At 41.5% G+C, this 288,358-nt stretch overlaps 13 protein-coding genes across 47 annotated transcripts; 8 read left to right on the top strand and 5 right to left on the bottom strand.

Annotated features, from left to right (window-relative positions):
* Nucleotides 1–26,360: 26,360 nt before the first annotated feature.
* map3k7 (mitogen-activated protein kinase kinase kinase 7) lies at nt 26,361–49,004 on the top strand. 3 transcript variants are annotated; one of them, XM_037750726.1, is made up of 18 exons: nt 26,361–26,607; nt 27,002–27,122; nt 27,237–27,347; nt 28,043–28,108; nt 28,237–28,282; nt 29,607–29,745; nt 32,327–32,451; nt 33,274–33,402; nt 35,355–35,485; nt 35,913–35,994; nt 36,400–36,521; nt 36,784–36,931; nt 38,636–38,716; nt 42,216–42,283; nt 44,266–44,365; nt 44,972–45,033; nt 45,379–45,494; nt 47,117–49,004. In XM_037750726.1, exons 2-18 carry the CDS (start codon nt 27,030–27,032, stop codon nt 47,295–47,297), a joined length of 1,800 nt encoding a protein of 599 aa, XP_037606654.1. In that variant the 5' UTR covers nt 26,361–26,607; nt 27,002–27,029; the 3' UTR covers nt 47,298–49,004. The 3 variants fall into 3 exon arrangements, with proteins under 3 accessions (XP_037606654.1, XP_037606656.1, XP_037606655.1); XM_037750727.1 differs by lacking the exon at nt 26,361–26,607 and adding an exon at nt 26,614–26,759; XM_037750728.1 differs by lacking the exon at nt 38,636–38,716 and having other exon boundaries at nt 26,362–26,607.
* A 19,872-nt stretch (nt 49,005–68,876) lies between these two features.
* bach2b (BTB and CNC homology 1, basic leucine zipper transcription factor 2b) lies at nt 68,877–166,040 on the top strand. 4 transcript variants are annotated; one of them, XM_037750484.1, is made up of 7 exons: nt 68,877–69,243; nt 86,865–86,931; nt 87,238–87,393; nt 130,102–130,356; nt 145,862–147,349; nt 157,053–157,259; nt 159,219–166,040. In XM_037750484.1, exons 3-7 carry the CDS (start codon nt 87,355–87,357, stop codon nt 159,720–159,722), a joined length of 2,493 nt encoding a protein of 830 aa, XP_037606412.1. In that variant the 5' UTR covers nt 68,877–69,243; nt 86,865–86,931; nt 87,238–87,354; the 3' UTR covers nt 159,723–166,040. The 4 variants fall into 4 exon arrangements, with proteins under 4 accessions (XP_037606412.1, XP_037606414.1, XP_037606413.1 ...); XM_037750486.1 differs by lacking the exon at nt 87,238–87,393; XM_037750485.1 differs by lacking the exons at nt 86,865–86,931; nt 87,238–87,393.
* A 5,002-nt stretch (nt 166,041–171,042) lies between these two features.
* zgc:112001 (uncharacterized protein LOC550384 homolog) lies at nt 171,043–175,363 on the bottom strand. Its single transcript, XM_037751379.1, has 2 exons — nt 175,207–175,363; nt 171,043–172,539 (listed from the first exon to the last, which is right to left on the bottom strand). Exon 2 carries the CDS (start codon nt 172,460–172,462, stop codon nt 171,557–171,559), a length of 906 nt encoding a protein of 301 aa, XP_037607307.1. The 5' UTR covers nt 172,463–172,539; nt 175,207–175,363; the 3' UTR covers nt 171,043–171,556.
* Nucleotides 175,364–177,642: 2,279 nt separating this feature from the next.
* LOC119476947 (G-protein coupled receptor family C group 6 member A) lies at nt 177,643–184,927 on the top strand. Its single transcript, XM_037750635.1, has 6 exons — nt 177,643–178,317; nt 179,673–179,964; nt 181,005–181,847; nt 182,041–182,256; nt 182,616–182,733; nt 182,981–184,927. Exons 1-6 carry the CDS (start codon nt 178,109–178,111, stop codon nt 184,105–184,107), a joined length of 2,805 nt encoding a protein of 934 aa, XP_037606563.1. The 5' UTR covers nt 177,643–178,108; the 3' UTR covers nt 184,108–184,927.
* A 3,575-nt stretch (nt 184,928–188,502) lies between these two features.
* Nucleotides 188,503–194,086, top strand: LOC119476948 (photoreceptor cilium actin regulator). The gene is made up of 2 exons (XM_037750636.1): nt 188,503–191,539; nt 193,531–194,086. Exon 1 carries the CDS (start codon nt 188,837–188,839, stop codon nt 191,516–191,518), a length of 2,682 nt encoding a protein of 893 aa, XP_037606564.1. The 5' UTR covers nt 188,503–188,836; the 3' UTR covers nt 191,519–191,539; nt 193,531–194,086.
* Nucleotides 194,087–195,647: 1,561 nt separating this feature from the next.
* On the bottom strand, nt 195,648–201,734 carry cfap206 (cilia and flagella associated protein 206). The gene is made up of 12 exons (XM_037750637.1): nt 201,539–201,734; nt 201,283–201,366; nt 200,173–200,263; nt 199,789–199,977; nt 199,406–199,573; nt 198,827–199,041; nt 198,505–198,624; nt 198,193–198,391; nt 197,932–198,072; nt 196,473–196,666; nt 196,029–196,172; nt 195,648–195,888 (listed from the first exon to the last, which is right to left on the bottom strand). The coding sequence occupies exons 1-12, from the start codon at nt 201,644–201,646 to the stop codon at nt 195,667–195,669; spliced, it is 1,875 nt and encodes a 624-aa protein (XP_037606565.1). The 5' UTR covers nt 201,647–201,734; the 3' UTR covers nt 195,648–195,666.
* Nucleotides 201,735–203,058: 1,324 nt separating this feature from the next.
* LOC119476946 lies at nt 203,059–224,868 on the bottom strand. Its single transcript, XM_037750634.1, has 23 exons — nt 224,617–224,868; nt 224,302–224,379; nt 223,589–223,712; nt 223,392–223,494; nt 221,497–221,610; nt 221,282–221,398; nt 218,223–218,383; nt 216,950–217,096; nt 216,590–216,692; nt 215,338–215,466; nt 214,929–215,111; nt 213,750–214,006; nt 212,638–213,585; nt 211,994–212,090; nt 211,524–211,631; nt 209,276–211,018; nt 208,267–208,389; nt 208,045–208,173; nt 207,529–207,721; nt 207,256–207,380; nt 206,113–206,303; nt 205,323–205,456; nt 203,059–205,133 (listed from the first exon to the last, which is right to left on the bottom strand). Exons 1-23 carry the CDS (start codon nt 224,633–224,635, stop codon nt 204,901–204,903), a joined length of 5,559 nt encoding a protein of 1,852 aa, XP_037606562.1. The 5' UTR covers nt 224,636–224,868; the 3' UTR covers nt 203,059–204,900.
* Nucleotides 224,869–228,025: 3,157 nt separating this feature from the next.
* On the top strand, nt 228,026–239,675 carry rmdn3 (regulator of microtubule dynamics 3). 2 transcript variants are annotated; one of them, XM_037750257.1, is made up of 12 exons: nt 228,026–228,629; nt 230,328–230,517; nt 230,994–231,137; nt 231,859–232,231; nt 232,913–233,024; nt 234,104–234,164; nt 234,284–234,359; nt 234,444–234,521; nt 234,725–234,823; nt 236,602–236,655; nt 237,971–238,051; nt 238,271–239,675. In XM_037750257.1, exons 1-12 carry the CDS (start codon nt 228,416–228,418, stop codon nt 238,331–238,333), a joined length of 1,545 nt encoding a protein of 514 aa, XP_037606185.1. In that variant the 5' UTR covers nt 228,026–228,415; the 3' UTR covers nt 238,334–239,675. The 2 variants fall into 2 exon arrangements, with proteins under 2 accessions (XP_037606185.1, XP_037606186.1); XM_037750258.1 differs by having other exon boundaries at nt 228,027–228,629; nt 232,922–233,024.
* Nucleotides 239,676–240,006: 331 nt separating this feature from the next.
* rad51 (RAD51 recombinase) lies at nt 240,007–246,046 on the bottom strand. Its single transcript, XM_037750259.1, has 10 exons — nt 245,904–246,046; nt 244,418–244,603; nt 243,786–243,923; nt 242,997–243,114; nt 242,734–242,825; nt 242,348–242,442; nt 241,976–242,089; nt 241,468–241,597; nt 241,170–241,291; nt 240,007–240,985 (listed from the first exon to the last, which is right to left on the bottom strand). The coding sequence occupies exons 2-10, from the start codon at nt 244,499–244,501 to the stop codon at nt 240,862–240,864; spliced, it is 1,017 nt and encodes a 338-aa protein (XP_037606187.1). The 5' UTR covers nt 244,502–244,603; nt 245,904–246,046; the 3' UTR covers nt 240,007–240,861.
* A 46-nt stretch (nt 246,047–246,092) lies between these two features.
* smim8 (small integral membrane protein 8) lies at nt 246,093–247,691 on the top strand. Its single transcript, XM_037750261.1, has 2 exons — nt 246,093–246,362; nt 247,448–247,691. The coding sequence occupies exons 1-2, from the start codon at nt 246,234–246,236 to the stop codon at nt 247,604–247,606; spliced, it is 288 nt and encodes a 95-aa protein (XP_037606189.1). The 5' UTR covers nt 246,093–246,233; the 3' UTR covers nt 247,607–247,691.
* A 1,030-nt stretch (nt 247,692–248,721) lies between these two features.
* On the bottom strand, nt 248,722–256,923 carry ddx51 (DEAD (Asp-Glu-Ala-Asp) box polypeptide 51). The gene is made up of 16 exons (XM_037750256.1): nt 256,714–256,923; nt 255,177–255,502; nt 254,025–254,209; nt 253,783–253,933; nt 253,366–253,511; nt 253,211–253,282; nt 253,020–253,126; nt 252,036–252,144; nt 251,768–251,913; nt 251,253–251,442; nt 251,031–251,146; nt 250,828–250,944; nt 249,633–249,734; nt 249,415–249,478; nt 249,153–249,287; nt 248,722–248,860 (listed from the first exon to the last, which is right to left on the bottom strand). The coding sequence occupies exons 1-16, from the start codon at nt 256,734–256,736 to the stop codon at nt 248,843–248,845; spliced, it is 2,007 nt and encodes a 668-aa protein (XP_037606184.1). The 5' UTR covers nt 256,737–256,923; the 3' UTR covers nt 248,722–248,842.
* A 78-nt stretch (nt 256,924–257,001) lies between these two features.
* On the top strand, nt 257,002–281,871 carry cenpe (centromere protein E). Of its 29 annotated transcripts, none has more exons than XM_037750225.1 (46): nt 257,003–257,202; nt 258,320–258,432; nt 258,565–258,654; nt 258,769–258,887; nt 258,980–259,099; nt 259,712–259,793; nt 259,896–259,963; nt 260,044–260,118; nt 260,237–260,288; nt 260,382–260,469; nt 261,117–261,246; nt 261,529–261,648; nt 261,773–261,925; nt 262,011–262,161; nt 262,266–262,362; nt 263,158–263,923; nt 264,089–264,145; nt 264,599–264,766; nt 264,885–264,959; nt 265,298–265,366; nt 265,947–266,078; nt 266,891–267,068; nt 267,176–267,330; nt 267,571–267,750; nt 267,856–268,005; nt 269,042–269,078; nt 269,121–269,317; nt 269,968–270,129; nt 270,337–270,570; nt 270,679–270,759; nt 271,814–271,897; nt 272,672–272,833; nt 273,041–273,316; nt 273,983–274,237; nt 274,455–274,688; nt 275,642–275,758; nt 275,853–276,026; nt 276,311–276,544; nt 276,932–277,117; nt 277,715–277,891; nt 278,043–278,143; nt 278,356–278,453; nt 279,217–279,367; nt 279,462–279,820; nt 279,900–279,938; nt 281,684–281,871. In XM_037750225.1, exons 1-46 carry the CDS (start codon nt 257,147–257,149, stop codon nt 281,761–281,763), a joined length of 6,882 nt encoding a protein of 2,293 aa, XP_037606153.1. In that variant the 5' UTR covers nt 257,003–257,146; the 3' UTR covers nt 281,764–281,871. The 29 variants fall into 29 exon arrangements, with proteins under 29 accessions (XP_037606176.1, XP_037606153.1, XP_037606155.1 ...); XM_037750227.1 differs by having other exon boundaries at nt 262,263–262,362; nt 267,856–267,972; XM_037750228.1 differs by having other exon boundaries at nt 262,263–262,362; nt 267,856–267,972; nt 269,042–269,101; nt 269,144–269,317.
* Nucleotides 281,872–283,102: 1,231 nt separating this feature from the next.
* gjb7 (gap junction protein beta 7) lies at nt 283,103–287,100 on the top strand. The gene is made up of 2 exons (XM_037750456.1): nt 283,103–283,440; nt 285,340–287,100. The coding sequence occupies exon 2, from the start codon at nt 285,355–285,357 to the stop codon at nt 286,135–286,137; it is 783 nt and encodes a 260-aa protein (XP_037606384.1). The 5' UTR covers nt 283,103–283,440; nt 285,340–285,354; the 3' UTR covers nt 286,138–287,100.
* Nucleotides 287,101–288,358: the final 1,258 nt, after the last annotated feature.

The raw sequence follows: 288,358 nt of genomic DNA, 5'->3' as shown, positions 1-288,358 counted from the left end.
GGTCATTACAGCTGACAGAGACATAACACATACTGTATTTATAGTTTATTTTTTTTGCCTTTTTTTTGTCATGTTATGTCTTTTTTAGTTATTTATTTGATATTTTTTAACAATCAGAAGTGGGCCTTCAGTTACAAAAGGTTGACAACCCCTGGTATAGAGATATAGAGTAGCATAAAATGATAATACTCAGATAAAATACCTCAGAACTGCACTTTAGCACAGTGCTTAAGGAAAAGTTTCTTTCCACCAGTGCACCATTCATGACATGTTATGTCCTAGATTAAATCAAAACTCACTTCCCTCCATGTGCTTATGGTCTTTTGGCACAATGCTTTGTACACATAATGCATTTTAAACTTGATTAAATAAATCTCTAAATCAAACTCATATCAAAAAGTATTGCCTTTTATAAGATCTGCACTGCAGCACTGAAGCGTTCCCTTTGAGCATCTCATCTAAAAACAACTTCTTTCCAGTTGTTTGCTGGGAAATGGATGTAGGGAGAAAGTTTGTCAGAGTCTGCCACTACCACCCAAGTTGGGTGAGTAGAATTCCGCACAGAAAAAAAAAAAAAAAAGGGGGCAATCATCTGGGTGCATGCCCATGTTATTTTTCAAAGAGATAGTGTTTTGATTGCCTGGGGGGAGGAAATGGTATTATTTACTCCAAAATTGCCTTGCTTGATCCGCATTGGGTTGAACTAGCAAGCTGAGACTAAATATTTCTTCTCTCTTCTGCGTCTCATGTCCTCGATACACAAGCTCCTTTTTTCAGTGCAGTGTTGAGAAGTGAGACGGCAGTGTTTACAGCTGAAGTCTACCAGTTCTCAGCTAGATGGCTGTGTCAAAGGGCTTAGTGGGAATACTTGAACACAGCATGTCTCCTCAGAGGAGTTCTTCATATCAGGATGAGCTTGATTTCAGAGGATCATGGCCTCTTGTGACAGACCACCAATAAGAAAAAAGGACAAATCTGTCTACTTTGAAACTCTCCTCCACTTTTTCAGCACGGTATCCACCAGCAAAACACTAATGGACTTTTTGCTTTTTTTCCACACACTTCTGTGGCCATCACTGGCACCGATAAGCGGCGCGCGCTCGTGTCTAGTGTGGGCAACGTGTATTAGAATGAAGCAGTCAGATAGCAGGTGCGAGATGAATCACGAACGGCTTGTAAACGCATTGAGGGAAGATAAAATTAACGCATCACACGTTTCCTGGAATACATACTCGGGCATATGCAGCAGTCTGGATGAAAAACCAAACACAGCAAAAGGCCTTCAGGCAAGTTTCTGGTTTGTGCAGCACAGCTCGCCATCGCAGCAACCGTGGCGAGTAGTCTACATCCAGTGAATGGATTTGACATGCCGCATTGTGTTCGGATTTCAACTGAAGTTCACTTAAAATGTCATCCACACGGAGCTGGGAAACAGCACTATAATCAAGCAGTAAAACACGCTCTATAAAACGCAGTGCAGACACAGGTTGAGCCTTCTCCATCAGCTAAATCACTGCGCTAATCAATGCCAATAAGTTAGGGGCAACACGGGCACATCCCTCCTCCTTAACACTCTACCCTTACATATCAAATGGCAATTAATTCCTAATATGTGTTAGAAATTGTCTAATTACCACATATGCCCGATACTCTCAGTTGCCATTTGGTTTGAATAGGGGCTGAGTGAGCTGTTAATGATGCTCAGTTCAGTTCAGTGCAGCGCACTGCCGCAGTCTGTGCGACCCAGACACTGTTCCTAATTACAAGCCTGCATACTGTATGCGCCATCATCATTACCGCTGGGAGAGTGAGGACTCGTCTGCTCCAACTGCAGACATCATCAGCACCGCTTTGTCCTTCTGGTGTTCTAGAATTACCGCCTCGCGGTCATGTGCCTCCGCCAACCAGTCAAGTTGCAGATTACATCTGTGTTGTAACATGTACAGGGCCAGATTTAACCTTCTGGGGGCCCCGGTGGCCAAAATTATCATCGGGTACCACTTTGTAATAAGCCACCCTTAATAAAAGTTTATAAATCGCAATTATATTCGCAGCTTACAAATTAGACTTAATGTTAAGATTCAGAATCAGCCAAACATCAATATCATCCATCAAGAACTCACTGACACCAGGAACTGATAAGGACTAAATATGATATTATTCATGAGGATTTGCTTCCCTGTGATATTATTTACACTATGAGTAAAAAGAGATGCTCATTCTTGATTGCCCTCTATGATACAGCCAAAAGATTACCCTAGAACATGAGCTGCAGGAGGGTTTCCCTTAGAGGTGTCGCCAGGGGCGCCACCAGGGATTTTGAGCCCTACTGTATGAAAAGATACCTGCCACACCAACCCGGCACAATTGCTGTAACCACACCTCTCCAGTCGACCCATTGAAGGCTTTAAATAGCTCTTGCCTTTACAGGCTTGCAACTCTCTTGTAGTCCAATACTTACTGTACGATACACACTGTTCAGACATGCATCCAACATTCTGAACACAGACTGATACCCTCTATCAGAAATGTGCTAAAGGCCATCTTTTACAGTCTAAATATAATTTCAATGGAAAAATTCTCTAATGGATAACTATATAACTTATATTAACATCTTCAATGAGAACCTTTTGTTGTGAAAAAGTCACTACATACTGTCACCATTTCTGTCTTTCGATTGTTAATATAGTGATTAAAGTGGCAGTAGGCAGAATATTTTTGGCATCATTTGGCAAAAATTCCATAATAACATTTCAGCATATTTTAATTCAAGTGTTCTGAGAGATAACTAGACTTCTGCTCCTCCTCATGGCTCTGATTTCAGGCTTTAAAAAATCTACCCATGATGGGAGACTTTGACCAATCACAGGTCATTTCAGAGAGAGAGAGCGTTCCTATTGGCTGTGCTCCGGCTGGTGGGCGGTGCTTGGTATTTCCTCGACTGCCGGGTCACAATTTTTTGTCATTTTACAGCTAAACAGTACACTACAAGATGTTGCTGAGAACATCTGAAGAGAGAAATAGGCATTACAGTAACAGAATATTGATTCATATTTGATCAGCGCTACCTAGTTTGACCACTTGGTCGGAGTTTGCGAGTGATTGACAGTCGGTTTTCATAGATGGACGGCAGCTGGACGGCAGACTCCAGATCAGCTCTGATTGGTTGTTTTCCTCCGGTCTGTGAAATCTTGCAGATGCCGTTAGGAGCATCGGAGGACACCGGAGGAACATGATGTCAGGATATAGTGACATATAGTACAAAAACAACTTTTTTTAAATCAAATTTGCTCCATTTCTACCCACTGCAGCTTTAATATGGGCAAAATGCTGAGTAGATAACAGACTAGGAACAACTGGAACAACTTGACCACTTCTCAATAGTCAAGCCCGAGACCAAGACAAGTGGGAGACTTTAAAAAAGTGGAATTGAGACTCTGGATGATCTTTTTTGCCAAAAAACAAGAAAAGAGTAGTGCATTGTAAATGAAATACTCTATTAATGATGATAGGTTAATCATTTTCTATTAAAAAGAGATTCCCTAAAGTCAGTCACAGGCCCTTAGAGTGGTCCTAACTTTCCCCCCCACGCGGCGCTGTCACTCACTGATGTTCTCATTAAAATAAAAAAAAAATTTTGAGCATGACATTGCATGCAGGTGGCATCATATGGCCGTTTCAAGTGAATGTGAGGTCATGTTTGTGTTCCTTTCATGTCCTGATGGCAGAGGAGTGGATAGAACACTCCGTCTCCATCTCCGCTGCTCTCCTTTTTCTGCTGCCTTTGTAGCTGCATAATGAAGTCTCTCCACACTGTGAAATCTGAAACCTCTCCTCTTCTTGGTATACTGTTTCTGCCAGCTGAAAGGCAAAACAAAGGATAGATTACCTTTTATTTTAACAACAATTCAAACAGCTATGCTCTCAGTTATTTCATCGAAATCCTTCGTTTGAGTTTCTGTCTCGGCCGCAAGAAAGCGATTCTCTTCATGCAAACAGGAAGATGCTCTGATTTTATCTCGCCTCCTGGCTCGTCCCGACTCCAGCTAATGCGTTTTGTTTTTTTCCTCTGTTCAAAAAGCAGCTCAGGGTTGTTAGCTTTTGATAGAATGTCAGAAGTGGTTAAAATCCTAATAACAGCATATGTCATTTTGTGGGCGCACGTACCCATCACCGAGAATGCTTACATACTTAGAATGAGTGTCTCAATGACATGGCAATGACAATCAGTTTCCTTATGAGTCGCTCGGTGTTTGTTTCACGCTCTGTGCATTTATCCATGTGGGGCCACACATTTAAATACAATCTGAAGACATGGGAAATCACAAGGAGAGGCTGATTTAGTTTAACCCGCGAGTAATACATTCACAGTGTGAAGCGGAGAGATAAATGAAGTGAGTCTGAGGTTCAAAGTCTTGGCTCTGGTACCAGTGGGAGATCTCTGCTATTGCTTATCAGTGAAGGAATCACAAATCTTTTTCAAGTGATACGGTGTTTATTATAGTCATACACAGCAGACACGAGACCGGCTGTGGGTATGGTGTGTTTCGCGTAGAGATAAGCACTTGTGGGTCATACCTATCTGCACTCATGATCACGTTATCAAGTAAACACACGCGCTGACATGATATGCTAACTTCCATCGTCGGCCTCTGCGACAGACGGCCTGCTGGGACCCTGTCAATTTAACAGGCAAATCCAAACCCCTCCATGCTCTGAGAAAACAAAACACAGGCAGTGAGGCAACTCCACGTCAGCTTACACATGCCGGCATGTGGCATTCACTGATTTATGTGCTCTCTACATTCCTCTACACGAGCCCTGGAATAATTAGAGGAAATATTTCCTGTGCACGCCCACTCTGAAACTTGAAAACGCAAGCGGCCTGAGATGGCGATGCACCCTGCGAACGCCCATGCATGAGGGAATAATTGGACCCAGCTAGCTGTGAATTTTGCTTTGGCAAACTATGTGCAAATGTGTTGAATTTTGAGTGACTGGTGATTGATAGATATACTGTGTGCCTTGGGCCCTTGAATATATTCTATATACGGTGTGTCAAGCTCCAGTAGCTATGGTTCACAACAATATATATTGAGATGCCACAGTGGAGCCGGTGGGTGCACTGGCAGATAAAGGGAAATTGTGTTGCGTCAGCAGGAAATCACCAAATGCATGGTTGTCCCGCTGACCAGAGGCTTTGTTTGAATCTCAGTTATAAAGTGGTATATTAAAAGACTGCTTGCACATTTTGGGAATTGTTTTTATTTGCTTTGTGTCCAAGAGCAAGATGAAAAGATCAATATCATTTTCCCAACCGGTTTGACAGTTATCAGGCCATTAAATAGGCGTTATCAGTCGCTATAAGCACCATAGATGTGGGTCAGTAGGGGCCTACTACGTTGTAAAAGTGAAAATGAAACTTCACACATGTTCTAACATGTTGTAAAACTGAATAAATCGTCACCTTTTGAACACAAACAAAAAGGCTTCTTTAGGTTAAGGCAACATAACTACAACTTCTTTAGGTTAAGGCAAAAAAAAACACGTAGTTAAGTTTAGGGAAAAACATCATGTTTTGCATTAAAATAACTACGACCACAAACACAACTACACATTGTTGGTTTCACACAGGATACAAACTCCGGTATTTTGTGATCTTTCTGTGATCAACCATGTGAATAGATGATAAAAACTAGTATACGCTCATAGTGTCATAGCACATTGTGTCTTTCTAAATTAAAATTAAAACTTCCGTCTTCACAGGAAGTTAGGGTTATGCAACCACTTAGGTAGGGTTAGGGAAAGATCCTGGTTGACGTTAACTTGACTGAATAACGACTCAAGTGACTACCCGAGTGACTTTAGCGGCTAACGGGACATTACTAACGAGTCACGTGACTAAAGACTGACATGACAAAATAAGTTTTACTTTTAGTTTCACACGTGACACGAACAGCAGTCTCTTGGGTGAAGGACCTGTGTTTGTTTGACCCAGTCTAATCTAGTCTAGTTTAGTCGTCTCCTTGCATTGTGCATTTAAAACGTTTATTGTCGTAGCTCCTTGGGCTCTTCACTACAGCGTGACCATTCAGAAGCTATATTCACTCACTTGTTCACCAAAATTCCATTCTTAGCTTGAGATTACAGCTAACACACTGGATATTAAGCAAAACTATTCCTTCTGCGATCATCCAGCGGAAAATTTAGATTGTTGACATCTTATTAAGAGCTGTTTTGTTACCAGGTTGTTTTCTGTGTCGTTGCAGATAAAGTGAGTCCGTAGACCAGTTAACTTTTTCCTTCCAAGAATAGCTAATGTTAGTTAATATTACAGGCAGACAGCTGCTTGCAACATGTTGGACGGCAGAGGATATTGATTCATTCAGGGTAATGCAGGTTGTTGGATAGGAAAGGACTTTTTCATAGAGTGATGAAAATTGTAATACATTTTGTCACACTTTTTAGTTTTATCTAATGTTCATTATGGGAAAACCAACAATATTTTTTTCATCATAGTTTCATTAACAAAATTAACATTTTTCCAGTTTCAAAAAAGTGAGCTTGGAAAAAAGGCTTCCAAGGATAACAACCCTAGAGGTCAGGTGATGTAACCACTAACTATGAACAAAATTACACCAAAATGTAGCTCCAAAGTGCAATGTCACTTCAACAAAGACTTTACCTTCATTCAAAGTTCAGCTCAGATGGCTAGTTTAGTATTTTCAATGGGCAGAGCATGACAGAACTGTGAGCTGTGTAGCTCCAATTCACATACTGATAATTCACTCAGATGAGGTCAGATCAGACCTTACATGTGAAAAGAAACATTGCTGAAAAATGTCTGTTTGAGCGAAGGTCAGCATCATAATGTTCACATTGATATTTTTTGTACCTGCACTCTGCAACTCTTGTTGTTGCAAAGTAGATTCATATTTTCAATAATACTGTAAAACTGCTTTTTGGGGGTTTTTTAGCAACGTATTCAATTTATGAAAACAAGCAAGAAAATCTTAATGCAGTCGGCCATGTTCTCCAGATCACTTTAACGTTGCCCACCAGCTCCACTTACGTGTGATTGAATCTGACGAAGTGAAAAATTAGATTAAAGCTGTGCAGAATTCAGGTAAAGTACAGTATAAGGCAAAAGTTTTCATTTCATTCTTCATAGTATAGCGAGACACGCAGAAATGAAAAAGGAGAATGAAAAAAACGCTGACTGGAACGTTGGAGAGAAAATACAAAGGAAAGCTGTAACTCAGTTATGTTCATCCTGTGGAGTATGAAATATACATTGAATTGGATTGAAAGAGTTCTGTGTTTAATAATATGTGAATCATATGAGACAGACTTTGGCAGCAAACTGAGATGTGGATAAGACACAATGATAGTTGTGTCCAATGACCCAAGAGGGAGTCGCTCTGAAGAGCAAATTAAGCTCATCAGGGAGGAAAGGACGGATAGTCGGTGTTCGGGAAATTACTTCAAAATCTGTAATTTGCCAAATAATTAACACCTTCACCAGGAAAGAAATCAAATTCTTGCCAACTAAACTAACATTTTTACTACTTAGGGGTGTGATATGACCATAATTTGGTGTGTGAATTTCTAGCATAAACTAATATTCATCAGTGTTTATTCATTTTTTGCCCATGCTTGAGTTTTCTTTCCTCGTCTCTCACTCACTGAAAGTCCTTTCAGACACAACGCGACAACGGCACCGCTGTGATCTGAACCCCATTATTTCATTGAGCGAAGCCCGACTTCGGGTGCTGCATGCTGTGATGTGCTCTGCAAACAAGCTCTTAAACATGAGCTCAAACTGCGCTGTGTTTTGCAAGGATAGACTGCTCAACATAGACATTTGGTGTAGCTCTATTGTCGTGGTAACCGTATAGGGATTTTACACACGCTGTACAGTGCCAGAAACGGGTTGAGATAAAAATAATTTCATAAATCGGGAGAAATACGGGAGAGTTGGCGAGTTTGGTTATCGTTCCCAACTTTTCCGCTTTTTTTATCTTTATACTATGTCGCCTATGTGGATGGGTTTACATTGGAGTTACTTGAAAGCCCAGTGTGTCTCATACAGACACTAAAGGGTGCCTTATGCGTTGGTATCAGACGGCGAGGGGCCGTGACATCGGTAGAAAGCCCTGGGAATGAGACCGGCTGTGAAAAACAACAGATTCCAGCTGGCCTAGCAGAGTGATGTTTGATTGATGTCCTGTGCACTATCAGAGTGATGTTTCTATGTTTGGCTGTAGCATATCAGCTCTTTCACTAAACTCCACAGAAGCAAGCCCTGACAAGCTCGGTTAAAAGCGCTGATCTATTGCTTTTACCTATAGGAGTAGATGTCTGCTGCTGGCCACAGAGAGAAGACTACATCCTGTTGGAGCTGGAAAATAAGCAATTTTCTCCTTGGCATAGGGCCTCCCTTCATAGGAAGCATGGATATACAGTATGTGACCTCTGCTTGACAGTTTTGCTGATGTGCCTGCTGAGGCCGGCATGTATAAATGAATCTCAATTTCCTTTATTAATTTCAAACGTCACTATAAATTTGCCTCTAAGTGGACCTGACCCAACGTTTCAGCTCAGTAACACACAAGAGGAGGGTGACTCGCATCACATTCACATTCACATTCACACACTCTACAGTTTACAGATGACATTGGAAGTTACCTTTGACTCCTTACAGTGGAAGAAAAGACAGGGGTTTTTTTAACTGCCCTGAATGTCACAGCAGTGGAGTTAAGGTCAAACAAGTCACTTTATGGCTCGGAGGTACAGGATTTCTTCTCTAGGCCTTATTCATAAAGCACCATTCATACACCGGGGAATACACAATGTGCTTCATGTGAAAATGTTAAAGGAAAGCGAGATGTTGGGGAAGTACTGAACACACACACTCACACATTTTAGTAATTAAGATACAATGTTGGTTATTGAGAGGCAACAGAATAAAGGTTTTAGGCAGTCACTGTTCAGGATTCAGTGATTAGGAGAATAAAAACTAAAGGCTGCTTCACCAGATCCCCATTTGACCCTCGCTACAGCCAGAAGAAGATCTGAGAGGTCTGGTTGGCTCAATGCGGAACAATTGTGGAACAAGGCCATTCTGTGCTTTATAGGCAAGCAAGAGAGACTTGAAGTGTGATGTATTTGGGGTGATGTGCTTTCTTTTCTATGCCAGAGTATTATTAGGGCCACTGTTATTCAGTGATGGACGAAGTCTCAGATCCTTCATTTAAGTAGAAGTACCAGTAAGTCCTGCATTAAAGGGTTAAAAGTGTTATCAGCAAAATCTTAAAGAATTTAAAGTGGCAATAATAGATTTTTTTTTTTTTTTTAATGCACCTACACATAATACGTGTATGAATGCTAGGACGGGTCTGACAAAAGATGCTGCTGAATTGCATTATGGGAAGTGTAGGATGCAGGGTTTTTGGAGCTTGACCATACAACTATAGGGGCTCAAAGCCAGGATATCTCAGCCTCTGCTGCATCGATTTTGATGATTCTTTTTTTAAAATGTGTCTCATGAGTCCTCTAACTTTATGGAAGTGCAATGCTAAATAGCTGGAGTACCCCTTTAAATTGTAACTTCTGTCATAAATCCTGAACAAGTAACGGGTCTGTTGTGGAGTGATGTTCAGAAACTTGTTTAGCTAACTGTGATACAACTTGGGTGTATGCTTACATTTGAATGCAGTATGGAGAGTGTCTCCAACCACAAAAAAAGATCTTATTTGTGAGTTTTACACAGATGGATACATTAATGATGCACTAATTAATTTGTGCTAGCTTTAACATAGCTAAGTAACCTTCAAACCAGCGGGAAATGTAACGTTTCAATTAGGACTCCAAGTACAACGCCAGCCAAGACCGATTCATATTGTTGTCTAAATAAAAACACAGTCTGTCTTTGAGTCTCGCTTTGGCCCGTTTCATCCACAGGCAGCTGGCCAAAGCCAGACTGAAGGCCAGATTCTGCGTTTTTCTATGAAGCTATATGTGTAAGAGCCACATTTTCACACGTGTAGGTATAGGGCCAAGATATTTGCTTCTCCCCCCTCTGCTCAGATAGAGTGATCTCAGAATAACCCACCACCACCACCACCACGTGACAGCCACCGGCGCATCGAGCCTGCCAGAGCCGGTACGGCCCCGGCAGAGCAGGGGAATAACTTTATCTGAAATATGATGGCATCTGTCTCTCAAGCAGCAGACTCCTCATTACAGGCAGTTTCTTTGACTGGTTGTTCAGACATCGGCTGTCACAGTTCATCAGCCATGCCAAGGTAGGGGCAAAATAAGCAGCTGCCACAAGTCTCCTCTGCTGCAAAAGGAGCCATGTGGAGATAAATGCCAGGCCACAGAGCTCTGGAAACACTCCAAACCCCTCAGTCACTCTGATGTCTGTGCAGTGCATAACCCCACATTTCATTTGAATTCATGTCGGCAAGATTAGACGGTAATTGTTATATAAGAAGATGAGAGAAGTGATGCACATGAAGAGTTTAGTGTTAAGTCATACTTAAAGGTGCAGTGTGGATCTGGTGGCATGTGGCAGTGAGTTTGCAGATTGAACTGAAACTTCTCCCGTGTGCAGAGCGTGTCGGAGAACTACAGTGGCCGATGGGAAAACACACAAAAACATGAATGTCTCTCTCTAGAGCCAGTGTTTGGTTTGTCCGTTCTGGGCTACTGTAGAAACATGGCGGCCGGCTCCCTATATAGAAATAAACGGCTCATTCTAAGGTAACGAAAACACTACGATTCTTATTTTTAGGTGATTACACATTAAAGAAAATTTGTAATATTATATTCCATTTCTGCTGATAGATCGAAATAGATAGAGACCTAAATGTCTCTTTAACTTAATTTAATGCTCTGTGTTATTACAGAGGATATTCATTGTAATAAGAGGTGCACATTGTATGTTGTTTTTTTGTTGTTGTTTTTTAAACCAAAAAGCACATTGGGTGTGGTAGTTCAATTCTCTCCTTGACATTTTTATGTTTTGTCCCTCAGACATGTTATCGTCAAAATTAGACACAGTTGTTCAGGATTTCAATAATTGACACTGATGGACACAACATAAACCTACACTATTGTTAAATTATTAACCACCATGAGCTAAATGCCACCCCATCACTACTATCATTTTCATATCCCCTTACCTTTACCCCGTCTTACACAGTTTAAAATTGTATTTTCTATGTCTCTGTTCTATGTTTGTCAGCTCGTTGTGCTCGTATGTGTCCACTCTTGAACATTTTTTTGTCATGCTGTCTGTTTATTTGTTAATATGGCGTTAAGGTGGCCAACTTATTTGTTTTTTTAAGTAATATGGTTTGACTAAGACTATGATTATTATAAAAAAAAAAAGAAGAAGAAAAAAATGATTAACCATCAGTTTATTGGTTTTTAAACATCTTGCCAAAGGACTACAGCTGGCTAACACTGACACATTTACAGAAATATTGATAAATGTGCGTTGTCCTTAATTAAAATAGATTAATAATTAAAAAAGAAATGTAATGGGATGTCCATCCAACGGCCAGTCATCTAACATTGTCTGTGCACAAAATGAACTTTCTCCTTCATACCTGTCGCATGAACACTCCCTGGTGTTGCACAGATGCTGGAGTGAAAGTCTGTGGTCAGGCAGAGAGAGAGACGGTGCTAAGGGGGTGGCCATAATCCCCCCAAATCCCTGAAAGGTTGTACACCTGACCCAGTGGCACTGAAAAGAAATTAGTTCCTCGCACTGTAACGATTTCTTATGGGGCTTTCTGAGTTGAGACGGAGTGGCTCTGAAGCGCTGTCCACTTTTCCTTGCTGTTTCTTATCACCTTCAAAACGCAGTCCTGCAGATACTAGGAGGAATAATCACAAATAACAAGAACGCCCTTGATCCCTGTCTGACCCCCCCTCTGGAGACTGCCACACTCTGCTCCTCTGTGTTCTCACCCCCGATACTGTCCGCCCTGCTCAAGGGTACGGACATTACCTTATCCCACTCCCCCAGGCGTTTCGATGCACAACGCCGATGTGCCGCTGCACCGGCCGCTTCCTTTGGCAAAGGGCTGTGTCTTTATCACAGCTGCAGACTCTTGACTCGGTGAGCTGTCAGAGTACCAAAGGGAGAAGATGCCAGGAATAACTGATTGTATTAACTTGTCTCTGATGTGGAAAGCAGCTGTATATGTAAAGACTGCAAACTTCAAAAAAAAAAAAGTTGAAGAATATCTTATCTTTCAACACGTCCCTTTGGATGCGCCGTCGAGGACACAGCCAGGTGAAAATAGGTTTGATAAATGAGTATTTATCAGGAACTCTGTGGGAGCAGTCGTAACTCCGTTTCAAGATTTGGCTACCAGACGTTCTCTGAGATGATGTCACGGGCGATGCGAGCCCTGTGATAACCTCTTATGTTTCCAATAAAAACACCGAGCTTCTAAATGAGTGCAAAACCACTTTGGCTTTGAACCACAGTGTACCAGTGATTTGTTTCCATAATCATATACTCCAAAGCCAAAACAAATCCGCAGACAGGCCTGTCAAGCTGGTGGCTCCGGATGAAATGTAGTGTTTACCGAGATGGATCCCATGGGAGCTCTTTGGAGAACTAATCTACCACTGTTGATACTATCCAACAGTTTTGCAATTTGTTTAAATATGATTGATTCCCTCGGAAAATATATATATATATATATATATATATACTGCTGCACTGAGCTAAATGCAAAAAAACAAACAAACAAAGCCTTTAAAGGAAGAATTGATTGATATGGCTGGTTATGCTCAATGTGGTCACAATGTTTTCAGCTTCAGACACATATAAAGTGAAATGAGAAACCCTCTGTTAGTTATCTAGGATGTTTGTTAGATAGTAGTCTGGGTGGAGGGAGAAAGACCTTGGGGAAAGTGGACTAGAATGTTGAGCTAGAAAGGCTAATATAATTGATGAGACAAGTTAATTGTTTTTGGTTTTTGGTTTTCAGCTACTAAATTGTACATAGTTTGAAGGTCTGGGAAGAATATTTAAAGATGAATGACAGATCTCCCAGAGTCACTTTGAACCAATCCTATTGCCAGACAAAAACTTTTATGTGGGACCATTCTGTAAAACCCCAGAATAAGTTCAATGCCCCCTACCAGCGTTTTTAAAATGATTGCTTTCTAGGATATCTGCGCAGAGATACGGTATGGCTAAGGTTAGGGAAAGTTTGTGGTTTGGGCAAATGGGACAGTAAATGCAGTTCTGGGATGCAAACTCTGCCCAGTCTCCAGGAAAAAATGTTGGATACGCTGAACATTGACGTTTTTGCATTCGCGCAGAGCAAGTGATGTATAGGAGCGACCATTATTGAAAGTTATGTGATACAATAATAAGTATAACAATCAAGAAAGTCCACTAAGGGCGGGTGGAATGGGTGGTGGATTGGTCAAACAAACACAGGACCTTCACCCAGAAGACCGCTGTGAAACCAAAAGTAAACGTTGGCTTTCCGTTTCTTTACACATCATCTTGTCACATCACATTACGTTACGTAAGAAAATCACTAAGGGCGGTTGTTGTTTCCGCTAGTTTTTTTGTTGCGCTTGATACGTAATGTTGTTATTAGGGCTGTTAACGCGATAGTAACGCGTTAATGCAAATTTGTTTTAACGCCACTAATTTCTTTAATGCATTAATACAATCGATCTTTCGGAGGTTGTAGTGGGTTCAACAGTGAAACTAGAAAAGCTAAGATCCATTGGTACCAGCCATGTCATACTAGCTGGTCGCCAAGGAGGCTAAATAATGCTTACATTTTGGCGAGGAAAAACTGTCATGGCCATTTTCAAAGGGGACCCTTGACCTCTGACCTCAAGATATGTGAATGAAAATGGGTTCTATGGGTACCAACGAGTCTCCCCTTTACAGACATGCCCACTTTGTTGGGCTTGAGTTTGCCATGTTGTGATTATTTGAGCAATTCCTGTGAGGGTTTTTGGACAATATCTGTCATTGTTTTGTGTTTTTAATTGGTTTCCAATAATAAATACAAATATTTGCATAAAGCAGCATATTTGCCCACTCCCATGTTGATAAGAGTGTTAAATAATTGACAAATCTCCCTTTATGATACATTTTGAACAGATAAAAAATATGCAATTAATTTGCAATTACGCCTAATCACGATTAACTATGGATTAAATATTTTAATGATAGCCATAGTTGTTATGCTGGTTACATAACATTACGTAAAAATATCTGCTACGGTGGTTATTTATTTACGGTTTTTACGTTACGGTGTTATGTTATTATTTCAACACAAACCATGATCTTTTTTCTAACAAGTAGTTTTGTTGCCTAAAGCTAACCAACCATTTCAGAACGTTAACCACGTGGCATTGTGCGTTTCTGCAAGTGTGATACGAAGCTGATTTGAAACGTATTCATGAAACCTTTTTTTCAGAAACGTCAACATTTGCAGAAACATACAATGCCAACATTTTTTCTGGCGACTGGGTTGTGCAAACTCTATTCTCCTACATGAAAGTTGGATGTGCAGAAACAAACAGGCAACAACACAGCAGCAGAGAAAAACAAATCAACAAGCCCACCGGACACAAAACAGCCTGGCACGGAAAAGAAATAACAACATACACCTGCAGAGGCACATCCACTCCTACAGGGAGGCAGAAACAGCATTATAACATCTTCACCCACATGAAACAGGCGACACAATGAAATAAAATGTAAATGGTTTAGCTGTGATGATCAACGCTGAAGTCATTTCACTATAGTAGTCCGATTTAGTGTGTTCTGTTTCAAGTATGAAGAAAGCTCAGTCTGTGTGTCACCACTGACACTCTAACGCCAGGTTTGATCTGATTGACAGTTTAGAGGAGTGATGTCTGCTGTACAGACTGTAATGCAGGGTGACCAGGGCCTGTTCATGTCACTGAGGCTTAACTTTATGTCCAGTATGGTACTTCATCAAGTCCATCGCCAGAGGAAAGTGGCTGCTGGCAGGTTGGTTTGGGGGCTGCATTAGCATCCACGTCATCCACTTACTGTCTGACAGGGGAAATAGCGCAGGTCATGGTGCAGCGTTGAGAAGGATGGCAGAATTTGAACAGTGCAGATCGGAGGATCATAGACGGATGAGATCCTCCTGACAGTTTTACAAAATGCTGCTGCTGCCATTCAGTATTGCAGTAGTCACATAATCTAGAGAACATTAGAAAATATTTATTGACTGGTATTCATTGATTCATTCAGATTTGACCCCATGTTTCTTTGAAGCTCTGTGATTGGATGGGCCTGAGCTCCAAGGGGCTACATGTGTGGTGGTTCCCTCAGAGGGCTAGAGATGTAGAACTACAACTACAACAGAGCCCCAGAGATCCAACATGGGTTGGCCACCCTTACCAAAAAGAAGTTTATTCAAGTGTGCTATTAGTATACTTCTTTTAAACTTAGAATAAGAGAGCATACTTTCAGCTTCCTTTTTATGCACTTATCAGAGATATACCATATAATATATATTTAAGTATACTTGGCTCATGCTGACAAGTATACAGAAAAGTCTAAGTATACTACTAAGTATTCTTGCCTTATATGCCTACAGAAAGGTATACTTGGCTTGTAGCTGTGCTTACTATTTGACAGAGTATAGCCTAAAGTGTCTAAGTATAAACTAAGTATAGTTGCAGTACAAAATAAAACTTATGTGTAAACTAGTTGTGTACTCAAAGTTTACTATTCTTATACTTAAAGTATACTTAAAAATATACCTTTATGAACTAAAAAGTGGGCCAATTTAGTACACTTACAAGTATACTACTAGTACATTGATATTAGTATATTTATACATAAAGTATACTTGGCAAATATATACCTGAGCTTACTTAAGTATACTTCATAAAATAAACTTGAAGTATACTACTTTTTCGTAAGAGAACTTATTCTTTAAAGGGGACATATCATAAGAAACTCACTTTTTCAGTACTTGTGCTCATCCATCTGAACATCTGGAGTTCCAACAACCCAAAAACTGTGAAATAGGACATGTGATTCAACAAGCCAATCATGTAGCTCCCCTTTCTATATCACATGCAGGCTCATTAGAATATACCGCTTGAGATCTATACCTTTGTAAAGGTGCACCATATTTTTCTCTCAAGTCAGACAGACAAGACGAGAAAAATAATGTGGTTTTTTTAACATTAAAGGATGTAAACACGTTCTAGTAGAAACCCCAAATACAAGTATGAACCTGGAGATAAGCCTGATATGTCCCCTTTAAGGTTCTGTGTTGCCAGGAATTAGAAAAAGCTACCTTTGCATATAAAAACAATCAACCACAACAATTTTGAACAGCAGGTCAAAGTATGGCTTTGTAATAATTGTTTCTTCTACAATTTGTATATAATTTAATTTATTAATGAATTAATTAATTAATAATTGTATATGTATATATTGTAAAAAAAAAAATATATATATATATATCATTTATGTTTGCTATATGACTTGAAATGATTTTACTTATAATAAATTTGAATTAATTGAATTTGTTGTTCGTCGTTCGTTGACAGTATGATGTTGCCTCATCTGCATCTACATCTATACTCTCTTTAAAGTGCCGGTGTGTAGGATCTGGTGGCATCTAGTGGTGAGATTGCAGATTGCAACCAACTGAGACTTCTCCGGTGTGCCAAGCGTGTAGGAGAACTACGGTGGCCGACCGAAAATATTGCTTTACAAAAATAACTTTCATCTTCATAATCTGTTGTTGAGAGCTGGTACAATTCACTCAATTAACGTACTAGTTTATTGACGGAAGATTTGTCTATTAACGACAGCTGTATTTTGTCCTCTTATTAATGAAAACACAAGGATTCTTATTTTCAGGTGATTATACACTAAAGAAAACATACTTATTAATATCATATTCCATTTCTGCCCTAAATTCTACACACTGTACCTTTAAGTCAATGTAAATAGGTCTTGGACATTATTATCATCGTGTGTGATAGAATGTCTCCCCTCTTATAATGACAAAATAAAACTACAAAAATGTCTCCATAATCTCTTAGGAGGATAAATTCAGTCACTACCTGTTTTAGAAAAGCTTGAGAGCAGCATTAAAAAAAAACATGAAATATGCATAATAATAATTTATTTTATAATTTGCCTCAAGATGTTTAACATTTTATAATAAAAGTAAATTCCATAGAAAATAATAAAAGTGGAGGGCGACTGAGAGCAATATTTTTACCTCATTAAATATTAGATTAAAATATTACTGCTATAACACTCAGCATTTCAGAGGCTAATCCACCACGCAGGTGTCTTGTCCAACACATCAACTCCTGCTCTAAAAAAATCACCCAAAAGGTAGCATTAGTGTTCAAGATGAAAAGGTCAGCCACTCCCCTCAGATCCGCCTGAATGGATAAATGATCCCACATGAGAAACAAGGGAGGGTTGGTGTTTGGAGGCTGGGTGGTGGCTTATAGGATGGGATAGGAGGGAAGGGGAAGGTTGCGTGTAACGGCGGCGTGGGCCCCCGCCCCCTCTCCTCTCTCAAGGCCACTTATCAAGTCTGATGCGTCTTGGTGGAACAATACAGAAAGGTCACTCTCAGCCGGTACCCCCCCACCCCTGCTGAGCAGTCAGCCTGTACAGTGGTACAGCCACCACCAGCTGTGATGGACCGGAGCTGCTTTGTCACTTGGTGAACGGGGAGGGAAAAGGAGGTTGGGGGTGGCAATCTGATTCAAATCAGCTCTTCAAGTGAGAACAGAGAGGCAAATAATGCATTCATTTCTACCTGTGCTTTGAACACGCCTTGGCTGTAATAGTCCCATTGCTACAGTCTTTGCAGAGCCCTTCTATAGGAATTTAAGCCACTCTTTCAGGTGCAGCTCTTTGATTCACACTGCGACTCTATTGGGTATTCAGCCGGGTGCACGCTGCAGAAACAGTTCCTCAGACTAATACTAATTAGCCTGTGGGATTATTTTTTCAGGTGATGTATTTCATCTGTCGAACGAGTCCAGCGTAAGTGAACGGAGCATTTAGATAAAAGTTGAAATGATTTTGCAAAAATGACTTTGCAGCGGGTCCCCGGTGTGTACAGTGTTTACTTGTCGCTGGGGTGCAGCGGTGGGAGTTGCTCCACTTATGGAAAATGATTTGGGTGAATATTTGCAAACAGTGGTCTTTTTTTCCCCCCTCCACTCTAATTAAACAATGTAAGTCTTATCGGGGACAGGGATATCCATAACGCCAAACCCTGGAGCACTTAAAAGCCATAAACACAAGACAAATGTTCATCAGCTGCACGAGTGAGCCGTAATCAATCATACGACTTAGCGGAGGAAACAGATTATTTCCCGTGCAGGAGAGTGCTGATGCCGACATAAGAATATAAATGAATGCATTCTAATTGTGAGAAATTCCTGCGTATAGTGGCACACAAACAGATGAAATGTACTGGTCTTATATAAGTGTGGAAAAAGAGGGACCTGTGATTGATCACTATCAGACTCGTTTGAAGGAGAGAGGAGCTGTTGGAAGTCCAACAGCAACACCCTGTGGCTTTGGGAACACATAACACACTGATTCCTCCTGTGCAGGAGACGTCAGAGGATTTATAGAAAATAGTGTGTTTGTTTATATAGCAGAAATATTGATATAAGAAACTAAATGCAGATGAAACAAAGGTATAGATCCTGAGCTGTTTTTTAACTCTTAGAAACCCACATAGACCCGTTTTTGTCTGTTTTCAGAGGGTACAGGGGGTGTTTAGGGGGAGATAGCAGGTCAACAGTAGATGTCACATGAAAGTGGTGTACATCATCTGAAAGCTGAGAACCTGAAGATTAATTTAAGATGCAGCTCAGCACTGTGTGTCAAATTGTTCTAGTCATAAATCTGTAATAGACATTGTGTTTTGGTTAGGTGCCTGGTAGTACTATATGATGTCCATTGCCATGCTCTATTATGTCTGATAAGTTGTTGCAGCAATTGTTGAGTTAATGTCATTTGTTACACAGATTTGGTGATGAATTTAAGCATTTATTTACCACTCCAGAATTGATAAAAATGATCAATAATCCCTCCAAAATACCACATTAAGACACCAAGACCTTGAGGAACACCACAGAAAAAAAGCCATGCTGTGATTTGGGATCAATAGCATTTGACATTTGGAGATGTCTGCGAGAATTGCATTTGGTGGCAATTGGATGGCGAGTATTTCTGTTGTGGAAACTGCTCAGAAACCATCTTGTTATCTGGGGGTTACAGTGATTATCCTAGAGGTCACAGCAGGTCATTTTGTACAGTGAGGTCAAGTTTCAAAAAATGGTCTCACTATATGAAATGGCTACGGAACTAACATCATCACACATGACAGTTGGACTCATTGGATCTACAAGAATTTTAGAATAGGAGAAAATAACACATTTAAACTGCATGCAAACGACCGTATGGTTTTTGTCCCAAACTGCATGTGATTATCATAAAGTGGGCATGTCTGACAACACCAGCAGCCAACAGGTCAATGAGAGATGGGGGTCCACAAGACCAGACAGGCTCCAGAATCCCCCCCTCTTTCTTCTCCCACCCCTGATCCTCGTCATATGGTTCAGGCCTCCATGGAGATCGGCTCAGCTGCCCGCTTGGAACAGGATTGAGTCCCGGCAGGGGGGGCGGGCAAACAAAATCGACTCTTGACTTGTTGCCGAGGGTCTCGTCTTCTTGAGCATCTTGCTCCTGACCAGGTTGACTGATGTCTCACGTGTTTGACTGCACACCACCAGTCCACACAGAATGCATAGGCGCACAGCCGCAAGAGTATAAATCAGGCATCACTCATCCCCCACAGCCAGTGGGTGAACTACATAGTGGCCTGTTCCAAGCGGGCAGCTGAGCCGATCTTCTGGTGGCCTGAACCATATGACGAGGGTCAAGGGTGGGAGAAGAAAGAGGCGGGGGGGGGGGGATTCTGGAGCCTGTCTGGTCTTGTGTACCAATCTCTCATTGATCTGTTGGCTGCTGGTGTTGTCAGTGATGATGATGAGGGGGAGGAGGAGGATGATCTTTCATTTAGCTAGTATTATCAGATTGCCATCTGTGTCACTTAGAGTGATTGCCAGCCATTTAATAACCTTGGATTTGATATAACAGAAGTTTTATTTGGCTATTGCAGGAAGCTTTTGCGAAACAAAATAGCAAAAGTTATATAATTATGAGCCTAAAATGTGTTATTTGAGTGGTTAAGAGTGGTTGTACTATGTCAGTGACCTCTCTATTTGATTCCTGGTGTCCAGATTATATGAAAAATTGGGTTCATTTGTCTTTGTATGTTATCTGGTTCAGGATTTATGAAAGTCCGCGTTTTTTTTTGTCACTCGCGTGGACATCAATTCAAGATGACGGCCAAACGAACCCCATGGGCCATTAGTTGACCTCGACAACATGAAAAAATTTTAAGTAGACATCATTAGGAGACTAAAACAAACAGTTTATCAAAAAAGATGCCATGCGGGAACCTATTTCTCCTGCTAGACTATTTCATATGATTCTAATATCTTCATTCCAGCTTTAAAGGTCCCATATCGTGCTCATTTTCAGGTTCATACTTGTATTTTGTGTTTCTACTAGAACATGTTTACATGCTGTAATGTTCAAAGAAACCTTTATTTTCGTCATACAGTCTGCCTGAATATACCTGTATTTACCCTCTGTCTGAAACACTCCGTTTTAGCACATTTTGACGGAATTGCAACAGAATTGCGTTGCTAGGCAACAGCTTGGTCCACTTCCTGTCAACTGATGACATTCACATACACTGCAACCAGTAATAAACTGGGACACATTTAGAATGTTTACGTTTAAAATTGTGTCAAGGGTCTAAATATTGTATATTTGTGACATCACGAATGGGCAGAAATCCTGGCAGCTTGTTTCAAATGCAGAGTTTCTGAATACGGGCTGTGTGTATTTCCCTGTGGATTGAGTTTTTCGATATTTTCACAGTATTTATATAGGACTCAAACCTGCTTTATAATAAAAAAACATGAAAATCTCACTTTTTTATAATATGGGACCTTTAAAACCGAGCCCGCCATAGCCATAGTTATTAACAGTGACAGAAAAACTACCTCCTGACAGAGAGGTATATCGATATCAAATATCCAGTATCGGTTGGGCTATAGTACGAACTACTTCAAGAATACCTGGTCCGTTAGTCTCCCAGGTTACAGTGGTCCAAAGTGTCAAAAGCAACAATGAGACCCAGTAGTACCAGAACCTGAGAAGAGCTGTTTCTGTGGATTGTGACCAGCAGAAACCAGACTGAAACTTATCACGAATATTGGGCTTATCTAAGGCAACCGCAGGCTGCTTGGCAACCACCTTTTCTAAGACGTTCACTATAAAAGGCATCTTATCAGTGTGATCCTTGTACACTCAATGTCAGGACCTCCTGAATGCATTGAACGGCCTCGATGACAGCTGTATTTTGTCCTCTTAAAGATCACATTAAACTCAGCTGGTAAATGTCACTTTGTCATTGCAGGATATGACTCAATATCCTCATGTTGCTGTATGAGCACGAGGAGTGAAAGTCAGCTGTCCAGAAGGAGAGCAGTTCATCAGGTCTGGCTCTTCCAAGATTTTAGGCAGCTCAGAGAGTAAACAAACATGCAACTTCCTGTTGACCGCAGGTCCCAAACCATATGCCGGCGTAGGTAGTCCCAGAAAAACTGCCAGGTGAGAGCATTTTAATCACCTTTGAAATGAGTGATTAGAATAATTATTTCAGGGGAGAGGGATGGCTCCTGCTATTAACAACCCTCTGTTCAATATCACAACAAATTAGTTCATGCTCATTAGTATGAGTTGTGCTTGCCTAGTGGTTTGGAAAGCCTCCATTGGGAACTTGCTTTATTACTCCCTGTGAGTGGAGCATGTAATTAGCATTCATCAAGTGCCGTGTTTATATAACATCCCTCGTCACAAATGTAATTTTGACATTACATAAGTGTTACTTGCCCGATCAAGGAAGGTCTTGCTTGCAAGGCTAAATTGTTACATCGAAGGTCAGCAGAAATTCCTCTGAACTCAAAGTCCGTAGAGAGAGAGAGACTGACAGAGATGCTCCAAACAAACCAGTTGGATTTCACAAGCGTCAAGTCAAGAGTGAAGTTTATTAGCTTTTATCACATATTTACAGGCCCACTGAGACGTGCAACAATTGAAGATGAGCCAGCCTGGGAGATCAGGCAATCAAATCACTACAAATTGACAGAAAGTTGTACCAATTAGTAGAAACACAAAATATAACAACTGGAATAGAATCAAACAGGGGCAAAGAAGTATTCAGATCTTTTAGTATTCAGAGTATCAAAAGTAAAAGTACTCATTAGGCGGCGGAAAGGCCCTTGTCAGTGTTGTATTATTATATATTATCATACTGGATACTGATGCATTAAATACTGTAAGCAGCATTTAAAAGGAAAATGTGTATTTTCCTTACATTGTTGATGCACTGTAGCTATATTGTATTAATATCAAGGCAACTTTAACTCCATCAGTCAGTTTTCCAGCCAACCAACACTTTTTTTTATTATAATAATTATGTTTGTATAAATCATAAATTAATCATTTGTTTGTTTGTTTTTTACTTTGACTCTTTGTTTGTTTGTTTTTTACTTTTTTTGTCCTTTCTTTTCTTTTGACATTTTGAATTTAGTTGAACTTTTTTTTGCAGATAAATAGGATGTTGAAAGATACACACACTCAGTTTTCAACCGCTTTTCATCTCCACTGTGAGTGGAGTGGGTGTCTCACAATGGACAGCTTTATTTATTTTAATTTTTTTAAAGGATGAAAATCGATTTTGTGCAAATTTTACAATAAATTTCCCCAAAAGCCTGCAAGAAAACACAAATCAATGCATGTGTCCATCCACTACTGTTATGTTAATGTCAGGGCTGTCAAACAATTAAAATATTTAATCACGATTGATCGCAAATTAATCACACATTTTTTATCTGTTCAAGGTGTGCCTTGGATGGAGATTTGTCATGTATTTGGTGCTCATATCAACATGGGAGTGGACAAATGTGCTGCTTTGTGCAGATGTGTGTATGTGTTTGTTATTGGAGATCAATTAAAGCCTGTGTGTGAGATGTGGTTGAAACATAAGTTAGGAATGTTTTGTGAAACATTCTTAACTTGTGTTTCAACCACATAAATTAAGAATTAAAAATAAATTCTTCTTCTGATTGAATGAAAACTATTGGATTTAGAGTTGTTGTATATGATTACAGTGGTGGAATATAACTAAATCAATTTACTCAAATACTGTAGGCTACTTTACTTAAACATTTAGCATTATTTTACACTTCAACTCCACTGTTACATTTGTTTTCTTCCTCACTACCTTTTATTAACAATTAGAATAGTTACATTTTTAATTACGACTTTCATACGAAACAAAAGTTGGAATGAGAGCTCCTGTTCAGTGTACAGGGGACACATTTGTTTGTTTGTTTGTTTTTTTACTTTTTGTTTGTTTTGTTTTTTTTACTTTTTTTGTCCTTTCTTTTCTTTCGACATTTTGAATTTGGCTGAACTTTTTTTTGCAGATAAATAGGATGTTGAAAGATACACACTCTCAGTTTTCAACTGCTTTTCATCTCCACTGTGTGTGAGATGTGGTTGAAACATAAGTTAAGAATGATTTGTGAAACAAATTCTTCTTCTGATTGAATGAAAACTATTGGATTTAGAGTTGTTGTATATGATTACAGTGGTGGAATATAACTAAATCAATTTACTGAAATACTGTAGGCTACTTTACTCAAACATGTGTATTATTTTACACTTCAACTCCACTGTTACATTTTTTTTTTCTCACTAACTTCTACTAATAATTACAATAGTAATTTTTTTAATTACAGTTTTAATACAAAACAAAAGTTGGAATGAGAGCTCCTGTTTGTTTGTTTTTTCTTTGATTTTTTGTTTGTTTGTTTTTGTTAAATTTTTTTTCCTCACTACCTTTTACTAATAATTACAATAGTAAAATTTTGAATTAACTATTTACTATATAATTAACTATCCAGCAGTATATAAAGTACTTCAGATTAGCCCCTCCACTTCAACAACAACAACAACATTAAAGAGAGCCTTAATTTCCTTGTGTAAAAAGTTGTAATGAGAGCTCCTGTTCAGTGTGCAGGTTAAGTTAAGAATGTTTTGTGAAACAAATTCTTCTTCTGATTGAATGAAAACTATTGGATTTAGAGTTGTTGTATTATAGGATTACAGTGGTGGAATATAACTAAGTCAATTTACTAAATTACTTAAACATTTTTGTATTATTTTACACTTCAACTCCACTGTTACATTTATTTTTCTCACTACCTTTTACTAATAATTACAATAGTTAAATTTTGAATTACAGTTTTCATACAAAACAAAAGTTGGACTGAGAGAGCTCCTGTTCAGTGTGCAGGGGACACATTTGTTTGCTTGTTTTTTCTTTGACTTTTTGTTCTTTTGTTTGTTTGTTTTTTACTTTTTTTGGTCCTTTCTTTTCTTTCGACATTTTGAATTTGGCAGAACTTTTTTTTTGCACATAAATAGGATGTTGAAAGATACACACACTCAGTTTTCAACCGCTTTTCATCTCCACTGTGAAAGTCTGTGTGTGAGATATGGTTGAAACATGAATTAAGAATGTTTTTTGTGAAACAAATCCTTCTTCTGATTGAATGAAAACTATTGGATTTAGAGTTCTTGTAAATTATTACAATGGTGGAATATAACTAAATCAATTTACTCAAATACTGTAGGCTATTTTACTTAAACATTTTGTATTATTTTACACTTCAACTCCACTGTTACATATTTTTCTTCCTCACTACCTTTTACTAATAATTACAATAGTTAAATTTTTAATTACGGTTTTCATACAAAACAAATGATCGCCTCATAAAACATGGTGCTTTGCATATAAACTATCCAGCTACATGACTTCAGATTAGCCATTAAAGAGAGCCTTAATTTCCTTGTGTAAAAGTTGGAATGAGAGCTCCTGTTCAGTGTGCAGGTTAAGTTAAGAATGTTTAGTGAAACAAATTTTTCTTTTGATTGAATGAAAACTATTGGATTTAGAGTTGTTGTATTATAGGATTACAGTGGTGGAATATAACTAAGTCAATTTACTAAATTACTTAAACATTTTTGTATTATTTTACACTTCAACTCCACTGTTACATTTATTTTTCTCACTACCTTTTACTAATAATTACAATAATTAAATTTTGAATTACAGTTTTCATGCAAAACAAAAGTTGGACTGAGAGAGCTCCTGTTCAGTGTGCAGGGGACACATTTGTTTGCTTGTTTTTTCTTTGACTTTTTGTTCTTTTGTTTGTTTGTTTTTTACTTTTTTTGGTCCTTTCTTTTCTTTCGACATTTTGAATTTGGCAGAACTTTTTTTTGCACATAAATAGGATGTTGAAAGATACACACACTCAGTTTTCAACCGCTTTTCATCTCCACTGTGAAAGTCTGTGTGTGAGATATGGTTGAAACATGAATTAAGAATGTTTTTTGTGAAACAAATCCTTCTTCTGATTGAATGAAAACTATTGGATTTAGAGTTCTTGTAAATTATTACAATGGTGGAATATAACTAAATCAATTTACTCAAATACTGTAGGCTATTTTACTTAAACATTTTGTATTATTTTACACTTCAACTCCACTGTTACATATTTTTCTTCCTCACTACCTTTTACTAATAATTACAATAGTTAAATTTTTAATTACGGTTTTCATACAAAACAAATGATCGCCTCATAAAACATGGTGCTTTGCATATAAACTATCCAGCTACATGACTTCAGATTAGCCATTAAAGAGAGCCTTAATTTCCTTGTGTAAAAGTTGGAATGAGAGCTCCTGTTCAGTATGCAGGTTAAGTTAAGAATGTTTTGTGAAACAAATTCTTCTTCTGATTGACTGAAAACTATTGTTTTTAGAGTTGTTGTATATGATTACACTGGTGGAATAACGAAATAAATGTAATCAAATACTGTAGGCTACTTTACTTAAACATTTTGTATTATTTTACACTTCAACTCAACTGTTACATTTTGTTTCTTCCTCACTACCTTTTATTAATAATTACAATTGTTAAATTTTGAATTAACTATTAAGTATATTTTTAACTGTCCAGCAGTATATCAATTACTTCAGATTAGCCATTAAAGAGAGCCTTAATTTGCTTGTGTAACAAGTGTGACTGAGAGCTCCTGTGTTCAGTGTGCTGAGGGGACACATTTGCAGTGCGCACCCACTTCCTGCGGAGAATATAAATACACTCGTAGCTCCTAGCAGCCAGCTAGACGACTTGTGGAAAACAAAGTTATGTCTGGCTGTCAAGTGGATAGAGAAAGACTCTTTTTAAAAATGGACGTTATTCCTCGGTTCTCCGTACATTAACAAGCAGAACAAACATCCCCCCATGTCCAGAGAGCCGCCGGCAGCTGGTGACAAGTCAACTGCGAACGGTCGGAGGATATTAAGCTCATAAAGTCCCGGTAGCTAACATCGCTAGCAGCGTTAGCATCCAGCTAGCTAACAGCTAATACACTGTAGGCCTTGAGTAGCTTGTGTTTAATTGCGACTGTGGTGTGGTAATGTTAAACTGCGGCTAGCACTGGTATGTAGTGATGCTATAAGCTTGTATTGGATGTGATAAAAGTGAAGTTTGAGCACTCTTAAAGGTTTCAGTGACAGTTGTTGCTAACGTTATGTATAATGTTATTTAGCCATGATCCTGGCTAACCACTCTGTTGTCATATTGTGCAATATTGTGATCAGATGTCTTGATCACAAGTCTGCTGCATCCTTGTGATCAATCTAACTGTAACTTATGTCATTTTGTCTGCTCTCTTTTCACAGTAAGTTACTAGCTGACGTTTAGCTAGTAATGTCTCTAACGTTACCATCCGCCGACATACTTGAAACACCTCCTGGATATCCCTTTGAAGAAATCAACTATGAGGATATTGAAGTTGAGGAGGTAGGTGGTGTTGATTTGTCCCCTGATACTGACACAAGACTTAGATCTAATGCTCTTCTACACGAACAGACGTGCAGATGTTTTACCTGAGAGTGACTTTCTTGTCATTTTCAGGTGGTGGGGAGAGGAGCTTTTGGGGTTGTTTGCAAAGCCAAATGGAAAGGCAAAGACGTCGCAATCAAGACCATTGAGAGTGAATCAGAGAGGAAAGCCTTTATTGTCGAGGTAATGTTGTATTGTTGTCTTCTTTTCTCACTACTCTGTTAAGATCTAGCAAATATTATAGTTTAACTTGTTTCACTTCATATCAGTGCCATCAGCAGGACAGTGAGCACTTGTAATGACAGCCTGGGTGATATACAGTATGTATTTAATGTGGCAGTAGGCAATATATTTTTGGCATCAATGGGCAAAAATTCCATAATAACCTTTCAGCATATTGTAATTCAAGTGTTCTGAGAGAAAACTAGACTTCTGCACATCCTCATGGCTCTGTTTTCAGGCCACCGGGTCACAAACTTTCTCATTTTACAGCTGAACAGTACACTACAAGATGTTTCTGAAAACATTTGAGGCGAGAAATAGGCATTACAGTAACAGAATACTGATTTATATTTGATCAGCGCTGCCTAGTTTGACCGTTTGGTCAGAGTTCACGAGTGATTGACAGCCGGCTCTCATAGACGGCAGCTGGACGGCAGACTCCAGATCAGCTCTGACGGGTTGTTTTCTTCCGGTCTGTGAACCGGAGGACACAGAGGACATTTTTTTTCAGATTACCTGTCTCATGCACTACTGACCGTTTTATAAAAATAACTTTTTTAATCATATTTGCTCCATTTCTACCCACTGCAGCTTTATGGTATTGAATAGCATGCATGCAGATGGAATTGTGTGTGACGTCTCCTCTTTGTCTCCAGCTTCGGCAGCTTTCACGTGTGAATCACCCCAACATTGTGAAGTTGTATGGCTCTTGCAATAATCCAGTAAGTTAAATGGAATATTGTTATATGTTATGCTCTCTTGCTGATTCAACTCACCAGTAACGGTGTGTTTCAATATAGTCCTGTCGTCTGTCTGGTTGAGTCTCTGGTGATTTTTCTCTCCCACTCAGGTCTGCCTTGTGATGGAATATGCTGAAGGCGGGTCATTGTACAATGGTGAGTCTACATGTACACCTACTGAACAACACTGTTATATTACGGATGTCTGCATTTGTTCTGCCTTGCTAGTAGTGAAATGAACACATCCTTGCACAGACATGAGAAGCAGCCCTGTTCAGTTGACCCTCCCACTGTTTGCATGTTCAGTCATTTTTCCCAATTCCTTAATAGACTAGCCTTTGCACAGTGACATGCAGCACAGCATTGTTTGTCCCTGCAGTAAATATTCAAATGGACCTGGGAAATAGTGAGGTGTAACGAACAACAATATGCACTAATACTATAATATCTTATTAAAGATACATATGTGCTAGTTTCAGTTGTTGAGATCTGAGAATGTGGCAACATTGCTAAAAAGAAGTCCCACCCACGTTGTCAAGAAATATGAGCAGTCAGACGGTTGGCAGGTTTTAAGCCCCCAGGTTAGTTTAACCTGTTTTTTCAACGCAAATGGTAAAAATGAATTCCCAAACTGTTTGTTGTAAACATCCACCACAGTCAACAGACAGACTTCCTGCTTTAACTTTAACCTACTGTACATACAGTAGTTGCGTGGATAACATCGGCATTTTGAGTCATTTACTTCCAAATAAAGTTGTTTTTTTAGATAATCTGGATAAACTGTTGGTTTTGTCTGATCATTCGACTTCTCACGTCTCTTGCCACATTGGACTTTGGTGTAGCAACGTTGTCGTGTTCCCAGATCTCAGCGAGTACAGTGTGACTGAAACGATGGCCAAAACTACAAAAATAAGGAAAAGGTGTTAATAAACTGGAATTAATCATTTAAATGTTATACATGTAGTTAGAGGCCTCTCAGCTCTAAAAGAATCATTCATTCATTGCAGGTAATCAATGTATGAATGCATTTTATAGTGTGTATATAGGCCTTTATCTGCTTTCCCTAGACATCAGTGGTTGGAACAGCTTTCATTCCCAAGAGGTTCAGATTGGCAAGTTTTTGTTTTTCTAGGATGTGAATCCCACAATATGGGACTCTCTGCTGTGCTTTACACTTCACAGTTACCTCCCCCCCCCCCCTAGTTACTGAATGTCTATCAAAGTTACTCCTGGGAGCTACACTATGGCACCGTAACTTGGATGTCATTCAGTTGAGTTGTGAATACTGTTTTTGAAAAAGTGCATTCCCTCCTGGAATTAACTTGTTGAAGACGCTATAAGAAACAAAGGTAGTCAGCCCTGTGTGTGTGGGTGTGTATATATGTATGACAGGGTCATGAAGCACTACTTTCTGTTTGGTTCCTTTGTAGGTTTATTGTCTGTGGTGGTGGTGGTTGTGACTGTGTTCTCTTGTCCACAGTGCTGCATGGTGCTGAACCCCTCCCCTATTACACTGCTTCCCATGCCATGAGCTGGTGTTTTCAGTGCTCCCAGGGCGTGGCCTATCTCCATGGCATGAAACCAAAGGCTCTCATTCACAGGGACCTCAAGCCACCCAAGTATGCTCCTCCTCACCTCACACTCTTTGTCTCCTGTTTCACCGTGCCAACAAAGTGCCCGGTGCTTTTCCTTTTTAAATGTGTTTTATTTAGTTCATGTTGTTCAGCAAATATTGTACTCAGAAACTGGTCAGACTGTCTCAATGTTGTGTGCCAGAAGTGTACAAGTTTTTCTGCAGTATTTGCAAAGCCACTCAAAAATGTGGTAGTTTCTCATGTGTTGTTACGCAAGATCTTTATATCTTTACATGCAGGGTTATTGTGTCTTAACAGGTGTTGAACTTCTCTCTCAAGCTCTTTTTTAAAGTGCGTTTCCATGTTTATTTTTAACGTGTTAATGCATACAAAACAAGAACAACCACTTTTCCTTTGTTTTAGTACTAGACCAGTTTAGCAAGACCACTTCTTTTTTTCTTTTGTGCAAAGTCATAGTACTGTATTACTCCACTCCACTCCACTCTATTCCACTCCCTTTAATACCTATTTGTATATTCAAATTGTTACTTGAAAAAAATACTTCTTTCACAATTCAGAAGAAGTAGATCAGGCAGGGCAGAATTCAATGTATTAAAATGCTTTTAATGCCTTAAGACACCAGATTTGAGCCTATTAAATGCAAAATCTTTGTTAGGAAAGGTGTTAAATGTTGTATGAACACGTGCCTGAGAAACTACACAGTTTTGGCTGAGTGGCTTTTGATCACACAGTAGTCCTTTTTAGCAAAGCTACTGTAGCTCCCTTTTCCATTTGTCACGTATTTGTTAATATGTTTCATATTGACAGATACATTTTTAAGGTGGTTCAGGCCAACATGAGCACTGTCTCAAAAAATTCAGCCCCCTCATTCATTTCAATGAGATCACTGCTGTGGCACAGTGGAGGTTCAGAAACGGGGCTCCTGCGGAAAAAAAGAAAAGTGAAAGCTAAACGTGCTGCTACGACAGAGGAAAGTATAGTTGTCATTGTGATAATTCCAGAGTTTGTAGTTTTCTCGTGGTGTTTATAAAGTGCTCTGTTCTAGCATCTGTTGGATGAATCTGTTACTCAAACTGGACTCGGTGGATCGTATGCCATTGTTTTGATGCTGTGCTGTGTTGTTATCCGTTTGAACACCAAAGTGACATGGTGCTACTAAAGGATGTTAAGAGCCCACTGAGGTGGAAAGAATGCTCCTGGCAGGACTCTGGGAACGACCAGCTGGTCTGTTTCCTAGAGAACTTGTTGTGGAGTTTCGAGGAATTGTTATTCATTGTCAACTTTGGGTTACTGTCCAGGAATTTATTTATATGCTCTTTTTAATGATTCTTCCCAGAGTTACTCCCGAGCCTATACTTGCGCTTCCATTTCCTGTGAAGAGATTGTGTCAATACGCTGATATATTGTGCAATTTGAAGTACATAGCTGACACTATTAAGCTAGCATTTGATGTGTCATCACAGAATACACCGATCAGCCATAACATTATGACCACTGACAGGTGAAGTGAATAACATTTATTATCTTGTTACAATTACTCCTGGCAGTGGGGGGGATATATTAGACGGCATGTGAAGATTTTGAACTTTGAACTTTGCGTTGGAAGCAGAAAAAAAGGGTCAGCGTAAGGATGTGAGCGACTTTGACAAGGGCCAAATAGTGATGGCTGGACGACTGGGTCAGAGCATCTCCAGAACTGCAGCTTTTGTGGGATGTTCCCGGTCTGCAGTGGTCAGGACCTACCAGAAGTGGTCAAAGGAAGGAGAACCGGTGAAGCGGCGACAGGGTCAGACCCGAGGCTCACTGATGCACGTGGGAGCGAAGGCTGACCCGTGTTGTCCAAGCCAATAGAAGAGCTACTGGAGCTCAAATTGCTGAAAAAGTTAATGCGATAGAAAGGTGTCAGAACACACAGTGCATTGCAGGCTGCGTAGCTGCAGACCGGTCAGGGTGCCCATGCTGTCATAATGTTATGGCTGATCGTATATATATGTTGTCTTAGTGATTCCAAACCTGGGGGTAAACACCCCTCCACGGGGACCCAAGTTAAATCTGTGGGTTCACAAGACTATTAGAGGAACAAAAACAAAAAATCATATATTTATGTTAAACAAGGATTCTTGGCTTCTAAAAGTTCTTTTAAATGAAAAAATCTGGGAAAGAAAAATGGGCTGAACGATTTTGAAAAAAATATGTTATTGCGATTATTTAGATTTCACATAATTTTCATTGAAAAAAAACATATTCAAGACATGGTTTAATTTGGTGTAATTTTTGCAGGGATCTGTACCAAACAAAGATGTTTTCTTAAGTCTGTAGAATATGATCATCTCTGCAGCAAGACAGTATTTAATTCACAATTGTAATTTGACACACATTTCAGTTTAACAAATATCGCGCCTCCTGTGATTTGAAAATTGAAAAAGTATTCCCGATAGTTTGGAAACCACTGTTAACCCGTACGTTGTATCTGTAGCTGCTTTACAACACTCTTTTCTTTACTCAAACAAGTCAGAAAGTGTTTACTTTTTTTATTGATTATTTCAAGTTCAAATTTGTCAACGTCTAATGGGGCTTATTTCTTGCTTTTTTTTCTTTGTTTCAGTCTGCTTCTGGTGGCAGGTGGCACTGTGCTGAAGATATGTGACTTTGGAACAGCATGCGACATTCAGACCCACATGACCAACAACAAAGGAAGTGCAGCATGGATGGCCCCAGAGGTATTTGAAGGCAAGTACAGTATGAGTGGCATTCCAAGTAGTTGAAGATCTTTGGATACCCCTCCCTGTCAGTTAGTTTTCCAACTAAAAAGCCAGTTTTGATTTTTATAAATGCTCACAGAATCACCACAATCCAACGAAACAGCTCTTTCTTGCACCCACCTTTTGTTTTGTCACCTTAACGATATAGCTTAGCGCTCCCAGTGTGGAGGCATTCATTCTTGATTCATCATCAGCAGCTCTTACTCTACTGCTTTATTGATGGTTCCCAAGCAGAGTGAGAAGATGAATGGAGTGATGCTGGTGGCTTTATTTCCCTCAGGAGACAACAGTGTAGAATGTGTGCTCTCATTCAGCCAGGAGCCTAATGTATTTCTACATGATGAGACATGTTCTTGGCGAGGCAGAGGGGGGGCAGGAGGAAAGATGAATTGAGCCCTAGTCATTATCATGTTTTTGGAGGCAAGTTACAAGACTCCAGTGCGATTAAACAACTCACTTTTGCCCTCTCTGTGAACTCTTTACAGCTAATTTGCATCAGAGTGAGCAGTGCGCAGCGTCTTTAGAATAAGTGTGTGATGTGCACTTTAATTCAGCTATAATAGGCCCAGTAATTAAACAACACAGGAGCCGTTCCTTGGTAAAAAAAAATTGCTCCCTTATTTTCCCCTCTCCCTCCCCCTGAAAGCAGAGATGAGATAAAAGCTGCTCTCATCTCAAATGTGCCGCAGAGAATTACCTTTATTCGTCAGGCAGCGATGTCAAACGCAGCCTATTTTCCCTGTTTGAAAAGGACCTAAGTGTTGCTGTGGGTTTTCTTCTGTTTTCGCAGGCAGCAATTACAGCGAGAAGTGTGATGTGTTCAGCTGGGGGATCATTCTCTGGGAGGTGATCACTCGCAGGAAGCCCTTTGATGAAATCGGAGGACCAGCTTTTCGCATTATGTGGGCTGTGCACAACGGTGAGTCACTTAATGTGTGTGTGTGTGTGTGTGTTTGGGGGGGAGCTGGAGGATGCAAAGGCCATGTCCAGCAGTCAGCCCCTGTGAGTCCTCAGACGTGCCTGCCCCGCTAGGTCCACTGGGAGACTGTGAGAGGAAAGAGCCTGGCAGAAGAGTGCAGCTAAAAGGCATGTTCACCTGTGCTAGCACAGAGATGGATGGAGGAGAATACTAATGGGACACTAATAATACCTGGGGAATCTGCCTGCCTCAGTCATTACGGTTGGAGCAGCAGGAGACAGGGGATTTAGCATAAATTTGTGGGGATGCACCGATACCATTTTGTTTCAGACTAAGAACAAGTACACATACTTTACATCTGGGTACTTGCCGATACAGAGTACCAATATGAGTACTTAATAATACCATTACAGTTCTAACACTGACTTTGAAAATATGTTATATGGTTATCAAATGTTCCTCACTTTCTGACTGTAACAAATTAAACATACAACTTGATGCTGTTGCTGATCACTTAAAGCAGCAGTAGGTAGAAATAGAGGCATGAGACAGGTAATCTGAAAAAAAATCATGTCTCTGTGTCCTAATGGCATCTGCAAGATTTCAGATTTCAGAAGCCATTTATTTTTAGCTGTAAAATGAGAAGGTTTGTGACCCGTGTGGTGGCAGTTTCTGTTAAAACAAGACACAAACCAACGTAACAACTTGTCTTTCAGTGAATTTAATAAAAAGGCATACATTAATAACTAAAACATCTGCAGATGGACTGCAGATGGACTCACGAGCACAGCCACCTGTTGTGGACTGTGGCAAGTGAGCCCCGAATACAAAGAGTAGTCAGTATTTATACATTTAAAGCATAACACGAAGATAAGTGCAAAGAAGAGAAGGATAGAAAGTGTATCAATGCGTCAGCACACAGCAGACAACAAAGCATCACAAGACATAACAAGTATTTCAGCAATCTGTTGTTTGCAGTTACAGAGATCTAAAATGTCAGGTCACTATCCTATGGTGACGAAGTTGAACATGTGAGGCCCTGAGATTATCTAAAGGTACAGTGTTAAACTGCAGATATGAAAATTGTCATTACACCCGTCAGCCATGTTGACATCAGTTGAAGAAATACCAAACACTGCCCACCAACGGGGCAAACTTTATCATATCACAGCTAAACAGTACACTATAAGATGATTCTGAAAACATTTGAGGAGAGAAATTGGCATTACAGTTACAGATTATTGATTCATATTTGATCAGCGCTGCCTAGTTTGACCGTTTGATCGGAGTTCGCGAGTGATTGACAGCCTATTGAAACGCTCTCTCTCTGAAATGACCTGTGATTTGCCAAAGTCTCCCGTCACAGGCTAGATTTTTTAAAGCTGCTAACTCAACCGGACGGGTGAATTGAGGACTCAGTTGCCTGTTGTGCTCATACACTGCAGCTGGTGATAAATGATGGATTTAACCTGTTTGTGCATCAGGTTATCATTGCAGCCGGGCGGCTTGTTAGGCACTGCAACCACAGTGACAGCACCCATGCATGCAAGGCACTAATCTTGTCGGTCAGCGGTTAATGATCAGAGGGTCGGCTATGGTCAGACAACAACATCTAAATTAGCATCCCTAGATTGCAGTCTGCTTTAATTTTGTCATCATCGCTTATCATGAAATATATCTCCAAACTGCTGACATTGCTCCTCCTCTGCCTACCTGCTCAACTGACGAGAGGTTAACGTCACGTTGCTGTAATGTGGTATCGGGTGCGGTTGTATCGGAGTAGTTTTACGAGTACGTGTACATAAGCACGGTATCGGACCAATAGCTGATGCTGGTATTGGTATCAGTGCATCCTTATAAATTTGAAATATTTATACATTGCTTGTCTGCTGTAATGCCAAACTTTATTTCCTCATTTGACTGTTTTCTTTTTTTTTGTTACACACATTTAGGTACAAGACCTCCTTTAATCAAAAATTTGCCGAAGCCCATTGAGAGTCTGATGACTCGCTGCTGGTCTAAAGACCCCTCTCAGCGGCCTTCCATGGAGGAGATAGTGAAGATCATGACTCATCTAATGAAGGTAATCTGTCCTCTATACAGTATACACTGTATTGGCTTACACAGAGAGGTCTTTCTGTTGTTTTGCCTACCGTCGTTGATATGAATGGGGTTGACAGAGTAAGAGCAACAACTTGTCAGTATAATGCAATACAATTCAACAGCAACACAAACTACATCCTCCGAAAATGACCATACAGTTGAATCAACACATCTCAGATTCAACCAAAAACTGAACATTAGAACCTTCATGAAGGGAAGATTTGTTTGTTGTATTCGATTGCATTAGTCTTTAGCTAGGTGTACCTAATAAACTGGCTTTAAATGGATTTGAATTGGACTGAAACCGACCTTTTCCGAGCCATGTCTGCTCAATTATTTGGTCCACACCGAATGTAAAATCCTAAATCCGACCTCACTCACTCGATCTTATTTTCTTCTTTTGGCAGTACTTCCCAGGATCTGATGAACCGCTGCAATATCCATACCAGTATTCGGATGAGGGACAGAGCAACTCTGCAACTAGTACAGGTACAAGAGTCATCCTCCTCAAACGTTTTGGGTGCACCAAACAGTACAGGAAGTTAATGCATGGGTCTCCAAGATCCAATATCAAAGTGTAGTCAGTGGTATGCAGGATGTTTCACTCATTTATGTTTAGTTTCCTTTAGTGGATAGCACAAAGCATTACCTGGAAAAATCCGGGACGATGATGAAAAAAGTTAGTCTGGAGCCTTGCCTGTGTGTACTTTTTTTTTTTCCACCTAATAATTCATCAGGAATTGATAAGCGAAGCGATAAAGAATCAGATCGATTAGAGGAATCGATAAAGGAATCAATATCGATAAAATCGTATCAGTTTCCATCCCTACAAGCTCCACAGTCGTATGACACCTATAAAAGCTCTCTCCTGTCCTGTGTCCTGGGGAACAACAGGTTCATATGTGGACTACACCGGCACCACCACAACCAACAGAAGCGACGCAAACATGGAGCACAGTGATTCTCAAGGGAGCAATGACACTATCAAGATTACGCCTCCTTACTTCAAGCCAAAGGTAAACCAATTCTTCATTATTATAATTATTTATTTTGATCAGGGCCATTGACATTTTTATCTGTAATTTCTAGTGTCTTAATCAGATTGATGCATTAAACTTTATATTTATTTACTTTGAATTTCTTTATATCGCAATATATACTGCAGAAGTTTTTTCCAATATCGTGCAGCCCTAATAATAGTTATAGATTAAGTTACAGGAGAAAACAAATGTTGTCAAAACAAAAGCTTCTGTAGTGAAAGTTTTCTTGTTCTCTCAGGCAGACCCATTGAGGACTCTGCCTCTGTCCAGGGGGGGCAGTGTTGAGAGTTTGCCTGCACGAACACAGTGCCTGGCATCATCTGACAGCAAAAGAATGAGTGCTGACCTGTCGGAGCTCGAGCCCAAGATACCATTTACACCTGCAGGTAAGGCCCGACATTACACAGCTCAAAACAACAGACGAGAGCAGGAAGAGGAGCTTCTCAAGGCAAATTAGCATGCTCTTAATGAGGTTTAGAATTCTCTTTTTAATAAGAAACATTGCACAGAAAAGGCATGCAGTGTTATTGGAATGAGGCCTCTCCAAGTCCACAAGAAACTCCTCCCATGACACTTGGGTCAGGTTATTTTTCTTGTGCTTGCATCACTTTAAGGTGAAGATTGATTCCTCATATAAACACATCCATATGCCCCCGAACAGTAAGGCCCGTCAGACCCAGCTGTCGACCATCTCTCCTCCTTTAAAGGCTCTGACAGAAAGCAACAGACTCAACTGTGGTGAAATTAAACCTCAGGAGCTTTTCGCATAGAGTTTTGATTTGATTTGAGCATAGAGAGTATGTCAGGGTTTTTTGTTGTTGATCTTTTTGTTTTCAGACTTAAATATAACTTTTTTTCCCTCCTGAACCCGTGACAACAATTTCTGAAATTGGTCCAGTATTGAGGGAGAGCGCTGTAGATGGCAGCCACTCACGGGCTGCGATATAATCCTATTGGGGCAAGTTGGTACCGTCATTTACGTCCGCTAAATGTGCTTGTTTTTGCTATGACAGGTCCCGATTGTTATTATAAGTGTCTGACATTATGGAAAGAGTCTTGTTCAAGGAGAAGTTCTTCAATCTGGCGAGGTGACGTGTTGCCAGAATACAACGGTGGAATAGTGGAATACACCCATGGTGGAAACGCGCTGCCGGGCAGAGTTTGTTGTGTTGGACGAGGTCTTTGTATTCGATGGATGCTTGTATTTATTTTAGCCAGAGTACACGGATGAAGAGCTCCTACGAATTGACGAGCAGACGAGGAGAAAGAGAGCAGGGCAACAGGGTGGGGGTGAACCTGAAGCTCAGGAGACGAGGGTGTTCCTGTGGGTACTGTGACCCTGTGCCCACAGAGAAAGAATGCTGTAAATAGTGGGACCTTTTGCTGTCCGATATTCAGATTTCACGACGAGACTTCTCCTTTAGCGGGACTTGGACACAATAACAAACAGGCCGGATCAAGCAAAAGGTAAAGAAAAATGTTTTATTTCTCTGTAGGGTCGTTTCCATAATGTTGTCAGACACTTATAATAACAATCTGAGCCTGTCAGTGGCAAAAAACAAGAACTTTTAGTGGACGTACATTGACAGTGAGGAGTTGCCCTGAACGATTACATTGCAGCTTGTTTCGCGGCTGCCGGTTACAGCATTCTTCTTAATACTAGACAAATTTCAAAAATGGTTGTCCCCATTAGTCATTTAGACACAAAAACATGGCAAAATAGAGTCTGAAAAGTACCAAAGTTACCCTTTTAATGAATGGAGTTCCTGTAAGTTGAGCATCAATACCCTCTCTTGTCCTCAGATTGCCTTGTTAAACTTTTAATCCAAACAGTAGTGGAGCTGTCTGCCTGCTGTTGTTTGTGCTGAGAAAAGTAGCGCGGTTGCTGCCGGCAGTCTACACAGTACCGCTCCACAGCATCTGGAATGGACGGAGTGCATGCTGCCCTTGCACGTACACTGTGTATGCCTCTGCATGTGTGTGGCCCACATTTGCAGACAGTCCTGCTGTGGCGCCCCCCCATGTCTTGTCGTAGTCTGCATGCTTGTTGTGTTCGCAGCTGTATGTGTGTATATGTGTGTTTTCCGCAGCACGTCCCCAGTATAAACGAGGCCACCGTAAAACTGCATCATTTGGCACCATTCTCGATGTCCCCAAGATCGTCGTCACAGGTATCTCTGGACCACTGGGCTTCCTGGTGACCGGGTGGAGCTGGCTTGGCTTGGCTTGGCTGGCGTGGGTTTGCTGTGCTCTGACATGGCCCTCTCCTGTGTGTCACTCCATATGATACCAGCAACAGAATGAACGTCTTTGGGCAGTCTCTATTTAAAAAAAATGGATATAATTGAGCTGATCCTGGAGTAACACGCATGAGAGTTGCTTTATGTCTCTGTTTCCTTTTTGTTGACAGAAGCAGAAAATGAGTTAATATTCTCATCTGGTGTCACCTTTTACACCCAAAAATCGAGTTCCAACTCATTCAGTTTTACTCCGATGTTGTTGATGTTGAGTCTTTCTATCACCTGTGTCAACAACAACAACTTATTTAAAGCTGACTACAGGGAATCCGATCAGTATATTGCATCAGATCAGGTGACTCAGATGAGATAAGCCTTCTAACTCATGGCCCTGTCCTCTCTGTCACCTCCCCGGCTTGTCTGCAGCAGATCAGGAGTAAATCAGTGCACCAGTTCTCTCTGCATTTGAGCTTGTCCTTGCCTTTCATGCATAGAGGACTTAGAGAAAAGCATGGCTATTTTTTTTTTCTTCTCCCCCCTCTTGCTCCCTTTACATCCATTAACTTTGAAAAAAGTCATTTTGATTAATTTCTTTCACATTGAGGGTCAGAGCTATTATTACAAGCAGAGATACGGATGAAAGGAATGGGGACAGCTCTGGATGTCAGAAAAGGCTTCTATTTTAGAGCTATGTGAGACTCGTTGAATGTGGCTAATTTAAACCAGTGACTAAGGGGAGTCAGCTGATGCATGTTATTAAAGGTAGAGCACATATCAATGCACATGTACACCTGGACATCAGGCCTTTTCCCCCGGGACATAAATCCTTGGTGGCCATTGGGAAGGGGTGTAGCGGTATACAAAATTCACAGTTACCTATTCAAATCAGGAAAAACAAAAGAAACGCAGAAGATAATACTCACTTTATTTTGAAAAATGTGAACATTAAATGGCGGCTCAATGGCTACGGAGAGTGAAACAGAAGTTAAAGCTTCTTTAGCTTCAATAATGTAACGTATTTCTAAATGAAACGGTACATGTGAAGCGGGTTTAGTTACAAGAGTTATTGGAAAATGTATCTAATGTATTTTCATTTCACTGCGTCTTTAAGCGTTAACACTTAGGCTCATATTCAGTCAAAACTCACTGTTTATTCATATTTTACCATTATGTGAATAAGTACATGGAAAATTTTCAACATTTTTTTTTAACAATTAAAATATTCAAGTGAAACAAAAAAAAAGGATACAAATTTGACAATGTTAGAAAGGTTTGAAATACACAAGGGTTAATGGCAGTGGACAATCTTTAGCTGGCCTACAATACAACACCACAAAGGCACATTATTGTCAAAAAGCGTATTTATCAATCTATACATAATGCATCTATCAATAGGTCCCACTGCCAAAGCCTTCCAAGTAAGTTTCACTCCTTAGAATTCATGGTCCTCACATGCCAGACCCGGGCTAAAGTAGAATACATTAGGGAAATTCCACCGATCTGATGACAGTCACTGAACAAAACATCCTGTACTGACTGGTGATAGACAAATACATGTACCGTTACGCCTCTGCCATCAAGCAACAACTGAAAAATTAGATAGCTACAAGTCCAGAATTGACATCCAAATTTGCTAATTCATTTTTACAGCAGGCTAACTTTATTAAAACGGCATGTATCCAATTGTAAAAGCATAAATTTAGAAAATATTAAAATTCAGTTCAGTTTTCATAATGGTAGAGCGTTCTGCTCAGTATATTACAACAACAGGTGCAGAAAATGAAGTGTTGTCTTTGGAGTGCTTGTTTGTAGGGCTGCAACCAACGATTATTTTCACTGTCGATTATTCTCTTGATTAATCAATTAGTTGTTTGGTCTATAAAATGACGATATATATATATATATATATATATATATATAAAATAAAAATGGTTAAAAATGTCAATCAGTGTTTCCCAAAGCCCAAGATGACGTCCTCAAATGTCTTGTTTTGTCCACGACTCAAAGATATTCAGTTTACTGTCACAGAGGAGTAAAGAAAACAGAGAACTTTGACTTTTTTTTCTTAAAAAATTACTCAAACCGATACGATCGATTATCAAAATAGTTGGCGACTAATTTGATAGCTGACAACTAATCGATTGATCGTTGCAGCCCTACTTGTTTGTTTATGTGTGTGTCCTTATGTGCTGTGTCTTCACTGTGCCATAGACAGCTTGTAGTCAGCCTAGACCTACTGTACAGTAATACCCCGAGTCATTTGTATTAGTTTTGATGTGTGACTAAGGTGCAATCAACTTTATGTATCCCGTGTCATGGGAAGTTTGGGAAATGCACACACTATGGGGGGAAAAAAAGCATGTGCAATCCCATACGTTGCATATTGCTGTTATGTGAAATCTGCGAATGCTTATTTTATTAATTTTTGTTTTGGGGCTTCAGTTGAACGATTATATAATGTAGATTGAAAAAAAATAAAATACACCATCAAACTCAAAAGTGCATGGTGATGAAGTTAAAAAAGGGCCTCATTAACTCTCGACAAGCTGACATTTAGGACATACCAGATTTGAAGGGATAGAGTGATTTGAAGTGAGTTTGTATGAGGCACTTATCCAGAGTCAGAGTATTACCTTTAGTGGATGATGGTTGGCGCGACGCCCGCAGTTTGGAGAAACAGACAGGAGTTCCCAGCACAGGAGCATAGCAATATATTGCTTGTGGACGGGTGCAGCAGCAAAACGTATTTTAGACACCTTAAAGAAATCTATATCAGTTTAAGTGTACGCTATATTAAGAATAATATAATATCGAATAAATTTACTGAATATCGGCCGATCAATCGGGACATCTCTAGTCAAAACCCTGTCATGACATGTAATTGGACATGAAGAAGTCTTTACAGTCTAAAGTTCTAGCAGCAGATAGAGCGGGTAATTTCTTCTGATTGCAGTTACTCTACAGGTGAGATCTCAGGGATATTAGTTTTAACCTGGTGGTAATCTGGGCAGCAGATGAACGAGTGATGACTAGGGAGTGCAGTTCCTATCGGTTCCCATGGGTCCTGTCTGAGACCTTACCTCACCAGCCCTAACCCAAACCAGCCAGTCAGTGCAAAGCCGTCACATAAGTTGCCTCAGCTGTTCCTGTGGATGGGTTTGGTCTGTTACGTCGGTGTGTGTGTGTGTGGGTGTTTGTTTGTTGTGCACTGTCAGTGGGTGATGGGTGTTTTTAGCGCTGCGGTCACACTCTGGCCATGCCGCAGCACATGTTGACAGGCCAGGACGTAGAGGGTTAAATCATTGCAGCTGTCCCCCTATGTCCCTCTGTGGGCCTGGATATCCGTCAAGCAAAACACGGGCAACCAATCTCCCACCATCACTATCTGCAAACTCTACCGGGTCTCATTCTCTCTCCTCTGTCCTGTTCACAGCCACATGTGATCCCCAGAGACGTCGGTCTGTGCAGGATCTGCCCGGCATCGGCACAGAGTCCAACCAGGTAAGACGCAGCCACACACCGGAAAGGGAATGGTCAGAGGGGTCTGTGGAGTTTCATTCATTGATGATTAGAGTCACTGTTAGGATAGGGAGTTGAAATTGGTCTGTGTAGCTGGTTTTATATTTTAAATGTTAAATTAAATATCTCACTGCAATCATGCAAATGAATGAAAACATGGTGAATGCATGACAGCAGTCTCATATTCACTATTGAAAGAAGATGAAATGAGAGCTACCTGGCTGGTAACTGCAATTGTATGAGTAGATGTGTGGCCGTCTGTCGCTCGTATCAAAGTAAATGAAAGAATGAAAACACAGTTACTGCGGGAGACATAGTTGAGACACAATTTGGCCTGATTATATATACAATACATCTATCTAGTGTTGTCCGTCACTGAGCTATAAATCCAAACCTACAGTATGTGGACGGTATCTACAGCAGGCCCTTGTGTTGACTATAGGGATGTCCATAATTAACCGTTAACCGACATTAAGCATTTTAACCGATTAATGCTATCGGTTAAAACGGTTAAAAGAAATGTTAATAATTAACTCAAAAGCTGAGCGGCTCGTCACTTTAAGGAGAAAAGCTGGTCCACCTTAACAGCCCACCTTCGTCTCCGGTCTCTGGCTCTCTTGAGCGGAGTGGAAGAGTTGTAGTTTCGTAGCATTTATTCACCGACAAATAAACTGTACACACACTGCTACATCTACGTTCACAGCTTGAACGCCACCAACAACCTCACACTCACCGCCAACACACGGTCTGTTGGAAACTCGCTAAAGTTACGCAGACTACGTGTGCGGCGGCGAGCCTCCGGCAATGCTAGAGCTGCTAACGTAGCACAAATACACACACTGTTTGTTGGCCACTCGCTAAAGTTTTGCCGGGCAGACAAAGTATCGTTACTTTTACTGGGAAATTGGCTGCATGTCCGCGAAACTAAACGCAGCATCGTAGCTGCTAAATTAACGCTCCCGGACGGTTGAACTGGGGACTCCCGTCAACGAATATTTGTTGTGCTCCTGCAGCTGGTACGAGGCACAAATCTTGTCAGTTAACGGTTAATAAACGGTTAACGAAGGTCGGTTATTGGTTGAGAAAATCTTTCAAAATTCAAAAATTATTTCATTTTGAAACAATGCAATGATATGTGCCCTACCTTTTATTCAACATGAAAAGTTGAACTCCACCAGAACCCCTACCAGAGGTGTTTATTTCTTCGTCTGCCACTCTCATCATTCCTTTTCCTCCTGTGAAGCCTCGCGGATGTTTGACTGATGCAGTCTTTCAAAAAGCATTTGATGCAGTCTTTGTCAAGAGAGAGAAAGAAATCCTTCAGGAGATAAAGGTCATCAAAATATGACGTGTTTGATATGTCTGCTCAGAGAAGATGAAGACATTAGTGTAGGAAGAGCCTGGTACTCCTTTCCTCAAATACACACACAGCTTCAAATAAGCTCTTTGCTGGCTCGGAGCTTTTCTCCTGCTTTCCCAAACATTTGTCTCCATTTGTAATGGTTGTAAACCCACAGCTCTGTGCAGTCAAAAGTTCATTTAAAGTTCACCGTAAAGACTTTGTACAAAACCACTGTTGCTAAAGAAGATAAATGGTGCTGCACTGCCTATGGGATCCCCAGTGGTGTGCCAGTGCCATTGATCATGGAGTTGTGGTTGTGTGAGTTTGCTTTGTTACCATTTTTTGATTCTATTCCCATACTGGGATGTAGAGAGACACTCTGAGACATCGTATGCTGTTAACATTGGATTAACCTTACATTTGATGCTGTGCATACAATATAATCCTGCTGCATTTTAGACTCATGTTCATAGTTTCGATTCTCATTATTTTATTTTATTTTATTTTATTTTTTCTTTTCTCATTATTTTAACAGGATATTTTTCTATATTTTTTTATTTGAATGACTTAATGGCTTCTGGCTTCCCAGATAATCAGACAGTGTCTGTGTGTCCTCTTGCAGGGGAGCAGGAACAGCAGCCGGTCCTCCAGTCCTAGTGTGAGGATGATGCCACCTGATAAGACGGGCAGCAGAGGTTACTACTCCCCTGATGACCCCACAGGTACTCATGACAACTAAAAGTCAGCTACACACAACACAATCACAGTAGAGTGAATGCTCAAATATCACAATTGCACCTAAAAAAAAAAAAGAAAATGATCAAAAGTGCAGTCAGTGTTTTCCCCTTTCACTTCAGGACAGATGCTAAAACACAAGTTCTGAAGTTAGGGGCCCTCTTTGTTGAAACAAAAACATAGTATACACTTAATACAAAATACCTCTTACTCTCTTGCAAAAAAAAAACACTTCATTCAAAACTATAAACTCATTTAAAATCACAACTTTACACACTAACACCAAATAAACAGCTCTTTCCACATGCCAACTGTATACACCGATGTGCTCAGTATAAAACACTTTATCTAGCTACTTTAAACATGGTGGTTGGAACAGCATCAGTGTCATTGTGGCCAGATGTTTTTTAAATCTGTCAGGCTTCACTGGGGACCCCGTTGTGTAGTGTTGATCACTGAATTTATGGTGCTGAGGAGGCGGTCAGGAGGTTATTTCTAAAGGAAAGACCTGTGGTTTGGACAGCCTACACTGTTAAAGTGCAGTCACAGAGAAAACAAACCATCCTTGCGTTCTCTTCCTTCTCTTTTCTCAGACACCAACGGCTCAGACAACTCCATTCCCATGGCTTATCTCACCCTGGATCACCAGCTGCAGGTACACCGTCCAATCACCCTCCCAGCCTCCAACACCTCCCACAACTTGTTGTTTAATTTAGCTGTGTTTTGGGTGGTGTTGCAGGCTCACGTCTTTCCTCTCAAAGATGAATTGAAGGACATTGTAAATGACTTCATTATGAAGGGATTAGCCCTGAAAACACGATGCTATCTAAACAAGTGGAATGTGAATATAAATACACATTGGCAGCATCCGCGAGATGTTTGGTGTATTATTATCTGCTTAAGACTGTACTTACAGCCGATATAAATACATTCTGCAGTAATGCACGAAGCAGACCGTTTTAAAAGTTGATTAACAGCAAACATGCGTGTTTATTTCCAGCCTCTCGCTCCCTGTCCCAACTCCAAAGAATCCATGGCCGTGTTTGAGCAGCACTGCAAGATGGCCCAAGAATACCTGAAAGTGCAAACAGAGATCGCCCTGCTGATCCAGAGAAAGTAAGTCTAGCTGCACAAAGCATCCAATGTCCTTCTGCTGAGATCATTTTATGCTTAGAAGGGTTTGGTCTGGTGGGCCAGCAGAATAAACCGGGCCATACCAAGGTGACTTTGCATGACAAAGACATTTAATGTGGAGATGTGAGTGTACAGAAAAAGGCCGCCCAAAGGCAATGACCAAATTCAGCAGACAAATCCAAGACGACAGCTATCCTAAGCTGCAGAAGACGAGCATGTAAAGCTTTGTTTGTACTCGTGCGAGACACCGTGGCACGGGCCTCCGTAGATGGCGCGGTGCACTACGAGCATGCTGCAGAGGTGTTTATGCTCAGCGTGTTGTTTTGCTCCGAAACGCCAGGAGGCATACAAACAAAATATTCTGTGGATGAGCAAGAAGTCAACGAGTGGTACCGGAGAGGAAAGTAGGCTGCCTGGCAACAGCAGTAAACACTAAACTCCGATGTACTTACCGCCAAACATTGCATTTGTGTACTGTAACTATTACTGTCGCAAACCTCCAAGTCAGAATCATCTACCTCGGGGTCTACCTCGGGTCGCCACTCTTTACATGAGACCTTTTTTTTTTTAGCTTTCACAAAACGATCTCTCAGATTCTTTCACAGCCAGCAGCAGAAAGCATCTTCTTTCTCCAGTGTGTTGCCTATTTCTTTCCAAGTATTTAATGACATGACATTGAAACTCTGCTTCTTTACTCAAATGCAGTTAGAAAATATAAATGTAAAGTTGAAGCCCCTTTTTGTTTTGGGAGAGGTTGTTTATCAATGTTTGCAATAGATGGATTTGAGGATAAACGTCCAGAGATCGTAAAAAAACCCAATATATAACTCAAGAAAGTGACAGCTCTAATGTAGTTACAATGCCACAAGACTGTAATTCAAGTGTAAAGGAAGCCACAACTACAATGGCGTATTATTAGGGCCATATTTTAGGAAAAAAATAAACATTACATAGGAACCACATCCCTTCACTTTGCATGGTTGGATCAACCTCATTGCACCGTGGTGAAGCCAGCCGACACTGAATTTGTAGTGCACCCGTATACTGACATTCCATGCATTTCATTTATGGTAAATGCATTCAAACTGAGCAGTGGGGTCTGAAGGCAACAGGGAGAGCTAGCGACGGACTTGGCGAAGTTAGCGGAAGGATGTGTGACTACGTCCGGTTTTGAAAATAAGGTGTTAACAAAAAGATATATTGAAATAAGATTAATTAGATTATAGTCATTAGAAGTATAAAACATGTCACCTGTGTCTCTTAGAAATTAACAAAAAAAAACCACTACATTTTTAGGGAAATGTCTTTATTCTTTGATTTTTGAGTTGCAGGAAAAAAGAATGAATAAATGACTGATGCATTTGAGTTGAGGACGTCTGTGACTAAACACAAAATCAAGCATTTTTTACTGTATCAATTTAGAGATATGCAATGTCTTTTTATATTACCTCATGTATTCATAGTCTCAGAGAATTTTTGAGTTTTTTTTCTTGCAAATTTATGACTTTAATCTCTCAGAATATACCTATATTGGCCTCAATGCACCAGTTGTACAGCCTTTGCTCAGAGAGTTCACGTTGCTTTCATATCCCCCGTCTGTGCAGGAAGGAGCTCATCGCTGAACTGGACCAAGACGAGAAGGACCAGCAGAACACGTCCCGTCTGGTGCAGGAGCACAAAAAGCTGCTGGAGGAGAACAAGAGTCTGTCCACATACTACCAGAAGTGCAAAAAACAGCTGGAGCTGATCCGGGTCCAGCAACAGAAGAGACAGGGCACGTCGTGATGAGACAGAGACATATGAACTGCTACCATCCCTACTCCCTGCCCAGCCACCCTCCTCCTCCTCCTCACCCCAGCACTATAACACTACGCCCCCCCCCCCCACACACACACACACACACACACTGCTCCCAGTCCAGCTTTGTAAAGAGACCTGCAATTCTACTGTGTGCTGCATGTTTGCATCGTAGACCCTTACTTCTGTCCAGCAGGAAAGATGACGTCCTCTGTACATACATTTTGCACATCCTCACAGTGTATCCTGTGAGCGCAGACCAAACAATCACTGCACCCTCCCTCATCCTGATCACCCCCAGACACCCCAGACACCCCTGCTGCTGCTGCTGTGTGCTCCGGGACGGACCCTTTTCCTTCAGCGGCTGTGTGTCCTCTTTGAGCGTGATGGCGGTGCCGATGAGCGTGGGGGTCGCGTGTTTTTCTCTATGTTTGCTCTCAGGGCCTTCTGGGCTGCCTGGTCAGTGTGTGTCCACTCCCTCAGCAGCCGACGGCCACACCGTCCTCCAGAATGTGAAAAAAACCCGAGACAAAAAGGCGTGAATCATATGCAGGAATTGTGAGATCAACGAGGATGTTTGAAACCCTGTTGTGCGTGCGTGGAATCCCCCGTTATGCAAAACCACCCACCCCTTAAATCGACGTATTTATCTCTTAACCTCTCCTCCCTTTTTTCTAATTGTGAGCATGAGCCCCTTTCCACAGACCACCACAGCTGTTTACTTCTTCAAGGTGTCTTCAGTTTCAGAGAGGGACGTGTACTTCCTGTCAGACATCACAGAAAAAAAAGGAATAGCTTTGGGTTATGTGTGAAAACCTGGATGCAGCGTTAATAATCTGCTCCTCATGCTCTTAAAAACAAAAAAACACACACACACCAAGCTTCCAGAGCAAATACAGGGTGCCGTGGATTCCCTCTTTATTTTGACTTCAGTATTTGTTTTTTGCGTGTAGATGTTTTTTGTCTTTTCTATTCAGTAGTTCACTTTGTACGATAGCTCTCGTGTCATTTTTTTTTGCATTAGGACATATTTTATCTGGTCTGGGAATTGCCCTTGCGGACAAAAATAGAGGAGCCTATAGCTCCCTATAATACATTATCTAGTTTGTTTTTTAGTTCACATGTTGCCTTAGAAGTTGCCTGCATTTTAAGTGCTTGTTTTACGTGACCTTTTAGTGGGGATAAAAGCTACAAAAAAAAACACAAAAAAGAAGATATTTTTAATGTAATGAGACGGTGAATGAAATTCTTTCCGGAGAGGGGGGAGTGAGAAGGATCTATGTCAGTAAAGCTGATCATGTAAATGTTTTCCCACCAGCTGTACATCCAAAAAACACGACATGTACTCTAAAAAGAATGTGATTTTTTTTCATATCCCTCAAGTACTTTTTGCACAATCACTTTTTGTTTTTGTCTGGTTGGTCATGTACAAATTTTTATTTCTCATTTTAAGCAATTCAGATTTTTAAAAAAGAAGACAAAGACTTGATGAGTCTTACTTTTTAGATGTGTTACTGTACAGGAGTGAATCTTTCACCGGTTCTCCTCATGAGTTTTCTGTTCACGAAGAATTAATTTACCACACACACACACACACAGCGCTGTTTATGAAGTGTTTCCTAAGTTATTGGGGGACTGAGCTACAGTATATGACAGTGAGCAAGGCATTATGAAATAAACTGAATGGTGAAAAGATGTACTTTTTCCATGCGTGAATGTTTGTGGCGGATGTATTTACAGTATCCTTGCGTCAGGTCTTTCTGCTTAACCCAGGGGTCTGCAACCTGCGGCTCCGGAGCCTCATGCGGCTCTTTAGCCCCTCTCCAGTAGCTCCCTGTAGATTTTTAAAAATGGAAATGAATAACTGTTTTTTGTTTACATTTTCATTTTTATAGAATAAAGTCATAGGTTTACAAGAAAAAAAAGTCGTAATATTATGAGAATAAATTATAAAGTAGTAATTTTACGTGTTATTTTCTTTTTTTCTCGCAAAGTTCTGACTTTTTTCTCGTAATATTACGACTTTTTTTCTCGTTAAGTTATGACTGTATTCTCGTTATAATACGACTTTTTTCTCGTAAACGTATGTCTTTATTCTCGTAATATTACGACTTTTTTCTCGTAAAGTTATAACTTTATTCTGGAAATCTCTGATTTTTTTTTCCCTCAATGTGGCACTAATACTCCGTAGTACAATTGCACTTTGGCCCTCACTGCATTAGACTTATATACTATATACTTAGACTATAAACTGTGTTACCTTCATCACAATGATCAAATGTTTTGCAGCTCCAGACAGATTTTTTTTTAATTTTTTGCCTAAAATGTCTCTTTTGATAGTAAAGGTTGCTGACCCCTGGCCTAACCAAACAGAATATCAGTTTTCTGTAAGGCCATGTGATTTATTGCAGCTTAAAGGTGTAAAGTCCAGCCAGAATTTTAGTTTAAAACATTCATAAAATGATGAAACATCAAGAGAATGTGAAGAGGTTTCAGTGTTGACGTTATGTCAAAGACGTCTATGTATTGTGTTGCAGAGATATCTAGTGAAATGAGCATGCTAACCAGCCAGCCCCGGCCCGTCCTGTACATGGAGATGCGATAGTGAGTCACTGTAGTGTCCGGTCTGCCCTCAGTCCAACATGAGAGGATGAAGAAGTAGAGCTGCCCTGAGGGCTTGTCAGTAATACATCCATGGTCTGTGTACGATGGTTTATTGGATTAAATCCAAAGCGGCAGAAACAAGAAAACAGCTCCTATTTTTGGCGGGAGGAGGACGGGCGGCAACGGCTCCAGGAGACGGGCCTTCAGTTAGTGGTTAGCTGTAGCAACTAGCATTCAGCCAGCACAAACCCCAGAAACCTCCCCCCCGGGAGTCACAGTTAGGGATGTAAGAAAATATTAATACGCATGAGTATCGTTATATTATGTTTTGTGATACTGTATCAATTTTTGATTAACATCTTAAAAACCCGAAAGCCCGCCGGCTGACCCGGCCGCTATTCTGTCTTTCGGAGGTTGTAGCAGCTCAGTTTTAAAGCTAGAGTGAAGATCCTTGCATCATATGAAACTAAAAAAAAATAATGAATCCATTACTACCAACCATGACATACTAGCTTGTCGCGAAGGAGGCTAAATAACACTCCAAATTGACGTAAAAGTTTGGCGAGGAAAAACTGGCATTGCCATTTTCAAAGGACTCCCTTGTCGGGGTGTAACGGTACGTGGATTCATCATTAGGCTATTATTTTGTTTTCCCTGTTGTACTGAAAACCCCAAAACCCCTAGTCCCTTGACCTCTGACCTCCAGATATGTGGATGAAAATGCATTCTATGGGTATCCACGAGTCTCCCCTTTACAGACATGCCCACTTTATGATAATCACATGCAGTTGTTTGTATGCAGTATAAATGTGTTATTGTCTCCTATATCCGAAATGGTGTATTTGAGTATTTCTGCATACTGGAGTCCCTAAACAGTCTTGGAATTACATAAATTGGGTATCACTGTAAAGCTGAGACTCTTGTGCAATCCAATGAGCCCAACTGTATTCATGTGTGATGATGTTAGTCCCCATAGGAGCCGTTTCACAGTGACTTTCTTCGTTACCCCTACCCCCCATCTTCACCAGGGTCATTATGAACACCTATGTTGATCTTCCTATGTTGCCTCTACCTATGTTGGTGAGGGGATTTTTTAATGTTGTTCAAACACTACAGTGTGCCTTGGATTATTTTTGAGGGAAACTTGCATTTTATGGGAGCATATTCCACCCATACAATTCTTCACAAGATTGAATGAGCCCGAAACACCCAGCATCGCCTCTACTCCATTGTTTTCTAGTTCTGTGTCCCATTTTCTCTCCGTGTCTCCCTGCCGCAGTGTCTCCACTCAGCCAGCAGGTGGTGCTAAACATCCAGTCTTGTGTCATTAACAGGAGCTTTGAGCTGTTTTTCACAGACAAAGAAGCACACATCTTCAGCTTGTATCAATGGCCAGGATCAAAGTGAATCCTTATTATGTCACGCTCCGAGGCCCCGGCCCGGCCCCGACCTACTTTATTGATCGTGTGAACAGCCGCTCTTTTGATGCATTGCTGATTTATCTAATATAGAAATAGATTCAGTTACATAAGCTGCGTCTGGCCTTTTGATATAAGCGAGGACCCTGAACGTGACCTGTTTGTTTGTCTGTTGGCTGGCAAGTCAGAGAGCTCAGCTCAGGGCTCCTGCATGGTTTACATTTCAGGTTTGAAATGATCTTGGCATTCTGCTGACAAAGGCTTCTGTTTGGTTGCTTGTCTGTGTTTTGAAGTCGATAGGCTAAATGGGGAACAATGAGTCATTTCATTGTGGAGAAATGATGTCATCTTCCTTCTCCTGCAGCCAGGTATTGTGTGTGTGTGTGTGTGTGTACTCTTGCTTGCCCTCACTGAACTGGTGGAAATAAGGAAGACAGCGTATTGTTGCCAGCTTTGTCCTGGGTTCTTTTGTTCCTCTCAGAAAGGACATGGAGTGTTTCCTTCCACTGTGGGCTGGTAGAGGAAATCAACGGTGGTGAGTCAGGAAGGAAGGCTACTGGTGCTGGTTTGACTTTCACAAGGACTGATGAAAACCCCAATGTCACATTTATTTCTCCTTCTAAATTCCTGTGCGTAGAGTCAGAGCTGGGTAATCCTCTGAATGTTCCGATACCACTGACAAAAACAAGACCGGAGTTTTGATGAGGAAGCAGAAATGCTGTCAAAACACAACAAGTCATGCAAGAAACCTAAATAAATTAAAAAAATATTAAATTAAATCTGGAACTGTACAACCAAATATCCAGGTCAGGTTTCGATACTATAGAGACATTTAATCAGTACAAAAAAAAGTACTGAGATTTCCTTCCTCAGTCCGTGCAGCTTCAAAAACCTGTTTTAGTGTGTTTACTCTTCAGCAGCACTCGAGGCTAAAACTAGGGTTCTAAATCTTTTAATTTGCCTTTGTTCGAATGCACTAATGAATGTTCGGCTGTAACGTCATCGCTTTCCCCTTTTTTTTTTTTGCAAGGGGGGAAGTTGATGTTGCATTTGAAAAACCTGTGTGTGCTTTAGATTTTATCTATGGCATGGTAGCCATGGAAACTGGGTGACATAAATAGGCTAGCAGTGGCAGAGAGAGAGAGAGATGTGTGCAGTTTTTAATAATGGACAGAATTTGGGTCATAATATCTCGCATGTTGGTCTATAAATTGCGCCGTGTGCCAGTTAGGATTCCATTAATCTGCAACCAATCCCTGGTCGGTCTTCACCGTGGTTGGCCGCAGGGCGGGTTGTTTGAGAAGTCGACGAGGTCTTGTCTGCAGAGTCAGAGATGATAAAGGAGCTAAAAGAAGCCCCCCCTCTGCGCTCTAGCATCAAATTCTTTGTTTACTCCACTTCATGCATTATGTAATTACACATTGCATTTTAGCTACAGTAACAGTGTAAGTATGCTAATTGGGATCATGAATTAATTTGCTATTTGGAGCAGCGCTGAACTCCGTCATTCCTCATTCATAATTTCACCGCGGGTCTATTTAGAGGGCCACTAATGAGAGTGGGGGAGTGGGAGGGGGTGAGCAGCTGCTGCTTTTCTGATGCAAAATTAATTTTTCTGTAATTTTTCAGATTTTATCGACTTAGCGCATCAGTCGTCGTCTGAAGAGAGCCTGAATTAACCCTCTTATTGAGAAAGGTCACAGCTCTCTGTGCAGCCTGCTGGAGGAGGACACCAGGTACGACTCCACAAACCATGTAGAGGGTGGAGGGTGACAAGAAGGCCACCACAAGGTAACCACACTCAAAAAACACAGTACATCACAACTTGAAATGGCTCTGGAAAACTCCCTTATACTTCAAAACTGAAACTTTGCTTCAAATGTCAATGTTGAGTCTGTGGGGTTTTTGTATTTAAGCACTTAAAGGTTCCATATTATAAAAAAGTGAGATTTTCAGTTTTTTTTATTATAAAGCAGGCTTAACTCCTATAGAAATACTGTGAAAGTATCGAAACACTCAATCCACAGGGAAATACACACAGCCCGTATTCAGAAACTCTGCATTTGAAACAAGCTGTCAAGATTTCTGCCCATTCGTGATGTCACAAATATACAATATTTAGACCCTTGACACAATTTTAAACATAAACACTCTAAATGTGTCCCAGTTTATTCCTGGTTGCATGGTTGCAAGCTGTTGCCTAGCAACGCATTCCATTGCAATTCTGTCAAAATGCGCTAAAATGGAGCCTTTCAGACAGGGGGTAAATACAGGCATATTCAGGCTGACAGTATGAGGAAAATAAAGTTTTTTTTTAACATTACAGCATGTAAACATGTTCTAGTAGAAACACAAAATACAAGTATGAACCTGAAAATGAGCATGATATGGGACCTTTAAAGAAGTTGCAGTGGCAGTTGAAACAGAGGCACTAACATAAATGAAGTGGCAGATTTATTAAAGAGTAACTCATCACTGGCGACGTATCCTCATACAACGGTTCATTTGATATCATACGAAAAGTATGAGTACATTTATTCCTAGAAACATGGTGAATATTATTTATTTATTTATTTATTTTTATTGCTGTTGACAGTATTTTCTGATTTATGGAATAATACAAAGAGATATCCAACATTCCCCTCAGTAAAAACTCAGATAATGCCTCATTTGCATATTAAAACATAACATTTCAAAAAACTTGTAGTATAAAAAAAAATGTTCTAATGTGAGTTATCAACTTGGGAAGTTTCATGGTGATATCTTTTAGTTAAAATGTTTGTTCTTTGCTAAAGTGAGCTTATGACGATGATACAATGATGATGAGTTGTATTATTACCTGAATGTAACACTTGCCTGTGATGTGTTGAACGCTGAACAGCTGACCGCAGCAGACAGCGAGCTGCTGCGTCATGCTGGAGAGAGCAGTGCATGAGTAAGAGGTGAGGCATCTGTGTGCAACGGTAAGACGAACATCTTCTTCCCAGATGCCCTCGGGTTCAGGATAGAACGAGCGGGAAATGATGAGAGCAGCTATTAAAGAAAAGAAAATGCTCATTGCACACTGCATCAGCGAGTTCCTTACACCTTTGTATAGCCACATTTTGCTCTGTTAGACACTTTTTATAAGCAAGAGTGGGTGTCAACTATGTATTGAGGGTGGAGAAGCCTCTGAAGCTGCACTGATGCTATGATATCACTAACGTTCTCCACTGAGACCTTTATTATATTGTCGGGTTTAAATCTCCACAAGCACCACAGCATCTTCTCAGCAGCGGGTGAAACTGACTGTGGGAGGCAGGCTGTGGAGTTCAGACCAATAACAAGCCGCTTTCTTGCCGTGTAAACACAAAGCCTGCATCAACCCGCACAGTTTTCCACGAGCAAAGCTCTGGGAAGAAGCACAAATAAACAGTCAAATGTCAAGAGGGCTTTATTTACTGGCTGGTTGCTGGGCTTGAGGTTTGCAGGTTCTGGAGGCGTAATTTGTGCATTCTGTTTGCATAATAACAGGCCCCGTTCACACTGCAAGCTTTATTTGCCTTCATGCTTATTTCAGATCACCGATTAGATGTTTTCAAAGAATTTCTTCTTTTTTAGTGAGTTTTAAATAAATCCCACCCAGGATGCTGATATACAGGGATGGAGATGAATTCATTCTAAATGTCACATTGGAGCGAATTAAAAGTTGTGCGACTTCTGATAAACTAAAGTTGCAGATTTAAAAACACATAATGAAAGTGGCCCAAGTCAGAGCTGAAAAAATATCAGTCAGTGTGATGTTTTTCATTCAATTAAGACAAACTGAGTTACATATTTGGGGTGAATTCACCTGTAAAGTGAACGTATACCCAGTTTGAGCCCTGCACATATTATCATTACACAAACACAGCCAAGAAAAACATCATTATGTAAGAAAATATGAACGAACTGAAAGTAACATTAAACCTACAGTAGGCAGAATGTTTTTGGCATCATTGGGCAAAAACAAATCCCATAATAACCTTTCAGCATATTGTAATTCAAGTGTTCTGAGAGACTTCTGCTCCTCCTCTTGGCTCTGTTTTCAGGCTTTAGAAAATCGAGCTTGTGTCGGGGAGACTTTGACCAATCACAGGTCATTTCAGAGAGGGAGAGCGTTCCTATTGGCTGTGCTCCGGCTGGTGGGTGGAAATAGTCATTACAGTAACAGAATATTGATTCATATATTTGATGAATTTGTTCTTTTTTTTGGCCACTTGACAGCAGCGCAGCGAGCTACAAACACATTATTGACATAACACCTTGTTGAATGTGTTCGCAAACATTTGCCTATTCACACATCCAGCAGACACAGAACAACATTTGCATTCATTTGGAGTCACGGTCGTGTCCACCTGATGAATGTCCAATATTTACTCTCCTTTTAGCTGCTAAATGCTCCACTGTGTTCACCAGCTAGTCTCTAAACTGTGTCTGTCTGCTGTAGGTATAGGGTACAGTGGCTTTTATTAGAGCTTTCACTGGAAACAGCGGCCTGCTGCTTGGAAACAAGGTTGATGAGAGCACAGTTTGCTAGAAAACAATCACGAGTTAACGGAGGCTAACAAGCTCTGTGGAGGAAAGTGCAGAGTTGGTGATGATTCTCTATGGGTTTGGCACTACAAGTGAATCTTGTAAAATGTAGTGTGATGTTTTCACGGCAATATAAAATAGATAATAGAGAGGGAATTATAACCTGTTTAACTTCTTAACACTCCCTTTAAGCAACTTCTAAGATATAATTAGAACTACTAGTGCCAAGATTCTTTTTATCAATAAAAATTAAAATAATTTATGTCCTATGTCCTTAATTTACAAAAATCTTAATTGAAGAACTAATAATTGGTAGTAATAATAATAATAATAATAATAATAATAATAATAATAATAATTTATTTTACAAAAAATGGGTAAAATAGAAAAAAAAATTGTTCTATATTGTTAGATGTAATTAAAATATCTAATATCACCTTGTGTACCTTATCAGCGTGCGTGCGTGCGTGCGTGCGTGCATGCATGTGAACTGTAGATTGCTGGTGAGTGAGTTTGCAGTGGGACAGTGCGACAGCCTGTTATTACGGGCCCATGTGACTGACAGCGTGTGGGCGAGAAGGTAATTGCTGAAGTATGCCTGTGGTGACGAGGGCCTTCAGGGGAGCGGATGTTCAACAGACTGAAGGCACGCAGAGCGCACAGAGAGCCTCAGCCAGCCCACAACTGATGACTCATCTCTCACACCCAAATTCACTCCTGTTTGTTTACTCCGCTCAACTCCAGCCTGAGCCTGTGGAGCGGTGACAGACAGGGAACCGTCACCCAATGATCGAGCCCGTCTTAAAGGATTCCACCTGTTTAGACTTCAGGACAAGCGGCTTAGTTTAGATCCAGGTCCACTTCCCATGTAAACAGCCTCCTGAGCTGCCACACTGTAAGCTTCTGTTTACTGGACTGAGCAGGAGAGCCAGACACAGGTCGAAATTTACTAACTGCACTCCCGACAGTCCGCAGTGTTGGGATTAGACTGCAAGACATTATACCTTTATTTATTACATGTATTCATTATAATGTTACATTCAAAAATGTGTATAAAATGATGCGTCTAAAATACTTTTGCTGGATGGTGCAGCTGTAAAAAAAAACCTGAATATTTCACTGTGAACATCATACAGTGAGAATTGATAAAAATGATCAATAATCCCTCCAAAATACCACATTAAGACACCAAGACATTGAGGAACACCATATAAAAAGCCATGCTGTGATTTGGTATCAAAATTTTTTTGAGATTTATGCAAGAACTGCATTTTTCGGCGTTTGGCTGGCGAGCACTTCTGTTGTGTAAACTGCTCAGAAACCCCCTTTATTGTCAATCTAGCTAAAAAAGCCATCCATCCTCTGAATGCTCTAGGTCTCTAGTTTGTGGCTGTAAAGTTTCATGTGGCTGTGATTAACCTAGAGGTCACCACAGGTCATTTTATACAGTGAGAACACGTTTAAAAAATGGTCTCACCAGAATGAAATGGCTTGTATGGGGACTAACATCATCACACATGAATACAGTTGGACTCATTGGATCCACAAGAGTCTCAGCTTTACAGTGATACCCAATTTATGTAATTCAAGACTGTTTATGGACCCCAGTATGCAGAAATATTCAAACACACCATTTCAGTATAGGCAAAAATAACACATTTATACTGCTTGCAAAGGTCTTGAGATAACTTCTGTTATGATTTGACGCTATATAAAAATGAATTGAATTGAAATAAACTGCATGTGATTATCATAAAGTGGGCATGTATATAAAGGGGAGACTCGTGGGTACTTATAGAACCCATTTTCATTCACATATCTGGAGGTCAGAGGTCAAGGGACCCCTTTTGAAAATATCTAGTTTCATGTGATACCAGTATCTTCACTCCACAGCTTTAAGACTGAGCCTTCTACAGCCTCTTTAAGACAGTAATGTCGGCCGGGATCGCAGGCAATCCCTTTGGGTCTCAGAGGGTTGGCTTAAAGGGTCAGTTCACAAACACAAATTACAAATATATAACCAGGGGTTTATTTGTGCAGGTTTTGAGATATCTCTCTCTCTGAGATTTTTGCCTTCACCCCAAGAAAATGGTGTTTTGTTTGAGGTGCTCACAGTATTGTCCCTGTGTGAGGATAATCCTTAGATATCACTGGAGAACATAGTTCCAATGAAAACTTAAATAGATGGAGGTGAATGGAGTTTATTTACTGAACAAACTCAAACTATCTGCATGGCTATTGTTTGTCTTGTTTTGTGTTGTTTTGCGATGTCACTTTTTGGGGTTTTGATACAAAACTTTGTGGTATTTGCAGGATGTGCACAAGCCGGATTTAACGGGGCGGGGTGAGAACACACATTACTGGCTGTCAACAGTCATATCAGCAGTTGTCTCCTTGAAAACACTTGTCATGACCTAATCTCCACCTTCAGATTATTATATTTGTTTATTCAGACCCGTCCAGATTCCCTCCCGAGGTTCAGACTGCGAGCTCAGACTCCCAGAGCGTAAACAACGCCCTCGTCTCTGGCCAGTTGTGCTTCTGGTTTGTAAACCCAAACTATGATGGTTGTGTGCCAAGAAAACTGGCTTCCCACCCATGTGAGCTCTCTCTGCAACTTTCCAACTCACCGCCCACACACATGCATGCCACGCACACTCATACACACACACACGACAAACACACAATGACAACCTGTCATCTGTGGAGGCTTTTACCTTTTAATCTCTGAGGTATGGAGAGAGCTGCAAACGATGCCCAGTGTGTCAGATGGAACCGGTGGTAGAGCCGGAGGCAGGGATTGACCCCTTCGGTTCCTTCCACTCAGACAGCCAAACAGTAGTTCCTCAGAGAACACACACTGCAGCATTCCAATATTTTCTGTCTGTTAACCTCTCTGACCCCGCAAAACACAGCAGCGGGTTCATTATTACAATGTACATGTGCATGTTGTGCACTCGAGCATTCTTCAGAACTTTATTTCAAAATCTACTCAAGTGTGGAAAGTTTCCAAAAGTCGAAAAATGATGCATAAAACTTATCATATAAACCCATCTGAGTGGCTGATGCAGCCAAACACGTTGAAGACTCGAGGCTTTACTGTCATGTACAGAGAGAACAAGCTGCAGTGGATAATGAAAGTCTTTGTTTAGCTGTCCTCTCTGGTCCTCTCACTGACCCCAACGATGAGTCCGTCATCACAAACTCAAACTTTGTTCAAACCTACCAGAACATGATTTTAGATTCTTGTGGAAAAGTTTCCAAAAGGTACCAAAATGTGTCAGGATGAATTCTGGGAAAATGGTGCAGCCTTAAAAACATGGAGTCCTGCGTTTTGTCCAATGGATACGGAAGATCGCCGGAAAATCTGGGTGCTTTTCCACTCGGAAGTCTTCATGCGCCACTGTGCAACTTTCATAGGAATGAACGGGGCCAGTTCATTCCTATGAATCCAGTTGTATCCAGTTCTCTTAATACATCCATGGGTGGGACGGGTGACGCAGCAGAGCAGACAGCTAGCAGGTAAATACCAGGTACGGCACCCACCTGTCACTCAAAGCGGCCACGCCCTCATTATGCTGACCTATAAGCCTTAATATAATTTAAACAGGTGATTTATATAAAAATTCACCCCCTGTACAGTTGTCGAGGATATTAGCTATAGAGACCAAACACATTTTTGTACCAGGCTGTAAACGTGTTTATTTCTGCTGTTAAAGCTGAAGTAGGCAACGTTATATCGTGACAGTAGTACATGACACAGGTAACCTGAAAAAAATCATGTGCCTCTGTGTCCCCCGGTGCTCCTAACGGCATCTGCAAGATTTCACTTACCGGACGAAAACAAGCAGTAAAAGCTGATCTTAGGTCTGCTGTCCAGCTGCCTTCTATGAGAGCCGGCTGACAATCACTCGCGAACTCCGACCAAACGGTGAAACTAGGCAGCGCTGATCAAATATGAATCAATATTATGTTAAGTTGATGCCTATTTCTCTCCTCAAATGTTTTCAGAATCATCTTGTAGTGCACGGTTTAGTTGTAAAATGAGAAAGTTTGTGCCACCGCCGCCATTGTGAAATCTAGTGAAGGAACGCCAAGTTCTGGTCACATGACCGAAGCACAGCCAATAGGAACGCTCTCTCAATGAAATGACCTGTGATTGGTCAAAGTCTCCCGTCACGGGCTAGATTTTTTAAAGCTCGAAAACAGAGCCATGAGGAGGTGCAGAAGTCTAGTTATCTCTCACAACACTTCAATTACAATATGCTGAAAGGTTATCATGGAATTTTTGCCCAATGATGCCAAAAATATACTGCCTACTGACACTTTAAGTTGGGCATTTTAATATGAGGCTCTAAGGGGATAGACTCGCTTTGGGAGCCTTAAGTGGCCATTTGAGGAAATGCTTTTGGCACTTTGCCGTTGGCTTCATTTCTCAGCACCGCAGGTTGCCGCTTGTCTACAATATGCATTTGCATCTTGCATTTGAATATTTTACTACATACAGTATAAGCGTCATACAGTATACAAGTAGATACAGAAATGTGTTAAACACTATAAAAAAACAGGTTAATCAGAGTTCAGGAGGTCAAATCTATACCTGAATGTGTCTGCTGTGTGTGCATGTGTGCATTTGTTGACACAGTAATAACACATGTGGGTGTGCATTGCATTGTGTGTTTTATATGTAACATTGTGTGTATGTGTTTTTTTTCAAGGAATGAGGAGCTCTCCTGAATGTAACCTGAGCCCGATAGGTCGGTCTGTGGCGGCCGCTGTTATGAATGGCGGTTAGATCGCTCCCTGAGGCACCGTCAGGCTCGCAGTAATTGATGTAATCAAAGGCATTTGGCTTTTGGGTCACATGCCAGCTCGCTGGCTGACAACAGCTCTGCATTTACGTCTTTGTGCCTTTGCCTGGACTTGCCGCTCGCCTTAGCCAGCGAATTCGTGGAAGTTCTTTTTGGCTGGTGGGTCTATATCTGCAAGACCGCAAAACCCTGATGAATCACTTGGAAATGAGTCATCCCTGCTCTCGGAGCGATGACTCTTTGACCGACGTGTCTCTCGTTCTGAGCAGGGCTTTTTTTTTTTCATGCTTTTGGATTTGCTCTGAACGCTTTTCCTATGAGTCACTGCCTTAAGAAGGAGCAGGATTATACATGTGCCTGTTTTGCTCTCAGTGCAAATTTACAGAACTGCTCTGGATATAAACTGTGCAGCTGCTGTTGAATGAAAAGCTTTGTAAAATACCCAAATTGTTGAATAAAGAAAAGGTTCTTTTTTTATTTCATTTATTGAATTAGGACAGTGCACATAAATCAACATATGAGCAAAACGCATCAATGTAAATATGCCGGAATTAGCAACAATATTTCATCCGTAGTCCTAAGGCAGGTACTAAACTAATTTACAATTATAGGACACCTCACAGGACAGTCCACGAGACAGCACACAGAAAAGCTCTCAACAGTTTTACATACAAAATGGACACATTAGTTACATTACTAATAACAGCCCCACATATAATAAACTGGATAAAATGCAAGATGAACCCGAAGCCATGACTGATTTGTTTTTAGCCCATGTTTGAGTTTTTTTTAAAGGTTAAGTAGTGGTCACAAGTGGTGGAAGTGACTTTATCTTACAATAAAAAAAAATAACACGCTGTATAAAGGGGTTAATTCGGTAAAAACAGTGGATTGAATTTAATTCACAAATAAGCCATTAGAATAAAGTGAATATTTTCAGTCCGACTATACCTCAATCTGTCTCCCGTCCAGCTGTCTACCGTGTCGGACACGGTGTCTGAGAGCAGGACAGTGTTGTACCAGTAACACATGGCGTTGATGTGGACATGCTATCGTCAGTTGCTTCTCAGTAATGCATGCATGACAGGACGCATTTTCTTCTGACAACTATCAACCCATACAATAACATTCCACACATGTTGCACAATCACCAGCATCGCCTTGTCCTTAAGATGAGGGTTTCACAGTTTCTATACACGGAGCTTCCTCTTTCTGTCATGGAGGAATGGCAGACGTTTCCACATGCTGCTTTTATTAAGTCTAATTAGACTTCCTGACATAAGAGCACAGTGTTTGTCCACAGTATGGGCTCTGGGCTGGGAAGGCTAGACCAGCACCATCGCACTGTAGACTCTTTAACCCCCCAAGCACCACCCCACGCCACACCCCCCGCCCCCTTTCCGCCACCCAGCTTCAGTCAGCCGCCTTTCTTGAAAAGGCCTCGCGGAGAGGTCATCGAGTGCAGGAATGCCATTGCTTACTGTGTGTCTATGTCTGTGTGTGTGTGTTCAGGGAGTCCATAGTCTGTAATTAAATTCTCCTCATGAATTTAGTGCATTGGGAGCATGAGGAAGATGTAGACCGTGAATGCGCCGCGCTGAGACAAAGGCGTCGAGGCTCGTCTCCCAGCCCCTTTAGACACGGGGCCGCTCCTGCCTGCTGAAGGCCCCCGGCCCAGATTTGCAGCTTCCACTTTAGGTTTCAGAATTAAAAACCCCTCAGATGTCTTGAAGGTTTCTGTGTGGATGAATATGAATATGAATACCTTCACTAATCTAGGGGATTAGCATGCTGGATTGTCAAACTGTTTCTCTGGACCCCCAAAATCAGCCCTTGACAGATTGCAATTCTCCTGTACTTTTTTTTTTTAAGCATTTAACTCCATATTTCAGGGCACCTCTGTCACATTTAACTTTTAGATTATTAGTAATGTATTCATTTCAAATGACAGGCTGAGATGAAATCTGTGCCTGTCATCTGAGTTCTTAAAGTAAGCTGACTTTCCAGGTAAAAAAAAGTACCATTTGGATTAAGCAAATGGTCCCTCTGTCTGCTATAAAAATGTTTACAGAGCCTGTCGAGAAACAGCATGTTTAAAATCCAACTAAAATGTGAATTTTCCTCACTGTTTGTGTAAGGAAATATTCAACTATAATTAGGCTAAACTATTTCTGTGATTTTTTTTTTATTTTTCAAAAGAGCATGAAACTGTTTTTTCTGGACATATTTGTGGAAACCAGTTGCGATTAATATTTTGCTACTGACTGGAAGAAATTGCACTGTATAGAGAGGTGAAGTCCCGCCCCTTCCGGTGGACCACCATATGACCTTATTTCAGAAAAAATATGAACGGTAGTCAACGGATAGAGACAATTATTTATTTGATCCCGTTTGAATTGCGCCATGAATCACACATATGATGTTTGTCAGTTTAAAACATAATTTTGCAAGTCAGGAAAGTCTCAGTTCTAAACCTAGACTTAACCTAACTATAGTGGTTTTGTGGCCAAAACCTAAAGTGATGCCAAGGGGTGTGACAAAGCGGCAGTATGTGATGAGTTGGGATGAGAACGTGTTGGTGTTAGCTGCTAACATTCAAAGCGGGTGCAGCTAACATTCAATGGGTTAGAGAGTAACGTACAGAAAAACGTACAGAGAAACGTACAGAGTAACGTACAGTACAGAGTAATGTACAGTACAGAGTAACGTACAGAGTAACGTACAAAGTAACGTACAAAGTAACGTACAAAGTAACGTGCAGAGTAACGTGCAGAGTAACGTACAGAGTAACATGAAGAGTAACGCACAGAGTAACATACAGAGTAACATACAGAGTAACATACAGAGTAACGTACAGAGTAACATACAGAGTAATGTACAGAGAAACGTACAGAGAAACGTACAGAGTAACGTACAGAGTAACGTACAGAGTAATGTACAGTACAGAGTAACGTACAGTCCAAAATAACATACAAAGTAACGTACAAAGTAACGTACAAAGTAACGTGCAGAGTAACGTACAGAGTAACATGAAGAGTAACATACAGAGTAACGCACAGAGCAACATACAGAGTAACGCACAGAGTAACGCACAGAGTAACATACAGAGTAACGTACAGAGTAACGTACAGAGTAACGTACAGAGTAACGTACAAAGTAACGTACAAAGTAACGTACAAAGTAACGTGCAGAGTAACGTGCAGAGTAACGTACAGAGTAACGTACAGAGTAACATGAAGAGTAACGCACAGAGTAACATACAGAGTAACATACAGAGTAACATACAGAGTAACGTACAGAGTAACATACAGAGTAATGTACAGAGAAACGTACAGAGAAACGTACAGAGTAACGTACAGAGTAACGTACAGAGTAATGTACAGTACAGAGTAACGTACAGTCCAAAATAACATACAAAGTAACGTACAAAGTAACGTACAAAGTAACGTGCAGAGTAACGTACAGAGTAACATGAAGAGTAACATACAGAGTAACGCACAGAGCAACATACAGAGTAACGCACAGAGTAACATACAGAGTAACGTACAGAGTAACGTACAGAGTAACGTACAGAGTAACGTACAGAGTAACGTACAAAGTAACGTACAAAGTAACGTACAAAGTAACGTACAAAGTAACGTGCAGAGTAACGTACAGAGTAACATGAAGAGTAACATACAGAGTAACGCACAGAGTAACATACAGAGTAACGCACAGAGTAACGCACAGAGTAACATACAGAGTAACGTATAGAGTAACGTACAGAGTAATGTACAGAGTAACGTACAGAGTAACGTACAGAGTAGCGTGCAGAGTAACACGCAGAGTAATGTACAGAGTAACACACAGAGCAACGTACACAGGAACGTACAGAGTAACGTACAGAGTAACGTACACAGGAACGTACAGAGTAACGTACAGAGTAACGTACAGAGTAACGTACAGAGCAACGTACAAAGGAACGTAATGTACATACATAGAAGCATAAAGTACCATGTAGCATAGATTAGCATACAGTAGCTTGCTGTGTAGCGTAGATTATGGAGTAGAGTAGCGTATGGAGTAGTGAAGAGTATGGAGTACCAAAAGTATGGAGTATGCCTATGGAGTAGCATGGAGTACAGAGTTCCAGTTAATTGTATTATTTAAGGTTTATAGTCATTGGTGCTTATTTAATAAAGAATTCCTGTGCGTTAAAGATAAAAAAAACCCAATTATAAATGATATTATGAGACATTTTAAACTTATTTTTCATTTTTGACATTGTATTTCATAAGTTGCCCTACTCATCAATCATTATTTAAAAGTCATCATCACCTCCCTTTGTATACAGTATGCACAATTCTCTGTCATTTCTTTCTGAAACTCGCTCACTATGATACTCCCTCCATGCCAACAGCAAACGCCTGTTGGTGGTATTGTTTTGATGTCAGCAGCAGCACCACCATCCCAAATCGCCAGTTTAATGCATGCAGCAGCACAGGGAGCTGCTCTTTGAATGCCACTCGTGGAATATCCTGTGAAAAGTGACGGCTGCTATGAAGAAGGGGGCCGTCTGCTGTACTGTGATAATTCATAATTACATGCAAACTCCCCAGGGGTAGTTTTTACATTAGAAATTAAAACATCTCCAGTGAGTGTTCGCTTGTCCAAATAAGATGTGAGCTCCTTCCAGAACAAAAAGCCTGCCTCCCTCACATTGCTGATGTTTAAGCCGAGTAGCGCTCTCCAGCTTATACCTCCCTCCCACTGCCTTGCTCCGCTCATTTAGCGCCATGCATTTGCATTTGGGTTTGTTTGCTTTGGTCTGTTTTCACTTCTGAAAACTTAGAAATAAGCCCCCTACGTAACTGGTTTTGCCACCAAATACAATCACTAATACCCCTTTTCCATCAAAATTAGCGTGTGTATGTGGGTTTTTTAAACACAGGGAAAACCCGCTAAAGGCGATGCCAGTAGACAAGTATGCCTTTCTGATTTTTTTTTTTTCTAGTGTGTCATGTTCGACGTCATGAATGCGCCACAAAACAGCAGCCTGGAGCCCAGTGAAAATTATACGGTGGTTATTTCTCTTTTGTGTCTGTTACTTATTCAGTCTCTCTTCAAACTCGGTGCCGACTTATTTGGAACGATGTTTGAGCGCCGCCTAGACGGAGACAGACAAAATTTATGACTAGAAATGACAAAGAAAGGGGCAAAAGTGAGCGAGTCCATCCAGGTGTCGTGTTTCCATCACTGCCAATTGGAGCTGGAGCCGATAAATACTGAAGACAAAAGACAGATATTAGTGGGTGTTGCCGGGTTTTTTATTCTGACCCTCCATCTTACAATATTAGAACATTAGAACATTTCTATAGAACCCTGTATCGCATCTGTGGAAATGAATACTTAGTTTATAGTATCATTAGCATTCACATCAGTACCCCAAAACATAGGGAATTATAGTTTTTTGCACATTGTCATTCCAAAATGTATTCTTCCGTATAAATCACCGCTTTATAGGCAAGAACTATGTGACCGCTCATCGCACCACAAAAAGCAGATTACTGCCCCGCAGACCCGGACCCCTACGGCCAAGATTTACTGTATGTCAGTTGGGTTTGGCCATTTAAATAATAACACATTTGTACCATTAAAGTGGGGGTAGGCAGCATATTTGTGGCATCATTGGGCAAAAATTCCATAATAACCTTTCAGCATGTTGTAATTCAAGTGTTCTGAGAGAAAACTAGACTACTGCACCTCCTCATGGCTCTGTTTTCAGGCTTTAGAAAATCGAACTTGTGGCGGGAGACTTTGACCAATCACAGGTCATTCCAGAGAGAGAGAGCGTTCCTATTGGCTGTGCTCCGGCTGGCGGGCGGTGCTTGGTATTTCCTCAACTGATCTCAACATGGCTGACGGGTCACAAACTTTCTCATTTTACAGCTAAACAGTACACTACAAGATGTTTCTGAAAACACTTGAGGAGAGAAATAGGAATTACAGTAACAGAATATTGATTCATATTTGATCAGCGCTGCCTAGTTTGACCATTTGATCGGACTTCGTGAATGATTGACAGTCAGCTCTATGTTTTAAGTAAGTGTTTTAAGACCTTTATCATTTTTGGTGTAATTATACTCACATAGCTTGTCAGGAAGGAGGCTAAATAACTGTCATGGCCATTTTTCAAAGGGGTCCCTTGACCTCTAACCTCCAGATATGTGAATTAAAATGGGTTAAATGGGTACCCACGAGTCTCCCCTTTACAGACATGCCCACTTTATGATAATCACATGCAGTTTGGGGCAAGTCATAGTCAAGTCAGCACACTGACACACTGACAGCTGTTGTTTCCTGTTGGGCTGCAGTTTGCCATGTTATGATTTGAGCATATTTTTTATGCTAAATGCAGTACCTGTGAGGGTTTCTGGATGATATTTATCATTGTTTTGTGTTGTTAATTGATCTCCAGTAATAAATATATACATACGTTTGCATAAAGCAGCATATTTGCCCATTCCCACGTTGATAAGAGTTTTAAATACTTGATAAATCTCCCTTTAACGGTCCCATATCATGCTCATTTTCAGGTTCATACTTTTATTTTGTGTTTCTACTAGAACATGTTTATATGCTGTAATGTTAAAAAAACCCGTATTTTCCTCATACTGTCTGCCTGAATATGCCTGTATTTACCCTCTGTCTGAAACGCTCCATTTTAGCTCATTTTGACAGAATTGCAACAGAATTGCAACAGAATTGCAACAGAATTGCGTTGCTAGGCAACAGCTTGGGTCCATGTGAACTTCCTGTCAGCTGATGACATTCACATACACTGCAACCAGGAATAAACTGGGACACATTTAGAATGTTTACGTTTAAAATTGTGTCAAGGGTCTAAATATTGTATATTTGTGACATCACGAATGGGCAGAAATCCTGACAGCTTGTTTCAAGTGCAGAGTTTCTGAGTACGGGCTGTGTGTATTTCCCTGTGGGTTTAGCGTTTCGATACTTTCACAGTATTTATATAGGACTTAAGCCTGCTTTATAATAAAAGAACATGAAAATCTCACTTTTTTACAATATGGGACCTTTAAGGTACATTTTGAAGAGATAAAAAATGTGCAATTAATTTGCGATTAATCAAGATAAATAGTTGAGTCAATTGACAGCCCTAGTAAAAACATTCTTATTCACATTTTGATATTGATTTATATGACTGCTATGACCGTAATTGGCTGGGTTTGTTGTGTATGCTGACTTAGAAGTGATGATATTATGCCACGAAAAGGCATATTTCCAGAAGTAAAATAAATGGGAGATTAAAAATGACTGTACAATAACAGACAGGTATCCTCTGGATCCAGGTATCAGCTGAGGCTGTCTCTAAAAATCCCACCACATGCAAACTATATTTAAAGGTGCTAAATTCCAAATTCAGAGCATTAATACAGCAGCAAACAACTATTGTCACTGAGAAGATATAGAGGAGTAATGTCTACCTGAGCAGAGAATGAAGTCTCAGTCCCAGTTTGCCATGTTATGATTTGAGTATATTATTTTTTATGCTAAATGCATTACCTGTGAGGGTTTCTGGACAATATCTATCATTGTTTTGTGTTGTTAATTGATTTCCAATAATAAATATATACATACATTTGCATAAAGCAGCATATTTGTCCACTCCCATGTTGATAAGAGCATTAAATACTTGACAAATCTCCCTTTAAGGTACATTTTGAACAGATAAAAAAATATGCGATTCATTTGCGATTAATCAAAGATAAATATTTGAATCATATTTATATAACGGCTGTGACAGTAATTGTCATATATGTATATATATATATTTTAACAACAAAGCTTGCGTCTGCAGCTTGTGAAAAAATGCCTTGTGTCATCTTTCGTCATATTCTCGCTCTGTGTGTGTGTGCGTGTGCGTGTGTGTATGTGTGTGTGTGGGGAGGGGGGTCTAGTCCGCCGAAGCAGCAACGAGGAGCATGAGGAGGAGGGATCTGAGCGAGCAGCCAGTAAAGTGCGATTCTCCAAACTCCGTTACGCACGTTCCAGGGAGTAACGCGCGCGCCTCCAACGCAAAGCGCGCCGCGCGCTGACTATGTTGTGAATGAGGAGGGGGGGGGGGGGGACAGATAGAGAGTGACGTCAGCGGCCGAATGTCAACAATGTAGCGGCTAGAGAGAGAGTAGGCGTTCCATCCAGTCGAGTGTAACAAACAAGCGAAGAAGACGGAGCGGCACGCCGCGCGCTGGAGCAACACGCACGCACGCACACACACGCACACACGCGCGCGCACGCGCAGTCGACCGTAGAGAGTCACAGACGTTGTTGTGTTTTTTTTTTTTTTTTTAAGTGAGAAATAAGCGGTTCAGCGGCAGCAGAAGAAGAAGTGAAGTCACCTACAGTATCTATCTATCCAGCCTGCAGCCTCCGGAGGCTCCGAGGACGCGACACACAGCGAGGAGGCATCATGTGAAAGAACTCATGTGGGAAACAACAGACAAAAGCGCTGGAATACGAGCAGAGTAAGAGAGCTAAAAGGTGAGCTGGCATGCACGTTTCTCTCTCTCTCTCTGGCTGTTGTTATATGAGTGAATCTCCGAGTTGTAAAAAGTGTGTGAGCGGTGCGCTCCATACAGCCCCGGCTGCGGTGCGTCCTCCTGGATCCTCCTCACTGGAGAAACTATAGAAACTATAGAAGGAGAAAACAAGAGTAAAACCGCATGCATGACTCCTGAAAGCTCTTAGCGGTGGTGTGAATATTGAAGGGGTGTATGTGTAGTGTGTGTTTGGGGTGTGAACGCGGGTTCAGGAGTGAAACACAACTCTGTGAACCACATCCTGTTGTGCTTTGAGTCAGTCCGCAGTGAGTGAGCGCTCCTTTTTCTCTGCTTTTTGCAAAACTAGATTTCTGTCGGTGATCCCTGACGATGAGGGTCAGTCAGCATGCTGCTGCTGCTGCTCCACTAAATACTCTATAAAACAAGACTGCTGCTGTCACTGGCAGCGTCATTATTAAAACACCTCCCTCAGTCACTTACATGTCAGCAAATTCATTTGCAGCTAAATAAAACATTATTATTATTGTTTTTTATCATTATTATTATTATTGTCAGCATTTTTTTTGCTGATCTTTCCCTGTCTGGAAATGATTGACTAATGCTCATTAAATCCACATAAAAAAAAAAAAATCATCAAAATATGTGCTGTGTAAGAAGGACGAGCCTTATTTGCTCCGACAGCCAATGGAATCATCTCAACTCGACGGTGTCGTTTTAAGAGCCCCGTATTTTCATTATCATTAACCCCTTATGTTAAAAAACAGATCTGGAGCCAGCCCTAAACTCCCAATCAACCTGCCGAGAAAAAAACAACACATCACTTTATAATGAAATCAAGCGGTGACTGTATATAATATAAAAACAGCTGCGCCTTTACGCACGGTCCTTTAAGCATTGTCATGTGGATGAGTGCTGCAGTATAGTGGCTTAGTCAGTCTCTGTTGTCAGTCTTGTTATGGAGGAGTCAGCGATGTGCATGGTGAATTATTCTGTGATGCAAGTCGGTGATAAAGAATAAAAAGAGGGGTTTTTTTGTGGTTGGAACACCTTTTTTGTTAAAAAATCCCTTCAAGCTGTTGGATGACGCATGCTTTTACGCATCCGTTGAATATACATTATTCCATATCCAGTGTGACTTCTGTGTGACAAACTTTACAATGAGAATACATTTTCATCTGTCATCTGTTTGCTTTTCTGAATCTCTCGTGGAATAACACAAGGCAGAGTGTGTTCTCGGTGTCCAAGCAGGCATGCGCTGCGTCTTGGCGCAAAATAAGAAGACGAGATGTGTTTATTTTCTGGATACTATAATTGTTTGATCGCCACGTGTTTGGACTCGATGATGAGGTGCCCGATATCATAAGGGAGTGGAGGGAGTGATGCAGCATTTTGGTGGAGCAGTGACATCCGACAGCCTCTTTGTCTGTTTGTGCTGATGCAACGCGCTGCTGATGGCACTAAGCACTGAGAGGATCACAGCATCTCCATCCACCCACCCTCAATCATCCCTCACATCATGCTCTTATTTATCTGAAATATAGCTAATTATTGGATATTCCATGAGTCCTTGCTGCAGATGATTTCGAGCGCGTGCTGCAGATAGTGATATTTAATCATTGACATTTTTAAAGATGAGAACACATTGTCGTCCGCTCTGCTTTCACAACACGTGCAAAGCGGCAGCACTCATGCGCAGAGTTTTTACGCAGGGATCCTTTTGTTCTGTACAGTATAGGCTATAGTGAGCTGCCTTTCTGGCAATCCCCTGCTTATTGTAAGGGGTGGGGGGAGGAGGGGTGTCCAAAAGTGTAAAACCCCACAGTGACTCAGTCAGGCTTAAATGCCACTTCATCATGTCTGCCAGGCTTTATTTCTCCTGCTTATATTAGCATCGGAATTATCCAGTATTTATCTCTCTGCATCACCATTCACTCTTTTCTTTGTCCACCAAATAAAGAGAGGAATTCACTGAAAAAAAGGGACATTTTGACCTTGGTAGCAAATGTTATACAGTAGGTCTATATCATAACAATAACAATAATAATACATTTAAAAATGTCGAAATACAGTCAGAATTGAGACATATTTCTCAACAAACATCAGTCAAGTTTCCCGTTGAGATCTGTTCACAGACCAGTGTATGTGAGCAATGTTTTTAGTCTGCTCAGGATACTATGTGGAATAAGACATTTAAAGTTTTGCAAATAGACATTTTAGCATGGTGTTTTTTTTGTTTTTCTTCTTGCTAGAGTAGGAACCTCTGGTTTTATCAGACTCTTTCAATGTGCTCAATATGGAAGTCAGAGCATTTCTATTGCTTCCATACAGCTCTCAACATGGTGACGGCTGAGCCGGCAGCTCGCAGCTGACAGTGAAAACAACGGCAACAGTGCTGACAGAGCTTACAGTGTTAACCAGCGGGGGGGGGGGGGCAATATTGCAGTGCACGCTCACATGCACTAAAAGCACGCGGCCTGCCCGGCGATATCAACAAAGCACAGAGAAGCTCTGATTATAACACACACAGAAGGAGAGAGACTTCATTCTCTGCTCAGGTAGACATCTTTACAGAGACAATAGTTGTTTGTTGCTGTATTAATGCTCTGAATTTGGAATTTAGCACCTTTAAATATAGTTTGCATGTGGTGGGATCATTAGAGACATCCTCAGCTGATACCTGGATCCAGAGAATACCCATTGTTGTACAGTCATTTTTAATCTCCCATTTACTTTACTTCTGGAAATATGCCTTTTTGTGGCATGATATTATTACTTCTAAGTCAGCGTACACAACAAACGCAGCCAATTACTGTGATAGCTATCCTTTAAATCAATATCAAAATGTGAATACGAATATTTTTACTAGGGCTGTCAGTTGATTCAAATATTTAATCGCGATTAATCGCATGATTGTCCACAGTTAATCGTGATTAATCACAAATTATCCGCACATTTTTTATATGTTCAAAATGAACCAAAACTGCAATAACATTTGTTAACTTCTAATTAAAATTCTATCTGAATGATTCATTTGTATAAAATGACAGCATGATATGAGTATATTATCATTATAGGATTGACCACCTCTTCTGGAGGAACAAAAAAGGAATCCAATATTTTCTAACTAGTTGAATTTTTTTGTATTTGATTTTTTCAGTTATCTATTGAGTATCATATTTTCTGTATACTTGGTGATATGGAGGTCAAAATGCTGTTAAAGTTAATTAATTAATGTATTCTTTTATTTCATTTGCTTAAAGATGAGCCAAATGAGTCGTAAAATACTGGAATCAGCTTTTAAAATATTCACCATGATTTTAATTGAACAATTTAACTCCTCCCAAGGTGTTAAAGACCTCATACTCCCAGAAAAAATACCCAAGACATGACATAAATGTCTAAAATAGGAGCTACACCTCTCTTTTCGGTTAAAGCATCCACAATTTATAACAATAAAAAATATGCACAAAAAATTTAGGAAGATTTTAAAGCTTCCTCCTCCCCCTCTATTTTGTCCGGCCCCGACAATCTGTCACTGCATGTGCATCAAAATAAATCGAGCAAGACCCCACTGATGTCCTTTAAAACGTTGTTATTATATAACAAGGATAACATCTCTCAAGTTGAGCTCGGCTTGGGAACATCTCTCAGTCTGAGAGCGAGGCTGTTTTGGGGATCTCGACATAATGAGTCCCTCAGGGTTCCCAGCCTCAGCTGAAATCCCACACGGCAACAGGATCCCTTCACGTGACCCTGCCGGACCCCCTTCATGCTATCCATTCTGAACTGTATAGCGTCCAGGGCCTATATGAGTCTGCTTGCTCCTCCGGCTTTTCCGCTGAGCCAGTATAGTAATCATCTTTTATGTTGCTAAAGTTCCTACCGAGCTAATTAAAATGGTGATGACAAAAGACGCCGCTTGCGTTCAAAAGTAACCAAGCACTTATGGGTTAATGATTCATGAAATTGCAGTTGGAAGTAGGATGTGATGGAGGGATCTCTTTGTGAGATGGATTTCTCCAAGCAGCCCTTTAAGGTGCTAAAAACTGCACCATTTTTGGATTCTTCTGAATCACAGCAGAAGAGAAGCAGATCTTCCCTTAAAGAAATGAACAAAAAGCTGCAAATCCCCGTCGCTCACATCAATTTTTTTTTTCCTCTCTGCATCATTAAAGGATCGTTTGCATCACTGAGGATATTAAGTAACCCCCACCAGCTCAGCTCAACATCCCAAGTCAGTGCCTCGGCCAGAAAAAAAAAAACATGTTCCCATAGCTCTCCCACGTCAGCACAAAGGCATGTTTGACTGGGCTGCTGCCAGAGTGAGGCGTCGATGGAACAGCACTGCTGGGAGAAATCTAAGATCCTGCTGCACTTTACACCGAGGGCTGTTGTTTCCCCTCTCTCTCTCTCTCTCTCTTTCTCTCTTTTGTAATCCCTTCTTCTCTCCATCATATCATGGCTGCTCATTCTTCTTCTCCCACCGTTCACGGCAGCGATGTGCACCATGTGAAATCAGACTGCATTATCCCGGGCAGACCCAGCTGCCATCAGTCTGCGGTTGCAGAGTCAGTGCTTGTCTGTGTGTTCGCTGCTCAACGGAGACACTTGCCAAGAAGCTATCAAATCTAAAACACCACAGGCACATTTCTGATTGTTTTGGTTTGTTTTTTTTCTCTTTTTCTTCTGTAAGAAATTATCAAGATGCGTAAATCATCCTGCGTCAAAGCTATTCGATGATCTCACAGACTTGTTGTCCTGTTGCCTCCAGCAGCGGAGAGAGAGAGAGCTTGGCCCTCTGAACTCTGAGTTTAATCCTCTTTAGTAAACCCGTCCTGTGGTCACCCATACGTTTACAACTATGCAAAACATGTTGAGCTAATAAAATGATGCACATCTGGCTCTAATAGCTTTGGAAAATAACACATTTGGGAGGGTGGAAGAAGGGGAGGGTATGAGGTTTTGTAGCTATTGAAGCAGTTAAGAAGAATGAGCTGTGTGTAAAGTGGCGTTCAGTGAATGAAGAGAAAACATTTAGCGCAGCGTAATGACCTGTTTGTATTGGATTAGTGCAGCACTACTACGACTACTGGCACAAGGACTGGAGAGCATTGGCGAGGTTCTGTTTAAACTGAGCTGCTGAGACTAAATTCAGGGTTTAATATCAGCATTACAACAAAATGATGAGTTCATTCTTGGCGTTGTTTTTAATACGCGATTGGATTTAAGTCTGTAAACAGTTTTGACATGAATGAGTTTTTCCACAATGTTTTGGATTATCACTTAAATATCAGAATTCTCTTTTTTTGATAGTATTAATCCATTTCAGAATTAAATTCAGGATTGAGTTAAATTCACAAGTTAATTCAGAAATTTGTGTTTTCTGACACGATACTGAAATAAATCTCAATTCTCAGAATTCTCACATTCGTCTCAGAATTCAGAAATCAACTCTCATTTTCTTCTCGTAATGTGTTCATTTCAGGAACTTAGTTTTATTCACACGTTTGCCTTAATCGTCCCCCCAGAATCTGCAGAAACATCAAACACTGTTTGGGGTGCAAAATCAGTCTGATCTCTCTGAGACTTTATTCTTGGTAAACGGAGTAAAAGGTGCTAAATGCGGGATTGAGAGCTTTTCTATTGCCTCCGTAACATGGCAACAGCTCTCATTATTCTCTCAGGTGTTCATTTCAGTTGTGGCCACGTGGCCACCGATCCTCTCCCAAATTGTAAAAATAAATTCAGAGGAAAAGATAAACATTTTATTTCACTGGCAGAACTTTTACGATGATTTTTATTCATACTTTGACCTCAGATTTAGGTTTCTGAATTTTGAAAATGGACTTAAATCTAAGATATCTTATCACTATTTTTCTTGAGATTTCTGACATGATTCTGATAATTCGGATTTAGCTCAATTCTTAGAATTTTCGCTATATTTAGAAGATTCTCAAATTAAATTGAGAATTCTCAATTTTTCTTGTCATGATTAATTAAGTTTGAAAAATGTAACTCCGATGTATTTATTATTCTGAGTAAAAGAAAACAATGCTACTGTGTCTGAAATCAGTCCCATGTTCACTCACTCACTACTCACACTCAATAGTGATGAGGAACTTGAGGTTTTGGACACTTACTAATCATCATCATCATCATTTTTATATCACCACTGACAGCTGCAGAGTCACTCAACATTCATTTTCATATCTGTCAAATGTGGAGCATTGTACTGTGGGATTGTTAGCAGAAAGTGGTGTCCATGGCATGGACTGTGGAGTTTTTGAGGGCACTATCTTTTGACTTTAATCTCAATTCTCATATTTCTCATTTTGTACTCAGAAGTTCAAATCAAAATTCTCATTTTCAGAATTAATTTCAGTGGCCCTAATTATCTGTCATTTTTTCTGCTGTCAGTTGGACAGATCAGTTGTGAAATCGTCCCTGGGACACCTCTCTTGATAAAAGTAGCTCTGAAACTTTAGCACGTGTGACGCTGACGGTTGTTTCTGCTCCTAAACACACATCCAACACACACACACACACACACACACACACACGTCCATATTTAAGGAAGTCCTTTGATGAAGCTTTTGCATGTTGTTTTATATTCCACCGGCTCGTGTGTGGTCTTTCTTTTATTATTCCAAATGTCGCACAATAAATGACATGTGCACTACTCCCCCACCCCCCACCCCACAAGCACACTGGGAAAACAGCGGCCAAAAAAGTCACATCAAGTGCTTTGGTTGTGTCTAGGTATTCACCTTGGTAACAGTAATGGAGCCATTAGCGCTGCATGCAGATATATAGGCCCGCTCCTCCATATATTCATGTTGGATTTTCTTCAGGTTGCTGAGGTTATTCATAGTAAACACTGTTGTCTGTGTGCTCCCCAGTGGCCAACCCCCCTGCTGCCACCGTAGAAATGATATGCATACCATATCACATTAGAGCAGTTTGCTGTGAAAGCGAGGCGGCGGTGTAAACAGAGTGTGTCTCTGGGGTCAGACATCCTCTCTGTGTACTCCTGGGGAACGCTGAAGCTGAAGTAGTAGTTCCAATTTAAAGTCCTCCTCTTGTCTGTCAGCAGTTTTCTCTCTTCGTGGCCGCTGAGTCACACATATAAGGTGGAGGCTCTCACTGACCAGAGAACAGCCACTGCTCCACTGGCTGCTTCAGTCTGACCTAAACCTGATCACTCATACGGTCTCGGTCTCATCGTGCTGCAGAACTCTTGTGCTTTTAGTTTTTTTGTTTGACAGTCAAATCAGATTTTGTGTTCTATATTTCTAGTTCAAGGTCCATTTAGTAGCTGTCCTGGAGCTTTCGATCATATCACATGATCTGCGTTAGCATCGTGGAGATCGTGTGATGTGACTGAAAGCTCCAGAACAGCTACTAAATGGAACTGGAGGTGAGATTGTTTCATCAATAGCTGCTTCCAAAGTCAAAAAAAAACTTTGAAATGTAACTACATTTTTAGTATTACTAATAGATGTTGTTTTTATTTTTGTTTTATATATTAAGATGATTATTTCTGTGTATATGTGATAAACACTAATTTTGTTATTTAAGTGATTAAGCTATAAAAAGGGGGAGGGGGGGGTAGGACCTAAGTGTTTCTATCTATCTATCTAATTCCTTTGAATGATTGTATCTAACAGGAATATGCCAGTCTGTATTTAATAAGAGAAATATGAATATTTTAGTCAAAAAAATAATAATTTAATTCAAGTAGTTTATCAGAAAAGTGCAAGAAAAAAGTATTTTGAAATTCTAGGACCTGCACCAAATTCTACTTACCTTTTTGCTAAATATAATATATAATAAAAAAAAGACCAAATGTCTTTGATATTTTGAGATATTCTGCTAACTAATAAAAAGCGCTGTATGATTTTGAAAGAAAATATATAATTGTGATAATTTTGACTGATATTGCAAATGCGATATGATTTGCGATATTATATGGAATGATCATTTTTTACATCATTGTTCTCATTTTCATTGAAAAACATATTAAAAAAATGATGGTGTGATTTTTTTCAGGGATCTGCACCAAACAAAGAGGATTTCTTAAGTCTGTAGAATATGATGTGCAGGCCAGGAAATTAATTTAAAATGCTATTTTGATACATTTCACTTTGACAAATATTGCACATCCTTGCTATTTGAAAATTTCAATAAAATGTTGATTATTCGTGCAGCCATATAGAGACAAACAAACCAAAATGTAATTCAATTAAAGGAAACGTCAAAATTAAATTAATTCATGTGCTTTTATAAAGACGTGAAAATGAATTAATCTGTACATGTAGTAAGAGTGAAGTGAAGTAAAAGTAAATATACAGTAGTAGTAAGATAAGATGAGATAAGATAAGAAGTTGCAGTGTCGTGAACAAGCCTACATAAAGAGCTCGGTGGTAAAGTGCTGAACTCAGAGTCACTTAAACCTCCTCGCTAAAACTGAAAAAAGTTTTTTCCCTAACTTCTAACTTACTAATTTGTGATTTTTCTTCAAGCCAAGTGACACCTAACACAGGTAACACATCTGTAAATACGACAGTTGGTGACAGAATACAGGTATTAGTTGATGCTTTCTAAATATAAAGCCGTCTGTGTAAATGACGTTGGAGTGAAAAAGTGTCAGTTTCGACATGTTTCTCCGTCGTCCTGCACACACAGAAGAATACTGTTGTGTTCTTCCTCTTCCTGTGAAGTTTGAGGTCAGATCCTTATGTGAAACCTTTTTGTTCTCTTCACTGACATTGAGGTGCACACTGCAACGATAAGAAAATCATCAGTGTTCTCTCTGTTACGGTTTGTGAATATGACACAACCACTGTTTATGGTTTATGGTTCTATGGTACTCCAAATAACCCAGACCGACTCTACTATCACTACTGTGATAAAGTTACTGTGATAAATATGGTATCACAGTTTATTTGGAGTGAAACACTGTCCAATCTGTCTCCAAGAACAGACACTCAGAGTCCAGGTGTTCCTTTGTAGAGCCCGACCAGTACATTGGTAGGCCAACACTTTCTGCTATAGGATTACAACAGATATTATACACCGATCAGCCATAACATTATGACCACCTGCTTAATATTGAGTAGGTCCCCCCTTTTTGACTGTTATCAATAATCAATGGACAAATTTTGGTCCTTACCAAAAAAAGAAGTGCTCCTTTTTATATATAGTTATTTGTTAAAATAATTTCAATTGCAGTGCTTTTTACCATTCATAATGATATATTTGCTGTAAACTGTTTTTACGTAAGGTTTTATGTTATGTAACGTTACGTATAAAAAAAAGAATATCAGATGATATGTTGTTTTTGGATTTTTATTCTTCTCAAATATTAATATTGGCCTCAAAGTCCTGTATCGGATGGCCACATCTTACCTTCAGCATCAATCTCAGACTCCTCACTTCCCTGCCAGAAGTCATTCCCTGTGTGTTTTCCAATGAGTCTCACTGAGTTACACTGACTGTAATTTAAACCATTAGTTGTGAGGGGGCTGAATGCAGCTAGTTCCCATCTTGCTAGAGGGCTGGACGTTTCCTGCCAAGGTCGTTTTGTTTTCCCCCACCTCGGGTCGATGGGAAAAAGAAGTGGTGCTCAGCCGAGCGTAGTGGAAGGTATTTCAAACAATCAGCGGATTCCTGGTACGGGGGAGTGAGATCATTGTTTTAGTGAAGGAGGGGAGGGAGCCGGGGATGACCCTCGTGGCAGGACGTTGCCGTCCGTCCACCAGAGCCCCTCACAGTGATCGCTGTGAACTCGGAGGTGGCAGAGGTCAGAATTCCTCCCTAGACGGATTTATTTGTGCTGCCTTGCACGTCGGAGACAAACAAAACACTCCCATTGTGTCTGCAAGGCATGTTAACACGGAGCTCTGACATCTGTGGCTGATGAACGTAGTATAAATAGACAATAATAGGCATGCTTCGCTGAGGTCGGAGTAAACAAAGTGTCGGGGAAGAACTATTGATCACTCGATACGCGCAACAATGGGATCTCTTGTTTGCTTTGTGAGCTGATATGACAATGCTCTTGGTACATGTACATCATTAACGCTGAACAATCGTGAACTTGACGGTAACATAAGATCATGAACTCTACTGCACAACATCCATTTTTAAAGTGAGAGTTCATTCAATGTACAACAAAACCCTCGTGGTATCTCTGCATGCAGATAGTTTTGGTATTATCTGTCCTGGTTTAGAGATTTCTGCCTAAACCTCAATACAATGCAGGTGTAGTTGAATGAATGATTGTTTTTATATCAACATTGCAACGGCTCTTCAGAAACCTCTGGGTGACGTGACCGTTTAGGTTTAGGTATGAAGACCTGGTTGAAATTTCCAAATTAAAGGTCCCATATTATGCTCATTTTCAGGATCATACTTGTATTTTGTGTTTTTACTAGAACATGTTTACATGCTGTAATGTTAAAAAAACAACGTTATTTTCCTCATACTGTCAGCCCGAATATGCCTGTATTTACCCTCTGTCTTAAACGCTCTGTTTTAGCGCATTTCGACGGAATTGCGACGAAATTGCAACAGAATTGCGTTGCTAGGCAACAGCTTGGGTCCATGTGTACTTCCTGTCAGCTGATGACATTCACATACACTGCAACCAGGAATAAAACGGGACACATTTAGAATGTTTACGTTTAAATCTGTGTAAAGGGTCTAAATATTGTATATTTGTGACATCACAAATGGACAGAAATCCTGACAGCTTGTTTCAAATGCATAATTTCTGAATACGGGCTGTGTGTATTTCCCTGTGGATTGAGCATTTCGATACTTTCACAGTATTAATATAGGACTTAAGTCTGCTTTATAATAAAAAAAAAATATGAAAATCTCACTTTTTTATAATGGGATCTTTAAACTTTTAAGCACTTCATACGTGTTTTAATCTCAATACCCGGATTGCTTTGAATTAAGACCTCCAAAAATTCAACAGCAACATCTTTCCAGAAACAGTGTTCATATTATTATGAATAGAATAATATGAAATTTCTTAGATCGCAATTTGCGATGGAGTTTCTACTTTGAGAAATATGAATATGGTTTTCTTTAAAAGCCAAAAGAACGTTCTAAAACAAACAGTCTAAAAACAAGTGATCATATTATATGAATAGAGTAATCCTCGTAAACTTCCTCTGTAGAAAGTCTATTTCTAGTTTTTGGGGGGTGTACCCATCTCTTAACGACTGCATGCATTTTGAGGCAGCTTCCAGTAAACCAAATATCATATCATCGTTGACGTCGTTAAAGCAGCGGAGTGTAAAACAACAAAGCGTGTTCAGCCTGTGGTTTGGTGAAGAAGTGCAGCTGTAAAGGAGTTTGTGTGAGGGAGGAGAAGAGGGTTGGAGGGGGACATCCTGTGAGACCAGCACAGGTGGTTGGGAGGGGGGTTGGTGTAGTGGTGGAGGGACGGGGAGGCGACGGGGACGGGGAGGCGACGGGGGGGGGGGGAGTTGTGGGCGTGGAAGTGCAGTAATGTGCCCACTTCCTGCACCGAGCCCCCGTGCTGTACAGTAAAACAGTAAGCTTACAACGAGATCAGCAGGATTTGCCGGCGGTGGCTTCCTGCCATTTCACAGCAGGCGGCCATAGGTGGAGATCCTGTCTGTGCACTCTAGTGTCCCACTGTGCCTCCTACTTTTCCTCATGATGTTTTTTTTCTAATCACGGAGCCAGAAAAAGGAATATTAATTCTACAGCGGGAAAAAAAGCTGTGAAATGAAAGCATTAAAAACTGAGAGCATGACGTTTACCCCTTTGGGTTTTCCATTTGTTGCACACAGATGTGGAATGGAAAACATGAAAGTGTATGTGTGCTGGGTTAAATCCATGTATACAGCCCTTCCTGTGGGGGAGTAAATCTTGTGCGTGGGTACCCGTCAGCCAGGTTTATGCTGATTTCATCCTGTAATTTCAAGTGAAAGAGAGAATTCACTCCTGTCAGTTTGGCACCATTGGTCAGATGGGAACTTCGGCGGCACCAAAGAAGCAACCTTACCGTCCTCCGTGTCAACCGCATTTTGGGCCGTTAGGCGCATCGATAGACTCATTATGGATATGTCATTTTAAATGATTCTGCAAAACCTCAGGTTCTGTTCTGCAGCCTCCAGTGTGACACTAATTTCAGACTAACTTAAGTTTACATCAATTTCGGTTGGAAGACTCCAGTTTGAACAGGCTTTATTAGTATTAATACCACAAAGGTAGCAAACTGTTAACCAGATTATATTGAGATTGAAAAGCTGACCAGAGACAGCGAGGTATAGCTAACAGCACCATGCAGATCGCATTTTAGCAAAAATAAGTTATGGAAGTTGGCACTGAGTGTACAGTCATGTGCTGCAGGATTAGCCGAGAAAATGATACTCTACTCCTAGAGAGACCAGGTGGAACCTAAATGACCCAAATCAACTGTGCATTGAGTAAGCAGACGGTCGTTGTGTACCTGCAGCGGTCACATGCCGCTCCGTGCAGTCTGTCAGTCCACCGGCCGGGCCGTGTCATTTGGGACAGATGGTGAAAGGTCAACAAGGCAGAGCTGTGGACGGTCCACTGTTGATACTGAGTCACAAGATCTGTGTCAGCCAAGCATGTTAAAACCAACCTGCCTCTGACTGTGAAACCTTTTATCACCGGTTTGAGTTTAAAGGCGGCTCCTCTGTTTCTGGATATTAGATCAGGGTGAGAGTGGTTAGTCTTGGACAAGTCTTGATTGGTTTCTTGCAGTCATGCAGTTTTGAAGCATTTGTACCCGCTTATCACCTTCCTGTGTGTGTGTGTGTGTGTGTGTGTGTGTGTGTGTAAGACTTTCTTTTTACTTTAAGGACCGTTGTAACCTTGACATGTGTAAACTGTTCTCTGGTATTGTCAGCCAATCAGGGTCCAGGTTAGTTCCATGCTGCAGTACTGAACCATGAACTGAGGCATTGTTGTTATGAACAATTTAAAGGAGAAGTACGCCCATTTTCAATATTCATACACATTGTTCATATGGTCAAAGACAGTCCAAAAACATATCAGGAAACATGAACAACTCTCTCCCAAAACCTGTGTTGTCATCTGGTATAAAGTGTGGAGCTGCCCCATAGACAATGAGTGGGAGAGATGTTCTAGATCACACTGAGAGCCCCCAGGGAGATGTTCTGAGTATATGGGAACATTTTCTGTTTCCCAGCTAACAACACCAGAATTGAATAAAGTTCACTGGGAAAGGACGGGTTCAATTTTAGTTTAGTTAAAGTTTAGTTTTAGTTTTAAAATGATTTATTTATGCCCTATGACATCACAATGTGAGACGTACTTCCCTGGTTTCAGGCTTTGAGAGAGAGGAGATCATGTTCACAAATATTGATTATACCACCGCCACAATGTAGTTGGGGGTATATAGCACTCCGTCCGTCCTTCCTTCCGTCCTTCCGTCCGTCCTTCCGTCCTTCCGTCCGTTCGCATGTCACACTTTCGTTTCCGGAGTACAACTCAAAAGCGATTTCACTTAGGAACTTCAAATTTGGTAAGATGGTTGGGAGTGTGGTCTAGTTGTTCCTTTTGGCATTAATTCCAAAAGGGCAAAACCTTTGGCCCTACTTTAGTAGGGGTTAAGTAGTGAGTGGGGGGGTATGTGAGCCATGCTCACTTTTGCCTCGTTGAACTTTGGCTTAGGCTGATAGTAAACTACTATTTCTAAGGTCAAGAATGAACTTCACAGTCATGAATATGGCATGATTTTTTTTTACTTTGTGGGTCTCCATCCACACAGAGCATTGACCATGTACAACATCGATTTTTTTTCATTTAACAAAAGAATGTTAAATGTTGCCAAAATCTCAAGAAGCCTTCCAAGTATGCTGACTGCATAAAAGTCTGAATTTGTCAAACTTATTATTTAAGTCAGGAACTGACTGATCAAAGAACAAGTGTGAGCCTGATTTGAGCTCTCTGGGATGGAGTGTTGCACGCGTTTTTAAAGTCCAGTTACAGAGGATTTCCTTTGATACACAGAGAGGAGGAAAGATTGAGAAACAAAGGCCGACACAGGGAGAGTTAGTGAGAGAGAGTGGAGATCAATAGTCATGGCCGCATGAAAGGCTTGTAGCAGCCGGCCATTTAGATAGATTACAGTAGCACAGTTTCCCTTTCATCTCACTCGGGGGTTGTGTCAGGAGAGGAAGCAAATTGGTTCTCATCATGCTTAGCAAGTGCTGTGATGTACTGTATATTCCTGATGATGATGATGATGATGATATACAGACAAGAGGAACATTTATACTGCGCTTCAAGCAAACTATCGCAGTTATCTTCTCCTCCAAGAGCTCAGTGACACCACAAACAGGCTAATCTATCATCCTCTGCTCAGCGGGCCACTGTAACCATCATGATGTCTACTGTACGTCTCAAACATGCAGCTGTGAACACACTATCAGGTCGAGCTGCGTGATTATTATCAGTCGATACCGGTAGCAGAATAAGAAGAGAAAGATTTCACAGCTGATTTGAATGTGAAAGTGGAGGATTTCTTCAACCACAGTGCTGTGAGCTCTCACTACAGCATAGTCACACAACTAAATCATCTCAGACAGTCTACTGTATGCCACAGTAATCAGATTCTGCATCCACATATCTGTAGGTAACGGGACAGGATTTTGGTATCGAAAGCATTCTGGTTTCCATTTGTAGTCTGAGTAGTATCGTGTTCCAGCAGGCTGTGGTTGAATGCAGGTAAACAGTGCGTGTGGAGAGCCGGAATGCGGTGGCTGAAATGCAACCTGGGAACTGGCTATCGGCTGTCGATGATTCAGATTTTTATTGGTTTATAATTAGCTTGTAAAATGGCTAATTACTCGTGAAACAATCCGGTCGTACACGTCGTCTCTCAACTCCGGTCCGACATCTCAGGTTGCTAATCGAACTGTAAACGATGAGCAGCGCACGGAAAATGAAGTCTTGGCCCGATAATCCGCTGGCTACACCAGAACCCCAGAAATATAGCCCCTTACCCCCAGAGGCTTATCGTCGTCAGACAGATAGCTGATGGCGTCTGAGATTTCATTTCAAAATTCATTTAGAACATGTAAAATAAAAAATATTTGAAAAGGAGTGAGAAGAAGTACAAATTTATTTAATCCCACCCCTTCTCCATAAGTCATTCATTTATAAATAACCAGCTTCTTTATTGAGCTAAACATATACTCTAATTAATTTTCCTAAACTTGTCTAAATATAATAATTATCACCTTTTGTCTCTGTCATACAAAAATATAAATTAATTACTGATGTAATTATCCTTATCAAAATATAAATTCATTATCAATCAAAAATACCAATTCATTAATTACATATTTACCTTAATCATATTGACTCGTTGTTATCTTTTCGTATATTATTTATAATATAAAATATGCACATGTAATACAATATGCAAAATATATATATATAATACACAGCATCCGACATGCATATAAAATGCATATAAAATACAATATAAAATATGTTGATTATTATTCTCGTACACATATATATATATATACACATACACAAACAGATATACAAATACCATATACTGTATACATATATATATACACATACACACCTACTGCATACTGCACATACACAGATTGATGCCATAGAGACAGGGGTCTCCAGCAAGTAGCTCGCTACCCGTTTCTGAGTGGTTCACCAAAGGTTCAAAGAATATGAAGCCATAAATTTGATAACAAAAAGTCACTTTGCAAACCTGTTTAAATCAAATTCACCGACACACCGCTTCCCTCTGACACAAACTGATTATTTGCCAATCAGCTGTCAATTCAACGAGTTATGCTGCTTTCAAGTTTGGTTTCATCAGCGACGCCGTAACATTAGGAGATGTTAGCAGCCTAGCAAGCGGACGCCAGATTTGACATGACCACAGAAAATAGCCGGATCAATTAAAGACCAAAGAATATATGCTATTTTCATGAGGAATGGGTAACAGAGTTGTTGTGTGAGTCTCATCGCTCTTTAAACTACATCACCACACTCCGCACTTCACACACTTCATAATATTGCCGTGGATGAGTTGACGTCATCATTAATTTGAAAGCCCGGTGTGCCTCATACCGGCACTAAAGGGTGCCTTGTGCATCGGTATCACACGCAGAGGGGAGTGACAAAACCTCGGTAACTGGAACACTAGTTCCACTTGTTTGATTGTTTCATGAATAACTGATGAAATAAGACAGAATGAGACAGAAAAGTACAGTCATTTGTTGATTTGTATCTGTAACAAACTACACTTTCACAGCAGCACTTTTTGTAAATTATAAGGAAATCAAATTTTAGAACCTAAATTAATGTTTTTAAATCATTAATTAATCTCTCTTTTATCAAATTAATAGTGTTCATTCTTGACTTTGGAAATAGTAGTTTGACAAGAAAAAAAATCTAAATTTAAGGTCCACTTTTTGCAGCTTTTTTACAGACCTTTCAAGCACATTTCATGGTCTTCATCGGTGGATAAAGTTGTCATGACAACTGTGCTAATGAAGACGATTAGGGCCACATGTGGAAAATGTATTTGCATTTCTGAGTTTAGTTTAATTCTGACTTTATTTATTCCCAGAGCTCAAATTTTCACATGTGGCCCTAATCCTCATTTCCATACAGTTGAAACCTTTTGTTGTCAAATAGATTTATTACTTATAGTCTTAAAAATGTTTAAAACAAAATGTAAAATGGCCAAATTGTAATTTTCAACAATCTAAATTGCTGTCATCAAATTGCTCATTTTGTCCAAAAACTCAGAGGTATTGGTATGAGATTGTGAAAAACAGCAAAGCAGCAAAGAAATCAAATGTTTGATATTTTTGGATAAATTAATAACTGATTATCAAAATAGTTCATTGTGGCATTTTCTGTGAAATCAGATAACTACTGTAATTTTCTCAGCATTGTGATGTGATGTGAACCATTTAGGTAAACAAGTGGCTGGAGATAAAGTGAGTAGACTTTTGTCACCATGGAGATTCGGAAATCTAGAAAAAAAGAGGAAAAATAAGTTTTTGGACTTGAAAAGTTTTTGTGTAGCCTGGTAATGAATCACAAATAGTGTATCCCGTATTAGAGGGATAGCACTACAAGAAATTAAAAAGTAGAATTAAATAAAATTAAATACATTAAAAACCCTCAAAAATAGAATTTGTCAAAATTTCATTTGACAAAACAAATCCTAACTTTCACTTTTTAGCTTTTTCTATGGCTTTCAACAGCTGACAACAACTGAACAAACTCCATCTCCGGAGGAGATACAGTTGAAAGCTCAGCGAAAAGCCAGTAAGCAACATTTAGGGGTTTCTGTTTTGTTCCCCAGCATGAAGAATAAACTTTGATGCTTTAGTCTTAAAGTCAGTCAGTCTAACAAAAGCTTCATGTCCCTTGTTTAGAAAGCAAATGAACTTGAATGTCTCAGGAACAAATACTATTTATTTTCTATAACAATTTAATTCATTATTATTATTATTATATTATATATTATTAATTTTCCATTTTTTCTCCTTTATTTCTGATTCTTGATTCTAGAAAATTCCTGAAACAAGTAAACTTGAGCTGAAAGCAAAAGTATTCCCATTGATGTACAGTTACTACGGTAAGTTTCCACTTGTTTTTCAAACCTCAATTCAAAGAGACAAAATTACTTTTTAAAACTTGTTCTTAAATGCTTCACATGATGTACTCGTATGTCGTCTGGCCACAGATCTAATAAGAAACCTGAAACATTTTAGGTATTGGAAAGGGACAAACGATAGCATTAATGATCTCTGACAAAACTCTTCACTTCTAGTCACAAAATCATCTGTACACGTAAAACATGTGAGTGGACTGTGCTGTGTGTTTCTCTGTGAGATTGCATGAGTAATAGTGGATGACAGGACGGTCTGTCTCCACGCTGCAGGGACGCCCTCCCCGTGCACCATCACCACCCCCGACCTGCCAATCATGTACCTGACCTCGCGTCTTTCTGACTCATAGTGATGTCAGTCAGAGCGTACAGTACGCTGCTCGAGGATAAATGATCATTAATCACCATCGGAAGATGAAGGACCAGTCTGTAAGTAGCGCTAACACCGCAACATACTCCACTTTTTTGTTTTCATAATGTCAAAACATGATTTTCTGTTGGCAGGAAGGCTGTTTCTTTATTTTTTCCTGTTGTGGTTAGACTGCGTGAAGCCGAGGCAAACACAGTGACACACACACAAACAGAAATTCAGATAGGCGCTGGAGTCTGATTGCTTTAATTTATACGGTAATCCATATTTATTCAAAATATCATTTATAATCCCAGCAGCCGACGACATTTACATATTTATTTTACTGTAAAATAATTCACGGATTCCTTTCTGTTTTAAAGTAAAAAAAAAAGAAAAGAGGATTTTAAGAATTCTCAAATAAAACAGATAATGTGACGGCTGTAATATCTCTGTGAGCTCTCAAACAACAAGAGAAAACCGCACTGTTTTCGAAACTAATGAATTGTGTTGCATTTCCATTTATAACTAACTGTTACAAAGGAAATAAAGCTTCCTTCTCAGACTTCCTTTGCAGGTGGTAGAATAGCAGCTGTAGTAGACTTAATATTCACTGATAATTGATCCAACTGCGTCTTACGTTCTCTCCCCCGTGCTCGTGTAAATCTTTTTCACAAGCCTTGTCGTAACTATTAAACCTCACAACATAAACTATAAGGAAACGTACACTCCCCTTCAATAATAGATCCTGGCAAGAATATCCCATTCAATGTGTGCTTGTTAAAAAGGGAAACTCTAACTCTAAAGTGACACGCTGCTCACAGATCTCTTTATGGCAGCTCTCACGTGTGTATAAAGTCAGAAAACTCTTATCCCCGCTTTTCTTATGAGTCTACTAGCAAACACAAAGGCATTCTTTGTCCTGGAGCGGTTAGTCTCATAGCCAGAGTTTGTGGCTTAGCGTATAGTATATTAGTGGAGTCAAAGCTGCTAGTAGTAAGAGTGCAAGTTGTCAGAGTACTTATGGTCCAGACCACGTGGAGAGTTGGCATCTGTGTGTCGCGCCCTGAGACCAACAGCTCAACGTGGAGGAGACTTTTACTCCTGGCATGCTGCCGAGGCCTGGACCTCCCACTGTAAATACATATATCTGAAGGTCCAACTCAAACCAGAAGACATCTATTTATATATCTCCCTGGTATTTTTTCTTATTTGGTTAACATTGTAATTACCAAAAAAGAAGAAATGTAATTATTGTTTATTTTTCTGCAAGGACAGCACCCCCTATAGTGTTCTCCAGTTGGCCGGAACTGATGATATCGCTGTAATTTGATAGGTGCAATATATGTGTGGGTCTCTGTATATTACTTCTATCGTCGTGGTAACTACGGTTTGTTATCCAGTCACCACAATGACAAAAAACGCTAGTTGTGTTGGGCACTTTTCCGCTTTGTGTTGAATTTTTTCGAGGCTTTAAGGGCGCTCCTGCAAAAAGCGCACACACCGTGAAAAAAAAGCGAGGCACTCAGCAACGCAACGCAAAAGCAGCGTGCAAAACGCCTCATTCATCATTCTTGTAGTGTACTGTTTAGCTGTAAAATGAAAAAGTTTGTGACCCGGCAGCCATGTTGAGATCAGTTGAAGAAATACCAAGCACCGCCCACCAGCCGGAGCACAGCCAATAGGAACGCTCTCTGTCTGAAATGACCTGTGATTGGCCAAAGTCTCCTGTCACGGGCTAGATGTTTCAAAGCCTGAAAACAGAGCCATGAGGAGGTGCAGAAGTCTAGTTTCTTTCTCAGAACACTTGAATTACAATATGCTGAAAGGTTATTATGGAATTTTTGCCCACTGATGCCAAAAATATACTGCCTACTGCCGCTTTAAGGGCGCTCCTGCAAAAAAACGCCAGGCGCACAGAGAGTAAAAAAAAAACGAGGCGCTCAGAAACGCAACCTAAAAAGCAGCGTGCAAAACGCTTCACTCTCATTCAATCCCAAAACGCTGCCCCAGGGCTGCTAAAACTGTCTCTGTCTGATCACGGAGTGATGAGGTCACAGGAGAAATTCACTTAAATGAGTCCTTTGTTTGGCTATTGGATCATCTTTGCAAGGTTGCATAAACATTTTAATGCAGCTGTTTAACATTTCTTATTCTACCTAGGGGTGTAAGAAATGTCTCAAACAGGAAGCTAAAATCCTGAATGACTTCCTGCTTCCTGTTCTCGCTCAGACCAACTGAATCTTGTGCGATTACTAAAACAATGTGGAAGAAAAAAGGAGCCAAACTGGAGGAGACGAATATGCCAAACGCGTGGAAACCGCCACAGTAGTGATGTAAAAATATGAAATATAGAAAGCAGTCCATTCTTCAAAGACGTGCTTCTATCAGAAACAAGCGAAAACATCCCACACTTGTCATACTTCATTTCTTTTCTTCCGTGAACTCAGGAGTTGTGAACTGCCTGCCCTCTCATCCAGGCTGCTGTGTGTTTTACAAAGCACACAACTCCCACATGGCCCATATCTGGGAGGTTTTAAGTGCCACTGCTTGTTGCCGGGGCTCGTGTGAGGCCTCTCTGAAGTATCTGCGCTCAACTGTACGAGCCCTGTCTGCCCCGTCTGCTTCCCATGATGCACCTCCCCGTCCCCGGCCTGGCGAAGGCAGTGAAAGAGGCCATTGTTTCTGTCACTCTGAGGCATGTTGCATGCAGTTCTGACACAGAGTGGGAGAAATGATTCCCTTTATACCCCCTGGAATGTCTTTGAATCAATCATTTCTGTATGAATAAATACTGCTTTGATTTAGTCCTTTAGTCTGCAAATGTGCTTCATGTGTTTGAAAGAACAAATATTGCAGAGTAAGGAACTTAAAGAAGAAAATAGACAATATTACAACAGCTTTTTTTATGCTAATCTCCTTTCCTCATTGAGACATCTTTCATTTTTAGCCTGACCTGGAGGCAAAGACCACCTCCAGAGGCCGATTCAGACGTCTGATCCTCCGACTGAATCGAGCGGCCCTGTTAACACTTTGCTTAGAAAACAAGTGGCTTTCAGGATTCCTCTCCCTCTGATTCCTTTCTTTACTCGCTGATTGATGTGCAGCAAACCGCAGTTGGAAAAGCTCGCAGCTTCTCTCGTGGATTCTTCCTGCATGATGTAATGTTTTGATGATCCTCTGTGTGGTATGCCATGTGCAGTGACATCAAAACAAAAGAAATATATCCTCCCTTTTGAAAAGGTGGTCTTCTCAAGGCAGATCATGTATGGTTCACATACCATGAGACCCTTTGAATCCTCTAAAACGGATACGTTCTTTGCTTTGACGTGCGTGAGAGCGTTTGATTCTCTCTGTTCTCAAGTTCAGGCCGACATAAGATCTGTATCGAAGCGATGCTTCCTGATCCTCTACTTCTGAATCTATCCTTGTTGTTGTGTAGTTTAATCCTGAGTCGGAGGAGTCTTATCCACAGCTACTCGGGGTGTAAACCAAGAGCGCTACGCAGAGGTCACTAAACACTGCCCTCTCCGTCAGCGCCGAGTCTATTTTTAACCCTGCTGTATCACGTATCACCTCTTGCCATTTTGTTCTTTTGTTTCGATGAGGAGGGATATTTCAGGACACTCTCGGGTAGCGGGGGAGGCGAGGTGAGGCGAGTCCTCTCTCTCCCGACAATTGATCTCCCCCTCTGCTTCATGTGTGTGTGCGTGTGCGTGCGTGAGGGGAGGTGAAGCGAAGCCCACGCCTGCCGCTGACCTGCTGCAGGGGTTGAAAACGTGCTCTTCCCATTCATTAGGCTGGGCGGCCCGCGCTGCTATATACCAAAGTGCTTTCACTACATCTGTATTTGTGGTCTCTGATAGGATCCAGATGGCAGTCTGGAACACCCGTGCAGACCTCGTACGAGCTTCACATATGGCAAACGGTAAAGAATATTTAAAGGAGCCTCGCACCCGGGGTCACTCTGTAAACGACGATGGTACCGTGCATTTTGTAGTATTAGCAGTTCATTTATAATCTGCAGTGTCCTGTGAGCAGGATTTAAGATTCTGAAGTGTCATTGGAACACATCTAAGGCAAAAGTGTGTACCTTTTTCTGAAGGTGAGGTGAAAAACCAGACGTCATAGATGGGGTCAAGATGCGGTGAAGCGGGATAACATCACACACTAGAGAGGCATTCATGGTGTTGCATTGCTTACCTGCACACACCTGGCCAATCGCTCAGTGTGATTGTTGGGTTGTTTTGCTAATTCCAGCATCAGAGAGGTGTTGGACGCTGCTTATTTTGGGGTCCTTATACATTGAATCCCCATCAAAGTAATCTGCATCCAGATACAGAGGGACATCGTACACATACTGCTGGAATCAGTGGAGCCGCAGCGATAACATTATCTCTGTTGGAGATCCCTAAAAAAGCTCTGCTTGCAACTTCAGATCTTTCTTCATAGTCGTCAAATTCAGACTTTTCAAAAGTAATCCAGGTTTCTATTGTTTCCATGGTTACAGAGCTAACCCTAACAAAGACATTTCTTTCATAAAAAGTGTCTCAGAACATGAGTAGTACCGCCCACATGCTGCTGGTACTTGTCACAATACGACATAGATAAGACATGTTAGTGACTATATTTTAAACCTTTTAAATGAAGAGAATGAAAACCCGGCAAAAGCAGCCGATGGTTTAAAGGATTAAAGGGTGATGGACAAATAATATAGCATTCAAACAGACATTTGGTGAGTTTAGAGGTCTAGTCAGCCCACTGGCTTGTCAGCAGCTGTATTTGTTTGGGTTGGGTTATGATCATCCTATCCAGTCTGCTCCACTCTGTTTTGCTCTGATTTTTTTTGCTGCTATGAATGTGACGGGGGGAATGTGCGTAGGGCGGGGTAGCAGAGGAGGAGGGGTGGGGGGGGGAGAGAGAGAGAGAGCGCAGGAATTCCCACTCACTTGGCTCATCTTGCATTTGCTCTACTCCTCCGCTGAATCTCCCCGGCCGCCGCACATGGAAAAAGGGGATGTTTTGTTTGTGAAACACAGCGCTCTCAGGGGCTGTGCACCGCCATCCTTATTTTTGAAGGTATCGGGACCCGGAGATGCCGCACAATGTGGCAGCTTTCGGTTAGCAGGGGGAGCACCGCTGAGTCCATTAATCCGCCTGTCAAGGGCCCCTTTTTTGCTTTTATTTTTAGCCAAAATCCATCCAGGCTTGACAAGTGGGGCAATTTGAGCCAAGTCGAGGGGCAGCGCTCCACAAAGTCAATCTTCTCCTCCCCTCTTTGGGGGGGAAAAAAAAAGCTCCGGACGGCCCCGCTCCAGGCCCGGGGTTTTTGTTGAGTCATGTGAGATCATGTACACAGACACACTCAGGAGAGGCGGGGGCGGAGGTGGAGAAGGGGGGGATGTGGGGTAAATGAGGCGGGTGGGGTTAAGGCCAGGGGGCAGCAGGGGAGCTAAAATCTGCTCACAGGCCAGCAGACAGCACAGCGTGCCTCTGCTAGCCTTGTATAAGGTAATGTCTAGCGAGCATGCTGGGGTGGGACGTGTGCACAGATTTATTTTAATACACCGCCGGTCTTGTCAGTGGGGGGGGGGAGGGATGTCGAGCTGCCAGCTCGTCCCAGGACCGCCGTCACACTTCGAACAAGACGGGACTTTTTAAGTAGACAAAACTCACCACAGGCGAATAAAAACACTGAAAGGAGGCAAGTTTCAGTCCAAGTTTGACCTTTTAATCTGCATGATTTAATCATTTCAACTCTTTTTCCTCATGCAGTCTTCATGGACTAGCTCCTCTCTCACGCATGCATGTTTTGAGTGAATTGCCCTGCAGTTCTGGATTTGGCATGTCAGTCTTGTATTTAGCATCGGAGTGATACAGTGTGAGGTAGTTACAGTACGCTGCAGAGGTGAGAGAGTCTGCTGTAGCTTCACACCTCAAACAATATGTCGATGCATCACCATGCTCCAAAGAATGAGAGATTTCTTACCCGACTATTGAGATGCTGTTAGTGCTGCAACTAATCATTTATTAATCATCATTGAATCTATTGATGTTTTTATTAATCAATTAATCATTATATGATAATAATATGATAATTGGTGGATTGTCAAAATAGTTATTGATTGGTTGTGAAAGCTCATTATCTATCTATCTATCTATCTATCTATCTATATATATATATATATCTATCTATCTATCTATCTGTTTATCTATCTATCTATCTATCTGTTTATCTATCTATCCATCTATATCCATCTCTCTATCTATCCATCTATCTATCCATCTATCCATCTCTCTATCCATCTATCTATCTATATATATACAGTATATCTATCTATCTATCTATTCATCCATCTATCCATCCATCTTTGTGTTTATTGCTAATTACTAAATGTTATGCTACCTTGCACAACCAAGATGGTGAAACTGATAAACATTACTCACTTAACATCGGTATGTTAGCATTGTCATTGTGAGCATGTCTGCATGCTGACATTAGTATTTATAGCAGCTCAAAGCACAGCTGTGTCTAGTGGTGGAGGTGCCGGAGTGGCCGTGGACTCTTATTCCGTCTTGTTGTGCAACTAAAGACAGACAGAGAGAGAGAGAGAAGAGAAAGCGTGCTTTGCCAATCTAACATCAATAATTGAATCGGAGCTAATTTTGGAGTTGGACCGGCGTAGAACGCTATATCAGGTTCAGTGTTGACGCGACGGCTGGTAGTCCGGTGGCAAATGATGCCCAATGAGTGCTGTTTGGGTGTAAAATCCAAAATTAATTTCTATTTTGCATTCATTTTCTTCAGCTTTTGCAGGAAACAAAGCAAACATGCTTACATGGCAGATCTTTTCTGTTGTGGAATTAAACTGTTTAGAGGACACTCAGTGGGTTGATCATTTTTATAGCCTATAAAAAGCAGCAACACTCTCACAGGACGTAAATCAGAGGAGAGTTAATGACCAACACACAGGGCAACTTTAATGAGCCTTGCACACAAGTGATATTTAGATTCCATTATAGCCTGTCTTCCCACTCCCTGTTGGAGCTGTCAAAAAGGCTGTATATCCTCCGTCTGTGCATGTGTGACTTCTGTGTCTCTGGGAACTATAAGCTTCCACACTGTTATGTATGTTCATGGGAGTGGGGGGGGATGCTCCATTTATACAAAGAAAAAAAAAACATCTAAACCGCATTTGATGTTTTATGTCTCATTACTGTATTATAGAGCTCCAGAGCGTACTGTAAAAGTGGCTATTGTGTCAGTTTGATTTACCCATTGAAATTTAAAGATGCATATATTGAGTAGCCGGAAAGTCCACAACAGAGGAAGCTATCATATTAGTTGTGTTGCACCGTCCACTTTTATTTAACTCTGCTCTGCTGGAGTGTAAATGGCTCCACAAAAGAGACATGGTAGCAGACAGTTAGAGGACAGGAGTCTTTATATTTTTGGGTTCTTCAAAATTGGGATGAACTGATTCGATTTTGGTTGTCAAAGGTCAAAGGTCAAGGCCACCGTGACCTCATGTCCCATTCTCATGATATCTCAGGAACACCTTGAGGTAACGTCTTCAAATTCAGCACAAACGGGACTCGAGGATGAACTGATTAGAATTTGGTGACCTCACAAAACATGTTTTTGGCCATAACTCAATAATGCATACGCTAAGAATTATGACAATTTCACAAAAACATCTAACAGGATAAAATGATGAAGTGATGACATTTTGGGCAGACATGGATGTTAACTGCAACTTCACTGGTTGGCGGATTCATGCAACTGAGAGGCGGTTATTCTAGTTTGAATGAGTTAGATGCCTGAATATACTGTAAGGTCTGTGGTTAACACAAGCGTAAGAGATTTTCTCGTTTTGTTCTATGTAAATACAGAGAATGTTAAGCTTTTATGTAAAAAAAAAGGTGGTTGCTAACAAGTGGCTAAAGGAAACTACAGAGGTTGTCGGGGACATTTAGATGTCATCACGCCAAACGCGTCCTCCTTTACAGCCTCGTTGTCATGCAGCCGGGGGTGTAGTTCCTTTATAGCCTAGCATTAGCTTTTTACTTCTGGTGATTGCATTTACGCTTCAAAAATCATAAAAGTGGTGTTCATTTGTGGAGATTATCGTTTTTTTTGCCACGTCGTTGTATTGTTATTTTCTGCAATAATCCAAAATGCAACGGAAAAATCCCGTTGGGGCGATGCCACTCTATTACATCATCAGAGGTCAGACTTGACAAAGCTCCTCTAGAGCCAAGGAAGTCATTACAAAACTGTTTTCACATGCTGAGTCGTACTGACCATGATGAGTAAACCTGATGTGTAAAAATCAGTAACACTGTAATGATATTTCTTCCAGACCTCCATGAACTATAGCTCTAACAAAAGCCTGCCCACGTGAGATTGAGGCAAAGACTGCATCTTTATGACTGTATATCAACATTTTGTGCCATTACTTAGAGTAGGTGGGATCTTTTCCTAATGATCGATGTGTCATTTTAGAGCCATGACTAGATTTATTGTCCTCTTCAACCAACCAAGGGAAGGCATAACGGGCGACGTGGGTGCCAAAGCTATGCATGTGGTTAACATGGCGCTCGTATTACCCATGGTTCCCTCTTTCAGTGTGACATCACACACTTGCTAGGCAGCCTCCAGCTGTGTAGCTTTTCTCAAAAGAAGACTGGGATTATTTCCTTCCCTTTGTTCTCTTTCTGTCGCACTACGTTGTGGTTTGTTGAGTTTAATGTGACCTAACTGTGAAAAAGTGTAAAATTGCAAAACGGATTATTGATGAAAAGGCATCATAAATAGCTCATAAGAGACTATAGAGTAGGTGCTTCAAATCAATAATGTAAATTTGCCAATTATTGTACTCTACGCTGTAATATGGAAAGAACCCTTCCAAAGGGATGTGGTTCTCCAGACTTGTGGATTCTCCTAAGGATGCTGTTTTTCTTCCAAACTATTGATGCATGCAAATTCCTACTGTGTTGTCAAGACCGTAGGCTGAAAGGATGCCTCGGGCAAAAAAAAAAAAAAAAGCTTTAGGAAGTTCGGGGCTGTATCCATGGACGATGGGAACAGCAGAGATGGAAACGGAACACGGACAAAAGCGGATTTTCTTTTCTGTAAATCAGCGTTTACTTACCTTCTGACACAGAACGGAAAAAAAAAGGAGCCGGCTGAAAAATGTTCTGTAACGCGGTGGAAGTTGGGGTCATTGTTCTGCCGGTTCATTTCTGTACCGCAGCCCTGGATTCGAGGACCCCATCTCCATGGAAACCATTATGTGGGGCAATTGGCGGCAGAGCACTTTAGAAATCTCCTTGGAATATATTAGTAGCTGCAAAGGCCCCACTCTCCTCACCTTCAACCTCTCGCCATTGTCTCGGAGCTAGTTTACTTCAGGCGCTGTTCTCAGGATTTCAGGCCTCGGCCTCAGGAATGTTCGACCTATAGCCCGTCTTCCACGCCGGGACGTAAAAAACAACCCAGCTGCTGTCAGCTGAGGTTTGAAATCTCAAAGAAACAGGCTGAAACCCGCAAAACCTGCCACCGGCGAAGCTCCGAATCCTCGCCTCAGCGCTCCATTTTTTATACAGAAGAAATCAAATTAAAAAGATTCATTTCATTGACCCGTACGGACCGCGGCGGTGCAGAACGTCAATTCTGACTTCAATCAGAGAAATTAAATCATTTTGCACCGCGGAGCTGAAGAAACACACGTCGGTTTTTTTTCCTGATGCGGCAAAAAAAAATGAAATAAGATGAAGACTTTCATATAGAGCAGATGTGCTGAGACTCAAATTTCACTGAGAGAGAGAGATGCTGATTCAGAATGCTCAATTGAATTGTGCATGTGTGTGTCATTAGCTCAGCTCCTATACCTACTGAACAGGCCGCTCTGAATTTTCCTCTTTCACAGTGATATTACCTTTTTGCCCTTCACAGACATTTCCCTCTGGTATTTTATCAGCAGTATATATGTTCTCAAACCTGAAACGCTCAGCAGTCTTGTAGTGTTATCGCCTGGGATTGCTCAAAGGCATTAAATGTAATACCGGTGCCGATTTCTATGCTATGGCCTGATATGGCACATTTTTTTATTGAGCATGAAAACAAGCTTCCTAAAAATCTGCTAACCCATATGGCGATCAGGTGATTAGCAAAAGCCGAGGCAGATGGTGCTACGGCCAGATTCTGCATTGCTTCGGGGCTGCATTCGTCTGCATATACAACTGACAGCCATGTTTGGCTGTGAGAAATCCTTTTTTTTGTGTTACATGACTGACTGGGTGTATGAGAGTCAGTGTTTTTTCCAGCAGTGTGTGAGGTTTCTGGTGGAGCTGGCTCATTTACCGATTGACTGGGACCCTCAGGATGTTTTTGTTAGGGGATAGGGGTGGGGGGGGGGGCTATGTGGACCTCTTCATCTGCAGCAAAACACGCTAAAAGTGAATGAGCCACGCAGCAGCAGCAGCCGCCCTCCCCTTCCCTGCTGGCAGCGGGGTGTGGAAATGTTGACACACCGCGCGGAGAGAGCAGCCCCAGAAACCCCAGGAATCCCCCCGAGAAGACGCTGGGCGGGAGGGTGAGGTGGAGCCTTGGAATGCACTCGGAGGAGTCAGTCACTTATTTACTAGCTGAACTCAGTGAACCCTGCCTTAGTCAGCCACTTCCACCACGGGCCAGACTGTCCCACCTCTCCCTCCCACTTCCCTCTTGTTTTCTTCTTTAACCTATCCTAATGCTTCCCGTCTGCTCGCCCCCCCCCCTTATTGACAGACACTCCGCTCAGTGGCTTTCTCATTGGCCCGGCGTCTTCGCCCATATGCCCCCGAGCGACCCGATCCAACCCCCCAACCTGACCCCCGTCACCCTGTTGCTCGCACTCTGGCAGGCAAACGTTGAGGTCATAAGCTCATGATGAGTAATAAAACAAATGTCAGTGGGAATGTGAGTCAAGCTGCAGTCTCCAGTGTGTGTGGAGCACAAAGGGCCGTCAGTATCATTCCTTGCATTTACAGAAATAAATTGTACCTGATGTCATGCTCGAGTGCTTATCACACAAAACTGTTTTTACAGTGGAAATTAAGGTTTTTAATCAGACTCGGGGTCCAAACTCCTGCCGTGGTTCGGGCTTGGACAGAAACTATGCGGGTTCGTGTTGGGTCAGGCTGGATTTGTTTTGGGCCCAGTCATGCTGTACTTATCGGGGACAGTGTTGCTGTGGTCATTGATTAAGACATCATCATAATCTGAAAAAACATCATGTGTCTCTGTGTCCTCCGGTGCTCCTAACGGCATCCGCAAGATTTCTCAGACCGGAGGAAAACAACCAATCAGAGCTGATCTGGAGTCGAGCAGGCACTCGCGAACTAGGTAGAGCTGATCAAATATGAATCAATATTCTGTTACTGTAATACTTATATCTATTTGTAGTGTACTGTTTAGCTGTAAAATGAGAACGTTTGTGACCCCATGTTGAGATCTGTTGAGGAAATACCAAGCACCGCCCACTTGCCGGAGCACAGCCAATAGGAGCGCTCTCTCTCTCAATGAAATGACTTGTGATTGGCCAAAGTCTCCTTTCACGGGCTTGATTTTTTAAAGCCTGAAAACAGAGCCATGAGGAGGAGCAGAAGTGTAGTTTTCTCTCTTCATCCTGCCATGTTTGAATGACCGAACGTTTACAGCAATATGCCGACTCTGTGTTGACGGAGACAGGAGCCGGTGGAAGTCAGTCATTGGCACTGAGAGATTAATGATTAATGATTAATAGCCGTTTCAGTCGCTCTCTCTGACCACCGATCTGATGGGAGAACAATAATCCATGACTCTGTGGGAATCCAGCGCTGTCTTGTCAGTGATACTCTCTGCATGTCAATTACTCGCACTGAGAAAATGTCAATGGGCTTCATCTGAATTCAGCACGGCAGACAACTGGAGCTTCGCACAAAAAATGACAGCTAAACAAGTCATTTATTCTACTGAAAGATAGAATAGATTTTATGAAGACAGAAAAATAAATAGTTAGTCAGCTGTCTGGTGTTGTGTGTGTGTGTGTGTGTGTGTTTGTGTGGTCTACGGGAGGATCACTTGACCGTGGGATATTGAATGAACAGTCAGAAGACAGCAAGGAACAAGCTGTTCTCAGGTCAGCAGCGGGTGTGGATGTGTTCAGCAGGGTGCTGTTCCCGCTCACCTTATCACCTCCATCTGGCTGCTGGACTGATCCGTGTCACCGGCTGACACATTAGAGCAGCAGCTCTCCGTATGCTTCCATGATGTGCTCTGATTCCCCCGAACCAGCGCAGGGAGATTAAAAGAGTTTGTCTGTTAGTTAGCGGGATATCTCAAAATAATCAATTGTTTCATCAACTTTCATCATTGAAACAGAAAAAAGCAGAAAATCCTCACACCCAGATGTTTGGTAGTTCAAGTCGACTGACTCTTTCAGCGCTAACTACAGTTGGTCTTCCCATCATTTAGGAGATCAAGTCTGCGTCTCCAGTGAGACAAACACTGAGACACATTCAGACTCAGTTTTGAATCAACCCTACAGCACTACTTCTATGTAGAACTTGATATTTGAGTATGGTTTGGGTTTGTTGCTGTGGTGTTTTTGCACCTCAGAGATCAGTTTACCCTTTTCACTGTCTATTCATTCACGGTGGCTCGCCATGCTCTTCTTCTATGTTGCAAAGTTACTAAACTGTTGCCTGTGGTCATTTTAAAAGTGCTCGTTTTTTGTGGTTGCTGAAGATCTTTTAAAGTACTTCCCCCACACTATTTCCCTTGAATGACATTTGAGCTCGGGCCTGTCTGTCTGTGTTTTTGCCTGTGGGTAGGTAAGGAGCAGCTATAGAAAAGACACACATTCCACAAAGCCTTCTTTCCAAATCAACCGATGAGCGCCTTTTTTTAGTTTTTTTTTTTGTACCTTTTTTTGTTTTGACTCTCCACACCGCAGCAGAAAGTAGGTCACATGCTGACCGAGGTAAAGTATGAGGCAGCAGTTTGCCGGCCGAGGCAGGTTAGGGGTTGTGTGTCTCCGTGCAGGAAGCTCGTTGCAAAGGAGACGTTAAACACACAAGTTCCTGTTTGACATCTGTTTCCAGCGAGGCTTGCAGGACAGCCACTCATGCTACAGTACACCTAGCCGCTCTATCAGCCAGGTTTGTCGGTTTAACTGCTCCGTGACCCCCCCTTCCTCACCCTCCCTTCCTAGAAACCCAAAAAATTCTGATGACGTGCATGTCGTTGACTCCGTGCCTAGAATAACACAATCTTAAGCGATACAATCAGGAAAGACAGGTCCTTACGCAGGCAGCTACCCTTTCAGACTGCAGACCCTCAGGGCTGTGAATAATTAACCAGGTGTATATTTACGGAGACGAGGCAACAACGTGTGTGCACGGAGTACATCAGATTGATGTGAATGATCACATCCTGCCGTTTTTACACTTAAAATTTCTCAAATTGCAGCTCGTATGAATGCATGATTTGAAAGAGGAATTCTCCAAGCGAGCGTCAACGTGACAGCGTTACATTGGCACACACTGTTGGGGTTTGTTGTTTCCCCGGGCTGCTCAGAGATGGCTCTAATTTGTTTTTCCGTCATCAATAAACCGGTTGTAAACCGCCGCCGGCCTTCCACGGGCTTCCCTCTGCACACGTATGAAGGCGGACACACGAGGGGGGTGTATTTTTAGCTCCGGGGAGATACTGTGACCCGCCAGACATCGGAGGACAAATTATACTCCTACTACACCTTGCTTCGCGTGAAACCCTAGATAGCCTGAGCCGGAGTTAGAGACGGCGGCCCGGGCTCCGCGGGGCAGCGCTGATGTCAGAGGCGAGGAGCTGAAAGGCAACACGAATAAGTGACAAGAGTCCAGGCGGAGGGCCAGCGGAGCACAGGAAGAGCCAGGGCACAGCGATCCAGGTGTCATACTAATGCTCCCACCTGCTCTCCACACGGCTCCAGCTCTGTGATGTCATCATCAGCAACATGCAGAGCACAGCTCCATCTCACACTGCAAAAAAAAACACTCTCTTAACAAGTCAAAAAAATAAATGTTACACTTTCTATGACGCCCATGTCTATAATACATTTTAAACATACTTTTAATGCGTTATACTCAGCTTATAGCATAGCTTATCTATAGTTAGAAGCACTCATAAATATCCATAATGCTTTATATCATTAATCACAATGCATTATAAAGCATTTCATAATACTTCATAATTGCTGGTCATTCACTAACTTTTTTTCAAGGATCATAATGTATTATGATTCCCATAATTGTAATACATTTTAATATTTTTTATAATGCATTATAATCACTGTCATCATGCAGTCAGTTTGTAATGTATTATATCTGTCTATACTTCAGTTATTTTAAGCTACACCATGATGTTTTACTAACCCTAACCCTAAGTAGTTTTGTTTTGTTTTGTTTCCATTTACAACGTTAACCACATGTGTAAAACGGCGTCTGTCATCCGAGTGAAAACACGTTTCCTTAGAAACATAACTGAGAATGCATGTTTAGTTGTATGGGAACGTAATTATGTAGGAGACAGGGTTGCAGCATGCTAATAATTTTAGATTAATTGATGTGCTTTTTTAAAAAATACTTTATTCTAGCTTTTCTTTTTGTTGTAATAATCATTCACCTAGTTTCTATGGAAGCAACATTCCATTAACATTTTTCACTTGTTTTGAGGATGATAAAAATCAGATTCATTACAATAGTGTCTTATTTTTGTAGCTTTGGTCATACTTTATACAGTATTATTGTACTCGCCAATTGCTGGAAACAAGGCAACAGTTGGCTTGTCTGACCTTGTCTTACTTTGGTGATTTCAGTTTTATTAAAACTGATAGAAATGTTGGTTAAAACTAAGAAAAAACAAGACAAAAGAATTATCCTTTAAGTCTAAATGTGATTTGCAAAGTTGAATTATTTTTTTTTTGCAGTGTGGAGCATTAACATGCATGTGTGTTGTTATCGCTAGATGCTTTAACTAAATGCCGTACAGTTACTCATCATGCATTCCATCAAAATAGTGTTCTGCCCACTTCCCTCCTCAGAGGAGGCAGATATCCTGCAGTCAGGGATGTGATACAGTCTGATTTTATGAATGTTATATTTTCCTGTATGGAAACAGTGAGGGGTAGTGGGCCCAGACTACATTTCCACCCTTTTTTTTTTTTTTTGGTTGAAGTGTTACAGTGGCTGATTCACATTTTCCACTTACTGTAAAGCTGCTGGCAACTGAGCATTCTCTGTGAGTAATCTGTTAGCTGCTTGCATGATGAGACAGCATCTTCTGCACAAAGTTACGTCTCTGTAACAACTCATCATCACATCTGACACAAGATGCAGATGTTGTTATATAGTGAGATATTTACTAACTTAACAGTCCACTCTCTCAGTAAATGAATCACGATGCAGAGTGAAAGCAGCCGCTTTGCGTACACCGAACTGCGTCTATCTTAATGATCGTTTTGCTGCAAAACCAATTTAGCCGCGAGGGATGAAAATTCTGTTTGATTGTGCACTTCAGGACTTTAGAATCTCAGCAGCATCGACCCGGCTCTGATCGATGATAAACCACGAACGGAGGGTTTTGCTGGGGGATTCAGGGAGGAGGCTGCGGAGAAAAGAATCGGCTCAGCTTCTCTCCGAGAATGTGGGAGTCGGTGGGATGAGACGGGAGCTCTGTTTGTTGTTGCTCCACAGAGCTCCAGGCTGAGATCAGACTAATCAATAGCGGGGATAATGTGGAGATGAGTAGTATGACATCAATATTAGGCGCAGAGGCCCAGCAACACCATTGTGCTGCTCTCCAGCTCGCTCTATGCTGAGTAAACAGTGGCTCCCCAGGGAGAAAGGAACTCATTGATGGATCCCTTCAGCCTCTTGGCCTCTGTGCATTGTTGGGCCTCGCAGACACAGCCACCAATCAGCAGGGGAGGGGACTCTACCTGCCGGCGAACAGAGCACGAGGTGACCTGGTCGATCGGCGGTTAAATACGACGACGTCTTAGCGGTTTGCGACATTGATGGACTCCCCCCCAACCCCCCCCCCCCCCCTGTCCACTCCACCACTCCAATGTTTTATTGGATTGTGAAATAAATCACTGAGGTTCTGTTGAGACGATCCATGCGAGTGATTGAGTGGTTATGGTTAGGGTTTCACTGACGCCTGATCGCCTGATGATTTTATAACAGCTTTCATTTTCCCACTGGGACAGTATGCTACGAAATGAAATATGCACAATTTGATGAAAAACCTGTGCTTATAAATTGGAGGTGGAGAGCCCCGTCCCGGCGGCAGCTGCTCCTCCTCCGGCCAGGAGCAGAGCTTCGCCTCGCTGCTCCGCTGGGAGCCGACACCATGCTTTGGCCTGCTGGAGGGAAGAACCAGTTTAATTGCAGACCCTCCTGCAGTAAGATGAGAGGTTTTCTAAAGGGACTCTGGTGCTCGGAAACACTACCGCTTTTGACCACAGGGATCGCCAAAATCAACACAAAATGAAACTCCCTTGTCGTCCACTTTTAGTGCGATGCAGCCCGTTTAGCGGCTCTCCCTCATTTCTGGACCAATTTCAGAAATTGTTGTCCCAATTAGTTACACAAAAACATGGGAAAACAGGGCCTAGGTTAAAAAAAAATACCGGTTCTCTTTTAAGGTTTGCTTCTTTGAAACCATGACAACAATCTCTCTCAAACTCTAACCCGGCGTTTTAGGTTCCTAACCTTAACCGGGCGTGGCTTACATGTGTGTGAGGCGACACGGAGAGGCGACTGTTTTTTGTTCTAAACAACAGTTGCGGCTCCTGAAGAGGTTAGCGTATAGCTGCTGCAATCAGTTCTATCAGAAGTGGAGAGTATTTATTCATTGAAAGAAGAGCAAAGAATGGCTTTTCTTGATAGAAAAGATGTTTTCGCTCTTCTCCCGACTGGCTACGGCGAGAGTTTGATTGACAGATGGTTCATCCAATCACCTGCCGAGTATGTTTTCAGAGCCTGCCGACGGCTTCTCCGATGGTTCTGTGTAACAAACCATCGTAGACAGAGCTGATCTGGAGGCAGAAATAAACCTCGATGCGTCAACAGCTCCTGTATTCTGAATATTGTCCTGCATTTCAGTACAAATTATCAGCGAGGGTGTAAAATGACTCATTAATCCAGTTGGTGCCGAACAATGAGCTTTCTCATGTGTAAGGTGGAGTGGTAGAGGGGACAGACTGACAGTCTTCTGACAGACTTGAGTCAAAGCTTGTGAATTGATAACTACCCAGGATCCTCCACTGTGCCTTCCTTCCATCCCCCCCTCACGGCGAGCATCGCTCCTCTCAATGGAGCGGGGATGCCCGATGTAATTGGCGGAGCTTTGATGTGACGCCGCTCCGCTAAGCCTCTCAATTCAGCACTTAGCACTTAACAATGCACGTCTCTTTCATCTGCAAAGCCAATTAATTTGTGGCGTGGAGTAGAATTTCAAAGAGCGGCTGCAGAGAGGGCAGTATATGTATGTTTTTTCCAGATTTCTCAGTGGAGGATGGTGTTGCGTTACCATACCACGACGCATGTGTTTTGAAGTTTTTGCACAAATGAATTGTCATCGGAGGTGGTCACACGGGGCAGGGGAACCGGTTCACCTCAGGGAACCTCCGTTTTATCACTCAACATCAGTGTTTATCAGTAGTAGTGTTTGATTGAAGACAGCAGACAGCAAGTTCAATCTCGTCACTGGACGTATTTATTGTGTCGAGAGACAAACAGTCCCTGAGAGTCATTCATGCAGTGCTGAGATGTACTATTAGGCTTGTGGAACATTTTATGACTCATTCCTGGCTTCCTCCTTCATATTATGACTCAGAGGCACAGGGTGAAAAAAAATGTCAGACTTCAGTCTTCTGTGTGTGTGTGTATGTGTGTGTGTGTGTGTGTGTGTGTGCAGGAGTGAGAGACGAATGCAAGAGGCCCCATACTGTATTCACCAAATTATGTAATCAGATTACAAATGTGAAAGGAGCTTGAGTCGCCCCATTAAGATGCATTTATAAAAGTAGGTTACTGTACATCTGGTTTACTCTGTGAAAGATTCATTTGAACATTCGGAAGTTAAATTCATGAAATATAGATCTGTTTATTGATTCATGACAAGTCATGCATTTTATGAAAGTGTTAATCCTGACACGAGCCGGTACCCACGAGGCACGGATGTCTTTTAGAGCATTTAACCCATTCAAAACCCAATTATGTTCCAAACACACAACAAATTTTGCAATGGTGGATTTCTACTCTTCATAACTCATTAGTAAAAAAAACACTGAATTAAAAATTACAATAAATAGTCTTAATAGACCTTTTTCCATTCCAATGGATGGATTTTTAAAAATAATAAATAAATACTGAGTAAAAGCTATAAATCTTTCACATGATATTTTGATATGCACAAGTAATATTACATCTCATGTTTACTTTTAACACAGTTTAAACACAAATTATGTACTTAAACAATATGCTTAATAGATTCAAATGTACCTTACGATAATTGATCTATACACCGAATGTCGTTTACCGGAGGAAGAGAGCAGTCTATGCTCGCGACACAGCGCGGTTTGAGCTCATGTTTAAGCTGCGCTCGCTACGGCGTGCAGCGGCGCCCAAAGCTGGGCTTTGCTCGACGCAGCGAAAAGCCGTCGTGGCGCGGCGCGTCGCGTTGTGTCTGAAAGGACCTTCAGGGAGTGAGAGAAGGAGAGAGAAATTGAGAGAACTAAGAGAAATAAATACTCAAGCAGGATGAAAACGGATGAATATTAGTTTATGCCAGAGATTCACACGCCAAGTTCACACCAGAGGGGTGAATTATTCTGTTTTTCTTTCCTTGGAGTTAAAGGTAGAATCAAAAGTTTAATTTAAAAATGCTGCTGCAGTGTGCTTATTATTTTGTTATTTGCACTCCTTTAAAGTCACCAGAATGCAGGAAACAAAGTGTCTAAAGACCCCCTCTTTGGTTTGCAAATCCTCCCTTTTTTTAAGGTCTCAAGGTTGGCAAGTATGACCGGACTTTCACCCAGGAGACCGCTGTTCGTATCCCGTGTGAAACTAAAAGTAAATGTTGACTTTACGCTTGTTATGTAACGTCGTTACGTAATGTTACGTAAGAAAGCCCGCTAAGGGCGGCTGTTAGTTACGTCACGTTACTATTTGAACACAAACCATGATCTTTTTTTTCTAACCTTAACCAAGCAGTTCTGTTGCCTAAACCTAACCAATCATTTCACGACATTAACCACATGGCACTGTGCCTTTCTGCAACCGTGATACGAGGCGGATATGAAACGTATTTATGAAACATGTTTTTGGTTCGGAAACATTGCCATTCAACGTATCTGTGGTTTGCAGAAATATCACATATTGCACAAATTGAGAATGAATTATGAAGTGAAAATATTACATTGCAGAAGTAAAACGAGGGGAAGACCATATTTCAGACGATGAGACAAATCCCCATAAAGTGCAGCACCTCCCTACAACTCAAACACATTAGTAAACATTTCAGGAGTCAAGTATTACACTTGATAAGATGAAGATTTTTGCAGTTATTCTTTTTGAAATGAAACATTGCAAACAGGTCTGACAGGCCTCTTTAATCCCAAACAGACGTGTTTGCTCATACTGAGTAATCCCCTCTAACATGGTGCATAATGTGTGTGGCCCTGCACTGCTCTATATCTGTGGGAATGGGGAAGTGAAGTCCAAACGCCCCCACCACTTCCACCTCCTGTGTGTGTGTGTGTGTGTGGAAGAATGGGAGGGGGTGCATGTCCTGCGGCAACCCTGGTGCTTTGTGAGCTGTTTACGAGTCTCCTCTGTTAGCCCGGCTCCTCCCACCTTCCACCCCCGCCTCCCGTCACCTCGCCATAGAGAGTTTGTTGTGACGAGCCTGAGCAACTGTTAGAAACAAGATTACAACAGCCACGCAGGATGTGAAAGAGCTCAGAATAAAGTCGCATTTATCATCGAATTAAATCTCGGCGGTCGTGTTTACGTCACCCGGTGTGACTGTGGATTCCTATGTCACAAGGAGTAAAAATAAAGCTCACAATGTACTGTATAGGTATCTTTTTGGAAACTTCTGAGGCAAAACAGCAGCAGTCAGTTTAGTTGACGTCAGCTCTTCCCTCAAATAACCCCCAGTCAGTCAGTCAGTCAGTGGAGGGCTTGATGAATGGACCGTGACTCACTCTGAGCTGTTGCCCCGACAGGTGAAGTCTGAGCTGGGGCTTTTTTTTTACGAGTTCTGTGAGCTGCAGAGGTGAGAAAAGTTCACCAAATGAGGCGGGAGAGTGAGGCACTGCTGAGCCACGCTAGTAAACTGTAAACTCATGCTGGAGCTTGTGTGCAGGGACTGAGATCCCTGAGATACTGCCCCAAAACACACTGAAGGAATGTAGAGTCGTCACACTTCATAATCAGTGCGTAATAACTTAGCAGCAGCAGCGAGGACTAATGAAGAACGTTTTTAAGACGCTTGCAGGACGGTGACAGTTCAACAGGTCTAGTCTGGAGCTTAATAGATACAGGGAAATCTCTAATATAGGCAAGCCTTTGCATGATAAAGATTTCATTTTAACTTTTTTGCAAATTCATATGTCGTCTAGGGTATCCCAGGCACTATACATGGGAAAGAAGGGACTAGAGCACACACTGACTGATCTGTAGACTGTTGGAATATAGTCATCAAAATGCAGTTGAAAAAAAAGGGTTCTATGTTACCTAGACGTTTCAAATCTTTATCATTTTAACAAATGTTTGCCCAGATATAACAAACAGAGAGAAAAGGGAAAGCAAGCTCCATGAAAGTTATTGTCATTTTAATTTGTCTCCATAAAATATTGATCTCTGCATAGTTATATTTTCCTGTGGCTGCAAAGAGCAAAACTCTACATTATGTTTCAGATGAATGTTGTCTGGTTATGACGCAATAATTTAGCTTTTATTTATAATCATGAGCCAGCAATTTCTGAAAAGTAACGTAAGCCAAAACTTAATTTGCCACAGAGCACTTTAACATCCATCCTGTGGAGATGAGACAAAGAGAAGAGTTGTGCAATAGTTGTTTTAAGTCTTCTGGACCAAGTCCGAATCAAGTATCTATAATCTCTTGACTTACAAGTCAAAAAAGCGAGTCTTTCCAGTCAGTATTGAGCCAAGTGTCAAAGTCTCTTAAAGGGTCTGTGTGTGCAGTGCAACATGGTCCGTATATGAAGGGCTCATTCTAAGCTAACGAAAACACAATGAGTCTTATTAACAGGGAATTATACACTAAGGAAAACATAGTTATGAATATTATGTTCCATGTTTGCCGATAGATCCCCCAAAATATACTACACACTGGACCTTTAAGTTGCTCATTTTCCTCATTTTCGCACCTCAAGTATACATCTCGAGTCCAAGTCTCACGTCACTTCTGCAAAAAAAGTCTGCCTATGGCAGCTTTAATGTCATATTTTATTCCAAAGCCTGTGTCGTAACTAGATTAACGTTTTGAGACTGAATAACACATTGACATGTGTGTGACTAACTTCCTCCCTCAGAGGGAGGAGACTGCCTCCATGCTTTCATTCTGTGAACTGTGTTCAGTTTGACTGTTCAGACACTCAACTCAATGGAAGAGTCAGCTGGCCAACGTGCTGCCAAGAGCCAAATGTGGCCATGTTTTGCAACAGACAAACCGAACCCCCCAAAACCTACAGTATGCAGTCCAAGTCAACTGTGTCACACATGATTGATGAATTTGAGTTTGCCTTAGTAAGCAGCACTACTCAGATTTTAGGTGTTAAACATAGAAGCTCTTTCAAACTCAACACTTACTTATACTTTGAGGCCGGATCCTGATGGATCATCATGATCCATGCTTATGCCATGATGAGATATAGAAATATGACACAGTGGCTGAGGCAGGCGTGTGTGTGTGTGTGTGTGTGTGTGTGTGTGTGTGTGTCGACAGTGTTATTGAGCACATGTTGGCTGTGAGTCGATGGCCGGCTTTACATCAGGACATATTGAGCAGCGGATCACAGGAAAGTGGGACATGTGTAGGACTTCACCATGGATGGAGGGCAGAGAGAGAGCAGCTGGTTACAGGGTTGAATACCTACTTCTGACATGTGGAACAGCACCCATTCATCAACTCCTGGAACATAAATCACTTGCTATCACATCATCCCTAAGTGGGTGCTCTTATCTCACTGGAGAGTTCCCAAAGATTCTACTGTGTGCCTCTTCTTCTGCTGTACACCACACATCTGCTAGCTCTTAGCCGTTATTGTCAGAGTTGTTGTAATGTCTCACTCGCCACGAGTCGCCAGTCCTGGGGTTTTCTTTCTCCCATGAACCACAGTTTATTTCACTGATGATTCTGAGTTGTGACTTGGGTGTGTGACGCAACTATGTTCTGGCAGGACCCCGAGGAAGCGCAGTGTCGAGTGTGAAGTTGTTTACAAGAGAAAACTGCAAGCAGCAACACCACAACTCAATTATTCGACTCGTTCTGAACAGTAATGTTTTGCACGCACACTGCCACTCACCAAGTTCATTTCTGAGGTCTGATGACATCACTAAAAACAGACTTTCTGGTTCAACTTTGACTCACAGCACTCACTGTAGTTGCGTGCGCATTTACCAGCATTTCAGGCGCACTCACATTTAGTTTGACTGAATGAAGTGGTTTTGATTATCTGGATAAACTGCTGGCTTGTTTACAACCGTGTGGTTCTTCATTTTGTTGTAGTGATGCTGCTGTGTCTCCAGATCTCAGCAAATTTCTCGATCAGAATTTACCTTACTGTATACTTTGTGATTAAGCTGATATGGTACAATGTACCTGGAAAGCACCAGTGAATATGTTCTTACATAAAAAGACTTTGAGAAGATTTTTTTTTTTTAAATTTCAAAGATTTTGTAAACATGTCGATCATGTATCATCTGTTTTTATTGTGCAGGTGTGGAGTGCCTATTGGCCCACAGCAGCAGTACATCATGGGAATGATAGATAATGATGGGAAACAGGTACCAGGTCCCAGTGTGATGCTTTGATATGCTTTAATATTCAAAAACATGCCTGTCTCTTTAAGACCCCCTCCCAGAAAGCCCAGTCTGCTCTGATTGGCTTGAGAGAGAAATATGGCTGTGGGCGGTATATTCTAATGAGCCTGCATGTGACATAGGAAGGGGAGCCACATCTGATTGGCTCGTTGAATCACATGTTTTCTGATCTAGACAACCCACAGAAAAACTGACTGGGTTGTCTTATTTCACAGTATGTAGGTTGGTGGGAACTCCAGATACCCAGATTGATGAACACAAGTTTTTATGATATGTCCCCTTTAAAGCTATTAAAAGGCAAGAGGTTGAGGCCAAGTCCAGCCTCCTCATGTTAATGTCTGCAGGATTCTAGACATTTAGAAGAGTTTATCCCTGATAAAAAATGTCTGTGTGTGGTCATGTTTGTCCCCACCCACCTCGGCAGATTAGCTGCACAGTTATTGCTTAGCCGAGCAGAATGTCCAGAGGCTGTGTGAGACACGCCCAGCACTTCTGAAAAGAAATTAATCAGACGCTCTCCGTGAGGAACCTGTTGTCTTCAACACTTGTAGCTGAAATCCTTCTTCAGTATAGCTCTGATTCAGAATCATCATGGTTGCTGTCCAAGAAATGCTCTCTCTCTCTCTCTCTCTCTCTCTCTCTTCATAATAAGGCTTATATATTTATATATAGATATATATATATATCACTTTTCATAACTGCATGATGCAGAGATTTTTCTTTTTTTTGCAATGGAAATTTAAAGGACAAAAATAATGACAGATGAGACATAAACCTACTATACTCTTTAACATGAAGCTTTTTATGTTATTTTTGTCATCTGGCAAGTTTGTGCCATTATGAATCCATTGAAGGATTAGGCAGCTAAAAATAGCCTCTTACGATCGGGGACTTAGTGCATAGTCTGAACCATAAACAAACAAATGGCAATTTCTCCGCGGGCCCCCGTTCGCTGCCAGCGTTTCAGGGAGTAATTTGTGGTGTGCAGAGAGGTTGACCCCGGTCAGGAAACAGCGGCAGGATAAAGAAGGGCCATTTAGCCCCGTTTGGAGCTTAAAGAGTGGCATTCTCGCAGGCCGCGTCCACTGTGCGGCAGCTGCACGGCCACAGACGAGCTAAAACGCTCAGGACGCTCGAGTGGAGATGTGCATCAATCATTGCCTTTCCAAGAACTGCGCGCCACTAGAAAAGCCAACGTCCTCCCACAGACCACCGTCCAACGTGTCATTTCAGCCAGCGCTGTCTCTCGTCCGTAAATAGCAGCAGCTTGCGTCTGCGTTTTTTTCCCCAGAGGTTTCCACACTGCAGGGCTGATCTGAGAGGAAAGGCTGGCCTCTCCTCTGTCGTGTAAAAACTTACATATAGTCCCTTTAATGTAAGCAATCAATATCTATTAGTAAAAACATTTGTGTTTTAATTTTATTTAGCTGTAACTGACTTGTAGCTGTCGGAAATTCTCAAAATCTCTGACTCAGCTTTTCCCGCTCGACTGCTCGTATTTACATACTGAAGGATGCGACATGAGCGTGGTTCCATAGGTTTGTTGCTGAGTCACCACACACTTGTTTGATCCAACGTTAATATGAAACACATTTAGTTTGATGCAGCTTTAAAGGAAAAACACCTCTCTGACCATGGAACCACTTACACTAAAAAACATTTGCATATAACATTAACTCCTCTTTTGATTGACTGATGAAAAAAACAGAGCGTAACAATTTCCCCTCAGTCACTCTTTTCATGTTTTCTCTGAAAGGCAAATTGACATGCAAGGAGAGGATGTGCAGCAGGTGAATACTAAATGGCTTCTGTCATATTAAGGTAATGTGGGTATTTATCTTCATAAGGAGATGGACGGATGGAGATATGAACATTCAGTCTGATGAATCAGATATTGTCGAACAGTCGAGAGTGTGAGAAAAACAGTTAGTCCGGCTCTCACTGGCTGTGTGTTGCCTATAGATATGGTGCATTCAACTGATTATTGGATTAGTCATTTCCAGCTGTGATGGAAAAATCAATCACACATCGCTCAGAAAAATGTCACCCACCATTACATACATACAGTATACCATGGGTGTTTGTGTGTGTGTGTACTGTGCTGAGCTGTGGTCGAGGGTAGTATACGGTGTTGGTGTGAGTTCAGGTTTCGGCACTCTTTCTCCTTGAACTTGTTACAATCCAGTGTTTTAATCAAGAAGAAATCAATAAACCCAGAAATGAATATTGATCTCTCAGCATTGATTTACTGTGACAAGACTGCGACTGCAGTTATTCCAGCCGTGGCCTTTCGCTCGTACGTGTTAGTCGGGGTTTCTTCACCCAGACGGTGGAATGTGAAAGTCAGATTGCGACACTGTGTTTAACAGATTGCTCTGTAATAGCTGCATGACACAGCTGGCCCACCCATGTGTACATAAGTCATAGGTTGGATCCAAGCGTTTATGACTGGGTGGCTCTGCCAGCCTATACAACAGAAAAAAATGTCAAAGTCACAGGTTGTGGTATTAAAACAACTTAAACACTACCAGACAGACACAGACTGGCTCAGAGTTCTTTGAAGGAATATTTCTATCTTGAGTTTAGAAATGTATTTATCTATGTTTTTTTTAATTGGAACCAAGTGATCAAAACCAAACAATGCCTCAAAACATTTGACATATTTGGCACACTTCCTCCTCCCTGCGAATATTTCCACTGTGACTTGTGATGCTCGGGGAGTGCGGGGTCCGATAAATAAGTACCGCTTTCTCTTCTCGAGATGACTCATCAATACCGTTGCCCAAAAGCCACTAAACCGCACTCTGTGTCACATCTGCGCACACTTTGAAACCATAACCTTTCATTCCTGTGCCCTCGCACTTGATTTGAGGCTGTCAGGTTCTTGTGTTAACGTGCTTCGACAGCTCTGAGTGACCTTTGATACATGCTCTGCACTGATGCTTTACAGTAGGAAATGTGATATATGCTATATCATGTCTATTAGAAGAGCTTATAGTCTACAAGCACGTGTTTAAATGACATAATGCTGGATTTGTGACTCCTTTTGGGATGTTATTTTGTGCTTCTCAGTCATGTCAGGCCAACAGTATAGACTACCTTTGTACTGTAGGTACCTGCATACAAATCACTGAAATCAGCTGACTAATAAGGCTCTCGCACATGATTCAGACGGACGTGCTTCCCCCTAATGCTGTGAAATGAGCACAGTTGTTACAGAAACCACTGAGATTAGAGATTACAGAGAGACAAGTAGAAGCTATTACAGCACAGAGGCTGTCTGCCCTATAGGGTCATTATATATACTGCAGGCCCAAAGGGTCGACCATGCAGACATTATAAATACTTTAGTTGCCAGAAGCAAATACTTTAGAATAAACAAATGAAATAGGTTGACAGTGAAGGTTTTGCAGAACATTTTACAGTGAACAGTATTAAGATGCCATGTTTCTATTCACTTATTTTTTATGCACATTTTGAAGTATTGCATTAGAAAAGCTGTACGGAAACAGCACAATTCAAGAGTTGATGCACTAAACGGGATATGGAAACGCCTGTGCCGAATAGATTCTTTTAGCTCACATGACTGATTAGCTGTTTCTGCGTCTTCCCGGATATATATGTATATTGTCTTTGTCTCCGGACAGCATGAAACAAGGCCAACGCTAGCTGACATGAAATTGAAACAAATTCCTGAAGACCTCTCTCCAGATTTTCTCTCGTAGCTCGTAGCTTGTTCTGTTTCTGGTTCGCAACCTCTCCTACTTCCACTGTGTGTGCCGAGTTTCTTCATTCTAAACCAATTGATGGATACCTAATTTCTTTTTAAAAGTCTGCTTAAAATTCGTTTGACAATCAGATGGAAACACGGCTACTGAATGTTACTGTTACTGAATTAAAGTTGCCTCGTTATGGTTGATAAAAAAAACAGCATTATGCTTCCTATAAACATATCTGCTGTTGAAAATGTGTTGTGTATGAACACAATTTGATGCAATGTTAGAGTTGGACTGTCAGTTCATATTTCTTCTTTTCTCTGACCTGATCCCAAACTTGTGCTGCTATAGCCTAAACTAACCACTTCACATGATGATCGCACAATTCTTCTTCAGACAGCAGAGAAGCTGCATGTCAGAGCTCTTGTTATTTAAGGACATGATGTTGCAACTTGTATGTAGAGAGGTTTACTTGTCTCTGAAGACCAAGTGGTCACTCAGTCCAGTGCCCCTTCCCTGTGCGCGTGCGTGTGTGCGTATATTTTCACCCTCACATCACTTCCTAAATTAGCTCCCTCATACTGTGTGGCTGCTGCTGCCAGTGGGTCATCTAACCCGCTATGGCCATTCTCTGGCTGGTAATGTGAGTGAGCTTCAAGTGTTGAGACATGTGAATGTGTTGCAGCCTCTCCTCCTCCTCCCTCGTTGCCCCTCACACCGACAGCCACGGCTGTACAAAATATCCCTACACATGCACCGACCCAATGACATATAGGTTTTTAATGTGACCTGACTGATTAGTAAGCAAACCAGTGAGGTGAAAGTCTGCAAGATAGTTACACTCTTCAGACTGTGAGCTGTTAGCTATAAGATAAAAAATTATAAACACAGATGTATTTGGAGTCTTCATGGATGAATTCATATTTTAAAATATCATCTTTAGGTATTATTGTGTACACTATACTGTTACTGGAGCATTAAGAAGATGGACTGTCAGATACAGGTCCTGACCTGACCTGATTCAGGCTGGGTCAGCCTCTGGGGGTCCTGCTGTATAGTCTCCGGTCTCCGGTCTGTGTGTCAATATGTAAAATACCTGAATAGATCCATGTCATAATCTTCACAGAAAAATGTATATATCCCCCACAGCTGCTCTCTAACTTGTGGCACATCGTGCTGCAGCCAGATGAGCAGTCAGATTGGGTCTCCGAGAGGTTTTCCAACAGGTCCATTTCGGATTGAGTACAATTTTTTTGTTTATCAGCTCAGGTGCCTTGAATTTCCAGATGATCAAGGTTTTTTTTAGACAGAAGAGAAAATGCTGGCGTCATTGTCGAACATCCAATATGAATGACAGCTTTATATGCACATTATGTCAGCTTTATTGACTTGCAAAGTGCTTTGTTAAACAAGCTTGATGGCGAGTGGAAGCCTTCTGGTCTTGTGTGTGGTCTTTTACAACTCAACACTCACTCAAACAAATAGATGAGGAAGAATTTGATTTGAAAGAAAGGCAGCAGAGTGGCATCCAGCTCCAGCCCTGAATGTTCAGACAGGTTGCAGGTTGTGTCTTTGTGCTCGTCAACGGTGCGTTACAATCAGTCACATCTGTCTGTCATCCTGCTCACAGCCTGACGTTGCAGCCCTTTGATCTTAGCTGGATTTCTGTACCATTTATACCATATATATGCATGTTGGTACAACAATAAGAGCTCTAGCATGTATTCCTAAAACTTGAGATGTCGCACATGCAAGAGCAATGTGCTTTCCTTTGCCATATCAACAGAGTTGTACCCTCCAGCCCACTCACACACATTCACATGATCATGCGCGCGCACACACTCACGCTCCCCCCCACACACACACACACATACATGCATACAGATGTGGCTTTTGAAGGTTTTGACGTGGGCGATGCCTCTGTGTCAACTCTTTCCTGTGGGGAGACTTTCCACTTGCCTTTTTTCCATGAGTGCTCTGCATGAGCGTGAGCTTTTTTTTCGTCACAATTGACGGTTAAATTTCAACTTGCATACACGCACTGAATTTATTGTGTAGAATAAAAAGGCTTCCACCTCAACCATGCACCCCCATCCACCCCCCTCCCCCCTCCCCACCCTCTATACTCCATCCTTTTCCACCCCGGCCCCATTAATAATGCAGCACATAATCCAGTCTTGGGCACACTCATGCTAGCAGCCCCTTGGCCTGCCAATCACTGGCCTAATTAGCACAAGATCTGCTCCCTCTCTGGCTGCTGCTGGAAAATACACCACGTATCCTAATCCGATCCCTCAAAGGCCAATTTCCCTCTTGGCACTGACGGTTTTTGGGGGCTGTTTCGCTTCCATCGTGAGGTGGTTTCTGCACTTACAGATTAAGGTGAAGTGCAAACAAACACCACGATTGTTTCCTTGTCGATTCAGCCAAACGCACAGGAAGAGGTCTAGACAACCGGGTTATTATGTGTGCAGTTGTACCTTGTCATTGTCAGTGTGAATATCAGGCAAGAGGTAGGATATGCAATAAGCATCTTGCTATTCTTTCTAGATTCTGTCAAAGACGTAGTCTATATTATGTTTTTGGCTCGTCGGGTTGTTCGTCTGTTTGTCAGCAGGATTACGGAAAAAAATCTACTTGTCCGATTTTCATGGATCTTGGTGGAAGGGTGTAGCATGGGGCCGAGGAAGACTGGGATTGCCTGCACATGGCTCGCACCTCTGACATCACAAGCAAACATGGAGGTGGCTGAGCTGAAATGTGCGCTAATGGCGCTAACGTTGCTAACAACAGCAACAGGGCTGACAGAGCTAACGGGGTAAACCTACGGGGGGGACCAGAAGGTTGGTTAGCGCGTTATCAGCCGTATGAGTGCAGTGCAAAGAGATGGCCATTAGCTAGCCAGTGTGACATGAAGGGAGGGACACACATGCACTAAAACATGCATTAAAAAGGTAAGCGTGGACGGCCCGGCTACCAAAACAAAGCACAGAAAAGTTGAGATAACAACACACACAGAGAGGGAGAGCGACTTCACTCTCTGCTCAGGTAGACATTACTCCTCTATATCTTCACATAACAAATAGTCATGTGCTGCTACGTTAATGTTCTTAATGTCGTATATAGCACCTTTGCGAGATAGGGAATTTGGCGTTGGCGGAGGTCTGCACTCGCGGGCTCCTTTGGTTGTGCTTTGTGGCGACTCTTGTGCATGTCGTACAGATATTTACGGCTGTTGTGGCATTTGCATTTAAGCCTGAAGTCAAATGATAACCAATGTGGGTTCTGAGTCATGTTGAGTCACACCAAAATGTTGGGCAGACTTTTCAAAACCGAAAATCAATCTCAGGAATATCAAGGACATTAGCTGTCAGACGTATCAAAGAGGAGATCGAACAAAGACAAATTGGTCCCAATATCGTCTGAAGACCGAGACGGAGCTGAGACACAGCAGCTCTGCCTCAGACATTTGAAACAGAGAGCCCCGGTCTATAGATAACCCCAGTGTTTCTATCACATGTGCAGCGCGTTACCATATAAGACAGCAATATGACTCACACTGCTCACTGACCTACTATGTGGGAAGTCATGATTCACGCAAGCTGCATTTAAGCAGGCAGGGCCCAAAAATACTCTGGCATGCCATCACACAAACACATACACAACTATCACACACAAACACACTCACACATACCTCACTTGCTCAGTCATACTCACCACCCACAGACACCGATAGGCTCAGATGCTGTCGGTAACATACAGTGAGAGACATTAGAAAGTTGTCAGCGCAAAGACTGGAATAACAAGATGACTGGATCTGTGCTGATGCCTGTTTGAGGTAATGCCAATGTACGCTAGCAGCTGACAGTTTGATTATTTTTTCTATTTCTGTGACTTTTGAATAGATGGAAAAGATGATGCTTGAGATCTAATAAGAGAAGTCTGGTTCTATGCAACAGGTAGTGCATTTCAGCGATTGCCAATAATTCCTTGATTGCATTTTCATCTCTGCTTAAGTGAAAGTGATTTGGCTCTGGGTGCTTTTCTTTGCTGTTTGCTCTCGATTTAGTTCTTGAGCAGATCTTTCAAGAGTGATTAGTCAGCAACATATCTATTAATAGCTTCTTGAGTGGTGTGATATTGAGATATGTTTTACTCAAGCTTTCACCCTGTAGTCCTGCTTTAATTTTCTGATGTCAAAGACATAAGCCTCAATGCATTTTCAACTGCAGATGTTGGCTGCTCTGATAATGACTTTTCTCAGTACGTAATCCAGCTGTCTTCAGTGGTTTTCCGTGCAGCTCGTGCTCCTCACTAATTGTTTCTTTTAAAAGGTAAATCTCTGCAGTGGTTTGGAGTATTGATTCATGTGGTTGAGGTCACCGGCTGGACTTTTCCATCGCTCGGAGATGAAGTAGCTCCGGTGTTAATTAGGCCAGTTGCAGATGTAGATGCGGGTTTTGTGCAGCGCAGCAAGTGCATTCTGGGTCGTGCAGACAGACGCTCGCTCGCTCTCACAGCCGGCCCCATTCATCAGTGTCAGCAGGATGGTCCGCAGCTCGACCTAACCTGGGTTACCAAAGTCACGTGACCGCACTAGACCTGGGTGTTGCTCAGGACATCACATGAAGGTCCCTCCTCAGGTCACACATTTAAATAAATCCAGGACAACATCTTGCACATGAATTCCTCTTCGGAGCTGAGCTGTCTTTCTTTGCTCAGCAATTGATGCTGTGTTGTCTTTGTTCAGTCTCCGTGATCGAAGCACAGAGGAGGGAGACGGTATTGATTTCTATCTGGAGCGAAAAGCACTTGATCCATTTATAGATGGACCTGAGCATAATAACTCCGGCCGTATAGCCTGAGATGACTGTGTCCTCTATATGAGGTTTTACCTTGAACTTTCTTGAACATTGTCACATCTTGCATACAGCGAGTGTGAGGCAATAGATTTTTTTACGATGTGTATTTCATGAGAAGACCTACTGTATGTTTTGGATTTAATTGCACATGAAAATAATTCTCTCATTATGCCTCCACATTCCTCCGTGTGTAATCTGGTGACCATCAGCAGTATAAGTCTCTGACGTGGCTGTCTCGCATATATTATCTCAGGATCAATATCAGCAACCCAGTGGCCTTTCTGAAGGGCTGTTTACCTTATCAGCTAGTGTGAGGAGAATGAGGAGCCTCTGCCATGAATGTTAGTGAACTCTCTGTGGTCGGAGTGGAAAGCCCCAAAAAAAGAAAAACTGCCTGGCTTCAATCTTGTTTGACGATCTCAAACAGAGGAAATTACTTCGGGGATGACGTTTGTTTTAATGCAAAACAACTAAGATCGTATGTCCCTTATCTAAATGAGCATGACCATATTCATTATTCTTTCTTCAAGGTGTGAAGGAACTTGTTGGAGGCTGAGGTTTGTTAAAACACGTGCACAAATCTCACTCCGCTGGTTAGTTCTCTTTTTATTTTATGTTTCAAGCCACTTGAGATTTTTTGAATTCATTTCTCAGCTACTTCCTAAGTTACAGTTTGCTTGTTGCAACGCAGAGACGCATCATCCTTCCTTCCTCTACGAGAATGGCTTCTCCTTTAGAAAATCATTTATTTGTGATTTTTAACTGTGTCGGCTGAACGCTGCCGATTTTGCAGAATTGATACTGTTCTCTAAGTGCGACAGAGCGTGAGCGGCGTGCTTTTTGTCTGCGATACCATCAGTTGCAGATAAAAAAACCCACATTGAGTAATAAGAAAGTGTGATTTTTTTCAGGAACTAACAAAACAGCCTTGTTTTTAGTCTTGATGACAGTGCACATTTATTGGTATTCAATGAGTTTTGCAACTGTGTCATAAGCCTCGGAGGTCAGAGAGTCAACCCGTAGACGACCACGTAATCCTACTGAAGTTACAACATAACAAACATCATTTATAATGTGAAAACCTTAGATCAGAATTGAAGTTTTTACACAACCAATTCTGGATAATTTAATTTATTAGAAGTAAAACAACCACATTTTAACATTTAAAAGAGTCTTAAACAATAAGTGTGAAGTAAAGGAATGAAAGAAACAGAGAGAGGGAGGGAGGGGGTGTAATAGCAGAATAGCTGGGGAGACATTTGATAAAAGTTAGGAGCTCCATCCTCATTAACATTCTCCATTACGGCCCAGGTAGACCAATCCCAGTTTAATCAATCCCTCTGCCTGATATCCCCATTGATGCTTGTAATGAACCATTAACACATTTCTGATGATCTCTGCACTTCGTCCTGCAGCGAAGCACCATTCTGGGTATGATTAGCATCACCTATTGATAGATATTAAAGGAGACCACGGTGCATTAAATGTATTATGTACTGTATATCTAGATATGCACACAGATGTTTCAAGACTCTGGCACCATCTTAAACATGAACTGACATGTTGTTTCAACTTTGTAAACTCTCAAAATCTCATGGATTTCAAATGTAGTGTTATCTGCATTCACCAGTCAGGCAGGGTTAAAGAAAAGATGGTTGCATTGTGGGAAATGTAGTGTTTTTTTTAGGAACTTGACTTACAAAACTGGAACGCAATTGACTCCACTGAACAATTTGGTACCGCCAAGTTTGACAATAGCATCCCGCTCCACCTCCAACGCTGCTTGGGATACATCTTTATCGCCATGTGTGGTATCAAGTGTGTTAAGGTGGAAAAATCACATGTATACCACGCTTCCTTATCAATAAATAACATTTACTTGCCACTGTATTATACTGCGCAGTGTATTGTTTTATCGCGCTTAGCGTTAAAGAATAAAGTAGCCTACTGAGCGTATATTTAATACATTGTATCACGTCCATTGTGTCACATCCATGCCACACGACCTCCACCAATAACACCAAGGTAAATATTACGACCTTAATATTTCAATATAACTGTAACTTATAAAGTTAGGTAATGTAACATGCGGTCGTATCCTGATTATCGTCTCTGGCGTACAAAATTTCAGACGTCACTTCTTTCTCCAAACTCGGGACCAGAAAGGGTCCGACGCAGGAGGTGGGCCCGAGCCTGGAGCTCCACAGATGGACCCTTCTCCAATTTGAGACATAAATCCGACGCCATACTTCTGCTTTCTTTCATCCGTTAGTGGCTTTCCAGGCTATAGTGCGAGGCCTTTTTCCCTTATCTCTTGCTATCTTTTGCGCTTCCCATTGGCCACTGCATATCTGCTGTACTGACAAATTCCATAGCAATATGGAAATATCTTGGACCAGAGTATTAAAAACTCAGTCAGACAGACAGACTGATGGCAGAACATAGGCTGGTATCACTCAGACCAACACTGTCACAAAAACTAAGGAGGAACTGAAACCCCTTCCAAAAATATCATCTGCATGTTACATTCAAAGACCGTACATTACAGTCGGAACTTTGTGGTTGAAAAGTGCTGCCATAAAGCAGACCTGTAAGTGATTTTCATTTCAACTTTACATGGTAATATACACTCCAGATTAAGGCTTACATTCTCCTACCCATCATCATCATCACCATGCATGTTAACATTTGCCGCCTTGTACTGCTCCAAGGGCGTTTGTTTCCGTGGCCTAATTTGATAATTCCAATTAAAACCATGTTCATCCTCAGTGTAATTACAGTCACCTGGCAGGAGTCTTCCTCCCCCCTAATTGTGCACAGTGACACAGTGCTCATGTTGGTCTCCCTCCGACTGTACTCTGGCTCAGAGGATAATGTCATTAGACTGTATAGCAGCAGCGGTTGAGACTAACTTTGTTTATTCCGAGGAGCCACGGGGTGCGTTTGTGTTTTGACTAAATCATCCCAATAACTCAAGGGACGTTAAAATTACTGTCCCGCGGTAAGCTGTGCTTTAGACCTCCCGTCTGTGATTTTCATTATTTGCAGCAACTCATCACTTGCAGCTGGTGTTTATGAACATGCCTCTGGGCCTCGTTCTGCTCCGTGCTGATTCATTGTCCCCCTGTTTGAGGCACTAATCTGTCAGGAAATGATGGAAAACATTACCAATATGTTAATATATCAACGGGTGAAAATAATATCTGCGTTGACTTCTTAAACTTCCATCCAGCTGGAGCCGATCCCAGCTGACAGTGGGCAAAGGCGGGGTACACCCTGGACAGGTCACCAGACTATCACAGGGCTGACACATAGAGACAGACAACCATTCACACTCACATTTACACTTACGCTGTCAACAATGAGTCTAACCTGCATGTCTTTGGACTGTGGGAGGAAACCTGAGAACCCGGAGAAAACCCACGCTAACACGAGAAGAGGAGAACACGCAAACTCTGACTCACTTGTTGGGAGGCGGCGGTGCTGACCACTGCACCACCGTGCCGCCGATTTCTTAGACCTAATTGTAAGATATGGATCAGCTTTTACTTTTTTATTAAAGGATAGTACTTATTATTAAATATTGGTTATTATTTTTGTCTTGACCATTGTTTCGATTGGTAATAATGACGTTATAGTCACCGAGTTAATCGCTGAGATCACAAGGACACACACCAGAAATTCCAATCAAACCAAACGTATTTGGAAAGCAGAAAAAGGTGTAAAGTAGTCCGACATCCTGGTAGATGATGATGATGATAAGTGAGATTTTCTGTAGACAACTGAGCAAGACACCAACTCTGATCTTATTATCATAAGTACATTATGCTTGAGTAAGTGTCGGTAACGGTCATATACAGTATCTACAGTCTCCATCTCTTCCATGCTTTGATGTTCAAGGGCTGTTCTTGAAAACATCTTGAAACTGCTTTTAGAGAGTCAGTAGAAGAGAGTGATTCATATATAGAGTGGATCCAGTGGTTATGTCTTCTGCGGCTTGAATGCAGTCAACTTTTGATTCTCATTCAGCATACTAAACTGGCAACCCCATGCTAAGAGGAGCCAATCTAACATTTTTTTCTGGCAACCCCAGTCGCCAGGATAATATGTTGGCATTCTGCAAACCATGGATACGTTGGATCTTGATGTTTCTGAACCAAAGATATTTTTCATATCAACAATCCGACATCCTTCTTTAGTGTTTTTTAACCCGCTCGTGGTGCTTTTTGCCATTTCCAAACTGCATTCTCAATTCCGTTTAGGTTTAAAGGCAACAAAGGTACTTGGTTATGTTTAATAAAAGTTCATGTTATGGGTTAAAATAAGCACGCTACTTTTGGTTTCACATGGGACACAAAGGACCAGGCTGATGATGAGACATGCACATGAAAACGCAGATGTGCTTAATACCTCTCAGCTTGAAGCACAGAGAAAGTCAGAAGCCTTCATACTGAATCTATCCGTATTGTTTTTTTAATTCAAGTGGAAATAAACAATGTGAAAAGAACTTAGATTGCTGTTTTTGCTCTTCATTGTACTGCAGATGTACACAGAAGAATGTCTCAAAGGAATGCGTTGAAGATACGTAAGCTTCCTGAATGATGATGTTAGTTTATGATAGGAGTAATCATGACTCTGCCACTGGGGTGAAGTTAAGTCTGTCAGCGTCCGCCCTCGCTCCTTTATATATTTGATTCCGTCATGACCTCTTCCTTCCACCACACACCCTGCACATTATTCTGCTGAGGCCCAGAGAGAGAGAGAGAGAGAGAGAGAGAGAGAGGACACACATCACAGAGCACATTATGACACACTGTCACACATTACCACCCCTCCTACTTAAAGTCCCCCAAACTAAGGCTGCGTCATACGATACAGTCAGGCCAACGCTGACTCAAACATCCTGCTGTTTGCCCTGCTAGCTCACTGATGGCTGTGTAAATGGGCTTTTTCCACTGCTAGTGTTTACTTGGTCCAGTCTTTCTTCTAATGTACTGATGCATGAAAATAAAGATTAACTGACTAATTCTAGGGGGAGAAACTTATCTGACCTACCCCCAAAGGTATCTCAGCTGTGTTTCCATGGTAATAATGACACCGGTGATATGCTAATAACCGACAAAAAAGAGGAAAATGTGTTGCAGATTCAATAATGAGACAGTAAGCCTGTAGAAATATTTTAAATTCTGAAATTTGTATCTGCTAAATTCTTCCAAAATGCACAAGTTCAAATGTGATGATTTGCTGTTTCAATTCAGTTTATAAATTGAATATCTCTGAGTTTTGGTGGGGAAAGAAACAAGCAGTTTGAAGGTGTCATGTTGGCGATGGGAAATTGAGATAGGAATTTTTCACAGGTTTTTTTTCACAGTTAATTGCAGCCCTGCTCATTTTGCCATGTTTTGCAGTTTGACAAGAACATTTTAATTTACCCAGAATGCATTTAAAGGAACTACTTAAAGGAATAGTTCAACCCATCCCACAATTTTGGGAAATAGGCGTATGTGCTTTGTTTCCATGGAACCCAGTCGTCAGAAAAAAAATGTAGGCATTTGGAGGTTTCTGCAAAACACGGACACGTTGAATGGCGACGTTTCTGAACCAAAAATACAATTAATATCAGTATTACGCTTGCAGAAATGCACAATGCCATGTGGTTAACGTTGTGAAAAGATTGGTTAGGTTTAGGCAACAAATTGGCAACAGTCAAATAACTATTTAAACTTAAACTACGTCACCTGCTCTGACTGAATGCAAAAACGTCGACAGTCAACGTATCCCTGGTTTGCAGGAACCTCCAATGCAAACATTTTTTCCTGCCAACTGGGTTGTTCTGAGAGTGAGGTGCTAATTTAGGCTAGCCACATCCTGTTTCCAGATCTGCACTCAACAACTGATAGTGATTCTCTCATCTCTGAAAGTAGCAATAAGTTTAGATTATTACGAATTTCAGATTTGGACAGTGTTGTGCCGGCAGTAGATATAGAATAGTTGGAACAGATCTAACACCTGACTGTTTAATACATTTTAGCGATGGTAAAAATCTATCTAGCTCCAGAAACGCAACAGTTCTGCTGTGAGAACATTACTTTCGTTAAACTAAAGAAACTAAATACAAAGAAGCATTTCCAGTACAGTGTTAGTGAGCAATCAGTCTGACCAAGGACAACAGTTAGGCAACAGCAGGTGTATAGTGTGACAGTGACAGGTGAACACATGAAAGCATTGTTTGGTACAGGATGTTATACATTCAACTCCCTCTACACCTTCTGTATACAGTACGTGTGTGGGAAGCTATAAGCGGTACACCGTTGCTCCACAAACATAATTGCTGTTGTGGGTAAATGCAGAGCTAACGTGTCTCCAGCCACATTAGTCTTCATCAGCCTCCCTCAGATCAGCAGGCTCGCTCCAGGAGCAGCCAGCGGTAAACCCCTGAAGTCAGCTCTGACCGCTGCAGGAGCGTACTCATCATCATCAGCACCACGCTGTGCTTTTGATCTACACAGGAATGTAGGCAACTCACCGAGAAGGATGGCGGCATCGGTATTAGTGTGGCAGAAAAAGGCTGCCGTCAACAACTGACCTAGGAAGTACAAAAAAAAAACAAAAAAAAAATCTTTTGCATCCATCAGCACTTCTAATCAGAATTCTGCCACAACCTGCTATTTAGTGGTGTGTTTGTCTGGGTATGTGTCTTTTCTGTATGAGTGCATGTATGTATGAATATGCTTGCACTGTATGTGTGTGTCTACTTGTACATCTATCTTTGCGAGGACCAATTTGAGACCTTTAGAGAGAGGACATTTTTGGAAAGTGAGGACATTTTGGCTTGTCCTCACTTCTACAAAAGGCCTGTTTGAGGGTTCAGACTTGGTTTGGGTAAGGGGCCAGGGGAATGCATTATGTCAACGAGCGTCCTCACAAAGATAGAAGGACAAGGATGTGTGTGTGTGTGTCTTGTGTTTGTGTCATCCTTGCATTTTCCTCCCCACTGCAACAAACCATCTAAAGTCCAAGTGAAGCGAATGTGCATTCCAGGGTGGAAATAGCATGTTTGGATTGCTCTGAACCTCACAACCGCATCTGGAAACATTATTCTTGGAAGACAGGTCATTATCATAGGAAGCCAACTGAGAAATGTTTGGTGGAAATAAGCAAAGTATACAACAGCTCGTACCAGCCAGAACCCACAGGAAAGTCTGGACTGACATAGTTGTTCCACAGCAGCCCCCACACCAGACTGTCTGTTGTAGCAGTCAAATCATTACTACAACTCTGTCACAGGTAAACAACTGAATCCACACATGGCCTGATAGTAAAAGACTTTAATGCAATCAATGGCTCAGTTGTAGTCCTCGCAAAGCCAGCCCGCAATTTTCACTTCCGTCATTGTGGACTAGTCTCAGTAGTCAGTGTCATATGTAATTTCTAGGCTTAGTACTCATTTGCTTGTGTCATATTATAGGAGGCTGTACAGCAGATAGTATATGATTGACAAGTGGAAAAAAGCACATTGATTAGTCTTTTCAAAGATGCCGATTGTTCTGTAAATGCTCTCAACTCAAAGTCAGTTTCTACATAAACCTGAGGTCAGAACTAGGTCATGCAGCCACTGCGTCATCTGCATATTGCATCTGCAGTGCCTGGCCTATATACTGTAGATAGATATCATGACATTTGAGAGTTTTGAAAGGAGACAAGTTACATCATCAACTAAAACATTTCACACTATAGTTGGAGCTTGGATCAGTCTGGCTTCCAGCTCGATTGATTGTTAAGTGGATGTTGTCCAGATGTTTTCCAGACTCTCACTGCAAAAACTGTTTTTTTAGGCTAGACTCAGCTGATTCAAGCCCTAAATTTCCTCAAGTAGAATGAATCAGCACAATCTGTAAGGGACCGCCAGTTAGATCATGAACGAACTAAGACCTAATATTTTGCACACAAAAAATCATGTATTTTAGGGATGTGGTAAGAGATGATTCTAACCAAGAAACCATGCATTTACATGCAGCCTTATTATTCTACATTTAAACCTTACACAGTCGTGTAAATGCTCCTTCCAGTTACTTTATATTCTATATCTCAGACTCACCTTATTACATTACATTTAAGTTACATTTATTTGACAGTATTCACTGTTATGTACAACTTCTCTATATCCAGATGAAACCGCTGCTTCAGGACAAAAGAGCAGCACTTATGCAATGACAGTGCCAAACTCTTTGTGTTTGTGTGTAGAGACATGGTTGCTAGATGTGGTGCATGGAAACAAACAGAACACCTTCGACATAATTTCATATGTGAGACAGCCAGCCAGTGATCAGAGTCTCAGCTGATAGAGCACTCCCATTTACACACTGAGGGACTCCTATTTTCTCAAGCTAGTTCTATTTGCAAGGTGAATATGCCTGTCAATCTCCATTTTCACACTTGTAGTAGCGACACTTGCACCATTCCACACACCACCTTTCCTGAGGCCTTGAATGTGTGTGTTGTGTGTGTGGGGTAACCAGATCCACTGGCCCTGAGAATCCTGGATGACGGAAAAGTCATCCCACAGACTCAGAGAATGGATTCTGTTATGGCAGGTGATGGCATTCATGACGGGATGTTTATTTACCTCACGGATGTAGCTGTGCTTCCACATTCATAGAATGTATTTTCCCTTTATTTGCACAAAAATATGTGTTAAAGCAACGTGATCTCATCCCTACTTGTCAGGTAGCCTATTGCGTAGTATCTGGAACGCAGAAGGTGGTTAACACTGTGAAACGGTCAAAGTTAACGTTGTAACACATTGTTAATCCGGCAACTCGGCACCTTCCCGCAGGGTCGTGTACTTTGAACTGTTGTGTTTATTTCTGCTTTGGAATGTAACCGCTGTGAATTAACTCTGATTATCTCTGATTAACTGCTTTGTTCTTGCTAACGCCGCTCCCTCTCTTCATTCACTCTATAGCTTGCTCTCACTCGTTGTATACCTTTAAAAAAACACATCAGGTCATAAAAAATCCCATTCCATAAGTACTTCCATACAAGGAGCCCCTATGACCCATAAGCTGTCAATCAAATACAGCAAGTAAGACGACATGTAATCATAATAAGGAAAATTTAATCAGAACAAATTCCTGTGTGTAATCACATTTTCCAGTCCTCTACATTTGTCTAATAGCTCGCTAGCCAACTAAAAAAACACAGATGGGAACTTTTCTGAGGAAATGTAATTTGGAGCACTGTGTAAAACTAGGACAAAAGGACAAAGTCGCTTTGTGTCAAGGATGTTGACAGAAAAAGGGATTTTATTCAATGAAATAGCACACATTATTCTACTCTTATTGAGCGTCCTGGAGTTCGAATCCTCACACAATCCCACCACGTTGCAGAACAGCAAACATAGTAACATGCGTTCAATCTGTGCGGTTGTTGTGTCAGCAGATGAGTAGAGAGTAGTAGAGCTCATTTCAAACTTGTGACCACAAGCCCACATGTAGCAGAGGGGGCATCTTGGCACTGAGCATGGTCTAATATAAAGGCTCTTTGATGGAGTTATGTGTCTGTGTGTGTGTCTGGTGGGTTCTCTTGAGGGAAGATAGCTCTGCGTCTGTCATGGCAGGGTGAGCAGAACGGAACGTTTGGCAGGAAAAATCAGGGGCACGTGCTGTTATGTTCCCAGAGAGCTGAACTTCTTTAGGTGTTTTGATGGAAGTGTGGAGTTACGCTGACGTACCGTGACTCCAGCCAGACAACGAAGCTGAGCCAGAGTAGAGCAGAACACTTTTTTTATTTGATTATATTCATTAAATACAGAGGGTAGATGCTCAGAGACAACAGTGTCCCTCCTGTGTTCGAACCCGGTCTCACTCCCAACTCGTCAAATGCAGCCGGTTAGACTGTTGTCAGGCTATTAAATAGGCGTAATCAGTCGCTATAAGCCCCATAGATGTTTGTCAATTGGGGCCTACTACATCTACCAGTAGATTTTATCATCTATTCACAGAAAGAAAGTATAACAGAACACAAAAGCCACATCTAGCGACCGTATTAATTGTGACAGGAGCAGAAGCGGAAGTCAGACGCTGTAGTATAGATAGTGTGAAATTTGTGTTTGTAGTTATTTTATCCCAAAACACAATGTTTTTCCCTAAACTTAACCAAGTGTTTCTTTTCCTAAACCTAAAGACCCATGAGTCCCACGAGTCCCATGAGTCCCGTGAGTCGCTTGTCAGTCAAGTTAACGTCAACCCTAACTAAGTGGTTTTTAAGTTTTGGAAATACATTTTGGCAATATGTATATACGTTTTTCTTTAATATTTCAGTTGGAGCATTAATCTTAAATAAATTTGTGTTAAATTGAAATGTTTACAAACAAACTGAGACACAGCAGCATTATGGGATACAGATAGCTGGTTGATCCGGAGATTGCGCCTTTGTTGTCGGCTCGACTTGATAAAGTTCGCCCATAGTAAAACTGTTGTTTTTGTTTTGAAGCTGCAGATATATTCAGTCTTCTGTGCCCATATTATTCATTATTTCTGTAATTGTTTCCACTCTCAAAGCTACAAAACAACCTCTGTGCTGTCATTTGGGTTCATGTCCTGGGATGAAGCTGCTCCCTGTATTTACATGTGTGTCTAAGCTTCTCAGCATACCTTTACAGTGAGTCCTTTTGAGATTACAAACACATGTGAAGCTCTAGAGCAGGAAGTACAGAGACAGTACTTTACGCTGGACTCTCATTGTCTACCTTTAATTTAGATTAAAGTTATTCTGTGTGTTTTTATTTGTTAATGTGGGGAAGTGTGTGAGTGGAAATGTGTGGACTCTTGTGATTCATGTATCTTGTGTAAGCAGGAGCATGCACAGCAACATTTTTTGCTGGCTTTTAAATGTTAAAGGGGGTAGTGAGCATGTGCAGAGAGCAGCAGTCATTCAGGGCTTGTATGTGTTGAATCATGGAGGCCGGCTGCAGCAGACTGCCGGGGCTGATGTCAGCCCTGCGGTATGCGCTAGCTGGGCTCGGCTGTAAGCTGACCCCCCCCCTCTGTTGTGCTTCTATTTCCAGGGCGTGAGCGGAATGTCCGTGGATGAGAAGCCTGAAGCCCCCATGTATGTGTATGAGTCGACAGTTCATTGTACCAATATCCTCCTCTGCCTCAACGACCAGCGGAAGCAGGATATCCTGTGCGATGTGACTGTCCTGGTGGAGGGCAAGGAGTTCCGCGGGCACCGGTCCGTGCTGGCCGCCTGTAGCGAGTATTTCCTCCAGGCGCTGGTGGGCCAGGCGGAGAATGGCTTGGTCCTCAGCCTCCCGGAAGAGGTACGTCCATCAAACACGCTGTTCCCCTGACAGTTTTCTCTTGCAGGGGTGGAAGTGCTATTGACTTTTAGACAAAGCAACTCTAAAACTCCCCACTGACACCAGTACAAAAGCAATACTAACCAGGCTCTCTGCGCCTTCCGCCTGCAGCCATTGCCACACACGGTGATGTGTGACCACTGAACCAAAGCCCTCTATCCACCCTCCACCTCTAGAAAAAAAACACAGCTCACAATGCAACTGACAGCCATGAACAAAGCCTTACGTAAATTACAGTACCGTGGACTGTGTCCCACTATATATTTTATCAGCAATCAGATGTCTAGAATACTATAACTGATGGGTTGTTTTGGTTGCATATAGTTCAAAAAGACATCCATGGAAGTATGACAAGCACTTGTAAATTATATTTACATTTATTCATTTGGCAGATGCTTTTGTCCAAAGCAACATTACCAGCTGTCTTTTAAAGTACATCACAGTCACATGAGTCAACAAGGTCTCAGCCACAGCTCAATCTGACTGTGCACCTATTTATAATGTTATCAGCCGATTGAATATGCGTTGTCAGTGCTTATCACTACCGTTCTGATGCTTCAGACGGGCTAAACTGCACTTAGCATGTGATTAAAATTGTGAATTAGACAAAACAGCTTTAGTTTAAGGCCACAAAACTACTTGGTTAGGGTTAGGAAAAGATCGTGGTTTGAGTTTAAATCAATACTACGTAAATTACGTAAGAAAACTACGGTAAAATAAGCCGTCGACTTTTGGTTTCACGCGGGACACGGCGGTCTTCTCGGTGAAAGTGCTGTTTGTTTGATCCATCCATCGCCCCCCGACCGCCACTCCAACCGGACTTTGTTGCCCTTATCGTCACCTAACGTCCTCCTTTGCTCCCGTCGTAATTACTACAACCACTAGAGGTCGGCGTCGTCTTCTCGTATTTGTATCAGTGATCAACCATGTGAATAGATGATAACCCTTATGTCGTATTGTATTGTTATGTTTTTACCTAATAACTTGCAAGGTAAACTCCTGTTCGGGTAGAGGTATTGAGTGCTTGATTTGTCCAATACGTAAGGTTACTTTTGAATTTAGAAACATTTTGCTTTTATAATAAATTCACTCATTTAGTTATAAATCTAAACTTATAAGTCATTATGTATTTATTTTTTATTTATTTAGGCCCTCTCAGGGGGCTTAGATGACCGTGTGGGTTTCCCACTGGCACCACACAATTTCCAAAAATCTCACTTTAACTCCATCTTCTCCATTTTTTTATATATATTATCACTTCCCAACTGTAACTTCACTGTTGACGTTTTGAGTATTTTAGAGTTATTTTTGGTTTCTATTTGCGGTGCCTTTTCTCTGTCATGAGAGAGGATAGCAGTAAAACAATGTTTTAATTCGATGTGCTGTTCGTTGGAGGATGAAAGTGAGAAAGTGCATTATTGAGCCCGTAAGGCTGTGATTGCCAATTAGCACCTGTCAGCTGTCGCCGCCGCCGCCGCCTTTCGTCGGTGGCAGGAGGTAGCGTTTCGTGGCGAGATTAACGCCACCTCGGGCTCGGCGCTCATCAGGTTTAGCAACACTCCTCACTCTTGCTCACCTCAGCTCTCACACTGTCACTTTCAACCGATCCCCTTCGGAGCCCTCCCACCGAACACATGATGAAAGTACCCTCGCTGACGTATTGATGTCACGCGCTCGCATCCGCGTACATACATGTGCTGCTGTGAAAAACTGGGGCACATCCCGCATGTGCTGTGTGGAGTTTGTGGCTCCTCGCTGGGGCCAGCGTGCATTAATAAAGTAACGCCTGTCAAATGACTTTGTCACTGCGCTCATTGGAAAAGAAGTCGGCGTCAGATTGTCGTCTTATGTAAAAATGAGCATCAGTGGCTTTTTTTCCCCCTCCTCCTTAACTCAAAGACAGACTGCAGGGAACGGCTCTTGGATGCTCAAAGCAGCATCTCTTTTCATTCACTCACTGCACGCATGAATAATGCATGAGCTGCTGTGTGTTTCAGGTGTGAGAGTGTGGAGTGTGGAAAGTCACGTCTTTCAATGACTGTCTCTTTAATGTGTCAGAGAGAGAGAGAGTTACTCCTGTTGAGGTTTTAACTAAGCCTTCTTCCCTTTGTCCATCCCTGTTCACATGGTTTTTTATCATTTTATCTAAATGGCAAAACAACATATAATGAATCTATTGGCTTTATTCTGTCACAATGGACACTTGAGGTAACTACATCATATTCAACAACACCCGCCGATGGAATCACACATCTTATATCATCATCATATCATATCATGTGTAGACATGCAAAATATAGTTATTTTTTCATTATCACTCGTATAATCTAAAATAGAGAATAGTGCATTTTCACAGGACCCAAAGTGATATCCTGACTTAAAATTATTAATCAATTGTAAATGTTGGGAATAGTTCATTATAAATGAAAAAGTAGTAATACCACAATTATAAAAAAAATCCTTAGTAACAAGTAAAAATATTAAATAAGTAAAGGTACACAAGCGTTCACAAAAAAAAATGCTTTAAGTTCCAAAAGTAAAAATACTCTTTCTGCAGAATGTCCCCTTCCAGGGTGTTATTTAATACAGTATGTGTTTATTATTACTGATGCATTCACATGTAAGCTGGTCAAGGTGAGCTCATGTTAATTACTGTATATTGTTTTATATGTCTATTACATGGAACTAGTAACTACAGTACAGTTGTGAAATAAATGGAAGTATAAAGTGGAAAGTCTAAGAGTTTAGAAACACAAGTTACTTCACTAATGGCTCTTTTTTGACCTTGTTCATCTATTTAAGGTGGAATTTCCCTTTTAAATAGCATTCTGTTTAGCAGGTGTTACATCTCTATCTGACTGTCTAGACAACTGTCAGTCGCATCATGGAGGAATGTCATTTCATTTATGTGGCTAGTCAAGTTTTTAAGGTCCCTGTCACCCTTTGCTTTACGGTCACTGACTGAAGCATGCTGACGCATCCCTGCCTCGAGTCTGAACACTGTCTTCTCTCTGATGATTGGGGGTGGAGGGGGTGGGAGGGCTGGGTCCGCTCAGAGCATAGCAGCCTCGAGCTGTGGCTCGGGTCATGGAGAGAGTATTCCTTCAGCAGCTACTGAAGGCTGCCACCTATGTGCAAAGAAAGGGCAGATTAGAAAGACCTCGGCTGCCACTGGGGGAGAGAGAGAGAGGGTGGTGGAGGTCGGTCGGTGCAGATGAAATGTGAAACAAAGACCACCTCCCCCACAACCTCCATCACTCCTCTCCTCTCATGGCCCCGCCACCGCCGCTGGAATAGCCGGGGCTGGCGCTGGAGCTGGCTGAGTGACATCATCTATATCTAATGTGATTGTGGGCTCGCAGAGGGGCAGCCGGTTTCATCAAGGGGCTTTGTTGGCCATCACATCATGGGAACAAAACAATCCTGCTTTATCTCAGAGATGCTGTCCTCCGGGCCGGCCGGCAGGGGGAAGGAACAGAAGAGCATGACGTACGTGTTGGGAGATGGAGGCTACACACACACACACACACACACACACACACACACACACTCACACAGTTTCTCTACATCATATTCCTTGTGAGTGTAAGAACAAAGGGGGATTCATAAGAATTAGCATGCCACAAATAAGAGTCAGGGAGTGGAATTTTAAAGAGAGCCCTCCACTGGAAAGGAGCAGTTATCACTGTGACGAACAGAGATGACCTCCATATAGTGGAACTGTATGCAAAGCTGTGACTCAGTCCTCACGGCCATGATCACAGCAGACTGCTGTCAGCTAGTTATTATTAGTGCAGCACGTTGCCTTTGTTGTAATTCAGCACAATCTCACCAAATGGCATATGAATGATACGGCAATTTGTGTGCAATAACAACGCCGTTCTTGCTTCGACGACGCGTAGTCTGTACTTACTGCAATGTAAACACATCTGCGTGAATATGCTACGCTCAGAGCTAGGGACGTGGAATAAAAATGTGAGAGAGACTGCTGATGGTGGGAGGGAGGGGAGGTGGATGGGTCCAACAAACACAGGACATTCAACCGTGAGACTGGTGTTCATGTCCCAAAGTGTTGTTGAGTTATTTTGAAGTTAAGTTAGTGACGTTTGTGACTTTTTTTCCGTACTTATGTTGCGTTGTTACATCCTTTCAAGGCCAATGGCCGGGGTTGGTTTGTTTGTCTGTTAGCAGGATTACTCCAAAAGTTTGTGATCGATTTGAATGACATTTTTTTGGAGGGGTGGGGTGTAGCGCAATGAACAATCCGATAGATTTTGGTGGCAATCCGGATCATGATCCGGGATTCAGGAATTATTTTAAAGGATTCCGATCAGCCAGAACATTAAGACCACAGGGTATAACACATGCCCAGTGTAACTGATGACGCGTTGATGACACGTGACACCGCCTCCTTCTGAGAGCAGAGAGATATGTGTGTGGCGAAACTCCGAGGTGCGGCGGGAGCTGCTGGCCGTCCGCGGTGAGAAAGAAAAACGCGGTAGATGACGGGATGAGAGACAACGTCGTGTAACGTTATACAGACATTACAACGCTAATGTATGAGAGAGGCATCCGGCGCTACGTTACACGGAAACACACCGTGGTTTATAATAAGCCGACCACCTCACGGTACCGCCAGCTGTGAGCTGTGATCTGTTCTTAAAGACACGCACCTTGGCGGAGGTCTGCGCTGTCCGAGTACAATTCTAGTTATGTACCTATTTTACTTTGTTTACATACTTATTTTAAGCCCATCCATGTGGTTTTCCTAAACCAACTAAGTGTTTTTGTTGCCTAGACATAACCATGACCGCTTCACGGTAACAACATGGCAATAAATAACATAAGAGGAGCTTAAAATACTGCTATTATGACACACCAGCCGGTTCTCATTCCCAGGATGTCACAAACTCACGGCCATCGGCGTTCGATCCCGCCGCACAAGGCAGCTTTTAGCGGCGGTATGAAACTATAGTGGTTTACTTTAATTCACAACATTAAGCATGTGTACTGCGACCGAAAAGTGACGCAGAGGGGTCTGACAAATCATCCGTATGTGACAAGTTGAGATGAGAAATGTCCTTAAAATGTTGTGCTATTGATACGCCTTCCCATGAGATCAGGTTTAGTAATTACACCACTGAATAATGTTTATCCACTTGTTTGCACATCTGACATCCAGTGTGGGAGTGTTCTGACCGGCTGGAATAATTGATTCCAGACCGCTGTGGGGACGGCGGAGGGCTCCAGAATGTGGCAGCTCATCAGTGCGACCATTTCTGCTCTCTCTGAGTTTTTATTCTGGAAAAAAGGAGAGGGCAGTACTGTGATTCAGCAGAGCTCTGGTTCACAGACCTCAAACCACCTCCTGTTTGTCAGTTCTTTCCTTAGTCATGAGCCAGGGAACACTGCTGCACATTTTTCATCTCAAAAGAAAACACACAGACACACACACACACAAATCTGCACCCGGTTTTAAAAAAAGGAGAGCGTATCCACCTGCAGTGTCGCAAAGGATTTGCTGTGATTTATTTGAACAAGATTAAAAGTCTGGAGTGCTGCTTGTGAAAATGTTGGATGGAATACTAAAGAGCTTGTTATTAATGGAGGCTTAAGAAGTAGCCTCAGAGGGTGGTTAGGACTAGGGATAGGGGTGAAGGGGTTAGAGATCTTCAATGGCTCTCCACACCTAAGTCCATCGATGAGGCAGTTTGGAATATCTAGAGCATTAATATAGCAGAAACAACTATTGTCCATGTAACGATATAAAGGAGTAATGTCTACCTGAGCAGAGAATGAAGTCTCTCTCCCTCTGTCTGTGTTGGAATCAGAGCTTCTCTGTGCTCTGTTGACATCGCCGGGCCGGACGCGTGCTTTTATTGCATGTTCGTGCATGTGCATGTAGCTCACGGCCGCCTCTCTGCACTGCTCTCAAACGGCAGTTACAGCCCGGCCCCCCCCCCAGGTTAACACTGTTAACTCTGTCTGTGAGCGCTGTTAGCACTGTTAGCTGCGAGCGGCTGGCTCGAGCCGTTGCCATGTTGAGAGCAGTGCGGAGGGAATGGAAATGTTCCCAATCTTTGCATTTAGACTGGCCTCATCAGGGAAATGACAACACTGGTTGCATTGGTTTCTTTTAACAATGACCTAACGTGAACCTTCGCTGCTTGTGAGGTAACTAAAAAGTCTGAGATAGAGAAAGAGCTTGAGATAGACCAGAGACAGGCTAATGTAATGTAATCTTGTGGTGGTTTAGGGAGGTTGATGAGTGACATCCATCCACCGCCTCAGGTCAAGCAGTTGATCGCGTCTCGACCTGCACAAGCTAATGCCAGGACACTATCACAGAAATACAGCCTGTTAGACAGATGGTGGGAGACGGGGATAGAGCTCTGCCTTCCTTATAGATGGGGGGGTTGGGTGGTGGAGAGAGGAGAGAGGAGTGATACGCTGCGGTGGTAGTACCGGCACTAATACCCAACCCCCTTTGGTCCAGCAGGGGGTCTCTCTTTCTCTGCCAACTCAAGGACACCTAGAGTATAGATGCAGGGTCTTTGTCTGAGCGTGAGAGGCTGGGTAGAGGAACACCTTGAGCAGCCACAGCCTGCCGGGCGACAGCCTGCCGGTGTGATCCCCATGTTTACGCTCTCTGTATTTAACCTCCAAACCCGGCACAGTTAAGCAGCTAACATCCCCCCTGAATGAAATAAATACACAGACTTTCATCAGTCTGTGGCTAGAAAGCCTGCAGCCATATACCAGCATGGTGGACAAAACCAACGCTGCATGGACACAGAGCTGAGAGTAGCCTGGCCTGTGTTAATGTACTTGGATAAATTCAATGACAAAACAGCCCCAAACACTTAAACAGTGTAGAGGTGGGGTCATGTCCTCCCCACTGTCTGGCCTGTACTGTAAGCTGCACTGGGAGAGGATTAGGACGTACACTATCTGATTTAATCCACTGTCAGGGGGAGGTTTACTCACCCGCAGCTCAGCACCAGCAACGTCTGAGCTTCTGCTGTCACTGAGGATGACACTTTCCTTACGTTTCAAAATCTCTCAGCATCACTGAGAAAACGCATTCACTGTGCTTAGCACCTCTTTTCACTCTTAATACCCATTCCAAACCTTACAGACTCAGCAGCCCGGCTGTGATTTATTATTATCATTGTTGTTATTGGATATATATATGTGCTTTATCCTTTTGTATTCAACTATCTTGCCACTTTAGTGTGTATGGAATATTGTGTTTTTATTGTAGGATGTGACACCCACATTACAGTTGGTGACTTTCTCACTAGATTTAGTGCCTTTTCAGAACCTTTTAGTGACTTGCTGCTCAGAGTAAACTCTCCTCCGTCAGCAGCGTCTCTCCGTCTTCTCTCTCTCTCCATGCGCGCACGCAGGCAGGAGTGAGTTACTATGGTTACGGGCATCAGTGGTCACCGGTGTCAGGGCTTCGTCCAGAACATTTTGAGTGTATAGCCACAGAAATACTTTTAACTTTAAGCCGATGTGAAGCTCGACAAAAAAAACGTAATGTGTGTGAATGTGAGACAGTCCTCATAACACAACAGCCTGTCAAAAACAAATACAGGTCTCAGACAGAAATGAATGGAAAGAATAGCTGCTTGGAAGGTAGGAAAACCAATTAAATCATCTTAGATACCATGGTGTGTTTGGAAAATCATTGCAAAGATTTGATTTGTAAATTAAATGAACGCGCAAAATCTCAGGTATGTTCAAAAACAGCCCAGTCGCCAGCAAAAAATGTTGGAATTCTATGTTTTTGCAAACCATGGATACCTTTTATGACAAGGTTTTGGAATTTGGTTAGAGTTAAGTATACAGCAAGCGACCCGCAGATCAAGTGATGTAGTATATGGAGCAACTGTTATTGAAAGTTATGACACTTTCCTTAGAGAACATTTCTAATGTGATGTGAGTAGACTGTCACATCAGATTAGACCTTGAATTTTAGCCATTAAAGATACAGTGTGTCATCCATTTCTCAGTGTAATGTATTTCTAATGCAAGCTGTAGGACCGATAGAAGCTGACAGATAGCTTAATAAGCTACTGTATGTCTGCTCCAGCTGTCTTTATAAAAAGACTTTCCTTTGGCCCGGGAGCTTTTCTGTTGTGCGGCCTTTTGTCCCTGCACATTTCCTGTCATCTCCTCCGGCATTATAGCTTAACCCACAATGGCGTCATGACAGCGTACAGTACAGCGCCTGCTTCATTTCCATTAGTGCTGTGACTCAGGCTCCTTATTGTTTGTCTGCGAACACAGAGGTTAATGTCAAGTTACTCAGCAGATCTGATGTTTAAAGCGGCGGCTGCTCCCTCCGATGGAGATGGAGTGTTTTCTCTTGCACTCCATTGTCATGCCATGCCACGTCCTCATTAGCATGCATGACATGCAGGAATTCACTCAGGCACATTTGCATAAATTAGCCCTCTCTTCTGAGGAGGCGAAAGGCCGATGTAAGAGAGGAGCGCTGGGCTGAGGGAAGTGGGAGAGCGAGTGAGGGAGGGGTGGTGTAGTATTGCTCAGCCTGTTTATGAAAGGATATTTGGCAGGCTTCCGAAAAATGTCATGTGAACTGTCCGGGTCTGTGATTGGCCACTGCCCTGTAATGGTATCGCCTGTCCACTCCAGACGCAGAGCAGGGCTGCGTTAGCCTAAAATGGCCCCAATCTGTCACTCTGACAAATTTGTCTCTTTGTCTTAACTCGTACACTAAGTGCTGCTAACAGCCGAAATGCTTCAGACGTCACGGCCGTCAGCTAATGACCAGGAAACACTCTGTGTATCCTCCCTGCCCTCCTCTTCCTCCTATGATGTGACTGACTCCCTTCCTCTCTCATTTTCCCCCGTGCTCTGTCCATCCTCCCTCATATTTACGCCCTCCCTCCCTCTCTCCCTCCTTCTCTCCCTCCGTCCATCCTGTAATAATGCTTTCCTTCATTAGGCTGCTGTGCTGGTTGTAACAGTGAAGTAATCACATATGGTGCAGGGCGCACATAAAGATGCGCTCCCGCAGGCAGCAGCTGCTGATACTAGCTGAAAATAGATCCCTGGTACGCTCAGCACTTTTCCTCCAGCAGCTTTGCTGTTTATCAGCAGCCCTGGATGCAGCCGGCCAGCCTCATTTAAGCTACCACTGCTTCACCACTCACCATTACAGTCGGCGTGGCCCAATCTACAGCAACTAACTCTGTGTGTGTGTGTGTGTGTGTGTGGGGGGGTGAGGGGGGCGGGGGGGGGGGGGGGGGGGGGGGGTATGTGCGTGTGTGTGTGTGTGTGTGTGTGTGTGTGTGTATAACAGTTCAGACTCTGACAGATCTCAGAACTCGCCCAGAGACTCCACTTCTTTTTGCCGTCTCTCTCCTGTTTCTTCTTGTCTCCGTACCATCATGAATTAAAGCCATAAAGCTTCAAGATAAGCTTGAATTTTCAACTCACTTAAATTTGCACCACGTAGAGCGAATTTGCATGTTTCGGCTTACACCTTTTTAACGCCGTGGCCACACTGGGAACGCCAGGAGCGCGAGGCGGCGTCGCATGGCGGCTGCGCAATTCACGCGTCTGGTGTCCACACCAGCTGCGTTTCAGTTGAGTTTCTGCAGCTGCTGCTGCCAGCCCTTTCTTTCTACATAGAGTTTGCCTTTCATATTGGCCATTTCATTTCATTATAAAGAGACAGAGAAAGGTTAAGAAACATGTGGTAATTTGTAAATAAAAGTAATAATCCACAATTAAAACCCCGTACTATATTCATTCATGGAGCACTGCAAGTCACTGCATGTTCTACAACACTGTCCTGCACATATTTCGGAATAAAAGCCTCGTGTTAACAAATGAAGGAATTGTGTCCACAGAAAAAAACGCTTTAGGGCTTTTATTTTGAAATGAAAGCAGGAAAAGTGTTGATTTAAAAATAAATATTTACTTTTTTCATCTCCGTAACATTTTCTACAGATAGAGACATCGAAACTGTAGTAATGTTGCTGATAAGATGACAATATACAGTCAATAGATAATTTTCACTGTCTGTTGTTGCTGTCAAAAATAGGCGAGACCTCTAATCTCTAGAAGAGACGCAGCTGACACACAGCCGAGCCGGCCAGTGTGGTTGCTCTAACCTGTTAACACGGACGCCGAAATAAAAACCAACAGGTAACGCGGCCGCCACGCGCTCCTGACATTCCCAGTGTGGCCGAGGCTTTAAGGGTGTTCAAAGAGGATCGCCCAAATTGAAGTAGATTCAAAGTGACAGTGATGCACATTATTCACTTCGTATCTTCACAGGAAAACCGCCTTTTTTAATGGGACATAACACCTTTATTTTTACATCAGCTTACTCATCATGAGGAGCACCACCATGTCTTCTGTGGCTCCGGATGAACTTTGTCAAGTCTGAGGAAATAACGTGTAATATTAGATCTCTGAAGGTAGTCCCCCTTTAATGCAGTAATTATAATATTGAGTTTATTAATATCATCAAGATCATTAAACTAGCACCATCGGCCTAAAGGGCACAGACAGTGTATCATCATATCATTTACAGTGAAAGAGAACATGATATTCCAATTCAATGGATTCATTATTGCAGCAACTACAAAAATGTGTGTCTACGTACGCGCGTGTGTGTATGTGTGCATGTGTTGCAGCAGTATAGTGTAGTGGATGTGCTGCGCTCATCAGTAGAGCGGATAGTCCACTCAAAGCCTCTACCCTCCCCCCAAATCCCTCACTCTGACACACACACTCCCACCCACCCACCCACTTACCCTTGCACATGCACAAACACACATGCACACCATCCCCCCCTCACAGATATGGAGTCAGCAGCTTCCTCTTATACAATGACTGATATGCCCAGTGCTGTTGGACTGTCTGTTATAGCCAGAGCTCACTGCAAGGTGCTGTAGACCAGATGCATGCTGGGAGGCTGCAGCCACACTGGGTTAAACACTAGAAGGATGGAACTTCAACCGTCAGCTCCAGCTGGAGCGCACCCTGCACATCCACAAATACACAAATATCTTATATTAAGTGTCTATAGTATAGTATAGTAATAGTCCCATCACACATTATATACTGTATGCAAAACAGATGTGTATTTAGCATATCACACATCTGTTAAGTACGGTGCCGGTATGATGTTTTACATCATAAACATTTGGCTGTCTGTTGTCAAATCACAGCAACAAACGAAGAAATTCAGCAGATGTTAAAGCGATATTAACATTAGAATTAAGTCCAAAATCAGACAAACACATCGAATTATTCAAGTGTAAATTTACATTTCTTTTTACAGCATGGTTGATTAAATGTGGTCGCCACGGCATTGGCAATATAGATAAATATAATAAGGCTATACACGCAGTGACTTCTAAATCCATCTGGGAAATATTTCAAGCTGTCACGGGCCAGTTGAAAGAAATATTTAAGGAAATATTTATGAAGATTTGACAGCTGTTGCTGTCAAGAAGAAGCGCCTCACTTCACGGTAGACTGTAATTACAGTATGAAATAAGAAACACATTTATTTATAGATTTTCAAGAGGGACTCACAGATCGTAGTGGCTTCCAGGAAAGGCAATACATGAATGGTGGAAGTTACACACATACATAAGTACACCGTTAACATCATGATCTGTGACATGTACAGTAGATGTGACCCCCCCCTTGAAAACAAGACGATACATCCTGATATAATACTTTTAATCATGGTCAGCACATCTCTACACGTGCAGGAGATTTTGGAGAGACAGCGCTCGCCACCACCATCATCAAAACACCAAATGAGGGATACCTTTTGGAAGAATGCTGTTCATCCCTCCAGCAGAGTTCCAGAGACTTGAAGAAACTATCTACATACATTAAAATCAAACACCAGACAATCAAAAAAAAGTTAAAAGAGCTTTTACCCCTAAACTACATTTGATAAAATAACGCATCTCAGAACGGCTTCCACAACAACACCCAATTTTACACATTTCATTATGATATGTTTACATTCGTAATGATAATTTTGGGGGCGTGGCTTTGGAAGGAGGCCTGAATGGACGGACTGTCAGTGTTGCCGATTTCTTCGCTAGATTTAGGGACTTTTGGAGCTAGTTAGCAGTTAATGCTGCTGGCTGAGTTGGCAACGCTGGGCTAATTTCTTCGGCGGGATAATTTTTTAAAATCTAGTGTACTCTTGCTTGTTTCTCAAGATTGCCCACCTGCCTTTAATAATCTCTATAGACAGATATCTGCATATAAAAGCAGAATCTGTAGCAACGGGACAAGATTTTGGTATCAGAAGACTTCAGGTTTGCGTTTGTAGTCCGAGTATTGACCAATCAATGCAGCGAAACAGTCCGTGTGGAGAGCAAAAGAGGCGGAACGCATGAGCTGAAATGCAACCTGGGAACCGGCCGACTATCGTCTGTCGATGATTTAGCTTTTTATTGGTTTAAAATGAGCTTGTAAACTGGCTACTTGTGAAACAATCTGGCCGTACACGTCGTCTCTGAACTCCAGTCTTGCATCTCAATTTGATAATTGGACCGTAAACGATGAGCGGCGCATTGAAAAGGAAGTCTTGGCTGGCTTGTCTTATCTGCGGGCTACACCGGAACCTCAGAAATATAGCCCCTTACCCACAGAGGCTTATCATCGTCAGACAGATAGCCGATGGGTTCAGACCTTAATGGTTGGAAACATTATTTACAGATAAAATAATAAAACAGTTAAAATATGAAACATCTAAATGATTAAAACTACAAGTTATGTATGTATGCTGTACAAAGATCATCATAAACAAGTGAACACCAGTGTGTGCTTGGATCAATCGTAGATATCATCTGATCACAGTTCCGTACAGTTGGTCCAACACATTAACCTGCAGATCATTGAGTTTAGCTGAAAGCCAAGTTGGGTGTTTTACAATTTTAAAGCTGTAATTCTCATATCTGTTCTTTAATCACATAATCCCCGTCTGTATTTTGGGGGTCATGTTCCATTCCAATTGGCACAGACACATCCTCCATTGTGTTGTTTGAGCTCTGAGCCTCCAGCAGCATGTATTATCTCTAATTTCACAATGTTTGGAAGTGAACAAGGAAGCAGTCAATAAAACATTGGCTCTCCTTAAACCTTTTAAAAAAGAAAAAACTAAAAGCAGCACATGTTTATTCATCTTCCTGAAACTCCACCAAACCAGATGATTTAATACATTCTTAGACTAACTCCGATGACCTCAAGCTATTTTTTTTACTGACATATTTGTGTTTCCTCATGCATACTGCTTAGTTGTTTTTCCAGGCGGAAAAAATCCACAGAGCAGATTCTGTGGTTTTTTAAAGCTTGATTACTGAAGAGGGAAAATCCTGTTTTACTAGTGTGTCTGGCAGAGGCCGCTGGAACTGTGGAAGCTGCTGCAGAGCTCACACAGTGTACCGTTCCACCTCGGGTAATTTGTCTTCTTGTTTCCTCCAACAAAGGCAGCACAACAATCAGTAAACAGTGGACTCATTAAAACCACATTGTGCAGCACATCCCCTACATCTGCGAGCCTCTGTTAAGTCTTGTAAGAAAAAAACTTCACATCACTCAGCCTCTGAAAAGGGGTGCTTTGTAGAGCAAGAGTCTCAGATTCAAAGTGAACGCGTTGCAGTTGTGTTTGCGAGCGCACCTTTTCTCTGCGTGCGGTCTGATTGCATTCCCCGAGCGCCTAACGGTATAATGTGTTTGCCACCAGAGAATGAACCAGGATGGAGCTGCAGGGATTGGTCGCTAGAGCCTAAGTAAAGTGATGAATGCAACCTAGTGTGAACCTCACGCTGATCTCCAAACAGCAGACAAGCCTTTGCGTTAAAGCCGGCTCCTCCTCTGGCTCCTTTCTCTCTCTCGTCTGTGTGTGTGCTCTGTGACAACAGCAGCGGAGGGCGGCCTGGACTTGTGCAGGCTCAGGAGTTTACCTAATTATCTGGCATTAAGTCTAAATGGAAGGCTTCCCTCTATCATCCCGCGCCACATGGCCACAACGGGGATAAGCCCGTAGTCTTACAAACCATTAGGCTTTACAGGCACTTGACCTGAGGATGGAAGGGGTTGTGACACAGAAAGTGAGGCCGTTAGGGCCGTGCTCCGATCAGGGCGCTTACAGTATAGTTACTGCTGGACACGTTCTAATCAGTGTTGTGAAGGTAAAACCCCAATTAACTCAAAGTCCAAGGGATAATAGGGGCCGGTTATATCAAACCTCAATATTTTACTCATAGCACCAGCAGTTTAATGTCAAGTGCCAAAAGCTGTCATTGAATGTGTTGTTTACTCATTCTTTGATCAAATGGTTCCTGATTTAAATCAGTTATAAAAAAAAACAATATTTAAAGGTCCCATATCATGCTCATTTTGAGGTTCATACTTGAATTTAATGTTTCTACTAGAACATGTTTACATGATGTATTGTTAAAAAAAAACATTATTTTCCTCATACGGTCTGCCTGAATATACCTGTATTCACCCTCTGTCTGAAACGCTCCGTTTTAGGTAATTTCAATGGAATGCATTGCTAGGTATCTATATATTGTACATTTGTGACATCACAAATGTACAGAAATCCTGCCGTTTTGTTTCAAATGCACAGTTTCTGAAAACAGGCTGTGTGTATTTCTTCATGGATTGAGCTTTTCGATACTTTCACAGTATTTATATATCACTTAAACCTGCTTTATAATAAAAAAGACATGGAAATCTCACTTTTTACAATATGGGACCTTTAACTAATAAGAACTTTGGCTTCCTTTGTTAAATGAAAAAGGTGTTTCTCATGTCAATTATGTATGTATCAATTATCAAAAACGTATTTGCTTGGTATCAGAGTCAAAGCTCTTGGAACTGATACCAAACCTGGAGCTAAAACTTGAAACCGGGCTTCCTAGACTAGGTATAATTCACTGAACAAGTCACAAAGATCTTTGCTGATTCTTTTTTAAGAATTACCATCACTTAGCCCTCCAGCAATGCTATTAAATACACAGATTCCTACTGTCAACAGTGAATACATGTAACTGAATGAATATAAAGCAGCAGTTGTGCTGAGACATCGTACCTCAAGTATGTAAGGGTTTTGCAAATTCAAAGCCGTGACAGGAGTGGGTGTTGGCAAAACCAATGATATGACCACAGAGCAGACAGTGGTACACTGCTGGAATGTCCCACAGGTTTGTTGTTATGACCATGAGGCTGGACACACAACCTGCCAACATCCCCAGAGCACACCAGATCTTATTTACCACTGTATGGGATGTTCAGTGCTGACCTGATGAAAAGATTAACCGGTACTTTACAGTGTTTGTTTATGGTCGTCGGAGCTGTCGGGTTGTCTCACCACACTCCGAGTGCTCCGAACAATGCCTGTGCTGATGGTAATTCTGGCAATTTCCCTGTTTTTTTGCAGGTCACTGCCAGGGGATTCGCTCCATTGTTGCAGTTTGCCTACACTGCTAAGCTGTTACTCAGCAGAGAAAACATCCAGGAGGTCATCCGCTGTGCCGAATTCCTGCGCATGCACAACCTCGAGGACTCGTGCTTCCGCTTCCTAGAAGCTCAGCTGCGCAGCGAGGAGGATGGCCTGCTGCTATGCCACAAGGTGGCGGCGGAGGTGAACAACTCGGAGGACGAGAGCATGCAGTCGGAGGCGGAAAGGCCCGCCTCTCCCAAGGTGCGACGGTGCGCCGACCCCCTCGCCTCCTTCGGACACCCTGACGACGATCGGCTAGCGATTGCTATTCCCAGCAACTTCACAGATGGCCGGCTGGACTTTGATCGGCACGGAGCGTCAGACCTGCCGCGATGCCCAAAGTACAGGAAATACCAGTGGGCTTGCAACAAGCACAATAATGACACCTCCTCACACACCAGTACCTCAGGTTTTCCAAGCACATTAAAGGAGAGCAGCGTTAGCGGGGCAGTGCCGGGTCAGGGCAGACTGCCTTTGGCACAGATCAAAGTTGAACCACAGGCAGACGAAGAGGCCATCTCATTGTGCCTGTCGGGGGACGAGCAGGACGTCAGGGATAAGGACAGTGTGACGGCCATGGAGATGGATAACCCCGTATCTGTGGAGAGAAACAAGAGAACCAAGTCCCCTTCCTGCCTCCGAGCCTTCTTCAAGAAAGGGGTGGACCTCCCCAGTCTGCCCAACACATCACAGCAGCTATTCGCCAACAGACCTGTCTGCCCCCAGGACAAAGGAAACTCTCAGGGAGATCATAAAAAAGACTTCAGGCCTTTCACTGGGGAGCTGTCTGTTACATCCCCGAAGGACGCGGACGGTTTCCCTGCAGGGTTGTCCCTCAAGTCGGCTTCCTGCGACGGGGTCTGCAAACAGGAAGCCGAGCTAGATCGTCGTAGTGTCATATTTTCCTCAGGGGCCTGCAAACGTCTGGGAACCCCAGCACATTCCTACCCGGGTGGGAACTCTTTGGAGATGGAGCTCACTGAGCACATGCCAAAGGGCCTGTGGGCTGGAGCCAGCCAGTCCCTCCCCACCTCCCAGACCTATTCTCCCAGCGCCACCTCCACCGAGCCCCCGCTCCTGTGCCGCCCACGGCCCAACACCAGCTGCCCAGTGCCAATCAAAGTGTGCCCACGCTCGCCGCCTTGCGAGACGCGCACCAGGACTTCCAGCTCCTGCTCCTCGTACTCCTATGCGGAGGACGGCAGCGGCGGCTCTCCCTGCAGCCTGCCCCAGTTCGAGTTCTCCTCCTCTCCATGCTCCAACGTGGCACGCTGCCTCAATGTGGACCAGCAGGAGCCGCCGGGGGACGCTCTTTTTGGCCAGGTGCGACCCAAGATCAAATGTGAGCAGTCCTACGGCACCAACTCCAGCGACGAGTCGGGCTCCTTCTCGGAGGGAGACAGCGTGCAGGAGCGAGGGCCGGAGGTGAGTGTGAAACATTGTCTTTCACATGTAACACACAATGTAGCCATTACTCTCAATTCCACCATGGCTAATTATATCGCAGTGCCCTGCTCTCCAGGTCTGCATTAGCAGTCATTAAATCATCATGTAATTGAAGCAGGAGTGTTCAGTACAAGATTTACAGCATCACCAAAGGGCACAGATGTGCTTTGATATTATTAATCTGCTTTATGCACTGCTGGAGATCTGTGTAATGAGTCTGAATATGTGAGCCCAAATGCACTAGGACAAGGCTAAATTCAGGAGGCTGTTTTTAATTTTTTTTAAGACTGTGATTGGTTCATCATCTTAGCCGTAGAGTAGCCTGTACAGTTGTATGTGTCAAAAGCACCGCAGGCGATTGAAGGCTCAGGATTCTCTCCCAGGGTAGAGCTGCCCTCTGAAGTGATTCCCTTCTGGCTCTATCTGTCTCCCTGCCAGTGCCAACTACCCTAACTAGCTCATTTTATCCCAGCAGAAACACTGACATCTATAATCCGCCCCTATAAATATGCATATGCTAATTCTCAGCGAAAGCCGAGGCCGACTTCTGACATTTCTGATCTATCGACAATTAGCAGCGACACCCAGCCGCGGCAAAGGTGTGCAGTCGCAAAGGCATTACAAGCAAACACATTACAGCAAGCGATGTGCCGCGGCCGTAAAGATTTAATGGCCGGCGGTTTGCAGTGAGTTGAATGTGTGTGTGTGGGCGAGGCGAGAGGGTTCAGCTGAGTCTCATGACGGGACTGTAAGCGCAGCTCCACAATGCTGACAAGGATGAATAGACAATCCTCTAATCATCCTCCCCTAATCCACCCGGGCGGGCAGACATCCTCCAAGCTGCAGACTAGACGACTGTTGTTGTTTACCGGGTAAAGATCAGTGAGGGACCCTCTAATGCAGCACAGCGCAGGTGTAATAATATCAAAATGAGCAGATTTCCCACCTGAGGGAAAGTAAAAGGCATTAAAATCAATTTAGAAAAGAATAGCTTTGCTTCCTCATAGCGCTGCTGTGTTTACCCACGTTAATGATTGAACTTTCCATCTCAGGCTTTCTTTCACCTGACACATGCTGTCGGGTGAAAACCTACTAAATCCTGTTGGAAGCTTGGAAAAGGAGCTTTTTTTTGTTTGTTTCCCTCATGGTGGGGATTTGAAATGCTTTTACAATAAATTATACATCACTACAATCCTGTGTGAGGTTTCCACATGACACTAGCATGTGTCTTTCTCTATAGACTATCTATTGCAGAGCTTGAACTCACGATCGTTTTAGGCTCCAGGAGGAATGCACGTTACCACCAGGCCGTCTCGACTGTTAGCGATATTACATTAAGCAATGCTTGCTTGAGGTGCAGAATTATGTTTGATGAGCTCGGTGGAGAGGGCTGCTCTGAGTGCACAGAGGGAGCAGAAAGAGAGAGAGAGAGAGAAAGTGGTGCGTTGCCATGGTGATCAGATTCAAAGAGCAAGTCGGTGTGTTGCAAGGGGTTGGAGCTACATGACAGGATTTTTTGCTTTTCGGTGGAAAGAATTCAGTTCCGCTGCTCAAACAGAGCTGCGAGATAAAGAGGCTCAGCAGTGATGTGTAATTATTACCCTCCTAGCGGGGCAACCATCGCCACTAGATTTATGGGCCTTTTTGAAGGGCCTGGCTGAATGTGCCACTGTGAATTACGTGGGATTGATTTACAGCGCTGAGCTATCAACCCCCAAAAATGACTAGGAGACATTTCAGTTCCCCTTTTTGTCATGTCTTTGTGTGGGTATGACTGTGTTTTATGTGTCAGCCATTGTTGTCGCTCCATTACTCCACACACAATATATCCTCCGTCAAATCTCTATTGACTTACACAGGGTTATCTGCCAGCTTTCCACTCACTATCACTGCAGGCTGTGTTGATAAGATCCTTCATGAATGAATGTTTCCCTAGATCTGCCTGCAGCTCTACAGTTTACTGCCTTTAAAGTGGAGGTCACAGAGAGGTATACTTATAAAGTGAAGCTCAGTGTTAGGTTACTTTATGTGGTGAAGAAGTGCTACCTCATGCTTCCTGGGCCACTTGTTTTCCTACCACCCCCTCTCTGTAATTTGGCCCTTACAAACAAACATGGAGGAGGCCCGGCCTCGCTGTGTTTGCAGAGCAAATGGCAGAGGAGGGGAAAAGCAGCTCTGGGGTAAAAATAGCAGCAGCAGCAGCAGCCCTGGACTGCGGACTGGACACAGTGAATCCCCGATGAGGAAGGAAGTCGTTAAAGTACAGGGCAGTCTGACCGAAGCCTAGTCATTCAAGGTAGCCAGAGTCACTTGAGGTCTCTCTGGGCAGCTCCTGCTCTGTGGTTATGGCCTGTTGCGTTTATATGAGCCACATCATACGAGAACTATCAGCAGTTCCATATACAGTATATGTACAGCAGACAGCAGCACAGAGACTGAGCAACTTTTGAAAGAAGGTTAACTTCTTACAAAATGAAAAGTTGGACTCAAGTGTGGCTCTTTGTCCCACTATAGTTTAGATCTGGCTCAGAGTATTATGGTCTTACTTGTTATGACAGTAAAGCAGGGGTTCTCAACCTTTTGTAACTTGAGGCCAATTTCTGATTTTTAAAATAATTCCGAGGACCACCTTCCCAAATAAATGACAAGCTGGGCTATAAATATGTGTTATGCCACTGTCAGATGTAATGACCCACATAAATATTTACCCTCACCCATCACTCCCTGCCATCATGAATCCAAATTATTCAGGGTCATATTTCCTCACCACACGCTTTGGAGCTTTTACTGATGCAGAGTTGTCTTCAAATGCTCCGTTTTGTGTCACTGCATCCGAGACATATATACGTCTCTAAAGGGGAGACTTGTGGGTCCCCATAGAACCCATTTCCATTCACATATCTTGAGGTCACAGGTCAAGGGACCCCTTTGAAAATGGCCATGCCAATTTTTTTCCTTGTCAAAATTTAGTGCAAACTGGCTTACTGTTATGGCCTTGATTTCAGCTCTTTTGCCTTAGCTACCCAGCAGACCCATGACAAGGTCACAGCTATATGGACAGCGCTGAAGAAAGAGAGTTTGAGTACTAAGATCCTCGCCGCTGCCACCAGCTGAGAATGTGTCATGCATCTCTTACACGGCTGCAGCAGTCTGTCTCCTTCCCTCTTTGTGTCTCTCAGAGCTCCGGCTCCTGCGTGTTGCAGTGTAGGCGTTGAGCTCATTCTGCCGTATTGTCTGGCCACAGCGGTGAAAATATTGATCTCATCTCGCAAGTGGGAGGAATGAGGAAGTAGTCCTGATACATCAGCACATTGTTTGTTTGTTGTTTTTTTCGCTATCAGGCAAAACATGAAATAGAATGAACGTGTGACAGGAAGTGCACAGACCTTAATATCAGTCCTGCTACCCGTGCACGATGCCAGAGAAACCTTCGCTCTACTCTAGATATGATGTGGCTGTGGTCTGAGTCTGCCGTGCCATTCATGTTAGCTGTTTACTTGTTTCAGTCATATCCAATGATAGTGATAATGGTAGAAGATGTCAGATGAAATCCTAGTAACTGATGTTCCCCTTTCATCCCACTATGGCACTATGGGTCATTTGTTAAAGCAATATGACAACATCAGTGTTAGCTGGAAAAGACTTATACTATAATAAATATAGAAATAGAGTATTTTTTTGAATGATGTTATGGAATGCAAACACATGGCATCAAAAAGATGTGATGAGAAGTGCACCTGAATGGGAGTGTTTGGTTACAGTAGCTGTTGAAGACGTCTTGTCTGCTGCACACTGTATAATATGTGTGGGAGGCTTATTTAAGTTTAACATTATGGGGATGTTTGCTCATTCTTTTCCCTCTTAAAATTTGTATTTAACAAGGGATGTTGCATATTAAAGGTCCCATATCATGCTCATTTTCAGGTCCTTACTTGTATGTTGTGTTTCTACTAGAACATGTTTACATGCTGTAATGTTAAAAAAAACACTTTATTTTCCTCATACTGTTTGCCTGAATATACCTGTATTTATCCTCTGTCAGAAACGCTCCGTTTTAGTGCATTTCAAGGGAATTGCAACAGAATTGCGTTGCTAGGCAACAGTTTGGGTCCATGTTTATTTCCTGTCAGCTGATGTTATTCACATACACCGCAACAGGAAATAAACTGGGACACATTTAGAATGTTTACGTTTAAAACCGTGAAACAGTCTAAATATTGTACATTTGCGACATCACAAATGGACAGAAATCCTAACGGCCTTTTTCAAATGCACAATTTCTGAATACGGGCTGTGTGTGTTTCTCCTTATATTGAGCATTTTGATAGTTTAACAGTATTTATAAAGCACTTAAACCTGCTTTATAATGTAAAAGTCATGAAAATCTCACTTTTTACAATATGGGACCTTTAAAATGTAGGCTACTTACAGTATGGTAACACAGGAAGCTCTTTTGTAGCCTACGGAGTACGCGGAGGGAGACTTGTTAAAAGGAGTGCTATTTACCCAAACATTTCACTGTGAGGTCTATATTTATCTAGCTTGATGCATTCACAAAAAAAAATGTATTATCAAGGTGATGAGATACAGCGCTCCTCTTCATTACCCTCCCAAATCACCCCTGGAGCGTATACGCTGTGGGACAAATATAGAAGATATTTTTGCTCTCTTATTTGTCGTGTCTGCAGAGTAGAGTGTGTGTGGATTGGAGCTGAGTTACAGTATAGTATACGTGGACCCTCAGGGCCAGCCGGGGCACAGAAACAACCCTATTCCTCGGCAGGGCCTTACATCCTGTGGTAGTCCTGGAAGAACTGAGACGTTTAGCGTCCAGCTACCTCACAGCGGTAATCTGCGAGATTCTTGTTGTGCTGATTTTGGCTGCGTCGTTGCAGCTTGGCGGCTCGTGCTGTGGTGTTTTTGCACTTAGATTCCCAGAAATAACTTGGCATTCGAACAGTGTGTCCAGTACTGCAGGTTTTGGTGTAGTGTTGATGTTTTTTAGATTTTCTGTTGATGAAGTTTGACACTTTTTTTTTTCTAAATAACTGCACATTTCTTCTTATGTGTATAAAGAAACTGCAGATGCTGCTGCCAATGAAGGATTAGATGATATGTCTACGGATATCTCTACATCTCTACATGACACTGAATACTTCTTAAACAAAAAATGCTTTTTATGAACCTAGTACAGGCTACATTATTCAGCCAGACAGCAGCAAAACAGTTTATTTATCTGAATATGTTGCAGATTATTACTTTAACCCTCGGGACAGAACAGTTACTACTGAACCTCTCCGCATTATCTTCACTTAAGATCTCACTCAGCGTGTGATGCTTCTTTATAAACCCATTTACAAGCATGTGAGATGTAACAGGGTTAATTACAAAGATAGCATGAAGCTCAAATGTGCCGAATTCGTAAAGCTTATGTTACGAGATAAGGTCTCATTTAGTTTGGATGAGATAAGGGATGAGTATTACACAGACCTATAGACCAGAGGTGTCAAGCAGCAATCGTTTTAGAAAACACCTCAAACCGTCAGAGGAAACATCCGAGTGTTGATAGCCCCACAGAGTCTGTGTGAAGTCAGCAGGTCAAGAGACTACAGGTGAGCGCAGAGAACAGTGACCTCCTGGCAGCCCGGGGTCATCCATCGAACCAAACCGTACCACCTCAGGTCTCCACCTGCTGGCCAGCCTCACACACACTGCACAAATATCCTACTTAGCCAGTCCTCACATCTGCAATTCAAACTTAAAAGTTGTTTTAAAGTGAAAAATCTGACAGGAATGGATTATTAGATCATTTTACTAGCATGCAGCAAGAATATAATAATAATGTGGTTTTAAAGGGACGCTCTAAGAATAGGGGAATAGGTTTATTTGCTTTCTTTCTGAGAGTGAGATGAGAGGACTGATATCAATCTCATGTCTGTGTGTTAAAGTTACTATGAGGAACTTTTAACTGGTTATGACACATTCTCAATCTAATCCTCCATATGACCTCCATAAGTAAACGAGACCACCTGCGAGAAGATATTGGTTATTTCTATATAGTTATTCTTAATGCTTGCAGAAATTCTTTCAGCTCGGACTCCAGCAGCGACCAGCCCACCGCGGACAGACTGTCAGTCTGTATAGAGACTGGAAGCAGGAGGGAACAGCTAGCCTGGTTCTGTCTAAAGTTTAAAAATACACCTACCAACACTTAAACATCACTTATTTAAACATGTTGTCTTGTTTGTTTAATCTATATGCCGGAACTATTTCTTGTCAAACAGCAGTTTAGTCATCCACTCACATTATTGTGCAGTGTCTCCAGCAGGGTTAAATTTAAAGGTCCCATATCGTGCTCATTTTCAGGTTCATACTTGTATTTTGTGTTTCTACTAGAACATGTTTACATGCTGTAATGTTAAAAAAAAACTTTATTTTCCTCATACTGTCTGCCTGAATAAACCTGTATTCACCCTCTGTCTGAAACGCTCCGTTTTAGTGGTATTTCAACGGAATTGCAACGGAATTGCGTTGCTAGGCAACAGTTTGGGTCCATGCACATCCTGTCAGCTGATGTTATTTACATACACTGCAACAGGAAATAAACTGGGACACATTTAGAATGTTTATGTTTAAAACCCTGTAACAATCTACAAATTGTATATTTGTGACATCACAAAAGGACAGTAATCCTAACGGCTTGTTTCAAACGCACAATTTCTGAATACGGGCTGTGTGTATTTCTCCATATATTGAGCGTTTTGATAGTTTAACAGTATTTATAAAAAACTTAGACCTGCTTTATAATATAAAAGACCTGAAAATCTCACTTTTTATAATATGGGACCTTTAACATTGTAACCTACATTGCTAAAAAGAAGTCCAATTGGACAAAAAAAGAAGATTTTATCCACAGTTCACAAGAGTAAAACCCCAGCTGTAATAAACCAGAACCTGTATTGAATGAAAAAAATCCTTCAGCAGGTAACAAAATGATAATCTCACCCCTTTAACTGAATTTTTCACTTGTCCCATATAAATAGTATTTTGAGCCTGAATTTGACACTTTGAAGCAGCGCTGGTCCTGATAACAGAAGAGCCCGACTGTTCACTCCGTACCCCATAATGACCCAGAGACTGCTGGTATAGGGAGGAGGAATGACGAGAACTGAGAAAGATGTAAATCCAGAACAGTTGGGTGTGAATTTATGACCACTGCCGAGGCGTATACTCTGTCATCCCAGTCCTGCTGCTGAACTGGGTCTCGTGGTGAAGCGGTTAAATTTAGCCGTCCCCTGCGTACCGGTGACTGGTGGATGAAGGGGGGGAGAAAGAAACCATCACAAGGTCGCAGCGTCTCCTTTGCCTTGTTTTTCTAGCCTGGTTTGGGCCAAAAGATCTCATCGGACCCTGTCTCGGCAGAGGGAGAAAGCTCACGCCTCTGTAAGCGCCGTGCATTATGGTACACGGAGTCATCTTCTCCTCTGCTTCAGATGAAAGCGGATGGTTTATAGCTTTCCCCCCGCTCCTCTCTTTGAGGGTGGAGTTGCCATGCCCTGGCAAAGTAGCGAGAGCCGAGTGTGGCCTTGAAAGCTCGGGTCATTATTTATTCATATGTCTGCATGCAGATGTCGAGCAGAGATGAGAAATAGGGCTCCCGGCGGCTCAGAGGGCTGCACTTCTAATGAGGAAACTAAAGCCATTTTCTCTCTCAGGGATAGATTGACATCTACATTTGCTCTTCGCTGAGGAGTAATTTTTGATTCTGTCATGAGTAGGCACCTTGCTTTATCTCCACCGCTGTGTACCGTCTGGTGGGAGAAACAGAGCCGAGCCACCTCTATACCGCAGCCTCTATGGCTGTAGTCATCTGAGCGGTTCAGTGTCTCCGGGGAGCATCTGGCCCCGGCTTGAGCAGCCAGGTAGAGTGGAGAGTGTGGAGTCGCATCGCTCGCTCCCCTTCTCTCCTCTCTTCCTCCTTTGTTTGACTTCCTGCGCTCCTCAGAGGCAGCCACGGGGAAGGAAAAGGGAAAGGGAGCGGAGAAAGAGAGCTGCAGCTCCTCTCATCTCTGCCAAGCTCTCCGGCTGTCTTCCTCTGGCTCTTTGTTGTGCCTCCACTGCTTCACTCGCTTGCCTAAAGCTGCAGATCCCTGGTGCACACAGATACCGCTGGGGTGGATCTGCCTGTGATGTGCTTATCATAAGGTTTGCCATCACCTGAGGGAGAGAGGTCGACTTATTGTTGCTCTCTCCAAACTGAGAAAAAGAGAATAAACACACACACAACCTTGATGTGGTGTCGTATCAATGAAGGGAACACCACACAGCTTTCTGATTTTTGGTATACCAAAATCACTGCTGCGTTTATTCCACTAATTCTTTTGTTCTGCAGCCTGTGAAGGACGCTGCTAGATATTGATGCCCCGCAGAAATCACCTGACACTGATTTTGGATCAGGTTGACAAGTCACTGCCCCCCTCAATCTGTCATACTGGCACCTTTCCAGGTGCTAAGGGACAGATGGAGAGGGACTCTTTTCTTGGATCACCTTTTCCCCCTCTGCTTGAGAATGTGCTACATGTTAAATGTAAGGTGGAGGGAGCTGGAGGCTCACTGAGTCCCCGCTCGGTGAGGCACCTGCAGCAGTGCTCTTTTGCCATCTTGTGGTCAAGTTTGGTAACTGTCCTACAGTAAATGGGCACGGTGATACATTGACTCACCTTCTCATCCTTAATTTAATCTCCCCCCCCATTAAATCACACAGGAGATGTTGATTAAGTTAGAGATGTTTTTGTTGTTCTTTGTTTTGAAATTGAGATTTGAATCGTGTAAAAGTGACTGCGGCTCCCAAGGTACGGAGGCCAGTGAGTGCCACCAAAATAAACTTCAAAAGTGTTTAATTGTTATCAATTAATAAATTGATAAATGTAAAAAAAAAGCAAGTCTGTGTGACTTAGTAAATTTATATGAACTGTTTATTTTACTTTTATAAAAAGGTTTTTTGTCGCAATCCATGGTGTTCACATTCTCTGAAAAAAAGAAAATCCAGTCATTCTTTCCCAAAGTCACGTGTGTTCCAATCTGAGTTGTTTCAACGCCATCTGCCACACTTCCAGTTATATAATTCGGGAGAAATCAGGCGCATTTTAGGCAAATGTAAAGATATCGGGTCTAAAAAAAATATCAGGATCCCCTCTGGAAAACCCACCACGTGTAATTTCTGTGTGTTTGTATAATGCAACCTCCTCCTGAGGTTGTTAAAACGTTGAAACAACGTTGGTGATGTGAAGGCGGTGCAAATAGCAGATGGGGTGTGAAGTCGCTTTGCAAATATTTATAAATTCAAAGTAAAATCAAAGAATAGATCAAATCTTGCCTTGCATTGTAAACTCACACAGATTTCACAGATTCAATAATGTAATCATTTTATTTTCTTTGAGTTCAATAATGCATACTTAATTTAATTCAGACATCAATTCATAATTGCGTTTATAAATGAATTATTTTGTATTGCCAAAAGTCTATTAATATTCCAGCGGCACACTTCAGACTCCATACAAAAGAAAGATGGACTTTTTTACATTGTGGGCAACTTCTGCCCACCTTTTAATTAATGCTCTATAATAAACACATGACAATTAGTGTTATACATAATGTCTGAACGTTTTTCTTCCTTTTCCAGGTGAAGCTGCCTTTCCCTGTAGATCAAATCACAAATCTTCCACGGAACGACTTCCAAATGTTGGTGAAAATGCACAAACTGACCTCGGAGCAGCTCGAGTTCATCCACGACGTGAGGCGGAGGAGTAAGAACCGCATCGCGGCGCAGCGTTGCCGCAAGAGGAAGCTCGACTGCATCATGAACCTGGAGTGTGAGATCAGAAAACTGGTGAGTCAACCATTTCCAAACCAATACTTACTGTCACCGACTGTCCTCTGTCCATCAAACACCTCGTCTCCAGGAATAAGTCACCTCAACCGACACCACCTGAGCAAAGCAAAAGGAAAATCATGGATGTGATGAAATACTTGTTCACAGATGGGCTGGCGTTGTTTAGAGCAGCTCCATAGAGTGCCCTCCGGTCGCCATGCTGAGTGTGTGGGTTGGTGAAGCTCTGCTTCAATCTGCAGGCAACAATCTTTTTCTGTGATAGGTTTGGTTTGGGTTTGTTCGGAAATGTCAAAGTCCCATGAGAGTAATAACAATACACCTTTTATTGTAAAGCACCTTACATACATAAGATGCAGATCAGAGCACTCACAGACTGGCCTGCTCCAGCTGTGTGATGACAATCATTTCCAACCTGATAACTGATCACCTCATAATACAGCTGTTCACATATTGTTTTCAAGTCTGCCTTAAAACAATAGTCAGTTGTCCATATGAACATTGGAGTAGGTTTCCTCTTGTTCGCACTGGACATTAAAAGGTCCCTTCCAATGGAAGTGATGGGGGATAGAATACAGTCTTTGTTTTGTGCAATGGATTGTACATGGATGCCTATAAGAACTTTGTCTACCTCTGCTGGCATTAAGAAGGAACTGCAACAATATCCTACAATTTCTCTCCTCCAGTCCCATCAGGAAATAATCACACAGTCACATTTTTACATGACAGACAAGTAAACTATTCAACCAATGACAAAGCAAGATTTCATTATGTGAAACACTACGATCATAACATTGGCTTCATTCGCATTTTTTGGCCCAAGAACAAAGCTTTTCACTCATCCGAGCAGGAACGGTTTTGGCACCGACTAATCTGACCTGATCTGCGGTCGGTGAATCATGAAACGTGGTTTCTTTGGGTGTGGTGAAATCTTACAAATGCCGTTAAAAGTACAGGAGGACACAGATTATCTGTCTCGTGTACTACTGTCAGGATATGGTGACAGTTTTTAGCAGATATGACAGAAAGTTATATACATATATTCTTGTGCGAGTGAAAATATATGTATTTGAAAGGAGAATGTGTGTGTGTGTGAGTGCAAGAATGAATTATGTCTCGTACTATGATGTTGGTTACAGGGTAACATGATAAATGCAGATCCCGGTGTTCTGATTGCATTCAGATTTGATGCATATGGTGGTGTGTACTTTAAGCTATGACAGTTTTCCTAAAATTAGACGTAAAAAAATCTCCTTGCTTACTCTATCGCAATATATTGAATCACACCCTCATGATACGTTATTGTATCGCCAGACTCTTGCCAATGCACAGACGTAGGTAGTACTAGAGCAGGGGTCTACAACCTGCGGCTCCGGAGCCACATGCGGCTCTTTAGCCCCTCTCCAGTGGCTCCCTGTGGATTTTTAAAAATGGAAATGAATAACTGTTTTTTGCTTACATTTACATTTTTATTTATCATGTTGTAGGTCTATGGTACGACGGTATAACGGATCATTAGGGCCACATTCAGGAAAAAAAAAAAATCTGAGATTTAGAGAATAAAGTCGTAATATTATAAAATAGTAATTTTATGTGTTATTTTCTTTTTTTCTCGTTAAGTTATGACTTTATTCTCGTAATATTACGACTTTTTTTCTCGTTAAGTTATGACTTTTTTCTCGTAATATTACGACTTTATTCTATAAATCTCAGATGTTTTTTCCCTCAATGTGTCCCTAATACTCCGTCGTACATTTGCACTTTGGCCCTCACTGCATTAGACTTACAGTATATACTATATACTTAGACTATAAACTGTGTTACCTTCATCGCAATGCTCAAATGTTGTTTTTTTGCCTAAAATGTCTCTTTTGATAGTAAAGGTTGCTGACCCCTGTACTAGAGGGTTTTATTGAATGACCTCATATCCTGTTTGTGTGTGTGTGTGTGTCTTTACAGGTGAATGAGAAGGAGAAGCTGCTGACGGAGAGGAACCAGCTGAAGGCGTGTATGGGTGAGCTGTGGGAGAACTTCTCCTGCCTGTCTCAGGAGGTATGCAGGGACGTCCAGCTGAGCCCCGAGCAGGTCCAGTCTCTACACCACTACTGCCCCGTGCTGCGGCCCGCCAACTCCACTGCCAGCAACAACGCTGCCCACGAGCCCAAGCCTGCCCCCATCAGCCCCACCACCGACACCAACGACACCACCAGCATCGACCTCACCACCCACTCGGGCTCGGCCACGCCGGAGCCCAGCTTCCACGGGTCTCCCGGCGGGCCCTCGGAGAGTGAGCCCGACTCGGCCGTCCGAAACGGGGCAGACGGAGACGCGGACGGTCGAGACGACGCCGGCTCGTTCACAAAGTCAGGGCTATCCAACCAGACGGTAACGGTGGATTTTTGCCAGGAAATGACTGACAAATGTACAACTGACGAGCAGCCGAGGACGGACTGTAGTATGTAGTAGTAGTGGTTCTCTATGTTGTTGTTTTTGGATGTTTTTTTTATTATTTAATTTTACTCTTCTGACAAACCCTCTCTCGGGGTCGCTGAGACGGTCAGCTTCTGCCAGTGTTCACTGAAAAAACAAGCTTTGTTTGTATTTATGTCTTTTTGTTTTTGTCTTTTTTGAACGGTTGACACTAAAGTTGTCTTAACAGCAGCAATACTGTTCTCCAGGTATTCTCCTCATACCATGACAGAGTGGGAACTTCTCACCAAACACTTTCAATGGTGCTATACTCGCCCCGACAGCAACCTCTACAGTGGAGACTCTGTTCTCCGTGTGTCTCACATCACAACTCAAAAGTTGAACCTCATCGGACCTAAACAGCAGCTCTCTTTGTACCAACAGTATTTCTGTTTCCTGCCTTTCTCTTATACACATTTCTCCTTTTTTTCCCCCCACTCTGTCTCTATCAATCTTCTCTACCTCTCTCTGTCTCACTCACTTTCTCTCCGTCTATCTGTCTGTCTGTCTATGGTTCTACTCTCGCTATATCTCAGTGGCCCTTTTCGTCACAGCAATTCAAACTCAGGAAGAAAAAAAAAAAAAAAAATCCTCTGAATGTTCAACCTAATTCATGACAAATGAGAAAACGGCTTCTGTACACGAGGAAGTTATGATGCAGTTAGACTGTAAAATGTTCATATGCAAAAATGTCTTCAAGAGTCTGGCATTTGTATTTCTGTACAGAAGAACTTTGTACAGGCTGTAACCGAAAACATTCCTCCTTTGCCTTCCTCAGCACTGAATTGAAAGGAAAAAGGTTTTTTGCGGGCGGTTAAAATGGCTATTTTTTATTTCCCACTCATCAGCAATACCATTGTATTTGGATGTTGTAACGGTGACTTTTCAAGTGCTTGTTTGGCAGAAATGTATATAGTATGGAGCATGATGACTGTATCAGTGATTTTGTACAGGTAGAGGCTTAGATGTTTCTTTTTCACGGGGTTATATCAAGCACCTTTTTTGCTGAGGGGGAAAATCTTGCTTTTGCTGTTTCCTGTCCTGCCTAACGAATGCTCTCCCATCACGGTGAGCGTTCTTATACTCAGGAAATCAGCTCGATACACACGTGGACACACACATACAAGTACATACAGATACAAATGCGTCAACACACGTGTACAAATTTTGAGCCCCATGCATGTTATAAAAAGTTAGACATGTTTTTTCGACGTTGAGGCTCAGGCCGGCTCCTCTCCACCTTTGACTCCTCTTTAAATGTGAAAAAAAAGAGTTCTGCCTTGTGTTGTTTTGGAGGAAATCTTATTTCTTATCAGTATTTTTGAAGATGCTATTCGTGCACACTCTTTTGGGTTTCTTCAGCGTTGCCATTTGATGTTCTGAGACAGCAAAAAAGCGCAGCCAACATATAACAGATACGTATTTTTCAAATTTGATCCTGAATGAAATGAACACAAAATATTAAATCAGGCACTTTGTTACAGGCCCCAAGCGCTCAGAGCCATTTAGCACTTCAACAAGGGATTTTTGTCTTTGTTTCAGACCCCTCCAAAGTCTCAGACTGGAGCACTTAAATTGGCACTTCAAGAGAAAAAACATCTTGTTGATATGATTATATAAATATACAATTTTAAAAAAATATCTCTATGAATCTCTGAAACCTAAAAAAAGAAGCTAATGTTTTAGTTAAAGAGTGTTCACACCTTATATTTGCATTTCTTTAGGAATTGAATAAGCTAATTCAGATTTCATTTGACGTGAAAGCAGTGTAATGTGATGTCCAAAAATGATTGAGTAACAATCATATAAGATAAGTAACACGTTTGCCCTAATTGTGCATTTGTTTGAACATCCTCCTCTGTGACGTGCATGCATGCTGCCTATAGCTATAGGCCTATAGTTAGTTTGTCTAGCTTCTGTTTGCCTCGTAACTTCTTCTCTCTGGAGCTTTTAAAATTATGTTTTTTTAAAGAATTTCTATGTATAAACATGCAAAGACGAGCTGAATTATCTGAACCCTCTCTAGAGGCAGGCTTGAACAAGCAGGGCCGTATACTCTAGCACAAAGGTTGGATTCAATTGGAATGCGAAGCTTTATTCATTGCTCTTTTTTAAAGCCCTAATCTCTGTTGAGATCACCTGTAGGCTCCCCACTGTTCCACTAGCTTCTGTACATTAATGCTCAATATCTCATTGAGCATTTCTTCCCATATTGTCTTTCTGAAAATGTGAAAAAGTTTACTGTCCTTACTCTAAAGGCCTTTACACACCGGGGGGACATGACGAATAAACAACACCAAAATGTGAAATACTTGCCTGCAAATATTTTGCATCAAAACTATTCAATTTGCGACAGTTTGCAACACTTTTGCGTGGGCTAGAGGACCAACAATCAGGATCCTTATTGACCCAGAGCAGCATCTGGCAGTCTGTCTGAGCTACTGTAAGCTATTTCATTGAGTTTCCTTTAATCAAAATGCTCTGAGTGAGTTGAGCTTTTATTGTTGAAAGGTAAAGAACGGAAGGAGTGGATCTGGTCTGCGTTGCCTTTGTCAAGGTTTAAAGGTGTAATAATGCAGTTTGCCATCTTGGTTAGGACTACGGAGCCTCCGCGTTGTTTGGTAATCCTCAGAAGTACCAACGTGTACGTTTTGAATATGCCCGTTCCGCACAATATGATTGGTGGACTGGCCTTTATTCGCGATGCGAATGCTCAGAAAAGTCGACCTCGTTCTGAAAAAAAAATGACAGCCCTTTTTTACGCAGCATAATATTTGCGTTCTGTGTGAAAGTACTCATGACAAAAACAACAAATATATTAACGTGCGAATTAATCACGCAAAAAAAAAAAAATGCCCCCGGTGTGTACATCCTTAAAACAAAAGAATATTTACAGTACGTGCTATTAAAAAAAGGCAAATCCTTCGTGTAAATGGGGAATTATATCAAAAGTATAAATGTTGTCAGTAATTCAAATAAAAAAAAACTAATTTGGGAGTTAAAACTTGAATTGGACACCTTGTCCTGGTTCGGAAATTAAACTGTTGCTACAAAGCTCCACTGCAGTTCATGCACAGCCTCTAATGAACAACATTTACTTCATTATAATCACATAAGGTTCAAATTCTAATAGAAAGTGCTGTAGTAGATACTCATTTATCTTAGAATATGGACAGTAAACTCCATACAGCAGGTCCAATTGGGGAGATCCCATGACACCATCTACTTCCCCATCCAACTTTGGGTGTTTTATTACTGTGTTTTATTACTCTTTAAGATTATTTTTAAATTACAAATTTTTAATTCCTTAAAAAATCAATGTTTTTTCGGCCAAATAAATGAGGGATTGGGGCTTTAAAGTTTGGATGAAATGTTTTGAAGTTCTCCCCCCTGACTTTAACTGATGTAAATTTTAGATGTAGTTTAAAATATGGCGTCTCATGTGAGACCGTTTCTGTTATACAGCCGAACAGAGTAAGTGTATTTTGTAAACCTGTCTTTGAATTTTTTAAAAGACTGGTACATAGACCCATACATGCACAAACACACAAACATACACGTATATATTCATACAATACACACACACAGTACATACGTTGTGGCACAGCAGTAGCGGTTCTTCATAGACTGGTGTGGTTTTTGTTTGTGTTTGTTCAGCCCTTTATCCGATTTGTGCTCTTTTCATTCTTTTATGCATATTTACTGCAGCAAAAAACAGTATTTACCATTATTATTACCCATGTGGAGATTCTACCAGGTTCAAGCCAGAAAACTCAAGTAGAACCATCTACATTAAAGAAGCTTCTTTTCTGCAAACATTATGCAACTCATTTTCTAATTCATGTACTTTTTTCATTTGCTTGATCTTAAATTGAGGAAAGCCCGGTGTTGCATTGGAGAGCACCGACTCTGACTTTTATGTCTTTCTGTATAGAGAAAACAATTTGTGATGTTTGTGTTGTAGCAAAACCATGGTAACAAAAGACCCCCGGGTGTCTCCGCAAGACGTCCTATTAATACTACAATGATCACATTCATGTTTTTGCATAGCAGAATTTCTTTTGTACCTATATTTAATGTTGATAATTCAACTTAACAAACCCTTATATTCCTGTAGAGCTGAGATGTTAGAATAAACAGAGGCCCCCGAAGCGCTCTCTCCAGTCAGAAAAGCTTTTTGTCCAGACCTCTAAGCTCTTCGAGTCTTGCTGCATGCTCTCAACACTGACTGTTTGGTCAAAGTACAGTGACAGGAATCCTCCACAACACTGTTGTTTCAAGGGGTCAGTTCAAGTTACATAAATAAATAAATAAATAAAAATGTAATTCTCACTTTCTTATGGAACATAGTCATGCAGAGAGTTTTGGTTTTATTGTTTTTTTATTGGTCCAGGTTTTGGGACATCTGTGTGGTGCTCACATCACTGAAGAAATGCAATAATTTATTTGCAGAAGTAGTAGTGTCCTGTTACTCTGGATAATCACATTGCTGTGAACAGTATTTGTTTTTTTCAGACAATCTCAAAACTTTGGTCAATAAAGCCAACACTATATGCATGACTAGATACCACTAGAGGTGAGTGAGAAAATATGTTTTGTCATTTGGGTGAACCAACCCTTTAGTGTCTCAGGGTGCCAAGCACATGAACCTGCTCTCTATTTCACTCTGAAGCAGTTTTTTTTTTTACTTGCTTTGTTTGAGAATCAAATAAATGCCCCTTAAAATGATTTGTTAATAATACTTAAAGCTGCATTAATTGATTTGTATATATATATATAAATATATATATATACTACCTAGCAACATTATTCATTTTGAGTTGTGTTTGTGTCCACCAGATGAATTTTATTCCAATATTCGCTCTCCTTTTAGCTCTGGTTTTGGTCTCCACCAACTCCTGAGAAAAAGATTTGTCCCTTTAGCCGCTAAACACCCCTCCATGTTCGTCAGCTAGTATCTAACTTTGTATCTGTGCCCACATTTGGTACTCAGCAAGTACTGCACAATGAGTTTTTCAAAGCTTTTTTTGCTAAAAACAGATGCCCGCTGCAGAATTCGCTGGTTGGATAAAAACAAATAATGAGCTAAAAGAGGCTAAAAAGCTCTACAGAGCTGAAGGGAAAAGCGGAGTTGGTGGTAATCTTTTACGAACAACATCTTTCACATTATACATAGTCATCTGATCCATTGTTCATATAAAACATATTGATTAGTGCAGCTTTAAAATGATGTAACAGTAATAATAAGCATGAACACCTGAAATGAATTTAACAATTTGATCCTCCAGGTTACTCTTTTGGTTATGGCCATCACAGCAGATTTGCTGTTGCTGTAATTGAATGCTCATACCTTTTTTTGCTGTGTATTTGTCTTGTTTAGTTAAAAAAAAAAAAAAAATTGTTGCTGCTTCTCTGAAACAAACACTGGCTTTTTCAACTCCAAAGGTTGTTCTATAAAATAATATGAACAAAAACATGCCTTTCTCACAGAATGCTAAACTTTATTGAAAAGAAAAATCTGGTATCCTGGTTGAATGTGCAGGCTGAGATCATTGAGTAAAATATAAAAAAAATGGAAAATGTTTACAAATAGGTGTCAAGTCATGTTTGATCAATTTTTGCCATGTAAAAATCGCTCGGTTTAATTGGACTGGTTCTTGGTGTTGTGTAAAGAGACAAAGACTGAGTTTCCTCACCTTGTCTTTAATCCAACTTTTGGGATGGGTCAGCATTACATGGATACAAGTGCACCTCCGATATTTGCCTTAGAACTTGCAGAGGCCATAGTTCACATTCAAGTGAAGTGAGTGTATGCAGGGGCCTGGGCCCCCCATCCCTGAGTCACCAGTGCGGACTTTCTCACACTTATCTACCTGTGAAATCCTTCATACCTCTCATAACTGGTCAATGACTGTATCAGCAAACTGCATCAGGTGTTTTTTCTACATGCTTTTTACACAGATTATATGGATTATTGTATTAGTAGATTCTGGTGCATCATTTTTAATGTAATAGCTCTTAAGCTTGTAGTTCAAGTTGTTGTTTTTTTTTCTTTCATTTTTCTAGATGACTGTTTTGTGTTAATATTGTCAATTTGAAATAGCTGTTATTTGCTTATTCTCTACTAAGAGTTCTTACCTTTATAATTTTTAAATGCTACATGACCCTAATTAATTAAAATGACTTAATAACCATTGTAAATACGGTATTGTGCAAAGCCCATTTTCATTCATTTCAATTGCTAGTGTTATATAAATGACTCTTTTGTCTAGACACCATTTCTCTTTATGAAATAAAGAAACATGCATATCATGGTTTGTGTTTTGTGGATGTTTTTTGTAAAAACACGTCACAATGTTGGTCAGTATCAAAGCTGCATTAATTGATCTGTTTGGCCACTGCTGACACAACACAACACTACAACCACATAAAGTTAATATGGTGAAAATGTTTAAGGTCCCATATTGTAAAAAGTGAGATTTCCATGTCTTTTATATTATAAAGCAGGTTTAAGTGATATATAAATACTGTGAAAGTATCAAAACACTCAATCCATGGAGAAATACACACAGCCCGTATTCAGAAACTGTGCGTTTGAAACAAGCCGTTAGGATTTCTGTCCATTTGTGATGTCACAAATCTACAATATTTACACCATTTCACAGTTTTAAACGTAAACATACTAAATGTGTCCCAGTTTATTTCCTGTTGCAGTGTATGTGAATGACATCAGCTGACAGGAAGTAAACATGGACCCAAGCTGTTTCCTAGCAACGCAATTCCGTTGCCACTACGTTAAAATGCGCTAAAACGGAGCGTTTCAGACAATTGGTGAATACAGGTGTATTCACACAGACAGTGTGAGAAAAATAATGTGGTTTTTGAACATTGTAGCATGTAAACATGTTTTAGTAGAAACCCAAAATACAAGCATGAACCTGAAAATAAGCATGATATGTCCCCTTTAACACACAGTAACCCATCCAACAGACATAGAGCAACATTAGAATTCATTTGGAGTTGTGTTTCTGTCCACCTGATGAATTAGTTAGTTCTCTTTAGCTGCTACCAGCTAGTTGCTAACTTTATCTGTGTGCTGTTTGGTGCCGAGCAGGTGGTGTACAGTGGGTTTATCACTGACGGCTGTCTGCTGCTGAGACTGGTGAGAACCAAAACAGTCAAGTTGCAAGCTGTAAAATCTAAACAATGAGCTAAAAGAAGCTGCCATGGAGCCTATATATGTTCTCCATTCCCACTATGAAATTTACTCGGTGGCCATGCAGGTTAGGTTCATTGACTCTAAATCAGCTATTCTCAACCACTGGGCCAGGGACCACTGGTGGGCCTCAGAGCACCACCTAGTGGGTTGCGGAGGTACTGCCAACTGGTTCAATTAACCTCTTAAGGGACTATTTACTTTCAGAATTGCTTGTTAACAGCGACACCTGTGGCCGTTAAGTCAACGAAAGTCAGCGTCGGGCACGCGCTTGCTCGCTCTAAATATACCTGAACGAGCATTGCTCAAAACAGTGAGGCAACACACGGCAGCTAAAACCACAATATCACTCTATATTTCACCTGCTTGGCAGTAATGTTAGCTGACCAGACGAAGGTCTCTCCATGAATCAATGCTGGCTGAGCAGGAAAAGCGGGTCGGTGCTGGGGCTGAGGAGGAAGAGAAACGTTAACGTCTCCGACCGGGTGCCGCTTTCTCTCTGCGGAGCCCAGCGTCAGCGTTAGGGGCGGGCCATGGGGGTCCAGGCCCGTCCAAAAAGGTTACTGTGCCTCCTCAGCTGAATTCTCTCCTGACAAAAAACTAAACTGAAATAACAGCTAGGCTATAAGTAAAAATAAGTCATTCAGTTTGGTAATGGAAGGACTTAACACTGCAATGCAAAATAAAGCACAAAACAGTGATAGTTTTGCATTTAGGAAACAACTAAGACATGTACTTGTGCTTGATTACATGGTTTTCTATTGGAGGGTCCTAACTGGCTGCGAGCAACACGGTGCTGCACAGCAACACGGTGCTGCACAGCAACACGGTGCTGCACAGCAACACGGTGCTGCACAGCAACACGGTGCTGCACAGCGCGGCGTGACGTTTTGTCTGAACTTCTATCAGATACCTTGTTCCTATTTTTTCCTGTCATTCATATTGAGAGGAACGGCTGATTAGTTTAGATAAAATGAGCCGAGAAAACCGGGTCAGTTGTCCTGGATGTAAATGAAAATATTAACTTGATTACTGACACTTTCAGCACAGGCATTGACGCTCGCAGTTATATGTAATAAAGTTCACTAGTGAAACTTTATTACGAGCTACCTGTCAAAAAATATAACAGCCACCTCACTAATGGTTCAAATAAAACACAAACACACAGCGCAAAGAGACAACTATTGAAACTCTGGGAAATATGAACCGTCACGACAATATTTCAGTAAGAAGCCTCATTTTGATCCACTCCGTTTGCGTGTTTGTTTTTTTAGTTTGTTTTTTAATCTAGCTCAATAGAAAAAAAATTGAGAAAGTAGACCTACAGACCTGGTGCATTAAAGCACAATTAGGACCAAGAGAGTAAAAAGCATCCTGTGCTCCTCTCACATCTTACTTTTTTCTACCTGTTTGGATTATTCTGTTCAGTATTGTGGAATAAAACAATGGAATAATGTTACACTACAGCAGGCTGAGCAGGGACAACAACTGGTGAGTGAAACATCCACATTTAGTCTTTATTAACTTAAATTATAGTTATGAAGAAATCAGTCAGACTGTTAGATTAATGTGTTGTTTAACTCCCTGTTTACTTTATCTCGGCACTTTATGTGTGCACATTTTGACCCTGGCATGAGCAAGACGCAGGGCGTGCCTGAGGAGTTATCTGTAGCCTCCAGTACTTCCTCATTTCAAAACAGAAACCTAAATAAGGTGTCAGCTGGCTGGAGAGGGTCACTAGATAACAACCTACTTGCTCTTGGCTATATCGTATGTTATTTCCAGTAAATATCACAAATAAAACGTGTGTTTTCTGATACAAAAAAAAAAGTACGAACGTAGGAAGATAACAAGTACTACCAACCCATCTTTGAAGTGGTTACGTCTCCAGCTCCAGTCTGATCTGGAGCTCACAGCTGATATGTTCCTGGTTTGTTTACATAATGTAACAGAAGTGCAGATTTAACGGATTCAGTGGACAGAGAGCGTTAGATGCGCGACGCAGCGCTATAGTCTGACGCTCGCATCCAGTTACGACACGGTGTTAGTTTATAACCTGTTTTTGTGGACATAACAGCATGTGTATGCGTGCGTGCGCACCTGTGCGCATAAGTGGCAGTATGTATACACCTCTCTGTCAGTTTATTTCTTTCATGAAACATGATAATGTTAAAGATACACTTAATAAAGGCTATATGAGGTGAAAAAAATGCCCCCCCTGTCAAAGCTGATTGCCCGTCCGCCCGTAACACTCTGGCGCCGACCCTGGCACTGCCTCTTATTTACCTGTCACCATGTGAATCGTATTATCAGAGCTCTATTGATGATGGCTTTTTATGTTCAGATTCAACCTACTCAGAGTTGATTGAACTGACTCTGATCAGCTGTTCTGGAACCGAAAACTCTGAGGCTGGGGTCAAAAAGTCCAAAAATGACGTCTAACGTCTTTTCCTAACCATTTTTCCTTGACCTCGATGGAAAACGTCATGAGGTCAAGGAAAGATGTGAAGGAGAATTCATAAGGACTTAGGAAAAGACAACCGTGGTGTTAGGAGAATCTCACTGCACTAACACTAGACTCCGTAACTATGATGCGACAGCGGCGAATGTTAGTGATGTGGGTCTGCTGGGGTGAAACTACAATGTTCCAAAGATGGACTACAAAAGGCGCTGAATTTTGTTTTTCAGTGACAGGCTGTCCCAATTTTTTGAGTCCCCAGCCACCACTGGTGAGAGTAAAGAATACATGTGTGTACGTGTAAATATGTGTATGTGAGAGTGAAAATATATGTATGTGTTGAAAAGTATATATGTATGTGAAAGGAGAATATATGTATGTGAAAGTAGAATGTATGTGTGTGTGTGAGTAAAAATATATGTATGTTAAAGGAGAATGTATGTGTGTGCGAGTGAAAATATATGTATCTGTTGAAAAGTAAAGTATATACAGAATGTATGTGAAAGGAGAATGTATACATGTGAAAGGAGACTATATGTATGTGAAAAGAGAATGTATGTGTGTGAAAGGAGACTATATGTGTGTGCGAGTGAAAATATATGTGTGTGTTGAAAAGTAAAGTATATATGTATGTGAAAGGAGAATGTATGAATGTGAAAAGAGAATGTATGTTTGTGAAAGGAGAATGTATGTTTGTGAAAGGAGAATGTATGTGTGTGAAAGTGAAAATATATGTATGTGAAAGGAGAATGCATGTGTGTGTGAGTGCAAGAATGAATTATGTCTTGTACGGCCCCACATCAGTCTGTGTTTAGATTCGAATAAAGCCTTTGATTACCTGGAACACAAATTTATTTATCAAGCACTTTACTACTTTGGTTTTGGTGACTATTTCTTTAAATATTCATGCATCAAAATATTTTACTCAAATGGTAATCCTTCAATCAAATTTAAATATGGTACCTCACCCCGTTTGAAGTTGTCTCGTGGTGTTTGTCAAGGCCGCCCCGTCTCTCCTTATTCATATTCACTTGCTGCCCAACTCCTCTCCACATTAATTCTTGAAAGTGATATTCAAGGTATTTCTCTTGCTAGCAGACAGATTATCATAAGGCTGATGACACAACATTTTGTTCTGAAAGATAGATTATAATCACTGTTCTATTGCATTATAATGTCAGAAGTTACTCTGAGTGGTGACTGTTTGTTTTAAGTTCCGTAAAAAAACAATTTCACAACATTTTGTGTCTTGTACTTGCAACAATGACCACTTAGAGAAACATACAATCAAGTGATTATAAATGCATTATTATAACGTATTACAACTACGGGAATTATAACACACTATGATCCTTGCAATTATGAAGTATGATGACCTTTTAAGTCATTATAAAACGTATTATAATGGCTTATGATAATTGTTATAAAGCATTATGAATATTTAGGAGTGCTTATAACTATAATTATAAAGCGATAAATGCAAATCTGCATTATAAGTATGTTTGTAATGCATTATAGTCATATAAAGTGTCACCGATGTACCAGCTGTAAAACTGCTGGTGTGGTAGAAAGCGTTTTTTGTCAAACTCCAAAGAGCAGATATCAACAAATGTGTTCATGGAATCAAGAAAGACACAAAATTAGATCATCACATGGATTCTTATTTATTTAAAAATAAATAACCAGTCATCCAAATGGTTCTCAAATGATCTATAAGATCACTTTCTGTTAAATAAAACTCCAATAAATTAACAATCAAACTGTAACACAGTATAGACTTGTCATCAGTGTTGGTCTACTCTGATATGATACAGTGGGCTTACATACAGTAGCAGTAGTATTAGTAAGGTAACACTTTAAAATGAGATTAGACAAATAAAACTGCTATTTAATGGCTGGGTATAGTGTAAACGAATATGGCTGTTTTATTCCCTGGTATACTCCCACTGCTGGCAACCTCCAGCTCTCTCTCAGTAAATCCAATCAGTGGTTTTTAACAGTGTGATGAAGAAGTCACATCTTTAGATAAGATCCATTCATTTTGTTCCCTGACTGGTAATAGTGGTTATTTGTGCAGCCCTATAATGAAGTGCTCCTCAAACACACACACACACACACACACACACACACACACACACACACGCACACATCATGCTAAAATAAAGGAGTTTTCATAGTGGACAGCACCGGCAGCAGGCCCGCTGGTTTGAGGGATGATGGGATGGGCAGCTCATGCAGGCTGTCCGGGAAGGTCGCAGGACTCAGCTGCCTCAGGATAGTCTGCATGGCGGTGAGGACCAGCGGAGCCGGCCTCCTCTCCGCCAGGTACTTGTACGTCTCCTCGCCCAGCACCTCGCTCCAGCGCTCCGGCTCCGTGCTCAGAGACCCCTTCATTTTAAAGTGAACCTTTATTGGCGTGAACATGAGCAGGTTGTCCAGACACTGCCTCCTCCTCCTCTCCCCACCTGCCTCCTTGCAGTCCCGGAGCTTCTCCAGGAGGACGTCCAGCGGCGTCAGGCCGTCTCCGTCCAGGGCGTGCGGCGACGCTCCGTTCCCCAGCAACATGATGACCGCCTCCGGCCGCAGCAGCTCGCAGGCGAGGTGCAACGCGGTTCTTCCGTCTTCCTCCGTGAGGAAACACCTTGAGGAGGTATTTGGTATGCGGTGAGTCTCCTGTAAGATGAGACCGAGAATGTAGCGCCGGTCGTAGCGGACTGCCATGGCGAGGTGCGGCGCCGCGGAGGAGGAGGAGGAGGAGGAGGAGGCCGGCCGGCAGCAGAAGCGCTCCCCGGGCTTCGCTAGCGCCTCGTCGGCGTACCGGTTGAGGAGGTACTGGGCGTACGCCTGGTGGTCGTGGACTACCGCGTAGAGCAACGCCTCCGACGGGGTGTAAGTCCTCTGACTGGCGTCCTCTTCCTGGTAGAAAGCCTCCATGGTCCGAATGTCCTCCAGCATCCAGACCGGCTTCAGGTCCCGCACGGCCCGGTAGAAGAGCAGCGAGAAGGACCGGCAGTGCTTCCCGCTGCTCTGAGCCGCCGAGCTGACGGCTAGAGACGCCATGGTGACAGCCGGGAAACTTCTGTCCTCAGCGGGGTTAAACAGCGTCCTTCATCGCTCTGGAGACATTAGTTCAAGAGCTGTGGAGTTACAGGACACATTGCGTTTACTTACAACACAAAGAGTAAGACGAGGCTACAGATAAAGTAGTTTATAAACTATAAACTATAAACTACAGAGCGTCATAGCTGGTCGTGTTGACAGAATGTTGACAGAATGTTGACAGGCAGCAGCAGCAGCGGAATTCTTCTCGCTGCAGTACTGAGCTACTGCGCATGCGTATAATATCATACGTCAGAAGAGTCTTGGAAACTTTATTGACAATTTAACAAAGATTGAGATTATTACTTACTGTCAACAATCCCAGTTTTTCGGCAGATGAAATTTACATAATTAATTTGATTATTATCCTAGCGAAATATTTTACACGTAAAATGATAAAAGAATATCTTCCTTTTTTATTTTTAAAGATACTGATTTTAAAACATAAAATTGATTAAAACGGTTTAATTGTTCAGACATTTCAAATGTATTCCAGTTGTTTAGCAGACCCCGAATGTTTTTTGTTTGTTTGTTTGTTTGTTTTTTTATTTTGTTTTGTTTTTATTCATCTTTTCCTTTCCTTTCAGTTTATTTGTTGTATAATTTAGAATTTATTTTTATACTGTAAAATATTTTTTACACAACGAGAAAAGAAGAGGCTACAGCTAAAGTAGTTTATAAACTATAGACTGTCATTGCTGGACGCTGTTGACAGCTAGCAGCAGCGGAATTCTTCTCGCTGCAGTACTGAGCTAATGCGCATAATATCATACGTCAGAAGAGTCTTGGAAACTTTATTGACAATTTAACAAATATTGAGATTATTACTGACTGTCAACAATCCCATTTTTTTGGCAGATGAGATATACATAATTAATTTGATTATCATCCTAGCAAAATATTTTACACAAAATATTATGGCTTAACAGAATACCTTCCTAAATGCAAATTTGCTAGAGTTAAACCTCATTTTAATTATTTATATATTATTTATTTAAGATAGAAATGGAACTGTATATTAAGACTTTATCCTCTGCAAAAAAAAACAAAAAGGCTACTAAAACGATGAGTTTGTGCTCCCATAGTAATGTTTTTACTTAAGTTACTATTTTTCTATTTAAACTAACCCCTGGCATGTTTTGTGTTTTATGTTATTTTATTTATTTGTTTATTTCTTTCTTTCTTTCTTTCTCTATTTATTTAATGTTTGTTTTTATTCATCCCTTTATTTCCTTTATATGCATTGTTTATCTATGTATTGATGTCATTGCTCTTTGTATTGTTTACAATTCTAAAATAAAATCTATTGAAAAAAACAAAAACAAAAAGAGAACTGTGAACCGGAAAATGTCAGTACATTTTGAGAAAGCTGTTTAATTTAGATAGCTGGGTCACTCCAGAATTGGAGGACAATTTAGGCATCAATACTTTTGAAAAAGTGAACATTTAATTTACCGTTTTCTGTTATGTATTTAAGAAAAACAGCTAAAAAAACATCAAATAATTTGATTCGTCCAGCTCAGGCATCAAAGGTACACTTTTTATGAGATGTTTTATTTGTTCTGTGCTATGCTTGGCGCAACCCTGTTACCAATACGCCTGAAAAGGAAAAGTATATTTGAAATTAATGTTGTTTAATAAATCCTTTACCATCAGTAAAAAAAAGTCACATTGAATTCTCATTTAATTTAAAATTAGACTTGAATTATAAGCAGCTTTTGAAATTCATCCCACCCAACTTTTCAATAGTCACGTTTTTTGTTACTAATTTCAGTATTTATTTTCAAATATTTGCTCAAATACATTATGTATATAATCATTCAAACTAATAAACTCACAATATTTTAAACCTTCATGAACTGAAAAAAATCATTTAAGATTATTTCAATAAAAATGATATGGTAACATGGTTGAATAGATGCGTTACTTTTTGATTGTAGATCATGACATATATTTGACTAATCAATTCTCAGGACCACAGGAATGTAGTTTGATAATAGTTTATATATCTTTCATTCTAAAGCTTGCTTGGTTTTGGCTCGACTGTTTTCCAAATTGCAAACTTTTTCATTTTACAGCTAAACAGTACAGGTTCAAAACAGGCATTTAAAAGGGCAATCACCTGTTAGAGCCACAAGATGGAGACATTACAACAGGAAACAATACTAACCAAAGACTAAACTAGTCACACAAACATATCGGTAATCATCATATCAGTATCAGTAAAAACAAAAAGACCTCATTATGATCAAGTGTAATAACCCTGAACTCCTCAAAAACAACTTTTTCTCTATCACATTATTATTCATACTTTTTTCATGTGTCACATGCACTCCATCGTCTATATCATATCGAAATAACAAGTTAATTGATTTTATGCTGTCCTGGGGAAATATTTTCAACCAAACACAATGAAATAACTCATATTCATAATTATAAATATTATTTTCTTATTTCAACAAATCAGCACTTGTTCCACAGTTGAAGAGATTCACTTCACTTCAAAAATACCACGGTATGTTAAATATACCATAATGCACCATGGTACTGTAAAAAATACCATGGTATGTTAAATATACCATAATGCACCATGGTACTGTAAAAAATACCACGGTATTCATAATATACCTACTACTGTAGAATGTACAATGGTACATAAAAAATAATAATTGACAGGCAAATGAGGCAAATAAAATATACAGTACCTCACAATTCCTGGCCTTTTCTTCCATGGACTGGGTAAAGTAATTGGGCCTACCTTAGCACAGCATTAGCACAGCCGCAGCATATGGCTAAGCAAGACTGTTTAACTTTAACTTCTGTCAATGTACATGTACTGATTTGATTTAATGCTATTCATGGGTTTTAAAAACAAACATACACATTTGAAGAGAATCTCAATCCCCACACCACACATCCCTTTGTTCTGATGGAACACATGTGTCCATTCCAAACCAATTCATGGGGAGTGGAAGTGGGTTACATAACCCTCCAACAGGGAGTCTGCATCGATGCCGACTTAACCAGCTGCCTTTACTACTGACGATGTGCAACACCGCTTTGTGTTCGTTGTGGAACAAGATCCAATGTCAGTTCCGTGTGACTACCGGTACAAACATCAGCTGATTATGACCTGACCTGCAACGAATCCTGGTTGAGGAATGGAACGCCATCCCACAGTAACATGTGACCAGGTTGGTGACCAGCATGAGGAGGAGGTGCCAGGCTGTAGTGGCTGCGTATGGATCTTCCACCTCTACTGAGGCTCCTGACGGTGTATTAAATGAATAAAGTGTAAAATAGCCAATATGTCTTGTTTGTTCCCTGTTACTGATAGAGAGTTCAATCATCCAATCCACCAAACAACTCAAGACAAGATTCAATTCCAACAGGAGAACACACTGTTTACCATTGGCAGAGCATTTTGGCAAATTTTTCTTGGGCGCTCCCCACATAATCAGCTGTGCTGCTCATCCCACAAATGCATGATCCTTACAAGTTGGACATCATTGTGAAGGTAAATAAACAGGCTTTCCAACGATGTAAAATACAATGCCAATTAGCATTGTAACAACAGAGAAATAATCCACCAAACATAAATTTCCAAACTTTTTTTCCGAGTTTATATATATTCACACGCAAAGATTGTGTCCGATTTTAGTTTAAAAAGTGGACCCAGGCGCAGAACACAACTAAGAGACGGGTGAAGTTTAACTGATTTATTGAAATCTACTGAGATTAGATGGGATGGCTGGTCATGGCAGAGGGGGTTAGAGGAATGACAAGACTGGTTGGGCTGGTGGAAGAACATGGGCAGGCTTCAGCTGCACAGGGGTCAGCAGGCAAGCGATCAGACAGGCAGGCTGACGAGGGATAATCCTGAGCACAGTTAGCACAATCCAGGAATAAAGCACAAATAACAGTTGAATAACGAGAGGTCTGAAGAGGTCTCTACTGCAGTAACAGAAGCAACAATCTGGCCTCTGGACGTGTGAAAAGCCAGGGTTCAAATAGGATCTGGGAGCTGGCCAGGTTGTCCACAGGTGGTGGACGAGCTCAGGAACAGGAGGCCTGTCCAGCTAAGGGAACCGGTGACTGCTGCAGTTCAGCAGGAACAGATGTCAGCCAGGCTGCCGACCAGGAACCACAAACAGGTGTCTGGCGCGCTGCCAACCAGGAATCAGGAACAAGACGTCGACCGGGCCACCGATTGGGAACCAGGAACAGGTGTGGGTCGGGCCGCCCACTGGGGACCAAGGAGGCCAAAAAATATGAGAAGTTATGTCATATCAACACATGCGCAGTAAAACCTGGTCTGCACTTGCCGAAAGGCTCAGTAGCTCACACACGATCATAGAACATGGGGATGATTGATTCCTTTCATGGCGCCCACAGTCGACCTTGGGTCGGAATGTATTTTACATGAAAAATATAGATGTATATATCTGCCACCAAATGGAGTAAAGGCGTTCCGTGTACTTTAAAGGTCCCATATCGTGCTCATTTTCAGGTTCATACTTGTACTATTTTGTGTTTCTACTAGAACATGTTTACATGCGGTAATGTTAAAAAAAACATTATTTTCCTCATACTGTCTGCCTGAATATTCTTGTATTTACCCTCTGTCTGAAACGCTCCATTTTAGCACATTTCAATGGAATTGCAACAGAATGGTGTTGCTAGGCAACAGTTTGGGTCCATCTTTACTTCCTGTCAGCTGATGTCATTCACATTCACGGCAACAAGAAATAAACTGGGACCCATTTAGAATGTTTACGTTTAAAACTGTGTAATGGTCTAAATATTGTATATTTGTGACATCACAAATGGACAGAAATCCTAACGGCTTGTTTCAAACGCACAATTTCTGAATACGGGCTGTGTGTATTCCTCCGTATATTGAGCGTTTTGATAGTTTAACAGTATTTATATAGCACTTAAACCTGCTTTATAATTTAAAAGAAATGAAAATCTCACTTTTTACAATATGGTACCTTTAAACCTAGTGAGCAACATCTACTGATGGAAGATTACGAGGAAGTAAAGCATAAATATGTAAATAGGAGATATAACAGCGGAAAAAAAAACGTGGCAGACAATAGCAGACAGACCGAATGTGTAAGCAGTCTAAACATATACATTCACTCACCACTGCTGTTGACTGAAACCGTCCTAATTAAACCATGCAAGGAGTTATTTGTCACTTTGCCTTAAAAGTGAGCGATGGAAGTTAATATATTATTTAGGAAATTTACCATGAAGATTCATTACAACCACTAATCCACAATTATTATATTTTATTGTATGATTAAATTATATAACAATGATTAATACATTGTGTTACATGCTTACAGGGTGCACTGGAATGATCACTTACTTCCCTTTCTAATTTCCTCAATGTCTTTCTTTTTATCTCCATATCTCGATCCAAATCCTGCAGGTTGTTTTTGTTTTTTTGTGCTTGCACACAAGGAAGTGTCTGGAGGGTAACACTTGATGCATGAAACATTCTGTCAAACAAACATGTCTAGCACCTCCCAACTTCCAATGTGAGAGAAAGGTGTTCCTCCACATCCCAGAAATGCTTTTTCACCTGCACCATTCAAGATGCAGATGTGTGGTCTGCTGTGCAGCTTCTTCTTGGCCCCGATGATATTGAGCAGCATCCCGGCTCCTGTGGATGGATGTGACTTTCACCATTCCATTTGCGGGGCCCAGGCTCCTGGGGACGTTGTGATCGGTATAATGTTACCATGTCATCGTAAAGTGGAGTTTCTTCATGAACGGACGAGACCTGAAAGCTTCCAATGCTCAGAGTGAGTACCAGAACGGATATATTTGCTGGTATTCATATATGTGTCAGGATCAGGAAGTATATATCTTTCATTTTACAGGAACAGTGTGTAACATTTAGGGGGATCTCTTAGCAGAAATAGAATAGAATATTAATGTATGTTTTAAGCATGTTTTCTTTAGTGTATAATCACCTAAAAATAATAATCGTTGTGTTTTTGTTACCTTAGAACAGGGGTCAGCAACCTGCGGCCCCGGAGCCACATGCAGCTCTTTAGCCCCTCTCCAGTGGCTCCCTGTGGATTTAAAAAAATGGAAATGAATAACTGTTTTTTGTTTACATTTTCATTTTTATTTATCATTGTTGTAGGTCTAGTTTACGACGGTACGACAGAGTATTAGGGCCACATTGAGAAAAGAAAAAAAAATCTGAGATTACGAGAATAAAGTCATTGATTCACGAGAAAAAAGTCGTAATATTACGAGAATAAAATCATAATGGTATGAGAATAAATGTATAAATTTAAGAGAAAAAAGTCGTAGTATTATGAGAATAAAATCATATTATAAAGTAGTAATTTTACCTGTTATATTCTTTTTTCTCGTAAAGTTATGACTTTATTTTCGTAATATTACGACCTTTTTGCACTTGGGCCTTCACTGCATTAGACTTATATACTATATACTTAGACTATAAACTCTGTTACCTTCATCACAATGCTCAAATGTTTTGCAGCTCCAGACAGATTCTTATCTTTTTCTTTGCATTAAATGGCTCTTTTGATAGTAGAGGTTGCTGTCCCCTGCCTTAGAATGAGCTTTTCATATATAAAAGAGCGGGTCCTCTTCAGGGAGCCGGCACCATGTTGCTACGGTAGCCCAGAACGGACAAACCAAACACAATGACAAACAACGCGTTGTTGGTTTCACACAATCTCCTGTATGAAAGCACCGTGTTTATTGGACCCATACACCACCCCTCCCACCCACCCTTCGTGTTTTTTTTGCTCTTTAAACTACGTCACCACATTCCCTGATCATTTTCTCTGAGCATTTCATATTGACAAGGCCAGGTTGACAATGTAGTTGAAAGCCTGGTGCGTGTCACACAGACACTAAAGGGTGCCTCATGCCTTCGGTATCACACGCCGAGGTGACGAGTGTTGATTCCCTGGGAATGAGAACAGGCTCAGGACACGGAAGAAGTTTCAGTTGGTTGCTGAAGACTTCCTCTACTGGAGCTGAAACACCTCAAACCAAAGTGTCTTTAAAGATTTACATGTATAAAAACGTGTTAACGGCTTGCTTTTTTTATTTTTTTTGCCACAATTCCTCAAGCGCAGAGAATTTAATGTTTTTCTACACGGCCTATTTTCAGTTTTCATCTGGAGTCATTTATGAGATCCTTGGCTGCAATCCACGAAATCGAGACGATAAATGCAGCTGGCTTCCTCCCAGGAGTGCGTCTTGGATATGTGATGTGTGACACATGCTCCTGGGCAAGCAAGGCATTGAAGAATGTGGGCCACATGCTCGCAGTCAACGGCTCTCTGAGTGTGAAGTGCGACTACACTGACTTCAGGCCCAGAGTCAAGATCATTTTAGGGGCTTTATACTCTGAGGTGTCCATAGCTGTGGCCAGACTGCTGAACGTGTACATGGTCCCTCTAGTAAGTCACAAATACTGTCTGATCAGCAAATTAAATTTTACTGCCAAGTATTAAGTGAATTTATGTTCTCATTCACAAAAACATTATAAGACTTTCTGAGGGTGTTTCATGCCCTAGCTGCTACACTTCATTGTGGGCATTTAATGATGTAATAGTCGTGGAGGCTTTAATGTTTAAGCTGCATTTGTTGGGAAATATGTTTGTTTTTTTATAGGGAGTTGGATGATCAATTTGAATTTCAAGTCTATATGTTCAGTACAGGTTAGAAGTCCTGTACTCATTGTGAATTTGCACACTTTTCTAACTCTGATAACAAAACAGATCATTTTTGATGTATTGGTGCATAGTTTGCTAGCTATAACATGTAAATAAGACAAATTTGGAACACTTGGAAAACATTATGTTGAGTATTTTGGCAGAGGCTGGTTATCTGCCCCTATACTTTCAGTCTTTGTACTAGGTTAAGCACATCCTGGATCAACCCACAGAGATTAAATTGGTATGATTTTCTCATCCAACTCCTAGTAAGACCCCAAACAAGCATATTTGAAATCATAATTATACTTTTGTAGTATTTGTAATATTTGTAGAATTCTAATACTATATCAGGGTGCAGTGGTTAACACTGTCGCCTCATAGCAAGAGGGTCACGGTTCAAATCTGGCTTGGATCAGCACCCGCGACCCTGAGTAGGATAAGTGGTTGCAGATAATGAATAAATTAACAATACTTTGAAATATTGTAATATTACTAATCGTACTAAGGATTAGAAAAAAATAATGTTTTCACACTAGAACCAGACTGTGGTGTCTCATCTGGACAAAATGATGTAGGTGTGAAAGGCCCCTGAAGATGTACTCCTTACTTTTGTTGTTGAAATTCAAAATATAGTGTGCTGGGAGGAAATTTGGGGATTTGAGTGGACTTTTGGCTGCAAAACAAGTGTATATCACAATTTAAAATCATGCTTTTAATTTAAATGTAAGTTGAATGTTTGTGTATTTAAAATTATTTTTTGTATAATCTTATCCTATAATCAGCTTAGCAGCACATCATCTACACCAGAACTGAGTGATAAGCTGCGCTACCCAGTTTTCATGCGTACTATCCCCAGTGATAAGCATCAGACCAAAGCGGTGGCCAAAATGATGCACCACTATGGCTGGAACTGGGTCGGGGTGGTGTACGGGGACGACGAATATGGCAGAGCCGCTTTCCAGAGCTTCCTCGGGGATGCTGAGGAAAATCATGTGTGCTTGGCCTTCCAGGAGGTGTTGCATCATTACCTCGGTCATTCAAACAGCATGGAACGCATCAAGCAAGTCGCCCAGCGGATCCGCTCTTCCGATGCCCAAGTGGTGCTGTTAATCCTTAAGGCGGAGTTGGTGGAGGTCCTCTTTAAGGAAATGATCAGCACCGGCACATCGAGGACCTGGATTGCCAGCGATGCCTGGTCCAGGAGCAGGTCCCTTGCCCAAATGGATAGCATCAACAAGGTTGGGGACATCTTGGGCTTTTACTTTGTTACAGGAAAGAGTGAATCATTTGATAAATATCTCAAGAATCTAACAGCAACCCCAGGAGGATACAACCACTTCATTGAAGAATACAAGAGCCTGAGATTCAACTGCACCCCAGAATGTTTCTCAAACAAACCCCCATCCTACTGCCCCGCACCCTACCTCCTAAAAATGAAGTCGGGTGTTGCGTGCAATTTCAAGGATCCCCAAGAGCAAAATGATGATTATCTTGTAAAGTCTCTGGACACAAGTGAAGCCTTCCTTCACAAAGTAGCTGTGTGGGCCATAGCAAACACTCTGAAAAAGCTACTGAAGTGCAACAGTTCTTCATGTTCGGGAGAAATTAACTTCCCACCATGGAAGGTGAGAATCGGTATAATCTTCAAATGAGAACAGATTTCAATTTAAAAGTGTATCTTCCTAATAATTTAGGAATTATAATGTAATGTGCGTTTCTATCCCTTAAAATTGTCATGAATGTGAGAAATTGTAAGTTACAGTAGCCGATCTCTGCAAAAGGACCATTTTAATTGGTAATCTATTCTTTGCTTTGCAGCTTCTTAAAGAACTGAAGAAAGTTGAGTTTGAGTTTGACAACCACAATTTCTTCTTTGATGAAAATGGTGATTTTGGAAATTTTTATGATTTGATCAAGTGGGAAAAGGATGGACAATACAGAAGATTTGAAAGTATTGGGAAATACCATACTGTCAATGACGAAATACAAGTCGATATGAAAGATTTCATCTGGTTTTCAACAGCCAATACCACGGTAAGACAACAGTGTGCTCACAGTATCCACTCAAAGGTTTGATTGTTGTAATAGTCAGTGCAGTCACTGTCTATGCGTCATTACGCTGGGACTTAGTAGTGAATGAGTTGTCTATTAGGATATGCTATGTAAAAGGATAAGTATAATAAGCTTTTCGGTCAACATTTTTTTTCTATTTAATTTAATGCCTTGTTGTTATTTTTTCTTTATTATGTGCATTCCTTATGGAAAATTGTTAACAAGGACCAAAATAAGTTATTACTACTACTTATATCTTTTACTTCTACTATAAACCCAGTACGTTTCAGCTCTTTATAGGCTATCTCTCTACAGACTGTTCTCTTGTTTTGCTCCATCAGATCCCCGAGTCTAGATGCTCAGAGCGCTGTGCCCCCGGCTCAGTAAAGAGGATCTTGAACGTATCCTGCTGTTACACCTGCACCAGATGTGTGGAGGGGACCTATTCAGATGCCTGGGGTATGCCTTATTGACATACTGATTTTATGTTCAATTTAACTTAAAAAAAAATTAAACCAACTTGAGACACTGGGGCCCTTACGGGTGGTGCTGTGGCTGTGCCTGCAGGGCAGGCATCCATTAATGCTGTCCACATGAGGTTTCTTTTCAAAGTAACATACAGGGGGCTTTTAAAGTACATTTTGTTTGTTCCTCAATAAACCAGAATGGCCATATTTTGCCTAATATGTACCATCTTATTCAACAGATCTTGATAACTGCAAACGGTGTCCCAACGGAACTTGGTCTCTCAAGGGTTGGACTCAGTGCGAGTCGAGATCGGAGTCCTACCTGCATTGGAGCGACCCTCATCCCATCGCCATGATGGCAGCTGCAGCCTTTGGCATCTTGCTCTTGTTGGTTATCTTCGTTATCTTCTTGGTGTACAGAGATTCCCCACCTATGAAAAGAGCCGAAGTGAGATTGTCCTGTGTGATGATGGCCGGTCTGTCGGTGAGCTTCGCGAGCGTGATAAGCTTCATGGGCCGGCCCAGCGTCCATCTCTGCCGGGCCCGTCAAGTAACGTACGCCATGGGCTTCACTCTGTGTGTGTCCTGCATCCTAGTCAAGGCCTACCGTACATTCTTGGCTTTCCTTCCCTTTGGTCAGCTGATAAACAGGCAACTACACAAACTTTACCAACCACCCATAATCGTCATCACAATAACTTCTCTCCAGGGAATCATCTGTCTTCTCTGGCTGATCTTTGATTCTCCTGATCTTGATGGCACACCTCCATCCCCACAGAGCATGAGGAGACTAATCCAGTGTAGTGAAGGTGCCACATTCATAGGTTTTGGCGTGATGTTGAGCTACATAGCTCTGCTGGCATTGGCCGGCTTCCTCTTGGCCGTCAAAGGCAGAAAGGTCCCGCAGGAGTTCAGTGAAACAGGCTACATAATCTTTAGCATGCTGATGTACTTGTTTGTATGGGTGTGTTTTATCCCAGTCTATATCACCAACCATGAAGAAGGCACTCCTGTGCAGGCTTCAGCCATTCTAGTGTCAAGCTACGGCATCATCTTCTGCCATTTTTTACCCAAGTGCCACGAAGTACTTTGGGGGGCAAAGTCAGATACACTGGATAAGATTCTGAGGAGATGGCGAGAGAAAGACATAGATATCCCTAGAGTGAATACACCCTCACAAAATAAAGACAGGCTTTCCGTATCAAGTACAGCAAGTACAGTAACTATATTGAGGAGCTCAGAGACACCGCGCGAGTTCAGCCCTACTGATTCAGAGCAGGTCATAGTGCCTACGTCCAATGACAAGATTCATGCCTATCGTAGGCTAGGGTCAAAACGGACGAGATGTAGGAGTATATCCCTCTAAAACTGGTTCCAGGAATATTTGATATGTACTACACTGAATTATATACACTTATTATACCATTTTCCTTTTCTAAAGCCAATCTGTTGTACGATCTTTGTGCTGTAAATCCATGTAAAGTTAAAATGAGTTTTCTACTGAAAGCTGTTGTATTCCTCAACATACAATCAAAGATAACTCATTTCTATTGTATACAGTTACGATATTAAAGTAAAAATGCTTTTTAAATACTTGTTGTAAGTTGTTTACATCATTTGTCTTTCATCATAACCCCAAAGTCTGCAGTTTAACAGATCAACACGGTGTCTACTGGAGCTAAGCTGGATGGGAATTTACACAGAATGAAATAAAAAAATTGGGATATCACATGATAAAAGCCTAATCGGGAGTTTAGACCAAAAACAGTGTTGAAACAATGTGCGTTCTTTAAATTATTATTTAAATGATTTAATATATTATTTTTAACAAGGCATCCAAAATCTCCCCACAGTTGAATCTCTACACACTCACAGAACTGTGAAGTGAGCAAAGAAGGTCATCTCACTCCAACCCCTCACGTCCTGCTCATCACCTCAGGGAGGTGCTACAGGTCACTGTCCTCTAAGACTAAACACTTCACAAACAGACACTGAACTCCTCCCTCCTCACACACCACTGACATACATTATTACCATGATTGTGTGCTGCTGTCCATTTATGTATTTGTATTTATGTATCTGTCTGCAGAGAATAACATGCTGTATTGAAAACAAATTCCACCGGCCTTGTTTAACAATCTAATCTAATCTAATCTAATGCAAATTTTAACAACAAAGAGAATAATAAAACACATCGGACTGTTCGGAGTGTGCAGTGTTTCTGTGTGATTTTTATCGGATGACGGATTTTAAAATACACATACGAAAAATACGCATTGGTGTGTAAGGGCCTTCAGCCTTCACAGAAATGGTTGAATACTTCCTTGTAACAGCAATGATAGGAAGCCACCATTCTGTTATTTTAAAAGTCACAATGCAGCTATTGCGGCAGGGTCTTTAGGTTTCTGTTGGCCAACAGATGAACCGGTAAGAAAATAGAGATGTAATCAAGTGTTGCAATGCAGAAATGCAGGAGTTATCTTGAACCTAGATAGCAGATAGCATTTCTGATCTCAATCAGATCACGTTTCACTTACACTGCGTTTGTTAAAGAACGTAAGATAAAGTATGTCAGCGACAATACCTGTATTATGTATTTGGTTATATTGAAATAAATAGATAAACTAATAATAATCTGCTGCTTGAAGGGTACAGCTATGCAGTGAGCTAAACACACTTCCTATGAGTTTGAATACAGTGAATTGCCTTTGAGGCTTTTACGACTTTATACTTAAGCAAGGTATTCTCGCAACAAAACTACTTAATTCAGGGACTTCGACGGCATCAAGTTCTGACTCCGGGTAACTATCATCGCATCGGAGCATCTCATCGGAGCATCGGAAGTGATCCCATCGCTGCTGGCGTTGAATCTTGGGAATTGACCGGCAGGTCAGGCATTCTCGAGGTTGCAGAGCACCTTCTTCTGCATGGTCCACCCCGAGGCACTGGAAACAGGCATCGTGAAGATCCACTCTGGCAATGACGCCGTGGAATCGAAGGACACTGGCGAGGTTCTTGAAGCGGTGACTCCATCCACGGAGATGAGCAGTCAGCGGGCAAATCGACAGCAAGGGACGCTACCTTATAAGGCTTATAAATGTCAGTGAGCTACAATCAGATTATCAATAGATAAAAGAGACCTACATGAAGGGATAAAGAATGTTCCTACCATAAATGATAATATCATCTCCTATTGAAAACAATAGTAAATAGCCTGTGTCAAGCAATGTGGTTAAGTAACGAGTAAGTGGGGGTCCACACGTATTCGCGTCAGCAGGTCTTGATTGGCCGGGGACAATTGTGCACAATTCAATGGACAAATGCGTGCACATGATTGGAGGAGAGTATTACCTATAGAGTCCAGTAGAGGGTGGAGCATGTTTGAGTTAGAACCAGCAGCAGCCACTTAGACAAAATACAGAAACATTGTTCATGATATTAAATGTTCATGATATAAAACTCCCCAAAAAATCCTTTAGAAGAAATAGACCAACGTGATAAAATTAAACAGTTAACACTCAGAATGTGCAAATAATAGATAGATTGTCAACATATATGAAGAATGTGTCCCAGAGGACACTGAGCAGACTTCAGGTGCCGCCAAAACAGATAGAACCTGAGCCACACAGCCATGGAGGAAGTCCTGGAAGAAGAAGACTACACAAACACACAAGAGCAAAGCTCAAGCACACTATTAAGTAGTATAAAAGTAATTAAAATTAGTATATTAAAAGAGAGTATATTAAAGTTAAAAGTACAATATTTCCTTTAGCATATACTAAAAATGCTTGAGTAAATTATCTCAAAAAGTAAAGTCTATTAAATGACAGCACGTAAAGCAGATGGCAGACCTGCAACAGGTTAAGCTCCTTGCACTCTGTTTACCAAGCGCTTGCCCAGTTCCTGTTACTACAATACACCTGGGCGTGGTTGGTGAGGATTACAGAGATGCTTTAAGACATTTAGTTGTTCTCCGGCTCTCTGAGATTCTATGATGCTGTGATTGCCCCTATCTGAGAGTGAGGATTTTTATAAACTTTGTTAATCCAGGAGAGAGTGAATGAGGCCCGTATAACATTCACACAGGTGCATTCAGTGTCTGAAATCTATCTGTGAAACTAAAGTCACTGCCAAGAATAAGAACCACAGCCTTACAGTATATATTTAGCAGTGTGCCATGTCAGGGCTGTTTCTACAGCCTTAAAGCATGACGGACCATTCAAACATATAGAGTACTCCTCTCAGACCCAATCTAGCTGTAATTATTCAAACCACTTCTTTTTAGATGAGGGAAATCAAATATAAATGCAACAGGAGAGATTTCAGAGAGCAGTTCCAAAAGCACACTGGAGCACATGGATTTAAGGCAGTAAACTTTATTAAAGACTAACGTTTCGACGCCAACTATGTCTTCAGATCAGAGACTCACATCCACTTAAATAGCCTCCCCTAGTTGGGAACTGATTCAGCATAGGCTGGAAAAAATGGGGAGGGAACAATAGGCTGTGTGTAGGCAGGTTAACAATCATATATCATTTATAATATAATAATAAAAAGAGAGAAGTAAAAGTAAATATATAAATAGCAGTTTCAGTGACTACATCCATGTACATATAGCAAAAATAATTGTAATAATAGTGATAAATAACGACAAAGATAAATACATCCCTCATTTAAATATCAAAAAAGGTCTTAAATATCTTAAATGTCAGTGAGCTACAATCAGATTATCAATAGATAAAAGAGACCTACATGAAGGGATAAAGAATGTCCCTACCATAAATGATAATATCATCTCCTATTGAAAACAATAGGAAATAGCCTGTGTCAAGCAATGTGGTTAAGTAACGAGTAAGGCTTGGTTGGCATGGAAACAAAAAGTTTACTGCCTTAAATCCGTGTGCTCCAGTGTGCTTTGGAACTGATCTCTGAAGTCTCTCCTGTTACAAGATTGCCCTATTCCTTGTGAGGCGGCTTTGACCGGCGTTTAACCTACCTTCTTCAATTATAAATGCAGGTTGTTTATCCTTGTTAAGCCTGTCAAGATTTTGTCATGCAAAAAAACAATAGTTCAGTGTGCAGATGCACTTTATTTAAGCTGCTGGATCAATGTCAGTTGAGATGAATGTTTTTGTGGATGATGAAGATGAAGATTTGGTTAGTCGAGTTTTGAACGGGGCATTTTAACTGAGTCTAGTGAAATGATTATCTTTGGTCAAAGAGATTAAGTCAAGAGTGCCCAAATGACATGATGGTGTGGCAACAAAAACCTGATAAGTGTGTGACTGGATCACTATCTTACTGTAGTTCCTATCTTCATGTTCTCGGAAAATCTTAAAACTCTTGGCACAGAACGAGAGGGCATTCACCGTAAAGATTACGAGTGAGTTTCCGCGTGTGTGTGCGTGTGAGAGAGAGAGAGAGAGAATAATATTAGGATGGCAATGACGCAACATCAAAAAAATAGCACTATATTTATTTATTTACAATAAAGTAAAGTATTATATACATCAAGGTAAGCTGGTGGACAGTTCTGGAAATTAGTCTGCAAAAAAACAGAGTTGTTTATCTGTCAAGTGAACACAGCAGTAGCATGTAAACAGCACAGTGGATGAGGCTATAAACACCACCTGACAAACTTCACTCTGATTAACCTGATGAGCTTAAAGTCTTACATGTAAATGCCTGTATGTGTGTGTGTGGTGATGCACTTAACTTCCATCTGTGCGTGTTGAAGGAGAGAGAGGGAAGCAACCCCTCAATCCGTCTTATCCTCTCAGCTCCTTACCATCGCAAGCCTTGGTACATAGTCAGTTCACTCAACAGGTTGCAGGTGCCAGCTGCACTGTTTAACGGCATAGCGTAAAATAACTGAAGAAATATATGCAAACTCGCATGTAGGAGGAACTAGACTGTAGGAGGCTGGACTGTCAACTAAAGGACATTGTTGGAGGATTCTAGAAGACCTTGTCTAACCAACTACACGCATCCTTACCTATGGATTTACACTTTCGCTTTCACTTTTCCTCCTGACTGTTTCTTCGGAGGAGGAAGAGGTTTTTCAAGGTTTTCTTGAATCCCGTTTGAATGCAAAAATGGGCTGCTCTCCATCCAAAGGAAAGTTATTTTCAAAGCCAGAAGGCCCTGGACCTCAAAAGGTTCTGTTGGTTGAAGAAAGACAAAACGGACCTCAAAAGGCTCCGCTGGCTGAAGCGCCACAAGATGGTGATGATTCTCGACCTGAAGAGGAGAAAGGCCAATATTTAGAGGCCAACGAGAAAGAAAATGATGAACTACCTCTACCCATTGAAGAATTAACTACGAAAGAGACTTCATGGTGTCAGTTGGCCTCCGACACGACGGGTGCCCAAAATGCAGAGGACGTTGAAGAAACAGAGGTCAATGTGATGCCCCAAGAAGTAGTCCATGAGGTTGTACAAACAGATACGATTAAAAAGGTGGAGAAAAGAAAGAAAAATAAAGGCAAGAGAAGGTCTAACGAAAAGCAGAGAAGATCTTCTATTGTAAAGACAAAGTTGGACTTCGCGCCGCACATGGTGAGGGCTCACCAGGCAGCCTATGCCTTTCTGAACCCAAACATTTCAAAATATGAGGCCCTGTTGGGCCTGCTGGACCAGGCCGCCCAGACACAGCTGTCCCTCAAGCCCACAATGTCTGCTTTTGTGTTGCGCTTTGAGGAAATCAACCAGGCTGTAGAAGAGATGGCTGAGGAGGGGGAGTTCATGTTGAAAGAGCATGGGGACTACATGGCCTTGCATTCTGGTATGATGGGCACGGATTTCATGCCAACTAAACCTAGGACTGACACAGCCAACCCCCCTAATCCACCTCCAGATCTATTAAAACAACTGCTCCAGCATTCAACAGAGAAAATGAGACTTGTGGGGGGCTCTGCCCAGGCACTGGGTGACACCACGCTGATGGAGGCAGTGGAGTATTTTTCTTCCGTCTCTGAACGTTTGGTTGAGAAGCTGCAGGCCAAGCAGGCAGCAGAGCACAGGTTGGCTCTAGTGCTGGCACGGGTGGAGCAGGCTGCCATGAGGAAGTCTAACCCTGAGGATTCGGCACTGCACAGTGAGGACAGCGGTATCGGGGGAGAAAATGAGAGTCTAACGGGATCCGAGAGGTCACGCCGCCACCGTGAGAGTGCTGGATCTGGAAGTTGTGGATCTGGAAGCAACATTTGCGATGATACCCTGCCCAGTAATTTACTCAACCTTGTAGGGTATCATAAAGATGATGAAGAGGACGAGGAAGAGGGCGATGATGACCATGAAGAGTATGAGGACGATGAAGGGGATGGGCCTGAAATGAAGAGGTCAAACTCTTCCCCACCAGATCCCAGTCAACCTTGTCTTGTCATGTCTGTAAATTACATGCAAGATCAGCAGCCTACAGTTAAACGACCCCTGACTGCTGTCACTGCAACCAAGTCGGAATACTCTTCATCCACCGACATAATGATGGAGCTACAAAAGATCCAGAAGAACTTGGATCAACGAATGAAAAAGATGGCTGAAATCAGAGGAAAGAAAGAGTTAGCAGGGCCTCATTATAACCTGTATAGAGCTGGACTAAGACGACATTCAGCAAGTGGATCAGCAGATGCTCAAAAAGGCCTCTTCAGAACAAGTCAATCACCTGGTCCCTTACCAAGGTTGGCACCTCAACCACCCAAGCACCAATCTGTCAGAGGGCTGATAAATACCTTCAGCCAAGGGGTTGATGGTAGACCAGGGCAGAGCCTTGCTAATATTCCACCTCATATCAGGAGGCCCAGAAAAAGTCAGTTATCTGACAGAGTAAATGGTAATGAGGGAGGATTAGTCATCAATGGCAACAATAACAACAACAGATGGCCTGAAGGTAGGGATGACTTGGATGAAGACAACCTACCACCTCCGCCCCCAGAGGTTATGATGGACGATTCCTTCCAGAGTACTGAGGACATACCAGGAAATAAGGAAGGGTCACGGGAGGATTTGGTTCTCCCAATAATAAACCAAAAGGCCGGAGTCTCCCAGCGCCTCAAGGCATCAGTGCAGAATGTGGAAGTGCTGCCAAACCGAGCCAACATGGTGCCAAGATCTATCAGTTTCTTGCCTATCAGGCAGGATGCTGTTATGGGAGCGCAAGAAGAAACTGACCTGGATCCAGAAATGGAGAGGGTTAAATGTCTCTACCAAAAGGCACGTAAGATGATTCACCTGTGCAATACAGGAGAATCTCATGACAAGAGAGATACTACAGAATTGAGCGGCAGAGTAACTTCACCCCTTCAAGCAAGAATGGGCCAGCGAAGTGGAAGCACTGAATTCTACGAGGGTGAGATGTCCTCTTACAGCCTGCCTGTGACAGCACCGCCTGTCTCTAGAGTCCGCCTACCGCCATCTTGTCCTTCTGTGTGCCACAGATATCCACACCCTCCTGCGTACAGATCTCAGTCCGCCTCTAGGCCCTCATCTCGCCCAAGTTCTCCAAGAACAGTGACACGTGCCACAGATAACAACGAAGAAGAAATCATTCCGTCTGTGTCCTTTCGCGATGCCCGCTCAGTCTTCTGTCGAAAGGACTCTGAGACCTGCAGTTCCTCTGGAAGTTCAGTACTCCCCAAACTATCCCGAGGCCGGCTTCCCACAAGAGGAATAGACGACTCTACCCGTCGTACCCAATCAGAACAGAGGCCTTGTTTGACTTCCCATTCAGAGTTTTCCAAAGATGGCTGTTCAGCCACTACCCAGGCCAATGGGGAGTGAGCCTTTTACCACAAAATATAGGTAGGTAATATCACAAAAGTTGTGGGTCCAGGTAAACCTTGCTGGTCTTTGTGGCTGCGATGCTTATACTTGGCAAAAGTGTGCATCAGTGTCAGTTAAAAATTGACTTGTCAAGTCGAGTTTTGAAGCAGCTATTAGATACTATTAAAAATGAAGATATACATATTTTTGTGTATTCTTCTAAAACGTAACTATTTCATAGGCTTCCATATAGCTAAAGGTATATTACTCTCTAAAACTAAAACACAAAATTTGCAACTGAAGAATGGTTAGGTCCTTGTGATTAGGGTATTGTTAGTGTAATTAAATCACCCAATAACGTTAGCTTGAGCTTTGGTGTTTTGGTGCCATCTGTGTGGATTAAATCAGCTGCCTTTATTATTGTTTAAGTGAATGACGTCACAATCAGTACGTCTGACCATCTGCATTCCCAGCAGACACAAAAGAGATTTGGTACCACACAACTGCTTTACCTGTTTGTATGTGCTACCCCAGATGGCCTACTTTATTTGTAAAAATAATAGATAACCTACATTGTAACTTGTCTTTCCTAATCAAGTTTTATGGGAATTGTGGAATTGTGTCCAGTGGCCAGGCTAGGGCCACATGCGATATTAGGGTGTACCAACAATATTAAGCACAACTATTATCAAACCTCAGGGGGTAGAGTGGTCGTCCACTAATCTGAAGGTCGGTGGTTCGATCCCTGGCCCCTGCAGTCTACATGTCGAAGTTTCCTTGGGCAAGAACCCCAAATTGCTGAAAGTGTGTGTGTGAACATTTATTGTTCCAGTGAAACAGGTGGCACCTTGTATGGTTGCCTTTTCCACCAGTGTATAAATGTGAATGGGTGAATGTTTACTTGTGTTGTAAAGCTCTTTGAGTGGTCACAAAGACTAGAAAAGCACTGGCAGTCCATTTACCACCTTCATAGGTTGGGTTCTCCAAAAGATACAAATATAACAATAAACACAAGAATACTCATTCAGTGCAAACACATATCACTGGTATGAATAATTACAATTTTTCCCTCTCTGGAGATAGGGTTAGGGTTAGGTTAGGTTTATCTTAGCCTTTTATTCTTGTTTCCTTTGTTTATAACAGTTTTTAAATCTAGGATTTCTATCCTTTTAGAGCTTTACTTCTGAAGAGATTAACAGTAGAGATTTAGTCACTCTGCTTTTATCACAAAGGGTTTGGTCACCAAGTCAAGGCAGCTTTATTTGTAAAGCACATTTCAGCAACAGGGCAATTCAAAGTGCTTTACACAAACAATCAAGAACATTGCGACAAAGTGCAAAAGAACATTAAGACATAAGCAGTCATAAAAATGAAAAAACATTAAAGATTAGCAAATAAAAACAAGCTAAAAATAAAAGCTAGAATAGAAACTAAAATAGAATATAACACACAAGAGTAAAAGCTCTAGTGCAGTACATAAGATCATTATCTGGTTTAATAAAAGGCAGCAGCAAACAAGAACGTTTTAAGCTTTGATTTAAAAGAACTAAGAGTTGGAGTTGGTCCTGCAGTTTTCTGGGAGCTTGTTCCAGATATTTGGGGCATAAAAAACTAAACGCTGCTTCTGCATGTTTAGTTCTGACTCTGGGGACACTAAGCAGATCTGATCCAGATGACCTGAGAGGTCTAGATGGTTCATTACATAGCAGAAGATCAGAAATGTATTTTGGCCCTAAACTGCTTTGTAAACCAGCAGGAGTATTTTGAAATCAATTCTCTGAGAGACAGGGAGCCAGTGTAGAGATCTCAGAACTGGACTGAAATTCAAACATACAGTCACAGGGCCAAGTTGTATGTGACTAGCTCACCTCCTCCCTCTAGAGAAGCCACCTAGCCTAATCCAGATTGGATTAGCCCCCTTATTCCACTCTCCACCCATGCGGTCAATTGAGCTCCTAGGCCTGCTATACCCCACATAATCCAATCACGCACTAAAACTCCTTTACCCCTCCTTTGCTGCTCTTCTACAGGCCGGACAGCCCTCTGATGACAGGAGACGACTCCCGGATGGATCCAAGTGCTGCTGTTACGACAGCGTAGAGCCCGGCTGTGATTGGTCAGGGTTTGCTAAAGTGAAACACGAGGTGGAAAGGGAATGGAAAAAAGGATTAAGGGATTTAGACCCTTTCTCTTTTCTTACCTTGTTCAGAGAGCGGGTGTTAGACATATTTATAGAATAAATTTAAGCAGTTAAGGGCCTGAAAATGTCTCTCTGATTGACTTCTGAAAACCTTTGTCTATGTGAGTTTTTAGAGTGGCATACTTAATTTGAATCTATATGTTGAATCTATAATCTACGTTGAATTTGTTTGAAGTTAAAGAAACATGTAGTCATTTTGTAATACCAGCCAATGGCACCCCCAAATGTCCTCTCCAAAAAGTACGCCTTTAATTTAAATAATAATCAAATGTACTTTTTGTATGTGTTCTATTTTGTGTTTGGACTATTTGTACTAGCTTCCCATCTATGTTAACCATGTTTTCTACCTCAACTGTGTCCCAATAAAAGAGAAAAATCTGCCCAAAGCCGGCCTTATCATGTCTTCTCTAGAAAATACTGTTTATGGGGCTATTATCCCCGCCCAGTGCATCATAAGAAACATGGTATATCAATGCCCTAACACTGGCTACTGGCTAGATGCCACGTCCATGGACGGTGAACAGATCCACCTGAACTGCGAGCGGCTCCTTCCCGGCACCAACAGGCAACACCTGCTGGTGTGCTACTCATAGAAACGGCTGGAAACTGTCCTACTTGACCGCAGCTTTCCGTCACCGCCCCCTGCTGCTGCCTCCTGATCTCCTCTACTTTCCAGGCGAGGCGCACATTCAGTGCATATAACATTAATAATTGATTCAATCAAATTCAAATAAATCAAATAAAATACATTTCTGTGTATCTCTTATCATTTTTGTTTTTCTGAAAAAATGGCTTCAGCCAATTTATTTGAAATGTATTATTTAATGTATGAAAATCCCAAAAATGAATACCACCCTTTTCGTAAGAATTCATGAGAACTGTTTTCTTCGGGTGATGTGTCCTATTTTTCCACATGAAATTGGAACAGCATTTTGTCGATATCTTTTAGTAGTTTGTTATCAAGTTGCAGAGCCAAAGCTGCATATGCCAGTCAGGAGATTCCCTCTGCCTTAGTAAGCAGCCTAATACTCTGCCTCTTAACAAGAGATCCCTTAAAGGGACTATTTGTAACTTTCAGAAATGCTTGTTAACAGCAACACCTGTGGTCGTTAAGTCAACGAAAGTCAGCGTCGGGCTCGCGCTTGCTCGCTCTAAATAGACATGAACGAGCATTGCTCAAAACAGTGAGGCGACACACGTCAGCTAAAACTACAATATCACTCTATATTTCAGCTGCTTGGCAGTAATGTTAGATGATCAGACAAAGGTCTCTCCATGAATCAATGCTGATCCTAGTGTTGAAGCAGGAAAAGCGGGCCGGTGCCGGGGCTGAAGCAGGAAGAGAAACGTTATCGCCTCCCGACTGCTCCCGCAGGGAGACACCGGCACCCTGTCGGAGACGATAACGTTTGTCGCTGCGGAGCCCCGTCACTTCACAAGACACGGGAAACCTCTGTTGGTCTGGAGGAGCAAATGTCCACTGCACATTCACTAGATATTCTCAGAGATACTAACTCTTCTGCAGTGTGTAGTGTGCGCGCATGCACGTGTAGAGGTGGAGCGAGACAGCGAGAATGTGCGCGGTGTGTGAGTGAGGGCAAGCAGGCAGCAGAGGAAAGACTCCGGCCACACGCAAGCGAGCATATGCGGGCACGCATGGGATCCCGACCCGGTAGGAACAGTCCCTTTAAGAGCCATTGGTTTCATTTTATTTTATTTCTACCAGGTTTGTCTCTGAAACATAGCAATGTACTGCTAGCAACATTGCTCTGAAGGCCATAGCTGTACATACGTACTGTATAGAATCAAAGAAATGCAAGTTAGGAACGCTTTGAACTGTTTTTATCCTTTCTAAAGTTGTGTGCAGACTCCTCCAGTCCTCATCAAGTAACACAAGAGCAAAATGAATAAAAACAATAAAATGCTTGTATTAACTTTTATTTGAATTTCTTTTGGACCCTCCAAATTATTCGTCCACAGGCCTGGTCAGGTTTGTTTTGACCATGTGTCCGTCTTTTTGTCCCCTCAGACCAGCCAGGTAGACCTTAGGTTTGGGCACGTTGCTCTCGCCGTCTCTCTTGGTTTGACAGGCTTTTTCCTTGGACAGCCAGGTCTGAGAGACGTTCTCCCGTCTCAGGTGGCTCAGATTGGTCTGCGTCGAGTGCGTCACTTTGGTCAAGAGATCAGCCTAGAATTACAGACATTCAAAAAAATATTGCTGCTTTTCTTTTACGCTTAATATGCAGTTCCTGGTGTATTGTGTGTTGTTTGATGCTAAGAGAACTTCACAGTGACTATGACTCATTCACATCTATAATTCGGACTCACCAGTTTGATAGCTTTTCTTCGCAGCTCCCACTCGTTCCACTCGTACGACTTGACGATGTTTGTCTCCACTGGGTGGATGTCTGTCTGTGTGCCGCTCTCGCACTTGATGATGGGCTTTACCAATAAACTCTCTCCTGGCTGAAGCTGCAAAAAAACACAAGTTTGGATCAAGCTCCCAGTAATAGAGTCACAGCCACAAATATCAATTCTCAATGTTACCACCAGGTGTATTAATAAACTATATGAATAAATAAATAGAAACAACAAATAAACAAAGGAATGCATTTTCAAATCCTACATGTGGTGGCTTTAATACAATGTATTCAGAGTGATATTTATTATTATAGGTGTCCAAACTATGGAAGTTGTGTTGTGTAAAGATGTGGCTCTGTAACTGATTCCTGTGCAGAAGTGAGAATACTCGACGTGGAAGAGGCTGCTAACCTCTGCGTAAGTACTGACGCAGGAAAATTGTTGGTGGAGTTTGAGGAGTTGGATGAGTTCAGGGGAGCGCTTGGCTTTCTCGGCCACCTCTGCAATGAAGTCGTCCGGATTGGAGGCAAACTTTAAGGCAGCTTCTTTGGACCTAAAAACAAAGAGCTTCTCCTTGTGTTTAAGGACTCCAATTTGTGGATTACCTGCAACAGAAATGTCAAATATTCCAAACTGAGCAGGTTAGATTAAGGATGCTCATTGTGTGCCTTTAAACAGAATGTACTGTATATATTGAGAAAAAGATCGGATGAAATAAATGGTATTACCATGACATATTACATATACGTGGATAAGAATTGGCAGATGTGTCTCATACACATTTGTCAATTCTGAAAGGATAACTTTGGTATTTTTCAACCTGGACCTTATTTTCCCATGTTTTTGTGTCTAAGTGACTAATGGGGACCGTGTGAGTGTGGCAGTGGTGACTTTGGGGGTTGTCGGTGGTGTTATAGCTGTGAACGTAACTGTAGCAGACAGTGTGTGTACAGTTTACTTGCCGGTGAATAAATGCTACGAGGCTACAACTCCTCCGCTCAAGACGGGAGCCAACTTCCTGTATCTGTAACTCCGGCTCAGACTCTCTTAGGGAGGGCTCAGCAGGTGGACCAGCTTTTCTCCTTAAACTGAAAAGCCGCTCTTCTGAGTTTTGCTCAGCTTTTTAATTCATTATTAATATTTCTTTTAACCGTTTAACCGAAAATTCTTAATGTCCATTAACGGTTAATTATTAACATCCCTAACCGGAATTTAGGGGTGAGCAGGGAGCTGAGCCTCAAGGTGAAGTTCAATTTTACCACTCAATCTAAGTCCAGCCCTCACCAATGAACTTTGGGTAATGACCGAAAATCCCAAATGAGTTTTCTTACAGTGTGGCTGTGTTAGCCTAAGAGATAAGATGAGGGACGAGTAAAACCACAAGGAGACACCAGCGTAGACCCAGAAGACGCTGGAAGTATTATATAAATTATTTGGCCTTAACCCAGAAAGAGCCAAAAGACATGGCAGGGGAGACGCACATCTTGGCTCTCTCACTTAGCCTGCTGCCACCACAACCTGGATGTTCCAGATAAGCGACAAAAAACGGATGGACGGATGGAGATCAGGGAGGCTGTGGGATGCAGCCAGGAGGAGGCTATGACTGTTATGTATACGGAAAAAAAAAAAATACATTATTTTTATAATTAGAAAAGGCACTACTTTTTGTTCACTGATACAATGGTCAGCAAACCTTATTAACAAGTGAAGTAGTACGTCAGCGGAGGGATACCTGTATGATTGAATTTGCACTTGAACAGCAAAAACACTTAGAATAGATACTCCATAGTTTGTTTGAAGCATGCTGAGGTCTCTACCCATCTGCCCAACCTTTCCTGATATCACATTGGTGTATCATGAGAAAGAGTACCTTGAAGTAGAAGCCCATCGCTGTTCACAAGCGTGTAGCCACAGACTCCATTATACTGTAGCGGCAGCTCATCAAAACTGGCTGTTGTTTCCGGCAGGAACCACTCCTGTGTCTTCATCTCAGCTGGACCGATACGCTCATCTGAAAGGCATTATTAAAAAAATAAATCGCGTTTAAGCTTCTCCCCATAGTCCAGCTGTAATTGTGTGGAACATGGACTTCATTAGTTTAGAGTCTGACATACTGTAACCGCTGCCATACCTGAGGACTTGGTCATTCTCTGTTCGTCTGTCTTCACCTCTGACTCCTCCAGCAGGCCGTCCAAATAGGCCTCGGAAAAAATGTTGGCCTGAGAGGCAACAAAGGTCTGCAGGTTGTGCATGATGTTATTGAGGATGTTCAGCAGCTCAGCCTCATCCTGAAGTCCACACCACAGCTTTGACAGGGACTTGAAGAGGGGCTTAAAGACAACATGAGGAATGTCAAAAATGGGGCTGTAGAAATAACAAATAAAGGATTCCTTTAAGACATAATACAACAACACACGATAACAGCAGGGACCGAGACACTTACAAAAACCTTTGCGGTCGCTACGGCTGTCTTTGATTGCACGGTCTCTTTCAGCAGCTTCATCTGCGATGAGAACTCAGTCTGTAGGATTTCAACATGCTTGGCACATAAACACGCATCAGCCTGGTGGTAAAAGGGAAAACAACACATTTATCTTTTACCATACATTTCAAACATAAACCATGAATTCACCTGCTTGCATTTACTTAATAAGCTGCACAAATGGGTGTTCATCATGATATATAAATCCTCATTAAGATAACAATAGATGTAAGCTACTAGAAAATACCACATTGACACAAACCCTCATTCTGTTTGACCTCACCAGTAACATTTTGAGGAAAACTTCATGCTGCCTTGTGTTGTAGAGAGCCTGTTTGAGCAGGACAATGGGCACGTCACGTTCTCCAGGCTGACTGTCGGGGTCCGTTAGCTTCTCCAGCACGGCTGTGTATTTCCACGCCAAATTCTGTGACACACTCAGCTCGTTTTCTATGCTTTCACCGGTGACTGGAAGAGCTCCGTTAAGAGTTGCGGGCACTGCGGAGAGAATGTAAAAGGAAGAACCATCATTACCAAATGCAGTATTGATCAGAGTGAAGAAGATGACTTCTAATTTAATTTAACATCTTCTACCCGGCGTAAAGCTGCACACAGTGCTGCAACACTGTCATTGTTATAGTTTCATTTTCACGCCTAGCGTCCACGTTGTGCAAATACAAATGTACCTGTGCCCACGGGCGTGTTGGTCTCAAAATGAGGTGGTCAGGGGCATTGTTTTGCTTTAATGTAAATATTCTGCAAAGCACCTTATCTGTCAAATCTGCTAATGTGTCATATCTTTTAAGAAAGACACATTACATTGTCTGTATTGTGACATGTTTTTTTGTCTGGTGTAACGTACTTAGTTCATGGAGGTCAGTCTCCTCGCCTCCCTTCTTAATGGCTTTGTTGAAGAGTTGGATCCCTGTGACGATCATGGTGAGCTCATTGAGCTGCTCCTCCTTGTCCCTCTTTAAGAGCACCATGAAGGCTCCCAGTTCAGTCTGAGGGAAGATGCTCTGCAGGGCAGCTGGGACAAGAGAGGACGATGAGAACTTGAATTTACTAATCTGAGATTATAGTTTTTAATTGTGCAACACAGCTCTGCTTAAATCTGGATTTACTCACTTTAAACCTAGTTTTGCTAAACTGTGATTAGAACTAATCTTAAATTAAATGAATCCTTGTTGGTGCAACCCAGCCTTATAGTTTCCCAGAATTTAAAAGAACAAGTTGAATTGAAACCTGTAGCCTCTTGCACAGGGATGACATCTGTAGTTGAGCCCATGCTGGAGCGCAGCTGGATATAGGTGACGATTGTATGGTACAAAGCATCTAATTCCTCCCATGTTTTCACTCTGCTGTCAGTGATCTCCCTGCTCACTCCACTCAGCCTGGACTCCACCACCCGGTGGATTTCCTCAAGAAACTCACCTGCACAAACACCAGAAACTGCTTAGTCATCATATTCATATTAGAATTTGATGGCTACATTGACTGCATTCATAATGACAATACATTTAATCAGTTTGGGTTTCATGCTAAAGAGAATTCTACACATCCCTTATTTTAGAAACAAAGGAAACATTGAAAACATTGTTATATGTCATGTCATACAGTAACACTTACGTCGGGAGGTGTAATTCATATCAAAATACACTTGCATTTTGATCGTGTCGAGGGACGGGCTGCACTTTTCCATTAATTTATCCAGACACAGCTGTAAGACATGTTGCATTAGAAACAAACCAAGTGTGCTTTAGAGGGTCGGTATGCACACTGTGTGTTAATACCAGTATGAACACTATACCTGCAACACAATCAAATTTACAGTCAATATTAACAGTTAACTACGACTGAGTATCAGGGTCACATTGAGGAAAAAAAATAAATCTGAGATTTAAAGAATAAAGTCATAATATTATAAAGTAGTAATTGTACGTGTTATTTTAGAGGGGAAATACGTAGTGTGAAAATGAGAAACGTGGAGCATCTTGTGAAGTTATACTTTATCTTTTGGCACATCAGCACCACATTATCACCAGTATCAGGACCTTGAAAAGATTGTGCAAGAAACTGTGTTTATTCTGAAGAAAGAACAACACAGACCTGATGGGGAAACTGCCTCTTCTGTGGAGGCGGAAAGGACTTTTTTTCTCGTAAAGTTATGACTTTATTCTCGTAATATTACAACTTCTTTCTCGTAAAGTTACGACTTTATTCTCGTAATATTGCGACTTTTTTTCTCATAAGGTTATGTCTTTATTCTCGTAATATTACCACTTTTTCTCGTAAGGTTATGACTTTATTCTCGTAATATTACAACTTTTTTTATCGTAAAGTTACAACTTTATTTTCGTAATATAATGACTTTATTCTCAAAATCTCTGATTTTTTTTCCCTCAATGTGGCTCTAATACTGTGTCGTAGATAACTGAATAAATAGAACATGAAGAATTTAAATAATTAAACAACTTAAACAGATTTTATTTGTAGTGTCTTATAAAAGATATTGTAGTGGGACTTGACCCACTGACATTCAGGTAACAAACAAATATTTGGGTTAACTACATTAAAATGTAGCCTACATAATTACTTTACCAACATAATTATATTAGTAGTAACTTAAAGATCATCATATTTGTAGTCTAGCTCAGTCTGCGGCATCAGAATCATTTTCATGGTGACTTGATTTTCAAAAAAGCAAGAACTCCAGCAGGTTCAAACATCATAACTCACCTCTTCCAGTTTGTGGACGTCTTGTTTGGTCAGAGTTCGATCAACATTAAACCCATTTCTCGGGTCCAGAACAACAGCTTTCACCTGACAACATGTAAAAAGAACAACTAGTTAGATAAAGAACCGTATTATAAAGCAGTAGGGAGCTTGGAGTCACCCATGGGTGCCAGGCTGAGATCAACAAGGATAGTAACGTTAGGATGTTATCTTGACCTCCTGACTCCAGTAGTATAGCTGGCTGTTACTAACTACTGACCATGAAAGCAGCCAGAGTGTCAGACACCGCATGTCCTCTCCCCGCACACGCCCGCACGATGTCACCTATAATGTTCTTAATCACGCTTTCTGCCTGAGCTCGAGACATTTCTACTGATAGAAAGTAACTTTATCTGAACTACAGTTATAACCGGTTAACCTCGCTACATCCACTACAGCCTGTTGATCACTGGTTGCCATAGGAACCCTGAGGGATGCATTATGAGACAGTGTCCACTAGAGAGCAGGAGTGATAAACAGAAACACAACCTTCATCTCCATGTCCTACAGATAGCACTAAAATACTGCACACTGCGAAAACTACAGCCTTGTGTGATGCATTTCATCTGTAAGGTCCAGATAAAACAAGACATTACATATAATACATTACAACACAAGAAGCACTATAAAAATTCATGATTAAAAGATTAAAAAATATATATATACTGTATACATATATTAAAGGTGCCATAATATAAAAAAGTGAGATTTTCATGTTTTGTTTTTTTTTATTATAAAGCAGGCTTAAGTCCTATATAAATACTGTGAAAGTATCGAAACACTCAATCCACAGGGAAATACACACAGCCCGTATTCAGAAACTGTGCATTTGAAACAAGCCGTCAGGATTTCTGCCCATTTGTGATGTCACAAATATACAATATTTAGACCCTTGACACAATTTTAAAAGTAAACATTCTGAATGTGTCCCAGTTTATTCCCTGGTTGCAGTGTATGTGAATGTCATCAGCTGACAGGAAGTACACATGGACCCAAGCTGTTACCTAGCAACCCACTTCTGTTACAATTCCGTCAAAATGCGCTAAAACGGAGCGTTTCAGACAGAGGGTAAATACAGGTATATTCAGACAGACAGTATGAGGAAAATAAAGTTTTTTTTGAACATTACAGCATGTAAACATGTTCTAGTAGAAACACAAAATACAAATATGAACCTGAAAATGAGCATAATATGGGACCTTTAATGCCTTACATATAAAGAACTGTACCAGTGCCTCCACAGCTGTGATTGGTACCCTGTAGTGCTAAATCTTATGTTAGACAACCGCATATGTCATTCTCAGTCATTTAGCCGGCATATAAATTTGTACATGAGATTTCTCTTACAGTATGATTGTATATATTTATATGTATTTAAGACATTCTTGACCTTTTAAGAAAAAAAAAAAAACTTAATTGGAATCCTTGTGCAGAAAAAATAAAAACATTAAAAAAAAAAATTATACATCTGCCAAACACATTGATACAGTGTTTAAATGTATTTTTTCTTTGCTGGCAATACAGAGGGTAAATTGAATAATGCTCATTTGCATACAGTCAGACACTAAATGTAAAGGATGTGACATCTAATAATTCCCAGTTCTGCGCTGCTTAGAAAGGCTAACGAATGCATTTACTTCAGCTACTACAGTGGAAAAATACAAGGAATTGTCTGTCTATTAAACCCACTACATACAATGAGGTCTGTGTCTGTTGAACAAAAAAGGAATACAAAAGAACGACGATTAAAATATTTATTATAAAAACAGACATGACATAAATATCATGGTTCAGGTGAAACATTGCTAGACTCAGTCCAGACTGTTACAGTACATTTAGAGGAGGAGGAGGAGGAGATCCAGACAAAGAGCCAGTAAACAAGAGTCCGAGGGCAGAAATAGAGTTCACAGTCACATTTCATGCTGATTTCCACTTAAGAGCTGAACTTCAGGTCACATGACAACCCCGTGCCTTTAGAGAGGCAGTTCACAAAACACCACAGAAAAACATGCAAACAAAGGAGGACATGCAAAAAAAAGGTGCAACTAGATGACATGGAATAAAATAATTGCATGCAAAAGAGATAACATTCAAAATTAAGTATTAATATACAGATTTGGCAAAGGGTTTTCAGAATCCATGGTATTGAGATATGCAGCAGATTTGGCACCATTGGAACAACTTTCAAAAAAAAAAAACACTACTGTGCAAGTGTTCAAAATCCACACGTCGACTGTTCTCAGATAAAATATTTTAGAAATAAAACAAAGAAAATTAGTGGCAAGACACGGCACTCAACAAGAAAATATTAACGAGAACTTCAACAATACACAAGCACTGTACCTGCAGCAGTAGCATTTACCATCATCTGCTTATTCAACAGACCAATTACTGTACTTCACATCTTTCTCCATGGACCTGCAGCTCATTATCAGCAGCTACACACAATCCTAAAAACAGACCTCAACAAACCTCAACCAAAAGTCAAGTCAAGAAGAAGATCAACATGTGGGAAAATAACCAGCAGAAACATGACTTTTATAGAATCCATAAATCCACATTTTCCTCCTCTCCGGTTCACATTACTGCAGCAACAGGAAACATTCATGTGCAATCATCTTTTTGTGGAGTATTAAGGACACTGCTAGGAAAATATATATATTTATACACATAAGAGATTTTGAGAATAAAGTAATGTTATGTTATGAGTAAGCCACATTACAAAAATGTTATTTAATGTTACAACAAAGTTTCAACTATTAGGAAAACAAATTGTAATAAATCTGAATATTATGACAATTTAAAAGTATTTTGAGGAAGATTACATAATTATGAAGGAAAAAGTTGTAACATTACAAGTAAAGATCAAAAATATTGTTATGACAAACAAGTACCTGGAAAATAAAGTTGTAATATTTTGAGGGGAAAAGAGTTGAAATATTACATGACAAATTTTTGAGTATTAAGTCATAATATTATGGAAATTACTTTTATTTATATTTTCCCTAACAGTGGCCCTAATAATCCATCATAAAGAATTTAATCCTGCTAGAATAATAATAAAAAAAAAATTCATAGTTGTGAACACTGCACAGCGGTATTGAGAATTAATGCAACTTTCACCATGTCTAATAGAACGATAATTTGTCATACCAAATTTATTTCATTTATTATCAATTTATTTGATAAATTGTAATTTGATATTATATTATATATATGTTTGGAGTTGGCAGACATCAATTAAAGGCCGGCTCCGGTTCTCGGAGGACCTCAACAACAAACATTAATATACTTGCGTTTAAATTCTCGGGACACAGAAAAACATTCCCTAAAAAATGGGAAACTTAAGTTAGAGGTTCTTGAGGGACAATAACATCGACTGACAGGAAACTTATGACACAAGCACCAATTTCACCCGTGCCATGTGGGTGGATCTCAGTATATAGGCATAGAGAGCCAGCAGAAGGTCAATAGAAACCTACTGGTGTCTATTAAGAGCTCACACTGATGACACAGGTAAAACTAATTATTATGTGGTACATTACACCGGCGTCCAGCAGGCAGAACTTACAACGGTCCGTCTCAGAAGCACTTCCTGAAGACGATCTGCGGCCCGTACTCCTCATATTCTTCCTGACTGATCCAGGCAGAGCTGAAGGAGGGCAGGTTGGCCAGCACTGCTCCTCCGCTCCACACCGAGAAGTCTCTGTCCTTGGGGCTGGTGACGCGAACGCCATCCCCCATGTTGGCAGGAACCAGTCCTTTGATTTCAGCCTGGAGCCGCTCAGGAAAGCCAGGCAGCAGAGTGTTCCCACCTTGCTCCCAAGAGATTAAAAAAAAAATATATATATATATATATCATTCAAGTAAAGATCAAATCAACTGGAACAGGACCAAATCAAAGTATAAAACATGGCAAGCTGCCTTTTTGATTTACTGGCACAGCTGGAGTTCATCTTTGAGCCCTCAGATGGTGTGGAACACCTTAACAAAAACCAACTGACCTGACAGTACGATGTTTCCCAGAAAGCAGCGCCGCAGGTCAATGTCTGAGCGGAGGATCGACTTGAAGACGCTCTCGTGCATCCCGTAATGGTCCCGTCCGATCAGCTCGGGTTTAAAGAGAATCTCAGGGGCCCTGGATGAACGAGGAGAGAGGTAGACGGTTATAAGAGATAGCTGCTGTGCCCAGTCTGCTCTGACCGGTCTCAACAATCTAACGTGTACAACACCTGCAGGACGAGGCTTTCTGGTACTCTAGATCGGAAGTTGGCATTTGACATTATCCAACAAGACTAAAGCCAGGACACTGGACAGATTAAGCCGGATTTCAGCCCCAGATTGGAGATGCTCAGTCCACTCCTCCTCCTCCCAGAAGTTAACCTTCTAGGTTTTAACAGCTAACTTTGTTACTCTGTACTCTGTTCTGTGTTGGCTGAAATGCTCCCCCTGTGAACCTGTCGCTAAGCAACCATGACATATCACATAATCTTGTACTTTCACATCAATTTTAGATCTCAGAGGGACAGGATAGCAAATTCATGGATAAACAACAATAATGAGTTAACATGATTGTAGTTTGACTGTACTGTTCTGTTCCCAAAAGTCTTGTTCTTATTATAGACTTCTTTCTCTTTCGTATGTTTTACATTTAGCTAGTCATTTTTCATCCTAACAGCTAAATAGATTATTATTTAAAACATGCAGAACATACAATTTCTGGAGATCTACTGATTTCCTTTAGGACCCCACTGAGAGTCCAACTAAAGCAGGACATGATGTGCAGACGGTTACCTGAACCTCTCCGTGCCGAGTGTGACGATCTGTCCGTCCGGCATGGTGTAATACATCTCTCTGCAGGACGCCCCCCCCTGACTCAGCTCGGCTTCGTAGTTGACCGCCACACAGCAGCACCTCTCCTTCATCTCCCTCACTATCTCCATCTCTGCCGTGGAGCGCATGCACACCCCTTGTTCCTGCAGAAGCTTCAAGTACAAGCGCACCAACGTGGTCAGTTGAGGGATTATAGGGACTGAAGACAGTTTAAAGGTCCCATATCATGCTCATTTTCAGGTTCATACTTGTATTTTGTGTTTCTACTAGAACATGTTTACATGCTGTAATGTAAAAAAAAACATTATTTTCCTCATTTTGTCTGCCTGAATATACCTGTATTTACCCTCTGTCTGAAACGCTCCGTTTTAGTGCATTTCAACGAAATTGCAACTGAATTGCGTTGCCAAGCAACAGTTTGGGTCCATTTTTACTTCCTGTCAGCTGATGTCATTTGCATACACTGCAACAGGGACATATTGAGAATGTTTACATTTAAAATGGTCTAAATATTGTATATTTGTGACATCACAAATAGACAGAAATCCTGACGGATTGTTTCAAACGCACAATTTCTGAAAACGAGTTGTATACATTATTCCTCTATATCTTTACAGAGACAATAGTTGTTTGCTGCTATATTAATGCTCTGGATATCAAATTTAAAACCCAAGTGTGTGTGTTTGGCTGCATTTATCTCAGTATTAACATCCACATCAACACCGTTTCCATCTGCTGCCCTCTGCTGTACCTGCTCCGTCCGTCCCTCTAGCCCTCGCAAATGACGTAAATACATGTTCTTAGTAATTCTGGTCCATTGTCGGCCACTTTGATTGTAACCGATTTCGCTTCTTGCATTATTCGCGTCATATAATTGCGTCATGAAGGTAGTTATTAAAAGGTTATGCCATCTTAAATTAATGAATTACGACACAAGAGAGATTAAAATATGTCTGGTCCAAGGCCCGGATGTCCACTGACCCTGTACAGCGTGGCTACATATTCCCCTGGATGATCTCCTCACCGGGACCCACGTCTTCGAAGCATCATCCATCGACATCACTGCCCTTAAACTGAATAACAAACAGAAGTGCTCGTGAATACCTTTTTCAGATGCATTGTAACGTCTACACCAGCCAGAGGGAAGCGCTGCACTGCATGAGGTAAACAGTAGCCCTCGAACACGGGGACACTGTGGCTCACTCCGTCTCCAGAGTCCAACACCACACCTTCAATGAAAAAAAAAGCACAATAAGCAATAGTCACATTTTCTTTTTGATCTAAGAAGGAAAATATGGCTTTGAAATATTACCCATTTATGACTTAAATTATTCAACCATGCATATCTATCCAACACAACACATAAAAAGAAATTACCAGTGGATCTCCCTGCTGCATAAAGTGCCAGCACTGCCTGCATGGCCACGTAGGCGAAGGGAACAGTGAAACACTCGAACATGATCTCCACCATGCGCTGACGGTTCGCCAACGGGTTCATGGCTGCCTCGGTCAGCAGGACGGGGTGATCCTCTGGTTCCACACCCAGCTGCTGGAACGTGTGATGCCAAATCTAAAACCAAAACAGTTCATAATTAAGTCAAAGTAGCGAGCTAAGTTATAATCACAAACCTATTCATTCTGGAACTCCTAATATGTATACTACGATATGTGAACATGACCTCCGTCCTTTTTACGTTATCGACTTATCGTACAATATATGGACATGACCTCGATCACTTATACACCAGCTTCATTGGAACTAATCCACTCACTATATGAGTAGAAACACACAGCAGAGGGGTTTAGTGGAGGGTTTTAAAGCTTCCCCTCTCTCTCTCTCAAACAGTTCTAGTAGCAACACCCAGTGACATCACATTTCACAGCCTTACTTACCTTTTCCATTTCATCCCAGTTACAAATGATCCCGTTCTTTATGGGATGCTTCAGAGCCAGGACCCCTCTCATGTGTTGAGCCTCGTGTCCGATGTAGGTCTCCTTTTCGAGGTTACCGTTCATTATTTCCTGCAGAGACAGAACATGGGATCAGAGAAGCTGGCTAGAAGCAAAGCCCCATCGCTATAGTAGTAATACACTAAGTATGATGTATGGCCTTACCTCATATTTTGGCATCCCAATAATTGTTGGAAATATAATGTTTGGGAGGTCTTGATCTGCAAACCCTGCTTTCATCAAACCAGACCCCGTGTCCAGGACTATGGGGGTCTTGAAATCTGACATCTGCAATTACATTAAGAAAAGTAAATCCATTTGAATCAAATGAACAATAATGCTGAGGATGCTCAGCAGTGTTGAGAAACTCTCCTTTCTGCACAACCTGGTTCATAAAGGCTCATGACTGTTTACCAGTCCGTCAAAACAGTCAGTTAATACGGTATATGTGCAAAGAAACCATATTCCATATTTGTCACATTTCACTTTATGGCTTATAAATAATATCTTGATATTTTTTGGCTATGAAGCAATACATATCTCGATATTTTCTCTAAAATAACATAACCGTTTGATTTAACCCTTTGATGTATGTATGATCATTCTAGTAAACTAATCTGCATTTAGAGGGAACACAGCTTGTACTGTATATGACATTTCGAGGGCTTTAATTCTGAAATTCCACATCAGAATGTCCTGATATTGTGCGAGTGACACTTTTGAGATTATCGATGGAAACGGGAAGTTTCTCAACAACACACTGAGGTGGCGTCCTGTCATTTTCAGTTCAGATTGGAGATGTGTTCTTTATGATTAAGTTTGACTAATTATTCACACTAGAAATTCAGTTTCCCTGAAATACAGTTTTTAAATTCTCATTCATTTTATTTATTATTTAATATCTATTTATTTATTTATTTATTTATTTATTATTAACTGACTGACTTATTGAATAAGTGTGAAATTGCATGTTCACTAAAAGGTCACTTTTATTTTGCAATCAGTTCTTACACGCTCTTACCGTAATGCCTAGTATATACACATGTACCGTAAAAGGAGGCGTTATTTGAACTAGAAAGAGCCAGGCTTGTTGTTTCCCCCCCGCTTCCACTCTTTATGTTAAGCTAAGCACGTTAAAACGTGGCCACCCTGCGTGTTACAGTAGATCGCGTACCTCTCTCATGTTGATGTTAAGCTGTGCTTGAATACCAGCTGACCCAGAGCCTGGTATCCTCATGGACTCAGAGCTCTGAACACCATCAGGCACCTCTTCATTCTGCTCACCTCCTCCACCGGGGTCAAACTCCCGAGGCTGGTCAGGAGGCAGCTCGGCTGCTGCCGACTGCTGATCTGCCTCAGATGCTGGCTGTAAATCTGTCTGTGGCAAACATGCAGGCACCACCGATGAATCCTCTTCACCTTCAGTGGTTATTTCATTAGACAAGTGCTGTGATGACCCACTGCATGTCTCTGTGAGTGCATGGTTGTTGTTGTTGTTGCTCTGCTCCTTCACATTTGGATTGACGGCGGGAATCACACTCTCTGGCAGTGCGTCAAGTGGTTCATCTCGTCGATCAGGTCGCGCAAAACCGAGATCTTGAGCAACCGAGGACTCTTTGGAATGAGGAGGTTTGCGTTCAGCGAGGTCGACATTCACAGGAAGCGAAGCCCTGAGTCTTGGTTTAGGCACAGGAGGAAGGTGTGATTTTCCACCTGGGTCAAACGCTCCATCATCTGGCCTCATTTCAGAAGCATTTTCGCCAGCTCTGTCTAATTTGTGCCCATCGATACATCCCTGAGGTTGGATTCCCACCTCTTCAGGAGCATCCTTCAAATCAGAGCTACTATTTAAGGGAACTAGGTTAACTACTGATGGCTCAGCTCCGCAGCAATCATCTTGATATTGGAAATCTGGAAGTTGAACCAAGTCTTGTGGTGTCGCCTCTTTGGCAAAATCAGGACCCAATACTGCTGGAATAGATTCAGTTTCACAGGTTTCCTGAGCCTGAGAATCATCCTGGACCAAAGATGTTGAATGTGTTCTCTGTGATCGGCTACAGCTACCTGATAAAAGCATATCGCACAAGGCTTGGTCTAATTTGTTCCCATCGATACATCCCTGAGGTTGGATTCCCACCTCTTCAGGAGCTTCCTTCAAATCACAGCTACTATTTAAGGGAACTAGATTAAATACTGATAGCTCAGCTCCGCAGCAATCATCTTGATATTGGGAATCTGGAAGTTGAACCAAGTCTTGCGGTGTCGCCTCTTTGGCAACATCAGGACCCAACACTGCTGGAATAGATTCAGTTTCACAGGTTTCCTGAACCTGAGAATCATTCTGGACCAAAGATGTTGAATGTGTTCTCTGTGATCGGTTACCTGATAAAAGCGCATCGCACAAGGCTTGGTCTTCCTGACTCTCACTTCTAGCCCTCTCCATTATAGAACATTTTACAACCCTTCTAACACCACCCTTGCGCTTCTTCACGTTACGCTCTTTGTTCAAACTCTTCTCAAGCTTCTCCACCTCTCTTTTCTCCTTTTCCAGTTGTAACCGGAAAGCCTCCCTCTCTTTACTCATACTCAACGCCCCGTTCGTATCCGGAGGTTTGCCCACAGAGAGTTCCTCTCTGGAGTTTTCTTTGCAGCTTCGGAGCGCGTGGATCTTCAGGTTCTCTTCCCTGATTAGCTCATCCAGGACGTGGACGTTCCTCAGCTCCGTCAGCAGGTCCGGCCTGCTGTGGAATGCTTCTGCTCCTGTGGCAGCCTCGGTGCAGTGCCCATCGTCTTCTTCAGACGCCTTAGTTTCACTTGCAGATCCAGTTCTGGGTTCACTGAGGAGGTCAGATTCTGCAGGATCAAGGTCATCCTCGAGGCCAAGAACACCGGCTTCAGCCAGCTCACTGGATGACATCTTTAAAAATGAGCATAAGCAGATAAAGCATAATGAACAAACGCTGTAGGTTTATCAATAATCAAATGACTGAAAATGTATTATTGTTACAGTCACATTTTAACTATTCAACCAGGACTAACAGCAAAATCAAGTGCTAGATTTCACACAGACGGCTACTGACCACCGACCAAGGAGATAAATTAGTAACTTTATGTTTCTGGAAGAAGAAATCACCTGCTGGTTTGGAATAATTAAAAAGAAAACTTAGATAGCACGACCAGTGAGGGGTAAACACAGAGATTAAAAAGGAATGCAAGATTCAAGAGAAGAAAAAACACTTCAGTTAGCAGTTTATCACTTTGGCCAGGAATTTGATCTCTGGGAAACATAGTGCAAATCATCCAAGAACAAAACATCCTGGAGATTAGGAAAATGAAACTGCTACCGAACTGATAAAACCCACTCGCAATATGTAACCAAATGTCACGGATGAGGGATTTGAACTACAGTATTGTTAACGTACCACACCGAGCTGGTTCTCGCTGGCCCATAGCGGCCACTGATTGTGCCCGTCCTCAGACCTCAGCAGGGCATCCAGCACGGCCTCCTGAGCCAGAACATTCTCTTCTTTCTGTAGAGCGGACAGAAGGACGGACACGCAGAGCGCCATATAATTATCACTATATCATCATTTGTTAACACAAGGCTTTTATTCTGAAATGTTTACAGGACAGTGTTGTGGAAAATACAGTGACTGAACTCCATAAATGAATAGAGCTTTTAATTGTGAATTATTAAAAATGAAGCTTCTTAAACTTTTTCTGTCTAAAATAAATATTAATGACATTTGTAATGAAATGGCCGTTAGGTAAGGTAAGTATGTAAAGGGCTGGCAGTATCTGCGCGGCAATGTGGACACCACACGCGAGAGAGCCGTCTTGCGCTGCTCACGCTTCCTGTGTGGCCCCATGTGTTAAATGGCGCATCTCTTACCTCTAGTATTTCATTAGCCCTATCCAGGATCTTCTCCACCTCCCTCAAACCCTCCTGCTCCTTCACATCCCAGTCATTTAGGGAGAGATCTATCACACTGGAAAGAAAGCAGATGGTGATTTCTTTTAGCGAAACCAATCTTCCAGCACATACATTATCAAAATTCTACAAACTAATAAGACTAGTCAGTGACATCCACATTCAACAAATGACTCCCTGCAATGTCAAACTGTTACTGACTCCAGTCAGTTCCACTGAGAACCAGCAGCCCAGTGCGCAGCTTTTAGATGCTTTCAATTCTTAATAGTAGTCGACCCTACCAACGATAGACGGGCGTCGGTTAGAAATGAGAGGTCTGCTTTTGTCCATTTCTGTCTGAAGTCCAGGAATAACTAAATAAATGTGAGTGGTGCTGTTGTTATCATTGTAAACTGCACACACACACTTAACTAGATTACAGTAAAATCATGATGCCAAATCACTTGAGAAGTAATGTGTGGAAGCATTTTAGATTCAACATTACAAAGAGAAGAGTTGCAGATAAAGGGGAGGCAACCGTAACAGTAACTTCTCTAATTTGATCAAATTACGTGTTAAATATATTTGAACTTTACTGAATTGATGTTGTGAAACGGATACGTTACCTGTCACCAGCCTCCTGATTCTGGTCATGAAGGTCATAAGAGTCCCAGAGAAGAGTGGGAATCCCCTCGGTGGTGCAGACGGACTCGTCTCTTCCATCGGTAATCGTGCTGGAGAGGATGTTGCGAATGGGACTTAGCTCAGGATCCTCCAATCTGCTTTGTGAATGTAGCGTAGAGTCCCTGCTCTGAGGCTCTCTGGCCTGTGCACTGCCCAACACCTCCGTCTGTGTGCGCTGATCTCGAGACCCGTTGGACTCGGCGTCAGTGCGGGGTTCTGAGGGATCACGGAGGTTTCTCTTTCGCGGTGTTGGGTTCTGCGTGATGGTAACCGTGTACGACTTTTCCAGATCGTCTACTGGCAAGCTAAGCCAAGGGTTATTAGGTAGTGCAGCCGAGCGCTTCACTTTGATCTCCACATTGAGGGAATCAACAGTTACTTTAGGGATGATCTGGATGCTGTTCCTGGAGGAGTTCCCCACAGAGCCGACGTCAAACTCCTCTCGGTGATCTTCACAATCTGAAACACTGGAGATGTTCTCTTTGAGGATTTGACTCGTCGTGGCAGGTCTCACAGAGTCCCTGGTCCCGGCTAATCTGGACAGACCGTCCACTCCGTCCCTCCCTCCCCAGGCCTCCAGCTGGCTGCTACCAGCACCATCGAAGCCTGAGTCGAATGAGCTGAGGGAGAGGGGTTTGGCCTCGGCTGACGCCATCCCGGAAACCGCAGTCGAAGGAGACGTTCTGGGAAGACGGGCTGCTTCCTTAACACTTTCACATTTCCCGGGGTCCTGGATGACCTTGGCCGTTCCGTTTGTAGCGCCGTCAACAACAGAGGGACGATTTACATGGCTGCTCCTCAGCAACTCATACTGCCACTGTAAGGCCAGCTGGAGGTGACCGACAGCCACGGGTCCCAGACCAATTAGGAGTTTCCTCAGGGTCATGCACCTGATGAATTAAAAAAAAGATGACTGTAAAATCGGTCGTGTAACAGTCAACAATGTAAAATGTTGTGGATACGAATGCGTCACTATAAGAGCACTACCACAAAGAAGCCACAGGTCTGTCTTTATAACGTCTTTGTGGTGACATGAAACTCAACGCTCTCTCACCGCTGAGACATCTGCTTGCCCACCTCCCGGACCTCATCATCTGGGATGGCGTTAGACAGATGGGCCAGATGAAGCAGCGCCTCCACATCTGGAGGGGGGTTCTTCTTCAGGAAAGTGGAGACTTTGTACCTCCATGCAGGGACCGTCCCCAAGTTCCTCCTCTGCCTCTCTGTGGGACCACCGTGGTCTCCATTAACACCCGACAGCAGCACCTGGAGGACGTTCTCACAGAGGACCCGGCTGTACCAGCTGTTGGCCTGTAATAGGAACAGTAAACAGGTTCAACCCCATAAACAGGCCTGCTGTGTACTGCTCACATATCAACTGACTGGGGATGACACACTGACAGCTGTTGGAGCCTGTTGGGCTGCAGTGTTATGATTTGAGCGTATTTCTTTACGCTAAATGCAGTACCTGTGAGGGTTTCTGGACAATATTTGTCATTGTTTTGTGTTGTTAATTAATTTCCAATAATAAATATATACATACATTTGCATAAAGCAGCATATTTGTCCACTCCCATGTTGATAAGAGTATTAAATACTTGACAAATCTCCCTTTAAGGTACATTTTGAACAGATAAAAAAATGTGCAATTAATTTGCGATTATTCGTTAATCCACTATCATGCGATTAAATATTTTAATCGATCGACAGTCCTAGTTCTTACTCATCAACCAACATTTCATTCAGTTGAATGCAATCTGCAAACTCACCGCTAGATGCAACTAATACCACCCCACACTGAGAACAATAATATCATGTGTAATATTGCTTTTCTATTTTAGTTTACTTATTTTACTAAATGCATCTTTATACATTTTATATTTATTATTTATATTAATTTAATAAAAAACGTTTTATTCTTATGTTGTTGTAATTTTGAGCAATCTCTGACACAAGACTTTCCATGAGGATTAATAAAATTAATATAAAATAAAATGATCTTATCCTTTCATGTTTCAACTTAAACTGCCACTCAAATAAAACATCTCAAAGGTAAGCAGTTCAGAATGGTTTTCCCTGAGAAGGTGGTATGTAATAGAGTTTCTATTTTAGAAATGACTTAAAATGATTAATGAAAATGGACAGTACTAGACACTACAGTTGATGGGGATCTCTGTAGCAATGAGCACCGAGCAGGACCACTTTTAAATGTCCATAAATGCTGAGAACTTGCCTTGTTATAGTGATGATGGTAGTTAGAAACTGCTCTGAGGGTTTGGAGAATGAAGTGCACGGCAGAGTGAAGTTTCTCTTTCAGCCTCTCCAGATCCAGAACCCATCGCTCCCCGGTCTGACCGTCAACCAGCAGGATCTCTGCCACCGTGTGGATCACATCTTCAGCACAGCGAATCAGTGCCTGGTAGGTGAGAGGTGAGGAAGGGGTTAATCATAGGGAATATGACCGCGTGATGTGAACCACCACTGTGATACTACTACACAGATGTCTTGGACTAAAATTAGATTTATAATTAGGAAAAAGACTGATGAATCAAAACTACAACACAACTGGGAGAACATTAAGGCCACATCAAAAAAAAAAAAAAAAAGAAATTGGAAAGAAAACCCATCAACTAAATAAGTACCATAGCAGGAGTGTGAATGGACGCCTCAAATTCAGACACCAACATCGCAGCCTTTGCAGCATCCTTGGCAATCTGGATTTTGTACGGCTGGAGTTTCTCTTGAAGGAGAGTTTTGATCTGCTCTGTGATCTGTACGCAGAAGTAAACACATTTCATTTCATAGAGTAGTCTGACATTTTAACCACAGCTAGTTACCTCGCTATAAGAAGAGTACCGAGACATTTTGTCATACTGGTAAGATCATTACTCTACTTTAAAAAAGGAGCATTGTGTAGGAAAAAAAAAAAGGAACAGCCAACTCCACACAGTGTCTTTTAGTACACAACGTCGTGGTAGCGTCTAGGCCAGGGGTCAGCAACCTTTACTATCAAAAGAGACATTTTAGGCAAAAAACCCCACCCCCAAAAAATCTGTCTGGAGCCGCAAAACATTTGAGCATTGTGATGAAGGTAACACAGTTTATAGTCTAAGTATATAGTATATAAGTCTAAGTGCAAATGTACAACGGAGTATTAGGGCCACATTGAGGGAAAAAACATCGGAGATTTCCAGAATAAAGTCGTAATATTACGAGAATAAAGTCATAACTTTCTTTCATAACAGAAAAAAAGTCGTAATATGACTTTATTCTCGAAATCTGATTTATTTTTTTTCCTCAATGTGGCCCTAATACTCCGTCGTACCGTCTTGCCATAGACCTACAACAATGATAAATAAAAATGAAAATGTAAACAGAAAACAATAATTCATTTCCACTAATTTTTTTAAAAATCCACAGGAAGCCACTGGAGAGGAGCTAAAGAGACGCACATGGCTCCGAAGCCGCAGGTTGCTGACCCCTGGTTTAGGGGTTTAACGATAGATCCATCTGAATTGATATATTGATTCAGTGATCGACGATCCAATATCGTCGATGCAAAGTGAAAACATTGATGCATGTCATCATCTTTAAAAAGGTACGCCTTTAATTTGAAATTCCCGTGGCACTTCTGGGTCACCGTTTCCATCCAAGCACACCTCCTTCCTACAGAGCACAGTACAGATCTACTATGATAAAGTCCTGTGGTCAGTCCGTGTTGCTTTTAAACCACAACCGAACCACAGCAGACTTTTCAGGTGGTCTCAGCCTGGTTTAGTCTGCAGTAGTTTGATTGACAGCTTTCACACCAGTCCAAATGAACAACACCAAAAGGGGGAAATGCACCATTTATACAGCCAACCAAACAGGTTAGGTGTGAAAGCCCCGACTCACCTGCAGAGCATCCTCTCGCAGCTGGAACACCTGCAGCTGGAGACGGGCCTTAGAGAAGGCCTGCTGCCACAGCAGCTCCACTTTTTCCACAGCTGCAGTTATCCTGTAAAATACCAAAAAGCTCTTTAACTAGAGCTGACATTATCTATTCATAGTGAGTCAAAATTGTAAAAAAACAAAACATTTTATGACCACACAATGTCAGCTATGGCTTCTTAAATTAACAAACTAGTCAAAAGCATGTTGGCACTGTGCTTTAGCCGTTGTGCAACATTGTGTGGTATGTGTGGGAGAGTTATTACAGAGGATTAAGATAAAGGCTGTGAACTGAGCACTGTGGGAAATGACGTCCTGCGGTACCTGCTGTGGTTCTGGAGCATGTCGAAGGCGGTGTGGGTGAAGAGGGTAGTGCCAGCCATCGCCTGGTAGCACGGCTCCTTCTCAGGGTGACGCAGCTTCTCCACCACACTCTCACAGTGACTCAGCAGCTCATCCAGCCCCAGCTCCCTAAGGAGGAATATTAATACAGGTTAGTTTGAAGATGGTGTGTAGTGGGTGAAAGAAAATATATAAATCAAGTCAGTGTTTTGTTTTTTTTGGTTCTGTAACCTGCAGTAGTGGTGTACTTGTGTATCTAGGCTGCTTTCACACCTGTAGTTGTGTTCATTTGGTCCAGCACAAAGAGAAAAAAAATTATATATTATTGCATTTTAGTTCTGGTTCCTGTTCACACTGACTTTTTACAAACGAGCCAGAAACATGAAGTTCTACAGACCGACAGGTAACTCACTGATTATCATCCTGCATCATCCGGACCCACGCGGGGAAATCTACCTATTTGGTTTATGCAGACAGAAGTTTGTTCTGATGTGTATATTCATGAAGAAATAACTGATTATAAGCATTATTAGTTATTAATCATAACATGTGGTCAATTTGCAGTAGAGACAGGACCGTACAAAAGCCCCTTTTGCACGCTGCCAGATGACTGGTGCAAATGTCGGGGATGGCGTCGAGGCGCCTTGTACTTATTAATATAGGATCGCTGTCACACACTTTTTAATAGAATTAATGAACTAACATTGCACAAAGTACACAGAGTCGAGGGTTCCATTGACGGCTTTCACACCAGCCCAAACGAACCATACTCGAAACTTGTATTGTACACATTATTATTCTCTATGTTTAGGAGTATTAGGAGCATGTTGAGTGTCCGGTGCCTTCTTCAGGAGGCCAACTGGCACCTCTACACACTCCGTACTTGGTTGGTCCGGGGATTTGAACCGGCGACCCTCTGGTTCCCAAGCCAAGTCCCCATGGACTGAGCTACTGCCGCCACAACATTCAAGTTCACAGTATGTTCACATTCAAGGTGTGAAGGTTAACCGGTTACACAATCACTCATTGTTGTTGTTGTTGCCAGTCACTGAAAAATATTTGTATTTTGAAGTTTTTTACCGTAACAAAGATGTTCATGTAAATAAGGAAAATATCATAGGAGACATTTATACACCCCTGCAAGGAGGAGGACGGCATAAGCTTAATTTCACTTGATTTTTTTGATTCTCAAATCATTGCATGCAGTCAGACTATCTACTGAACCAACGTCGACCTGTGGGAGTTTGAACCTGACCTCCTGAGCTGCTGGAACTTGGCTTCGTTGGTGGAGCAGAAGCGTTGGAGCTCGCTGAAGGTGGAGGGCATCGCCAGCCTGGACAGAGCCTGCAGGGTGGAGATACACGAGGGCAGCCGCTGGACCGCAGACAGGAACTCCTGAACAAACTCATCAATCTCCTGCAAGGTAAGTAAGTAAGTAAAGCTTTATTTATATAGCACCTTTTTAAAACACACCGTTACAAAGTGCTTCACACACAAGAAGAAACATCAAACAATGAAAAAAACAAGGAAAAATTACAATATGAAACAGAAACAATGAGAAACAGATCAAACAAAAACAGACAAACACACATGTGGATGAGGCCTATAGAAAGGTTTGCCTATAGAGATGGGTTTTTAGAAGCCGCTGAAAACAGTCCAGAGATTCAGCAGCTCTAATAGATTGGGGGAGGTGATTCCAGAGAGTTGGGGCTAAGACAGAAGAGGCTCGATCACCTTTTGTTTTGCAGTTTGAGCGGGGGATGGATAAAAGGCCGAGATTAGAGGATCGAAGTGTTCAACAGGTCAAATATAGAACAAGGAGATCAGCAATGTAACTGGGGGCGAGGTCATGCAGTAGCTTAAATGTAATTAGCAAGATCTTAAAGTTGATTCTGAATTTTACAGGGAGCCAATGGAGGGATGCCAGAACAGGGGTGATGTGAGACCGATGGCTAGTTCTGGTTAATAACCTGGCCGCTGCATTTTGAACCACCTGAAGGCGATTGAAAGCAGATTGACTGAGGCAGGTGTAGAGGGAATTACAATAGTCTAGATGGGAGAATATGAAAGTGTGAATTAATAGTTCAAGATCCATGGAGGACAAGATGCATCTGATTTTTGCAATGTTTCTTAGCTGGAGAAAGCAGGTCTGGACAAGTTTAGTGACATGATGGTCAAAAGTCATATTCCAGTCAAAGATGACACCAAGATTCTTAGCTGTAAGACTGATATTGGATTGAAGTGGACCAATAAACTGATGAACTGCTGTGTTGAGCAAAATGTTCTAGTCCTATTCAAAGAATGACTGTTTTCTGGCAGAGTCCATTTCAAAAGGCCAAGATGGTTCATGCCAAGTTAGCTATTGTGTTTTAAACAAGGTCATATTTTGAGACTTCACTGTTACCTTTTATTATCTATTCGATTAGCTAGTTTATGCATGTATGATTTATACTGACTTTTATAGTGTAATTTGATAATAAATCAAGCTGCTGGTGGATTAATTGTGAAGGCTGTTCTGATTTATGCTCAACAGAAGATGCTGCAAACACCCGCAATCTAAAAGTAGGTCTGGTGGAGATTACGTACAGTAGTTGCATCCCTAATAGGTTTCCTGTAGTCAGAGAGCTGCCACGGTTAATGAATAGTGTCATCGTGGCCAAATGCCCCAGATGAACATGACAGAATGTATAATGTAATGGGAAGAGAGGGACTCCTTTCACTTGCTAATAAGGTCAGCTGATCACGCGAGGCATTTGCACACAAGCTTCACCAAGGTAACGGACAATAGACGCAGGCCGCTCGGACGGAGCTCATGAATGGACTCACACATGAAAACATCTCCTGACCGAGTGAGCAGAGCGCGCTCTCCATCACAAAAGAAGCAATATTTAGAATACGAATAGTTGGAATAAATATTTGCCTGTAGTAGTTTCGCATAAACGGGAGTGTATTTGTGTGCTACTTCAGACGTAGGCAGAATAACTGAGCTTGTATTTGTGTGCGTGTGCACAATAACCGCCGCCGAAGACAGCAGGACAATGCGACTTTGTATTAAGCCCTCTGACTGATCATAAGACGGATTCATAAGACTCGCTTTGAATCGTTCAGATACTTGTGTGTTCAGAATGGTTAAAGGGTTACTTCAGTATTTTTCAACCTGGACGGTCAGTGTATCTTTTGATCATTCAATTTTCCTTTCACAAACGGATATTAAGAAACAAAAAAAAGTGGTTATTTGATTTTCGTTTTAAAATACAAAAAATAAAATTGAAATACAAGACATTTTTCTTTATCAGGGTCAAAAAAGGGATGAACTAAACTAAAAAAAAAACGGGTTGATTTTCAATTTCTATTTCTAAAAACAAAAAATAAAATCACTAGAAGACTAGAAACGTCCGTATTTTTCATATTCTGCGACCGGAAGTTGCAATTTACAAAGTAAGAGCGCGTATGAGTACGGCGATGTGTATGAGAGAGAAAAAAAGGACGGTGCTGCTGTGTAACTGAAAGTGATAGACATGGATCAGTACGGATTTTTTTGAAATAATAACAGTTTGTCTCAGGGAAAAATATTTTTTTTTCCGTTTCTGTCTTCTAGTGATTTCATTTTCTTTTACCCTTTTTTTTTACTTTATAAGTTTAGTTCATCTCTTTGTGACGCCTTGTATTTCAATTAAATTTTTTGTATTTTAAAGCGAAAATCAAATAACCACTTATTTTTTGTTTTTTTAATATCTGTTTGTTAAAAGGAAAATTGAATGACCAAAAGATACACTGACCCTGGACACTATTTTCCCATGTTTTTGTGTCTAAGTGTCTAACGGGGACAACAATTTCTGAAATTGGTCCAGTATTGAGGGAGAACGCTGCAGACGGCAACCGCTAAACAAGCTGTAATATAATCTCTCAGGGCAACATCTCATTGTCCATGTACGTCCACTAAAAGTTCTTGTAGTTGCCACTGACAGGCTCAGATTGTTGTTATAGGTGTTGTCAGTTGACACTTATAATAAAAAGGTTTTTCTTACCTTTTTTATTGTGTCGTGACTTGTTGCAGAGACAACGGTGAAAATATGAGTGAGAGTTGGAGAGAGGAGTTTGTTGTGTTGGAGTACAGAAAGCGTAGCTTAGTGTTACCTAAAAGATTTTCAATGTCATGGCTGAATATTTAGAGGATTTCTACAATGTGGAAAACTAAAAAAGTCTAAAAGACTAAAAGTACCAGGAACTTTTGGTGGAAACCCAGATATTATTTCCTTGGGAGGCAGTCAAGAGTAGAGCTAGTGACATGACATTTTCCAAAAAATAGATTACCTTGATGAAGGCCACCCAACTGTGGTGACAGTAGATAAGGTAGCCGCCCAACGATGCAGTCAGCTGGCTTCGGTCAATGTAGTTTGAGAGCTCCGAGATTTCTTTCAGAAGGACTTTCTGCAATTAAGATGAGATCAGCGTTACCTACTAAAGTCAAACCCAGGGGGAGGGTGGGGGGGTGGGGGGGACACACACTGTAGGATTGTTCCATTCACCTTGAAAGAGGCAGTGTAAGGCTTTGACGGAGCCAGGATTTTCAGCAAAAGCCTGACAACATCCTTCTTTTTGGGCTGGATTATGTACACGCTGTGGACTGTCCGCTTGTGCAGCTGGAAAAGGAAGGAAAAAAAATTAGCTCGGTCTGGGATGCTCAGAAAAACATTTACTGTTTTCTTTTGTAATGATTTTATCTGGATAAGAGAAGAGGGTGTTCGTGGGTCAGCAGGCGCCACGTGACCTGCAATTCCAACTACGACCACTACACACATGATCAGATAAACCTGTCGGGATCCCTATTGACCCCACATCTACTGCCCTCTGTGCATTGTACAGGGTATTCGGCAATTTGGCCAGCTTGGGTTTTTGGAACCAGAAGTGAAACGAGAGGGTGGAGCCAAGTACAACAGAACGCTGAATAAGACATTTTTAGGCAACCAAAATGTTATAATTAACTTTCCTGAAGTGAAAACACACTTTGAAAGGGTTAAAGTTGTAAGACGGAAACACGGACAACGCCGTGTAAGCGACCTGTCAATCACAAGGTAGCCCCGCCCTAAAGCATCCCCTGCTTTATGGTCTATTTGACTCTAAATGGGACGATAATTTACTAAATGAACATCATGCTGTATTGAAGTAGGCTCATTTTCTCACAGACTTCTATACAATCTGACTTCTTTTTGCAACCAGAGCAGTCGCCCCCTGCTGGCTATTAGAAAGAATGCAAGTTCAAGATACTTCCACATAGGCTTCACTTCTCAGACCCAGAGGTTGCCCACTAGTTCCCACACATTTTCATGGACAAAATTTCAAAACTTTTCAAAAAGGACCCATAACAAATATTTCCATGACCATTTACAACCTATAAGTAGCCTACATGAACAAAGCTTTAAACTACTACTACTCCAAATGTTAATTATTGTATCAAAAGCAACGAAGCGAGCTACTTCTCGTCTCTGGGTGCTTCCCCTCGAGTCGCCACTCTTTCCATCAGACCTTTTTAAAGCTTTTACAAAACGATTTCTCAGATTCTTTCACAGCCTGCAGCAGAAAGTCTCTTCTTTCTCCAGTGTGTTGCCTATTTCTTTCTAAGTATTTAATGACATGTGACTGTCCCTGAGGTATAGTAGGAATAGTATAGTATAGGAACAGTAGAGGTGTCTGTACAGGGGAACCTGCTCGGCCAGTCTTCCCTCGAAGGCGTCATGTTGAAATTAAAAAAGGCGCAGCGTGCGCATAGTCACAAAAATTCAGAGGTGCACAACCAAGCACCGCAGCAACTGTCACACCACGTGAAAGCCGCAATGGCGTACTTTTTTATAGTGCGTGCACCTTGCGCCTCTGCCCATCCGTGTCCGCGTAGTTTGAAAAATTTGGACGGGCATAAAAACCTGCTGCACAGAATGCCCCCGCGAAGGGCCGTAATGGTGAGACATCACTTTGGCCGTGCAGACATTCGCGACCCTCGCGGATGCAGCAAGCATAAATCACGCTTTAAGGGAACCATAATGTTAATGAGGCAATCGCCATGCAGAGGACGCAGCGGTAAAAACGGTGCGTGCAGCGGCACCGGGTGGAAACCTGCGGCCCTGCAGCGAAAGTCCGACTGGAGAGGCCAGGCGCACAGCCATCCAAAGGTAAAAATGTCCGGTGTAATCTGTAACACGGTTTTGTCACAAGTTTATTAACCGGTGTGAAAATTCCTCACAGTGTCATCAACTAACAGGCACCATCTTGGACTACATCCAAGACTAGGAACTACAAAAAAAGCCATCCATTTTTCCACTTTCCAGAGGTCTCTTCCTGTACGTGGTGGATATCTAGTTTCAGAACAATCACTGGAAACACGCTGCAGATCAGTGTCACACAGTGCACTCTGACTCCATGACGATACCTCAAGCAGCAGCAGAGTCTCAGCGATGACCCTGGTCGTAAGGAGCGAGGCATGCTTCAGATCAGCCACCACGGACACCAAACTCTGCTTCTCCTGCTTCTTACTGTCGAGAGAGAGAGAACAATCCAATCAGTGCACCTTGTATACTCCCTCTCACATACACACACACACAATAAGCCTGTTGGATCGCCACGTACTTGTGCAGACACAGGAAGTAATTGACGAAGTCCACCACTTCTGCTTTGCTGAGTTCTGAGGAGAGTTTGGCTTGTTCATCTACTGGGAACACGATCAGAGGGCAGCCGTGTTGATCGAAAGCACCTGTACAGACAGAAATCATCTCAAGGTTTGACAAAACAACTTAGGCATTTATCAATAAATCAAGTCAATATTGCCAATATACAGTAACTGAAAATTGTTAAGTGATTATTGTCAACATCATGTGCAATATCATCATGTGCAATATCACTGTTCATTGTGTGCAATATTAATGTGCAATATTACTTCTTTTTCTCATCATGTGCAACATCACTGCTTTTTCGCTTACTTTATCTTTTTTATTTTACTTATATTATTTACTTATTTGACTAAATGTATCTTACTTAATTGTTATTATTTTAGGCACTGGTGCTAGAAAAAGTATTTTTATTTTATACACTTGAACTTGTTATTTGGAGCAATCTCTGGCAAAATAATTTCCTTTATATGATTAATAAAGTTCTATCTTATCTTATCTTATCTTATCTCAGCATCTGTCACTTCAACACAATGACTCTAAAGTGCTGAGATAAACTCTTAATTTGCATTTCCCATTGCTGGCCAAGCCACTGAATTCATGCATTATAGGCCACATTACTGAGAGAGAGTGAGAGAGAGAGAGACAGAGAGAGAGAGGAGGATTAATAGCTACCAGGGAATAGCACGGCTGCAGAGTGGAGCACATGATCAGCAGGCAGCGGTGGGGAGGGGACACCCTCCTCCTGGAAGTCTGAGAAGGTTTTGAGGGAAATGATTATGTTTTTATTGAAAACACGCCCGACAAGTTATTTCCAACATTTCCTTGTAACATGACCACTGGAGGAAACAGATCCAGCACATTCCTAACACAGCCTTTTAGAACAAGCCCAGCTCTCTGTAAAGTGATGCAGAAACTCCATTTATTAGAACTTGATATCACACTTTGCGCCACATTACGCACCGTGGATCAACACTTGGTCTCTCCTACCTGTTGCGTGTCGGCTCATCTCGAGTTCCTCCTGTCTCTCACTTAGCAGCCCATTTCACAACAGTTTCTGTTGAACTGCCGAGACAAACGTGTCCTTGATACACCTGAGAGACGTGTGCTACCACAGGACAGGTGTTCTACTGCTGGGCTGGAGGACAGGACCGGCTGGACCGCAGCTGCTCAAAGCCTTTCTCCGCCATGTTGCAGCAGCTTGTGGCTGTAGAGTTGTTACCCTGCTGACTGACTGGATGCTGCTCAGCTCATTTATACTTCAGAGGGCGGAGAGAGCACAGAGGGGGATGGACTAATGCAGGGCCCTTTATCATTTAATATATTAACATATCCCTAATTCAATTCTTCCTAGTCAAAAGAGACCAGATATCCACATCTTCATTATTCCTATAGGAAAAACCACATCACTTTTGATGTGTAGGCTACAGTAACCAAGCTGATGATGTCAGCTTTCAATTTTAGACATCTACAATTACATTATTGATATTTCATTCTGATTGTACCCAGCAAGGATGTTGATCTATCTTTTTATATCATCCACACTTAACTTAAAGGTCCCATATTGTAAAAAAGCGAGATTTTCATGTCTTTTTATATTATTAAGCAGGTTTAAAGGGTCCCATATCGTGCTCATTTTCAGGATCATATTTGTATTTTGTGTTTCTACTACAACATGTTTACATGCTGCAATGTTCAAAAAACCCTTTATTTTCCTCATACTGTCAGCCCGAATATGCCTGTATTTACCCTCTGTCTGAAACGCTCCGTTTTAGCGTATTTTGACAGAATTGCAACGGAATTGCAACAGAATTGCAACAGAATTGCAACAGAATTGCGTTGCAAGGCAACAGTTTGGGTCCATGTTTACTTCCTGTCAGCTGATGTCATTCACATACACTGCAACCAGGAATAAACTGGGACACATTTAGAATGTTTACGTTTAAAATTGTGTAAAGGGTCTAAATATTGTATATTTGTGACATCACAAATGGACAGAAATCCTCACGGCTTGTTTCAAATGCTAGGTTTCTGAATATGGGCTGTCTGTATTTCCCTGTGGATTGAGCGCTTCAATACTTTCACAGTATTTGTATAGTACTTAAGCCTGCTTTATAATAAAAAAACATGAAAATCTCACTTTTTTATAATATGGGACCTTTAAGTGATATAAATACTGTGAAAGTATCAAAACACTCAAACCACAGAGAAATACACACGGCTGTTAGGATTTCTGTCCATTTGTGATGTCACAAATCTATAATATTCAGACCATTTCACAGTTTTAAAACGTAAATATACTAAATGTGTCCCAGTTTATTTCCTGTTGCAGTGTATGTGAATGACATCAGCTGACAGGATGTAAACATGGACCCAAGCTAGTTTCCTAGCAACGCAATTCCGTCGCCATTCTGTTGAAATGCACTAAAACGGAGCGTTTCAGACAGAGCGTGAATACAGGTGTATTCAGACAGACAGAATGAAAAAATAATGTTTTTTCAACATTAAAGCATGTAAACACATTCTAGTAGAATCCCAAAATACAAACATGAACCTGAAAATGAGCATGATATGTCCCCTTTAAATAAGGTTAAGTAAGCTCAATATGTCAAAGCATACCATGAATTACCAACTGAAATGGGTGCAGATATCTAGGTTTCACCCTAGGATCATAGTTACCATAGTTATCTTTAAACACTGTTAGTTTTCTTCACCTGTTGACCTCAATCAATTGTTTGGGGGAAAATGCTGATATACTTAATCAGTTTTGATCTCCTACAGTTGCTTGTCACCACAGTCAGATGATGGTTTTGTTCATTGTCAAAGAAATATATTGGCCTGTGTTCAATTTATTGTGCTTATTTGTTAAAGTACCAGCTGAACTAAATTAAATGATGTATTATTTGTTAAGAAAAAAAACAAAAAAACATTGGCTTTATATGCTTAATATTAAAAATAAAGGTAGAAATTTAAGAAATTAAGAAATGGGATATTTCAGAACAGTAAAAAATAAAGACAAGGAAATAGTTCACTCTGAGGGCCCTATAGTGGCTGTGGGGTAGGCAGGTCTCTTGTGCCTGCAAGTATTTCCTGAACAGCCAAGCCCTACATTTCTGTTAATAGTCTACTACACCAAACTGGTCAGACTGCATACCTCATGGAATATCGTTCTCACAGAGAACCTTCATTTTTAAGGAGCAATATGTATCACAGACAGGTAGCATTTAAAATGGGTAACAGCAGTCCAAATTCAAAACATTGGAGCCGTGATCATCCCCTCCTCCGGTGTGACTGAACAGTTAGCGCAACCTTCTAGACACAACCGTGTTAGCCTCTGGCCAGCAGTAGTCGGAATCACTTCACCGGCTGTGTGTCTCAAACATAGACTATGTATATAAAGATGGACGACATGACAGCTCTCCAAACGTGAAGCCCAAACATCTGGATCGCCCTCTGGTGGCTGGCTGCAGTATAGGCTTTAGGTCATAAAGGCCGCCTCCTCCATGTTAACGGATGGGACATGGACCAAACTAAAAAAGTCAAAGTCAAATACATTTTTCCCAAAAATAGTTTCTGTCATTTTAGGTAGTTAGTAGTAGTAGTAGTAGTAGTATTTTATCCAGTCATCACACATAACACAATAAGTATAAACAGTACAAACAGTATTAACAAAGTCAACAGTCTCTTATTTTTACTGTCCTCTAATATTTTGTTATCGTATTCCTTCTTCTGTAATCTCATAATGGAATCAGTTTATTATTATACAACTTTATTTAATTTATATTTTGATAAGGATAATTATATCAGTAATTAATTTATATTTTTGTATGACAGAGATAAAAGGTAATAATTATTATATTTAGACAAGTTTAAGAAAATGAATTAGAGTATATGTTTAGCTCAATAAGGAAGCTGGTTAATTATCAATGAATGATTTATGGAGAAGGGGTGGGATTAAATACATTTGTACTTCTTCTCACTCCTTTTCGAATATGTAAACCAAGGCATCAAGTGTTTGACAATTTCTTTTGCTTATGTAAATATTACTTTTTTTCTGACTGTCCACTTGTTTGTATGATCATTCTCTTTTTTTATGTTCCGAAATAAATTTTGAAATAAAATTAATAAAATTATATATATATATATAAAATAAATATAAAGGAAAGCCATGGATGACTAAACGTCTGCAAAGGGCGTGCAATATATATATATACAGTATATATATATTAACATTACATTAGCATATATATATTTCACCCAGCACTTTCTTTCTAATAGGACAATCTCTAGGAATGTAAACAAAAAAATGCATCATATTCCTGATCAACATACACACCTGATCCCAGTTTTAATTTGTAATTGTCAACGCCTTTTATTTTGAAACTTGGAACCGGAAGTTACTGTCCCCTGCGTTAGCCGCCGCTAGCCGTTAGCCTCGCTGACAGCGCTGCTGCTGCTGATGTGATGTAGTTACGTTCTAGAGTTTCACAGCATCATCACCGCTATAGCCGACAGTAGCTCACCTTCATGTGATGTAAACAGACCGTGTTTATATTACCGTCAAACTTTAAAACGTGTCGTCTAAATATATAAACTAGGTTTCAAGAGAAAATAGTAACATTTGCGTGAAGCTAATTACAAGTCCGTCACTGTGTGTTATTAGCCATTTAACGGTGGAAGGCTAATTATGTTAGGCTAACGTGCTAAGAGACTGAAGGGATGTCGTTACAGTCCGTGACTCGTAAGTTAGTGACGTTATAAACGTGATAAAAGACCGTTGTTTGGAGACATGCCGCTCGGGAGGACCGGGTTAATCGGACTCGCTGTCGGAGCTACAGCCGGCTGCGGCTTGATCGCCTTCATGATCTACCGGGAGATCAGCAGGAGGAGAGCCCAGAGAGTGGTGCTGGAGGCCCGGACAGCTCCACGGCTCTCTGACGGAGCGGAGGAAGCGGTGCTGCTGCTGCTGGCGGACACGATGGATGCTGCTCAGGGGGATCAGGGTGGGTTGACTCTGCTCGGCTCTGCTCCTGAGAGATGCTTGGTTCTATCCAAGCCAACATGTGTATGTGGGGCCCATGTGGGTAAGAAATGGGCTGAAAAATGGGTCCTATATGGGATTGTCCATGGGTTCCATAATGGCCCCATGCCAAGTGCCCTTGTGGGCTTCATGCAGGAGTACACTGGGTGTTATATGGGCCCAATCTGGGCAACATAAACCAAAACCCACCCAGGTTTAAGTTCAATGTGGGAACTACATGGGGACTACATGGCCTGAAATATGGGTTGTAAGTGGGTTTGTCCACAGTTTCCATGTTGGCCCCATGCTCCAATTTCCCAGTAGTGACCCAACTAGAACCCACATGGGGAGCCCACATGGGGAGCCCATGTGGGACCTACTTAGTTGATCCAAGTGGGTGGCATTTGTGTTGCCCATTCTGAGCCCATGCACTAATTTCCCATTAGTGACCCATCTAGGAACCACATGGGGAGCCCATGTGGGACCTACTTAGTTGATCCAAGTGGGCCCCAGATAAGATGTCCATTTTAGGCCCATACACACTTGGTACCCAGGTACCCCCAGCATAACCCATGTGGGGTCCACATAACCATGTTGGCTGGGATCAGAAGGGATTTAAGAAAATCTCTCTTTTAGTTATGATGATGTATCATCTCTACCACATTCAGTGTGGCACATTAGAGGTATTATTTCCCTAAATGCATTGCAGTTAAAGAAAATATCACTCACTCTTTTGAGTTAGAGAATAGAATACATTTCATTGGTAATTAAAAGGGATTTTCACATTACATCACATGATTTTGTTTGTTTGAGGCTTTGTTGTTAATAGCAACATTTGACATTATGCCTTATCTCTGCAGTTAGAAACACTGAAAACCCTTAAACATTTATTATGAAATGTTAAATATGACTAAATTAGATTAAAGAGAAATTAGCCTGAGATCAGCATGCCTTCCACACACATGACCTTAACACCTAGCCCTGAAAGTTGCAGTTAGTCAGTTGGCCAACAATGCTGCAGCCCTTATGTCACTCCTTCAGGCTGAGTCTGACCACTAGGCATTGATCAGTGAGCTCGGCGATCAGCGAGCTCGGTGAGCTCCAGTCACTTTTTGTCAAAGTTGCCGCTCCTTTAGGGGGTTTGAATGGCTCTTAGTTTGACTCCAAGCCTGGGACCAGTTTGCCTTGGATGCTATTGTCCCCCTACAATACAGCTCCCAGGACAACCTCCTTCCCCCACTCCCTACTCCACCACCATGTTAAAGTGGCAGTTCTATGAGGCTACAGATGCAGAGCTCAGACAGGAGCATTGAAAGGAGCCAGTCAACGTGGTTCAGGCATCTCATTAGGGTGCCTCCTGGACGCCTCACTGTAAAGGCTCGGAGGAAACCAGGGACAGACCCAAGTTATACTGGATTATATATCTCATCTAGCCTGGGGACACCTTGGGATCTCTCGGGAGCTGGAGGAGGTAGGTAGGTAAGTAGGTAGGGAGAAGGACATCTGGGCTGCCTTTCTTAGCCTGCTGCCACCGCAACCTGGATAAGCAGAGGTAAATAGACGTACGGACGGATGGATGTTCATGTTTGGAGTGTGGGAGAAAGGTTGTAGATCAGGGTACGCTTGACTAAACTGTCCAAACCCACATCTGACATGTTCTGTCTCCTGTCTCCTCTTCCAGAAGTGGAGGCCCAGCAGCAGGCTCTGGCAGCGGTGGAGGCAGCGGTGCAGGGCCTGTCCCCGGAGCAGCAGCTGGAGCTGAGGAACCAGCTGGACCAGGTGCTGACCTGCGTGTCATCACTGCGCTCGGAAGTGGCCGAGCTGAGAGGCGGCCTGCAGGACATCGCTGTGCAGATTATCCAGGATGTCAAGTGAGTCACAGTGGTGACTGAAATGTATAGCCTCTCTGCCCTACTGAGCCTTTTTCATTATGATGCCGAATAATAGTTTTTTGGCACGGCCATCGTAATTTTAACTGATTAACGCTATCAGTTAAACGGTTAAAAGAAATATAAAAAAATAGCTAAAAAGCTGAGCAAATCTCAGAGGAGTGTGCAGACATACAGCTGACAACCTCGGAGCTAACTTAAATGATGCAGTGGAGACTCACTGGGACAATACACGCAGCGTCATGGCTGCTACAGTAACTCGGTTAGAAAAAAAAATTAAAAATTAGCATCCCTACTGTAAATATGCAACCACTTCACTAAGTTATAGTGTAACTTCCACACTGCGTTGGTCAGACAAAGCTACATTTGAACTTACGCATAGCTGGTACAACACGCTGCAGGATTGTTGGTTTTGTTTGACTGATGTGAATGTGTGTTCCCCCCTTCCCCACATTCAGAAAGGGAGTGGAGGACAGTCAGCGGGTACGTCGGCGGCGCCATGTCATCCACAGGGAGCGCACTGACTCCACCGGCTCCAGCTCCATCTACTTCACCGCCAGCCAGGGCATGGCCAGCACGTATGAAGAGACCAGCGAAGGAGGGTATGTCATGGGTTGGTGTTGTTACAAAGCAGCACTAGGGATGCTAATTTTGATTTTTTTTTTTAATCTTTGACAGGATTAGTGTGTTTCATGCAGCAGTGCTGCATGAAACGCAGTGCTGTGGTTTTAGCGCTTAACAAGCTGCCCAACCGCAACGATAATCTGATGCACAAACAGGATAAATCGTCATTTATTGCCAGCTGTAGTGTTTGAGCAAAACAGACAACTGAGTCCCCAGCTCACCAGGATTAGGCATTTTACCGGGGATGACCTCCCGCTCCACCACCTGTCTGGGCTGGGCCGTTCAGGACAGGGGACAGGTGCAACGGCACCGCAGCATTTTTCTTTCCGTAAAAACAATCAATAGTTCTCTTCATTTAAAAATAGCTGTATGTTTTAAGGTTGTGATATCACTCGGGGAGGAGTACAGGGCATGTAAATGTTTAGTCACACTTGAGAACAGTTTTTTTTAAAAGGCTTCTTAACAAGCTTCATTAGCTTAATTCCTGTTAATCTCTAAGGCCATTACAGACTGTTAAATAGTGCCAAGAGTGGCCAATTCTAAGTACCTGACTGGTGCCGGTAGTTTAAACTTGACTTGTTTTTTGGTTATTGAGGTGAACTGACTCTTTTAAAGGTATAGAAAACTGAAACCAGACGTAATCATAAATGATGTGAAATGAGTCATTTAAATCATCAAATAATAATGTGCATGTCCCAGGTACTCGACGGCCTACGCGGAGTCCGACTACACCGATCGTGACACGGACAGAGAGGAGGGTGAGCGGGAGGCTGAACAGGAGTCTGAGGAAGAGGAGGACAGGAGCTGTGCCACCGTCCTCACCCTCCGCCAGGAAGACTCCCAGGAAGGAGAAGTGGAGGAGAGAAGCCTGCTGGAGGAGGAGGAGGAGGATCAGGAGGATGAGGAGGAAGAAGATGGAGAAGATGGAGAAGATGGAGGGAGGCTGCAGCTGGTGACTGAAGTTCCCAGTGGGGAGCTGGCTCTCCTCCTGGCTCAGAGTGACATCCTCCACACAGGAGACGCCAGTTTAAAGGGAGAGGGCTTTCGCCTGCTGCTGGACAACAGAGCAGAGGTAAGGGACGGGACTCCCGACTCACTGGTCACAAGACGGTAAACTAGTGCTGAAGCTATTGATGATAACAATAATAATTATAGAATAAAGAGCATTTTATATAGCACATAAAGATGACAAATACACGTATACAGTGGATAGGAAATGAATACACCCCCTTTAACATTTTTATAATTATATTTTTATTGACACTAAGCAACAAACATACTTCGTGGAACGAGTTATGTTCGGTTCAGACTACATGATATCAGCCCGATTATAGCCCGACACGGCCGTCTTAAGGTGTCGACTCGGATCGGTAACGATGAATGAGTGTCGCGTGAGACAATCGATCGTTTTATCTCGTGTAGTGTGTCATAGTACATGACAACCGACGCCGCGTCAGCAACAAAGCTCTCCCAGCTTCAACAGTTCTGGGACAAGCTCTCCAAATCCAGGTGTGCCCACCTTGTGCAGAGCTAGCTACCCAAAAAGACTGGTAGCTGTGGTTGCTGCCAAAGGTGCTCCTACCAAGTATTGACTCGGGGTGTATACTTGAGAAATCCTATATACAGTACTTGTATACATGTCATACACACACATGTATATGAAAGTACTGATCATAAGAAAGCCTTACGATAAAATGAAGATCCCAAACAGCTGCTGGTTACAAAGACACTGACTGGTGTTCTTCTGATTCGGTGTCCTCAGTACGGAGACAGCAGGGAGTTTCTATGGCGACTGGCTCGGGCTTACAGTGATATGTACGAGTCCACTGAGGACAAACAACAGAAGAAGATCTACGCACAACAAGGTAATGGACAAACACACACACACACACGCACACACACGCACACATAGACAGATATGAATATTATATTAAAGGTGCTAAATGTGATATCCAGAGCATTAATATAGCAGCAAACAACTATTAGCTGGGTAAAGATATATGATAGAGGAGTAATGTCTACCTGAGCAGAGAACGAAGTCTCTCTCCCTCTGTGTGCGTGTTGCAATCTGAGCTTCTCCTTGCTTTGTTGATGTTGCCGGGCCGCCCGTGCTTTTAGTGCATGTTAGTGCTAGGGATGTGCATTCCAAACAAAAATACTATTTGAAAATCACTGGGAATTAGTCGATTATTATTCGAAAATCGCCGCACATCCACAGAATATTTTGTTTGTACGCTTCCTGGCGTTTCGGAGCATATTGCAACGAACAACACGCTGAGCATAAACACCTCTGTGCATGCTTGTAGCGCGCGCGCCATCTACGGAGGCCCCGTGCTACGGTGTCTCTGTGAGTATAAACAAAGCTTAAAGGACCAGTTTGCAGCATTTAGGGAGATCTATTGTCAGAAATGGAATATAATATTAATAAGTATGCTTTCTTTAGTGTATAATCACCTGAAAACTAGGAGTCATTGTGTTTTCGTAACCTTAGAATGAGCTGTTTATATCTACATATGGAGCGGGTCCTCTCCAAGGCGCCGGCCGCCATGTTTCTACAGTAGCCCAGAAGGGACAAACCAAACACTGGCTCTAGATAGAGGTATTCACGTTTTCACGTCAGCCACCGTAGTTCTCCTACACGCTTGGCACATGGGAGAAGTTTCAGTTGGTTGGTCTGCAACCCAAAAGTTAAAAGATAAAGTATCCATGTCTCTTTATAAGTATTTCCTTCTCAAGATCCTCCACCTTTCAAATTCCAGTACCCACTCAGGTGGTGGAAAAGACAGCACTGCCGTGTACCTCGAGTAGTTAAAGGAAAATACCCAACTAAAAACAGAACTATACTGCCTCAGTCATGAACACCCATATGTTGGTCAAATATGACTGTTTCTACCTTCGAGACTATTGTAATGTTTGTCATTGAGTTGTGAGCTGGTGTTTTCAGGTCGAGATGAGGCAGAGTTGGCCCTGAAGAAGAACGGCCTGAATGCCGAGTGTCACAAATGGTAAGATGGTGAACTTATACCTAATATTCTGGGTTTCAACTCTACATAGATATCGATGCCACCGGTGACCTTTTCGATTGTATTTTGATGTCCCAGTTATGCCGTGTCTTTGGCTCCAGGTTTGCTGTGCTCACAGGACTGAACTGCAAGCATGAGGGCATGCATAGCAAACTGAAGAGCAGCCAGATATTAAAGGTAAACACTATATTCAGCTGATGTTTTGTTTCAAATACAGTTTGGGGTTTTACTTTCATCTTTTTTTTTGTTTTCTCCACTCAGGAGCATCTGGACCGAGCGATCTCCCTCAGAGATGATGACCCCATGTGTTTCTACCTGCTTGGCAGGTGGTGCTATGAGGTGAGAGAAGGGGGCTGCATTCCGCTCTTATTGTTAACTCTGACTTTATCACCCAACCATCCATAAATCAACGCTGTGAACTTAAAGCTGCAGTCGGTAACCATGAGCATATAATGATAGAAGTTATTTTTATGACAGTCGACGTTATGATGATGTCGCTACTTCATCCAAGACATGACAGCCGTGTGTCTGTGTCTCTGCAGGTAGCCACTCTGGACTGGTTGGAGAAGAAGGCGGCCGCTGCCCTCTACCAGATCCCACCCACCTCCACACTGCACGACGCGCTTGAGAACTTCCTCAAGGTACCAAAGTGCTGTAGATGACGAGCATGTTAAACATCTACTCCACATGTAGTCCATCCATCCTGTGGGCTCTGTGGTGAACACCCACTGGAGGCAAACAAATGGTCTCCACCACTTCTTGTTTATTGCTGTGTGAGTGTAGAGCAAACGTTGTGTTGATAAGCAACCTACGGCTTTCTCCAACAATTTATGTGACTCAGTTCCCTGTTCAGACCTGCTATTAACATGTGATCGGATCACAAGTGGACAGCTCTAAGTACAGGTGTGAAAGCACTCTAGACACATTGAGATCGGATGTTTCAGACCACATTCAGAGGTGGTCCGGGCCACATATGGCCACATTCTTTTAGCAGTGTGTAGTGAATGTGTCCTGAGCCACATTAAGGACCGCCTACTCATCTGATGCGGGATCTCTGTGCTCTTCAGGTGAATAAACAGGCAGATGTGAGCGCTTGTCAGCATGGAAACAGCCTCTGTGCTCTACTCTATCCTGTCAGTGCAACTGTATTTTATTAAAATATATCTTATCTATAGGCTACATATCTACAGACTATCAGACTAGGCACGCAAAGTGCATTATTATCATACTGTCAGAGATGTGTCGGTCTTTTTGTTCCGCTGCTTTGCACAGAGCTGACACTCGCCCGCCTGCTCGCTCTCTCTCCTCCCCGGCTCTCTTGAGCTCTGCACTCTTAATAAAATGTACCCAAATTCACGATATTACTACTGACATTCCTATAATATTACGTCACAACGTCTGCTGTATTAGCCGTGTGTTTACTGGGTATTTATTTGCATTTAGAGCGGGGAAATGAGATCAGCTTAAAGTGGCAGTAGGCAACAATATTTTGGCATAATTTGGCAAAAATTCCATAATAACCTTTCAGCATATTGTAATTCAAGTGATCTGAGAGAAAACTACACCTCTGCACCTCCTCATGGCTCTGTTTACAGGCTTTAGAAAATCTTGCCCGTGACGGCAGACTTTGACCAATCACAGGTCATTTCAGAGAGAGCGTTCCTATTGGCTGTTCCACAAAAGGAGATGCGCGTTCACGTCTGGTCTCTGCAGATAGTGAAAGCCTCGGTCAATGGCGGAACAACCTACTGGAAAGCTTGCTATTCCAGCATTGGCAGCAACTGCCTACACCTCAAAACAACCCAAAAAAAGAAAGACAGACTTTCAAAAAGACAGTCCAAACTGTTGATGTCGTTAGAAGGTAATGTGTAGCTCGCTGCGGTAGCCTCCTCAGATGTAGCGAGCACGTATGAAGCGCGTGCATATGCCCGTTCTCGTGTGGGGGGAGGGGCTTCGGACAGAGAGGGGAGAGCGGAGAGAGGAGAGAGAGGAGAGAGCAGCTCGAGGGGATGCAGGATTTTGCGTTTTCCGGATTTCTACGCACTGCAGCTTTAAAGCTGTCCACTTGTGATCCGATCACTGAGGACGCATGTTAATACCAGGTCTGAACAGGACCTTTGTGCCAAACAGCCCTTCGTTTATGTTTGTGTCTGTGAGGGACATACAAAGTGGGATCCCAGAAACTGCCATAATGACCTTCTCCTGTATAGACATTTACACAGTAAACACAGTGAGAGAGTGGGGATGATGTAATGCAGTCTTAAAACACTCAGTAACCTTGGAGCTTCTTACTCACAATGCTGTGAGAAAAACAAGGAGGGGTCTTCACCTTTAGTGGGCTTTTCATTTTCTATTCATTGCCTTGTGATTGTAAAAATGCTTAATATATTAAATGTTTGTCTTGTGTCCTGTATTCCAGGCAGAGGAACTCAGTCCAGCTTTCTCCAAGATGGTGAGACTTTACATCGCACAGGTAAATGACCAAATCCACTGATCCCACAGGGTCTTTTAATACTGTAGATGATACCAAAGAATGACTTTCAATGTGGCTCGTAGCACAACCAGTATTGACCACTTGAACACGACTGACACAATTTGAGTCAAAACTCGTACCCCTTTTTTGAAGTCATAAGTCAGTCAATTCTGAACACAGCACATGCTGCTGGAATCAGAGCGACCCTTTCAGCAATACCTCCAATGTTCATAAATCTACTTAGAAATCACAAGTTCAGAGCTTGCCTCATGATCATCAGATTCAGACATTAATGTGGCAATCTCAAACATTTTCATTTAAATAAATGTCTGTTAAGTCACCATATATCGCCAAATGAGGTAACACAATGGAGACTGAGTCTATGGCCCACTGATGAAAGTATTGCACTATTTTTTAAATTTGCAGTATTATGAACTGGGTCTGTGATGTTAATGCACAGGCTGAGCGGAGTTATTAAAAAAAAATTCCCGAAGCCAGATCATGATCCGGATCGCCACCAAAATCAAATGGATTGTTCATTGTGCCAAACCCCACCCCTCCAAAAGATTTAAATCAAATCCATTGCGGGCTTTTGGAGTAATCCTGCTAACAGACAAATAAACCAACGCCGGTGAAAACATGACCTCCTTCCTAGGCTTTCGGCCTTGGCGGAGGTAATGAACAGTAAACATTTAGCAAACTGTCAATTAACAAATAATCAACATAAATAAATATTACATGTCCTAAAAGCTGGAAGAAGTTTATGGTCCTCCCCTTCTCCATAACTCGAACAATTAACTCAATATTTATCATGTATTCCTTTTTTTATTTCAGTTCCAACCTTGGTAATGAAGTGATATTTTTCCCCGGTTGTCCACGTTAGGTCAGATAATGATTTATTATATGTTGATGTAAAGTGTTCCAGCAGCAGAAGGACCTGTGGTTTCGCTCTTTAACACACCGCTGGTGAAGCTGTTTGTCACAACACACGGGGGGAAGCAGCGCCTTTTGTAGTTCATCTTCAGAACACTGTAGTTTCACCACGGCAGACATGCGTCACTAACATCCGCCGCCGTCGCATCATAATCACGTAGCCTATAGTGAAAGTGCGGTCATATTCTCTCAACACCACGGTTGTCCTTCTGAATTCTCCTTCAAATCTTTACTTGATCTCATGATGTTTTCCATCGAGGTCAAAGGAAGAGTGGTTAGGAGAAGAAGTTAGAATATCATTTTTTGACTTTTCGACCGCAGCCTCAGTCTATGGTTGTGATTGAGGACTAGAAGACTAATCATCATGTTGTTTTACTGTTAGTGTCACAAGCAGCTGGGAAACATCTCCGAGGCCACCAACTGGACTGAGCTGGCTCTGAAGATGCCCACAAACTCCAATGATGTAAGAGCACACTTCACATGACATTCACCAAAAAATAGATTTCAATATTTCTGTTTATAGCATTGAGAGTTGTGTGCATAGCTCAGTGCTGCAGATTACAATGAAAAGCAAACAAAAACTTTGAATTTCTCAGATGTGTCAGAATTTAAACTTGAGACTAAGTGCATGTAACGCAATTATGTGCATTTTTTTTATTGTTTTCTTTTCTTTATTCCCAAGGATGACACGTCTAAACTGGAGGCTCAGCTTCGAGTCTTAACTGACAAAAATCTGACAAAATAGAAGTTCTCCTGAGATCCAGCAGATGGCGCCGATCCGCGGCTATCCAGTCAGATGAGCGACACACTTTTTCTTTCCCCTTCATTGGTGGATACCTTTATCATACTGTCACTGTGAAATGATATGGAGTTTATTGATGTATATTTATTTTTCTTTAATATGGCTTAATTGAGTCACTATAAGTAATATATATCGTAATGTTTATGGTGTCTAATGTTTTCTATTTGTTTGGCTTTTTTTAACTGATAATCAGTGACAAGTATGTTTTGGTTTTAGCACCATATTCTTAATTCAACAGGCGTACTTAAAGGATCACAACATAAAAAACAACAGCATATTTTGTCACTTCCCTCTAGTAGAATCCATCCAGTCAGGCAGATGGTTTTGGTTTTATATGGGAAGGTATTTTTGTTTTTGAAGTGGGTTCCAACACGGAGACTAATGGGACCGAAACCTGCTTACACAGGGTCACGTTTGAAAAAAGATATCTAGAATAATCTAAATTTACCACAACACTGCACGTTTTCTGACATTGACTGATAAATGTGATGAAACATGATCTGGAAACGGAGCTTCCAGTTTGATCAGGGATGTTTTAAGAGCTTTAAAAGGGAGAGAGAGGCACTTTGGGAGTCACTAGAACTTTTGTCTTCATGGATTATAAGTTATTCTAATATTGTTCCGCTGGGTCCATCCCAGCTGTTCTTTAACAGATGTGTTTGTTGTGGAGATAAATGTAGTAATAAATAACACTGTAGTATTTTGATCAGAACATTATTTTTTTCAAGTTTTTTTTCTCCAACTTCAAATCACTTAATGAATAGATGATGTAGTAGAATGCTGAATTCACACCAGGCAGCGGTGAAGTGTGGCTCGCCGCAATAATTAGGTTAAACTTCTCCCAATTTTAGTTTGGCCACGCTTCGCCGCAGTTTTTCATAGATGTTGCATGGCAGCCGGCCACTGTTCGCTGCTGCTCCGGTGTGAATTTGGTGTAAAACAACTGTACCGGACCACATGCAGCCACCTCAGTAAAATGACAGAGCGCATGGAGTCTCCTGTTTGAATATTGACTGAAAAGTAACCGAATATTTTTGTACCTTATTCTGTGTTGAGTGTATTTTGCTGCCTTTGAACTTGAGTGGTTTTACATTCCTGTTATTTTTCTGAAGTGAAATTTGAAGCAGCTTATTTACTTTGTGATCTAACATCACTTTTGTTTTCTATTTTTAATTTATTCTTTCGCAGTCGCTGCTGTGAAATAACTATTCTGATTCCGCAATGAAAAGTTAATATGCACTTAAATGACAGATGGATAACACTGAATAAAATTCTTTTTTTTGTACTTGTCTTGTAAACTTGTAGTTGCATGTGTTTAAAAGGTAGAATATGGAACCGTTGTCAGTTGCTGGTTGTAAACACACCGCCCAGAAACTATTTTGAGTAAAGCAAAATAAGAAGAACGAAGAGAATCCAGGCCGAGGGCTGCAGGGTCTCTGCAGAAACAGACACCACCACACACTGCTGGTGGGGTATAGTGATGATTAAGACTGATTATTTTAGTATCAGTCTATACATTGTTTTTAGTTAATTCTTGCATATTATACCTTTAACAACCAGACCCTACCCTTCCTAAGCGTGTAATCATCCATAAGACCAACAATGAACAAGTCAAGTTAATGGTAAAAGTTATTTAATTTAGCTATTTATAAGCTTATATACAGAAGGTTCTGGTAAAGACAAACAGAGAAGGGACATACCAGTAGTGGTGTAGCTGGCAAGAGAAATTACAAAACTATAGCTTTTGCTGCGAAATAATATTTCAACAGTCAGACATCCAACAAAAGGACAGAAGTCAACAGAAACTCCACGTAGACAAAGTTACCAGAAGAAAAAAAGATCTCAAACTATTTCAAATAGTTTTTACAAAATTATTCTTTTGACCTCTCCATAGATGAAACTACAGAGGCGCACCTCATTCAACAAAGAAATAAAAAATTGGAGACCTTATTTCTAATTATGACTTAGTATCTCGTCAATAGAGATCTCGGTCATGTTAGGGTGTCTTTTTTGTAATTATGAGACAATAGTTATTGTAATTACACGATAAAGACCTCATTATTGAGATTGTGTAATCATGGGGATAGTAACTAGTATCTCATAATAGCATGACAGATCTTGTAACGATGAAATACTGTGTCATAATTGCAGGAAAAACATCTTTTTTTTTCTCCCCTCGTTGAGTGAAATGCGCTTCAGTGTGTAAAGAAAAAGTAAACGTTCCATCTTGCTGTTGCACCACTGATCTGCAGCCTGGACCGTCTTATCCACTCGGCCTCGATCAGCATCAAACCAAATCACACAACCTTCATCTCCTGATTCCCCATCAGTCTGAGGCTCTCTGTGAAGGCTGTAGTATGGGTTGTATGAAGACTGCACACACAACACTCCAGTCCGAGAATGAGTCAGCAGGTGTGACAGTAACATTCGCCGCCGCCACCAGCCCCGCTGCTTCCCACCTCTCCGCCAGCTCAGTCCTTGGCATCGCCCACTCCATCGGCGTTAATGGCAAACATGGCTTCAGACTCCGGCAGGCAGGGCGAGTCGTAGATTTTACAGATCCTCGTCTCTCCTCTGCCTTTCCTCAGGTACAGGCTGCAAAGACGAGACCACTTTAAATACTGTAGTAGTGTCAACGTAGATTAATTAAACCACGGTGTCATCCAGCTGCAGCCACTCTCCTCCTCTTCCCTGCTAATAAAGCTCTATTATAAAAAGACACATTGAAAGTATCCAACCCATGCTGTAAGGATGCATACAAACACATTGCATCACTCACCGTGTGGTGGAGGCGTGAGCCATAATGTTGCCTCCGATTGGTTTCTTGGGATCTGCAGAAAACATGGCTGCCCCATCCACCTGTGCTACCACCTGGTTGGATATCACCACGGCAACGCCAAACTGTTGTGACATAGGATTGAAGAGGACAAAAATATCCATGTTAGACACCTCGGAGGTTAAAATGCACCACATAATCTGGACCGTGTAGATTCAGTTTGACAGCGAAATGTGACTAAACTAGAAGGAAAGTGAAATCTGAATGGATCTTCACAGTATGTGGGATACCAGCTGCCTACCTCGTCTGCCAGCCTGAGCAGCATGCGGAGGAAGCGACCCAGGTGTCCCTGTCGGGCCGACAGCTCACCTCTGCCTGAGTAGTCTGTTCTGTACAGAGCTGTTGCGCTGTCCACTATCAGCAGAGCATACCTGACACACAGGGACAGAGTGGTGTGAGTGTGTGTGTGTTAGCTGCAGGGACACACAGTCTGGACAAGTATCCTGCCTATTCATACTGAAACGTCATTACCAACAACTGCTGTAACTGGACACAATCAAGACGCTGATACATGGAAAAGTAAATGATAAATGGACTCGCATTTATATATCGCTTTTCGAGACTTCCTTATTGTTAATGCTTCACAGCCAAAAAATACCAAGATATTATTTATGAGCCATATCGCCCCGCCCTACATGTACCATTTATGTCCAATCGCAGTTTTGATACAGTACAACTCCACAATTTATACATCTTTACACACAACAGCATGTCAAGCACAAGTTAATACTCTTTAGGCACCAACTGACCTGGACTCAGCCATCATGGCGGAGGCTTGGTAGAGCAGCTGGGTCTGATGGTCTGTGTTGAAGGCTCGGGCGTAGGCCACGTTGTCCAGAACGTCACTTCCTACTAGCCCATACCTGTTAGCAGAGAGAATCAAGTTTTCCTTCTATTGTCCACTTGTGAGGCACACAGCCAGGATGGCAATATAGGAAATCGCCAACACTGATGAAAAAAATTATGTCCCAAAAAATACATGTCTCAAATTTGAATATGGCTTCCACCCCAACTTTCTAAACTTTGAGATTTCCAGCTTTTTCCCTTCACAGAACAACAACAAAAACACAGATGGGCTACAAACAAAATGTCAAAGGTGGAGAGGAAATGTGCTGACTCACCTCTCAGCTACAGCGAGGAGTCTCTCTGGTCTGAAGGTTCCCTCTGTGTCGATGTACATGGCTTTACCTTCTCCACCCCCCTGATCAATGGGCAGCTGTGGACAGAAAGGACAGTGCAATCTACTGAGTGAAGTAGCAAGTCATTTAGAACCTACAGCGCTCACTAATAACCAGAACCAATACAAGTATGTCACATTAGTCTGTATCCTGAATATTAGCAGTCTCCTCAAGTGCATTCTTCCACATTGTTATTTGCTTAAAAACTAAAACTGATGCATTTTATCATCAGTCTAAACCACAAACAACATCCAGCGGCTCATATTCTATCACACACAGCACTGAGGCGGTCTCTCTCTCTCTCTCTCTGCAGTCAGTCTGGACTCTACCTGACAGGTGACAGCGAGTGTGTGGCACAGCTGGGTCTTCCCCGTCCGAAACTCTCCGAACATCTCTGTGATGGAGCCTGTCTCGATCCCACCTGCAGGAGAAACAACAAGTCAAAATCAAACAACTTTATTGTTCCTCCCATCTGTAATTACTGAGTTCACATCGTGACTGCAGAGTGCTGGAGTCTGTGGTGGATGTCCCACATAACTAACCACTGACAATCAGGGTGAATTTCTGCATCATATACACAAGATGTACAGACCTTGCAAGAGTTTATCAAGCTCCTTGGAGCCTGTAGAGATCTGGATGATCTCTGCTCTCCTCTGGTGGAACTCAGTAGCGGTGGTGAAACCCATGGGCACAAGTTTGGCAGCTTCAGTCTGAGAGGGAAGGAAAAATAAAATGACTGAATACAGTACATTTTACATTCTAGACAGAGTTTCACAAACTTCAAACAGTCAAATTGCTTTGCAATACAAATGTTTACATGGAATATGTGAGTGCAAGTGGAAAGCTATTATCTATAAGCTTTAATATCTGTACATTCTTGCTGAACATGTGTTCCACAGAGACACAGCAGCGGTTGTGGCATTTCAATGTAGCTAGTGTGACAACCAAAATTCACATAGGGACTTTCCTCATCATCTAACCGAAAGAAGGGAGCAGAAGAAAAGAGAAACATTTGGTGAAAAGCACAGCAAAAATAATTGGGGGGTGTTAAAATGATGATGTGGCATCTGGAAACCTCAAAAACAACTATTCCAACTAAGCATTGGATCATGAAGCATGATTCTGCAACAGCATGTTGTGTTTCTCAGATTTATTCAGAAGATGATTTTCCTGGATGTGACAGCTACATACTTATAGAATATAATAGAATAATGCCACTTTTGGTATTAGCCTTCATTGATTACAGGAACAGTGTAAACATATATGTGTGTCTAAAATAAGAACACTACGGATATCATATATCACCAAGTTCATTTTCCTCCTCACAAGAATTGTAAAAGGTTAAATACTGTATCAGGACAGTCCAGCCTTTGTTTCTTACTAGGATTTTGTCAGCTTTGGCCTCACTGATGCCTTTGATGTTGAGCAGCTCCTTCTTGGGTGCGTAGGCCACCGCCTCGATGGTGTGGAAACCTGCCTCCCCAAGCTTTTTGATGTCACTGGCACTGACTCCACATTGCTGCACGCAGAGACATTGACACAAGAGAAAAGCCCCGCATGAATTCACTGGGAGAGAGTGTAATGCTCACATGATATTTGGCATCTGGTTCAGGAGAGGCAGCAGTGACATGGCTGCAGAATGACAGTAGGGTGGATTGGAATAAAGAAGTCAAGGAAGAGTGTCGTCTGTTCTCTCACAGAGTGCACAACACCAGTAATGGATTATAAAAAGTCCAACCTCGTCAGAGTGTCGTTGTAACTCTTAGGTAAAAGTGACACAGGCGCTTATTTAGACAGGAAGATGATGTGTACAATTGCACACATTTACACAATGAGGTGCATGTCATAACTATAAAGTTGCATTACATATAAAGTGTGAAGATGTTAACCCAGCCCACTTCAACAACAGGCAACTAGCTCTCCCCAAACATCCCCACTCAGACAGAAAATGGGAGATTACATTTGTACTAAGTGCAGTATAACTGAGTATGTTCTGTAACTCAGGATACATACCTCCATTCTGCTCAGAGGCTGTGGTCCGAAGCTTTCTTCCTCCTCTACCTCTGTCTCCACCCTCGCCTCGCTCCTCATAGCCATGGTGGGAGTGTGAAAAACTAAGCTGGTCAACAGAGAGGGAGCCGATGGCCTGGCTGAGTATCTGGTCTGGTTGTCAGAAATCTGTGACTTTGCTTCCCTGGTCTTAAAGATAAAGGTAGCAGTTGAGGGAAATACTTTTCTAAAGTTTAACTGCAATAAGGTAAAATATCTTGGACATTTCATTCCTGGAGACATGACAGATGATGATAATTATAGGCAATGCCGCAAGATGTACGGACAAGCAAACATTCTGTCACAGAAGTTTAGTATGTGTTCAGATAGAGTGAAGAAGTCTCTGTTCAGAGCATATTGTACACCACTGAATACAGCCCATTTGTGGTCAAACTATAACAAAAAGCGAGCTTACAGAGACTTCAAGTCACATATAATGATGCAATGAGAATATTAACTAAAAAAGACCGAAATGTTGCAGTGCAAGTGAAATGTTTGTGTCTGTAGGCATAAATACTTTTCAAACTGTCTTAAGAAACACATGTACAAATTGATATGCCGGCTAAATGACTCAGAGAATTAAATAATCTTGCCGTTGTTTAACATAAGATTTAACACTACACGGTACCAATCACAGCTGTGGAGGCATTGGTATGGTTCTTTATATGTAAGGCATTAATATATATATTTTTAATCTCTTTTAATCATGACTTTTTATTGTGCTTCTTGTATTATAATGTACAGTATTATATGTAATGTCTTGTTTTTTTATCTGGACCTTGAGTATTTAAAATACAATTTATTGCACAATTTAAAATACATTAATGAATTCCTTTGTAATTTAGTCCATTTATTCATAGATTGATAAATACATTTGTAAACAGATTTATTAATGCCTATTTTTATTGTACAATTAGTTATTAATCAATTAAATGCTTTATTACTTTAAAAAAATTGAATAATAATAATTCAAAAGTATGCAATAAAGTTTTTATTGAACTGAAACTGTTCAACCTGAATGCAGTGAGTGGTGACTGTCTTTATTTGGATGGTTTTACCTCATCCTCTAACGAAACATGAAGTACTGTATGACAATACTACACTGTATTAAATCATCATCAAATTAGAAATAATATCAGTGACATTTTAAAGTAATCGTGGTATTGATTTCGTCCGACTTTCCAACATTAGGCATCATGTAAACACCCTGCTGAGTAAACAGACTAACGGCAGCAGATTGGACATCATTATACACAACGTTAGCAAGCTGTTAGCTTGTTAGCATTAGCGCTGTTTAACATCAGTTCGCTGCATTTCAACAACAGCACCCCTCCTAGCCAGCTGACAATGCTTCACGATAGAAGACAGCGTCACAGCGAACTGACAAGTTCAATATTAACTTATGTTTTATAACTTTATTCTGTTTAGTAAAGCCTCATGAGTAACCTACCTGCTGCTGCCTGACGACTGCTTCCCTCAAACGCCACTGTTTGATAGTCAAAGCTCCCGCGCGCCGACGTACTGATATAACGTAATGACGTTTGTACGTGAGGACGTCGTGGCTTGAAACGCCCACTTGTTCTTTTCCGGTTGTAACCACCGGGGGCACTGTGACCTCTCAAGTCTTCAGTCTCCTCTTCCTCTTCAGACTCATCGCAGCTGTCTTTGACTCTGAAACATGGCTGTGTTTTAAGGAGACAGCATAGGTCACTGTTCGTCTGCGATGTTCATTCCTCCAAAGAGCGCTCGTTCATAGGTTTTGACCTGTTTTTTACCGGACATGTCGGACAAGGAGGTCGGTAAAGGGACGGAGAGTACCGGGGAGAAAGGTTACCGGACCCCCGGGCTGAGAGGAGCTCAGACCACCACGCTGTTCAGAGCATTCAACCCTGAACTCTTCATCAAACCTGTAAGACTCTCAGACAGACACAGAACAGGTTGCTGTTCAGTGAGATAATGAATGAGGTTGAAACCTGAAATGACCAATAGTCATCTACAGTGTGTAGATCATTTAAAGACCTGCAGACACGCAGCTAACAGCAGTGGAACATTAAAGGTCCCATATCATGCTCATTTTCAGGTTCATACTTGTATTTTTTGTGTTTCTACTAGAACATGTTTACATGCTGCAATGTTAAAAAAAAACAAAAAAACATTATATTCCTCGTACTGTCTGTCTGAATATACCTGTATTCACCCTCTGTCTGAAACGCTCCGTTTTAGTGCATTTCAACGGAATTGGGTCAACAGCTTGGGTCCATTGTTTACTTCCTGTCAGCTGATGTCATTCACATACACTGCAACAGGAAATAAACTGGGACACATTTAGAATGTTTATGTTTAAAACTGTGTTAATGGTCTAAATATTGTTTATTTGTGACATCACAAATGGATAGAAATCCTAACGGCTTGTTTCAAACGCACAATTTCTGAATACGGGCTGTGTGTGTTTCTCCGTATATTGAGCGTTTTGGTAGTTTAACAGTATTTATAAAGTACTTAAACCTGCTTTATAATATAAAAGACATGAAAATCTCACTTTATACAATATGGGACCTTTAATCTGGTTCAGGTTGGACTACAGCAATACACCGTATAGACGTGGATTAATCTTTATTGTCTGGAAAGGTAAAAGTCTGTGAAATGGCCCTATTGTCTGTGCGTTAAAGTTCATTCTTTACCTTGAAAATAGTAGATTGACAAAATAATCTTACGGTCAAGTTGCTGTTTCTGGGGCTTTCAATCTACGACGGAGTATTAAGGCCACATTGAGGAAAAGAAAAATCTGAGATTTCGAGAATAAAGTCATAATATTACTATATTCTTTTTCTCGTAAACTTCTGACTTTATTCTCATATTATAACTTTATTCTCGAAATCTCATTTATTTTTTTCCCTCAGTGTGGCCCTAATACTCCGTCGCATGAGACAGTTCATCAGATAAATCTCCTCCAAACCCTTCAGTGTAACATAAAGCTGTGTGTTTATTTTGCAGAATAAACCAGTGATGGTATTTGGACTGGTGACCATCACCTTGTGTGTGGGCTACCTGGGCTATATGCACGCCATGAAGGAAAACGACCAGGAGCTATACGAGGCGATCGACAGCGAAGGAGAGAAATACATGAGGAGGAAGACTTCCAAATGGGACTGATGGCACAACATGTTCTATAACACTGTGTGTATGTGTATGTATGTACTGTAAGGGTGAGTGAATTAAAGCCTGATTGAAATAAGGACACCTGTTCTTTTCTCTAAATGCTTCCATTAAACGTCTCCATTCTGTAAATACAACAATAAATAAGTACAATAAATAATATTGAAATATATTAACATTTAAATAATATTAATTAAAATATTTTAAATAATATTTAAATAATATATTAATATTTAAGTAATAAATACAATAAGACAATAAGATACACTGTGCAAATTAAAAGCAGACATGATGTTCACTGTGATGAACACGCTGTTGGTCAGACTAAACGAGGCCTTTGAAGATGTTACGTTGAGCTCTGGGAACTTGAGATGGGCATTTTAATTCATAATACTGAATTGGATAATAATAATAAAAAAAGATCATTATCACATAGTTCCCAGCACCTCCAACCAACTTCAACCTGAGAGGTAGAGGTCCGATCAGATGAATGAAGAGAAAGTGATACCACTGTCTGGGTGTGCAGGACCTTTAATATTACAAGGAAATTAATCACTATTTGGATCCTGGTCAGCAGTGTCAAGTATCCAGGGCTAAAACATGGTAAATATTTGGTTTATGGTTCTTTCTTTCTTGCTCTTTTTATTGTAATTTGCACATCATGAAATTTCACCGGGGGGGAAAAGTCCAAATATAATAAGAGATTTTTAAAATTTCATGAAATAAAAATTGCAATAATGAAAATTAATTCCCAAAAAAGGAAAATAGATGTGCATGTATGTTATCACTTCATATTCAGTTGTTTTTGTTACAATTTATAGATTATTATGTATACATTCATACTGTTTCTGAGTTCATCCATATGATTATTCATTTCATAATGTATTTATTGGTGATATTATTCTCATTACTGTACACTCCTTATATTTCAGAGTCAGACAGACTGATGGGAAGGATAGCTAAATTAAAATATTTTTTAAATACTGTCATTATCCACCTGAATGACTCAATTAACAGGCTGCATGTAATGACATCAGATCCTTTATGTGTTGGATTATTCACACGTGAACTGGCACTGTGGGGACTAAAATCACCAGCTTCACCACACGCAGTTATTTTAATGTTTTTATTAAACAACATAAATAATTCCCAAGTACAGCTGCAAAAAAAATGCAGTGTGGTCTTTATGGGGCATTAGATGTCAGCTCAGAGGAGAATATCAGTGCTGCTCCGTTATTGGGCTCTCTCATCCTGTCGAGACAAACAAAACGCCGTGTATTAGTAGGCAAACTGTCTTTCATATCGAAGCTTTCAGGTGAAGGTTTTTGTGCATGAAAATGACTAAAACTGGAGTTAATTTTCATGAGGTGGGAGATAGTAACTACTAGGATGTAGGACGTTCAAATTGACAAATTCATTGTTATCCATGGAGTTAATGATTATAAAGAGGACTTCACTTCAATCAGTTTTTTATAATATAATGACCAGATATGCACAGAAACCTTTCTATTTCAACATTTAATGAGTGTGTTTGAGATGGTACCTTAATAACGTTAGCCAGCTCCTGCAGTGTTTCTTCGTATCGGGCTTCCATACTCTTCAGATTCTGTGGTTTGACGATCTGCTTTTGAATCCCGGGGGTTCCTGCTTCCACCACCATCTGAAGGAAGTTCTTCTCCTGGAAACAAAACAAAAAACACTTTGTTTTATACGGTCTAAAACATAACTGTTTATGCTGTTCATATGTCCGTCTGCTTGTCTCATCCATACTCTATGTATGGGGTTTATCTGTAGAAGTGTTTCACCTGTACTCCTAGCAGAAAGGTGAAGGCCAGGCCGGTTTTCCCTGCTCTCGCTGTTCTTCCGATCCTGAAGGTAAAACAGAGCAAGTGTCAGCCAGAACACAATACCATGGAGCTACACTAGACAATAAGGAGGATAACCTATAATCCTGTTTTCAGTGTCTGAAAACATTATAGACAGCAGTCGCACACATACACTGTAGGTTCGATGGACAGCTCACCTGTGAATGTACGTCCTGATGTACTGCGGCGCGTCATAATTCACAACACATTTGACCCCGTCGACGTCGATGCCTCTGGCAGCTGCGTCTGTGCTGATCAAGCTTCAGGATGGCACATTAGTTTAATTCATTGCTCATTAAAGCTTACGCTGCAGGCATTTATAAATGGCTGAATCAATAAATACACATACAGAAGAAGACACATGCACTCTCACTCTGGATTCGCTTCATTAGGTCTATGATCAAAATGACCAGAGTATGGATATACTGCGTGACTCTTCCATACATAGAGCACATAGTAACAATCTCATCTGTATATACATGGTTTGTTGTCCAGCTCTTCACTGTGTATAATAGCTATATGGGTACATTTGCTTATATATTTGTGAGCTAGTATCTACTGAACCAAACATCTACATTAGCACTCAAAAGGAAGCAAGCTGGACTGTGACATACATTTAGTTATATATTTAGTTGTCACTCTGACATGCATGCATCACATTCCAGCCACTTTCACACAACAACCAAATAACAGTGGGGAGTTTCACTGTTTGTAAATATTTCTAATGTAAGATAACAGAAAATTCATTGATCACTATGAATAATAACAAATGAGCCAACAGTTTGAGAGCTATAATGTGCATTATGTTTAAAGATACAAGGCTCAAGGGTAATGTGATCTGTTTAATAACATGTTTAGCTGTGATAAAGATTGATCAGTCTACGGGTTATAACATCCTCCTGCTGTTGTTTGTAATGTTTGGCATATGACGCAGCTGTCCGGAGACCTAGCAGTGAATTCTGCTAGGTTTTGTTTATTCTTATATTTGCTGGCACCAGATGATATTTTTCTTCTCATCTCTCTTGTCCCTATTGTTGACAATGTGTACTGACGTGAATTTGCTGCCTCATGTGTAAATTGTTTGACATCAGAATAGCTTTTTAGGGGGCATCCCCATGGCCTGGTGGTCACCATGTAATCACCACACCGACTGTGTTCCTGTGGAAAATAGATGACTTGGTCCCTAGGGTTTGTTGTTATCCTTCTAAAGTATGTACAGTATATAGATGGACTTAGTGCACTTGAAATTAAATGACTGATGACGTTTGCTGTACTGAAACAGGTATTCAAAAAAGATGTAATGTAAATGTTGACAGTGTGCAGAAGGAGCAGATTTTTGTAACACAGACTCACAGTTGGATCTTTCCTTGTTCAAACTCCTTCAGCGTCTTCTTTCTCTCAGCGGGAGAGAGTCGGGAGGAGAACTCGGCAGCCTGAACTCCACCAAAGAGCTTCACCAGCAGATAAAGTCTGAGGAGGAGAAACCAGTAAGGCCACACTGAAAGACTGTATGTGTACAAAAATGTGTTTGTAAAACAGTGTTGCTGTCTCCCAACCTGTGTGCCGTCTCTCTGGAGTTGGTGAAACAGAGGATGGGGCTGAGCTTCATGCGCAGGATGAAGTGGAGGATGAGGAGAGGTTTTTTGCTCAACGTACAGGGCACGTAATACTCCTGAAACACGAAGGTGCAGTCATTAACAAAGTGTCTTAACACCACAGCGCTCTGCACTTCCATGTGTACCTGCGCTCCTTCTTGAAGATCAAAGGTGGTTTCTTACCGTCAGACCTTGGGGGAAGTTAAAGCGGCCTTGTTCCTGGGTTGGATCTGCTGGTGTGGTGATGAAGTGACCGTGGACGGAGCTGAAGAGTCGGGGCTGGTGGAGGCCCAGCTGCTGCAGCTTCTCTGGGTTCTGTGTAAGTGTGGCAGAAAACAGCAGCTTCTGCAGCGGCATCTGAGGTGGAGACAGACTGAGAGAGAAAAACCCCCATGGTTTATTAACATTAAACTATTTTTGAACTTCGGACAGAGCCAGGCTAGCTGTTTCCCCCCTCTGCTTCCAGTCTTTATGCCAAGCTAGGCTAACCACATTCATATCAATCTTCTTATCTCACTCTTGGACATCAGATAAGCATATTTCTCAAAATGTCGAACTATTCCTTTAATAAATTATTGAATTGTTAAACATTATATCTGGTAGTATTCTGTTAAAAACTGAAGAAAAACACACTGCTGAAAAATCTGAGTTTTATCCCTATCCACTGAAAATAGGCTTTGTAGCTTCAGGTGACTCACCTGGCTGCTGTGACATGCGCTGGCTCGGTCCGCCTGAAGATGGACATGGCTCCCGGCCCACTTCCTGATCTGTACACCGCCTTCACCACCTGACTGAGCCAAGATTGGTGCATGCTGTCAATCATCCTGTCAGCCTCATCGATAATCTGGGATTGGATGAGAGAATGAAAGCCTCCAATTTAAAACAGTACACCAATGGTAGATGGTGGACAATGTCCGTTATATCTGGGTTTTATTGGTTTAAGTTATAAAGCTTATAAGAACTCACAAGAAACCGAAGGTGTTCCAGACTGAAGCCTGAATTCTTGTTGATGTGATCAACCAATCGACCTGGAGTGGCTACAACGATGTCTGCTAAACTGCGTCTTGTGTCTCCTCTGGAAGAGAAATCAGAACACAAATAAAAGAAGACGTATAGTGAGTACAAGTACTACGTAGTACAAATACCATGTACTGATCTGATATTTATTGATTTTATTTTTCTCCTGATGTAAATATAAATGTGTAGATGTTATAATTTCTTCATTGACTTTGGTACTGATCAATCCATCAGAAAACCCACACTAACACGGGGAGAACATGCAAACTCCACACAGAAGGACCCTAAGCCAGGTTCGAACCTGCGACCCTCTTGCTGTGAGGCGGCAGTGCTAACCACTGCACCACCCAACACTGGTTTCATACTTTTAGTTTAAGGTAAAAGTACAAAAAAATCAACAAAATGTAGTTAAAGTATTCATTATGCAGAACAGCTCCTTACAAAGGAGGATACATCTGCAGAATGGATTTTTTTTTTTTACAACCCGGGCAACCCAAATGTTGTCCCGGTGTCCTTATTAATGGCTTAAGATTTATCTATAATTACTTGATTGATTATATTAATAAATCCTTATTAGAAAGTGGTACCCAGTAATTTAATCTTGTAGCTGGTTGAAGTGGAGCTAATTTGTATTCATTTATATATTGTTGGGTAGTTTAATCTCAATGTCTCAAACGTTATGTTTTGTATGTAAAAACTTAACCTGCAGAGTTACTTAGTTGTGTGAGTAGAACATAACATACAATGGAAAAAACACCAGTAAAGTACTAGTATTACATTTCAACACTGAAGCAAATGCTTTATGACTCTGTGAAATATAAAAACATACATGTTAACATTCAGACCCTTTATAAAAATCACACAGTAATGGTGCTGAATGCAGAAGGCCTCATATCTCCTGAACCCCTCTGTCATTTTGAAGCTGTTACTCACCGCTGTTCTGAGAGAGAAGCCTGCTCTGCAGCAAAAGACTTCTGACCAGCCAGCATCACCACTTTCAGAGGGGTTCCCTCAGCGTATGATGTGAACACTTTGCAAACCTGCACAGGAGAAACGTGTTCAATAATAGAGCAAAACATTACTGGATTATATTATCCACACTTTTGTTGTGATAGATTTTAGACCTGCTGGGCGAGCTCCTTGGTCGGCAACACGGCCAGAGCCCGGACTTCACACACCACCCGCTCCGTCAGCACCTGATGGTAGAGAACATCTTTTTTTAGTGCCTTTACATATTGTGCAAAAATCTTTAGCTCAAATGTGATGGTGGGGAGCTCACCTGTACGACAGGTATGACAAATGCAAGAGTCTTGCCACTGCCCGTTGGTGCAGACACACAAATATCCCTGGGCTTGTAGCCGCCTCGTCCGATCAGCAGCCCCTGCTGTGCGCTCTCCAAGATGGCCGGGATTACCTCCGCTTGCACTGTGAAAAGGTGACAACTTGATTTCTCTGGTGTATACACACACAATACACCAACGGTTCTTAAATCACAACATCCCTTCACAGTGAATAGCTCTATCCCCACACCCCATGCCAACACCCACCCACACAACACATGTACCCCTTCAGCTTCAGAGACACTATGGATATCAGATTTATTATCACAAACCAATAAAGCAAATAACACATATGTGAACTAACATCAATAAAAGCCGCTGCTAAATACTCAAGTAAATACAGCCTGTGTCATTACCTGGAAAAAGGTGCTGAATTCCATTATTTTGTAGTTTTTTCCCAAGCAGATCAGAAAGTCCTGGGAGGTCAGAGATGGGGACCAGGTTGCTTTTAATGTCTCTGTGAATCACATCAGGCTGAGCGAGCCACTGAGGCAGGACTCTGTGTACCTGTGAAAAGAAGAACACACACACATTCAGAGGATGAATACTAGTGATATTGGTGACCCCCGTCAGCACCATCAACAACAACTGACTGTACCTTTTGGATAGGTTTGTTCTCAAATCCTCCCAGAACCGTGAAACCAGTTGGAGCAGAAGTCTTCTCCGTGGTTTCTTTTAGTGGAACATTTTCTGTCTCTGTTTTCTCTTCTTCTCCTCCTCCTGTGTCCTCCCGTCCATCTTTTCCAGTCTCGGGAGTGTCTGAGAGAGCTTTAACTGAACTGCCTAAAATCCAAAGACAGACAAACATTGAGGTATTTTTAAATTGAGCAAATAGTTGTGCACATTACAGAAACAACAGGCCATAAATAGACTACTAAATCACTCATTACAGTGACTTGAACAGGAATGAGATACTTTTCCTCCCTTTAATTGAGATTGATGATCTTGATCATCACAATATAAAGCAAAATCCTTTCAGTCCTAATCTGCTCTGTGATTTTCTGGAGATACACAATGAGAATTACACTATTATATGTTTTTAAAAACATAAACACGTAAAATACAAAAATATATATTTTCAAACAAGAAACTTCACCAGAAACTAAATTAGTATTATTAACAACTATAAACAACAACTCAAATACAACAAAAACACAATAAAGATTAGAAAAAAACACGTAAATATATAAAAAATTCTTTCATTTTACTTTTTTATCTTATCCTCTAAATATTTGTATGGTCTCTTGGGAGCAGGAGAAGAAGCTGTAAACATAACATTGACTTATTATCACTTAGTAAAGTTGTTAAAGTACGAGTGGTTCTTGCATGAGGCCCGATGAGCTGAAAGACACTGAAAAGCTCTGTAGAGCTGAGGGGAACTCATCATCACCACGAATTACTCCTCTCACATTTTACACAAAGTGATTTGAGAAATTGTTTATATAAAAATATGAATTAATGCACCTTTAAATGAAGTAGTGTATGATGTGGGCAGTACTCATAACATTAATGTCTAAATTACCTCAAACATATCTTTGGCATTTCTCTACTACAATTTCTTGCTACTTATCAGCCAACATATACGAAGGCACCCAACTATCTGCACTAGCTCAAATGGACTGATAGTATTGGCCATGCCAGTGCGTCGGTCGGGCTCAATATAACAGGGAAGGAATGTCATCATATCATAACATCGACCATTTGAATGATATGATATGAATATATTGGCAACATGTGAGTATATACACACCTGACTGACGCTTTTTCTTCTTCTGTTTCTCATTTGCACCTGTCTTCTTCTTCTTTTCCTCTTCGACAGGCTCATCATGGGTATCAGAGTCTAACAAAGGCACTACTTTGGATTTCCTCTTTTTTTGCTGTTGAGGTTCTTGACTGCTGTCAGCTTTTCTTTTCCTTTTAACAGCCTGCTGTTCCGTCTGCTCTACAGGCTGGTGTTGTTTCTGTTCTGTCAAACTCCGTTTCTGCTTCTCTTTAGCCTTCTGCTGCAGTTTAGCCAGTAACGCCTGAGACCGAGACTCCTTTGAGACGCTCCCATTTTCCTCCTCTCCAAGATACCTGTGAGCAACACGACAGAATTTAACATTACAGATTTTTCAGCATAAGCACAGCAGAGACGTTTTTGGTCAATTTAGCAGCTTGCAACCTTAGAATTATACAATTCTATCTACATTTTTGTCAAAAATTAGTAATTCACAAAACCCTCTTCTTTGACATATTTTTTTAATATTATGTTTAGATTTATAAATGAATGCCAATATAACTGGAAAAAATAATAATCTTACATGGTTCTAGAAAGTTCCACCTGAGAATACTTTGCTCGCTGCTCTGTGAGGTTTTGAAACCTCAAAATTGCTGATTTTATCAGAGAATTTGTGAATGACAGTGATAAAAATGCCATCTAAGCTGAAAGATTGACTGATTAATTTTCTCCAATCTGTCCTGTGCAATCACCATATTATATATATATATATATATACATATATATATATATATATATATATATATATATATATATATATACACATATATATATATAAATATAAATATATATATATATAAATATAAATATATATATATATATAAATATAAATAAATATAAATATAAATAAATATATATATATATAAATATAAATATATATATATATAAATAAATATATATATATATATATATATATATATATATACATATATATATATATATAAATATATATAACATAAGTAACTGTTGTGCTTAAAATTGCATTGTTAATAAGAGAGTTGATGTGTGGTCATTTAAGGGTTGATTTTCTGCTATGTTTCCCATAATACCTTAGCAGACAGAAGTTTATATAAATTTGTTTTAGATCTAGAAAACCCATTGTTAAAATGTGACAGGTTTTTGATACAATATAAGCATGGCTTTAACAATCTCTTATATTTTGACCAATTAAAGATAACTTTACTGCTTATTAGTTTTTCTATCTGATGTAAAAATGATCTAAAGTTATACATATTATAGTAAAAGCACTCAGAAGCCTCCAAGAAGAACTCCAAGGTCGTGTAGTAATGTGACATAACTACTCATTTTGTATATTGGTAGAATTTTTATTTTTTTATTCTTATTTTATTCTAACGTTTTTATCTATTCTTATGTTATTATAATGTTTACTTGCACCAACAAAACCAAAGCAAATTCCTAGTGTATACCTCTTACACCTGGTAATAAACAATTCTGAAAAAGAGACCAAATACATGTAAGTTAGTATAAAAACTAAGCCTGACGTTACCTGTTTACAGTAAACAAAGACATCTCAACAGCAGGATGAAGAGCCAATCCTAGAAAATGTTTGTATAGTTTTCCAGATTCGTCAACAGCTCTGATTCTTTAAAGTAAAAGCTGTAAACTTCCACTGAACTACAGATAAACACCACAGTCTCATGTGTTGTCCACCACACTGTGTGCCAGACGCGCTCTGATGACGCCGCTCTAGCTTGTCGCGTTCTTCGCCGTCACTAGATGACGTCGACCAATCAAAACAAAGTGTGAGATTTCAAACAGCACCTCTGCGTCCAGCTCACACACACATCTCCAACCCGCCATCAGGACTGCTGTGATCTACTGCGCTCCCCTCCGTTCATTAGGCGTGTTTAGTGTGTTATGACAGATGTATTAGTTCGCCTGCTAGTTTAATGTCCGGTGGGTGACTATCAAACAGAAACATGACGGAGGAGTCTGCTGTTAAAGTGTGTGTTCGGGTCCGTCCTCGTATCGCCAGGTAAGTTTAGTGCTAACGCTAAGTTACCTAGCTGGTGATACTGCTAATGCTAGGTAACTATGTATTTTTACTAACTAAAGTAACGTTGGGGATTTGTCGTTAGCTACATTTCGGACAAAGTCTTTGTTCCAGCAGATAATAATAGACGCTAACGTGATGTATGTATTGTTAACGTTAGAGTCTGTGTCTGTAACGGTCACAACTGAAGTAACGTCACTGAACCTCTATGACGTCATTCTAATGACCCACTGAGATCACTATACATGTATGTAACTTCTCCCAGGCACAATGGCACCTTGGGGCTGAAGCCCTTTCAGGATATAGTGACCGTTTTATCAAAATAACTTTTCTTAATTATATTTGCTCTAGTGATGGGAATTCCGGCTCTTTTTAGTGAGTCAGATCATTTGACTCAGCTCACCAAGAAGAGCCGGCTCTTTCGGCTCCCAAACGGCTCTTTGTTTTACCTCTTCTACCTTTTATAATTCTGCCAAATTTAGCGCTGTTTTGACCTATGATTAGTATGTGTTCACATATAACACTTAAATTATTCAATATAATTCAATACAATACAATTAAATATACTAATCCTCATAATTTCCAGATTACGATAATTTTACATGCTTCTTCATTTCCGCGCACCACACCACTCTCTTTCTCTCCTCCTCTCCCTCCTGCTCTGCACCTGTAAACCGTCAGCGCGCCGCCCACCCCCTCCCCTCCCTGCTTGATGGTATGATCCTTGTCTGTCATCACCTGATTGGTCCCACCAACGTCAATAACACAACATTCAGTTAGTCAGTGCATGAAGTGCCCGTGGCGCGGAGAAGATCATCCTATCATTCTGCCTTGAATTAATCATTTTTAAAAAAAACGGCTCTCAGATGGGAGCAGGCTCCTATCGTTCACTTAAAAGAGCCGGCTCTTTGAGCCAGCTCGTTCGCGGCCGACACATCACTAATTTGCTCCATTTCTACCCACTGCAGCTTTAAATCATCAGGGGTGTTTTGGCCATTCAGCCACAAATTAACACTAAACTTTGTCTCTTGATGTTGATGTTGTTGAGAAAGTCTGCTAATGTCACCACATATATCTTGATTGTGTGTCCTTGGTACAGGGAAGAAAGTGCTGCATCAGAGAATGCAGAGCCTGTCCAGGTGTTTTGGAGAGCTGATAAGAAATCAATTCATCAGATTGATGATGGGAATACCACTAAGAGCTTTAGTTTCGGTATGTTTTGCAGCATGTACAGGATTGAGAAATGTGTTAACTGGATTTTGGGGCTCCTTTGAGATATTTAGCAGAGAGTCATAGTGACAGAAATCTACTGTACATTCACTTTCCTCCTCCTGTTGTTCAAAGACCGAGTGTTCACTGCAGACGAAACAACCAATCAGCTGTACCAGGACATTGCGAAGCCTCTGGTCGTTTCCAGTGTTGAGGGATACAATGGTATGTAATGGATTGAATACAGGCATACTTGTCTGGTGGTAATGCATTGCTCCACATACTCACTGTAGCTGCATGGTGTTTATTCTGAGTATATATTCTGTGTTTGATCCACAGGAACCATATTTGCTTATGGACAGACTTCCTCTGGAAAAACTTTCACCATGATGGGGAGTGACCGTTTTCCTGGAGTCATACCTCTGGCTGTGGAGGATATCTTCCAAACCATTAAAAATGTAAGAATTGTATCTCATGTTTGAAACATACTGCAGTTTTTTTGTGTAATCACAGTTTTTTCTAACCAAGGACTTCTCTTTTTCCCCAAAAGTGTCCAAAGAAGGAGTTCCTTCTTCGGGTTTCTTACATGGAAATCTACAATGAAACTGTGAGCGATCTGCTCGTTGACAGCTGGAAGAGAAAACCCCTGGAAGTCAGAGAGACAATCAATGTAAGTTGGCTATTTACAAGTTCAAATCTGAATCCCATATCGAATCTTTTTAGGTCTAGTTTTCAACGTTTGCAAGTAACTCATGTTAGAACTGACTAAATCTCAAACATTCGGTTTAGATCTGTAATCACCTTTTTGTTGGCTGAGAAGGCAGAAACAATTTTTAGTGGCAGCCTGAGTAACGATCACAACCTGAAAATGAAATGAGCAGCGTTAGATAGGAACTTTTCATCAAATGTTTTGGACACATTGTAATAACAAGTGCCGCCTTCCAACTTTTACACCTTATTTTTGACAAGCAGCTTGATCTAAATACCGAAAGTTCCCAATTCTGAAATCAGAAATAGTACGTTGATGAACTTAACATATTGTTTAACTGGGAGATTCTTCTGAACAGCGAGGTCATTTTAGTCAGGATGATTCATAACTCTGTTGATCTTAATGACCTGCAAAAAGACTAATGTTACACGTTAGTTATTTAAATGATTATACTGGGCCTGAGCTCTGTAGTAACACACATCAAAGTCTAGGAGCACTTGAATGCAAGAAACGTTGAAGATGTACTTGCCTATTTTACATGATCATTGTGATTGTGTCTCGAAAAACATGCAGAAAAACATCTATGTGGCTGACCTGACTGAGGAATTGGTTACATCTCCTGCACAAGCCCTGGCCTGGATTCGTAAAGGAGAAAGTAAGATCTGAGACCACTGAACATGAGAATGATCCCTACAGGATGCACACTGCAGACTGTGTGTAACAACCAATGTGTTTTCTGCGCGATCTTTCTCTGTAGAGAACCGTCATTATGGAAAGACAAAAATGAACCAGCGGAGCAGCCGCTCACACACCATTTTCCGAATGGTAAGCAACACCACAACGCATAGTAACATGTAGGATTCTGGGAAATCTGGATTTATTTTTCATGATTTGGTTTTTCTTAGATCCTCGAAAGCCGAGAAAGGAGCGACCCATCATCAGGTGAAAATGCTGATGGAGCCGTTTTTGTGTCTCATTTGGTAAGCTTGCTTCTTTTTATTATTGGCTTTTTTTTATCTTCTATTACCGTTGCTGTCTCTATCATTGTTTGTGTTGTTATAATAATCTGTTAACTAGCAATTTTGCTTCATCTTCTAGAATTTAGTCGATCTAGCTGGATCTGAGAGAGCAAGTCAAACAGGAACTGATGGTAAGGTGACGTTAAATCCGTAGACAAGCCGCATTGAAATGCACACTGCAGTGTATACAGAATTTACAGTAATACTCTGTTTTCATATCCTAGGCGCACGTTTCAAAGAAGGTTGCAATATCAATCGCAGTCTGTTCATACTCGGCCAAGTGATCAAGAAACTGACTGATGAAGGCCAGAAGTGAGTAAACAATATACTAGTGTTAACATAAGTGATAATTTCTGAGTGTATATATATATACACACACACACACACACACACGCTCCAAACTTAAGCTAAATGTTGGCGAGGAAAAACTGTTTCACAGGGGTCCCTTGACTCCCTTCATGGGTACCCACAAGTCTCCCCTTTACAGACAGACATGCCCACTTTATGATAGTCACATGCAGTTTGGGGCAAGTCATAGTCAAGTCAGCACACTGACACACTGACAGCTGTTGTTGCCTGTTGGGCTGCAGTTTGCCATGTTATGATTTGAGCATATTTTTTATGCTAAATGCAGTACCTGTGAGGGTTTCTGGACGATATTTATCATTGTTCTGTGTTGGTAATTGATTTCCAATAATAAATATATACATACATTTGCATAAAGCAACATATTTGCCCACTCCCATGTTAATAAGAGTATTAAATACTTGACAAATCTCCATTTTAAGGTGCATTTTGAACAGATAAAAAAGTGATTAATTTGCGATTAAATATTTTAATCCATTGACAGCCCTACAAAATACATGTGTGAATCCTTCTGTGTGCTATTCATTCATTAATAGAGACTCCTCTAACTCCATAGACATTTGCTAAATACCATTTTCTCTCTCTCTCATCAGAGGTTTCACCAACTACAGAGACAGTAAGCTAACCCGCATCCTGCAGAACTCCTTGGGCGGGAACGCTAAAACAGTCATCATCTGCACCATCACCCCTGTCGCTCTAGAGGAGACCCTCGGCACTCTGCAGGTTGGTGAAACATGTTGATTTCTGTTCTGCACACCTAATATCTCTACACTACCTTGACATCTTAACATTAAATCATATTGTAATACTAAATGCTATGGTACATTTCCATGGTTAGCTCCTTTCCTTTGTACATTTATGCAAGATAAAACACTGTAGCTTCGCAGTTGGATGTCGTCCGTCAAGAAAGTGCAAATGAGAATTTAAAACGTGAACTATCGGAGCGAACGCGAGACCGATAAATCAAAGCAGATGATGTTTCACACAAATGTTTCTTTGTATTAGTTTGCCAGCACTGCAAAAAAAATGAAGAACGACCCTCATGTGACAGAGGTGTCCGACGACGGAGCTCTGCTCAAAAGGTATCGCAATGAAATTGTAGACCTCAAGCGACGACTTAACGAGGCAAGTGTCATCATTCTTTCTTTTTTTTTTTCTTCAGTCATATTCTGTTGTGATGTGCTGATCACGGCAAGTCCCGTTATAACAGCATTTCCTACCCACTGACCTGTGGATGACCTCCCTACAGGTTTCTTCAGTCACACATACCACAGATACGGAGAAGAAGGTTCTCTCCCAGCTGCTCCAAGAAAAGGATCAGCTCCAGAGAGAACAACAGGACCGCATCAGAAACCTGACCAAACTGCTGGTCACCAGCTCCAACCTGGTTCCTGTCCGAAAGGTAAATATGACCCAAAATAACGCTGTAGTTGAGAGCTTTCTCTTCAGTATCATAGTCACAACGACTCTTGTCCTGTTTTTTTAAGATGCCAAAACGCAGGGAAACGTGGGGAGGAAAGATGATCAGACTCGTCCCTCCGTCTGCATGCGATGGAGGCTCGTCTGACCTTAGCTTTGCAGAATCTTGCACTCGGAAGAGGAAAGCAGATCGCTCCTGTCTGATGGAGCTTAATGAAGGTAAGGAGGAGCACATAATTCACCATATAATACCCATGTCATGCATGGACTGCACACTCACTGATAAATAGTTTAATGTATACATGGTATGTTTTTAACAGATGATGAGGACTTTGACTCTCAATGGGAGATTCCCGATGAGCCTCAAGATGACATGGAGATGAGTCACAGTTCGGTGACTGTTCGGAGCTTTGGGGAGAGGTGAATGTCTTTATCAGTTATAGGAGTTTTCCCTTGAAAGACAACAAATTCATCCAGGACAGCGTGATGTGTGACAACTATGTCATGAATTAGAGCTTGGTTTTCCTCTGGAAAGGATGAAATAAACCTTTGAAACTATAAGTTGTTAGACATAAAGTAGTATTTGGTATTAGTATTTATAAATCTACCTGTGAAATCCCTGCTTTCTAGTCAAAAAACGTGAGTCCAATTAGTTATCAAAATATTATCATCAGAGAGAAGAGACTCTGCCGAACGCATTGATGTAATTTTTTTATGTGTGGAGTCAAAAATGTGATCACGGGAGCAGGTTAGAAAAGTGCCTTTGTCTGCTTTGTGTCCGACATTTCTCATCTGATTTACCATTGCGTTCAATCGGGAATTTGCTTGGACTTACTCTCACTTTGGGGATCCTACGGCTTTGGGGTTGTTCAGCTCTGGATCGCCGGTTACGTGATTTGGCCACTGCAGTGTGACGTTGGGTTGCGTTTCCCCAAAAGTTGATTCTGTTTCTACTTTTCCGCAGGCCACTGCATTATTTTTCAGCACCCCTTGTGGCCGCAGTAACACATAACACCCCCCCCCCCCCCCCCCCCCCATTACTCCCCCATTCAAAAAGAATGGAAAGACTTGCGTTTTCGCCGCACCGCCTGATCTGGTGTAAATTCAGCCTTAAGGCAACTCTATGTGGAGCAAAACCCTGGTCTTTGAGTGTTTGTAGATAGTTCACAATTGTTGAACACATTAGTAATCTGTATGTTTTATCTTTTTTTCCAGTCCCAAAGACTTTGTGTCTCCAGACCGTATGCATGAGCTTTCAGGGAAAGTGTCCAACCTGGAGCTACAACTGGAGATAGAGATTCAACATAAAGAGGAGGCCGTGAGAAAGACAGAAACATTAGATGGCAGAGTGGCAGAGCTGGAGCTGCATCTGCAGACAGAGGTCCAGCAGAGACAGGAAGCCCTGGAGAAAATACAGACAGCAGAGCAGAGGGCGGCAGAGCTGGAGCTGCATCTGCAGACAGAGGTCCAGCAGAAACAGGAAGCCCTGGAGAAAATACAGAGGGCGGCAGAGCTGGAGCTGCATGTGCAGACAGAAGTCCAGCAGGATCAGCAAGCCCTGGAGAAAATACAGATAGCAGAACAGAGGGTGTCAGAGCTGGAGCTGCATCTGCAGACAGAAGTCCAGCAGAAACAGGAAGTCCTGGAGAAAATACAGATAGCAGAACAAAGGGTGTCAGAGCTGGAGCTGCATCTGCAGACTGAGGTCGAGCAGAAACAGGAAGCCTTGGAGAAAATACAGACTGCAGAACAAAGGATGGCAGAGCTGGAGCTACAGACAGAGGTCCAGCAGAAACAGGAAGCCCTGGAGAAAATAGAGCTAGCAGAACAGGGGCCGGCAGAGCTGGAGCTGCGTCTGCAGACAGAGGTCCAGCAGAAACAGGAAGCCCTGGAAAAGGTGGAGATCTTGGGCTTCAGGGTGGCCGACCTGGAGAGACGGCTGGAAGAACAGAGCCACACTCAGAGTGCAACTGATGAGCAGGTATGTTGTGTTGAAATATATATATACCTGCTCTCTGGCCTCCAAGTTAAGAGGAGAAATCCTCAATTACACATGAAAGTAGCACCTTAATGCATACTGTTCATTGTGTCTGGCTTGGTTGTGTTAGCTGGGTTTTAGTACTAATCTTCATACCTTGTTTTCCAGATGAGAAAAGAGTTTGCAGAGACCATCCAGCTGTGTGAAACTCTGGCTACAGAGAAGGTAATGCTTGATGGAGCGCCTCCGCTGTGACTCTAACTCATCCCACAACTGAGCTTGTTTTGCATCTAAAAGCAGAGAATATCCTGTTATCCTTGTATCTTCTGTACGTATGAAATGTTATTTTCAGTCAGTGACCCAGCGGTTCTGTTTCCCTTACAATGTATTAAATAAACCAGAAGCATATTTAATGTAGTACGGAGCCCCCCTAGACCACTAGAAGAACATTTGTACAGAGACACCAGTACAACATGCTGCTAAAGCATTCAAGGTTTATTAAATTATAAGGTGGCTCGAGCAGTTACCAGTATTTCTACATTTAGAATCACGTAAAAGAGGGGAACTATTCCAATAACAACAGGATCCGCATGTATTCAAGCTACTCGTGATGGAAACAGTGAACGTTAGGGCGATGCATTTCAAGTGCTTAAATGTATCAAATTTGATTTTTTATAGGACGCAGTGGTTACTGAGCGAGACTATCTGAAGCAGGAGCTCGGGATGTTCATAGAGCAGACTGAATGTCTGGAGAGAGAGACGGCCGCTCTGTCAAAGGAGATGGAGGAGAAGAGAGAGACAGATGAGTTCCAATCTCTGGAGGAGGAGTTCCAGAAAGAGCACGAGGTGATAGAATTTATTCCATTTAGACTCCACACATATTATAGTGCTTGGATCCAAGGACAGTAGAGTTACATGTACTGGGTTTGGCTTTTATTTATACTGTGTTTGTGTGATCTTACAGAGTGAGTTGCAAAATGATATCTCTAAACTGAAGAAGGCCGTTGAATCCTCTGAACTCCGATGCCTGGAGCTGCAGGTGAGATGACACGCTGAGTTCCTCTTCAGGTTTTTTAAATCTGAAAGAGTTTCTAAAGAGTAGACATTTGTTTTTTTGTCAAGTCACAGTACACACAAAACCTACTTCATCTGAGTTGTTGGTCTTGTCATTTCATTACTAGAGAGTGATTTCAACTCTTTTTGACATCTCTAGTGGACCTCACTGACCAGAATGTGCAGTTATTGTTAAGATATTGAGGAAAAAGTGGTTGATTCTAAAATATAAGATGTTTATTGTTCATATCATTATTACAAGTGAGGCCTTAAAGTTGTAGCAGCTTTATTAAATATTTGTTGTGTTTTTTGTTTTTTTTCAAGAACAAACTAGAAACTCTGTCTGAGGAGCTGAAGAAGAAAACCGAATTTGCAGAGGAACTGCAGAGTATGGTATGTGTGTTTTGTGAAGTTTAATGTGAAAAAACGCCAAATCTACAGGTGTCCCCCCCTCCCTCCACCCTACACTCCCGCTCTGTCCCTCTCTTTGCTGGCAGAAGGAAAGAGGCTGGGTGACGCGTCATGAACGTGTCATCAGTTACACTGCGCATGTGTTATAGCCTGTAGTGTTAATGTCCAGGCTGAGCGGAGTTATTAAAAAAAAATCCCGAAGACGGATCATGATCCGGATCGCCACCAACATGTAATGGGTGGTGCATTATGCCACACCCCACTCCTCCAAAAAAGTTCATTCAAATCCATCGCGGACTTTTGGAGTAATCCTGTAAACATACAAATAAACCAACGCCGGTGAAAACATAGCCTCCTTTCTAGGCCTTCGGCCTTGGTGGAGGTAAAAATGTGTGCTCAATAACGCTGAAAAATTCCTAAAATCTTAATTGTTTGCATGTGAAATGTCCTACGGGAGTGTCAGTTGAAGTTGAAGCACTGAAAGGGCTTGAAAAGAGCTGAAAGAAGTTGAAAGTGATCAAATAATTAAGCAGGCTAATTCTGTCATATTGCCTCGTTGCAGAGCGGTAAGGACTTGGTGCAGGAAGTTGCGAATCTTCGTCGCTCCCTAGACGACGCCGAGGGGCTCAGCAGAGATACGAAGAAAGAATGGGCTTTCCTGCGCAGCAAAAACATCGCTGTTGAGGAGATGAATGTAAGTTTCTGTTCTTATGAATTTTTCAAAGTTTTAAACTTTAGACGGTTGCTGCAGCGCCGCCACCACCAGGATTATTCGTGCACAAAGCCAGATGCCAAAGTTTGGCATAGGACTGGACCTGTGTGCAAAGTTTGGTTTATTTTCATGCATGGGACGGCAGATTTCTTAGGAGGAGGAATAAGAAAAAGAAGAATATCTGGCAAAACAGCCGAGCTGCCCGGCCCCTAATAACCTGGGTCAAAGGTCACTTGAACGCCTGTGGTTCAGTCGAATTGGTTAGGACTAAAGAGCAAATCATTGTGATCCTGTTCACATTCACACTGTCACTGACTTATTACGTACAGACCCAGATGTTTAAAAACAGGTATCTCAGTTATTGAACTGTTTTGATGATGTCATCCTGCATCATCAGCACTACTAGAGGGAAAATGTATCATGCTGCCCTTTACTCCATCCTATTTTCTCTGATGTCACAAAGAGTGATTACGGTGAGACTGCAGTTGGACTTGCTTACGGCGTCTGTTTCGACCAAACCGCATGAACACGTATTTCACTATAATATTATGTGGTGATAATTGCCGTGTAGTAGCTGCATTTTACTCACTTTTTTTAATAAAACTCAAAAACACGGATTGAGTAAATGGGGGAATAGCAGTTAAGCTTTTGAATTCTACTGAAATTACAAATGTAAATTCCAGTGGATGCTCTCCTCTTCAGGCAGTCCTGGTCTTTTTGTTTGGCCTGCACCAGAGTTTGATTGATGTATCTTTTTTTTTATTGAATGATTCTCATCGTGATCTCCTCTCCAGGTGACTCTGAGTGCCACCTATGAGAAGATGGAGACTGAGGTGAAAGGCCTGCGCTTTCACCTGGAGACGGAGAAGTCACGCTACAGAACGATGCAGAGCGATCTCCAGAAAGAGCTGAACGTGGCATTCGACGAGAACACCAAGCTCACCACTCTGCTCGATGGAAAAGTGCCAAACAGTGAGTTTAAAGTCAGGGTGTTTTAATGTAATGTAACTCAGCAGAGTAAGACATTCAATCTGTAAAATCAGATGAGAGTTGTAAGATGTTCTCTCTGTCTTTTCCAGATCTGATAGAAAACATGGAACTTGAGAGAACAGTGGCTCGCCTGAACAGAGAACTGACTGCATCTCATGAAGCAGAGGGAGCACTCAAAGCTCAGCTGGAGGAGCTGGCTTCATTCCAGACTCTTCCAGATAAGGTGGACAGTTTGATGAAGCAGGTGAGTCCTCCAAACATCCTCTAAGGACAGTGTCAGATGGGAGATGGAGAGCCTATTAACAGTGATCAGAAGTGATTCATTCAATCAATCTTATTTGTCAACATGTAATCATAAAACTTGATTGTTTTGAAGACTCTTTTTCTGGTTCTTGTGTTTGTTCTTGCATTGAAAACTGTAGATCAATTTAATAGTAATACCATAAATGTAACCTCAAGTTTTTATTTCTTTGACTATTTCTAGCTGAATCAGCTGACTGAAGAGCTTCAGTGTGTGCGAGCTGAGAAAGATGCTCTCCTGTCTGAGCACAACGCCGGTATTCAGAGTTCTGCAGAGGAAACGGAGAAGCTGCTCTCTACCGTTACATCTCTCACTGCAGAGAGAGACCAGCTCAGGACGGACCTTCAGGAAAATGTGGAGATGGTGAGTTAACATGTGACTGCTTTGCCAGTCCAGACTTTAAAATGCATTTGTTGGGCCTCTGCTGTTTTTTTTTTTTGACTACATGTAATTTTTTTTACCAAACAGATGATTGAGAATCAGGACGAGCTGAGGACAGCCCTGGAGAAGAGTCGTGAACAGAAGGAGCGGATCAAACAGCTGGAGACCGCACAAACATCCGAACAGGATGGTCCTCCTTGTGAGGTGAGCGCACCGACAGAGGAGCTGCAAATACTTGTAAGAGTTTCTTAATGCATCTGGAAAACTGAAATGAAATCTTGTATGATACTTTTACAAAAACTCTTACTGCTTACTTCAGCTTCAAAAGTATTCATTGTAAAAATGTCCATATCAATACCCAAATTATACTTTAGTCAGTACTTTTTTAATAGTGTCGTGTGTTTGGGACGCAACTAGGAGCTGGTCTAATCATTAGCAAATATTAAAGATAATTATTAATATCAATACAATTAATATGAATAAATAATCAATATATTTTAATAATAACGGGTCACCAAATTATGTTACATAAACTCAAAAAGTCATTAAAATGGCTATCAAAAGTAATTAATAATTATCAAAATAATTATTAGTTCAGTTGAATAATATGATTTAATGTATAATAAATCATCCCCGGGGCACCACTCTTTGAAACCAAGAGAAAATGATAGCCAATTAATGTAGTCTCATAAAATAAATCTCATTAATTTTATTAATTCAGAACTCTGATTAATAATTAAATTAATAACTATAACCAAAAAATCGCCATAACTAATAGCTAGTAAAGGGGGTTGATATATTCTCTACACAACATTAAAAGGATCAGCATGTGTATTCCCAAAACTTTTATTTACAAGATAATAAAGGTGAAACACACAATATCAATCTAATTTAAATAACTAAACAAACCAAAAAGTGGGTGTGGGTAGGTGAGGAGGAGAGACAAAAACAAGATGACGACTGACTTCAGGCGACTGACACCGCATGGCCTACAAACAATATGGCTGGCACTGTAAAACTACAAAGATGGGCATCAAACACAATGGTGTCTTTGTCTTGTCTGAGTACATTTTGGGGTGGCTGTGGCTCAGAGGTAGAGCCAGTAGTCCACCAATAGGAAGGTCGGTGGTTTGCTCCTCCGGTGACATATCAAAGTGTACTTGAGCAAGATACTTACATTCTGACATATATTGAGCAAGCTTATTCAAATATAGATATTATATTCATGTCACTCCCAGTGTTTGAAATAACAATGAGGTCTCTTTCCTGACAGATTCAGAGGCTGTCTGAGGAGCTTGAGAGTGTGCGAGCAGAGAGAGACAGTCTGTCGTCAGAGAGAGACAGTCTGTCATCAGAGAGAGACAGTCTGTCGTCGGAGAGGACCGCCGACACTCAGACTCACCGCGAGGAGATGGAGAAGCTGCTGTGCAGAGTGACGTCTGTCAGCGAGGAGAGAGATGAGCTGCAGGAGATCCTGGAGGGACTGAGACAGGAGAACAAGCAGCTCAGAGCAGACATGGAGGACAGGATGGAGACAATGCAGACTGAGGTTTGTGACCGCTAAGCTTTACTTCTATAAAATAGCATCCATTGTAGGGCTGCACCATAGAAATAGAACATAGCAGTAGAACGGACATTCTCATTCAAATCAACGTAGCAGGATGGTCAGAGCGGCGGCCATTTGTATGTGTACCGTTGCCATAGCGACTGTTGTAGTGGGCTGACTTTAGCATAAACTTGCGGCAAGTCGCCGACTCGCTGAGGTGAGGTTTTGCAGTAATGACGACTAAACAAGCATTGGAGTAGTAACGTTACGACGCACATAGAAAATTTGTGTACCTGCTGCAGCTTTAAGTACAGTAGATGTCTTCAATGTGCTTCTGTTTGTCCAACTCAGTTCCCAACCGTAAGATATAAATTGACCGTCGTATATGAAGAAGGGAAACAGCTAATCGGCACATTTGAGAATCTAGAACCAGATCATGTTTTTCAGCGATATCAACGAAACTATTAATCGATTCATCAAAAATAGTTGCCGATTGAGTAATGATCGTTGAAGCTCTAGTAATGAGACAGTGCGAGACTTCCCTGGTTGTTGATAGGAGATTGTTGACCCTGTTATTCTACACTCCTTTTTTAGTGACTTTATACCCAAAGAGATCTTCACTTGTGCACTCATGTGGTGGTAATCTCTTTCAGGTGATCGAGAACCAGGAGGAGCTGAGGGCGTCTCAGGAGAAGATCAGAATCCTACAAGATGAGATCAACGTGCTGAGGAGTCAAAAGGCAGAGCTGGAGGGCAAACCAAGCAATGGGAGTGATGCAGAGATTACCCTGCAGCTGCAAGAGCTCCAAAACCAGGCAGGACATCATTTTTATACACAAAGAATACACAGAGTGAACCTGCTGTCTAATGCTGGCTGACCTCCCTTGAATAGATCAACTGATTTTTACATGACACATTTTTAAATTAGTTGAATTTTGGCCACACAAGCTTATTCAAATACAGATATTATATTCATGTCACTCCCAGTGTTTGAAATAACAATCAAGTCTCTTTCCTGACAGATTCAGAGGCTGACTGAGGAGCTCGAGAGTGTGCGAGCAGAGAGAGACAGTCTGTCGTCAGAGAGGACGGCCGTCACTCAGACTCACCGCGAGGAGATGGAGAAGCTGCTGTGCAGAGTGACGTCTGTCGGTGAAGAGAGAGATGAGCTGCAGGAGATCCTGGAGGGACTGAGACAGGAGAACAAGCAGCTCAGAGCAGAGCTGGAGGACAGGATGGAGACAATGCAGACTGAGGTTTGTGACCGCTAAGCTAAACTTCTATAAAATAGCTTCCATTGTAGGGCTTGTAGTGAACTTGCTGTCATGATTTATTATTTATTGTTCTCTCTCTCTGTTGTTCAGATGCAGTGTGAGTTACAGCAACAGCTCAGCTCTGAGCCTCAGTCGCTGAAAGAAGAGCAGGAGGCTCAACAGCTTCTGCAGGTTTGATTATGTCACTTATTCCCATTCTTACACCATAATTAAAATTTTTACTAGGGCTGTCAAACCTAACGCAAATTCGTTTTAACGCCACTAATTTCTTTAAAGCATTAACGCAACTCGCAATTTTTAAGTTGAAGCGGGTTTTAAAGCTAGAGTGAAGATACTGGTATCATATGAAACTAGAAAAACCTGATGAATCCATTGGTACCAACCATGTCATACTAGCTTGTCATGTAGTAGGCTAAATAACGCACCAAACTTACGCTAAATTTTGGCGAGGAAACACTGTCATGGCCATTTTCAAAGGGGTCCCTTGACCTCTGACCTCCAGATATGTGAGTGAAAATGGGTTCTATGGGTACCCACGAGTCTCCCCTTTACAGACATGCCCACTTTATGATAATCACATGCAGTCCGGGGCAAGTCATAGTCAAGTCAGCACACTGACACACTGACAGCTGTTGTTGCCTGTTGGGCTGCAGTTTGCCAGGTTATGATTTGAGCATATACCTGTGAGGGTTTCTCTGCATAAAGCAGCATATTTGTCCACTCCCATGTTGATAAGAGTATTAAATACTTGACAAATCTCCCTTTTAAGGTCATATTTTTGACCAAATACCTCGATGACTATAATGAAGGGTTGAGCATTGGTGCATTTACAAAATATTTACACAATGAGATTTTTTATAATTATAAAATTAATCATCAGTAATGTGTATATATTGACTAAGTGGGTAAAGGCAAATAATAGAACAGCTAGAACAGTCTGGTAATTACATGGCTTTAATGTAATGCACTAAATGCAGCCTTTAAAACCAGGAAAAGACAACACTTTTGCCATATCACGATATTTTGATATCCAAAATCTAAGACGATATCTAGTCAATATATCAATATATTGCCCAGCTCTACTACATACATTACTTTAGAACTTAATGATTATCAGTTTATATTTGTACTCATGCATCCAGGTTTTTTCTGAAGTGGATAAAGGTCTTTTGAGAACATTTGAGTCATGCTGAAAATGTTAAAGTTTCCCTGCATTGTGCTTCAGATCCAACAGCTGGAGGAGCATCTAGAGAAAACGAAGGAGGAGGTGAGCCAGTTGAAGTCTGACCTTCAAGAAAATGTGGAACTGGTGAGTTCTTTTTTTTTTCTCCCCCTAATCGGAGAAAAGGCATTGAGCACAATTTACAGTTCAGATTTGAAACTATACGGCCAAAACTGTTGCACTCATTATGTGATAGTTGAACATGTGATACCAAAACCATGGGCATTAGGCCAGGCCTCTGTGCAGCCAATTCAAGTTCTTTTCCTCGGGAAATGCATTTCTTTACAGAGCTGGCTTTGTGTACGGGGACTTGGTCATGTTGAAACAGGAAAGAAGAACCCAACATAATCTATTGGAAGAACTCTGTTGTGCGAGTTATTAGCCGACCTGGTCCCAGTCTTGCTGTGGCACATAATATCTGTCCATAGTGTATTAGATGCAATACTCTTTCAGCTCTTTTTGGGGCGTTTACCTGGATCACTATTAAAAAAAATCGAAATATAATGAGTAGGGCTGCAACTAATGATAATTTTCATTATCAATTAATCTGCGGATTATTGTCTTGATTAATGGTTTAGTTTATGAATTGTTAAAAAGAATAGTGAAAATGGCATTCACAATTTTTCAGACCTGCCAACCTGTACGCATTTTGCACAGCAGGCATGTATTTTGATATCAAAGTACGCTGTTCTTACTTTAATGTACGCAAAAAGAGGCCAGTTGTCTTGTGTCCCCCTTGTGCTCTTCTGCACCTCCTCATGGCTCTGTTTTCAGGCTTTAGCAAAATGCAGCCAGTGACGGGAGACTTTGTAACGAAGAGATCTTCACTTGTGCACTCATGTGGTTGGTAATCTCTTTCAGATGATCGAGAACCAGGAGGAGCTGAGGGCGTCTCAGGAGAAGATCAGAGTCCTACAAGATGAGATCAACGTGCTGAGGAGTCAAAAGGCAGAGCTGGAGGGCAAACCAAGCAATGGGAGTGATGCAGAGATTACCCTCCAGCTGCAAGAGCTCCAAAACCAGGCATGACCTCATTTTTATACACAAAGAATACACAGAGTGAACCTGCTGTCTAATGCTGGCTGACCTCCCTTGAATAGATCAACTGATTTTTACTTGACACATTTTTAAATTAGTTGAATTTTGGCCACACAAGCTTATTCAAATACAGATATTATATTCATGTCACTCCCAGTGTGTGAAATAACAATCAAGTCTCTTTCCTGACAGATTCAGAGGCTGACTGAGGAGCTCGAGAGTGTGCGAGCAGAGAGAGACAGTCTGTCATCAGAGAGAGACAGTCTGTCGTCAGAGAGAGACAGTCTGTCGTCAGAGAGGACGGCCGACACTCAGACTCACCGCGAGGAGATGGAGAAGCTGCTGTGCAGAGTGACGTCTGTCAGCGAGGAGAGAGATGAGCTGCAGGAGATCCTGGAGGGACTGAGACAGGAGAACAAGCAGCTCAGAGCAGAGCTGGAGGACAGGATGGAGACAATGCAGACTGAGGTTTGTGACCGCTAAGCTTTACTTCTATAAAATAGCATCCGTTGTAGGGCTGCACCATAGAAATAGAACATAGGAGTAGAACGGACATTCTCATTCAAATCAACGTATGAAGGATGGTCATTTTTATACGACCATAGCGACTGTTGTAGTGGGCTGACTTTCGCATAAAGTTGCGGCAAGTCGTGGACTCGCTGAGGAGAGGCTTTGCAGTAATGATAACTGAACAAGCATTGGAGTAGTAACGTTACGACGCACATAGAAAATGTAAATGAGTCAAATAGACCTTGAAACTTGATGCCTCATCCACAGACTTGTCACAGCGGAGGAAAGCACATTGCTATCGCCGGATGAGCGACAACTTCGTGTGGCTCATTTTCCGTCAGCCGCAAGGCCTCGGAGCATGGTGGAATTGGAAAGCTAGCTAGCCATTTGCCATTTTACCACTTATTTTTACTGTTACATGTACATGAATGACATCAGCTGACAGGAAGTAAACATGGACCCAGCTGGAGCCGATCCCAGCTGACATTGGGGCGAAGGCGTGGTACATTCTAGACGGGTCACCAGACTATCACAGGGCTGACACACAGAGACGGACATATTTGTATTATAAACTGTTTAAAGCTGAAGCAGGAGTTAACTAACTAACTGCTCCTCTCCTCACAGATGAGGACTCTAACTGAGAAACTGGAGAGCATCGAAGCAGAGAGAGACGGTCTGTCGTCAGAGAGAGACAGTCTGTCGTCAGGGAGGACGGCCGACACTCAGTCTCACCGCGAGGAGATGGAGAAACTGCTGTGCAGAGTGACGTCTGTCAGTGAGGAGAGAGATGAGCTGCAGGAGATCCTGGAGGGACTGAGACAGGAGAACAAGCAGCTCAGAGCAGAGCTGGAGGACAGGATGGAGACGATGCAGACTGAGGTTTGTGACCACTAAGTTTTACTTCTATAAAATAGCATCCATTGTAGGGCTGCACACATTTATTACACACAGTAGCAGTTGTAATAGGTTATTATGTGAACAGATACAGATATTGCTGTACTGTTATATGCAAACATTTAACAGTTTTGAATGATTTATATGCTGTCTGTCTGCTCTTTGACACTATTAAACTCACTAACTGCTCCTCTCCTCACAGATGACGACTCTAACTGAGAAACTTGAGAGCATTGAAGCAGAGAGAGACGGTCTGCTCTCTGAGAAGGACGCCACCTATCAGACCTCTCCAGAGGAGATGGAGAAGCTTCTGTACAGAGCGACGTCTGCCAGCGAGGAGAGAGATGAGCTGCAGGAGATCCTGGAGGGACTGAGACAGGAGAACAAGCAGCTCAGAGCAGAGCTGGAGGACAGGATGGAGACGATGCAGACTGAGGTTTGTGATGAGTTGAGCTGCCCTCTTTTTAGATACTTTACTCTTTATATTTTTACCACTCAAGAATTGATAAAAGTTATCAATAATTCCTCTAAAATACCACATTAAGACACCAAGACCTGGAGGAACACCATAGAAAAAGCCATGCTGTGATTTGGGATCAAAAACTTTTAACATTTGGAGATTTCTGCAAGAATTGCATGTTTCAGCGACTGGATGGCGAGTGCTTCTGTAGTGTAAACTGCTAAGAAACCCCCTTGTTGTCGAGCTAGCTAGGAAAGCCATCCATCCTTCTGAATGCTCTAGGTCTCTAGTTTGTGGCTGTAAAGTTTCATGAGGCTGTGATTATCCTAGAGGTCACCACAGGTCATTTTATACAGTGACGTCATGTTTCAAAAAGTGGTCTCGCAATGTGAAATGACTACTTTAAGGATTAACTTCATCACACATGAATACAGTTGGGCTCATTGGATCCACAAGCGTCTCGGCTTTACAGTCCAATTTATCTAATTAGAATAGCTGGATGCAAGCGAAAACTCCAGCATAACTTTCCCCCAGAGCTGTCAAACACACTGTTTACACACCCGTAGCTGAGAAATAAGGTCTTCATGAGCCGAAACGGAAGAACCTGTCCGACGGCAGTAAGCTCTAGAAAGCAAAGCTCTTTTTTCCATGTTTTTTTTCCTCCTGACATTGGAACCGTGTGCTCAGTAGACACTTTATTTACCCAGCTGATGGAAAAGTACCTAATTCAGTTTCTATTTGTTGCCACATTTGTAACATTGGCTTTAAATCCCCTTTATTATGGAACCCAGCGATCATGGTCAGCTCAGACTTCTCTTGTTGGATATTTTAGTTTTTAATACATTACCAAGTTTCTCATTTCCCTCATTTTTTTGGCTCCTGACACATTTGTATATTTGACTGACTAAAAGTTAACATTTTGTTCTAAGGCTTCCACAACACAAGAACTTATGAAGTCAGTCCAAGAGGAGCTGTGTGAGCAGAAGCAGATCAACTGTAATCTGGAGAAACTGTGTCAGGAGAAGGAATGTTCTTTGGATCAACAGGTGAGTGTCTGACACCTCCTCACAGGATTAGCTTTTATGAAACTTGTTTTCAGTGCTGCAGGATGATCCGTATAACTTCTCCCTTCCCTCACAGATGAGGACTCTAACTGAGAAACTGGAGAGCATTGAAGCAGAGAGAGACGGTCTGCTCTCTGAGAAGGAAGCCAACTGTCGAACCTCCCAAGAGGAGATCGTGGAGGGACTGAGACAGAAGAACAAGCAGCTCAGAGCACAGCTGGAGGACAGGATGGAAACAATGCAGACTGAGGTTTGTGACCGCTAGCTTTACTTCTATAAAATAGCATCCATTATAGGGCTGAAAACATGTCAATATACATGGTTGCTCTGGGTGTAAATGCATTCTGTAAAGTTTATTTTTCACAATTGCATTTATAGTAACATTTTAGATGTGATGATAAAGGCTTCAAGAGTCTAGAAATGTTTTGCTTTAGGTACCTTGAAAAGTGCCTGAAGTTTCCTCTTCAAAAAGCTGTAGGAACCTTGAAAGCTGAAGCTGGAGTTAAACTAAACTAACTGCTCCTCTCCTCACAGATGAGGACTCTAACTGAGAAACTGGAGAGCATCGAAGCAGAGAGAGACGGTCTGCTCTCTGAGAAGGAAGACAACTATCAGGTCTCCCCAGAGGAGATGGAGAAGCTGCTGTACAGAGCGACGTCTGCCAGCGAGGAGAGAGATGAGCTGCAGGAGATAGTGGAGGGACTGAGACAGGTGAACAAGCAGCTGAGAGCAGAGCTGGAGGACAGGATGGGAACAGTGCAGACTGAGGTTTGTGACCGTTAGCTTTACTTCTATTTAAAAAAAGCATCCATTGTAGGGCTGCACACATTTATTACACGCATTAGCAGTTGTAATAAGAAAAAAGGTTTTATTTCTCTGTTGGGTTCTTTCCATAATGTTGTCAGACACTTATGATAACAATCTGAGCCTGTCAGTGGAAAAAACAAGACCTTTTAGTAGACGTAACATTACATTGATGCTCTCGCGGCTCGTTTCGTGTCTGCCGGTTGCAGTGCTCTCCCTCATAACCTAAACTCAATTTAAAAAATTGTTATCCTTTTAAAATGTCAGGGCAATAATTGTTTTCCACGGTGTATGTATTGCAGTGATATTGTTCGTCTTTCTAATGTCATATTATCCACCTGACTCCCGCAGGACGTTATCGACGAACACAACGGTCCGTCTGAAGAGCTGAAGCTGCCGAAGGCTCCGGCTGATTCCCAGAGTTCCTCTCTTCTGCAGGCGCCGGAGGGAGCTCCTCTGAAAGCGGAGCTCTCCCTGCTGAAGGACAATCAACAACAACTTGTGCTTCAGCTCCAGCAAACTGAAGAAAAAGTCAACGTATGTTTATCTGTTTCATGTCTGTTTTATATGTGCTTATGACTGGTGGCATCACGTAGTATCGTGTAGTAACAGTGATCTTAAACCAGGTGGGGGGGGGGGTTTGTTCGCAGTAGTTTCTCACCACATTATTAATATCCGAAGCTGTGAATAGATCTGAATTAATCGCTGTACCTCAAGGAGATGAGATACCTTCTCTTCCAGTTTGTGATGGGCCAATACATATTATAAATAACTTATTTTATTCCAAAGAATGAGTAATAATTCTTATTCTTATTGACATATTCCTTCATTATCTTGAACACACACACACAGACAGAGACCAGCTGTTTTAGGATATCACTGAGCCTTATTAAAAAACGAAACACATTGTACATTTATGAGCTGTTTTTAAGGAACCAGTGGGCTCAGGGCTGAGAGTCACACATTGTTGGTTTGGGGTCTTATCATGGGACAATAAAGCAGATTTTTTCCTCTCCCTAACTCCCGTATCTACGCGCAGCATTTTGCATCCAATGTCTTATCTCAAAATAGCATGACTGGGGAATTGTGTCAATTTGCAGACAGTGACAGACATTTCTTCTGGGTTTTTTTCAGGCTCTGCGTGTACACAATGAGCAGCTGGAGGACGCTCAGATCAAAGCCAGCAAGAGGGTGTCCAACCATAAAGAGGCGACCCAGCTGCTGCAGACGGAGCTGCAGAACAGCCGCGCACAAGTCGAGGAGAAAGACGACGCCATCGCAACCCTCAAGAGCAAACTGCGAGAGTCTCAGGTTCATTTCAGTATATTATTTCCAGGACTCTGAGCTGATGTATTGTGGTCTTTAGTTTTTGTTTTGTTTAAGCAGTTTAAATGTTGGTTAATTGGATAACACTGAGCAGTTTGTTTTTTTTTGTTGTAATATTTGTCTTTTTCTGTCTTAGAAAAATGCATCACCCAGTTCCGTTGAGCTGGAACAACTTCGAACTAAACTGTTCAAAATGGAGGTGGAGTTGAGTTCAGCGTCCGATAAACGCAAACAAGAGTGAGAGCCCTTTTTTTTGTTTTGTATTTATTGACTGTACCTAGTGGATTGTTATCATGTCAGGGCTTCTGGGGTTGCCTGTCTGGTTAGAAATGGTTGATCAATCAGTAATATGGTGTACCTTTCTAAGGTCATAAGCTGAGCATCAGCTGTCCTCTTTATAAGTGATTGATTGTCTTCATTCCATGACTGAGACGATTTGTCCTCCTCAGGATCCAAAGGATGAGCATGGTGCTGACTGAAAAGGAAGAGTCGCTGAGGAAGCTGAAGGAGATCTTGAGGAGATCACAGCAGCAAGGAGAGGAGTCATGTAAGTCAACAGCATCGTCTTGTGAAAAATGGAGTTACACTCTGGTGGCATCACTGAGTTTAAATGTCTGCTGTTTGTCAGTGTGCTGCTGATTACTAAAAGAAAGGGGACGAAAGGACACGTGCTATTATCATTGTGTGATTTGATGGTGTAAATTAGATGAGAGAATGTTTGTTTTTTTGGAGTGTATACTGTATATTAGGTTTGCCCACAGAACCACTATGTAGCCTTTTTATAGTGCTCTTTACAGTGATGGACTGACATTCATAATGTGATCAGAAACAGGACTCCAGAATGAATGATAATGTTGCTCTGTGTTCTGCTGGATGCGTCAATTAGCAAGTTGTTTGCCAACATAGTCCGGTCGGTTAGGAAAGAGCACTTCTTTATTTGGGCATTCTCTCCTTTATTGGACAATTAAACAGTGTAGAGGTGGACCGGAACCATCGGGGGATAGAGAGAGAGAGAGACGCCATATTGCGGTTATGTGCGGCTGTGACTGAGGCCCTGTTCAGACCAGGTATTAACATGCGTCCTCAGTGATCGGATCACAAGTGGACAGCTTTAAGTACAGGTGTGAACACACTCAAGACGCATTGAGATCGGATCTTTCAGACCACATTCAGAGGTGGTCTGGGCCACATATGGCCACATTCTTTTAGCAGTGTGTGTACGCGAATGTGTCCCTAGGCCACATTAAGGACCGCCTAGTCATCTGACGTCCCATTTAAAGAGGACAAAATAGAGATTAACGCTGATGTAGTCGTGTCGAATCCAGTCCTGCAGGGTGAGGACCTTCATGCCAGACTGACCAAGCCCAGAGGTTTGATGATCGAGTCCAGCACTCTGCTGCAGAAGAACAAACTGGAGGAGGAAGTCAAACAGCTTCAACTGAAAATAACCAGGCTGGAAAGGTGAGATTGATCAGTTTGAGTGTGGACGGTTCATGTTGTGATTCATTGCATCTGTTAGTCCTCCTAACAGATATTTTTCCACCTGTCACGTCAGCTTGCTGTCCAGTCAGCAGGCAGAGATCAACAAGTGGAAGAGCAGAGCCTACAAGCTGAAGGTGAAGAGCATGGCTGAGGCGGACAAGCCTTCATCGCCCTGCACTCCCACAAAGAGGGGTCATTCCTTGACCTCAGACGCCTCCAACTTCTTCAGCTCACCCAAAAAGTTTCTGGCTAATCCCAGGAAGGTCCTGGACCCTATCCTGGACTCTCCCAGGAAGGTCCTGGACTCGCCAAAGGTCTCTAAGCTCGACTCCCCCAAAAGCAGATTCTTTGATGTGGAAGGAAGCTCCGAGCTGCTGTCCAGAACCTGTCCCAGGCAGTTCTTTGATAACTCCAGCCTCGGTACCGTTCCAGGTAAGCTCCACCTAAACTTCACCATCCTGTGCTCTTGTTTGTCGAGTAGTCTTAACACCCTAACTGTTTGTTTTGCCAGAGGTTTTCCACGTACCTGATATACCAGACGCGGAGACGGGTAACTGCTGTAATATCAATCACTGAGGGTTTTGAGGTGTTGGGACTTGACCAGGTTTACACTGAGCCTTAAAACCTGAGGACTGATGCATGCACTCCTTCCCAAGCGGATGATTTAATTATTTTTTTTCTAATTAACCTGAGCAACATTTGGCTGTAGTTGAGTAGTCCCTTCAATGAGCAGGACCAGGCATTATATTTTAAACAAGAAAACAAGCAATGGGGAGGCTCATTTACCACACGGTTATTTAGAGTATGGATTGATCAAAAAACATACACAGGATAGGATTTTGTCTTTCAGTCAAAATGTTAAAATACCAGGTCATAATTACAGGATAATTAAATCCAGAATATTCAGTTATTGAATATATACTGTACATGCTTAATCAATTCAAATTGGGGAGGCTGGATCTGAGGTAAAGGTCTGTAAAAAAAACATTGTATAGTATTTAAAAAAAAATCCTAATATGGTATGTCGAAGAAAAAGTTTTAATATAGTATGTTGAAAAAAGTCATAGTATAGTATGTCGAAAAAAGTCAGAGTACGCTATGTCGAAAAAAGTTGTAAAATTGTCATAGTATAGTATTTTGGAAAAGTCATAGTATAGTATGTCGAAGAAAATCCTAAAAAGAATTCATACTATACTATGTAAAAAAAAAAAACATAGTATAGTATGTCGAAAAAAGTTGTAAAAAGGTCATAATAGCCTATAGTATTTTGGGGGAAAAGTCGTGAAAAAGTCATAGTATAGTATGTCGAAAAAAAGTCATGGTATAGTATGTCGAAAAGACGTTATAGCAGCCTATAGTATTTTGGAAAAAAGTCATAGTATAGTATGACATTTTTTTTATAGAATAGCATGTCGAAAAAAGTCATACTATACTATGTAAAAAAAAAAAAAAAGAACTCATAGTATACTATGTAAAAAAACGTCAAAGTGTAGTATGTCGAAAAAAGCTGTAAAAAATTCATAGTATACTATTTCGGAAAAGTCGTGAAAAAAGTCATAGTATTAGTATGTTGAAAAATACTTCTTTGTTTAGCTGAGCCTCAGAGGATTTATGTTCATTTTTGTCATTCGTAACAATTTAGCTATATTTTTCTTTTCCTGGTGAAAATGAGCTTCCATATTACAATAACTACTGTACCTAGTTTTAAATTCAAATGTTGACCGTACATACAAACGCAGGCTTCAGAGAGTGAGAGTGGGAGTGAGAGAGTGAGAGAGTGAGAGAGAGAGAGAGAGAGAGAGAGAGAAAAAATAATAGCACAACAGCTATAATAGTAATACAAGTAGGACTAATAATAATAATCAATAGCGGTAGGTATAATCGAGTAATATCTGTAATAATAACATCATTTATTGATTATTCAGTCCTGTATGCACACTGGCCTGTAATCCTGCACTCTTTTCTGGAGTGGAAAAAAAAACACAACACAATTCATAGTTGTCATGTTTCAAAAGGGAGAACGGTGAAGGAGGAGTATGTTCAGGAAGTCTAGTACTTTATCCTGTGATGGCACAATACTGTACATTTAATGAACTGAGCTGATATCAACACTGTTTGTCTTATTTAGTGGAAGTAAATCAGATAAAAGACACACTGACGGGTGACTGACACACTGTTTGTTATTGGCATATTAATACAAAAACTAATCAGACTCACATGTGGAAAGCACCGAGAACGGATTTGATGATGTTACCCGAGTACCGTTTTGTCTTATAGAAGTCTTGTGTGTTGCAGATGCAGCTGCAGGTGCAGACAGAAAGGAGGACTGGTGGCCTCGGTCTCCAAATCAAGAGGAAATGTGTAAAACACAGTAAAACGTTCCATGTCCAATCTTTTTTTAAATAGTTTCTGTCTTATACTGTTGTCATGTCTTTTATTCTATAATTCTTTCTGTCCTTAATAAAGTTCATAAAATGTATTAACTCTGTTGTCTCATTCACACTCGGTCCAGTTTCTTAAGTTTCCGTGAGCTAATCAGAAACTATAAATTGAAATGTTATGAAGGACTTACTGTATCTTGGCATGCATGACATGACCGTGTAATATTTTAGACGTATTTTACATTGTTCATATGCTGAGGTGAGTCTTGATTCTGTGGTGGAAAAAAAATGTGTGCAAATGATTCAACTGCAGAATATCATGTTGATTTGTGGGACATATTCAGGACAGTCCAGAATATTCAGTCATTGAATATATATACTGCACATGGGGAGGCTGGATCTGAGCCAGTGGTCTGTTCTAAAAAGGTGTCTCAGGTAACAAGTTGTTAATACCTCCAAAAGTGAGTAGAGACCATTTTCTTTCTTCTTTCGTCCCCCAGCACTAAAACTCCCCTTTCATACTGGCTTTCCTCCCACCTGTGGTGTACAGTTCAGCCTTAAAGGTCCCATATCGTGCTCATTTTCAGGTTCATACCTGTATTTTGTGTTTCCATTAGAACATGTTTACATGCTGTAATGTTCAAAAAACACATTATTTTCCTCGTACTGTCAGCCTGAATATGCCTGTATTCACCCTCTGTCTGAAACGCTCCGTTTTAGCGCATTTTGACGGAATTGCAACAGCATTGCGTTGCTTGGGTCCATGTGTACTTCCTGTCAGCTGATGACATTCACATACACTGCAACCAGGAAATAAACTGGGACACATTTAGAATGTTTACGTTTAAAATTGGGTCTAAATATTGTATACTTGTGACATCACAAATGGGCAGAAATCCTGACAGCTTGTTTCAAATGCAGAGTTTCTGAATACGGGCTGTGTGTACTTCCCTGTGGATTGAGTGTTTCGACACTTTCACAGTATTCATATAGGACTTAAGCCTGCTTTATAATAAAAAAACATGAATGAATCTCACTTTTTTATAATATAGGACCTTTAAGAGCCCTTACATTATTACATGTAATACAGGAGGGACTTATGATGGTGTTAATATCCCAGAATACCTCACTTTACCCCGATGTAGGGTTTAGATGGGAGCAGCGACTCTCTGGTTGGTTATATTATATAGGCTTTGGGACTTTTAAGAGTTTAGGCAACCAGACACATAAGAGAGACACAGACCTGAGGTTCCATGTAATATTCATCAGCAGTGTAATACTATCCGACTCTACGTCAGTCCATGTGTGTCCTCCTCCTCCTCCTCCCCCACACTGAGCGTGAACAGTACAGACCTATTTGCATTAGACAGCTCCATGGTGATGTTATTGTCTCTGTGTACACACTCATTCACACACACTTTTCACCTGCTGGGATGTTACACAGGTGATCTGGAGGAGGGGAGGCCTCCTGGTTTTATTCTGGTGAAAAGCAGACAGAAAGTGTGTGTGATACAGCCTGAGTGTGGTTGGATCAGGTTAGATCAGGTGTGGTTGGGTAAGGTGTGGCACACAGAGAGCTGTCCCTGCAGGTGAGGCAGCGGAGGACACACAGCTCAGCCCCGAAACACCACCTTCTGTCTGCCGTTATCCACCGACCACCGGGCACCGCCGGTAAGTTCTCTACTCTCACTTCTCTTTGACCAAAGTCTTCTCAGCGTTTTTGGAATTATTTAACCTTTTAAGTAAGATGAGATATGAGCATTATATAAAAAGCATTTTCTATTATAATAAATAACACTAGGCATATAGCTCACTGCAACAGTAAACATACAGTGAACAACATAATATCTATATTAGATTAATATCTATATCGTTAGACAGTGTTAAATGTTTCAAAGTCATTGTTAATTATATGGCTATATGTATATAGCCTATTGTACAAATTTGATTTGGTATTCTATGTTAATGTAGCTACAGATGTAACAATACATCAATATCATATAATAAATGTCTTTGTGTTACTATAGTATTCCTACGATTATATTCAGAAGATGAAGAATATATATAGGCCTAATTATCTAACAGTAATAGGCTACTATTACTTTAGTACCACTCACCCTGAAAAGCTTTCTATCGACCACAGGGGAGCATTTTATTTTTCATTTGGTATAATATAATATATTATATACAGGAATAAATGATACACGGGAACTTTACACTATGAAATTAGACCATGTCAACATTTCAGATCACTAAATTACTAACCATATTACCAACCTACAAACCATGGCTGGTGGTGTTGCACTAGATGTTGAGACCCAGCCGATTCTGTGACCTTATTATCACCGCTGGAAACATTTCTATTAAATGTTAACAGCTATCAGAATAAAAAAAAAGATGTCCTGTGAAAATCCTAGTCATGAATCTAATTGTCACAGAATTTAATGGGTCACAGAACTTGGTGTAACAGACTTTACAATCTGTAACCCCCTAAATGTGTGTGTGTGAATGCAGGACAACAATCAACCAGTCATTATGAAGGTTGGATAACCCACTGCCCCCCTCTGTTTGTGCTTATTTGAATATTTGCAAATTAGTTTGCTCAACTGAGGCACAGTATATATCTACCCATATCTACCCATCACACACACTCCTGTGTATATATATATATATATGTATATATATATATATTAGTGTATTAATGTTAAGAAACCAGAGGTCTGTTTCTGAAAGTGGGATTAGTGAAACGTCTGAGTTAGTTCAGCCTGAGATGAGGTAAACTCTGGGTTATCAGTTCCAGGAATAGAGGAGGCTTAGGGCGTTTTCACATTAGGTATGATTGCCCCCCCCCCCTCGTCGCTCAGCTTCCACATTAGTAAAGTTGTTCCGTACAAATATCGCCCAACCCCATCTACCTACTAATGTTTCTATTTTAAGGAACCTCTGGCCTGCCTTCCTGCTTTATCACCCACGGCCGTGTAGTTCAGAGGATGAGATCGCCGCATGCTGTGAGCATATACAGATTTCGGAGGAGACTGGTGGCGTTGAAAAAAGGCCTGACCTTTCACAAATACTCGCTGCCTGCTAACTTTACTCGCATTAAATAGCGGTCCACTCCCGTGTTTTGGTACGGTTGGCTTTAACACCTGATGCGAACCATACCAGAGTACACATGAACCGTACTCCAGACCACCTTTTCAAGTGGACTCGGGCACGGAGCAACGAAGCGTGCCCGAGTACGGTACGGAGCGCTCACACTAATCAATCGAACGCTGCAGCAGAGGCTTCGTTTAGTGGTGTTTATTACAAATCGTGCACGGTGCAGGCCTTTTCTATCAATCTGCATTATCAAAGAGTGATGGATTAGTAGGCTACCTATGTCAAAGATGTTAAATCATTTTCATAATGTAGTGCAATGAATGGAAATCAATAGTGAAAGTTAGTAATTTCTGGTAGATTTGTAAAAAAAAAAATTCAAAAATACTGGTACAGTATATTTCTGTAAACAATAGTTATTCCTGCTGTGTTATAATCAATTCCAACTCTAACAGTTGTTTTATTCCCCGACAGGAGACTCGGAGGAAGATGAACTGGGGCTTTCTGGAGAACGTCCTCAGCGGGGTGAACAAGTACTCGACCGTTATCGGGCGCATCTGGCTCTCCGTGGTCTTCCTCTTCAGAATCTTGGTGTACGTGGCGGCGGCTGAGCAGGTGTGGAAGGATGAACAGAAGGATTTCGTGTGCAACATCCAGCAGCCCGGCTGCGAGAACGCTTGCTTCGACCACTTCTTCCCCATCTCGCAGGTGCGCCTCTGGGCTCTGCAGCTCATCATGGTGTCCACGCCGTCCCTGCTGGTGGCCCTGCACGTGGCCTACAGGGAGCACCGGGAGGCCAAACACAAGCGGAAACTTTACAAGGACAAAGGGAGCATCGACGGAGGTCTGTTCTGCACCTACGTCATCAGCCTGGTCTTCAAGATAACCTTCGAGACGGGCTTCCTGCTCGCGTTCTACTTTCTGTACAACGGCTTCGAGGTGCCCATGCTGCTCCGCTGCGACCAGAGTCCCTGTCCCAACACGGTGGACTGTTACATCGGCAAAGCCACGGAGAAGAAGATCTTCCTCTACATCATGGGCTGCACGTCCATACTGTGCGTCGCTCTGAACTTTGTGGAGCTCATGTACATTGTGTGGAAGCAGCTGTGGAAATGTTTCACCAAGCGGTACATCCCCGTGGAGGGGAAGGCTGTCGGCCACTCTCGGCAGTCTGTTTCCATTGTCAACAAGTTTGCCTTCGCTGAGCCCACAGTAAACACAGAGAACAGACCCACACGGCCCGCATCCAACGCTGAGAACCAGCCTGTCTAGTAGAGTGGGCTGGCACTGACGGAGAGCTCAAAGTGAAACCAACATGGACACAGTTACCAAAGGTTTCTGTCAGTTGAGAAAAACAGGCCAAGTGATTATCAATAAAAAGATAGAGATAAAGAATATTTAATTTATATGAGAATAGAGATTAGTTATAGCCTATTAGGTAATCTATCTTTGTAAAGGTGACTGTTACATTTTAGATCATACTATTCAAATGCTACAATTGTATTGCTTGTGAACATGTTAAGTGTAATAATAAATTAATATATTCACATTCAACTAAATATGCTCATCTTTCAGTGAACTAGGGATGCACCCATCCAACTTTTTCAGTCCTAATACTGATACCTGGGCTTTGAGTATCGGCCAAAACCGAATACCGATCAAATACCAGTGTTTAGGATAGGACAGGATGAACCGTATTAATCCCCAAATAAAAGGGAAACTGGTTTACCACCATGCACAAAAAACACAACACAATACGTCAACTACACAATAGATAACACCACACAGTTCATTGAAGGGAAATACATAGTTAGATCAACGATAAGGGGTCATAAAAGCTTAAAAGTCTACAGCCATTAAAAGCAGAAAGTGCATAGTGCGTTCAGTGAATGAATAAATAGTGAAAGGACACAGTGTCAACAATGTTCATTAAAAAGCCTGATCGTCCTGAACGTCTCAGTGGAGCCGGTTGCTCATGCAGCTCTTAATAAAGCAGCTGTTCAGCTCATCCTGTGACAGAACACCTGAAGCTACCTCCTGGTTCCTTTGCTATGTGATGGTCTCCAGAGAATCTGGAAACAGGCCAATAATAGATCCGGCCTTCTTGATCAACTTATTGATCCTGTTCAATATCCACAGCTGTAATGCTGCCACCCCAACAGACAACAGCATAGAAAAGAACTCTTGTTAAACAAATATGTAAAAGAGGCCTCATCACTTCAAATGACCTGAGCTTCCTGAGGAAAAACTGTCTAGACTAGGCCCTCTTTAATATGACATTAGTGTCCTCCTTCCAGTCCGGCTTGTAGTCCACATGTAGTCCGCCACTTGTCCTTTAATCAGGACAACCTCTGATTTTTTTCCATTTAAAATCCACAATGAGCTCCTTCGACATTAAGAATGATGTGGGCTTCCTCACACTGTCTGACAGATCAGTCCATTTCCTCCTGGTAAGCTGAACTGCCAATCAGGGATGCAAACATGTATGTTGAACAAAAGAGCGGCCCGTGAAAGGGTAATATCATATAACCATGTGATGACAGCCTGGACTATATGCTTTAATAAATAGGAAAAAAACTAAATTTGTTTCCTCTGGCACATTCTTCTAATGCCACTATTCAATCATACATTATGTATACAGTGTATCATTTTAATAAAATAACAATGTTAGATTTTTTTATTTTTTCGACATGCTATACTATGACTTTTTTATTTTTTCGACATGCTATACTGACTTTTTAATTTTTTCGACATACTATACTATGACTGTTTTTAATTTTTTCGACATAGTATAGCATTAAGATACTATGACCTTTTTTAATTTTTCGACATGCTATACTATGAACTTTTTTATTTTTTCGACATACTATACCTTGACTTTTTAATTTTTTCGACATACTATACTATGACTTTTTTTTATTTTTTCGAAATACTATAACTTTTTTTAAAATGTCGACATGCTATACTATGACTTTTTTATTTTTTCTACATACTATAGTATGACTTTTACATTTTTTTGACATGCTATACTGACTTTTTTCGAGATACTATACTATGACTTTTTTAATTTTTTACATATACTATACCTTGACTTATTATTTTTTCGACATGCTATTCTATGACTTTTTTTCGACATGCTTTACTATGACTTTTTAATTTTTTTTGACATACTATCCTATGACTGTTTTTAATTTTTCCGACATGCTATACTATGACCTTTTTTATTTTTTCGACATGCTATACTATGACTTTTTCTCAACATACTATACTATGAATGTTTTCAATTTTTTCGAAATACTTTACAATGACTTTTCTTTATTTTTCCGACATGCTATACTATGATTTTTTTTATATTTTCGACATCCTATACTATGACTTATTTAATTTTTTTTGACATACTATACTATGACTTTTTTATTTTTTCACATACTATACTATGACCTTTTAAAAAAAAATGACAACCGACTATACTATGAGTTTTTAAATTTTATTT

This window comes from Sebastes umbrosus, chromosome 18, assembly GCF_015220745.1.
Source record: "Sebastes umbrosus isolate fSebUmb1 chromosome 18, fSebUmb1.pri, whole genome shotgun sequence".
Classification (NCBI taxonomy): Eukaryota; Metazoa; Chordata; class Actinopteri; order Perciformes; family Sebastidae; genus Sebastes; species Sebastes umbrosus.
Note: the sequence above shows the minus strand (reverse complement) of the source record. Positions and strands in the feature narration are given on the sequence as shown.

Coding starts and splice junctions, on each gene's coding strand:
- bach2b (XM_037750484.1), top strand. CDS start 87,355: ATGATCATTAATCACCATCGGAAGATGAAGGACCAGTCT. Junction 87,394..130,101: donor GGAAGATGAAGGACCAGTCT/GTAAGTAGCGCT, acceptor TTCTATTTCCAG/GGCGTGAGCGGAATGTCCGT. Junction 147,350..157,052: donor TGCAGGAGCGAGGGCCGGAG/GTGAGTGTGAAA, acceptor TTCCTTTTCCAG/GTGAAGCTGCCTTTCCCTGT.
- smim8 (XM_037750261.1), top strand. CDS start 246,234: ATGTCGGACAAGGAGGTCGGTAAAGGGACGGAGAGTACCGGGGAGAAA. Junction 246,363..247,447: donor CTGAACTCTTCATCAAACCT/GTAAGACTCTCA, acceptor TTTATTTTGCAG/AATAAACCAGTGATGGTATT.
- cenpe (XM_037750224.1), top strand. CDS start 257,147: ATGACGGAGGAGTCTGCTGTTAAAGTGTGTGTTCGGGTCCGTCCTCGT. Junction 270,760..271,813: donor AGGCTCAACAGCTTCTGCAG/GTTTGATTATGT, acceptor ATTGTGCTTCAG/ATCCAACAGCTGGAGGAGCA. Junction 279,368..279,461: donor AAAATAACCAGGCTGGAAAG/GTGAGATTGATC, acceptor CTGTCACGTCAG/CTTGCTGTCCAGTCAGCAGG.
- map3k7 (XM_037750726.1), top strand. CDS start 27,030: ATGTCTCTAACGTTACCATCCGCCGACATACTTGAAACACCTCCTGGA. Junction 27,348..28,042: donor GGAAAGCCTTTATTGTCGAG/GTAATGTTGTAT, acceptor CTTTGTCTCCAG/CTTCGGCAGCTTTCACGTGT. Junction 45,034..45,378: donor CCCTGGATCACCAGCTGCAG/GTACACCGTCCA, acceptor GTTTATTTCCAG/CCTCTCGCTCCCTGTCCCAA.
- ddx51 (XM_037750256.1), bottom strand. CDS start 256,736: ATGTCTTTGTTTACTGTAAACAG. Junction 254,210..255,176: donor GAAGAAAAAGCGTCAGTCAG/GTGTGTATATAC, acceptor TTTGGATTTTAG/GCAGTTCAGTTAAAGCTCTC. Junction 253,512..253,782: donor AATTCAGCACCTTTTTCCAG/GTAATGACACAG, acceptor ACCTTTTCACAG/TGCAAGCGGAGGTAATCCCG.
- rad51 (XM_037750259.1), bottom strand. CDS start 244,501: ATGGCTATGAGGAGCGAGGCGAGGGTGGAGACAGAGGTAGAGGAGGAA. Junction 243,115..243,785: donor CCAAAGCTGACAAAATCCTA/GTAAGAAACAAA, acceptor CTTCCCTCTCAG/ACTGAAGCTGCCAAACTTGT. Junction 241,598..241,975: donor GCCATGATGGCTGAGTCCAG/GTCAGTTGGTGC, acceptor CCTGTGTGTCAG/GTATGCTCTGCTGATAGTGG.
- LOC119476946 (XM_037750634.1), bottom strand. Junction 221,399..221,496: donor CTTACACTGCCTCTTTCAAG/GTGAATGGAACA, acceptor TCTTAATTGCAG/AAAGTCCTTCTGAAAGAAAT. Junction 211,632..211,993: donor GGGCTAATGAAATACTAGAG/GTAAGAGATGCG, acceptor TCCGCTCTACAG/AAAGAAGAGAATGTTCTGGC.
- cfap206 (XM_037750637.1), bottom strand. CDS start 201,646: ATGTCTCGAGCTCAGGCAGAAAGCGTGATTAAGAACATTATAGGTGAC. Junction 201,367..201,538: donor ACACTCTGGCTGCTTTCATG/GTCAGTAGTTAG, acceptor ACATGTTGTCAG/GTGAAAGCTGTTGTTCTGGA. Junction 198,392..198,504: donor TAGCGACCGCAAAGGTTTTT/GTAAGTGTCTCG, acceptor GTTGTCTTTAAG/CCCCTCTTCAAGTCCCTGTC.
- zgc:112001 (XM_037751379.1), bottom strand. CDS start 172,462: ATGGCGTCTCTAGCCGTCAGCTCGGCGGCTCAGAGCAGCGGGAAGCAC.
- gjb7 (XM_037750456.1), top strand. CDS start 285,355: ATGAACTGGGGCTTTCTGGAGAACGTCCTCAGCGGGGTGAACAAGTAC.
- rmdn3 (XM_037750257.1), top strand. CDS start 228,416: ATGCCGCTCGGGAGGACCGGGTTAATCGGACTCGCTGTCGGAGCTACA. Junction 230,518..230,993: donor CAGATTATCCAGGATGTCAA/GTGAGTCACAGT, acceptor CCCCACATTCAG/AAAGGGAGTGGAGGACAGTC. Junction 233,025..234,103: donor GAAGATCTACGCACAACAAG/GTAATGGACAAA, acceptor TGGTGTTTTCAG/GTCGAGATGAGGCAGAGTTG.
- LOC119476947 (XM_037750635.1), top strand. CDS start 178,109: ATGCAGATGTGTGGTCTGCTGTGCAGCTTCTTCTTGGCCCCGATGATA. Junction 181,848..182,040: donor TTAACTTCCCACCATGGAAG/GTGAGAATCGGT, acceptor TTTGCTTTGCAG/CTTCTTAAAGAACTGAAGAA. Junction 182,257..182,615: donor TTTCAACAGCCAATACCACG/GTAAGACAACAG, acceptor TTGCTCCATCAG/ATCCCCGAGTCTAGATGCTC.
- LOC119476948 (XM_037750636.1), top strand. CDS start 188,837: ATGGGCTGCTCTCCATCCAAAGGAAAGTTATTTTCAAAGCCAGAAGGC.